At 46.9% G+C, this 236,550-nt stretch overlaps 6 protein-coding genes and 1 long non-coding RNA gene across 15 annotated transcripts; 3 read left to right on the top strand and 4 right to left on the bottom strand.

The window, feature by feature from the left end:
• The first annotated feature begins 406 nt into the window (after nt 1-406).
• Nucleotides 407-14,661, top strand: LOC128853763 (uncharacterized). Of its 3 annotated transcripts, none has more exons than XM_054081042.1 (2): nt 407-1,942; nt 13,129-14,661. In XM_054081042.1, exons 1-2 carry the CDS (start codon nt 721-723, stop codon nt 13,218-13,220), a joined length of 1,314 nt encoding a protein of 437 aa, XP_053937017.1. In that variant the 5' UTR covers nt 407-720; the 3' UTR covers nt 13,221-14,661. The 3 variants fall into 3 exon arrangements, with proteins under 3 accessions (XP_053937017.1, XP_053937015.1, XP_053937016.1); XM_054081040.1 differs by lacking the exon at nt 13,129-14,661 and adding an exon at nt 3,676-5,308; XM_054081041.1 differs by lacking the exon at nt 13,129-14,661 and adding an exon at nt 2,830-5,308.
• Nucleotides 14,662-15,679: 1,018 nt separating this feature from the next.
• On the top strand, nt 15,680-27,539 carry FSCN1 (fascin actin-bundling protein 1). The gene is made up of 5 exons (XM_009564610.2): nt 15,680-16,550; nt 23,987-24,143; nt 24,597-24,718; nt 25,006-25,173; nt 25,273-27,539. Exons 1-5 carry the CDS (start codon nt 15,728-15,730, stop codon nt 25,473-25,475), a joined length of 1,473 nt encoding a protein of 490 aa, XP_009562905.2. The 5' UTR covers nt 15,680-15,727; the 3' UTR covers nt 25,476-27,539.
• Nucleotides 27,540-29,476: 1,937 nt separating this feature from the next.
• On the bottom strand, nt 29,477-109,402 carry RNF216 (ring finger protein 216). Of its 2 annotated transcripts, none has more exons than XM_054080608.1 (17): nt 109,310-109,402; nt 94,484-94,612; nt 93,211-93,344; nt 91,324-92,181; nt 89,459-89,535; nt 85,653-85,755; nt 84,591-84,755; nt 83,500-83,614; nt 83,094-83,233; nt 82,091-82,141; nt 80,950-81,087; nt 79,797-79,945; nt 79,260-79,338; nt 44,636-44,733; nt 41,950-42,172; nt 33,610-33,679; nt 29,477-32,959 (listed from the first exon to the last, which is right to left on the bottom strand). In XM_054080608.1, exons 2-17 carry the CDS (start codon nt 94,548-94,550, stop codon nt 32,640-32,642), a joined length of 2,787 nt encoding a protein of 928 aa, XP_053936583.1. In that variant the 5' UTR covers nt 94,551-94,612; nt 109,310-109,402; the 3' UTR covers nt 29,477-32,639. The 2 variants fall into 2 exon arrangements, with proteins under 2 accessions (XP_053936583.1, XP_053936582.1); XM_054080607.1 differs by lacking the exon at nt 109,310-109,402 and adding an exon at nt 106,802-106,913.
• A 3,886-nt stretch (nt 109,403-113,288) lies between these two features.
• SMURF1 (SMAD specific E3 ubiquitin protein ligase 1) lies at nt 113,289-158,921 on the bottom strand. Of its 4 annotated transcripts, none has more exons than XM_054080724.1 (18): nt 158,706-158,921; nt 132,073-132,111; nt 131,315-131,423; nt 130,557-130,690; nt 130,374-130,439; nt 129,454-129,529; nt 128,874-129,127; nt 127,994-128,078; nt 125,626-125,772; nt 124,196-124,400; nt 123,835-123,938; nt 122,101-122,215; nt 120,964-121,142; nt 120,004-120,141; nt 119,511-119,631; nt 117,861-118,062; nt 116,965-117,049; nt 113,289-116,235 (listed from the first exon to the last, which is right to left on the bottom strand). In XM_054080724.1, the coding sequence occupies exons 1-18, from the start codon at nt 158,758-158,760 to the stop codon at nt 116,136-116,138; spliced, it is 2,214 nt and encodes a 737-aa protein (XP_053936699.1). In that variant the 5' UTR covers nt 158,761-158,921; the 3' UTR covers nt 113,289-116,135. The 4 variants fall into 4 exon arrangements, with proteins under 4 accessions (XP_053936699.1, XP_053936700.1, XP_053936701.1 ...); XM_054080725.1 differs by having other exon boundaries at nt 116,965-117,040; XM_054080726.1 differs by having other exon boundaries at nt 128,874-129,112.
• Nucleotides 158,922-162,309: 3,388 nt separating this feature from the next.
• KPNA7 (karyopherin subunit alpha 7) lies at nt 162,310-172,176 on the bottom strand. 2 transcript variants are annotated; one of them, XM_054081062.1, is made up of 11 exons: nt 172,049-172,176; nt 170,565-170,673; nt 169,758-169,895; nt 169,113-169,198; nt 167,440-167,708; nt 166,866-166,948; nt 165,439-165,702; nt 164,891-165,124; nt 164,384-164,566; nt 163,548-163,697; nt 162,310-162,515 (listed from the first exon to the last, which is right to left on the bottom strand). In XM_054081062.1, exons 1-11 carry the CDS (start codon nt 172,174-172,176, stop codon nt 162,435-162,437), a joined length of 1,725 nt encoding a protein of 574 aa, XP_053937037.1. In that variant the 3' UTR covers nt 162,310-162,434. The 2 variants fall into 2 exon arrangements, with proteins under 2 accessions (XP_053937037.1, XP_053937038.1); XM_054081063.1 differs by lacking the exon at nt 172,049-172,176 and adding an exon at nt 170,803-171,769.
• A 2,650-nt stretch (nt 172,177-174,826) lies between these two features.
• On the bottom strand, nt 174,827-216,477 carry LOC128853727 (uncharacterized). Its single transcript, XR_008452437.1, has 3 exons — nt 216,390-216,477; nt 212,679-212,740; nt 174,827-175,159 (listed from the first exon to the last, which is right to left on the bottom strand). It is a non-coding gene; the product is annotated as an uncharacterized LOC128853727 (long non-coding RNA).
• A 2,826-nt stretch (nt 216,478-219,303) lies between these two features.
• ARPC1A (actin related protein 2/3 complex subunit 1A) lies at nt 219,304-235,311 on the top strand. 2 transcript variants are annotated; one of them, XM_054080835.1, is made up of 10 exons: nt 219,304-219,459; nt 223,015-223,119; nt 223,700-223,804; nt 225,962-226,184; nt 227,887-227,994; nt 231,793-232,005; nt 232,488-232,563; nt 232,734-232,927; nt 233,645-233,735; nt 234,941-235,311. In XM_054080835.1, the coding sequence occupies exons 2-10, from the start codon at nt 223,056-223,058 to the stop codon at nt 234,977-234,979; spliced, it is 1,113 nt and encodes a 370-aa protein (XP_053936810.1). In that variant the 5' UTR covers nt 219,304-219,459; nt 223,015-223,055; the 3' UTR covers nt 234,980-235,311. The 2 variants fall into 2 exon arrangements, with proteins under 2 accessions (XP_053936810.1, XP_053936811.1); XM_054080836.1 differs by having other exon boundaries at nt 219,305-219,459; nt 223,038-223,119.
• The last annotated feature ends 1,239 nt before the right edge of the window (nt 235,312-236,550 follow it).

Raw genomic sequence — 236,550 nt, 5'->3', positions numbered from 1 at the left:
TCCCCTCTGGGACAGGGGATGGGGTTTTGGCAGGGCTTGTTAAAGGACAGCCAAGTCTCATCCATCTTGCCCAACAAGGTCCTTCTCCACTCTGGTGACAGCCCAGCACATCCCATGGCTGGTGGGGGAGCTCCCTCCCCTTTAAAGCTCCCTTGCTGTTCAGCCCTGCCTCGCCTGGCAGAGCAAGAGGGCTGTGCCCAGCAGCACATCGCTCTGGGTATTTGCCTCTGCCCCAGCTCACTGCCTGCAGCAACACCCCAAGGTGTTATTATAGACTGGGGGGAAATCCACCCCAAAAGCCTAACCCCAAGCAGCCGCTCCGTCAGCGCCAAATGGAAGGGTACCACTGCATGAGTCACTTCTTTGGGTTTTTCTTTTTTTTTCTTTTAATATTAATGATTCGAATGAATCAGGACATTTCATCATCCGGAGCCGCTTCGGAGTCATCTCACCCTGCCCCAGTGACTCCTCGCTGGCCTGGGGCTGGGGACACATCCAGCCTCTTCGCCAGGAGGAGGAGTGGTTGCTGCAGCCTCACCCCCAAACTGGCAGCCTTTGATTTCAAAATCAAATGATAAAACAAGAGGAAAAACCCTTCCTGCCCGCAGGGGCTGTTTTCTCCCCAGCCGAGTGCAGCAGCTCAGGGTGCTCCAGTGGGGGAACCGGGGGTGACCCCGCTTGCCACCCTGGGGAGGGGGCGCAGTGGCACAGGGCAGCACGATGGGGTCTCAGGGCAATGCGTGGGTGTCCCCAACTCCCCACCACCACTGTGACCCCTGGGGGGCTGTGGCCCCTGTTCCCCAGGCAGGACCCCTGTCCCTCCCCAGGGACCCAGGCGTCCCTTCACCCTCCCACTTGACCTCACCTCCTGGCCATAAATGGAGAGAATTGAGAGCCCGTCCCCGGGGTGGAGGAGGAGGAGAAAAAAGGAGAATAATGCCAAGAATGCAGGACACAAGGAAGGAGCCCAGTCCCAGCCAGGGCTGTGGGGCTGCCCTGGGTGGCAACTCCCAGCCCCGTCAGCCACTCTATTTTCGTTTCTCTTTCTCTGCATTTCTCACCAGCTGGGGACTTCCCAAGGCTGAGCTGCCCTATTTCCACCTCAGCCATATGGAGCAGCCCCAGGGTGCAGAACAGTGCCTCTTACCACCCCAGAGTGTCCCTTTGCAGGTGTCCCCTGCAAAGCCATCACCTGCAATGTGTCCCTGTGCAGATGATCCCCTCCCTTGCATTGGCATCCCCTCACAGCAATGTGTCCCCCCGCACAGACATGGCCCCCTGTATCCTCTCTCCTCTTCATCCCAGTGCCTGCAGGATCACCATGCTGGGATGGACACGGGACAGAGAGGTGGCCTCGAAGGTGGGTGGCACAGAGGATGCCAGCAGCTGTGCCTCTGGCTGGCATCACAAGCCAGGCCTCCGCTTGGGGCCAGAGTCCAGCTCCTTAAAATAGAAAGTGAAAACATTTGGGTGCCCCATCAGGAAAGGGAAAGGGGGGGCTTCCATCTCCGCCTTCACCAGCCACATGCCATCCTGGCGTCTCGCCACCCACACTGCTCCCCAGCCACCCTGTCCCCAAGCTGGCGGTGCCCAGCCCCAAGGTCAGGGTGGATCCCTTTGGGTTCTCTCGGAGAATTGCTCCAGCGGCTCGCTCAAATCCTCCTTAAAAGGAAAAACAGCCGGCAGGTAGCACTGCCAAACTTAGTCATCCCCAGTCCAGCAGTGCTCGCAGCTCCGTCAGCAGCAATTTCCTCCCTGCGTTCCCCTCAGTGCGGGGGGGACAGGGAGGAGCAGTTCTGCCTCAGCAAACACCCTACCACAAGCACCCTGCGCCGGCCACGACACACTGGGCTTGGCTCAGGGCTGCTGCTGGACTCACTGGCCTTGGGGAGATGCTGCCATGGTCCCACACAAGATCCAGGAGGGAAATGCACATCCTGGGGTAAGCAGAAAGCTCGGCACCTGGTGCAGTGGCACCACAGCTGATGAGGCACCAAAATCTCGTTTCTGCAAAGAATTTGGTCTAGAGGCATGGAAGTGTAAATGCACCCGGGAGCATCCTGAAGCACCTGGAGTTTGGTGGGCAAAGCTTGTTTGCTGCCTGTGGAACAGGCATCACAGAGCCCATCACTAATATTAAAGACCTCCAGCCCATCCAGAGCACAGGGATCAGATCCTGGGTTGGCAACAAGAGTGACCTCTGAGCTGGCCTGGCCTTCCCCTGCCATGCTGAAGGTGAGATGTGCAGCATCTCCGGGCTGCCTCCTCCAGCCCTGTCTATCCATGGAGATAGTGGGGCTGATCACCTGCTTCACCCCAGAGTGGTTTAACACCCTGGAGAAGGGACAAGGGCTCAGCTCATCTCTGCCAGGGATTGCCCACATGATGGATTTGCCCAGGATTACACCACACAGGAACAGATGCCCCAGGATATGAGAGAGGAAGCGGCATTTCCTTCCGTCCTCCTGGAAGGCAGCCTGGGCGTTGGTCTAGGTGGCCACGTCACCCACGCATCCCTTCCCACCTCTCCACAGGGCCACAGCAATGCCCTGGAGTTCAGACCCTTCCCCTGACCGAGGATCTGGGATGGAGCAGGGGTAGTGGCATCTCTGCCTGTGTGACAGAGCAAGCACCCCAAAATACTGATGGGGAAGCTAAAGCAGCAAAGAGGCAACAACCGATCCTGCAATTGCCCCAGCAAGGGGATCTCAACAGGGCTCTCACTTCAGAGCTTTCCCAAATCCTGGCTAAACAGACCCACCCCGGACAGGCAGTTACCTTGGCCGTGCACCCACTGTCCACCCCATCCTCTAAATTCTCCTTTTGCAGCCAGTTCCCCACGCAGCACAGAAGACCCGACCCTGAACCCTCAGCTGGCAGCTTCACTTGGGAAGCGAGATCCCCTGTCCTGGCCACGCACAGCTGGCATCGGCTGCTACGAGGCTTTTGCAGGCAGCGTACTCACCCTGGTAAATGATTCACCCCAGTGATAAAAGACTGGGGAAATGTTCTGGTGACGTCCTGCAGCATCAAAGGCGTGTACAGTGCCACAGGGTGTGTGGCATCCTGGTGGTGAAAGGTGCCCCTGGGCTTCTTTGGTGTAGTTCATGCTTTTCTAGGGCAGTCTTCCTGCACGCTTTGATGAAGGGTGAGCAGGTTGGTGCTGGGGCCAGGTCCCCGTCCTCCCCCAGGTCCCACCAGCCACAGAGAGCAGCGGTGGGGATGATGCTGAGCTCATCGTGTGCGATGGGAGACTGGGGGACCCATAGCCTTTCCTGTCCCTGAGCTGGGTACCACAATCTGGATCAGGCACAAACAGTTAAACCAGCACTGTGTGAAATCACAGCTCAAGACAAACCAGTCCAAGCCATCAGGTTGGAGCCTGCCGTCGGCAGCACCGAGCCTCCAGCTTCACCAGTGGGGAATCAGCTGGTGCTGGGGCACCAGGTTACCCTCGCTGTGCTGCTCACCCCCACCCTGAGCTCAAATCCTGCAGCACCAGCAGCCAGACCGCTGCAGAGCCCCGCTTTGTGTTCACAAGCGATGCACGTAAGCCAAGGACCCGATTCTGGAGAGACGCAACCTCCCCACAGGGCTCAGCGATACCCTGTCCCCGTGGCACTGGAGAAGCTGGAGGGGACCCAGCAACGCCTCTGCGCTCTCTCCCCTCGGCAGCTTTGTCGTCTCTCCACGTTGTCCACCTCGCCAAGCGTTTCCACAGGCTGCAGCCCCCGCCGGAGCCGCTGCAGAGCTCGGCAGGGCTGCTGGGGGGCAGTGTTGGGATGCTCACCGCGCCGAGCTGCGCCGCGGCCCGCACCGCGACCCGCACCGGGGATCACCCACGGCACGCTGCAGAGTGGTTTGAGTTGGAAGGGACCTTAAAGATCATCCAGTTCAACCCCCCTGCCATGGGCAGGGACACCTCCCACTGGATCAGGTTGCTCCAAGCCACATCCAACCTGGCCTTGAACACCTCCAGGGATGGAGCATCCACAGCTTCTCTGTTCCAGTGCCTCCTCACTCTCATTGTTAAGAATTTCCTCCTTATGTCTAGAATAAATCTTTCCCCTTCTCCACTTTATGCAGGTCTCCTGCCCGCCACGCCGCACACATGCCACACTGCGCGTGGAATGTGGGATTGTGCACGCCGTGCTGCACACAGCATCACGCACACCACACATGGGACCGTGCACGCCCCGAGATGCGGGCTGCACACATGCATCTTGGTGCACATGATCCCAACACACTTGAAGTACCGACACGCACGCGGCACAAGGAATTGCACACATCAGCGTGCACGCAGCACAAGGAGCCGCACATGGGATTGTGTGTACCAAGATGCATGCTGCACATGGCATTGCACAAACACAAGTGTTGCACAAGGAAATCATAGAATCACAGAATCACCAGGTTGGAAAAGACCTCTTGGATCATCAAGTCCGACTATTCCTGTCCACCACTAAACCATGTCCCTGAGCACCTCATCTACGCGTCTTTTGAATACCTCCAGGGATGGGGACTCGACTACCTCCCTGGGCAGCCTCTGCCAATGCCCCATAACCCTTTCTGTGAAATTTTTTTTCCTGATATCCAGTCTGAATGTCCCCTGGTGCAGCTTGAGGCCATTCTCCCTTGTCCTATTATGGAGGTGCATGCTGTATGCGGGATCATACACACCGAGGTGCATGTTGCAGGAGGAATTGCATGCATCAAGGTGCATGCTGCACCAAGAACAATGCACTGACCAAAAGCCCATCCAGCTCCAGCCCTCTCCACCACCATACTGTCCCTGCTGCCCAGCAAAGGCCTTTACTTTGTCCTGCCGAGCGACAGCAGCCCCTGTCCCACTCCCACTCCCTCCACTTACCCTCAGGGTGGCTCTGCAGGGGGGACCCAGGGCCTTCCCATGGGTGCAGGGAACCCAGTCCCCAGCCCAGTTTCTTGGGTGCATCCCCATGCCTGGGACAGAGGAACTGCTCTGCGCCCCCTTGACCCCCAGCCCCACATCATCCAGGTTTTTTTCCTCTTCCTCGCCCCCGTGTCCATCAGGGAAGCTCTTGCACAGCTCAACCCTGGCTGACGAGGGCAGCAGAGGGGACTGGGGAAGGGATGACCGACACCTTCCCTAAAAGGGGGGCTGCACAGGTGAGCCAGACCAGCCCCTCATCCCCAGCTTCCCTTCCCAGCCCGAAGCGAGGGGCCTCCCGGCTGCAGCCACCACTGGGCCGGATGCCCAGACCCAGGGCCCCTACGCTGAGGTTTTGGGTTTCAGCAGCTGCCCCCCCCCGCCCCGCATTCCTGCCTTCCCGGGGGCCTCCCTGCAGCCAGCCCAGCCACAGCCCTGCTGAGAAGCCCCCCGCGCTCCCTCCCCACCGCCCTTCGCCTGCGGATAAAGCCAGCGTGACAGGCCCTGTAATGGGGAGCAAAGACAGCGGCAGAGTGGAAGAGGCAAACCCTTTCCAGCTCCCCTTGCCGCTGGATTCACCCCAGAAGCCCCTGGATTTGCTGAGCCAGAGGTTGGACCTTGCATCTCCTTGCAGAGCACATGGGTAGTCACACTCAATTGAAGAAGCAGCTCCAAATTTGGGTGCCCCCCTCCCCCTTATTCCAGCTTTACCGCTCCTCCTTGCAGACCCGGCAGGAAGGATGGCTTCTCTTTTCATCCCAGATGTGGTTTTCCATGTGCCAGATGGCAAGCTCAGCTAGGCTCCCCCGCCTCAGTTTCCCCATGTGCAGAGCTCCCTCCAGCCTCACTGGGCCCCTATAAGAATTCACAAGAACCGTAAATTACAAAAGGAGACGGGCATGGATGTACCCGAGAGAAATAAGAGGCTGCAAGGACTCCTGGGCTGTCCGAGCGCCAAAATCCTGGTTTGGGATAACCCCCTTCCTTTCTGCAGCCCTGAGCACCCCAGGCTTGCAGCTGCCCCTGACCATACAAAAGCACAGCCTGCCCCAAGGAGGACAGGGACATCTCTGCTTGCCCTGAAGCCATTCCCTGCCAGCAGGTCAAGCTGGATCACAGGCTGCAGATCTCCCACCCAAGGGTGCTGTGGTGTGGGTGTAGTGTGTTGCAACCCCAGGAGAAAACACAATTAGGAGCAGGGTATCCAATCACTTCAGGACACAAATTCACCTCTTTCTGCAAGGTCATAAAATCATAGAATAGTTTGAGTTGGAAGGGACCTTAAAGATCTCCCTGTTCCAACCCCCTGCCATGGGCAGGGACACTTCCCACTGGATCAGGCTGCCCAAAGCCCATCCAACCTGGCCTTGAGCATCTCCAGGGATGGGGCAGCCACAGCCTCCCTGGGCAACCTGGGCCAGTGTCTCACCACTCTCATGGTGAAGAATTTCTTCCTAGTGTCTAGTCTAAATCTGCCCCTCTCCAGTTTATACCCGTTCCCCCTCATCCTGTCCCCACAAGCCTTTATGAACAGCCCCTCTCCTGCTTTCCTGTCAGCCCCCTTCAGGTACTGGAAGGTCGCTACAAGGTCTCCTCTGAGCCTTCTCCAGGCTGAACAACCCCAACTCTCTCAGCCTGCCCTCACAGGGAGGTGCTCCAGCCCTCCAATCATCTGTGTAGCCCTTCTCTGGACCCGTTCCAACAGCTCCATATCCTTCTTGCATTGAGGATTCCAGAACTGGACACAGTATTCCACATGAGGTCTCACAAGAGAGGAATAGGGGGTAGAATCCCTTCCCTCGCCCTGCTGGCCACGCTGCTTTGGATGCAGCCCAGGATACAGTTGGCCTTCTGGGCTGTGAGCACACATGGCTGGCTCATGTCGAGCTTCTCATCAACCAGCACCCCAAGTCCTTCTCTGCAGGGTGGCTGTCAATCATGTACATCCCCCATCATGTACTGAAAACAGGGATTGCCCTGACCCAGGTGCAGGATCTTACACTTGGCCTTGTTGAACTTCATGAGGTTCTCACAGCCCTATTTCACCAGTCCATCCAGGTCCCTCTGGATGACATCCTGTCCTTCTAGTGTGGCAACTACACCACTCAGCTTGGTGTCATCTGCAAACTTGCTGAGGGTGCACTCAATCTCACTGTCAATATCATTGATAAATATATTGAACAGCACTGGTCCCAGTATGGATCCCTGAGGGACATTGCTCGTCAGGGATCTCCATCTGGACATTGAGCCATTGACCACTACTCTTTGAATACTACCATCCAATCAGTTTCTTATCCACCCTACCGTCCACACATCAAATCCATATCTCTCCAATTTAGAGAGAAGGATGTTGTGGGGGATCGTGTCAAAGGCTTTACAGAAGTCCAGATAGATCACATCCATCGGTTTACTTGACAAAAAAGTTGTGAAGTACCTCAGACTTCTCCTCATCTGTTGATATGTGAGCCCCACGTCCAACCATCAGTGGAGATACATTCTCTTTGATCTTCCACTTTTGATTGGCATACCTGTAAAAGCCCTTCTTGTTAATCTTTTCTTCCGTTGCCAAGTTCAGCTCCAGCTGCCCCTTGGCCTTCCTGACTTCATCCCTACATAACTGGGCAGCGTCTCTATACACGTCCCAGGTTCCCTGTCCCTGCTTGCACTGCCTGGGCAGTTCCCTCTTCTTTTTTAGTGTAACCAGCAGGTCTCGACTCAGCCATGCCGGTCTCTTTCCTTTCCTGCCTGATTTTCTACATACGGGGACTGAGCGCTCTTGCGCTTTAGGGAAAGCTTCCTTAATTATTTTCCAGCTCTGTTCCGCTCCCCTGTCTCGGAGGACCATATCCCAGGGGTCCTACCGAGTAATTCCTTGAAGAGCTGGAAGTCTGCTTTCCTGAAATTTAGTGTCCTGACTATACTCCTCACCAGTCCCATATCCCTCTGGACCTTGAACTCCACCAGTGCATGATCACTGCACCTGAGGCTGCCTCCAATCCCAATGTCACTGATGAGTTCACTTGCATTGGTGACCATAAGGTCCAGTATTGCAACTCCTTGAGTGAGGGTCTCTATCAGCTGGACTAAGAAATTATCCTCAATGCACTCCAAGAGTCTCCTGGATTGCCTACAGCTCACTGTGCTACTTTTCCAGTATATGCCAGGGTGGATGAAGTCCCCGAGTAGGATGAGAGTTTGCGAGCATGAAGCCTCCTGTAGCTGGAGGAAGAAGGCTTCATCAGTTGTCTCTCCTTGATGGGGTGGCCTGTAGTATACAGCAACCTCAAGGTTCCCATTGGTTCTTCCACCTTTAATTTTGACCCACGAGCTTTTAACCTGCTCGTGGCTACTCTTCAACGACAGCTCTTCATATTCTATGCCTTTCCTGAGATACAGGGCAATGCCTCCACCCCTCCTTCCCAGTCTGTCCCTTCTGAACAGACTGTAGCCATCAACAGCCACATTCCAGACATGGGATTCATCCCACCACCTTTCTGTGATGGCAAGGTCCTCTATTTCTCAGCCCCACTTCTCAATAAGAATCCAACTCCCTCCTGCATCCAAAACCAGAGAGGGTTGATGGTGCCCACAAGAGGCAGGGGAGGGCTGGGTGGGAGGTGTGGGTCCAATCCCCAAGGACCCATTCCTAATCCTGACTAATAGACTCTTTTCACCACCGACAATGGAGTTATCCATCTGGAAGGGGATCTCCAGGCTGGGAAGGCACAGCTGGTTTGAGACCCCTCGACCTCAAAGCACTGCCTCCAGCCCCTTCTCTGCACCCAAATCCCACCCCCCCAGTACTCCTGGGTGAACACACTGCAGCAGCCCTGCATCCCACCCTAAGATGCCCTGATACCTCCACCAAGGAATCAAATAACCTCCTCACCTCCAAGCCACAGGCTGTAAGAGCTCCCTCCTTACCCCTCTGAGCCTTTTATAGGGATCCTCCAGGGCTTCCCAGCTGGCTCCTATTACTGCTTCTATTACTGCTGCTTTGTCCTTAAAGAGATGGGCCTCCTGCTCCGGGGCTGTCTGGGGGGAGACCTTCTGGTACTATTGGGGCTTGGGCTCTCTTCCTCTCCAGGCTGAGCCTCCTCACCCCACCAGAGGGGTTTACACACCAGCTCACGTAGCCCCAGGGTGCAGCCCCTGAGGGGACAGGGATCTCAGTGCCAGTCCCCTGCAACAGCATCTTGCAAAGGGTGCCCCTGCACACACCCCAGAGCTGTGCTTTGAGCCTGCAGTGAGATGCTGGGGTGATGGCAAACACAAGCAGCCTCTTCCTCATCATCTCCCGTCCTTGCTGGCTTCCTCCTGGCCAGCTTGCTTTGTCCCCCATTCCTGACATCCTTCCTTGACACCCTCTGACTCATTTCCAGCCACTCCAAGGCCTCTCCATCCCTCTTACATCTTCTTTGGGATACGCCATGCACCATCCCAAGGTGAGGACTGAGCCAATGTGCTGTGTCTGTTTGCAGCGGTGTCCCGCAGGGATGAGGACCACCATCCTAACCATGCTCAAAACAGCTTTTTGGCACACTGCAGGTTTGGATAGAGCAGCTGTGCCCTGGGGATTTGGGCAGTGCCATTCTTCCGCCCATCAAACCCTTCTGTAGCCCTGGACGAGGCCACGGGTAGAGGTGGCGCTGGGGCCGTGCACCAGGCATGGAGCACCCGCCACAGCAGGAAACGTGGATCTGGGCATGACTGAGCAAGAAAATCAGAGCAGAAAGGAGCTGCTGTCGGCAAGCTGAGTCACCTGCTCTGCCTGGTGCTGCTGAGCGGCTGGGACCGTGTTATTTTGGAGAGCTGTGTGGGCAGATGCTGATAACACACTTTCTTCTTCCCTGCAAATTCTTCCACGCTGACTCCATGGTGCAGTGAGGAATTAAAAGCGGGGATGTGTGGGGGTGATGGGGCTGGCGCTGAAGTCTGCGTCTTTGCTCCCTGCATCGGCTCATGGCTGCATCTTCTGCGATGAGGGGGGCAAGCGGTGGGCGAGAGATGAGCACGTGCGTGCTCGTTGCACCTCTGGGCAGTGGCATCACCACGGCTTCCCCAGCATCACCCTCCTGCTGCCATGGACCAACCCATCCCCAGCTGAAAGTGCCAGAGCAGCCTAGGGAACGACAGCCCGCTGCTGGGAAGGAGGCTCCTCTGAAGTGGTTTGATGGCCAAAATTCACTGCTGGGCTGTGTGTGGGCAGCCAGCAAGAGGCAAATGCACTGTGACGGCAAGCGAGACCCTCCCCCACTCCCTGTCACAGCAGGGCTGCCGCCACGCCAACCGCGGGCTGGAGAGCCACTGTGGGGACCTGCCACCACCACATGGATGTGGCTTATTTTTCCCACTTGAAGGATGACAAAAAGCACCCAGGGCTCTTGCACCCTTTGCTCACAAAATGTGCTGCAGTTTCCTGCAAGATGGGCATAAGAGAATAGAACAGTCCCTATATCGGTTTGTTGCTTGTTTTATTTTTTTTTTCCTGTTTTTTTAGTTCTTTTTTTAAAGGCTGGAAAGCATACCCTGCTATCTCGTTATTTTGGCCCATAAAGTGCCCTGCAGCTCTTGCTTGCCGCTCCTCGGTGCTTCCGTGGGGATACAGGTGCCTTGCACCCCAGCAGAGCCCGTGGGGACCAGACAGGGTGCTCAGTCCAGGACAAAGAGCATCGTCCCTGCCACCAAAGTTAATAACTGCTACACAAAAGGTCTTTTAAGCTTTCCTAGTACAATTCATTCTCCTGCTGGATGAACCGGGCTCCTGTCTTCACCCCACCTCCATGGGGTCCTCAGGGGGAGCTGGAGGAAGGGGCCGGTTTCTGCCTTAGCTGCCAATAACGTAAAAAACATACCAGAAAACAAGGTCGAGCAGGAAGGACAAAGCCCCCAGCTCAGGCCCAGGACTGCCCAGCTGTATATGCTTTCCCGGCCACTTTCTTCCTTCATTTGTTTGAGGCTTCCCTATGCCCAACACCCAACCTTTTTAAACAGTGCACTTCAAGCATCTCCCTCCTTTATTACACTCTGGATGCAATTAAATTTGGATAACAGGATCAACCTGGCTAATAAAGCACCGAGCAAATGCCAAGGCTGGTTGTATGACCGCTCCTGATGGCTGCGAGATACAGGGACACATCTGAACCCTGACAGCTCTCCACTGCCATCCCTTTCTTCCCTGGTTGTGTGGGGCTGAGCAAACCCCCTCGTGACAGCATCCCATGGGAAATCTCCCCCAGCGCACAATCCACTGCTTGGAGCACCTCTCTTAGCGCTGCCCTTTGTTTTCCCTGGTGCTGCTGCTTTTTTTTTTTTTCTTTTTTAAGTACTGCTTAATACAATTTTAATGAGGCCAGGGCGCCTGCCAACTGTCGGGATAGCCGCCGGAGAACCTCTGCTGTGTGGCCTTGCGGCATATGGCAGCAAGGCTGGGGCACCCCGGGGTGTCCCCATGGCCTCTCCCAGCAGCAAGGAACACATTGTGGACCCCAGGGAGATGCAGCCTCCGGCCAGGGTGTTTGATTTGTGCCTGGAGATTGTTCCAGTGGTTCCTTATTGCCAGGCTGTTTTGTCAAAGCCCTTTATCCCACAGGAGGATGACTCACTGGGCTGTACGAGGTCTCCCTGTCCCACACAAGGGCTCCTGTTGTCACCAAGCCCTGTCCCACATGGGGACAGAGGTGGCTGGAGAGATGGTGGCTACCTGGCAATCTCTGCCAAGCCACTCCGGGGGGTGAGGTGGACACGCACGCTGCTGGACCATCAAACAGCCATTGCCACCACCACAAGGGACACTGACAACCCTGAGTTGTCTGTCTGCATCAGCCAGTGACGCTGAGCCAGGATTTGCACGGGGGTCCCTGTGGGAGCGGTTGGCTGTAAGACAGCCCACGTTCCCCGTGCCATCACGGTGCCGCTAGGATGAAAACGTGCAAGTAGCCCCTTTGGACCCCACCCCAGAATCACTCCACAAAGGACAAGGAGGGTTCAGGCCAGGCTGGCAGCTGACATGTGGCTCAAAGCCAGAGGACAGCAGTGCTCCAAGGGCTGACCCGGCGGCACCAGCTTCCGCTGCCCCATGACACAGCAGTGTCCAAAGAGGTTGTGTGTGTTTAAAAGGAGAGGAGAGGGATGGACACACAGCCCAAAGCATCCCCTGGCTGTTGTGCCTTGGGCTGGTGCTTCTGCCTCCACGCTGCCCCCTCGCCCTGGGGACATCTCCTGCTGCCCTGGGACAGCTCCTCTTCCCTCCCAAAGGACACACGGATGAAACAATCCATTGCACTCCATAATGCTTCACCAGACATTGCCATGCACTGCGTTTGCCATCTCTACCTCTGCCCAAGCCCTCGCGCCTGCCGCTGGCACCGTGCAGCGTGCCCTGCAGTGGCCCCAGCCACCAGCTCCACATTCAAGCCCGCTTTCATGAGCTCGACTAAAACCTCCGAGACCACTTGCAAACAAAGCTGAGCTGCAACAAAAAGCACCCAGGCAAGCATGAAAATCCGAGGGCGTTCCTGTGCCTGAGGCAGGCAAGACAAGGGTCACTCCATGACCAGGGCTCCTTTTCTCTTTGCTTTTCTTTTTTGGAAATAGGGTTTATTTGAAGTCCCAGCGGGTGAGTCACGCAGCCCCTCCGAGGGGACACGGCCGCGCTCCGGAAAGCCCTTGTCATGGATGGGGATTGGGTCTCCTGCAGGAGCGGCGCTGGGAGGGCTGTGGGGGTAGGGTGACCTCAGAAGCGTTTAGTCACGGCAGCTTGCAAAGACAACTGGAAATGCAACATATAGAGGGAAATCCAGCGCCTTCCTTACTGCTCCAGTGCACCCAGCACGCACGGATGCGCTCAGGGGATGGATTTTGGCTGCTGCATCCCCAAGCTGGGGGGGAACACGGGTCACCCTTTGCCGCCACAGTGACACGTGGGGGAAATCCAGGCTGGATGGGGCCTTGAGCAGCTTGATCCAGTGGGAGGTGTCTCTGCCCATGGCAGAGGGGGTGGAATTAAATGATCTTTAATGTCTCTTCCAACTCAACCCATGATTCTATGATCTCAGACAGCATTTGGGGCTCTCCTGTCCGCCCCAGGCAGAGCAGGCAGGCGCTGGGGAGCCAGGCAGTGCCAGCCATGCTGTGCTGCTGGGCCACCAGGAGGAAACAGGGGTGCGATTTTTTTTTTTCCCTGCATAATTGCTATTTTCTTTTTTTTTTTTGTCAAGCAGAAAAGCCGTTTCTTTCTCGGCCTCACCACCATCTGCCTGCTGTGGCAGGAGAAGGCAGATCCCAGCAGCTGCAGCCCGGTCCTAATGCCTGAGTGCTTTTAGCAAGAGGAGCAAAACAAGGAGTTCGAGGGACAAACGCGGATCAGCTTCGCTGGAGCTGGGAGGGTTTGGTTTCCAGCCCAGCTGAGAGGCTGTGGGGTTGATTCTGGTTGCAAACGCTCTGTTGGTCTATCTGGATTTTGAGGGCAGTGCAGCAAGCCTGAGCGCAGAGCAGGTCTGCTGAGACATCAAGGAAAGCAAACCATCCAGAGCCCTCAGGTCTGGCCTGGGGTGGTGGTGCCAGGGACCCCCGGGGCTGGGGCGGTGGCTGTGACGCAGCCAGAGGTGGCTCTAACCAGTATGGCCAGTGCAGAGCCAGCGGAGCCTGGAGGGCCTTTGGGAGTCAGGGTTGGATGCAATCCTGCTTGGGTTGGACGAGCCTAGGAGGGGTCTCTGTGCCAGCCAGCCCCGACTGCACTGTCGCACCCTCCCAGCGGCACCCATGCTCCTGCCCTTCCCTTGTCCGGCTTCAGCTGGGGTGGGTGGTTCAGCTCCCTGATCCAGCTGAAAACCATCCCGTGTCCCTTCTACCCCTCTTTCTCCATTTCTGCACATTTACTCAGCAAACGGCTCCTTTCCCCCAGCCAAATCCCCGCAGCAAGCATGCGGGAGCGTGCGTGCAGCTTGGGGGGCTTCCAATCTGCCACCCCAGCCACGCTCCTCTTTATCCAGATTTGTTCCCATGTTCTAGACATGGGAAGAGTCCCTGCCCCAAGGAGCAGTGGGCATCGCCCCTGGGCAGCGCAGGCGGCTCTCCCCACCCTCTGCCCAGGCTGTGGTGCCTCCCCGTCCCGGGGCCAGCTCTACCGTACGTGTGGCCTCGCACCTGCACCCCAATAAATGGCCTCAAAACCTACTCGGTGCACAGGAGGTTCGCTGCTGGCTTCGCTGGGCAATTCGGATTCCTCAGGGCCCAGATATACCAGCCTTGCTGGTGCCTGGCACAGGGCGCTGGGATGGCTCACAGATGGAAGGGGCTGTGGCATCTTTCACCCTTCTCCCCTTCTGCCCTGCAGCGTGGCCACCAGCCTGGGAGGGACAGAGGGGTGCTGGGGGGGGTCTGGCAGTGTAGAAGGAATTTCACAATGGGATGGGGTATTGCAATGCAGGAGAGCGACTTGCAGTTCAAGGGATGTCTTGCAATGCAGGGGGTGGTCTTGTAATGTGGGGGGATCTTGTAATGTGGGGGTGGGTCTCGCCAGGCAGGGGATGTTCTTGCAATAGGGGAGCATCCTGTGACTCAAGGGGGCTCTCCCTACGCAATGCCAAGGACTTTTGCAATGCAGAGAGGAGTCTTGAAATGGGGAGTGGGTGGTCTTCCATTGCAGGAGAGGGGTCTTGGTGGGGGTGGTGTCTTGCAATGCAGATGCGGTCTTGCAGCGTGTGTAGGGTGGCGGTGCAATGCAGGGAGGGGACCTGCCATGTAGTGGGGTCTCACAGTGTGTGTGTGTGGCCTGCAATTCAGTGGGGCTCCTGCAATGCAGAGAGGGGGGCTGCCATGCAGTGGGGCTCTTGGAATGTGGTGGGGTGTCTTGCAATTCAGGGGGCTCTCGCCATGCAGTGGAGGCTCCTAATGGGGGGGGGAGGGCTGTCCCTGCAATTCAAGGAGGGTCCTGCGATGCAGGGAGGGGTCTTGCAGTATGGGGGGTCCTGCAATGCAGTGGATGCTCGCAATGGCAAGGAGGGGGTCCCTGCAATTCGAGGGGGGGGGGGTCTTGCTGCAGCAGGAAGGGTCCTTACCCGGCTGTGGGGGTCCGCAGCGATGAGGGGGTCGAAGATGCAGAGGGTGGCAGGGGTCAGCGGGGAGAGGGGGGGCGGGCAGGGATGGGGGAGGCAGAGGGGCAGGGGGAGGCTGGAGGTCGGGAATTGGGGTGGGCAGAGGATGGGGGGAATCTGGGGGGAGGCGGAGATCGCGGATGAGGGGCGGTGGGGGGCTGGGGGAAGGCGGGGGTCGTGGATTGGGGAGGCAGAGGGGCAGGGGGAGGCCGGGGGGAGGCTGGGGTAGCGGATAGGGGGGCGGTGGGAGGCTGGGGAGCGGCGGGAGTCGGGGATGGGAAGAGGCAGAGGGGCAGGGGGAGGCTGGGGGGAATCGGGGGTTGCAGATGGGGGTGCAGAAGGAGGCGGGGGTCGCGGCTGGGGGGCGGTGGGACGGTGAGGGGAGGCAGGGGTCGCGGATGCGGGGAGGCAGAGGGGTAGGGGGAGGCTGGGGGAAGGCGGGGGGTCGCGGATTAGGGGGGCAGAGGACGGTGGGAGCCTGAAGGGAGGTGGGGATCACAGATGGGGGGGCAGAGGGGCAGGGGGAGGCGGGGGTCGCTGATGGGGGGCGGGCGGAGGGCGGTGGGAGCCTGGGGGGAGGCGGGGGGTCGCGGCTGGGGGGGGGCAGAGGGCGGTGGGAGGCTGCGGGGGTCCCGAGGGGCGGGCGGGGGCGGTGCCGGGCTCTATAAAGGCGGCGGCGGGGCGGGCGCGGCGCTCGGTGTCGGCGGCGGCAGCGGCTGCAGCGATGACGGCGAACGGGACGGCGGAGCCGGTGCAGATCCAGTTCGGGCTGATCAACTGCAGCAACAAGTACCTGACGGCGGAGGCTTTCGGCTTCAAGGTGAACGCCTCGGCCGCCAGCATGAAGAAGAAGCAGATCTGGACGCTGGAGCAGGACGGGGAGGACTCCAGCGCCGTGCTGCTCAAGAGCCACCTGGGCCGGTACCTGGCGGCCGACAAGGACGGCCGGGTGAGCTGCGACAGCGAGGAGCCGGGCCCCGACTGCCGCTTCTTGGTGGTGGCTCACGGCGACGGGCGGTGGTCGCTGCAATCCGAGCCGCACCGCCGCTTCTTCGGCGGCACCGAGGACCGCCTGTCCTGCTTCGCCCCTTCCGTCTCTCCCGCCGAGAAGTGGAGCGTTCACCTGGCCATGCACCCCCAGGCCAACCTCTACAGCCTGGCTCGCAAGCGCTACGCCCACCTGGGGCCCCGCCGCGACGAGCTGGCCGTGGACCGCGACGTGCCCTGGGGGGTGGACGCGCTCATCACCCTCCTGTTCGTGGAGCAGCGCTACAGCCTGCAGAGCTGCGACCACCGCCTGCTGCGCAGCGACGGCCGCCTGGTCCCTGCGGCGGAGCCCGGCACCGCCTTCACCCTCGAGTTCCGATGCGGGAAGGTGGCTTTCCGCGACGGGGATGGGCGCTACCTCGCCCCGTCGGGACCCAGCGGCACCCTCAAAGCCGGCAAAAGCGCCAAGGTGGGCAAGGATGAGCTCTTCGCCCTCGAACAGAGCTGCCCGCAGGTCGTGCTCCGAGCCGGCAACGACAGGAACGTCTCCACTCGGCAAGGTACGAGGGGTTGCGGGGGGTGGGGTGGGGGGAAGACACACGTTTCGGACGGCCCGAAGGCCCTGGGGTGTCGACACCCGTGCGTCCCTCCAGCGTCATCATCTCAGAGGCATTGCCGATCTAGGTCCCCTCCTGCAACCCCCCTCCCAGATCCCCTCCTGCAACCCCCCTCCCAGATCCCCTCCTGCAACCCCCCTCCCAGATCCCCTCCTGCAACCCCCCTCCCAGATCCCCTCCTGCAACCCCCCTCCCAGATCCCCTCCTGCAACCCCCCTCCCAGATCCCCTCCTGCAACCCCCCTCCCAGATCCCTTCCTGCAACCCCCCTCCCAGATCCCTTCCTGCAACCCCCCTCCCAGATCCCTTCCTGCAACCCCCCTCCCAGATCCCTTCCTGCAACCCCCCTCCCAGATCCCTTCCTGCAACCCCCCCTCCCAGATCCCTTCCTGCAACCCCCCCTCCCAGATCCCTTCCTGCAACCCCCCCTCCCAGATCCCTTCCTGCAACCCCCCCTCCCAGATCCCTTCCTGCAACCCCCTCTCCCAGATCCCCCCCCGCAACCCTTCTGGCATCACCCCCTCCTCCAGGTTCCCCCCTGCAACCCCCTTCCAGGTCACCCCCCTGCAACCCTTCTGGCATCACTCCCTCCTCCAGATCCCCCCTTACACCCCTACGGCGTCACCCTCTCCTCCAGATTCCCCCCTGCACCCCTCTGGCATCACTCTCTCCAAGTCCCCTGCAACACGTACCCCCGGCAGCCCCCCGTGTCCTTCCAGCATCTCCTGCTTCCTGCAGCAGCAATCCCACAGGGTGCCCCCCCCTCACCCCTCTGCCTCCCCTCTTTAGGGTCTCTCCCCCCTCACTTGAGCCCCTTCTCACACGCGCATCCTTCAGCCCTGCCCCAAAGGGCACCCCCCGCACCCTCCAGTCCCTCTATCGCCACCCCACCCGCATCCCTCCCACATCTTCTCCCTTCCCCCTCCCGCTTCTCCTGCCTGGGGGCCCCACTCCCCCAGCACCCCATCCCTGCAGCTTCGCCTCCGCAGGGTGCCCTGCGTGGGGGAGGAATGGTGAGGGGCCAGCCTTGGGGTGCTGGGATGGACGGGCGGGGGGGACGGTGGGGGAGTGGATGGGATCTTCCCTTGCCATGAAGGAGGCAGGGCTGCTGCTTGTGCCTTCCTACCTTTGTTCACCCAACAAAGCCTCCACCAAACTCTCCTTCTTGCGGAGCCACACGCCCTGCAGAGCGGGGCTCTGGGGGGCTGCGCGCCCCCCATGGGGCTGTGTTCCATACTGGGTGGTTGAGTGGGTGCCACCCGCCCCGCTGGCCTGGTAGCGTTACAAAAATGACTTTACCAAAACCCCCGCGGTCGAGCCATGACCTACATCCACCCACATAACGGCAGCCACCTCTCCACGCCTGTCCCCATCGCCTCTGCTCGCCCGAGAGGGCACCGCGCCGCCTGCCTCCGGCATTGCGGCCACACGGCGCAGCTCCCCGGGCACATGGCCACCCGCCCGCCTTCGAGGACCCGGTGTGCATCCCACCCCGCCCCAGCTTGCGGGGTGCTTGCTGGAGGACAGGGGGTACCCACTGCGTAGGCAGAGCGATGCCGGAGCCACACGGCTGCCTGCGTGGCCAGGTCAGCATGAAAGCCCCGCGGCACATCGCCGGCGTGCCAAGTCAGGCCGGCACACGCCGGGTGCGGGATGGGTGTGAGCACGTCTCGCTGCAGCAAAGCCTGGAGGATTAAGCACTGGGAAATTCTTTTTGTGTGTATAGATAATATTTCAAGGTTGCAGCTTCATCCTGGTCTGTGCCTGGGCAGCTCCTTGCGGGGAGTTCACTGCCTTTCTACTTTCTTCTTTCCGAGAGCAAATCTTCTGCTGCAAAGCCCTTTAAGAAAATACAATGCCTGCAAAGAAGGGGCAGTGGGGGCTGTTTGCCCGGGCACGGGGATTTGGCGGGATGGTCCCTTCCAACCCAAACCATTCTATGATTCGATGGCGGCGGCGGGGAGGATGGCGATGGCGGGGAGGATGGCGGCAGCGGGGAGGGTGCCGCAGCGCCGTGGGGGAAGGGCTGCTGCAGCCCTTTGTCACCAGAGATGGGAAAAGCAGATGTGTGTGGGGAGATGTGCAGGCTGGGGTCCCCCATGGTGGGGTCGGATGGTGCTGGGGACCCTCTGGAGTGGGTGAGAATGCTGCTGGCGGACCCGCCAGCTTTGTGTGATTGGGCATGGATAGAGGGGATGAAAAAGGGGGAGCACAAATCTCCCCAGCAACAGGGGGCTCTGGGCTGTGCCCGGCCCCTTGCCAAGCAAAATACAGTGGGGAGGGGTGTGTTGGGGCTGCACATCCTCGCTCGAGTCTTGTTTTGTCCAGGGAAGCCATTTCCACCCAGTTTATCCTGCCTGGCAGCACAGAAGGGCTGGGAGCTGCTGCTGTCCAGGGCTTTCCCTCCCTTCTCCTGTTGGGAAAGCGCTTTGTCCCAAGGTTACGGAGAAGGCTGGTGAGATGCAGCCGTTGGAGGAAGCGGTTACAGACAGCCCTTTCCCCCGTGGAGCTGATAAGCTCCGCGCTGTTGGCAGATGCGCTGGAGGCCACCAGGGATGGGGGATGTGGGATGTGGGCAGGGAGAGTCTGCAGCTCAGCGCAGGCTCGTGGGAAAAGGAATCTTGTACCCGCGTGGAGTTTGGGAGGGAGCAGGACTCCGGTGGCTGTCTTCCCCCCCAGTGCCCACGGAGGAGATTGGATGGGACCACGGGACTGCTGTGGCTTCCCTGGCTGGGAGCTGGAGCTGCTCCAGCCGTGGGAGATTGCTGTCCCATGAGTGTCGAGTCAGCTCCTGGCTTGGCACCTCTTCCCTGTCCCTGGCATGGCTGGCATCGCCATCCCTTGCGCACAGGGCTCTGGGGACCATGATGCTGGCCATCCCTGGGGGGGCATGAGGTGGGTGCCAGCCGTCCTTCTGCACCAGCGCTGGGGCTCACGGTGGCCCTGGCACCTCTCCCCTGCCTCCAGCTGCAGAAGGATGGGGGACCCTGAGGAGCCCAAAGCTCTGAGAGCCCCCATCTCCCCATTGCACCTTCAAACAGAACCGAGTCGGGGTGCTCCCAGCAGAAAGCAGCCTCCTCCCCAGCTCAATGGCTCCTTTCTGGCCCTGACTGCGCAACAAAGGGCCCTTTGTGGGCATGAAGGTCCCGGGGGGCAGAGCGCTGGCGTCCTCCCTGCTCTGCTGGGTCCCTGCCAGCCCCCCGCCCGGGCAAGGTGTGCTGCCTGCCGCCCCTACCCTGATGGGGGGAGAGGGTGGGCTGATAGGGGAGCCAAGAGGGGGACGGGGGCGAGCAAGCAGTGCGGGGATGGGAGTGTGTCTGGGCACGTCTGGAGCTGGGGAGCTCTGCTCCGGGGCCGGGAGCCCCTCGGCACAGGGTGGGTCAGTGCCTGCTGCAATTGTGGCAGATCTCCCCCCAGTTCATCTCAGCGCCACAGTGAGATGGGGACACACAGAGCTGTGGGCACGTGGGCTTGGCTGCAGGTTTTCAACCAGAGGTGCCAAGGGGGATGTTGGCACTTGAAGATGCCACAAAGCCACAGGAAATCGATAGGAAACAAGGGATGGGTTTTCCAAGAAATTTGTGTTTCACCCCAACCTGTGACCCCCTTGCATTGCTGCACCCCAGCAGAGGAGCTGCTTTGTCCCTGGATGCTCCAGGCTTTGATTTTAGACAAAACCATGCTTGGATTTATGTGGGTGCAGCGCAAGCCTGGCCAAAGGGCAGGGAGGGGACAAGACAAGTCTTTGGGCACGTGTGCGGCTGCACCGTGGAGTGGAGGGTGCCAGAGCCCAGCGGGGAGACCGGACCTGACCTGTGCGGGCAGAGCTGGGTGCAGGCACCCCAGCTGCTGGGGCACAAGCACTCGAAATCCTGCCGTGCCTCCCACGAGGGCTCTCGGGCTTTGCGGGGTGCTGCTGGTGCTCCCTCACAGGGAGATGGGTTTGAGTTTTTCAGGCATAGCCACGGCTTTTTTTGGAAGGGAGCCTCTTGGCCCCTAGGGAGCTGGAGGATGGGAGAGGTGCAGCCTCCCACCTGCGCTGGGCAGGGCTGGCAGCTGCCCATGGGCTTTGCCGCATGGCCATAGCAAGGCAGTGAGCGAAGCCTGTGCACAGGCAGCCTCTCGCGTGTCTCTCTGCTCCCCCTGGGCTTGGGCACAGCGGCTGCTCCAGCTGGCTTGTCCCACTGCTTCGTGGTGGTCTCACCAGCGTCCTGGGATGGCTTGTAGGACACCTTCTGGGTGAACTTGGTGGAGAAGGAAAGGCTTCTGCGTGCTGTAAGTGTCCTCATGGCATGGATGTTGGCATGGCCACAGTGAACGGCTGCTTTAGATGGAGAAGTTTGTCTCTTTGGGAGGTGTGGGAAGACACGTGTGCGCTCTGTGGTGGCTACCGGCCTTCGTGCGCATCTGCTGTCCTGGCCTGGAGAGCAGTGAGGGCTGGAGCATCGATCCTGCAAACCTGAGGGCTTGGCAGCGGCTGGAAACCTTGGCAGCTGCTTTTCTTTCCTGCTCCAGCCTTGGCTCTCCTCCCCATTGCCCTTCCCCAGGTCTCCTCTCCAGTGATCTCCAGCCCAGGGGCTTTGTTTGAGGGAGCTTAGTGTTAAGAAGCCCAGGGGGAACACGTGCCCCAGCCCTCCAGCTGCTATCTCTGGTCTCTCCATCATCCCTGAGACTCCCCTCAGCAAAGCCATGTTCCAGTAGAACTGGAGGCCATCGCACACAGGGAATTTTGTGGGTCACAGATGTGCCTCCACTCTCACCCCTCCCAAGGCACTGTGCTGCTGCAGCAGGCTCACAAACCCCCCCCCCCCCCCCAGCTGTAATTAGCAGCTTCATCAAGGTCAGGCAGAATCATGCATGCTCCAGACTGTAAATTTACCGAGAGCGGTAATTAAAGTGTGATTGGCTCAACCGGGCGCTGCGGGAGATGCTGTCTCCCACAGCCCTGTGCTGCAAAAAGCCGGTGTGATGGCAGGAGGTGGCTGGAGGGATGGTCTCTGTCCTCCCCCATGAACTGCCATGGTCCTACCACCTCTCAGCCCATATGTCCTCCAGTGTTTCTCCCATCCCACCTGGCTCAGCACCCCCAACCTCCTGCTCCAGCTCTACAACCCTTTGAAGCTGCCTTCTGCCCCAGCTGTAATTGCATTCCTTTCTGCTGAGTCGATGTAACCCAACCCAGTGCTGCTTTCGGGGAGGGGGTGGTGGGAGACCCTCCTGCCGGCATCAGGGAAAAGCCAAACCTCTCGGGCTGTTGGGAGCATGGCCTGGTGTTGGGGTAGGGAGAGGGGATGGTGTCTGGAGGCTGCTCCATCTCCAGCCCACCCAACCCTGCACAAACCATCTCCCCGGGCTCTTCTGCGGTGCCTGCAGCTCATGGAGCTCCTCACCGAAAAGCACAGTGAGGAAGAAGCACTGCCGCCCGCTTCCTCCCCAGTGCAAACTGCAGCGGGTTTGGAGGTGCCAGCAGCTTTGGGTGATGGGCTGTGCCCCCCTGCACCCCCTCCTGCAGCCCAGTCCCTCTCTGTGAGCCCCTGCAGAGCCCCTCTTGCTCGGCTCCCAGGAGCGGGCGATCGTGTGGCTCTTGAGAGGGGCTGGAGCAGCCTGTGGCCACACTGCTTTCCGGGCAGGGGTGCAAAATCAAAGCCAAATGTTTCCACTGGCAGCCGGCTCGGCCCCCAGCAACCCTGGGAGGCAGCGAGAGCGAGACAACCACCCAGGCTGAGGACTTGGGGAGAGGGGATGCGGTGAAGAGGCGACAGAGTGGCAGCCTGTGGACAGCTGGGGTGTGGGAGATAAGAATACAGCCAACAAAGCAAAGCCTTCAAAACCTGATCCCTTTGGGAAGAGTGGGAGACTGATATGCAAAGCAGAGATTGCTCCCCAGGGGCCAATGTGTGTCAGTTTGGAAGTGCTGCCCACTTCCCATCACCATTCACCCAAAGGTGATGGGAAGCTGCCCAGATGGGATCTAGGGGAAGGCATCTCCGTTTCCAAGGCCAATAGCTGGCGTGTGGTGGGAGATGGTCCCTTCCTGGGTGGGTGCAGCTGGTAGGGCTTGCTGGTGGCTTTTGCCGTGCAGAAGAACCACCAAGGCTGCGGTGCCCCAAACCTTCCCAGTGGCTGTGGATCACCGTACATGAAATCCCAGTAGCCAAGAAACTGGGAGGCAATGTGCCATGGTGTTGCGTGGGACTGTACACCTCTCCAGTCCTGCAGGCAGGCTCTGCCCTCCAGGAAAGGCAGATTTGATCAGGAAGGTTGCACGTACTCTTTGCATCCTTTCCAGGACTGGGTGTGCGCTCAGACTCAATCCTGCAGCACCCACACAGCAGGATGGGAACGTGGGCGCTTTCTGCTCTGAAAAGCTCATGGGCTTCCTCTAAACCACAGTCTGTCTCACTGTCCCCTCCTGGGATGCTCTCACTGGTTATGGACCTGTGCCCCACTGGTGGTACTGGGGTGCATCTCAGCTCATCCCAGCTGTGGGTTTGCAGGGAAGAGCAGGGGCCGAGCATGCTTTGGCTCCAGGCTACGGCTTGTGACTCGCAGCACTGAAGTATTTTTAGGCAGAAGTCCACCAAGCTGGAGAGCTCTGGAGGGGTTTTGGCCTCGCCAGCCCTGACTAAGCAGGTTTGCTCGGGCTCGGTGCCTGTGGATGGATGGGCACATGGCCCAGCGGGGGCCCGTGGTGGCCCCAGGACTGGCTGCATCCTCCTCCAAGGCCAGTGTCCAGGGTGGGAATGGCCATCGGCTGCTGGGTTGTGGCCACAGTGGCGCCCATCTGATGCAGCGACGGGGCAGAGCCCCGGGACAGGCTGGTGCCGATGGTATTTTGGGAGCCAGGGAAGGGCTTGGCTGCCCCAGAGTTTCCCAAATCTCCTCTCCCTGCGAGCCTCGCTGCCCCAATGGGCTGTGACAGTTTATGGATGAAAAATGGTGCCACGGTCCTTAAACACGCCGTGAGCTGGGGATTCATAGGTGGTGCGGAGGCCTCTGCTAATGGATTGAATAACCTGGTTGTCAGCTCCGGGCAAAAAACTACAGCTCTCTTCTGTGTGAAATATCTATGTTGTTTTTTGCTTGGCGCTTTATTGTGATGAAGCCAGGGAGTCCTGAGCTGAAGCTCGTGGCTGCCTCAGCTCAGTCCAACGCTTCGTTCTGGCCTTAATACTTGAGTAGCCGAATGAAAACCTGGATTTGTACCCAAAATGCCAGAGCGGAGGCCACGCACAAGACTTGGAGGTCACCAAAGCTCACTCAGGGGAGCAGGAGCACCTCTTAGTTGGGTTTCCGGGGCTCCCCACACGCAGACCCACAGGAGGTGGGTTGAGGTCCCTCCCACCGAGACCCCTCACCTCCATCTGCCTCTGCCCTCAGGGATGGACCTCTCGGCCAACCAAGATGAGGAGGGCGACCAGGAGACCTACCAGCTGGAGATCAACAAGGACACCAAGAAATGCGCCTTCAGGACCTACACTGGGAAGTACTGGACCCTCACCTCCAATGGGGGCATCCAGTCCACCGCCTCCACAAAGTGAGTCCCTTTTCCTGGTGGCTCTGGGAAGGTGCCTGGGCTTCGGGGTCCCCTCTGTGTCTCCCAGGGGAATCCAGAGTGGGGGTTTCCAGCCTAAGCATTTGCCTCAAAACAGTGAAGACGGTGAATTCCGCAGAGAGCCGAGGCTGGGTTGGGGCTTGCCACCCACGATGCTCGGGAAGTCCCTCAAGCCACGTAATCTTTCCTCTCCGCTGGGGCTGTCGAAATGCTTTATCCCGCAATTCAGCCCTACGCTAGCCCAGAGGTGGGTGGAGACCCCAGAAGTGTGTCTGGCTGCCTCCTGCCTGTAGGGCAAGAGCTTCCCATTGGGGCGGGCACCACGATGTGGCTCATCCTGCAAAAATGGATGGAATTGGGGTCCCCGGGCCAGCTGTGGCAGCCACAGGGTCCCTGTCCGGCACATCCCGCTGACCACCCTCTCTGCTCCCACAGGAACGCGAGCTGCTATTTCGACATCGAGTGGTGTGACAAGCGCATCACCCTGAAAGCTGCCAACGGCAAGTATGTGACGGCAAAGAAGAACGGGCAGCTGGCGGCCTCCATGGAGACAGCGGGTAAGGGACCCCTGAGGGACCCCAACCCTGTGCTGGGCAGTGGGGGATGGATAAAGCCTCTGCCAAGCCAGGCTCCTCTTCCAAGCGACGCCCAGGGATGGCAACTCCCTGCCATCCTAATGACATCCTAAAGAAGTTTTCCTAATGACAGTTTCAAGCGCTGTGAGATGGGGGGACAGATGGGGTGGATGAGAAATGGGCAGGGGCACAGCCCACCCTGCGGGCTGTGGGGTCTGTGCTCTGTGCCCCCCCGGCCACTCTCACAGCCCATCTCTTCTCCAACACAGGTGAGACGGAGTATTTTGTGATGAAGCTGATCAACAGGCCCATCATCGTCCTCCGCGGCGAGCACGGCTTCATCGGGTGCCGGAAGGTGACCGGTACCCTGGACTCCAACCGCTCCTCCTATGACGTTTTCCAGCTGGAGTTCAATGATGGAGCCTACAACATCAAGGGTGAGCCCCCAGCGATGGGGACGGGCCAGGGGGTGGTGGCCACTGGGGTCCCCGTGGTGGCTCACAGGGTCACCTTGTCCCTTCTCGCTCTGCCCGCAGATGCCACTGGGAAGTACTGGATGGTGGGGAGCGAGTCGTCTGTCACCAGCAGCAGCGACACCCCCGTGGACTTCTTTTTTGAGTTCTGCGACTACAACAAAGTGGCCATCAAAATCAATGGCAAATATCTGAAGGGTGACCATGCCGGGGTCCTCAAGGCATCGGCCGACACCATTGACGCCTCCACCCTCTGGGAATATTAATGCACTTTAGCGTACCTCCCATTGCCAACTTTTCTTTCCCCTCTTCCGTCCTTATTTTTCCTTTGGGTTTTGTTTCTCCTCTCTGTAAAAGGATTTTCAGACTGGCTTGTCCTTCCCTCCCGCCGTAGATTTGGTGTGTTCTGTGGGAGATGGCTCTCCATAAATCCCTGTAAGAACTGGAAAAGTGGTGGGGCAGCCTGCCTGTAGCTTTGTAGAGGGATCTGTCTCTATCCTCCTCCCCACCTCTGCCTTTCTCCAGGTTTGCTGGGCTTGGAAACTGCCGTACCCCACCCCTGGCCCCGAGCATCACCTTAGGTAGGTTATTCTCCTCTCCTCGATTTACAAAAAGGGAATAAGATCACCTCTGTGCTCGCTTCTGCCATATCAGCGCTGGTGCTGCCTCAGTCTGTGCCGCCGGTGTCCCGTGGAGCACCCGTCCCGTCCCATCCTGCTCCAGCCAGGGGCAGAGCGACGGCGCTGGGCTTGGCTGGTTTCTCATGGCTCTCCCAGCAGCTTCTCTCCGCTCCTGGCTTTCAGGGCAGGAATGAACCCCCAGCTGAGCCATCAGAGGTGACCTTACATATCTCAGCCTCCCTGGGGCTGGGGCTGGCGTGTGCCCACGGCCTCAAGGAAGGGCCAGCAAGCTGACTGCTCCCACCCCACACCCCCCTGCACCTGGAAATGATTTTTTTTGTTTTAGGGTGATCCTGTCTGGAAAGCCTCAGCCTTTCATCTCACGGAGCCCTGTGCTCCTTATGGCCCTGTGCCCCTCCTTGTGCCTCTGGCTCTGGAGGAGCAGCGTAGACCCCGATGGTGGCTCCAGCCTGGCCTGCTGCTGCATCGGGTCGGGGGGCTTCATCCATCGCACCCCCAGCGCTGGGGGCTATGGTCCCACAGGAGCTTGGCTGATGCAACCTCCCCTGGGTGGTAGCTGGAAGCATAAACTGCAGATTTTGGTTTACAGGATAGAAAAAGTTCCTTAGCAAACTTTGCACAGTGAGATTTGCTCAGTACCTTTGTGGGTTTGGTGTGGGTGGTTTGTTTTTTTTTTGTTTGTTTCCTTCTCTCATAAAATACTGGAACAGTGAAGCGATCACTGAGCACCTAATGCTGAATTAGGAAGCGCCCGTTCCCGCGGGCTCCCCCCGAGGAGGGCAGCTCCTGGTCCCACCGGCCCAGGGCACCCGGGCTCGGCCCTCATGGCATCGCAACCCTACTGGAAAAAAAGAAAGGAGAAGAAAAAAAGAAAGACCAAAACAGTATTTTTGTTAGTCTCTATTTATATACGCTCTCCATGGCACTGTGTTACCAGCTGTTGTCTGTACTAGGTCTGCATTAGAGTATAACGCTGTTCGTAACGGGTGACGCTGACGTGTTCGTTAGGGTGTTGAAAGGCACTTTATCCTTTGGGGCCTTCCTAGGGTCGGTATTTGCTCCCTGCAAACACACCGAGGAGCCTTTTCCCCTCGTGGGTCTCCACCGGGGAGGGAGCGCTGGTCCCACCCCCCCCACGCCAAGGGTGCTCGTGGCATCACTGCTGTGCCAAAACAGGGCCGGTCCCTATCGCCAGGGGCTCGTCAGCCTTAAAGCCATGTGGAGGGAAAGGCTCACCCTCCGTAAGAGCTTGGTGCTAAACTCTCATCCGGGAGGGCGAGCGACCCGTTCCGTCCCCTGCCAGGGGGGTGCTCCAGGCTGGGTCCCTCTCCGGCGCAGGGGAGCCCGGCTGGGACTCTACCTCGGCTCTGCGCTCGCACCCAGGGGCCGCCTGCGCCCACACGGGCACCTGCGCCTGCCCGGGGCCCGCGGTGCCCCGCAAAGGACCCAGTGTCTTGATGAAGCCCTGAGTGACCCTGTGACTTGGCACAACACTTCTCGCTGGCCTTCACCCCCCGTGTCGCCTCCTCCCCGTCCCCCGTCGCAGTTCGAACCATGTAATTCCCTCTCCGGCTTCTTCCGTGTGACATTAGGTCAACATCTCTCCTGTCTCCTCTTATCGGGTGTTGTGACTCTGAAAACATCTCACCCTGAAAATTTAAGTTTTGGGTTTGTTCGTTTTTTTTTTTGCTTTGGTTTGTTTTTTTTTTTTAATTATTATTTTTTGTAAGTGCCATTTGTATAACTTAAAAAAAAAATAGCTTCAAATGGAGAAAGATGAATAAAAAATAAAACCTGCATTCGGATGTGAGCCGTGGCGTGCGGTCTGTTGGGGCGGCAGGGGCTCCAACAGCCTTTTACTGAGAGGCACCAGTGTCAGCATGGAGATCTTCCCAAGGATCCTGCTGGCTCTAGAGGTCTTGGATGACTTGGTGGGAAGGGAATGGTGACCATCAGGGTCATCCCAGTACCTGAAAGGGGCTACGAGAGAGCTGGGGGGGCACTGTTCACAAAGGCTTGTAGTGACAGGATGAGGGCAATGGGTATAAACTGGCGAGGGGCAGATTTAGACTGGACATAAGGAGGAATTTCTTCACCATGAGGGTGGGGAGGCCCTGGAACAGGTTTCCCAGGGAAACCGTGGCTGCCCCATCCCTGGAGGTGTTCAAAGCCAGGTTGGATGGGCCTTGGGCAGCCTGAGCCATTGGGGGGTTGGAACTGGGTGATCTTTAAGGCCCCTTCCAACCCAAACTATTCTACGATCCCCAGTGAGCAGGCTTAAAGCCAAAGCTGGCTGGAGGCTGGGTCACCTCTTGACTTGCCCGGAGCAGCCCTGAGCCTGTGGGCATCCTCGGGGCCCGGTGAGCTGCACGCAGGGCAAGGAGATGCGCCAGCACACACCTTCCCTGCAACCATCCCCTCCTGCAAACCAGCTCTCCTGCCAGTGCAGCTGGGAGAGAAGCTGAGCCCACCTTCAGCCTGGAGCTGCTTTTTCTCCACCTGGCTCAGAGATTTCCTCCCCAGTACAACAGCCCAGAGGGGGAAGGCACCTGTCGGGAGGAAAAAGCAATGGGTTGCTAGTTTGGGTCAACATTAAGGCCTCTCCTCCTCTGCTCAGTGAGGAGGGGAAAATAAAGAAGCCAAGGACAGAAGGAGGTGGGAAGCCCATCTGCTGCAACCCAGCAGACGCTGCAGAGGAAAGGGGATGTCGGGGATGTGCCCTCAGCCCTCCTGAGGCAGCCAAACCCAGCCTAAAAGTCAACCAACCCACACAGGTTTGATGCTGGGGCCAACCGTGGCTCCAGCTACGAAGACGGGGTGCAGCACGTGCTGATGGCAGGGAGCAGCCGGCCCCTCGGCCTCCCGCAGCCCAGCTCGGCCCTGCGGTGCACCCATGGGCTCCCGTTAGGCTTCAAATCTAGAGCCGGTCTGCGAGAAGCAAAGTTTGGGAAAGAGAGGCTGTGCAGCTTCCCCCACAAACCCACATCGCGGGTGGGATGGAGGAGGGCACTGCCGGGAGGGACCTTCCGCTGCAGACATGGCTTTAAGCACCGCAGCGAAGGCCGGACGAAGGGAGGATGTTCATCGCTTCCTATAAACAGGTAGAAATCAAAGCTGCGCAGGAAACGCGGAGCAGCTCCGATTGCCACGCGCTCGCCCTCGCTTCTCAGCAACAACCAGCAGGGAGGGGGGGTCACCGGCACCGCCGAGGGGGGCTGTGTGGGGAAGGGGCTGCGCCGCAGCAGGGAGGACTCTCTCCTGCTCTCCCCCACCCCCTTTCACTTTCCAGACCATATTCTGTATTCACCATCGCTCCTGCAAGGAGAAGGTTCCCCAGCCTTTCCTCCCCCGACAATGCACACGTCCTGGTTTCCATTTAAAGGAGTGACTGGAAACCATTTTCTCTCCCGTTTTCCTTGGGAGCATGTGGAACACATTAAGCTTTTCCAGGAGGGTCAAACCGGTTTTGCCTTAAAACTTGCAGTTTTCAACCGCGCAGGCTGAAATGTGGCACCGCTCCTGCCTGTTCGCCCCTGTCGCCCATCGTTATCCCAGTGTCAAGCCACAAGGTCGGGCTGGAAGGATAATGTTTCGGCTGTAAAGAAAGCACAGAGGTAAAAGCCAGAGTGCACAAATTTATTTACAAAAATTCAAATTACAATATGAACAGGAACTTTTTACACACAGAATATTAGAACAGGTTACTACCAGAAAGTAAAGAAAAATATTTTTGTTTTAGTTTGTTGGTTTTTTTTTTTTTTTTAATAAACCACCTATTTCTTTTCAGCTATCGTTATACAAAGTCGCAGAACATGCACATCTTTACAGGGTTTCTTTCTTTTAATACAACGTTTTGCTAAGTGCAAATACTAAGTTTCTCTCTCCACCTTTAAGGCAAGTAGAACGGGACGCTGCAATCAACCATACCGAGTACCTGTTACGGATCAGCCCGGGCACAGCGACCTCCCTGCCGCCTTCGAAAGGGCAAAGGGTTTCAAGGGCAGCAGCGCAGGAGGGAAAAGGGGATGCAGGAATCGGGGCAGACCACAAATGGCTCCATCGGAAACCACAGCTTCTCGAGGTCTCTGGGGTTAGAAGGGAGGAGCAGCACGTGCTGTGGCTGTAGCGTATTCCGTGGTGAAATGCCTGTTTCCTCAGGGAGAGAAGCAGCACTGGGAGCCCCACGTCGCCCCAGGGCCACGTGCAGAGCTGAGCCCATCGCTCAGGGCGCTGGGCATCACGGAGCAAGCATCATTTTCTCAGACACAAAAAACCCCGTGGTTTTGCAGGCGACATGGAGACAGTGGTCTCTCCCCTTCTACATCTTTCAGCCTCCTCCACAACTGTTGCGCCACTCAGGACGCTCACATCCTAACCACGAGGATGAACCGCAGACACCAACCTCCCCTTGCCACCTCTGCCCGACACTTCTCCATCTCTCACTCCATCCTTGCACATCTCTCTGCCAAAGCTATTCTAGATGCCCGTACATCTCCAGACGCCCACCAAAAGATGGGACCGGACCATCTTTTTGCCAGTGCTCCCAGTTATGAGGCTCCACGGGACACTGACAGCAGTTGTGCCATGTTTGTGCTGTCATCTGGGCCACTGGTTTGGCAGCTGAGCTGTGCCCCGGCTGCCCAAGCGGGAGCTGGGGGACAGCCCTACCCACCCTGCCGGGGGAAGGCACCCGCTCCAGAAGCCCTGGAGCCACAAGATCTTGGCTATTAAAACCTCAGGGCACGCCCCTCATGCCTCTCCTGCCCTGGGTCCGCTTTCTCACCACTCACTACGCTGTGAACACAGCCCTCGCTCCTCAGATCTGAGGGGACAGCTTGGCTACCGCGGGAATCACTCGGTGCAATGTAGGATTTAAACCTGGCTAAACCCAGTCGAACAGCAAAGCAATAAAAGTTCCTGCGGCCCCAGACTACTTCTAGAAATAAATTAAAATGAAGGAAACGCAAGCGGTGAGGGAAAACCGTGTGGTTACTGATGCTGGAGAGACCACAGCACCAAGGAGCTGGAGCAGAGCACTCTGCAGGGTATGGTCAGCCCATAGGCAATGCGCAAGAGTGGATAAATTGCTGACTGAGCTCCATGAGGCATGGAAGTCTCCTCTGGGAGACCCTCCTGGGGACAATGGTGCTGTCCCAGATCCTGATGGAAGCTGCCTCGCTCCAGGAGCATCCCACCGACTGCCCTGTGCCCACTGCTCACCGCATGCCCGAGGAGACGCCGTGCCGAGAGTGGCTACGGAGAGCCACAAACCCGAAGCCGTGAGGTGGAGGCAGGGAGTTTTACCTGAAAAGCAAATCAAACCAAGAGACACCTGAATGCTCAAACATGGGGGGAAGAATGGAAAGGAAGGGCACCCAGTGGGTTCCCAGCAGGACAAAGCAGGATGCGGCCCAGACCAAACCACTTGGGGAACAACAGCACAAGTGGGCTGTTAAAACCTAATCAGCCTTTCTGGGAGGAGGCTGCTCCTTCTCCAACCATTTTCTAAAGGGGATCTGTACCAGATGGCGCAGCCAAGAGCTGTGGGGAAAGGGCTTTGTGCCAAGGCTCCTCCTGCAGCCCAGCAACTGCACCCCCAGCTTCTCACAAGGAAGTTTTGCTTTTCCCAAATCCTCACTTCCTAAGCCCAGCAATATTTGTGTTTACCTTTTCACACACTTTTCCTGAGCCAATTCAGCCAAAACACACGTTTTCAGAAGTTAAGCGCCGCGGAAGCAGCCCGCTTCCTGCAGCAGGAGGCTGCAGCCGCCCGTTTGGTGGCAGGGGGGTGGCTAAAGAGGCTCTTGGCTCACCACATGCACAACTGCACCGGTAGCTGCTAATTCTTCTGCTACAGCACATATTGCACACCACTGCCTACGCATCTAAGCAGGTATCTGCCCAGGGAGTTTCTGCAACAAAGGGTGTAGCTTCGGCTCTGTGTGCTCCTACCAGCTGTTTGAGAGCTGCTGCCAGAAGCAGGAGGAGTTTCAGGATGGCGGATGAGAACTGCAAAGTGAAGGCCACGTTCTGGAAACTGAGAGGGACGCACCTCTAGGGGAAAAGAACCTGAGCCCTTCAAAAGGAGTATGTTCAGTTAAAGATCAGGGTGCTACTTGCTAAAGCCCCGAGACAGAATGTGGCTCTGAGCTTCCTACCAACACCTCAATGAGATGGTTGCTGCATCCCCTCACGCCGCTTGCAGAGTGAGAAAAGCTAAAACCATTAGATGGACTTTATTCTGTATGATTTTTTTTCTGCTGGGAGGTGATAGCAGGTTACAAGGATACTGGGGAACATGGGATCCCCAGCCTCGTGCCTCTCTACAAGCAGGCGGTTAGAACAGCTGACTCCTATAATCTTGTTCCTGAAGGTCTTACTCAGATGCCAAGTCTCTCCTCCCTCCCCCAAGACTCATTTAACTGTGCAGCAGCTGCTCTGGCAAGCAGGAAGGCAGGATTTTTGGAAACTCCCCGAGGAATGGTTGCATCCCTGCACTCCGTGAAGTCTCACTATCCCTCCTAACACTTGCCTGAACAGTCTTTGCCAAATCAAAATATATGGAAGGCCAACACAGGGAGAGACCCTTGGAAAGAACACCAAGGCTGAAATGTCTGATAGCAAATGTTCGGAGAAGCTCTAGAGAGGGGTGTAGTGCAGGTAGGCACGAGTCAGAGTGGATCCCCTTGCAGCTGGCTAAACCCAGAGGGGTTGGAGAAGGAAGGAGGTGATGTTACTGGGGTGGCTTTGTCCTGCAGTGACTCTACACCAAGTATTGTTTGAACTGGGTCAGAACCGGTGTCGAGGCTGAGGGCCAAAGTGCATAGGCAAATTGTGCTCCAGCTGAACGTTGATCTGGGGAAAATCATAATTCCCCCTCATGTTGGGCAACGGGGGGACATAGGGGGCAGGGATGGGGCCAATGTTGAGGGGGATGTTATTGTACAGGGGACGGACAGGAGGGAGTGGGAAGGGAGGGTGCACAAAGGGGTAAGGGGGTATCTGGGGTTGATGAAGGTTCTGAGGAACAGGTCTGGGGATGACTTCAATTCTCTGAATTTTCTCCACGGGCTTTTCTATAGGAGGGCCAATCCTCTTGAAGCTGTTTTCTGCAGGGAGAGGAGAGAAAAGAACCAGTCATCCCACAAGCAAAAACTCTCCAAGCTTGGTGCATGGTCTTATATTTGCAATCCTCCATGCCCAGCACCTTCTTTAAGCATGCTCTCTCCATCACTGCTTGCTCCCTCTTTGTGCTCCAGGTCCCGTGGAGCACAGCACTAGCTGTCCTTTCATCAATACCACATCACAAAAGGGGAACATCTTCTTCCACAGGGAAGGGAAGCAGCCCCTTGCATGCCCCTGTGTCCCCCACTACAGAACACAGACATTACGCTGCCCTTCAGCTTCTTTGCCAAGTGGAAAGGAGACCGGTCTGTGCATCCATGACCTCCCAGCACCAAGGGAGAGCTGGACACAAGCCTTGTGTCTCCCCTCAGTCCCAGCTAAACCCTGCAAACAACAGCACCTTAAAGCTAGCCCGGTTCCCAGGAAGAACAGCGTGATGGGCTTGCATTCCTCTCCAGAGCAAGACCTGGGTGATGCCTGGTGCAGCACAACAACGCACAGAGAAGCCTGCAAGCAGTCAGGCTGTGGGAAAAATCCAAGGAAGATCTAGAGCCTTGTTAGTATACCAAGGATCCCTGTGCTCTCCGGTCATCCTCAGGCTGATCACAAAGCAGAAGTAAAGACTGTGCCTTACCTCCATTTTTCTTCCTTTGCTCCTCTTCAGCCTCTTTCTGAATCTCCTGAATTATCTTCTCATCATCTTCCTAGAAATCACAGGAGTATCAAGAGTCAGCGGGCCAAGTCCTGCTGCAGGCTCCTACGCTCTCAATACTTTTCTTTTCAGCACGTGTTCGCACAGGAATGAAAAGGTAAATTTGGCTGAATCATCACCCTCATTTGGGGCTGACCCAGGTTCAGCCCAAAGCGAGGCCACGATGGGGGACTGCAGTACGAGCCACCTGCACGGAGCCAAACCTATTCTACAGAGTATGACGAAGAGGCTTGGATCAGCTTTCCAGGGAGATCAGGGCTAAAATTCATTGACTTGATGGAAACCAGAGAACTGCAACCCAGCTCCTCCCAACTGAAGAGTTGCTGGAGAGCTGTTAATCTTTTAAATGGCAATAGTCTATTAAATATTTACATTATGCTAGCACTTCTAGAGTTTTTGGCACAACAGCTGGAATTAACACAACTTAAAGCCTGGCTCCAGTAGCTAAACGGTGACATGACGAGGCCATTTAGATCTTATCTGTAATGCTGAGGAGGGCATAAATCATAATATATTTCTTTAATGTCTATCTAGAGCTTATAGCAAGAATATTCAGACCCACTGCTCAACAAGAACCTAAGAGCAATCCAGAAACTGAAAGCCTCCTGTCTCTAATCATCTTCAGTTTTCTCAACCCAAAGTAGCAGCAGGGAGACCAAAGGACACAGCGAAGCCTCATGTGGCTGCAGGTGTCTATAGAGGTGGCATTTACACCACCTTTTATTAGGCTAAGGGAGCACAATGGACAAAGTCCTGGAAGACAACTATGAAAGTCCTCAGTTAGGAAAGGCTTGTCTGGAGGGCTTGGCCATGGGCACCAGGAGCCCATGGGGTCCAGGCAGCGGTGAGGCTTCAAGCAAGGCTACGCTAGCATGAAGCTAGCACTGGCATGAAAGCAGAGAATCACCCTGATCCATGCTTCAGCACCAGCTCTCCACTCCCAAGGACGGCTGTGAAAAATGAGTTTCTTCGCTGCACCACAGCATGCAACAGCTCTCAGTAAACAACCGAAGAGACAACTCCCCTTCCGTGCCCGGCAGCAGATGCTTCTGCTGGCCATATGTGCAGCGATGGCTGCAGAGGTCCTCCCGGTCTCTGCAGGGCTGCATCTGCTGCTGCTTCACGTCCATTGGGATGAAACACTACCTGGCACTTTCGGAAAACAAATGAGAATCGCTAAGCCTCCTAGACAGTGTTTGTACTCTTGGTGTTATTTATTAGGGAAGGCGGCCAAGAACAGGAGCTGTTGGATGACACACACCACCTGCGCCAGGCATCAGCCTCTCTGGCTCTACCTGCACGCAGAGCAGCATTCGGTTTGCTTCAGCACTTCATCTGCAAGCGCTGCAGGTGGAGCAGGAGGGAAACCCCAAGCCCAACGTACCCCACAATGTGCAAGACCCTGCTTTGTTTCATTTGCCCTCATTCCAGTACCGCCAAAACCCATCCATTTCTTCCTAAGCACTCTTAATGTGGAAAATATCCTCTATTTTGAAGAGTGCTCTGGGACTACATTCAAAATGTGCTTCATGTGTGCAGCTACGTTGAATTTATTTTAAGTCTAGCCAGCTTCCCAGTTCCAATCTCACCGTCCTGCACGTGTCTAGCAGCAACGCCTGGGAGGCTTGCTAAGATGTCCTCTCCTTCCGCCACCAGATAAGGTTTCCCTGAGAGACTGAAGTTATCTTAATCTGCAGAAAGCCAAACTCAGTCCTTCCCTCCCTTTCATGACTCTGTGAGTCAATGGTTAAAATTAAGACTTTCCAGCACATGCTCACTCTCTTCTTTCCTCCAAGCAGGCTGCTTCCATGGGCTGTTAACTACAGCCTATCCATCTCCATAAAAACTGCTGAAGAATGGCTCTTCTGAGCCTCTACAGAACTTCTAATTACCCTCCAAGTATCAGATTTCGATGTTCTCTGGCTGAAAAACAGCCTGGGCATGCTCTGCAACAGGCAGTCAAACATTCTCCGCTCCTTTTCGGCCTGAGCAGCGCTTTCAAAGGGTGGCCCCAAAGCCACCTCAAGATTTCAATTGTTTCGATCTTCATAGAATATTTTTTGCAATGCTGTTGAAAATGGAGGTACCCACCTCTCCCATCTGATTGCTGCTTTCTGCAAAAGATGCTCCTGAAGGGCTTTTTTAGCTATATGACAAGTAAGAAAAAACATATTTCAAGCTCAACTGAACAAGATTACCCTATCTCCTTTCCTTACACAAAGGCATAAACCCCACCTTAAACCTAGAAACAGTCCCTTCTAACTTAAAAAAAAAGCTTTTACTTTAAGTCTGTGATGAACCCTCCAAAACAGTGCTTCCCAGAACCCCCACCACTCGTGACGCTGCGGCTCCTCCACACCCCACTGTTGACACTCAAGTCCAGGGAATAAGACACATCAAACCCCACAACTTTACACGATCCTCCTGCCGCGAGGGTTACTCGACCCCCAGTTTAAACTGCAGCTGACCTCCATGCTAATGATGGATCGACCAAGCCATCTGCCCCTGGGGCTGGCGAGCCAGCTGCACGCACACCCAAGGTGATGCTGGCTTCAATTACTGCAGCTCCCAGAGCGCCGGGAAACGCTTAAGAGCAAACCCCCATCTGCCAGGTCTCCAAAAGACATCTATCTTGCAGGGACAACTTAAAACACATCCCCTCAAATGCAACAGCCAGAGATCCTGCCTCAACCCCACTGCCTCTTGGTCGTCAAGAAGGGGCAAACCTTGCAGCATGCCCTGGATGCCGAAAAACTGCCAAGAAGAGACCTAGATCGGGATGATGAATTCCTGACTACTTCTGCGAGTGCAAATCACAGCACAGGCACAATAAACCATAGCTCCAAGAAGAGAATTTATCAGCTTTGTTGCTCCTCTGCTGATAAAAATGTATTCCCACATTGAACATTTGAGAGTATTTATACTTAATCCCACATACCAAGCCTTAGCTTCGATTTTTTTGCATCAGTATTTGTGAAAACCTGGTATCTATCGGTACAGAAAGAACAAAAATACACAATACGCACCTTCCTACTTAAGGAACTGACATTAAATTTGGCAAGCGATGAATACAAAGCACACTTCAATACCTGCAGTATTTAGGAAAAATTCATGTCCCAGCTGGAACAAAAACCCCTGATGTGTGCACAGCAAGATAATTTTAGGATACTCCTAAACGAAAGCTGATGCCACAAGTTCTGGCTAATGCATATGGCACTGGTACAAATCGGAATTAAAACCCAGGTCTCAGTGTAAAACAGTGATTTTTGCAAAAATCCACTAATTCTTTGAGAAGTAAAGCCTGTTTTTTTTTTGAATGCACAGTTAATTGGAGAGGTGGCAGATTCATCTCGGGGTAAAGCACCCAACACCAGAAATTAAGTTTTCATTAGGGCACTCATGGCTGGCTGTCGTGGTAAGAAACCAGTCAATGTCACATGGGGTGGAGGCTGCAGCACAATTTCAAAAGCCTCTTGTGTCCGTTTTCCTGAGCGGGGTTCAAGTCCCTTAATAAAGGATTAGATTATAATTTTAATAGCCTGTTCACAGGCTGTGTGGATTGAAGGGATTTATCTTGTCAAGTTAACAGTCATCTTCCTGTCAGCTGCCTTGCCTGCAGGGGAAAAGAAAAAAAGAAAGAAGAAAAAAGGAAAAAAATCAACCCCCCAGACCCTGGCGGGGTCTCAGCACTGGCCAGCTCGCATGTTTTTTGAGCAAGGCTGTAACTTGGCTCCCCTCCTGAGAGAGAAAATGCAGGGCAATGCTACAGCGCGGCCCTTCCCCGCGCTCGCTGCATCACGGGAGAAAGGAGGTGGCCAAGAGGAAAATGTAAAGGATCGATGAGATCTATTCACCCTTCTCATCTGCAAACACTGCAGAAAGCAAATGCAGTTATTAATAACAGCTGCATTTTTAAGTGGCAAAACAGGACTGAGATTCACCCCAAACCCAACAGCAGGATGCTCTTCACAGGAACCATCCCCAGTGCCGGAGCAAAAACACATCCTGGCCAGGCTGAGAGGGTCTCAGCATGGAGGAGGCTTTTCCTTTCAGCCCTCTTCCATTGAACGCAGGGAATGGGGCAAGCATGGAGCCAATCACAGCAGAACGGATGGCTCGGGTCTGTGGATGGATTAACTAAAGAGCTGGGCAGGGTTGTTAAGCAAGGCACCTTTTTCATGGCAGGGAGGCCCATTTCAACAATGCTGGTACAGAGAAGGCACATCCAGCATCTACGCAGGGCCCTGCATGCTCGCAGAAAGAACTGCCGGAGGAACAACCAGGGCATCGGGAACAAGAAAACACAGCAGAAAGGAGATAAAAGCTCCCCAAGTCACACAGAGACAACCTGCCCCCAAATCAAACCTCCTCTGCCCAGAACAAAAGCGCCATCGACAAAGCTTTTGAAAGCTCTGTTTTGATCTACTGTGCTTCTCATTATCTTTAATTATTAAGTGTCACAGGAAAATGGCTGCCCGCCTCCTGAACGAGGGAAAACAAGAGACCTGGTAACTATTTCTAGGCTGCACAACCCCTCCCCTATCTTTACATAGAGCCTTTGCCACCACTGCCTCCCCCTTTCTGGCTTTTTACTGCGTTCTTTTTCCACGTATGTGTGGCCGCAGCCGTTATTAATAAACTTGAAATGATTTTTCACGACGGAGGCTTCCAAAGGACTAAGGCGTTTTGTTTCAAATCATTCCCAGCTCAGCTGCGTGGAGCCTGAGCAAGAACAGGCATCGGCTGTCTCTGGCGTGTTCCTCCATGCAGCAGGAAGCAGGGGATAAAAGCAGGCTGTGTTGTAAGTGGAACAGGGCATCCGCAGTGCTGCAGGAAAAGGGGGGCCAGGATGGGGATGAAGCACTTGCCGGCGTTTGAGAATTGCAGAGTTATTTTAGCAACAGGCATTCCATATGGATTGCTTTCTGTGAACACCCTGCATTAACGGTATGTTTGTGATTACGGTATTTTATAGCATGGTTAAAAAGAAAAACCCACACCCTAAATTTAGGGGTGCTTCCCTTCTCCAAACCCTAAAGACAGTGCTGGGTGCTTCATGCTTTTCCTTAATGCATTTGAAGTTTTACACAGCCTTTGCTCAGCATCTTCTGTTTATAATGCTAGAAGGAAGGATAACTGCAAACACCTTATAATGATCAGTCTCCTGCTTTGAACTTTACTGATGAGCGTTTGGGAGTGTTTTAAGAGTTTACGGAAAACATCTTGAACTTTAAAGCCAAAAAAGCTGCTATGCAATATTACTGATAGTCCAAAGATGAGTATTTAAAAATAAGACATATGAGAACAGAACCTTCTTACCAAAAGAATCGGAGTGCATTGGTCAAATGGCACCATGGGATTTGTACAAACCAGCTAAAACACACACATCAGCCTCAGGTTTGCTACAGATCCTTTGAAAACAGGGCAAACACAGCCCCCGAGTCGCAGAACCTGTTGTTTGCAGATCCAGTTCCCACTGCTCCATCCCAAGCTTTGTCTCTGGTGATATTGCATCAGCCCCTCCTGCAGCCAGCGGCGTCTGGGTGAGCAGAGCCAAAGCCAGCACGGACTGCACACGAGGACTTTTGGCCAAGCAGCTTACTGACAAGAGTTCTTGGCCCGTGTTCATATCCCACAGGAGTGCAAGGCACCAATTAGCTTTAAGAGAAATGCAGTGATTAAGCGATTACTGCCTGCTACCCTGGAAGATGCCGACCACAGCCCGGTTGCAGCTTGTCTCCGAGCCAGCAAATACTGCACCAGTACTTTTAAATTAGACTCCAGGCTGATTACAGCACAGGGACAAGATTTTAACTAACCCTTTATTATGGGAAATTCTGAAGCATCTGCTTTACTCTCTCAAGATCATTTGAGACAAAGACTAACGGATGCTGTAGTTCCTAGAGGACTGTCTTTAATTTGTTTTTAACCCAAGCTAATGACTAGGTTTATTTATACTTTTGTAAGAATCATTTCAGACTCAGAAAAAACCTAAACTTTTGGAAAAAAACAAAGGTTCCATATTTTAAAGAAATCTGAACTTTGCTGTAAATAATAAGGAGTTAGACCCCTCCACGAAGGTATGAAATCATCCAGGTCTGGTGGAAAGATGAAGTCTACATCCATGAAGAGTAAATGGACAAGACCATGGCACTGGTCTGCTGTGAAGATGGTTCTAAGGCCATACATGAGTATATCAGAAATCAGAAACAAAACCATCCCGTCACCCTCTGGTAGCCCAGCTTTGATGCCAAACGTATCCTCACCATATTGCAGCAGAGTCTAATGCACGGAGAGGAGCAGCAGCAACTAAGCAAAGGTTGCAAGTTCCACAAGTGACAAGAAGACCCAGTCTTGTCTTCTCAGCACGTGCATGCACACAGTAGGGCTGCAAACGTGCACAAGCCCAGAACAGATGCTCTCTTCCTATACGTGCAACATTAGCTGTCAACCAACTTCAAAAGAATAGAAGAAATTGAGCCAAAAGAAGAAACAGAGGAGTTGAGAAAGGCAGGAGAAGATGCTAGTGCAGCGGAGCTGGGAAGAGTAATCCCTCGGATGGACTTCGTCCCTAACGAAGCACAAGACACTACTGATACAATCGCCTTTTGCTCTTTCATATCCCCACATCAAGACCAAAATTTGCTCCCCCTCTTCACACCTACCACGTTAACTTCTACTTATGTGTCCTGTATGAGTGCAGATCACCCAGGTGGGACTGCGTTAGTGTCACTAAGCCCCTTACAAAAGCAGACAATGCATACAGGGATCACGTTTTCAGTCTCAGAATCCAGCAGTAGAGTTTCACATTGGTCTTCGCGCTGCAGCGAGGACAGTCACCCAGCTTCAACTCCTCAGCCCACTAGTGTCCCTTCCCCCCCAAAAAAAAAGAGCAAGCGGTGCCAGCTCTTTGCTGACGGTGGGAAATTTTTCTTTGCCACAACATTGGTTAATTAGAGAGCTGGGAAGGGCCTGGTGACAGTGCCCTCTTTGTGCTGCTTATTTATTTATTTATCTTAAAGTACAGTACGAGCTTTTTTGAGAGGCTTCATGTTTTCTCTGGCTCTGAACAAACGCCATCACACAGCACAATTAGCAGCCTGATGGGAACAAAGGATACCAGTGCTACCGAACACTGAATCGCATCCTGGTGGAAAGTGGGGAGGAGTGGGACAGGAATCCAGGGAGTGCATAACCAGGTGTCGGAAACACCACAGGGGTGCCTAGAAGGTGTCTGTGTTTGGTTTAACACCTCGCATTGATAGGATAATGCAGGGAATAAAGGCAGGCAAGCAGAGGACTAGGAAGCTTAGCTGGCTGGGGCCCTGCTGGGAGATCCCCAAGAGCTTTCAGGTGGAAAGGAGAGATTTAGAGTGGTTTTTCCTTGGCTCCACCCAAGTGCAGGATTTTGCACTTCCCCTGCAGAAAGAGGGGCTTATGACTGTCTGGCAAGTTGCAGCAGCTCCAGACAAAGAAGTGTTGGGAAAATCAAAGCTCTGACAAGCCCTGGGAAGGCTGATCCACATCCACAGGGCTCTACTGCTTTGCTGAAGTCAGGAAATTCAACTCCTGCTCCTACCTACACTCCTTCCAGATTTCTGGTACTGAAGAGCTCTGTTTGCAGAGAGGCTGCACTAAGTTTTCCCATGCTTGTCACAGCTACAAGCTGTATTAAGTTACTACCGCTTCCCTTACAGCTCAGTCCGTGCTCAGTTCTCCCTTTGCAGCTGGTGACAACAACCGTGAGAACAGACCCAACTGTAACTCTGGGCCGCTGGATCGCAGGCATTTTTCTCAGTCTCAAGACTTGCAGAGCCAGCAGCTGGCACCAGAGCGACACAACTCCCCTTGCCTCCAGATGCAAACCCGTACCACACAGCACCTCAGCTGCAAAACTAGGAACAAGTCCCAGTCATCCCATCACTGGCTACCGTGCCTGGTGCCAGCACACGCTCCCCACCAGCTCTTTCCTCAAGCCCTGCTCCACAGAACAACGCTCAGAGCGCTTCCAGCCAAAGCCTTCGTCTCACAGGAGCTAATTTTCCCTAAAGCAACACCAGTTCCTTCCAAGCCGCGGTCAGATGCGACTGTGCTGATGTAGGCTTCCAGTGTGTTTTTTAGCTGCCTTGGGAAAGAAAAAAAGCTGTACTGTCTAAAACCAGGCGTTTTCCTTGGGTGGAAGGCATGGATTTCAACACGCTGGCACTGAACGGTAATTAAAATCAGGGTGCGAATCATTCACAAAAGTCTTTCGTTACTTACTGTGGGATCTGTCCAGAGAGAGCACTTTGCGCAGTCCTGGCAGGGCGCCCCGGGCGACCGAGGGTGTTGGCAGAAGTGGTCGTACCCGTTAATGGCAGCCCGGCAGAGGTAGCACATCTGAGCACCGCAACGGCAGGACATGCGGTTGCAACCCTCCGATTTAATTAGGCCAGTCCCACACTTGTGGCATTTTCTAATTCGGGCGGCTGTCATTTTCTCTTCTCTGCAGCGCAAGAGGAGGAAGAATAATTAGAGAAGGAATGTTTGCAGCCACCAGCCTGCTGTAAAATTACCATTACGCTATCCCAGCGATGTTTTAACCCCCTTTCCCAGTGCACCTCTCCCTCTCCTCTTTCCTCCCACTCCACCCCCACGGTCCACTGCTGTTCCAAGGAGGTTTGGGCTCAGCTCCACCTGGAGCCAACCCACAACAACTCAAAAACAAATTAAGTGAAAAAGTCAATCCCTGGCTGCATGCTGCAGAGCCGCTCCTGGTTTCCAGGCGAGCCAAATTGCCGCAGCGACAGGCTCCAGCTTGGGAGGAATTTAAGCTGTGAGTTGAAGGGGCAAAGGGCATGTGGATGCTTGACTTGGCTGCAGAGAAATACAGCCCAGAGATAAAGTTCAGGGAAAGCAAACCCTTGGCTGTCATTTTTTCCCTGTTTTTATGTTCGTCTGTTGCTCCAGCTACAAAGTTGCCACAATTATGTATATCTTTTTCCCAAATCTGGGTGCTACTCTCCAGTTTTATTTGGGTTTTCTTACACTTTAATTAGTAACTGAAAAATAACCACATCTTTCCCCACAGACTGGGCTTTACTCCTCTTATATTCCCTACATACATTTCCCAGAGGTTATGGCTTGAGGTTCAAGAGACTGAACCTCAAGAAAAGAGCACAAATGGAATTCAGGACAAAGCACGGTCCGTGTCCTCAGGAGACATCCTGGCAGTGACACGCGCTCCAGTGCAAAGGCTAAGCTCGCGGCAATACTATTTTGGCACAGAAATGGAGGAAAAGCTCAGTCATTTAATTAAAAGACTTATATTCCTAAGTTGTCATCGTAAGGGCCAATTTTCTGACCGCTGGAGATCACATTGCAATTTAATTCACAACCTAGAAGTGAAATCTGATGACAGAGGAGTAAAGAAGCTGTGTTTTCATTGAGGGAAGCACAGTTCTCTGGCTGTGCCGATCTGACAGTGGGGAACAATTGTCCTTAGCCAGGCACCTCCACCCAACTACTTTAGAGGACCTGCAAAGCCCACGTCCATTTGGGAGATGACAGGGAGGGATTTTTGAGGAGGATCACAGCAGCAAACCGGGCTCCAGCACAGCCCCACAAACCGTTCCATCAGCACAATCAGAGGGCAGGGAATGGGGAGGTGGGAATTTCAGCTGCCTTGCAGCTACCCAAAGCTCTCACACCATTATCTCTGGTATGACCTGCACCCAGACGCTTGGAGATATGCTAAAAATAGAGGGACAAAAACCAACTTGAGATTGACTTTCCTCCTAGCTGCAGCTGCTCTTCCCGACACCACTCCACAGGATGCTGCCGATGCAGAGTTTTTTTTGGAAACTTTGAGCAAGGCAGGAAGCTTGGCCTGAACTCCAGCTGTGCTTCCCTTTCCTTACGCAGGGCTTCAAAAGGAAGCTTTGATTGTATCAGGCAGCAAGACTCACGTATCCTCAGAAATGTTCCTGCTACGGGTTTTGAAACTGATTTTTTTCCTTATTAGGGACACGACAACTCGTTCCTCCTGCCTCTCACCCCTCTTTCCTACAGGAAAAGGAGTGGCAGGGAAAAGTCATATCACATCTGTGAAGATTTTGTTCTCAATTAGGGATTGCGGGATGAGCAAGCAAGAGTCATTCAGCCTCCCAGCGGTGGAGCTTTCCAGTCTCCACTCATGCCAGACAGACTCTAAATCTGATGGGAAGGGATTGTGGGCCATGTGGGCAAGTCCCAGTTGACTGCACAAGGCGTGCAGCTCCATGGATGAGCCTTCCCTCATTTCCTAAAGGCAGAGGATTTCGTCATTTACTGTAGCAACGAGAGAGATGAAACTTCACAAGATTTTAGGGAAAAACTCAGGATTTACACTAGTGTGATTCCAAATAAGACTCCATTCGGTAAGAATTCTTTCAAACTGGTTAGAAACAGAGATGAGCTTCTGTAAGAAAACACATCCCCTTCCATAAAGTCAGAAAGCAGTAGCTGAGCAAACTGCAAATCTAGAGTGGAGATGATGTGCAAAGGGCAATAATGACTTACTGTGACTTAATATGCTTATTTGCCTCTGTGAAACACTTCCCCTCTCCCCGGCAGCAGCACTAATGGGGGTTTCTCACCTCCGAGAAGAACCAGGTGCCAGCCTGCAGACATCAGGCCAGCCAGAGGAACCGGCTGGGCTGGTGACAATTCTCCCACGTTCTCAAATTACCAGGTGGATCTGCTGCCAAGTATCTTTCACAGAAAGAAATCCTACCCTGGGAGCCTTCTGATGCCTCAGCTTTGACATTCCAAGGACCTCCCTGATGGAAGGCAGTGACATCCAGCAGAACTTCAGGGCCTTTGCCAGTCACAAGAACCGAGGGGTTTCTCCCCTCCTCCACACCAGAGTGCATTGCTGTTACGAGTTCATCCACCCCCTCACTTTTGCCTTGTTGTGGGGTTTACTTACATGGACGTCCGGTATTTGATGTCATCCTTCTCAGCCAGCTGCTCACACGTGAGGTTCATGTGCTCCTTCCACAGGCCTTGGCACTGCCGACAAGTTTCCTGAATAGGAGAACAAGCATTAAAGGAAAAGAAGACTCAGCACACCGCTACAGCATTAGAAATCGGAAAAATTCCCTTCTCTTCCCCATCACACTGCAGGTTCTCAGCTGAGGATGGGACTGGCTTAAGGTATAGGAGATCTACAGGTCTGTCCTCCACTGGAGACATTCTTAAGTCCAACAAATAATGGGAAGGAAGAGATTTTTCAAGGCACAAGAACCCAAGCACAAAATGAGTACATTAATCCTAGTTGGCCTAAAACTCATGGAACAGCTACCAGGTTCACCGGTTACTTCATTCTGAAGACTGCAGAGATGAAAACATGGCACTAAGGGACATCAAGGTCATCTGTTCCCTGATGAAAATCCTTCACCTTCATATAAAGGGCTCCTACTTCACTGGGATGGAAACGTTGCAGCTGCATCAAAATCTCTGCCTCACCATACATGCAAGCAGATCTATATCATGCTTTGTAAAACCTCACAAAAATAAAGTTAAAGCAGTTTACGTGAGTGAATAGCTTAAAATGTCAGGATGTGGACAAATGCCCATAAATCAGAAGTGGGATATGAACAAATATTTATAAGTTTAACCAGAAGAGCTGAACTAAACTTAGAGCAAGTGACTGAACTCTCCTGTTGTTGTAAACTCTTCAGCAACAAGGCTCTAATCTGGGACTGGTAGAGCTGCGTGGAGGCACTACTGGCAAGGGAACTTGGACTAACATGAGGAACAGAGTTGATTTTGTTGGTTGGCTGGCCAAAGAAAACATCATTTTGTTTTGGGTCAAACAAGAGATTTTCCTTTAGTTTGATAAAGATTAAAAACCACCCAAATCAAACTTGGAAAAAACCACACATTTTATAATCCAACTGTTCCATCTTCAGGACAGCTGGGGCTCAGACTTTTAGATCCAACTTTCTCCCTCCTTGGCAGGAAAACCCATCCCACAGTGAAGCATTCTCTTCCCCTCCACAAAGGTCCCAAAAGAGCTTTGCCCAGCTCTGGTCGCACTATTAGTAAAAGCCAACGACTGCAGAGACAGATCCTTTCCGATTGCATTACCTTAATTTCATTTTAAAGAGGAAATTGGACATTCACATAGAGGCAATCACTTAAAGACACACGTAGACAGCAACACCCTTTTGACTGCAAATCAAACAAACAGGATGAAGATCGAAGCTTCCAAGGAAGCCACCTCTAGGAGGGGGTGCAAAATGTGGACTTGTTTGTATCTGTGCTTGCTGAGAGATGCATAACAGCTTGTGCTTTCATCTGGAGAATTAAAGGCTCCTCATCCTGGCTGGTAAGCCCGACGTGTTTGCAGACTGCAGGGTAAGGCTGTAGTAAGAGGAGAGCCAAGCCCGTGACTGTGTCCCAAATGCTCAGCAGAGGGTTTTGTGATCGCTCCCTTTGCAAATGCACCCTTTGGCAGGCAGACACTAGTTTTAAGGGGCAGTAAATGCCTTGGTTTTATTCATTCTCCTGAATCATTCATCATATCCACGTTTTCCTGCTAAAGCTGTTAAACCAGGCACCATTTTCTGTGCATTTGTTGGCAGCCACATCCAGCTGTCATCAGCACAGGAAGGTCAGACTTGGAGCCCGTCGTGAACTTTGATGAGGAACCACCTTCCCCTTTTAATCTCCATACCTGGCTACACGCTGTTCCAAGATCAGAAGTGCAAAGTGGGTTTCTTTGACATACACCAAGGGTTAAAAACAGTCCTTGGAGCTCTGCTACACAGCACCACTTTCACACACCAGCAACAAAGATTTAACAGCTTTCTGCCAGAAGGGTTGGCATGCTTTTCAGCCAGGAACCTACTATTCCCAATTACTTAACTCCAGGAGCCTCCTTCGCCACCGAATTAGAAACGATGCCCTTCTGGAGCAGATGGTGCTGCTTATACTTTCGTACCAAGTCATTCCCTTTGCCTTTTGCTACTGCCACCCTCTTCTCTGCTATTTAAAAACAATGGTCTCCCTTAGCCGAGGCTGCTGTCCTTTGCCAAACAGTTGTCTCCTAAACTCAGGAAAAGGGATTTCAGTACAGGCGAGGAGAAAGGGAAGAGGCATGGCAATGTAGGTTCCCAAACACCCTGGGATAGCATGAGATAGGAAGTATCTGGTTCTCCGTATTACTGTGACGGCTGTGCAGTGAGGGCCTTTGCAGCTGTGTGCCTTTCTGGGATGCCTCCCAAAACACGTTGGCCATGAGGGGCTGCAAAGTCACAGGCAGCTCTGCCTGCCTGACCCACCGCACCCTGTGAAGGAGCTGTCCCCATGGTTTTCTACCTCCGAGTGTCACCTGGTGCTGCCTCTGACTGAGCCATGTCCTCTCCAAAACAGAGGCAGAGGAAAATGGACAACACGTGCCATTAGCAGAACTCGATGCAACATCTCCCCTCGTTCTACCCAAGCCAATGGCACATTGTTGACAGCTCCAAGAACCTGTGTTGGACCCCTTCGTACCAAAGCAGGGAGAAACCCCACAGTACAGACAAAGGTGACTGCTCCAGCACCAGAACTGAGGTCACAGCCCTTGACCAAGAAAAGAAAAGTGACCTTTAATTTCCACTCCTAGTCAAAACCCAACCTGCTCGACTGATGAGGGCTTTGCATGTCTCACGTGATGACAATTTTGATCTCTACAGTTTCCACAAGAGGTCCTTTCATTTTAGAAACAGCTTTTTGTTTGATAAGGAAACATCCTCTGTCATTACCATATTAATTAACCTAAACACACAGTAGGATGGCTGGTTTTTCGCAACCAGCTTAGATTATTTGAATTTTAAGAGCAACATTGGCACAAAGACCGGCTACAGCAACACAAGGCAGCATCGAAACCCACACAAAGAGCGAGCGAGTCCTTCCCAGCCCTGAAATCTTCTACTCCAAGTATAGCAACCAAAAAGCAAGTCAATCACCCTGCCCAACTTCTTCAGCACCTTGTCTGTTAGCAAACCCTGGACTACTCACATGTAGGGGTACTTGATGTGGGAAGCACGTTTTGGTTTAGTTTCAACAGCTTCTAGGTTAAATTTGTCCTTCCTGGATGGCATGGATTCCATGTGTTTCTCCCATCTTTCCCCAGCCCACTCCTCACAGACAGGTACAGCTAACAGCTCACGCTTTTGGTGCAAGGGGCAGAGCATTGGCAGAAGCCTTGGAATTAGCAAACGGCTCCAAACCAGGCACGGAGGCAAGAGATTAAGTATCTGCTGCCTGTTACATCTGCTTGAGCTTGGCAGGCAGCCTGGGACAGTCCATTAATGTGCCAGGCTGGGACAGTAGAGAGGAGGATGTGATGGAGAGGGTGTTTAATCGCACACTGTAATCTTCTCACTGTACATCTGTTAGAGGTAGTGGCTCTGTTTCCTCTTGCTGGCCGCCAGGAAGCAGCCAGGATTAACACAAACATGTTTGGGTTCAGGAGGATCCTTTGTTCCCAGGGTCAGTGGTGCGGATGTGCAGCTTTCTGTGCTCAGGGCCAGCCTGGCTATGGGTGGCCAGTTTGCTTTTAGCTTGCTCATCACAATCCTTAAACGTCCTTGTTAATTGTCCCAGCACCTAATGAAGGCAGAAGAGAATTTTATGCAAAACCTACCACCTTCCTCAGCACTTCTAATAGTTCTTGTAATGGATGTTACAGTTTTAAAACACAGCCTAAACTTTAACTCCGCTATCTACTAAAAATAACTCTAAGGTGCAGCTCACATATTGGGGTGGGGAGGGAAAAAGCCCCAAGTACTCAACTTCTCTCTGCCAGTCTCCAGGTCCTTTTGGCTCCGGTCAGGCTGCCAGCAATGTCAATGGACCAGCTTTCCTGCTTTCAACCCAAACAAACGCCACATGGACAAAACCATCAGATGATACACACAGATCACAGACCGACTGCCCACGGCATTCCTGTGCGCCCGCTTCTTCTGTGGGAGTTTACACGAAGTCTTGTACTGATCGAGCAAAACGCAGAGGGAGGAGGGGAAGCTCAACTTAAACAACAACAGGCGATGGACTAGGCTGTCATCACCGCCCTCCAGCTCTCAGTGGTGGCTCTGAGTGGAGTCCAGCACCGGCCCCAGCTCTCCATATGCCGGTTAATTAAATCCTTTTGCCGCTGTGCCATGTAACTCCCTGCATCCCCAGGAAGGGCAAGTTGTACGCTCCAGTGGTCCCTGCCGATTGCATGCATGGTGACGTTTGCTGCCGAGTTCCCTGTTAGGAGTGAGAGGGAGGTAAAACATACTGTGTATCCCTTCAATGCTCACTGGGACAGAGCCCTGGTGATTGATTCTCTGCTTCCTCCTGTTTTCAGACACACAATAGCGCAGGCCAACCTCAAACAGGCCAAGTTTTACCCAAAAGCAGATGTGAATGCAATAGTCTTAGAATAGCACCTCAGGGCCAGTCCATACTGCGCGGGTTTAATTAAATGGTTGCAATTCCCAACCAGACACGTTAATGGGAAAACAAAGAACCACACAGTCTCCCTCCCCACAAAGTCTCCACTGCCCACAAGGCTGCACTGACCTTAACTAAAAATGGATGCAGAAGTCGCTAAATGAATGCAACCTTTAAGCACAGATAAGCTCTCATGAGCAAACTCCTTCGGGGCTGTTTCTGGGATTTCCTATGTGTTAAGCTAGGATAAAGAGGTTCTAATCCAGCCCAAGACAATCCATTTGTATGAGAGACCTTTGTTAGCGATGTACAAACGCCCAGCACAGGGAAGTGGGACCCGAAGTCCATAGGTACCCAACTGCTCCGTACAGAGAAGTGCTCCTTCCAGCACAAACTGCTGCAGCTGCTCTCTCGTCTGGGTGTAGCAGGAGAGATGGGCAACAGGTACCAACTCCAGCAGCACAAAATCCACGCAGCGTGGAGAAATGAACACTGTGCCTCAAATGGATGAGGGGGCAAGGAGCAAGTGGGTGGGAGAATGCGGGGGCCGAGTGGTTTGGGGCTCCCCCGGGTCCCTGAGCAGGGCTGTTCCCCAGGCAGCGCTGCCGCTCAGCGGCTGCCGGCCACACCGCAGCTCGGGCCCTGCGACAGAGAGGAGGAGAGAACGGCAAAGAGAAACCCAGGAAAAACAGAAGGCTCCTCTCCTTAGCTTGGCTATGATTTATAATGGGAGAGGAGAGGCTGCAGGAAGAAATATAGCAAAAGCACAAGGCTTGGACTAGGCTGCAAGAACATGCCAGGGTGTAAACACAGAGACCTACGAGCGACAGGGAGTTAAAAATTGGATAAGGAAAACATGCATTTATAGCCAACATCCATCATGAGAGCTGGTTAAAGCTTTTATGGCCGTATATTAAATTCCATTATCAAAAACAACGGCGCAAAACAGTGCCTCCTGTTTTGCATGTTAAATTGAGCATATTGCAGTCCCTCCCCATCTTTAAGAGACTAGAGACAGGCAGTGCCCTTTTGCTACCAGAAATGCACCAGCAGCCTGGTTCCCAGGGAAGTCTGGGTCACCTGTGTCAGAATCAATAACCAGAAACATGTGGTAACTCCTACCCCACATGTGCCTAAATCAGTAGGACTATTCTGTATCTGTAATTCAGAAGTTACCGAAACATATATACCAAACCACAGCAAGCTTTCCCCCTCCCCCGAGTTTGACTTTAAAAGGTCAGATCGACTGCTGGTTTAGGTGCAGTGGTTAGAGACCTACAGAGCAAAAATATCTGCAGCTTCACATAAAAAGTGCTGCTCAGCATCAAGATCACCCTGTAGGAGCTCAGAGGTGAAAACCGTGCTAGCACAAGAAATTGTTTACTGATCTCATGCTTGCTTACATGGAGCAAGAGAACAGTTCTTTGACTGAAAAGGATCATGCTTTAATTTGACCTTGTACAAAACTTTTAAATAATTTCATTATTTGTGATGTTTTGAAAGGTTTTTTTTTTCAAAGCTGCTTCCTCTCAAGCTCCAGAGGTGTGAGGAAGGTATCAAAAGGCACAGGCAGCAGTGAGCTGCACAAATGAGCCCTGGAGTATTTGCATTACACGCTCATCTCACCAGGATCCCTTCTGCTAAACCGAGAAACAAGTGTTTCTCATAAGGATAAGGTTTCCCCCCTCAAATAACATTTTTCAGAAGTTGTTCCCTGCCCTCAGCAGACTGATATCACACACAGCATCTCCCCAGCTCAGCCCACTGGGAAGGTCGGATATGGACAGTGTGGATCGGCTTTGGGACATACCCAGAGCCAGCCTGCAGTGCAGGTAGAGGAAACCACCGCTTGGTCACCCTATAAAGGCAGGGTAAATACAGCCTGTGACCTCACAACAAGACTGTGTCTAAATCAGCGTACCTGAGGTCATACTGCTCCTTCCTAGAGCTGAAAGTTAGGAGAAATTCAGTACATGCTACTGGAGACACATCTGTAGCTGTTAACCGGTTTCTAGATCTGCTGGACTGATTGTAGATAACAGCCTCGTGCCTTCCTAGCCAAGGTAAACATCGAAATACCAGCAGACGGGTTCAAAGCGCTCAGCAGCTGGCCCTCTTGCATCTCCCCAATGCAGATTGCCTTACCCCATTCAGCAGAGGAGATCGAAGGGATTATCCATTTAATCCTACGCACAACCTCACACAAAAAGAGATGCTGCTTCCACTAGCAGGAACTCTACATGATGAAATCTAGCAGGGTTAAACAACAGGGGTAACAGCTCTGGGACTGGGAGGAACAATAGAGACCATCAGGAAGGATCAGATTTAGATTTTGAGACAAGCAACCTGATTTTTAAAGAATAACTCTGGAAGGTCACTCAAGGGGTTGCACCCCATGACATCAAGGAGGTTGAGGTGTAACAAACTCATGGTATCTTATTTGCAGAGGTACCCGCTAACAATGCATTGTAAGATCAAGAGAAGGAACAATTACTAAAGTTAATTTTGAAATTTCCCTCTTACACCACCGCATGATAAATCCCCTGCCACCCCAGACAAATCCCTACCCAGGGCTTTGGGTGGCAGGAGCTGAAGAAACTCTCCCCGAGTCCTGTCCTGTTTTCTCTCCTGCTACTGTCTTCCAGATTTTACTAAAGTATGAAAGGATGGCACGAGGAACCCATTACAGATCTCCTCTCCTCCATCACCAGTCCCACGGAGACCCAGGTTTACGTAACACACCTATGTCCGCTTTTAATGAGTCTCTGCAATATGGCAATTTTGATGGTAATTTAGCAGCATTAACACACTCAGTTTCTAATTTTGAGCCTTTTTAACCATCCTCTAACCACAGCAGAAGTTAAAACTCCAGGTCTTTACACCAGCAAGGGGTGAGAAAAGGCAAACTGTGTGAGCAGAGCAACCATGCTGGTGAACAACTTTAGGCTGAGCCCAAATGCACCCGCACAAACTGAACAAACACAGTTTGCTTTGTTTGGGCAATGAAACCCGAATGAGGGGACACTCCACTAGTACTGAGCTCCTACCTTTAGGCTGGCCGTATAATAAAATAAATTGAAACATTGGGGAAGTAGCAAAATAAAATGAAAGCAAAGTGATACCTGGCCTTCTTGAAATCTCAGAAGTTGAGATGATTTATGGTTTTAATGCCTATGTGGTACAGTCACCTCTTATCTGCTGCTCCTGACAAGAGCTCTGTGCAGACAGTAAGAAGACAGCTTTGCAATCCCTGAGCTGAGCCGCAGCACACACAAGCCGCACCAGCCATACCTAGTATTTATAGCACAGATTTATGGCAGATAAACTGAAAATGGTCCTCTGAACTGCTAACCTCCACCTTCCAAATTCACTAACGTGACAGTGAGTCATTTGCAGCTCATTTGCTGCCTAAAATAAGCTAGCAGTAAAACCAAAGCCCGTGGCCCGTACCAGCAGCCTGCTGAAACATCCCAGTGAGAAAGAACGTCGTGTGAGATTCTAAAAAGCCAAAACCATCGAGAAGTGCAGCCTGGTGGAAGAGTTTACACCTGAAGCTCCGGTGCAGACATGCCCTGGATTTTCTTCTGCACCACAAAAGCTATTCAGTTGCCTGTTCAAAATAATAATGAAGATATCATGCAAATCAGTATGCACCAAAATAAAAAAAGTACTGAAAACTAATGAGGGAAACAGATGTGCCAGAGGCTCACAGATTCTTTTCAAGTCCCCAAACGATGTTTCCATTCCCTCCTGTACTTAAAGCACCCACCAGACCAGCTAAACACCAGCTGAAGGGGCAAAGAAGCCTCAAAACTGCAACTTAGGGGTGGTTTTCAAGCCCTGCTAAGGCTGATGGCCCTGCCATTTCAGCAGATGCAGTGTCCCACCTCCCCAGGGCAGCAAGGAGGGACAAGGACACTGGGAAGGAGAGCCAGTGAGAAAAGCAATGTCCAAAACTATTGGGCAGAGGCTGCAGCAATCAAAAGCGTCTTTTACCCAAAGCATGCCTTGTAATACGAGGGAAACACCTACTTTAGCCGATACCAGGCATACGCACAGTTACAGAAAAACGTGGGGCTTGGAAACACCTTGGAGTAAGAGGAAGACTGTCACAGATCTGCAGACACCTAAGCAATTAGCAAATCCAAGGGGACCCTCTCCACCCACACCAGCTCTGAACCAAAAGCTGGTAATCCAGCAACACAGGCTCGCTTCCATACAATCACGTGAGACTAGGCAAGCAGCATGGAAAATGAGACTGAAAACGACACCTCAAACCCCAAGACCTTTGTTGAGGCTCCAGTGCTGTGCAGAAGACAGCCCTTCACAACAGAAGTGAGACAGGAAGAACGCACTGCAACCCTCGGCGTTGTGAAATCCCAAGGCAAGCAGTTGCCTTCCTGTTACACTTACAAACACTGATCAGAAAGGCTGTTTCTCCTCCTTCCCTCTTGCTTCAGTAGAGGGCCCAACAAGTTTAATTAAAGTGCACTGCTCAACTATTTGCATAGCATGACTTATCTGTGAACCAGAGATGTTGCAAGCCTGTTTTCTGTAAAAGCCAACAAAAAACCCACAAGCCACTTCATCTCCAGGGATTCATTTGAGACGCAGCGATCGTTCCCAAGTAGCAGCAGTCATTTCTGCCTCAATACAATCACAAAAGCAAACCAAACTGGAATACTTCACATCATATCGCTGCTGTCAATTCAGTTTTGAGGACAGAACCCTGGGCCACCGAGGAATGCTACTGTTGTTGCAAGATGGGGGGGTCCACTGGGTGGACAATGAGGGTGATGAAACACTGGAATGGGTTGCCCAGATTGGTGGTCAATGCTCCACCCCTAGTAACATTCAAGCCCAGGTTGGATGGGGCTCTAAGCAACCTGATCTAGTTAAAGATGTTCCTGCTCCTGCAGAAGGGCTGGACTAGATGACCTGTAAAGGTCCCTTCCAACCCAAAGCATTCTGTGATTCTACGGGGGCTCACCATCACCACACGTGGATCATCTCCCTCCTCCTACACTCGTACAGTCAGAGAAAAATTACAAGAACTGCAAGCAAGCAGTGCTTTGGGACGGCTGAACATGGGTAAGGATAAAGATTGGTGCTTTGAGGGTCACCTTATCAAAACAGTAGATTATTCAGTTATGCTGTAAATGCCATTCCTCCAAAAGGATAAGTATGATACACTCAGTGGGGTACAAACTACAAAACTGCAGCGTGTGCGATACGGAAAGATTAAATCAACAGTTTTGGCAGCATAAATAAAGGACTTAGAAAGAGGGCTGGTTTCAGGCCTTTCCCAAGATCTAGTGCAGCTTACAGACCCACATTCTCATTTTCCTGGGACCTCTACTGTAAATACAAGGAGAGAAAGGAACAAAAAAAAGTGTGATCACAAACATACCATCGTTAAAACAGAGTAGAAGAACATGTGGATGCCACTGAAAACCTTTTCTAAACTGCTTCACCAACACACACAGAAGTGTTTAGCTCCTACTGACCTGTTTGTAAGCTCCAGGAAGAGGCTTTCCCTGTCAGCAAAATCCGCTGCCCTTCCTAGAGTCAACCACCTTTCTCCAGAAGTGAAGCCCCAGCCACACACCTGTGACTGGAAGTGGTGATGTAGCAAGGGGCGGCTGGAATTAAACTTACCAAGATGGTTGCATGATCCATCACTCACCTCGAACGTCCAGTTCTTTTGTTCAAAGGCAGGGAAATAGCAACCAGTTGGAGCAGGGCAAGAAGCAATGGAAGATCACGGACAGTACCGGGAACATCACAACTGACTCCTAACCAGTTACTCCATTTTATTCCCCTCTCCTAATTTCGGAGTTCAAGTGCTCAGTAAGAACGCAAACTCAAGCAGCAGCCAACAGCTTTTGCAAGGAAGAAACATGAGCTGCAGCCCTTAAAACTGGAGCAATTTAACTGATTGCCAAATGAGCCATTTGTATTCACGGCCTGAAACAGGATATGAAGCACTTTGTAGCAAGAAACAGGAGATTTGCTTTATTAGAAAAATACTTTCAAGGTTCAAATTCATCAAACCACTTGCAGCCATGGATGATTTGTAAAAGACATTGCTGGCTGACAAAGCTGGCTTTTGGCTTACCAGCACCGTTGGCAATCACCACCCAGGGGGACATTACCTGTTCTCAGCTAATGAGTAAAGCCAGCGCCAAGTGTCAGGCACAAAGAGCATGTTAACTGCTGTGGAAAATGGCTCTTCCAGCATCCAGGGATAAAGCTACTTCATAAGGGGCCCAGACATTTTGCTTAGTGTAAAGGACTGAAGGTGACTGTCAAAAAGAAGCAGGTATTGTCCTGATACGCTTATCTAGATTCAATCAGAGTTATCCAGGCTCTATCAGACTATCTGAAAACCACGCCGGGTTTGGACCAGATAAACTTCTCCCCATGAAATTAAGGAGAGGCACAATTCCTAATTGCTATCTTAAGCAACGGGACTGGAAATCTCAGACATCCCTCAAGGAAACAAAAGCAGCACCTCGGGGTAGATGTTGTAACTTGGTTTATTTTAGCCTAGAATTTGCTATGTTGCAAATCACATCCCCACCCATGGGGAGCTGGTAAGACCAGCCCCCTCCCTGTGCCTGATTTCTCACTTCCACTTCTGACCCAGGATTCTACTGCAAAGGAAAACAAGCATTATTGGCCATAAAAGGAAAAGACCCATCAGTCACATTTCTGTGGAGGAGAGTTAACAAGGAGGAACTTCAGTGACTTCCTTAAAACTCCGGAAACACCATAGGTCACCAGTGTGTGCACCCTGCATAAGGATTAAAGGGTATTTCTCTCGCTTCCGTCAGGGATGCACGTGGGCGACGACACCAGACAGTGGACAAGCACAGACATTCCCATTTAAAGGAAGACAAAAGGTGAGGGAAACAAAAAAAAACTAGGCAGAATCAGGCAGTGTGGGGGAGCTCTGCCGTGGGCTCCAGTGTAAGGTCTGGGAAGCCTCTGCAATGTGCTTTTGAGGCACGATGCGCTGTTTTACCCAATATAGAATCATAGAATCACCAGGTTGGAAAAAACCTTTTCGATCATCGAGTCCAACCATTCCTATCTGCCGCTAAGCCATGTTCCTGAACACCTCGTCTATCCGTCTTTTAAATACCTCCAGGGATGGTGACTCAGCCACCTCCCTGGGCAGCCTGTGCCTTGCCACGCATCTGCGGAAAAATGCTGTTTAATAAGTTGAGAACTTCACTTAAATCAGGAATGCATTTGGCCTTTCAGTTAGGGCACATTTATGTTTGCTTAACAAATGCCACTGTTTCTTTCACCAGATATTGACAGGCTGAGAGAGTGGGGGCTGTTCAGCCTGGAGAGCAGAAGGCTGCAAGGAATCCTTATAGCGACCTGCCAGTACCTCAAAGGGCTACAAGAGAGCTGGAGAGGGACTTTCTACGAAGGCATGTAGTGATAGGACGAGGGGCAATGGGTATAAACTGGAGAGGGGCAGATTTAGACTAGACATGAGGAAGAATTTCTTCACAATGAGGGTGGTGAGGCACTGGAACAAGTTGCCCACAGAGGTTGTGGCTGCCCCATCCCTGGAGGTGTTCAAGGCCAGGTTGGATGGGGCCTTGGACACCCTGATCCAGTGGGAGGTGTCCCTGCCCATGTCAGGGGGTTGGAACTAGATCTTTAAGGTCCCTTCCAACCCAAACTATATTATTCTGAATTCTTGAGTTTAAATGCAGACACTCAATTGAAAAAGAAGATCAGTCAGAAGCGATTTTATTCAGGAACAATAACTTTGCTTTTATGACTTCTTAAAAATAATAAAAGAGTCTATCACCTTTATACCATAAATAGCTGCATGCAAACCCATGCATGCCAAGACGATGGCCAAATGGCCCAGCACTTAAAGTCGCCTGCCAACTGCCACCAGCACTGCACATCTCACATTTCAAACGCTTCAACAACAAAAGCTGACAGGACAATTTCATTTTTTGTTTGGCTCTAGTTTCACTTTCAGAATCACATAGGACAAGGCAGCAGGATTGGGTGGAAACCGCAAATCTGATTATGACTCCAGAATTAAAATTGAACCTGAGCTTCAGTCTGTCAGGATCTGCTAAGAGTGATGATGTGCGCACAACAGCATGTGGGGAGAAAAGTCACTGTAATGCTTGTAGGACACGTTAAGATCCCAAGATATCATCTATTGTAGCTTTTCGGGAGGAAGGTACTACTGCTTGGAGTTTTATGTTAAAAAGGCATTTTCGAGAAAGTGAAAGCTTCATTGCTTTGCACTCGCAACATCTCCGAGTTTCTCCCCCACTGCAGTTCCCCCATGCATGACTGGTGCATCTCTGCTCCCCAGCACCAGCCTCTCAGATCAGAAGACTTCCAGCAAGAAGGGAGATGGGCAGGATCTGAGTCCTTCCCCTTCATAACGAAGGGGATATTGCCCCACGTCAGACCTTAGGACAAGCAACCTCACTCTATGCAGCTCTGAACGTCACCAATACGTCTCACCAGCACAGCACCGGGAACACTTCCAGCATTTATCCTGAATTTCATTTAGGCTTGTTCAGGTGCAGAAGGTTAACCCTAACCTACAAACTACAACCAAGCATCTCTGTGAAATGGTTTGGTGGGGCGGGTTAGACTCTGCCTGGCAGCCAGAGCAAGCAGCTACTGAGAGCCTCAATCCTCTCCCCCATTTTTAATATATTAACACCACTACGTGACTTTTTCAAGGGTGTAAAGAAGATAAGTTTTAATGGGTTTTCTGTTGCACTTTAACTTCTTAGCTTTGGCTGCCAATCTGGAACCTCTCCCTTGGAAGAGAAGCTTTTCAGAACAAGCCTGATAAAACCCTTGTCTTACAGAAGTGTCTTGTTACAGAAAAACGTTAGCATTTCTAAGAGATAAAATATACACAAATTAACTACAGGTCAGATAGATATCAGACAGCTTCCGGCTGCGAGGTTTCTTTGGGTTCACTGAGAGCACCACATTATTCTTAAATCAGATCCCACTAAGGGTTTGTGTGGTTGTAGGTCCTGCTGCTAAACCTGGTACTGATGCCCCCGTGTAAGCCAGCCAGCGCGCTGTGAGCTACCCCAACAACTGCCAAGGCCAATTCATTCTATCAAGCAAGAACCTCAACACATCATATGCAGAGAAAAGAAGAAAAAAGAGAGCAGGTATAACACCTCATTTTACTGTTTTCTGATGCAAAACCTTTTTGACACAAGGTGGCTAAAAATAATTCACCCTTAAAAAGTCCTGATATTTTTATATAGTCACAAGAATCACTGGATTGCTTCTAATTATCTCATCCTTCCTTGGAATTTCTATTTGCACTTAACAAGATACAACAGGCTGTGACACCAGTGCAATCATTGCACATCTTGAATTACAGGCAACTGGATAAGTTTAGTTTCTTCTTGTGAGCAATTTTGGGAGCACGATAGTTTTTTAAAAAGCCTGTTTCACTGCGGTCTTTGGAGTCTGTGTTAAAAGGGGACAAGCTTACAGGCAGGTGCCAGATCACAGCAAAAAGAGACGTTATACTGGCAAATGCTTCAAAACAAGCTGGTGTCTAACAAGGACTTACAGCAGGATTAGAAATGTTCCACCTAAACAGGATCAACAAGGAGATTCCTAAAAAGCCCCTAGAGCAAGACTAGGTCCATTGACTTCACTATCTTTCCTGTAAATACATCTTTACAGCTTCTGGCATCCAGAGGCTATTTACTTTCCCCCAGACAGTGGTAACGCGAAGGAATCTGCTCTAGGCACAACAGAAATATAAATAGTTGGCCATCTGCACTGTGCCTGACGTACCAGACTGGCAGCTGTATCTTCACTGGTGATCACGCACACTATTGGGGCACAGTTCCTGCTCTCCCAGCATCTCCCATGGTGCGAGTCAGCAGCCAGCTATTACTGGAACTCATTACTGCGCAGCCAAGTATTTGCATGGAAAACTCGCTGGACGCTTACTCAGAGGATGCCTGGCTCCTACATGCTCTTCTTAATGCTTCCTCAACTCCCCAAGGGGAAGAACATTTCCAGAAGAAACACCTACAGCCCCATGTCTTCCTAGCAAGCCACATCTACTCGAAGCTAGAATTCACATCATATTTCAACTGTTATTATTTTACAGCACTTTTTTTTCCCCCTCCTTTGAAAACAGTGATGCTTTTATCTGAAGAGTCATCCGTTGCAATTTGTATTGTCATGGCAACACAGCTCCCTCCCCTGCCCCAAACCCCAAGTCTCATTGTGTTGGTTACCAGACAGGCACGCAGCAGGCTGCATACAGATGAATGGCGCCTCGCAAAGTGCCCTCGGGCCTCCTTCTCCCTGCAGCTGTACTGACACAGCTCCTGCTGCAGGGTATAGTCACAACTGTAGAAGGGAGGGAGTCTTACTAAGTCAAATTTCTCTGTTGAAGACAAAAAAAATAAGCTTTATAGGTACAAGGCATTTTTGTAGTACGTACAGCTATATTGGTCAAAGTAAAGAGACCAGGCTCAGAACCATTCTGAGCAACGAGAGGGGAAAAAAGCTTTAGAGCAGGTGTCAGAGGGTTTTGGCTAAGGCCACTTGCAAACCCTGGTAAAGAAAAAAGGGGAAGACTGCTCCACAAACGAGTGTACTCGAGAACAGGGCTCTGGAGCCCTCTTATGGCAGCTTGCTATCAGCTCCCTTGGAGCGAAAACCCACGTACGCCTGAGCGTAGTGTCCCTGGGTAGACAAGGACGCGATGGCATTGAGATAGCGTGGGAATGAACATTGTCTGACCGAAACCGAGTTTTGATAGCACACACAAAGGTTTAAACCCCACACTTCAGTTGCTCGATGGCTCCTGAGGAACGTGCAAAGACTGGACAAGCCCCTTGTTTAAAGGAGATGACAGAAGACAGCAATACCAACCCCCCCAGAGTTGAAGTGACACTTTAAGCTATAGAAATGCATGAGAGGTGCTAAAGAAATGACTGAGTCTACTGCCCTAGTATTACTAACTGCTCCACAGGGATGCCAGGCCATCCAGTGCCACGCAGGAAGGCCAGACTGGTCTCATACCACCCCCTTTTCTTGGCTTCTCCGGGCCAGTAAGGTCTGATGGAGCTCAGTTATCAATGGGTCAAGATCTCTCCGTTCTGGGGAGCACAGGGTGAGGCGGCGGCTCACTGCTAGCAGGGAAGAACACAGCTACCAGGCTCTGAAGGGGTTACAAAGATCCAACAGCAGGGAAATATTTATGGGGGAAAGATGCTGAGCTGTGCATGTTTCCCAGGCTGGAGATGGTTTTAATTTACCTCTTGCGAAGGCTGTGATTATTTGCTGCTGGTTTTTGTTGAAAGCAGCAATTTCAGGCTCACCTGCTCCCTCTGCTGTCACAGCCCTGAAGCTGATTCCGAATAAAAACACTCCCCAAACCCACACAAAATACAAGGAATCCTGCCTTGTTTTCCCCCTCCTCCCTGGGAAAAAGGAGGCTATATTTACAAGCATTAGCGATAACCATGGCCTTGCCAGGTACAAAGCGTTCTCTGACTATAGCACGCTAATGGCATTACAAGGATCTCCTGGAGTTTAGAGCTACAGCCAGAAGGACTCTCTCCTTCCAGCCTTCCCCTTTGGAGACTGGTATCTGCCCGATTTTAGCTGAACTGCAACATCCACCATGCTTCTCACTAGGTCTTCCCTCTCAGCAGCCCCAAGTGCGTGGGTCTGGTCAGTGTTGATGTACTGCTATTAAAATTTTAGTTTACAAATTTTTATAAGCATGGGGATTTTAAAAATGAGCATATCCTCATCATTTGCTAGACTGGAGTCTGGCACCCAATCACCGTGGGACTGGCTGTACTCTGAGAACAAAGCCGTACCTTCTTAGCCCTCTTGTGTTCCTCCCCAACCTCCAGAAACCTGCACAGCCCCACTGACAAAAAGGACTCAGTCTTCACCACGATTAAGACTACCACCTCTCAACCAACACTGCCTGGCCAGACATTTAAGACTCCACCTTGTATAGCTCTTCTATTTCTTTCTTCCAGCCTTAAGTTGCTCCCCCTCTGCTTTGCCTTTGTGTTTCTTCTCCCTTCTCTCATTACCGCGTAGCTGTATGATGCTGCTATAGCACCAAGGGCAACTGAGACACTGGTCTTTGTCCCCTTTTTTCCCATTCCAAGCTGCAGCTGCCCCTCTCCCCAACAACACATGGAGGCTACCTGGCTTGTGTCCCCCCTGCACCCCCACTAACATCACAGCAGCACAGGCTGCCCCGTGCCTCATCCCTAAATCAGCATCAGCCGCTTACCCAGCCCGGCAGAACCCTTTTCTAAGCCCACGTGAGCAAGGTTTCCAAGCCCTCCTCATAAAGCATCTACCCCACTTCACATTTTCGGATTAAAAAGTACCTTGAAGGGAACCATAAATATTTGCCTGGATTTTCTGTTAATCTTGCCATGACATAGCTATTAGGATTACTGGAGTGTGGGCTGATAAGCAATGGGGCAGAGTGCTGGAGTGTTTCAGGAGATGACAGTAACCTCTCGCTGTATTTTACTGATGTGGATGCCTCGGTGACCTGTTCTAATCCACTTGGAAAACTACTATGAGAGAATAAAGTCTTAAAATATGAAGCAAGAGTTAGTGTGCTGCCAAGAGGAGTTTATTTCCAGACCAGCCTTTTCTAAGTATATGCATAAACATCTGTATTCAACACTAAATGGAGCATCACAAATAGAAACACGCAGAGAAGAACCCAGAGCAGGACCTTCCTGCACGCCCACATCCATGTACATCCGTTCAGCAGGAGAAGAAATCAAGGAACTTAGTTTATAGACAGCATAACCTTTCTCTCAATATAGACGCATGGAAATGAGTACCTTCAGCTCGGAACAACAGCTGTTTGACCAACCACCCTGCCAAAATGAAGGCTGTTATGCAGAGCTCAGGCCAGAAGAGGAGTTTTGGATGCAGTGATTACCTACAGTGCCCTTCACATGGACCTCATACTCCTCAATATCAAGATGATGCTGGTTTTCTCCCTCAACAAAATGTGTCACCCAGTGTGGTGTCACTAGGAATCCATCCAGATCTAGAGGATGGATGGCAGGTAGGGGCAGGCATGCTATGCCACGTGGGTCACAGACTTTCTGCACCACTGGTGGTACTTTGTCTAATGGCTCTCTGCATGTTTTTCTTCTTTGAGCTTGTCCTGTGGCCTTTGAATCGCACATGTTCTAAGGTTGTCTCTTCCCTGGTAGGGCTAATTAACACAGCACACAATCCCCAGGACAGCATTACCTATCGAAACCACACTACCACTTCTTGCAGTTCTTTGGCTCCTTGACTGTCAGCCATCCACATCTGTGCACACCTCATCTGGCTCAGGCTGGACAATCCAGCTGAATCACAGCTTGAAATGGTGGGGCTACAGATTGTAATGATGTTAAAGCAATAGACTTCAACACAGAATGCAGCCAAAAGCGACCGTTAAAGTGGCAAGTCTTATAAAAGCACCTATTCCCTATATCAAAAATTCCATTTACAACTAGAACTAAAATCTCCCCTTCCTCCTTCTCAATCTAGATATCCAATTTGATGCAAAAGCTCCAAGCTGACTCATAGTATGGGTTTTTCAACCAGCTTTGCCTTTTAGACTTTTAATACTATCTTATCATTACATTTAAGATATTACATACATCTCTGAAGGTGCGCATTTGCAGATTCATCAAGTGATCTTATAGCATTTATTTTTAAAGAGTTTACTTTAACATCTTACTGTAAGGCAGGATTTCTAGACTGCAGAGAATACTTTTAAACTGTTTTCTAAGGGTCTTCTAGCTTCCTGTCATTCTCAACTAAGAACAAAACCCTTGGTGTCACTAGGGCCATAATATAAAGATAGTAAGATCTTTCTCTGACTCTACACGCCTTGGCATGGGAGTCAAAGGACTACAGCAGCCTTCCTGGTAATTGCACTGCTTGGTTTCACTCCATGATGATGTGAGGGACTTCAGAGGAACTATCCAAATTTTAAGGATTGCATCTGTCATCAAACCTGCAGAAAGCAGCGAGAAGGGCCACCAACACCCCAGGCATAAAATAGAGAGGCACTCTGAACAGAAAGGAATCTGGGATAAGACATACAAACAGATCACGGGAATTTTGCATCTCCCTGACAAGCAGTTGTAATGAGTCCATGTGGGAGACAAGTCAGAGGGCCTTGGTCTGTTTTGGTACAGCTGTCCTGTTGCACAACTCATTACATACAAGAGCAGTCCATCCAGTGCACTGAGTAAATACCTTTCAGTCTTACACAGCCAAATCAGCCAAGCCAGCCTTTCCCCCACACCCTCCAGCTCTGCAGAGCCTTTGCGCTCCTCAGTCAGGGCTGTTCATCCAGTCTCACAGGCGATGAAAACATTAGAGAAAGGATGTACAGGAACAGCAAGGGAGTGAGTGTATGCAGGCACACAGACCCGACACGCACTACCATCAACACTTGCTTTTGCAGGTACTTTCTGGGCACTGGAGATGATGGATACCCATTTCTATAATAAAAAGCTGAAGAACAACACTCAATTTCAAAATAACATAATTGATGGATGTCTTAGACTTGACAACTTGCTACATATAACAGGATGCAGACGAAGGATAACATGTCTCTTATTCAGTAGCTGCTTCACTCTCATTTAACTTTCAAAGCTCACAGGAGGGAGCAGAAAAGCTAACAGCTACTACTAATGCACAGCAGCTCTTGCCTCATTGGGTCATCTCATTATTCACCCTGGCTCTGTGCACAGCTGGACTTTAAGGCTGCCCCTCACAGCGACTGAGATTTGAGCCAAGCACAGTTTGAGAAAGCACGTACACTTCTACGCACGCGGCCATGCACAGGTCTCGCTTACCAGTCATTTTTCCTCCAGTACTAGTGGCCCACATTGGACTGAAATAACTGATTTTATAACACACATTTTAATTTATCTATTTACGGAGGTAAAGCATAAGGAAGGCAATTCCAAGTGTTACATTGAAAATTCAATTTTCAGACACGGAACCTGATCCACGTGTTTGGCAAATACCCAGGCCTCATACCCTGTCCTTTGGGGATCATCTGCATTTCTCCATATTATCGCTTTGACTCATCTGCAAGCTCTGAGCTCATCACAGTGCTGGGATCAGGGAAAGGAAAGTAAATATAACTATATATAAGCACTGCCTCTCAAAAGGCCACCTTAAGAGCAATGCTTGTTTTTTCAGACCAGGGGTCAGCTTTGACTAGGTAAAGGGTGCTTTGCCTTTAGAGGATCAGCTCAAAACAGCTGTGTTAAGTCTCCTATGCAGAACATGGTTTAGTCTGGCAGATAGAGATGCTAAGTAAAACACATTAATCTGTTATCACTTTCACCCACCCACAAAAATCCCAGTGGTCTGAAGTCATGGTTTTCTGACACAAATCTAGAAATCTATGGCTTGTACAACAGCTGCAACCAGAATCGAGTTCCAGGAGGAAAAAAAATGCTTCCTTTAATTGTATAGGTAGATCAGAATTATTCAGTACAGGGATATTGTACAGTAAAAGAAATTTGCCTCTGAAAGTATCTGCGTGATCATTTGTGGTACAGAACTGGAAAACTTACCTAATGAGTCTCGCAAAGCGCCTGTTCTTTGCTCTGCACACCTGAAATACGGCACAAGGGGTTAAAGTCACAGGAAAATAAAATACTCCAACAGGCAGCTTGTCTCAAAAAACACCCCAGGTTTCAGAAGTGAGCAAAACCAACTCTCATTCACATAACCTTATCTATCCTCTACCCCAAACACGTGAACAGCTAGGATCAAGGCTGAAAACAACTCTAAGGCCAAGAAGCTGGCAAGCTGGTTGGTGTTGTGCCTATCTCCATATCTAGAAAGGTTCAATGCCTTCATTCCAGGAGGCTAAGAGAACCTAAATATAGTAACAGGCTACCAGCAAACTGGCACGCCTTCCAGCTACCTGAAAGATCCATCCCTGTCTTTGCACACTGATAGCTGCAATCCTTTCCCTTGTTTGGGGAGAACGTACCATTAGGAGGCACTTTCAGGTTTTACTTACATGGATAATTGCATACACAAACTTTAGGTCAGAGGTAATGCAATAACACTGCTGATACCTCCCTCTCACCCTACTCAAGGGGATCGTCTGGTTCTTTTGGATTGTTTGTTTCAGTAAGCCTGACATCCGCTTGCAAATAAGAGGTAGCATCCTTGTTTCACATACCAAGAGCCAAGGCAAGGCCTTTTACAGCAACTGCAACTTACAGAGCAGAGCCACCATCCAAGAGCATGTGTTTTGTTTTAACCTCTGCCCTTTAAGGAGGGCTCAGAAAGGGGGAGGAAAAAACTAACCCAAAACCCAACCTTCCAGCTGCAGAGTGGCTTTGTTGGTTTGTATGAGGCTGGATATCATGGCAAGGCTTTAAAATACAGTAAAGCCTTGGGGAGAGATGCTCGCCCCATGGCTTCTGAATGGCATCTCTGCCACGAACAGCCTACGGATATTGTGTTTTAAGCAGTAACCCTGAAGACAGACCTCAATTTCGACTGGGCTTTGAGATTCAGCCTAAAGCCATGCATGCTCCCAACACAAAAAATGAGGTCAAAGCAGCTTCTTTAGAAAAAATAAACAGAGCAATAAAGCTTTCTTTCAGATTTGCTTCACAGGGGATAAATCACTGAACAAATACAACCATCTTATCTTGTTGGCAAACGGTACGTTAGTGTCCAGCTTTACAGGAAATATGTTGGTTGGTCTGGAGACCGAACTGACTTTTCATTGTCTAGAAAAATGCTGCTCTTTACTTTTCACAAGACTTTTGTTTTTAAGAAAACCATATGATCTCTAAGCAGTGCCAAGCCTGCTTTGCCTCCTGCCTCTCGACGCTTTCCTGGATGCCTCGAGATTTCCTAGCAACCTCGCGGCAGAAACACGATCAACGTCCTTTTACCAGAAGGAAGACTTGTTTAAAACAAGATCCCAGCTGCCTTCCTGCCATTCCCCAAAAGGGTGGGATGCAGTAACCGTGGGACCCCACAAGCACCATGAGGAAAGCGGTGAAGCAGGCAGGGCTTTCCCAGCACATGGAGGTAAAGCTTTCCCCAAACACTCGGTTTTCAGCCTCTATTTGTCCCTTCTAAAGTCAAATACTAACACCAAGAGCACCCAACAGGGAAAGCAGCCACCCAATAGCTAATGGGTGGTTACAGAAATGGGATCCAGCAGCAGCTACGCCTGTTCAGTATTCTGGCACTGATTTATGACAAGTGTACTTGTGTTTCCATTAGCCATGGCTTTCTCAGTTGACCTCTGGGCTCAGAGAGACAGACTCGACATTAAACTCCCATCAGCTTTCAGCACTGCTGACCTCATCCCCAAAACTCGCAGCAATGTTTTACATCAGCTGGGGCCAACGCATTCCATTAATGCTCCCCCGACTTGGGGAAACATCTGCTCTGTTTACACTGGTAGCAGCACAGAGACCACTTAAGTCTCACCTCTGCTCTCCGAGCCCGTGGCGGGGGGAGTAGCAGCACACGGGCCAGGCCCTGGACCTCCTGGCCCTCAGCACCACGACCTGGCCATTAGTTATTCAGCAGGGCAGAGGTCGCTTAAACCATCAAGGCGCAGAAGAGGTGTTACGCAGTAACAAAGAAGGTGGTTTCCTTCAGGCCAGAAGTGCAAGCTTGAGAGAGGTATTTGTGCTGACTTCAGCTGAAAGTGAACAGGCTGATTGGAAATAAAGAAGGATTAAATAATGCCAGGAAATAAATTTTTTTAACCCCAATGGTTTTATGGATTCATATGCTCAGGCAGAAATTCAAAGGACACTGCTGACTAATGCAAATTAGAGCTCACACGCAGAGGGCACCTCTGGCACGTCCCCAGACACATCCCACCGGGGTGCTGGGTGCCAAACTGATCCCACTGCATCCACAGCCAGGGGGGAGGCAGCTGCATGGTGGTTCTTCCTGCAGCAACAGGAGAAGACAGGATACCGTCCTGAAAGCAAAGCACAACTTGTCCAAAACAATCCCCTCCAGCCCCTAAACACAGCCCAGGCATCACCTTATCAGCCACAACTTACCAGCAGCCACTAGCTTCTTACTGGGAAAGCCTGACAGCTCTGAAACACCTCTTCACGTAGGGGCTGCTGATTTATCAGTCCCGCGTGCCAGCTGGTTATGGCAAGCCTCCATCAGATCAAGCGGATGCTACTACATATTTTCCCAAGGATTTTTGACAGCCAAGACCTCCAAAAGGAGTCAAATCAGCAGCAAAAGCCTAAAACGCTTTTTGCTCCCATTGTTCTAATGTTAGACGCACATTCAATTAACCCCTGATGTCTTTGGTTGCTGCTGGAAGCTTTCTTTTCTATTAAGCATCTAGTCAAGGCTGTAATTGCTAACAAGCCCATCAGGACACATAAAGACATACGGTAGCCTTGGAATATCTGACAGCATCTGCCACAAACTGAGACAGAGCACACTGCATACGGGGGCATTCAGCAAGGGCCGTAAGTTTTTATTATAACCAAGCTAGGAACATTGTCGGCTGTTTCCACCACCAATCATTTCGCCAGGACATGGATTTGCTGCATTTTAGATTTCTGCCCTTTTACAGAGCTTTGCAGAGCTTGGACTACAAGCTTGCAAGTAGCTCTAAACATGAGAGGACCACAAAAAGACCTTGATTCTTACAGAGGTCTTAGACACTAAACCCACTATTCAAACAGGCCTGTAAACAAGCCAGAAATCCACCCTCAAAACACCTTTTGTTTTTGTTTAAACTGCATGGTAGTGAAGGTGGGTTTGCTTTGGGCTGTGGCAAGCAATTGAGTCAACTCAACCCCACCGGCACTGAATGTGATGGCAGTTACTGAGGTGGGAACAGAATAAAAAACATATTTGCTCTGCTCTTCTGTAATACATTAGGGAGGAGTGACACGACCTGCACAAACAGTCCCTGTTTCTCACCTCATTCCCAGTGCCCAAGGTATCTGTAGCTCACAGCTTTGTCAATTTGACCACAAAGCTAAAACAGTGACTTAAAGCATTTTTATCTAATCCTCTTTCAACCAGAGATGAAAAATCAGTAGAAGAAGCTGTCGCTGAGCAAGAAAATTCAAATCATCCCTTTCCAGTTCCTTAATTCACATGTTAGGGGACAACCACAGCTGGGAATTTCAATCTCTGGAGCAATTAAAGAAAATTAAATTCAGGGAATAAGGCCTTATGCACTCAAAGCTTCATTAACCCTGTCGCCTTTTAATTAAATATGTGCACATGAAATTTTGGACAGAGAAAGCATTTGCATTACTGACAATGCTCAGTTTTAACAGCAAATCAGTGCTTGCCTTTTTTTTTAAAAAAAAAAAAGAAAAAAGGGATACTGGTGTCGTAAACTCCAGACCTTTCCAGTTCCACAATGGCTTTATTAAATATGTGGTAGGAATTACTGCCCATCATCAGCTTCCACTTAACAGCAATGCCTGCTCTTCCTCAAGCACACTAAACTGTGCTAGCAAAGCTCTGATTTGAGCATATTTCAAGATTACTGGCAGCCCTACCAACACCATGGATAAAATATGAGCCAGGATTTAAAAGCCCTACACTTACCATGATCAGTCAGAGAAATAAGGTTGGCTAGCTACAGCACGATAGATTTTTCAGCCCACGGAAAAGGGATTAGAGTAGCCAGCCTCTCTTTTAAATACTGTTCATCCTTACAAAAAGCTCAGGCGGGCGTCGAAGGCGGTGTGCGACTAGGACAGTTTAAAGGATAATCTTTGAAAGAGGATATTGTCAAGTCTGCCCAGCCTCAATTTCCAGCTCGCTTTGTGTGAGTTACCATCCAACTCGCGAGGAGTCATGCTGCTCATGTGCTGGCCTCCCAGCTTTGTCGGGAATATAAATGAAGCACGTTACTGGTTTATCTGGATGCACGGCTGCCTAGCAGAGACTGAGCACAAATTGCTTTGATGCTTCCCCATATTCATCCAAAAGCAGCATCACCCAACTGATGCACGCACAGGCAGTCACACAGATTGGCACCAGCAATGGAGAGGGGAGAAACAGTCCCTTCCCCTGTCTCCGTAAGACCCAGAAGTCTGCACCTCGGGCCAGTCACCTCACCGAGAGATGTCCTCTTGTCCCCTCATCACCAGCAAGCAAATTTATACGAACCTCCCAGCTCGCAAGTGGGGACACTGTGTAGCAACTCTGGCAGAGATGAGGCTTCAGTTTGGCTTTTTTCTTTTAAAGCATCTTTTACAGACGGACTTCAGTCTTTTGCCAGCACAAACTAATCCATTTTGTATTTATTGCTGACCTATGTATTTCAGCTGTATTTCAAAGAGGACAACAATGGCAGCATGCATTTAAAGAGATTACTTTCTCTCACTGTCACTCACCATAAGAGCCAACACGTTCCCTTTTAACACTTGCCCCTCACTCCAGGAAGAAGCTAAGGCAACAGCAAAACTGTTCATGCAAGGCCTCCAAGGGGAGCCATTCCTAAAGGGCTGCTCTGCCCAATTGAGTGAAGAGGCACAGCTCCATTAGCCAGAAGCAGGATAGACAGGCAATTCCTTCTGCTTACAGCAGCCCAGGATTCACAGGTTAATCGCTACATCCCCAACATAATGTCCTCGTTCTGATTTCATCGCAGCTGTATTCTTTTACGTGGAGCGCAGAGAGCTGTTTGCTGCTATAGGATGCCCTTGGTACGACCAAGGACAACCTGAACGCAGCGAGTGTGACAGGCTTTACACTGAATGCAGAAATAAACGCAGCCACTTGTGCTTCTCCAGCCTTTGACATCAAGAAGGGAAGGGGCTTCGTCCTACAGCACCAGCAATAAAGAGCACATGAATTTTCTGATGCTTGAACCACTACCAGGCAGAACACAACATATCACTCCATCTCTCTGCTCCTGGAAATTAGAGGTCCATTAACCTTTTTGTGTGTGTAAGATGGTCTTCCCACTAGCACGCAGCAAATAATCAAGGAGAGCACAGATGGTGAATGCGCTACTGGGTAAAGGAGGCTGCTTCCAATGCAAATCTGCTTGTACAAAGATTTCTGCTTCCTAGTTCTGACACCATCATTTTATGGCGACATTTCTTGATCTAGTTTCTATTTTGCTTCTTGTTCCTCTGCTACAAGTACTAATTAGTACTGCCAATGTTCTGGCTGGACTGCTACAGTCCCATTAATAACGCAAGAGTAGTAACAGAGCAAGAGCAGGAGGAGAGAGGCTTGAAGGTTAAAAGCAATAAGAAAATGCATTTTGTGGGCACTGAAAGGGGAGAAGGAGGAGAATAGATGCTGGCCTACTGAGATTATAAACCACATACTTCAAAACATATCACTCCTTTCAGGTGGAAGTGGTGGGTGGGTGAGTCAGTCCTGGCTAATTAGAAGATAACATGCAAATACAAATGACACACAGAGGTGATTTTTACTAAATTAGAAGAAAACTTCTGTTTCATCTTCCTCTTCCCCCTCTAAACTTGCTGCCTCACCACTTCACACTCCCATTCCTCCGTTACTCATGTTCCAGAGATCAATGGTGCCCTGGCATCCAACACATGACACACACTGATGTCTCCTCTCTTCAGACAAACTTCTGCAGAGACCAGCCCGTACCTGCCCATCTACAGCCAAGCCTTTAACGTCAGCAATCAAGCTGTTCCTGGTGCACCTTAACCTGAGACTCTACTGAAGCTGTTCATGACACGTACTCCGGACCTAAAATAGTGCTGGAGCTGCATCCTCAACTGTATCACCTGCAAACACTGTTTTTGACTCCCTCTCCTTCTTTTCCTGCTAAGTCCAGCAGAAAAATAGAAGAAAAAAAAAAGGAGCCTATGGGTTTGGTGTTGGTTCCTCAGCTATTCCTGCTGCTGAATGAAAACTTATGTTGACCGTGAGAGCAGTTTCTTGTATGCCAGGAAGGCAGCTTGTTTGGGGCTGACTCTGGTCCAACACCAAAAAGTAGGCAGCTTCTAAAGGGGCTGCAAGTCCCTGGCTTTCTTGAGGATTTGCAAGACACAGGAACTAACTTTTAAAGGCCATTTAGCAGAACCGACCACTCACACTATTTCTTCTCCCCGTGTTTAGAATTTATAGCTTCTTACATGGTGCCAGGCCTCTTGTTAGTGGCAACGTATGAAAAAATAAAGCACGGGCTCTTTCCAGTAGCTGAAATCACATGCGTCTCTCCCCTCTGCAATATGTATTAAAATATCTTAGATTATCAATGTTATTAATTGCAGCCTGGCTCTCACTGAGACAACTATTCCAAAGTCCTCCAGCACGAAGGGCACAGCCGACCACCCAGAAGGGATAAAAAGCCAGCAGGCCCATTGAGTTGAGTTCACGAGAGAGTGGCAAAGGGAAAAAAAGTTGGAAAGATCAGCTTCAGAACTGCATTGCTTTTTCAAGGAGACCTTTCAAGTATCACTTCCTCTGCAGAGAGGAAGTGAGAGGAGCTGGAGGTTCTCCGATACAAACAGCTTCCCCTCCACGACAATGCTATAAAATGATGGGTGTTTTTAAAAAGAAAAAAAAGAAGAAAGGAAAGCAGGCCAGCCCTGAGCACACTGTGACCAAATTAGGAAACAAACTCTACTGACAGCCTCCAAAATGGACATCGTCTGCAGCAGCCTTGTATTAGCTCAGGAAGTCTGATGACTGTGTCATCTGCTGAAATCTGTTTATGTGCAAACAGAAAGGAGAAGCAAAACACCTCGTTGCACTACACAGGCCAGGTTAGGCAGCCTGAGCGCTCTGGCCCTAAGGAGAAGACAATCATCAGCTGCCCTGACACAATACTATTTAAAGCCTCCACTGCTGACTCATGCCCCTGCAAAGATAACTCTGCCCTGGAAGCGCTAAGGTACAGCAAGAAGAGGTGCATGCAGAGACTTGGGGGTTTCCAAGAGCGCTTTTAAGTGGTTAGCTGTGGCAGATGAAGCTGAGGTTAGAGATCAGTGATTACTATGACAGGAATGTGAGGGGGAGGAAAGAGAGAGGGAAGATGTAGCTTCTTGACTAAGGTCAGGACAATGTTTTTCATTTGGCCTGGGAACAGCCCTTTTCCATCCTCTCCAACCTCCATTTCCACTGCAGCAGCAGAACGATAACCCTGCTGTGAAGTTCTGCAAATACAAGTAGCACTGGGTAGAGTTCAGCCTCAAACTCACCCCTGCTGCCATGAAGGGTATCTGTACCGAGCTCCCAGAGCTGCCTGTTGTAAGGACAGATGAGTGATGGAAGCAAAGTAACTTCACTATTTAGAAATCAAACAAATCCAGCAGTCCGAGCACTCTAGTCTGTACAGGGGTTTAGAGTTTCTCCCCAACATTAGGACGATCACGTTACATTAGTTCCTTTCTTGTTCCCTTCATGAAATGGAAAAAAACCACTCCTCCCTCTTTTTTCAAAGGGACCTATGAAGAAAAAGCAAGGCTTATAGCTCGTGTCAGCCTGCAGTGGGTCTCAGCCTCCACTCAACCCCCAGCACAACTACAGCCTTCAGAGTCCTTCCATTCACAGCAGTTTGGCTACAGAACCATCCCAGCAGTTTGCCACACATTCAAGGACTTTGCCACGTTCAACTTGCCTGCAGCCAAGGACTTTAGACACCCCGGCACCACCCAGCCCAGGCTGCTCTCATCCAAGCCCTCTTGGAGTCCACCAGCTTATCTCCAAAGGCATTGTCATCACACCTCTGCACTGGACACCACAGGTTTGCAGGCTGTCTCAGTGGCTCCTTCGCTCAAACAGTGGCCCTGGCAGTGCCCGGGGAGACAAGGTGATATAAGGCTGCTGAGGCTGAAGTTTCCATCTCCATGTGAAGTTGTGTTCAGCTTATTTACTTCTGGACCTTTCCTCGGCAAAGGACAAAGCTACGAAGGGAAGATAGCACTTCTGCCTCTTATGGACCTGACAAAGAGGTATTCAGTGGTCAGTAAACACTGGGAGAATTGCCTTTTCACTGAATGGATATTGCTATATAAGGCAAAAAGTAAGCATACGAGTAAGCTTTGTCGGTTGAAATTGCACTGACTCACAAGGTCAATTTTTAAAGAGGCTTGTTTGAGTTCTTGCTTTTCAGCAGCTTTTTCTTCCCCTCTAAGAGACAGATGCCCCATTTAAGCTGACCTCTTTCCTCAGGTCCATTTCCAGGCTGGGCTTCACCCTCTCCTGATCTGTCAGACTAATTTCACAACTGAAGCTCTTCCACATTCCACTGCATAAACAGACTTGATCTTGTAAAAGCGGCAGCACCTGAGGTCCCACTGATGGAGTCTCTCCAACCCACTACAGCAATGCACCCAGCCCGCTCCCACCCTCTTTTCCAGGTGAGGTATTCTTGGAGCTCCCACAGCCCCTTCCTGCAAAAAGGGGCATTTAGGAGCAAGCGACTGCTGATACTGCTCAATTCTTGTAGCTGCTCCTGGCCCAGGCCAAGCACACACTACAGAGAAGCTATGGGAGTTTCATCAGGGGAACAAATCACTGGCTCTCCTAGTTGCACCCTCTCCGCCAGGGAGCAAGCTGTGAGCATACACCGTCCAGCATCCAGGGAAGCAAGGAGTGCCCCTGGCACGTGGCTTTCCCTTGTTCCCTGTGCAGCCCCCTCACAAAGGTGTTTCGCCCAGCATAAAGCTGGGGAGGAGATCTCCTGACTCTCAGCACTGCCCATGCAACTTTGACTCCACGTGCCTCGATCACACGGACCACGTGGCTTAGCACACGCGTACTTCTCCTACATGAGATTGTACTTTTAAGGCTTTGCTGTACGAGGAGCGCTGTCCTGTTATCTTTCTTCCTTTAGGATCTGGCAATAAAATCTACCGGGGTGTTATCTGTCGCCTACAATCACCTCAACCCCACCTTCGGCCTTGGTCCCTCCCTCCTGCCCATCCCTTTGCGGAGTGATACGGCAATCACCAGCGCTCCTGCTGCACTGCTGCCAGCGCTGCCATCGATAGCATCGCCGCTCGCCCTGCCTGCAGCATGAAACACTGCTGCTGCAGATGAGTTTCAATGTCCTTTTATGGAAGAAAAATGAAAATTGCCTGCCCAGTCACGGAGTGCCTCTGAGCTGACAGACGGAAACTTGCCATTTGTTGTGGTTTTGGCAGTAAGAGAGTGGAGCATGTTCCCATGCGCACCACATTTAAAAAGGGTGCAGCAAAGGCACTGGGCTGGAGGAGAAAGCTGAGGGTTCAGGAGTAGGAGGTTTCAAGGGATGCAGCACTGAGGAGGAAGAGGGCAGAGGCATAAAAAGATGGCTTAGACCATTCTGCCGGCCTAGACATGCCTCTGGACAAAAGTGCATGCAGGCATGAGTGCTCCTTCCCCAGACACCCCAATAAGACAAGAAGCAAGGTACCCCGTAGTGCATTTCCCCTTCTTCCTCATCTCAACAACTTCTGCTAAGCCATGTTCACACAGACATAGGAGGACGGGAATTCAAACCCAGGAGCTGGGCCCTGAGGTCATTGCCATCAAAGAAATTACAGGAGTCAACCACAAGTGAGTGCCACCTTTGGCTCTGCTCTCCACTAAAGCAGCGGGGCTAAGCTCTAAGTAACAATCAAATCCAAATACATACACTCAAGGAAAAGCACACAAAGAACAGCAATAAGAACAGCTGAACAGAGAACAAGACGGGGCCATGGGACCTTCAAACTGTTTGCACTACTGTCAGGAAGCTGAATGAGACAGCAGCCTTCAACAGCTGGGAAAACATGTTGCAAAACAAGGAGAATTAAGTAATTCTCCATATGTACATCCTACTCTGAGGCATTTTGGACAAGCTCAGTTTCTCCAACCAGAACTATTTCTTTTTCCATGTTCAGGCGTGCCCTGCCGGTGACAAATCCTGATACAGTTTAAGCCTAAAACCACAGCCCATGGGGACTCAGCCAGGCAGCTCTGGGCAGCCACGGACCAGCCTCTAGGACAGAAGTAGCGGGCCTTGTGGTATGTGTTGGATGTCTTCCTTGGAAGGCTACAGCATCCCAAACACATCTCCTGCTGCTGCGTACTTGATTACACAAACATTTCCCCTTGCACCCTCTAAAACCCTTGTGACTGGCTCCTAGGTGGCTCGTGCTGCCTCCTCATCTACCTCTGAATCACAAGCTGCTGCGTGCCGCCCCATCACCGCACGAGGTGCGGAGATCCCAGGCACTGCAGTCCACTCCTTAGCTGCTTCTGTGACTTTCTGTCTTGTTGATCATACAATACTTGGTTATTTCAGCAAGGAAGGCCACTCGCATCAAAGTTGCTGCAAACCATACAACGCGACTTAAGCTTATTAACATCGGCTGCGGATGCAGTGTTAGCACCCTGCTAAGAGAAGCCGTGTTCACACACGGCTTGCCAGGCAGAGCTCTGTACAAGATTAAACCTGTCTCACTTCCAACAGAAAATGAAGGTTAAAAGCAGCTGGGTGCATCTATTCCTAGCCAGCACCTTGAAATCAATCCTGAGACATCCTAGCAGCTTAAAAAGAAGTCCGCTAAAATACCACGCCTTAGTCCTGGAAATTAAAAGTGCACATAGGGATTGCTGTGGCTGGAGAGCCGAACCCAGAGACTGAAAGACGGGAGTGAAGATTTTATCCATCTGACAGAGGCTCATCAGTGCTAATCTTTCCAGTGTGACAGTTAAGACGCCCAGCAGGCAAACCCACTCCCCAAGCCCAGCCTCATTAACAGGATGCACTACAGAGCACTGAACAAGAGTGGCAGTCCAAGGGTGATGCAACTTAGCACCATGCAGCCATTTGCCACCACCTTGTTGCATCCAGACAACAACTTGGCACAAAATAACAAAAAATTAAAGCTATGCAAAGGAGTTTTTAAGGAAAATTCTTGGAAATGCTAGTCCCTGCAACGGGGCCTAGCTACAAAATGAGCGTTAAGGGTTTCAAGCTTTCCAGCACTGGAAGGACAGCGCTGCTCTGTGCATGCATTATTTCCATGGCAACGGCAGCTTTCACCTCCTCATCTCTTCGCTGGCTGAAAGCCCTGCAGTGCTTTGTGCCGAGACTGCAAAGAGGGGAGTCATCTCCCCCACCCGCAACACGGCGCCGAGGATAGCAAGCAAGCAGCCCAGGAACAAAAGCCTTGTCTTCACCAGCAATATGGGGTCTTGGGAAGAGGGAGGCAGAGCAGAAAGGATGGACTTCCTTTTCTGGTGGGAAACTACTTCCCCCAGTGTGCAAAATTGCACGCTCACTTTCCAGTGCTGCACAAGCCAACAACTAATATGTGCCTTTCCTAGTTTTACCAGCATTGCCACGTTAGGTTTGCTGTGTCAGAGCACTGGGAGGAGAAACCCGCATCATTAGAGATGAGAAATTCCAGCATCGTTCCCACACAGGGATCCCCGAGCAGAACAAGATGGAGGTTGAGTGAGTGGGGCTGGCAAACCCTCTCGTGGCTGGGAACTCCGGCTCCACGTGCAGTCAGTGACCCGTTACAGAGCAAAGCCTCAAAACTCAAATAGGTCTGAGCGAAAGCTGCCTCCCTCCCAGAACGAGCTCAAACTGCACACAGACACAGAATGCATCCATAAATGTGTTTTCCTTGACTAACTAAGCTTTTTCTCCACCCTGCAGTTCGTGATATTAAGATTCAAGCCCAGGCCACCTAACTAGGAGTCAAACTTCACACCACACAGCTGGAGACACAGCGGCCCTGGCAGATGGTGTACGCTCATCTGCATGCTCTCCATGCACCCGTTCAGTCGCAGAAGGCAACCGGCAGCTTTGCCTGTTGCCGAGGTTACAATTAGTTATGATCTGGTCCCTGCAAGGTGCAAATGACTGGAATTACAGGTGAGATGCACAAGCAGTGACCTGCCTAGAGCTGCTCTTATTATTGAGCTCAACATACGTATAGGCAGCCAAAATGGGGGCTTCCAGCTGGTTCCCATCACTTACTTTACAATACATCCATAGCTGGACCAAAAAGGAATCATCCTCTGCCAGATTTAAAAGAAAGCCTGAGAGTATCAACATGAGCTCTCAAAGAAAGACAAAGGATCCAGGTGATGGAGCACAGATAGACAACAAGGCCACCATCTGGTCCTTCTCTCCCCATCCTTGAGGAGTCTTGAGGTTTCAGGAGAGGCACATTTTGACCTTTCCATTTCCACAGTTCCCCTCATTTTAGGTCCAGCTGTGCAAGTGCAGTCTTTCCACCCAGAGAGAGACCACATCCAGGACCAGTCATCACCCACACCGAGTCTGCCAGAGGCGCTACTAGCAAAGCCAACGCATCCTCTCCAACCTCTGCAGAGTTCCCTAGATTAGCCCTTTCCTCCCTACGGGCAACAGTTTCCTGCAAGCAAGAGCATTATCCAAAATTCTTCATTCTGGAGAGAGAAAAGATAGCAGGAATATGAACTATAGCAGCTGATGCTGTGAGGCAACACCACATCCTGCTATCCAAATTCCTCACCCTCGACTTCAAATCCCAAAGTCGTTCAAGACTTCTAAGAAGAGCACAAAGCTACTCAGCAGATTTTCAGCTAATGAATCAACACAAGCTGTCCAGGAAACCAGAAATCCAGCCCGCTGGAATGCTGCAACCCCAGGGAGGGGGGACAGGCAGTACGCTAGGAAGGAAATGAAACAGCAAACCAGAAGGAAAGGAACATTTCAGCACTGACCCCTTTTACCACAGTTACTGTACCGCATCACATGTTTTAGGGAAAAAAAGCAACAGCAATTTGTTTTGCACTTTGAAGCATTCATGTTCTTCAAGCCTGATTTTTTTTTCTGCGGCGCTGACATATGTACGTTTTGAAAACAATTCTGTTCTTGAGAAAAAGAATGAAAAACTTGATTTAAACGTGAATCAACATTGCCACCTAGTGACCAGCAAACCGCCCTGCTCTCGAGATAGGTGATCCATCACAATGGCATTTCTTTCCCAAATGCTCAAGTGGATGTTAGCAAAACATCTCTGGAGATTAAAGATCTAAAATGGAATTGTGCACCTTTCTTAAGTATCTGTATTTCCTAAGTAGCTTTCTCCTACCGCTAAGTTCAGTTTTCCCTACACAATGCAAAGTTCACTGCTGGCAACTTCAATTTCTCCCAACAACAGAATTTGACTTCCTATTACTTTCTCAATACAGGGAAATAGTGGCATCCCATCAACAGGAGAACCCAAAGCTCTGGCGGCTACAAGTGCAAGGTTAATGCCCTCACGAGGAACCTCAGCGATAGCAGAAATCTCTGCTGGGCAACAGGCAGTTCCCTGAATACTGCAAGAGAATTCACTGTTGTGGTTAAAAGTTACACAAGACGCCTTGCAGCTTCAGCACTCAAGACTGACACTGCCGGGCTCAGCCCACTGGCACTAGATGTAAGTAGAGCTCTGCATGCATTCAGGAGACTGGGAAACATTTCTGTGCTGCTATTGTTCCCCAGAACAGATGGTGCAGAAGCAGCAGCAGCAAGTTTTCCCTACTCCATTCCCCCACTGGGCCTGACGATTCTCCTGTTATGGCTATCAGCAAACTTTGAGAGAAGAACAAAGATGTCCTGCCCTTTGAACGGACACTTAAACGAGCTCTTCAAACGATTTTTTTGTCACTTCAAACTGAATCTGTATTCAGGCAACAGCACAGAAGAATGCAGATGCTAATTCTCCTTAGGACAGCAGGTATGGTTGTTCCAGCTCATTCTCCACAAGTTTCATTAGATAAAGGATTACATTTTGGTTTGACGCCTTTTAAACACACAGCTCACAGCTCACTTCAAACATTTCTCTATGTGCAAGGCAGCAACCTAAGAAGCTTCTCTTAGCCAACATATTCCAAGGAAAGAAAGGAATACTGTTGTCTTTATCAATAGCGCTCTGAAATTCATCTGTTCGGCCACACAGTTTTATAGAACATCAGCAGGATCCAGCAAATACTTTGACTGCTGCCCCATGCAGCCACATTAGATATTCACCTGCAACTAGGAAGCATGAGTTGCCTTCCTAGCTCTCCTGCCCAACATGCCAGAAGAGAGCAAATGGCAAGTATCCCCTAATTACCTTTCTGCAGCGGGGATTAGGGCAGCTGAACCGCTTCACATCGCTGTCCAGTAGAGCTGGGAAGTTACAGAATGGACACCTGCAGCCCAAAATAAGATGCCATTACTGCAGTGCCAAACATATCTTTGCTGAAAGCGGATTTAGTCAAGCAGCTCTGTGGTAGTTAATAAGGCTGCCAACCAAATGCCTGCCGCCAGGATGTGCTGACTACTGCCTTTTTGCTCATATTTCTTCGATCACTTCCCCGTTTGCAATCAAAATATTATATGCTCAGCACTACTTTTGACCATATAATTTAGAGGATCAGCACAGAGCTGGCAAGCAAGTCTTGGGGGAGACAAGTCTATTGAATTTTAATCTGCTCCTAGTCAAAGGCAGACCAACCTGAATAAAAACAGACTCGGGAAGGCAGAAGCCTGAATTTATAATACAGCTCTTTGAAAGCGACCTACCTCATAGTCAGCACACATTTAGGGTTCCAGGGAACAATTTTATACACAGTAAAAGTGCAGTCTGCATCCTCTGCTGAACACTTACCTGACAAGCTCATCTGCGCAGGCAGCAGCCACCTCCTCCTCAGCCTTCCTCTCATAGTATTTACAGAGGATGTTCTCTGGAAGCACTTTCTCCAGCTCGCTGGTGGGGAATGAACATGTGCAACTGCCTTCCATGCAGCTGAGCTCTGACTAGAGTTGGAAGGAGAGAGCTCAGGTTCAGTACTATACTAGCAAAAAGCAAGACTTAGCACCCAGAACATTTCCAAATAACCAGTGCAGAGCTTTGCTCTGAGAGACCAGAGCTTAACCAGCAGATGACCTCCAGAGAACGGGTTTGCTATGGAAGGAAAAATAGTTAATCAAACAGATCAGGCCTCAAACAAACACTGGGCATGAAGATGCTGTCGATAGCTGGGATCACAATTCCCTCACTCCAAGTCCACTGGAGTGGCCCCTTATTACAGTATGGTCTCTGCTCACAGACAGCCATTGCATTCTTGTCAATATGGTCACATAAAATACAGCTGCCAGCTTATACATTTACATGAAATATAGATCCCAGAGTACAAAAGCATTCCCACAGTTTGATCACCATATCCCAAGGCAGAGGAATATGCACATCTCCAAGCAAGTTAATGACTTGTTTGTAGCTCAGCTAAGAGCCAAGATAATTGCCAGCTAAACTGGAGACTGAGGTCAGTATTATCATAGAGGAACCAACCCCCAAATTAAGTTGGGATCCCAGTAAAACTGTGAAGGACAAAGACTCTCAGCTAGGAGGAGGCTGGCCAAGTCGGAGAAGTGTGCGTCCTCTGTGCAGATACTATCGTTGTATTAAGTAGAAAACAAAACCAGACAAGCACAAGTTATCAGTTACTAGGAATGCTATAGAAAGTTTTCCTAATTATCCAAGTTGCCAAGCATAAAGCACAAAAGATGGAGGTTAGCAAAACTGAAATCCTGTTCAGCAAAGATCCCCTTGTGAAGCTGTTGGCTTCACTTGATGGTGAGACTGACTTGTTGGATTTGTACTTCAGGACACAAATCCGTTCAGAGTTTCCTGGGAAATGGAGTTACATCTGATTTAAGCAACGACACAGCAAACAGCCATACGATCTCCCAATAGCAGTTAATCTATTTCCCCCTTGGGAAATTCCCCAGTCAGGCAAATTTCCTAGTTGGGAAATTCTTACCTTCCCAGAGCCAAAGACAGCCTCCTGAGCGTATTTAATTAGGCACTCCTTGCAGAACAAGTGACCATCTGCACATTGAGTTAGCTCTTCAAACGCAAACTCCCCATAACAACAGCGGCACTCTATCATCTGACCATCCTGCAGCCACGAACAGAGGTATTAGCATTATCATCAAAACATCAATGGTTATAGCAACAGGCAGACATACAACTGCAAGCCATAAACAATGCCAGTATTAACTTGAAAAAACAAGGCAATAGAGACACACTGTTCCCTTAGATATCGTCTTTGGTGGTCAAAACTCACTAAGCACAACCAGAAAATCAGTTTTAAGTTACTTAATATCTGCATGTCCTGCTTGGCACATTCCAGAAAGCTACAGAACACGTGGTGTTTAGTAATTCTTAGCTCTTTGGCAGAAAAGCATCTCGGGTTCAGGAGGCTGCAACTGCAGGGAAGCAGCAGAGAGTGCCCACCATTCATATGGGGAAACCCAAGTTCCAGATCTGCTGGGCTCTAAAGGGACATTTACCGATTTGCTTGCAGAGCCCTTGCCTTGGCCTCTTCACCGCAGGGGTGGAGACGCTTGTCACTTAAGACTAATTATGTCTACTTCTCCAGAAGTCCAACACCTTCTCCAAGGTTTGAAGAGAAATGAGCACAGAGAATGAATGTAATCCACAGCTGCTGAACTGATCTTTAGCTTTTCTCTCATTGTTTAAAAAGAGAGACACAATTTTCACAGTTTTAGAGTCCTGCATTTGGGGAAGGCCTTTCCACTGGCAGAGCTTCAAGAGCAGCAAATCTGTTTTAAACAGCCATAATGGTGATAGCAAGAGCAAACCTGTTACTATACTACTGCAATGTTTGTTCTGGCCAACAGAGAAACAAGCAGCAGCTGACTGAATTACTACAGATCATTACACACATCAATACTGTCTTGCTGGACTCAGCTCGTCTGCCTTTTCGAAGAGCCAGTCTACACACACTATACAGGTTTTGCCAGCTCAGCAAAAGCAGAACAGTGCAAATGCAGCTTCACAAAAGCTCCATTCTGGAAGTCAAAGAGAGTCTGTGAAATAGTAAGTGCAAAACAGCGTTTATGCATAAGCTGAACTCAGAGCGCATTATAGGTACCAACCTTCTGATACTGCTCCTCATTCATCTGCAGAGCAAGGAGGAAGTCTGCATGCTGTAAGAGAGACATGTGAATCTGTATTTACAGAATAGATAAAGCAATTTTCCAGCCGCTACGTTCTTTTCCATTAACTCAGGAATTACAAGCCACCATAAAATGCTCACTGTCTGCTTACAACATCACTCAGCCCATCCTTCCAATCCATTAGGCTATTTACGATTCAGCTAAAACAGATGGGAGAAGCAAAGGCAGCAAGAACAAAGACTCAAATTCTGTATTATGGAGAGCTGCTGGTTCAGGTTTCCATGGGCAGAGATGATCTCACCCAATGTGCGCCTCCAAAGAAAGCCCCAAGGAACATTAGCTTTGTGTTTAGAAGAAGACACTATCCATCTGCCTAAGAGACAAGTATCTTTACAAAGCTACTTTAGAAAGGACTGTAGGTGCAGAACTGTGAATTCAGTCTTTCCTAAGACTACGAGCGGAAAACAACACGCCAGCGGGTGTTGCAGTGTTCTGCTTCAAAACACATGGTCCTCAGCATGGGACAAGATGTTCTGGAGACACAGGACTGCCAGCTTGCGGAAGGCAGAGTGACTGGACAGACTGCCTTGGGCCTGGTCTTTACTCACCAACAACACTGAGCTGCAATTATAAGCCCTAAGGCAGCAGAGAAGTCTGCTAATAATTAAAGGAAAAAATTAATTAGTAGAGCTTTTATTGTTTTGTAGCAAAATAGGTTCTGAACAGTATTTGCAAAAGAAGTAGCTATATATTTCAGGAGATATGGAACTCTGTGCTTGGCTTTTTTTTCCTTCAAAAATGAGTTACTTGGGGAAAATCATACATGTTATCAGGTAGGAAAGGGGCAAAGGTAGTCATTTATTCAATATTTTGTTCAGTGTTTGAATTTCTCCTGGAGGAAGATTCCCATGTTTAGGGCTAAGACCTCGAGAGCAGCTGAAATGGTTTGCACCACAGGATTAAAGCAGCTCCTACCACTCACCTCTGCCATCTCTTTAACTTTCTGCTCATAGAATTCCTGCTCTAGTAGCACCGTTGGGAGCAGAGAGCGCTTGTCATAGGACCTCCAGTGCCGTCTCTTGTTCTCCAGGAAGAACATGCGCCTCTCAATTTTCACATCCCCTAAAGCAGGGTTAAAGGTGAAATGAAACAGGATGGAGCAGCCAGAATAAAGCTTCAATCTTTCCTCCTTCACACACCACCAGCTGCAGAACTTCGGCATCTCAAACAGCACTGTACCAAGCAGAGGTACTAATGAAGAATATCTCCAAAACAGACACAGCTGCTTTGGGACCACATCTCTTTTCAAGAAGAGTATTTTCTGCTGCAAGCCAGTTCTGCTTACAGGAACCGTGCAGAGAGCACAAAACATACAGCTTGGTATTTACCTTGCTCAAATTTGAAGTCTATATATGAATACTGATTCATTTCTTTCCTCCTCTTTCGTTTCCCACTGGTTTCGTGAGACAGCTCCTGCCATTTTTTGATAGCATCTGAAAATGCCTAGAAAACAACGTACAGACTTAAATCCTGTCTGTTGCCTGGAATTAAACAGAAGCGCATACTTCAAAATGAAGCACAGTGCAAACATGGGCGTAAGACCAATTCAAAACCAGAAAGCCTGACATCTCATACAGAGACAAGTCTACCTCTTTACTTTTCTCACCTAATTTCCTTACGTACTCATAAAGCAACTGTTTCATAAAAACAAAATAGTTGAATGATACTTCACAACACCTCAGCTATTAATTCTGATGCAGCTGGGGGCCACTATGATGCAACAGAGCTTGTTTGGCTTTTTTTATTCCTGGGTTTGGGTTTTCATTTTTAAAAATATGAAGCTCAAACACAGCAACTGAAGAGACAAAAGTTTTTGTTTCAGTTAAGTCCTGGAAGAGTAGAGAAAGAAGCTCAAGCAAGAGGAGCGTATCAGAGGAATAGATTCAAGTCAAAAGCTGGAAGCCACGCTTACATTCAGGTTTGTTGATATTTAAATGTCTTTGCAGCTCCATTACAGTGAATCTCTCTTACAAGGAATATAGGGTTCATTCCATAAGTCATAATAAGACTGAACAGGACAGTGAGACTTGGGCTTCTTTTCAATTACATGCAGACAGTTAACTAATGGCAGCAGTTAAATGTTTTAAGATTTACGTAAGTGTCTAGGCTTTATTGGCAATTACACTGCACTTCAGCAGCGATGTACAGGAACACTTCTCAGTTTAACGCATTGCCTACCATCAGCCAGCTAGTGTTTCCCCAGTTCTTCAATTAGAGAAAAGTAAAAACTTCCTGCAGCATTCTATCTGGCCAATAAATTTTGCAAGTCTCTACTACATGGATTAATATTTCTTAAAAGGAAAGGAAGATTATTAAAAAACCCATAACCGCACACTAGTAGATGGTACAATAAGCTAAAAGAGATCGCACTGCTCTCCATAGATATGGGAGGAAAGAAAACAGACTTGAACTGGAGAACCTTTCGTGTGATTGCATAGTGTCCCTTGAGTTCATGTAGTGCCCACTTAATGTCTTGGCTGCTCAGCATTTTGAAGTCTGCCATCAGGAGGTCAGCCGCCTGAATAAAGCACCGCTGGTCAAGTGGGGCGAGTTTGGAGAAGTCAAAGTAGTCCACTTTAGGCACCTAAGGAGAAAACGCAAGAGATGTAAAAATGTTGCTACAAACACACACAAGAACACCCCAAACTCTTTCAGTGATCAGGACCTTCTGCAAGACCACACAAAATTCGGGATACACAGCAACCAGTTCTGAGTACGTATCTAACCCTCAGCTTAGAGCGCAGCATGGGTGCGAAGCCTACTGGTGTGCGCTTTGTGGGCAGCCTGCCCCGAGCCACACCGTGCTGCAGTTCTGTGCCCGGCAGGACCCACATCACGCAGCTTAACACCGCTTTGGGCAGCGCACAAGGCAGCAAGGACAGGATACATTTAGGTCACTATAAATGGTGAAAAACTATATTGACTGGAGGCTGAGAGACGATTCTGAGAGAAGAAAGAGGTATTTGACATTTCTTTCTCTCAGGCCACACACAGCTACTTCAGCATACTCCAAGCGACTCAGGGAATTTTTTGTCAAATGGAATTGAAAGAAAGTCAAGAAGCTTTAGAGAGCTTTGCCGTCAGAAAGTTGAAGAAAGGCAAAGCGTAAAGGCCACATAAGAGAGACCTGAGGGCCAAGTCTACTTCATGTGACAGAAATTTTTATTTCAGTTTTTAAAATGAACACTTCACATGAGGTGGCTGACAGGGTCTTACTGAAAGCAAGGGCAGAGGGTCTTGCTGAAAGCAAGAAAGCAGACACGGTGCAGCTACACAACAGCAAAATCAGAAAGTATTAAAGACATCTTGCAAGCAATTAACTACTGCTATTTAACAGCATCTAGCCAGAGGCCTTCTGTGAATACATGGTGTAACCAGGCATCTGACAAGTACACACTAATAGAACCAGACATCCCAAGATCTGCTCGGGTAGAACAGAGTGGATGGCAGGCACGCTGTAGATGAGGATAGTCTCACTTGCCTTTGTCTCATCTTGGCTGGCAAGCAGGCTACTGCTGGGGTTTAAAACCACTCTGCCTTCCTTCTTTGGGTAATCTGGATTTTCCAGAAGAAAGTTACAAAGTCTGAAAAGATAAATACAGTTACTTCAGGGTCTGGGAGCTCAGGTTCACCCCTCGCTTGTCCAGTTTTTAGCATCTATTACTATGAAGCTGGGCAAGCAAGTCACAGCCTGCCCCGTAACAACCAAGGGAGATCCTAGACCAGAGCAAACTGCAAGCACATGACTGACAATTAAGTAAAGAATGATTGTCTATAGACTGCAGAAAGAAAAGCAAACAGATTTGTCTTTCAACAATTACAATTACACAAGAGAAGCTTGTATGGGAGAGGTACTAACCAACCAACGCCTCTCCATGCCTGACTTGAACTATCAGACTCACTTCTCCACTCACATGGGTAAATCCTTGGAAAGCAGTACCTTCTTTGAGCACACAGTTCAAATCCCACGTGACTAAGAGTCAAGGTGTACTAAGTTTCTGCTGCTCTTGAATTAACATCATGAAGAGCATACAAGAAAAAACAGTCACAGCATTAGCAGATTAATCGAACCCTTGCTGCCATCCACTGCGGTGAACACAAATGCATCCACAGAAAAAGCATATGAACCTCTACAAAACCCATGAAAGGTTGCTGTCTTCCCTGACAGAAGAACACGGACTCAAATTTGAAGTAAAGCCTCCAGTCTCTACCTGCTTTCACTTTAGAGCAGAGACAGAAACAAGTTTAAACAGTTTACATACAATATGTACTCTGAACACAAGCTTCATTGTAATAAAGCTCGAAATCACACCAGTATTGTCCAACACCCACTAGAAACTGGTCTAGCAAGATCAGAGTTTAGAAAAGAGCTGCTAAAAACTGCTGAAAACATTGCATGCTAGCTTCTAAATGCAGCACGTCTGAGGTTCTATCAGAATCAATCATAACCTTTTCAGCTAAAGTCAGTTTAACCAAGTATCTGGCTCAGAAAGACTCTAGCAAAGAGTTTCAGAATATGCCATTGCTGGAGATCCACAAACACTTCAGAAGCCCTTTTGAAAGGGAAGCTTGCTGTAGGCTGTCTGAATGAGACTTTCTCAGCTCACTCTGAACCATCACTAACCAGCTGTGCTAGCTGGGTCAAGTAACACAAGCTGTTCCCCAGGTTCCTCAGCTGTAGAATAATATCCTTCTGAAAGGAGCTAGGACAAGCAATTACCATTTGTAAAACTTTTTGAATGAGAAGGTGCTAGGTTGCAGCAAAGACATAATTGCAGCTAATTTACATTCCTGATGTCAGAAATCACTCCTTAATTAAGAAATCTGAACTGGCTTGAAGCATTAACCCACTATCAAGGCATGATTACTTTAGCCCTGCTTTCACATTCAAAGCAGAGGCATTTCTTTTTGTTTAATCAGGTATTGACATATTGAGCCAGAAGCTTTTGACTGAGCGTGAATGCTTCTGCACACAAAAGCTGAATAGATGATATCCTGCTAAGACGAGCTCCCACATCTTATCTTTCACATCGGTTGAAAGTTTTAAGGCCATCATTTTGGAAAACAACAAAATATCTCAGCACTGAGCATTTAATAGCTTCCAACTCCCTCCCCCTTATCCCTCCTGTAGAAGATAACTGTTTTAATCCAACAAAACAGAAACTTCAAGGAGCTCAAATCACTGCAGCTCAAACGCAAGGGCTTCAGCTGGGGCGCAGTCAGAATACATTTGAACTATTCTGCATGTTGCCACTTCAATGCTGAGGATTTTCAGCGATGTTAACCTTCAGTGTCTGACAATTAGTTAAGTGGGTCCCAGCACGCAACACATGCATACTTGCTGCACTGTTCATTAATATCTGCACCACAGGACACAGAGCCAGTTAAAAGCCTCATCCTTGCCCAAACCCAGCCATCCTTATTTATTATATTTCAAGCCTGATTCAGCTTGACGTACCATGGAGATCAAAGAGACCCTGCCAGCGAGGCTGACCAGTGCTTTGACCCATTTGTTCTCGTACAAAAGATGCAGTGACAACTCAAAAGATAGTTTGGTTAAAGGAATAAAAATATGGAGGAGAAATCTTTATCATCCAGTAAGTGGGTAACGCACCGCTGAGCAGACACTGTAGATGGCCTACAGGGAAGCCTGTAAGCACCTTTTCATCTCACTGGGTTTGTGGCACACAATAGGAGAGAAGAGATTTCGGGAGCAAAAAGGGAAGGAACACATTAAGACTGATAGAAGCCGATACTGGGATTTAATTCTATCAGGCTTCGCTAAATCCCTGCAGGACACAATAACGAGTTTTTTCACACAATCTGTGAAAGGGTCCTGCAGCCAGATGCCTCACTTTGACAGCCCGATTGCCCCGAGGAATGGTGCTATCGGCCTTCTACATCCCAATGCAACCATCCACACTGAAGTGCACCAAGTACACATGCAGGCACCTGAAAGCTTCTCTGGCACTGACCATGCCACTGCTGGATGGAAAGCACTTCCAAAAGACAAGTTACAGTCTGATGGATTTCTAACCAAGAAGTTCTACTTTGGAGACACGACTTTGGAACACAGGCAGAGGCAGGAGACTAGGAAATCTATGCCAAACAGAGGGGATCATCCTTAGCTACTTGCCAGTTAACTTACTCATAGTATGTTTATACTTAACTTACAATAACTAATGCTAAGCTTCAAGCACTTCAACACTGCCTAATTAGTGCTTCAGTTAACTGGAAAGGGCATGCGATGCATGCAAGAGAGCAAGTACTCTGGCAACCAGCATCTATTGTTCATTCTTGTATAACATAATAACTAGTTTCAACATGTCTGAGATAGCAGTGACAGCTGCAGGGAGAGAAGAGATAGGGGCCACCCAGCATCAGGCACAACTCAAAGTGATTTCCTTCAAACCACTCTCCCTTCCGTGTTTTCTGGTGCCAACACCCACAGCCCTTCACTCTTCAGCTGTGCTTAACTCAGAAGGGCAGGGAGATGATGCAACTTACTGATAAGGTTAATCACTTTTTTTAAGCTTTTGATTCTAATGTTACTCCCAGAGATACTGAGCATGATGAACATCAAAGTGTTTTTGAGCTGCTAACACAATCAGAAAAGCAACAGTCCTCACACTGATACTCCACTCCTTTTATTTTCCTTCTTGCCCCACATTTCTGCTCAGTTTGAGAAAAATCAGTCCCTCAACAGATATGTAGGATCAATCCTACCAGCCCTTAAAAGTGGTTGCTCTATTCTATTTGCAAAAAGTGACGCGGGAGAACTCAAACAGTACCACTATTTCTTTACATAAAGAGGATAAAAGCCAACATCATGACACTAAATAAGGGAGTCCAAAACACTGTCAGCTTTACCTGGAAAAAGCCAAAAGCCAGTGAAATGAAGAGGTAGGAAACTATCTTCTCTAGCTCAAAACTCACCAATCCGCCTTTGTACTATGTTTTACAGAAGTCATCTTAACACCTTAATCCTCCACTCACTCTTTTTAAGAACCGTAGTAATAGTTAAGAGGAAATTATAGGAAAGATCTTTAAATAAGAAAATGATCTTACAAGCAGAGAAGCTAGAGCACAACGTCAGAATTGGAGAGAATTTAAGAAAAGCTCTGCTGGGAGGAAAAAAAAGCCTTTCTGCTCTTTGGCACTGTTGCACAGTGCTGACTCCCAGCCTGAATATGCTCTAGAACAGCATCATTAGCAGGTGGGGAAACGGAAACATGACTGCAGCCAGACTGCTGTCTGACACACCCTGGCTCTTGGCTCTATACTTACACATTTAAGTCATTGCAGTTCTTGATGCTGATTAGGTCTTCGATATATTCCTTCTTCACATCTGGGAATCTTGCTTCCTACAGCAGGAAAAGCTAAGGGTTATGTAGGTATTAGAGGAGTTGTGTAGCACAACCTAGCAACAGCACCAAAGACAGAGATTTATAAGTAATTATCTAGCACGATCCTGAGAGAAGGGCCAACATGGACTTTCAGAGACCATTTATAGCCATTCAGCCCAGATACTGCAAGCTGCTGGCTTTCCTTCCACAGGATGATTGCTAACAGCTCTTTCTCACAAGAGGAATATGGGTAGTGACGTGAATGGCCAAAACCAGCTGGGCTAATGAGCGATTCGGCTGGATGGAAAGAGGAGAGGTATGTAGTTATGATCTATAACACAAGAAAAACTAATATTTACCTTCAGATGGAAGATTAAGGAGTTCGAGGCTGCATGCTGAAATACAGCATTCCAAAGCAAAAGGAAAAAACCCAACAATACGCATACCCACCCAAAGCACCCAGACAGACCAGCAACGAGACTGGAACAGACAACAAGGCTTTACTGGCGTTTCTGCAAAAGCTCTCCCAGCATTAGCAACGTAACAAAGAGCACTCTTGGTTGCTCTCTCACGTTGGGTTTCTGCACAGGCACTGCAAGCGATTGCACCATGATATTTTGCTTTGCAAGACTGAACGGGTCAGGGTTGTCAAACAACCCTTACAATGCCAGGGGATCTACCTGCCCATCTCGAAGCAAGTCACTGATCAAAAAGTCTTACTCAAAGAGACACATTTCGTTGGACTGCTACTTTATTTCGCTTAATCACAGTTTTCCCAAATGGAATCGGATATGGGATGCAGAGGGAAGACTAGAAGAGGACAGGGGTGGTGGTGGAAGACACAGATGCAGTTGAATACGCTGATTTGCAGAAAGGTATTACATAAGGCATTAAGAGAGACCCTCCCTCGCCAGCAATCAAGGGGAGGAGCATGCACTGGAGGAGAAAACATGAGATATGTGAAGCATCACCATGTTTGCTTTGTTTTTAAATATACACCATGTTGCCCAAGCTGCTGAATGTACCAAAGGTTAAGGAGCACCCTTCTTGGTGGTTCAGTTCTTGTAGCTAGTGCCCCTCATGCTAAGCTTCACACACAGAGTCAGCGAGAAGCACGTGGAGTTAACATACAGGAGTCTTCATGCTGCTTATCCAGTAATCCCTCAGTGCTACTGCTTGGAAATCCTCACTGCAAAAGCAACCATTACTTCAGACAACTCTGGTGGCCTTAACACGGCTATGGACAACTAACTTTTGGAGAGCCAGCTGAAAGCAGCCATGGCTCTCAGCCATGTGTCTCTAAGCCTTCTCTACTCCACTCTCTATCCCTTTGCCAGTGTTTAGTGTCTCAGTTTTGCTCACTTAGCTCTGTATCTATGCTTAAACTGGCTCTACAGACTTGGGTTAGGAATCAGACAGACAAAATTAAACTAGCAGAACTGGGCAGTAGCCTTTGAGGGAACAGACCCATGCTACCTCACCTCACTGTGCCCTTGAGCCCCTGCAACCAGTTCTGTTAAATCTCTCCGGCCAAAAGCCCACCTCAAAGTAAACAGTGCCCTCAAGATTCCCATCCTCTCACCAATTCTGCCACAGTGCTGGGGGTAGTCTTTCAAATCCAGGTTCACCCAGATAGTCCAGTATACTCCTCACCTGGTGCAGAGCTGAGCCTCAGCCAAAACAAAGAGGAATTGCAGCAGAAGTCAACAGGGTTGTGCTTTGAGCATGTGAAACACTACATACCTTGAAAAACCTGTCTGGAAATAACATGCACACTGAAGGCAAACAAGCCCTGGGAATACTTACTGTCTCTCTGATGAGCAGTGCAGTGAGGTTTTGCTCCTGCCCAGCAGCACCCTGTTCTGGCGCATTACCAGAGCCAAGTTCGTGACAGCCCTGTGTGGGGAACGCTGGACCTGGCTGTTCATTGTCTATTGCTGCCTGCTGACCTGTTTCTTCTGGTGGATGCGCTGGCTGGGGTGAAGCGGGACCTGGAATCCCATCCTGCTGTGGTTCAGGTCGGGGGAAGGCTGGCCCAGGAGCCTCCTCTCCATATGACCTCAGAGATCCTGTGTCTGCTTCAGGCTGCCCTTGCTGAGGAGCACAACCACTTAATAGAGCATGTGGCTCGCCTTCCAGGGGCTGGAAGTATGGGTGATCCAGCTGGCTCTTCTGATGGATCTCCTGGCCTGTGGTAGCTACAGTAGCTGCTCCTCTGAGGTTTTCCTCTGGCTCCGAGTCCTCTCTTTGCCATCCCTCAACTTTCACCTTTTCTTCTTGTTGCGGTGGAAGGTCTGCATTCTCCAGACTAATGATTTCTCTGTCAATGACAGGCTGTGGACTAGTCGTTGCTGCTGGAAGCAAACTTGGGCCAGGCTCCTGCTTACTTGTAAGTTCAGACCTGAGGCTATCAAGCTCAGATGGTCCAGGCTGCTGCAAGGCAAAGTTCATATTCTCATTGCTGCTCGGTCCAGCACTGCCCTTCCCCATGTGAACATGCTGGTCTCCCTGGCACAGAAGAGCTGACTTCTCATCTTGTAGATATATGCTCCCCATGGGCTCGACAGCACTTTTAGATCCTCCTTCTGCCACATCGTTTGCACTCTGCCATTGAGCAGCAGGTCTGATGACAATGGGACGCACAAGCTGCTGATGCTTTGGGGTCTAAAAGGAGGACAGACAAGAGTAAGTAGGAGTTCTCATCTGCACATCAGAATCCTTGCTCCAGATGATCTTTTACACCTAATCAAATCTCCAATGCAAAACACACTAAAACTCTGTTTAGCAAGATGCTTAATAAGGCATAAAACTTCAACCCACATCTCCTTGTTTCACTGAACTTCATCCTCAGTCTGTCCCCAGGTGCTAAAAGAACATTTGGCAGAACCCACTTCCTTCCCAGCAAAACAGGCTGGGAAGGAGGAACTAACTGATGGCACATTTGCATTCTCACCCATTTATTTAAACAGGCAGGAACCAAAGCTCAAAACATTAATCTCCAGCCTTGTTCTTGCCTCTGGCAGAAAGACTGCTGGATGCCAACACAGACTGAATATTCTCTGCTACTCTTTCCAACTAAGAAACAGAAAAGTCAGCTTCACAGTCACATTCTCAATGCCTGTTAATTTAACATAAAAGTGGAATATATTCTTAATACAGCTTAGACAGGAGATTAGACACTTAAAATAATCAGAGTAAGCTAAAGCCCCTGGCCTCCTCTGGGTGACTGCCTGTGCCAGTGGAAAGATATTTACCAGGTGGGCTGGCTTTGTAAAACTGCGAAAATGGAAGTGCTTGCAGCAGCCCAACAAGAACCCAAATAGCACAGAGGTACAGAAAGTGTACAAGGTCAAACAAGGCATGTTTTGAAAATATGAAGTTCTAAGGAACTTCAAGTCCTCGCACAAAGCACTCTGCCTTTCTGGATTTACATAAATAACTTTAAGAAAACTACAGCCTTAAGTAGAACTTTCAATACAATGTAGTTTAACAGTCTAGTGCTCCTATCCTGTGCCTAAAATACGATTAAACACTTACAGCCAGCAAAATGCCATCATTTCAATGTTCATTTCAGACATCCTAAGTAAATTATTGTAACTGGGCAGGACTCTCAAAAGGAACAGCGGATACTTGCACAAGACTGGCTATAGAGGCCATGAATGCAGCAGGACAAGTACAAGAATGAAAAATCACCTCTGCCAAGATGATTATGTCATCATCGTCTTCCTCAGGCTGCTGCTCTGCCGGTGTTTCCAGCAACAATGGTAACTCTTCATCTGAGGAATCTGATATGGTGATAAGCTTTTCGTCCCTGCGGTTTATCCGGTCTGTAGTAAAGTAAGTAAAGTTAGCTATTTGCTACAGGGGAGTAACTGAAATTTACAAGGCATGAGCACCAAAACATCTGAAAAAAGCAATCTTCACATTTGCATTGCAGCAACAGGGAAGAAGTGCTCAAAGGTCGCTCATTCCTCTACAGGTTACTGTTAGAGCCACTCCTGTCTCACTCACCCTCCAAAGTGAAGCAGCTGCAGGAACCACAGCTCAAGAGACCACAACGGCACATGTGTGACAGTCACTGACACTTTTGCAGGGATTCTTCTACTCCAAACCTCAGCACGAGTCAAGCTGCTGCAAAAACTACTCGGAGCAAGCCACGTACAGAGTACTTCCTAATTCTTGCAGAAGTCCTAAACTTTCAGTACCTCAGAGATGATACATGTTCTTTGATTAACGTGCAGTGCATTATAGAGGAGAGATAAGGTTCCCTGTGCAATTCAGCCTCTTCTGAAAGACTGAGACTCAGCAGGAGTAGCTTGTGTAAGACTGAGATGGGGCCCTGGTTGTGGGTGCAAAAGATATCCTGCTATTAGATGGCAACCTCGTCCTTTAAGGCTTCTGAAGAGTGGAATAAGAGGTACTACTGAACACAGCAGCTGGAATGTAGGAGATACACTCAGGTCAGAAACAGAGGGTTTCTGTACTGTAAAGACAGAACACAACTGTACTTTTGCTGTGATCTGACAATGTTTTCGCCTGTGCTTTAGCATCAGTATTCATGACTATTCATTTATCACCTTCCAGGCATACACAGAGAACATCGTTTTGAATTCCATTCAGGAAGGAACGGGTGCCAATGCCTACAGCCCTGAGAGGATACGAATGCAGAGCCAGCCTCTTGCCTTTGAGGTCCTCGGAAAGGTGGAACACTGTGAGCCCCTCAGATCTGCTGAAATGGTGTTCCCGAGAAGTCAGCAATCTGCCTGGAGGCAGTACAACATAAGACAAGAGCCAAATATTTTGCATGTCAACACCAGTTTTCTGTAGGTGGCTGTGAAGTGAGTGTAACAGAGCGGCATACACAGCAAAACAGACCTCTAGCAGGTTTCCAATAACAGTTGAATCCTGCTCCTTGTAAGCAGTTTTACAAAGAAAGTTTTGGAAATACACACAAATTGGTACTCACCTTTCCCTCTGTGACTACGGAAACTGTTCAAGTTAATTGCTTCTTCATTTCCACCTCTCTCTGCCATCTTAAACAGCCGTACCCCAAACCATCAATGCCCAGGCATGGTAGTCAGGATCACCTGAGGAACTAGAAGACAAAACCAGGAGAGAGTAAGGCAAACTCAGCGCCACCCTAATCAAACTTTCCCAAGCTGAAGCTTCTACATCACTTTGGGGGTTCTCCTGGATCACCCAGCACAGTCTTTCCATTAGGCTACTCTTTTATACCACCTTCTCAGTGCATCAAAGCAGACAGGTTTCTGTTATCTTCTGTTCCCACAGTTAAGACAGCCAACGGAAGACTGACATCAGACCTGAGAAGCCTCCCTGGAGAAGACACCAAGATGCTTACAGTGATGCATTCACAGAAAGCAGGGGGAGATGGAATTCTGTCCAGCCAGGACCCAAACCCTCCCCACGTGTATCTTTTCCTATTTCCAAGAAATCAAGAACATGATGCACCATCTCACACAGTGGTGTTTCTGCCACCACCTACTGGTGAGAGGAGCAAAATCCACTTGCCTGGGCTGCCACGGGGCAACACCACATAAGCCTGCACCTCAAACCTGTGAGCTGATGTCATTACACCATCCCCTCCCATACTTAAAGCCATGAAGTTACACCACGCACAAGTGCTGTGGCAACACTAACACCAAGCTGAACAGCCAATATTATGGGTCAGACCAGACAGGCACACAGCTGAAACAGAGACACCAGCATCACAACCTGAATTCCCTTGCACGTCACTGAGCTGAGGCAAAGTTTCAGAGGGACCAGAGAGGCTTTGAGCTCACTTCCACAGTGTCCATGTCGCTGGCACGTCAGAAGGAAGCTGCACCCCTGGCAGCGCCACGTGCCAATGCATGCTTTGTGCCTGCACTGTGAACCCACATGGAACAAGTCACATCTACAGAGGACACTTTCTTGCCACCACCTGCTATTTCAATGAAGAGACTTCCCTGATTTACAACACATTCCCTTCTCAATGAGGGTTCTGTACAAATCCCAGGATACACCATCTGCTCTCGAACGAAAAGAGAACACGACAGGATCAGGTTCTTCACAGGACAGAGCTTTTGGGACCAAAATTTGCTGCCCCCACCTGTTCTCAGAGAGGCACAATGAGCTGGCTGGAGGCTCCTGAACAGGATTAGGAGGTCAGAGAAATCACTGCAACCTGAACAGTAGGTTTCCATTTTATGCTCTGTCAGCTTATAGCTCTTAATTCCCACTGTGACAGAGCGGCTGAATACATAAGGGAACTCTGAGCGCAGTTTGAGCACTGGAATGAGAAGGAGGTCTTTTTATTGAGAAATATTCACTTCATTGTTAAGAGTATGGAGGAATCTGTATTACTATTTACTGATGCATAAGTTGGAAGAAAATGGTGGGTCTGCTATAAAATCCTGTTTGCCAGCACACGAGCAGTATAAATTCCTCCTCCTTCTACTTAACCTGCTCTGCAGGGAACAGGATTTGCAGCTAAGACAGCAAAATGGAGAGATCAGTTCAGACACACACTATGTACTCATATCTATAGTCCTCCAGGAACTGGTCATTACTACCTTCAAAATATTTTAATACAGGATAAAATAAAGTGCAAAATTTAGCACTTTAAAAAGTCAAACTCCTTGCCACATTTCACAGAAACAGCATGCTGCGTGGCAGCACTGAAAGTCAGCTGGCTTTGGGCAGGAGCACACCTTCCTCCTGCAGAACAGCCTGCACAGCAACGGTCCAAAGCCCTGCGCTGTAGGCAGCAGGATAAATGAGTAAGGTGCAGCATTTGCACATTTGCAGCACAGGAGGCTTGTTTAACATACACAAAGGGTGCCAGCAAGACAGCTCAGTGCCTGAAGCAGCCTTCCTTCTCTGGAAGAAACCTCCACCATTAAGATTCTTTCACGGCTCAGCTCCAAATGGCCACACTCACCTGGTCTCAACACTGGTGCTGGTCCAGCTTTGAGGGGGACACTGGGCTAGGAACCCACACGTGCCTCTTGTAACCAGCATTACTACAAATACTCCTACATCTCAGCGCTGGAACCTCAGCAGCAGACTCTTACTTCCAGGAAATGGCTCCAAGTGCACTGCAGGCATATTCATGCTTTGAAAATGCTTCAAAAGACTTTGGGAGTGTTTCCACTAGGTTCTTTAGGTTCTGTCTTATAAGCAAGAAAAAATAAATCCTGCTTGATTTGCCAGAATGGCACAAAGGTGCTGTTCTCATTGTTGCAGGCAGGTGCCGAGTCACCGTAAGCCAACTTGGTGAAAACTCTGTCCTTTTTGAAAGGTCACATCCCCATTATTACACCTGTACCTTCCTTGGTACTCATGAATAGCGACCACCTAGCCCTGCATAGCATTTTTCCACCCTTAGCCCTCTCAGTACTTTAGAAAACAAGATCAATACACTTCTCGCTATTTAAAAACTGGAGAAAGGGAAGAATGGAAAGGACCAGTGTGTCCTAGGCCACCAAGCAGGCTAGCAGCAAAGCCCGGAGTAGCACCTAGGCCTCTTCAGCTCATCTACCTGTGCCAACCACTTCTGGTGCAGCCTGGTCCTGCGAAGCACTCCCTGCAACAACCAACAGCTCTGCATCACTGGCACCCGCCTCAGCTCAGCTGCCTTCATGCAGGCTCACGCTCAACAAAGGAATCTCTTGGTAGGCACAAACAGCAAAGCATTGCTCCAAGATGGGCTGGGGAAGAGCAAGGACATTCGTGAAAGCCACAGCTCAGTCCTCACAGCATCAAGCACTGCAGACAGAGGCGAGGCAGGTGTCTGCTCCAATCTGCTCCAAGCAAAGCTAAGTGGCTCGGATATTTCTCCCCTACAGGGCGATGTCATCCGTGAGCAGGGTTTGGCATGTGTGTACATAGGGGTGGGTCGACACGGCAAGTGCTTGACACAGTCACCAGAAAAAATCTTCTCCAAATCACTAAAATGCTGCTTTGTCCAACACCAGCTAAACCAGAGCTGTTCATGTCCAAGAAAAACGGCTAAGCCACAAGCTGAACACTAAGACTGTATTCTCTATGGGCAACTCTGGTTCCCAAAGAGAGGAACTTGTACACTTCAACCTTGAGCATCAAGAAAGAGGTACAGGAAATAACCCAAAATGAAATTGGGGATAACAGACCGTCTACTCACCTTGCACACGAGAAAAATGTGCACACATCACCAGAAGTCTCCTGGTGGTTTAGAAGTAGGAATACAACGAATAACGTTAACTGTAATATAGTCAAGACAGCAAAAAAATAAAAGGGCAAGCCTGGAAAGAGCTGGCAACGTGTTTCTATTTCAAAACAGACTGCATAAAACCCCAAGCAGCTTAATAAAGCACTGCTTTGAGGGTAAAAGCCAAGCTTCCACTGAGAGCTAGCAATTCATTTTGTCAATACTCTATACGGAGCTCAAGTTTAAACAAATATCTATAAGCACAGGCCAGTTCCATCTAGTGGCATGAATAAGAAGTTTATTCATGTTTATAGCACTGGGCTGCCAAGAATGTGAAGTATCAAGATCAAAGCCACCCTAGGGTCTTGCCCTACACAAACAAAATAATAAAAAGCAAGCAAGACAGAGGGAAAGAAGCAGTCCCACACTATCTCCATTATTTCAGTACCTATTTATAGGTAAAGAATAAGGCTACCTATAACCAAGCTCTAACATGACCACAGCGTTTTTGCAGTACAGTCAAGGACAGGACGCTGGAACCATTTTAAAAGAAAAAGACCCGGCAGCAGACAAATACACACTTTGAGAGCTTTCCCCACGCTTTTTCTCAACATCTCCCACCTGCAATACAGCACAAACGGGACTTGAATTTCTACATGGTATCAGGGCAACATAAAACTCATCATGACCTTGAGGTCACTGCCAACAGCACAGTGAAGACTGCCACAATGAATATGTGGTTCCACCAAATCTGCCCTGTTTTGTCATTACTCCATGTATTCATGGCTCTACATATCCAAGCTGTTTCTTTGCACAGGCAGTAAAATCCTGTCCATTAAATGTTTTCCTACAGCAACTTGAGATGAAAGAATCCATTAGCAGAACAGCTACTGGGTAAATAAAAATCAGAGACCACCAGGGCCTTGGACCTGTTCTCTGAGCAGTTCTCGGGTCCCAGACTGACTCTTGGAAGTCGCACGTACTTTCTGAGTAAGCTTCTCACACATGCAAAAATATAATCTAAAAAACCACTGGTCCCAGCCACTAAGAGTTGACAGTTCAGCTGCTAAGAGGCGAAGCAGGTCGCAGGCACGCACAGAAAGCTTACACGGGGATTTCCAAATCCCATTCAAAATCCCTGTGAACACCACATCATGTATTTTTAGCTTAATCTAAAAATAGTAAGCATCAGTACTGTGCGTAAATTTAAACTCCCAGTATATGCAGGCTTTTCTGGGCTGCAGTAATTGGAGCAGAACTCATACCCACTCTCTCCACCTTGATTTGTGCTGCAATGAGCATCTTCAGCCAATGCTGGAATTTAAAGCTACAGTCGAGGGGAGATCCCCTCCTAGACACAGTGTAATGTGTTTTCCCCCCACACTTACAGCATTTGAAACCTTGAACTCCCACATACCCGAGCTGGGACTAAACTCAAAGTGCTCTTTTCTGGCTCTAGCTCAAGGCAAAAGGAGTAGACAGAAAGCCCTGCAGGGGAGGCAGGAATTGAAATCCCAACTGAACGGGGTGGGGGAGAAAAGAAAAAGAGCAACTTGAAAGAGATGTCAGCAACATCAAATCACTGTGTGATTTAGTCTCTCCCCCATACTGCAACATCACTGTTGCTCACCTACGTTGACAGAAGAGCATCAACTCCTACTCTCAGCCTGCGGGCAGCAAACGTGTCTGCTGGTAGCCTGCGAGCAAGGTGAATTTCTGGCTCGTTTCAAGCTGCTAAACCAAAGAGAAGCTACTTAAATAATGCATAGCTTGTGACAACCAGCAAAATGAAAAGCTAAAAAGTCAGCCCTTAAAAAAAAAAGCACAACAGAATGGAAACAAGCCTGCCCAACTGACTGTCAGGCATTTAATGGAGATGTTTCAAAGGGTTCACGACTTGTTGGGGGCTGCTCCTTGAAGAAGTCGTTTAGGAAAAGCAAGGAGAGTTTAACAGCAGTTGATGGTGTTAAACGGCATCATCCCAACCGAAAATTAGAAATCCCCTGATCATAAGAACTGCTGTGCACAAATAAGTCCTGTTTGCCAGCACAAGGCAGCTACTGCCACTGCATCACACCTTGCAAAGGAATAAAGCCAGAGGTCAAAACGTGGATCTGCAGGAGGGTTTCTGCTGAGCAGGGTTGTAGAGAGGCCTGCCTACAGCACAAGCAAAAGTGGGAAACCACGCCAAAAAAAAAAACCCACCAGCTCCAGCCTCAAAGCCTTTACCTGACCTCCTGAAGACTGGAGCATGTGGGCAGCGGCTTGCAGGCAGGGCCACCTGGTTTCCAGCAGCAGCATGTTCTGCGGCGAAGAAAACAGCCCAAGCCGCCACCAATATCCCACAAAAGTTCCCCTTAGGAGCACAGAACAAGGGGAAGCTTATAACAACTACAGCCACATAGATCTGCCACCAATTTTAAGACCCGTAGCACGTGTCGAAGAAGAACAACATAGCAGAAGATCATTTAATAACAGAACTGGCTTATAAGTTTTAGAACACTCCCCAAGTGTGTCACAAGACATGAGCAGCTGCTGTGGTTTACCAAAGGATTTTAGACAGACATGTATATCCTCCAAGAAGAGGACAACAGGATTCCCGAGATCTGAGAAAAAAAAACGAGGAACAGAAGCTGAAGTGGACAATGTTGTCTCCAGCAAGAACCAGGTAACACAGCTCTACTGCAGAAAGCCAGAGAATTGATTTTGCCACACCAAAACGTAAGAAAATAAAACGCCAGAAGCATTCTGTGGCAAGTAACTAAAAACTGAACATTCATCTCCCCATATAAACAAGAGAGCCAATACACACGCTCTTCAGAAAATAATTCAGAAGAGCGGTCACTATTTCTGCAGCCACACCAGCATCATCACTGGCTTCAGAAGAGTGCTCGAGGCTAGAATATTGCTAAGAGGGACTAGGGAGTCTTCACGTTTTTCTAGCAGGAATCACAGCTTCTAATTATCTCACGGCAGTTCCCCATTCCTCACCAAAAACAGGCAACTACTAATTCAACTCAACTGAAAGTTCTTGACGCATCCAAGCTATTCCCTGATGACTGGCATCAAGGTCAACTGCTGGACATCGCGGGGCCTTCCCACGACCCCCGTCAGTCCTGCTGCGGAATAACACGTCTCCTTATTGTCACATCTCTCTGACCAGCACCAGATTGCTAACGTTGATGTATGCAAAACCTGCACAAGAGGTGGGGACCTCTGGATCTGTCATTTGTGTCCCCTATCAAATTGAGTCCTATAACAAAGTTAAACTTATAAAGTCTGGTTAGAAAAGAGAGCTAATGCCATTGCCTTGAGCAGCCCATTTTAAGAGCGATGTGAAAATTGAAGGCTTTAACGGAGAACAAGGTGTCTCTACAGGTAGCTCCTGGAAAGGGTAGGACTCTGCCTGCCTCAGATTTCTGGCATACGCAAGGTCATACAGTATAATCCCCCAAATCCAAAACTTCCCTCCCACATCACAAACACAGGTGCTGGTTTGGCATTTCATGTTCAAGCAACAATTCAGACATCAGCAGCTCGGCCCTTGGCTGTGGCAGCACACCCACACGTTGGCCTCTCTGGGCCCACAGCCTCCCTCCAAAGCATCACTTTAAAGAACTGTTTTGTTCCAATTTTGTGGTATAAGGGTGGAGATGAATGGAAGAGCACAGGAAACCATGAGACTTGCAGCTTTGCTGCTTCCAGAGCAAGTTTTACTTCCAGTTCTCTTGCCCCAGACTCACGTGTATCCCAAGGGAAGCGGGCAGAGGTTCCCTTCTCTAAGTAGCACTTCTCTAAGCACCACTTCTCTAAGCACCACACACACCAGCCAGGGCTCTACATCACATTAACTGGAAGTGCCTTCTCTTCCCCACCAACCCAGAAGCCACACAGAAAAGAATAAGAGAAATGCCCTCCGTGCTCCAGGATATACACGCAAGCATTCCTCCGTTACTGGTACTTCACAGAGCTCTCCAGGGGAAAGGACACGGCATTCCCTCTCCAAATCTTTAGTAGCTTTTTCCTTTCTTCTTTCCTTTTTTTTTTAAGGGATCTGAATATCATCTTTAAAAGGCATAACAGAACAAAGGAAACCAAGCACAACCTTTCAAGTAGTTATTTAATAAGTTGGACGGACATCTTCAGGAGCCTTCAGGTTACCATCTTGGCACTGTTTTTCACTGGAGAGAACACAGAGAAATAAAGGAGTTTAAGGTTGCTGGTTAGAGTAATCCTCACGGGCTACGGCTTTGACATTTACAGAGACGAGCAACCAGCAGCCTGCTCTGTTTGCAGCTCTGTTTGCAGAGGGCACCAAGGGGCAGGAAAAGACACAGACAGGCTGCACACAGCCGGCAAACCACTATTAAAGGCAGCAGCGAGGGAGTAACCAGTCTAAAGCCGAGGGCTAGAAAGCACAGAGTCAGGTTTAGCTGCAGTAACAGCCAGAGGACTTTTAAAATCACAGAGGATTGACAGGTTGCAATGGCATCCTGGAAGTTAAGCTGCTTCCCAGCAGACCAGCTCGAGAAACCATCTAAGCTGTACTTGGGAAGATACATTCTTGAAAAAAGCATAAAGCACCACAGAGAGCAAAGGTGGAAAGGAAGGGGGTGTTCTTTTATTTTAAATATGACCTGAACCTATCACAAGAAACTTTGCTTTCAAGGATGGCTGCTGTCTGCAAAGCTCACCTCACCTTGTCTCACAAAGCTGTCGACAATCTAAAAGTTAAAACTTGACCTTGAGGTGGGAAAAAAACCACCCTGATTTACTGCAGCAGCCCACCTTAGCAGAAAGGAAGGTTTCTGTGTCAATCTGCACAGCACTTTTAGAAACATCAACTTAAAAGCTTGCCACCAGCCATTCTAGGCATCAAACATCCCAGAATTAGCAACTTCCATAAAGCATGACTTCACAGGTCATGTATTCAGGTTATTACAGTCATACCTTTTTCTTGAGGCACGTTAAGCATCTGCACTTGCCATAATTTCAAAGGTCAGTGGCCAGGAGCTGTGGGTTCATTTTATCATAATACCTGCTTAAGATTGTCACATTGCCACATCACATCGTGTGACTTCCTCTCACACTGACCTCCACTAGCATTTATTACAGCTTTGAAAACAAAAAATCCTGGAAAACTTTTCTGTAGGATTCAGGTCAGATCCCTTCTCTCCTCACACACCCACCATGGCATAAGTGGGAAAGAAGAATGAAGATGCCTAAAGTAAACTGAAAAAAGGGGGAAGATCCTAAACTGCAACCTAACAGCTGACACTATGCAACCACAGCTGATAGTTAATGAGCACCTAGACTGTACATGCTTCTAGTCCAACATCAGGCACTGCCTTTGAAAGATGCTTTTAACCATCCAATTGAAAGGCTTAAATATGTACAACAGCCAGCTCAGACCCACACTGAACCAATGGGTAAGTCCATTTCGCATTGAATCGAGTCAACTGCCTCATGTAACACGTGTAAAATACCAACAGAAACCTTGTAAGACTCACGCAACTCCATGCTCTGCACCAATTCCTCCTGGAAAGAGTAAAGCCGCCTATTGCACCCAGCAACTGCCGCGCGAGAAGGACTGCCACCAGCCCACGTGAAGAACAGTAACTATGTCCTTACTGATAAAGCACCACAGGTGACCAGTTGTTACAAAATTTTCAAGCCAGCCAGCAATTGCTTTTGTAAAACTGGGTTTAGTTTCGCTTGCAGCCACGTGTTAGCCTTGTGGCAAACAGATTCCAGCCCAGCAAGCAGGCTCCTGGCAGCAAAAACTGAAGGCAGACTTCCAGGCTCATGACAGTTGTCCAGTCTGACTTCATCCGCACCGTGTGGCGGTGGCTAGCACAGGGTTTAAGCAGGATGGGTTAAAATAGCAGAAAATCAAAGAGGTTGTATTTTAGGTAAACATAACACTACATCAGAACAGTGAAATCAGACTGCGGCCAGATTTAGAGGCTCCACATCCAGCATTATTCTCTTCTGAGCCTACTGAAGTTCAGAGATGAATGAGTTACCAGCTAGTAGTTAAAGAGCAAGGAAAGCAGCACTGCACATTAATTCACCCGGTCCACAGCCATGCAGATTTAGGAGGCTGTAGGGTACCTAATGACTCCTCCCCAAGGGAATAAATATTTTGCATATGAAAGACTACTGCAGGCCACAGCTAAGAGGTTACACTGGCTGCAGTCAGACTGTTTGTTAAGGACACCGCTGTTTCGACACCGCTGTTTCCAGGCTGCACATTTGCGTGCCTACCCCTTAGTCATCGCACTCAAGTGTCCAACACTGTTTAAGCCTTCACATAGCAGAATATAAATTCTTTCCCTGGGTGTTGCAACACTACAACACCAAACAGATTATTTAACCATCTGGGACAGAAGGTCAGTAAAAGCAGCTACAAACAGCTAAATAAACATAAAAACATTAAGCTGAGGAGCACCCTTCAGACACTGTGTGCAGGTCAGAGGCGTGCTCCAGCTGTTGCAAGCTGGCCTGTGCGAGTTGTGGCTGAACCAAAGGCACCTTCCAGCTTGCACACAATGAAGCCCACTCCACTACAAAAGGATTCTGGTCTAACAACATATAGAGAGGACATGAACTCTTTATGCTAGCCAAGTTACTGCTTGTGGGTCTTGCCAGTCTTGGTCATCTGTAGCTGGAAATCCCAGCAGCAGGGGAGGCACAAAATGCCCTGCGCTGCTGGTTTCCTGGACAAAAAGCTTCTTCTCCTGCCTCCCTATTCCACTGCTGCCATCATGTTCTTCAAATAACATTACAGTGAGAGCAGGGAGAGGAAAAAAATCTCATAGGCAGCATCGCCACTCAGCTGCAGGCAGCTGTCAACATCACTGCCTGTTCCACTCTGCTATCGCCCCGTAATGTGTTTATCCAACATTGTGTACTCGCCATGGGTATGTGGGTAAGTGCTCCTTCTGTTACCAGCCTTCACGTACCTTCAAGCAAAACCAATCTACAACAGAGGTTTCTGTCTTCTTTCCAATCAAACATAAAAATGCATCATATCTTTGGGATGATATTTGGAAGCAGAAGTGTGAATCTGTTCCAATATCTGGTTTTGCAAAGGCTGCAAAAAGCCAACCACTGTCTTCCTTGCTCCAACTGAGAAACAGCAATAACAGCGCCCACAGCTGGATAAGAGCATATCAGCATTGATAAAGCAGCGCAAGAGCCTTGTGCAAGAAGTGTTTTAGACAAAATTTATTCCTTGAGGCCATTTTCCGTCCTTATGCTCCCCAAATGAAGATTCAGGCCAGTACAAACCCTGATCACCTTATACTACAAAGTAGTACAGATCTGCTTCCTCAGATCCTGTTCAATGTTTATCTAAACCATGCATGCAGTAGCTTGGCCTCCCTACAGAGTGTGAGCAATCCAGCCCTCATCCTCCGCAACCAATTGAAAACACGTTCAGGTCACCCTGACACCTATGTACACGCCCAGATTTATTTCAGCTCATCGACTTTCGTTTCTCATTACAAGTGACGACGACAGCCTCCAAAAGTCACCCTGTGAAAAGAGAGGCACTGTTGGCATCAGCAAAGAAGTCAGGCTCCCCCAAAGCCAGTGAGTAAGCCACGCTTTGAATTTAAACTCCCTTTGACCTGGCTCAGAAAACCTACAAGGCAGTATTGTGACTTGAGGTACCAGCTGCCCCGTGCTGAGATCTTTCCCCTAAAGCCCAATGCTTTTCCCACTTAATCAGACACTAACAGATCCCTTTACAAACACGAGGAAGGGGCCACAGGAGTGCTAATAAATAAGAGAAAGGCGATATTCGGCAAGAACAAGATTTCCAGTCCTCAGGAATTAAGCTCTGAGAGGATCATTATGAATTTAAAAACACAGCAAGCTCTTCAGCATTGACCCAGAGGAAAAATGTCCCTCTTGAGATACTCCAAAAAAAACCTGAAATTCTGTAGAAGCGACACAACGGCTGCAGAGGGTGAGATTACCCCAGCTCAGTAAAACATTCCTTATTATCTCATATCTCCGTGCTTTGGCAAGGATAACTCATTCAAGCCACTAGGACACTGCCAAGTGGCCTTTTAACCTTTTTTTCCTCCTCTCCTTGCCTACTTCTCCCAGATTTCCCTGTCCCAGTAACCTGCTTAAACCAGAACTACTCTACTCTTCAGACCAGTGCTGATCAGGATGCTGCTCAGCTCAAGTTCAAACACAGGAACAACCATGTCAGTACACAGATAACTTTACCTCCTGGGCTGCTTGTGGAAGATAGCTGGTGTCCCGAACAGCTGCCTGTTTCACACATTCCACTGCTCTCTGCATTAAAGAAAGGCACCTACCCCACAGGGGACAGATTCTACTGAGTAACTGAGGTTACATGTAGCAGCTTGAAAAGCCCAGCCACCTACCAACAGCCACACAAAATGCTGTTACTGTAGTGCACACAAACTTCTGAGGCTTTTAGTGCCTCTGTGTCAAGCAGTTAAGAAGTCTGAATTCAATAATTTAAATGGAGACTTAAAATATCTCCAGACCAAATCCATGTGCAAAAAAAAACCCCAACCTTCTGATGAGGGGAATTATTCTGACTGTCCCAAAAAGAATGCAGCCGGCAGCAATCCCTGACGCCCATCGCTGCGCTGAGCTGCTGGCGCTATGACACAGTAAACCACTCACAATGGCTTTAAAAAGAAATAAATAAGACACCCATGCCAAGTTAATGAATGGAAGCTTCTTCCAGGAGACACTAAAAAGCACCCACAGGGCTCCACACCTCTCACACTCGGGTTTGTGCGGCTCCGGCTCGCTCATCGTCTCCTGGCCCCCGAGATATGCTTCCTGCCTCCCTTCAGCTGTGCCAAAGTCACCAGAGTTCTGTGCTCGCTCCACCTATTTTGCCACAGGACTTTTTAGTGATTTGTGTACAATTTCAAAGCACAAGCCACGCTGCCAGCAACTGTAGTTCGCAGCAGCAGTACCACCTACTACATTCTCAGGCTGAAAATGCCCTGGTCTACCCAGGGATTTGGATTTCCGAGGCAGCTTCCGAAATAAGCCCAGGAACAGGCTGCCAGCACCCTGCTGGAAACGAGAATGTACCTTATCATCAGCAATGCCTGCCCCAAATGCTCTTCCAGGAACCAGTATTCATGCCCTGACTTATGCAGTTGCACAAGAAAGATGCCAGCAGCCAGGGCGACAGGAAAACATCCTAGGAAGGAAAAGAAGAAGAGACTGAAGAAAGCCCGTTACCAAAACACAGCACTACCCAGTGGGCTGAGTGTCTCTACAGATCTTCAGGAAGTGGGTCTGAATCTTTTCCCAAGTTCTGCTATTTCAGGCTCAAACTCCTGTCAAGATGATTGCTTTTTAACATCCACTTACACCATGCAGACATCCAGCACATGAAATCTATTAACAAGTTTACAATAGCAAAAGGCCTGATGTAAGGCAGTGGAATTTTTGCACGGCATTCATTCTAGAAACAAAAAAACTCAGATTAAAGCAGCAAATCCCACAGCTGTGTAGTTAACCGTACCCATGATTCTACCAGTCCTAGAGAACACAGATCCCACCATAAGGTTTGTGCGGCAGTCTCCTACGGCATGGCACCTGCACAGGGAAGTACTGGAAACTATTCAGGACTTGGCCTGCAGAACGACGGGTCTCACACCTTCTGAAAAGGTTGCTGGAGGAAAACAGCTCCTATGCCATCCTCTCCGGAAGTGGGAGGAGGCCACTTTACAACTGAGCATGCTAAGTCCAGCCTATCCACCTGTCTTCTCCCCCACTGCTACTGCTGAAAACCTGCAACAGCTCCCAGATACGTTGCTCAAGATAGCAGAAACCATAAGGAAGAGGAGCCAACCACCTCAGAGTGGAAAAGAAGCAGGGATATGCTTGTAGGCCTTGGAACTGACGCTGCCCATGCCTTTTAGCCACTGAGGCAATTGGCTATGGCTTTTAGGACTGCTGCCTGAAACAAAACTCAAAGAGTTTGCTGTTCTGCATAGCAGTCAGTAAGCTCGTAAAGAAACACAAGAAGAGATGCTGTGAAAAGCACACAGCAACATAGCTTTAGTCCCTCAGCATTACACCTAGATAATGGAAAGAGACGTGCACAGCAGCAACATCAGCTGTCCTTTTTAATAAAGCATCAGAGGGCTCAAACCAGTGACCAAATCGTAACACTTCACATAAGCAGCTGAACCTTGCTTGATGAGCAGTAAAGAAGCTGAACAGGAACAGTGACAACTGAACTGAAGGCTACACGTGCTGTATAAGTATTTCCCAACAAGACTCTAACATGAAGCATTGGAATACATTTGAAGCCAATGTGTCAGGTCATAAAGTGAAAGTCAGATGAAAATAAAACCTTCCTAGGCCAGACTCGCAGGCACAAGTGCCCATGCAGGGGCTCCAGCGATCGCAGCTGTGAAGCCAGTGGATCCATGGGATGATGATGACTTTTTAAGCCAATCTACTTTTCACCTGTCCCAAACCACATTACGGGCGTGCTGCTGAGGTGAGTTCACACTCCTCTCCTCACACACACGCTGGAGTCAGCTACTGCTCTTCAGTCTCAGAAGACTTTGGTGAAACCCTGACATTCCTCCAGTTGTTTGGGGAAATGAGAACAGCTCCAGAGGTGGAAACACCCATCAGACACCTCTGTCATATAAACACTGTGTACATCAGCACTTGCAGCACTGGCTCGCTCTCACTAAGCCGAGCCAGCACTTGGATCAATAGAGGGGGGAAAAGGAGGAGCAATATCTCTTACACAGATCCCTCAACTCTGAGGACAGCTGTGTTTTGGGCTTCTTTTCTGCAGCAGCTCCTACAGCACATGCCTGAAATGCCAAGACGTCCCAACGGCACAGAGTGTTTCCACAACAAGACAGGGGTCAGAAGAGAAGAACGAGCTTATATCCGCCTTTCTCCACCAGCTCCAGAGCCAGTGCTATTCTTCTTCCTGAGCATAAGCACACAGCCCAGGGCATCTGAAACAAGGTGGCGAAGACAGTCCACAGAGAGAAGTGCTGGGAAATTGTGCCTGGGTGCCCACTCTTCATCTCCCTATTGGGGGGACACAGGGGACTTCTGCAGGACGCCAAGGCTGGGAGAGAAACAAGGACCTTACCAGGGCCAGCCTCTGACACCAGAGGAGAAGGGAGCAGGGTTAGCACCGGGGAGGGACCTCGGCCCTGAGGGGAAGGGGTTGAAGGGAAGCAGGGACCCTGCCCTGAGAGAAACGGAGAGAGGGGAAGGACCCAGCCCTGAAGGAAAGAGAGAAGGAAGGGAGCAGGGACCTGGCCTTAAGGGGAGTCGGGGTGAGGGGAGGGAAGGATCTGGCCCTAAGGGGAAGGAGATGGAGGAGTAAGAACCCGGCCCCGAGGGGAAGCAGGGGGGAAGAGAGCAGGGACCTGGCCCTGAGGAGAACGGGGGCGCGGGGGAGGGGGGCGGGAAAGGACCCGGCCTTGAGAAGGGGACAGGAAGGAGCAGCCCCGAGGTGAACGCGGAGGCGGGGAAGGAAGGCCCCGAGGAGGCCACATTACCGACCAGGACCGCGACGGCGGCCAGGGGAACCCCCCACCCCGCACTCACCGCGCCCCTGCGCCCCGCGCCGCCCGCCGGCCCCGCTTCATTTAACCGCGGCCGCCCGGCCGCTTCCGGCTGCGCGCCCCACGTGACCGCCCCGCCCGCACCACAGAGCGGCGAGCGGGCAGCGGCGGGCGGCGCGGGACAAACCGGCCGCCCCAATGTCCCGTCTCGGCGCGCCTACCATAGAGACACGGCCTCCGGGGGCCGCGCCCCCCTTACTCCGGGCGATGCGCGTGTTTCCTGGAGTCACGGAGTCACCGAGGTCGGGAGAGAGCTCTCAGCTCATGGAGCCCAACCCTCAGCCCGGCCCCTCCGTGCTCGCTAAACTATGTCAGAAAGTGCCGGCTCTACGCGGTTTATGAACCCCTCCAGGGATGGAGGCTCCCCACTGCCCTGGGCAGTCTCTGCCAGGGATGCACCGCTCTGTCAGGGAAGAGCTTTTCCCTCATATCCAACCTAAACCTGCCCTGACGCAGCTCGAGGCCATTTCCTCTTGTCCCATCTCTCGTTATTTGGGAGAAGAGACCAAACGCCCACCTTGCTGCCTGTTCCTTTCAGGCAGTTGCAGAGAGAGATCAGGTCTCCCCTCAGCCTCCTCCAGGCTGAACAGCCCCAGGTCCCTCAGCGGCTCCTCATAACCCCTGTTTTCCAGCCCGTTTCCCATCTCTGTTCCCCTTCTCCAGCTGTGCTCCAGCCCTTAGATGCCTTTCTCTTAGTGAGGGGCCCAAAACTGACCGCAGGATTCAAGATGCAGCCTCAGCAGTGCTGAGTCCAGGGGGGCGATTGTTTCCCTGTGTGAGAAACATCCATTCCCTGGTAAAATATTGAAAAGGATAAAGTCTTTGAAGCAAAGGCAATAATGTTTTTATTTTACAATTCAGTGCTGAATCGGATGCCCTTCTAAAAAAGGCAGCACATCTTACAAAAGCAGTAGAATCATAGAATCGTAGAATCTCGTTTGGGTTGGAAGGGACCTTAAAGATCATCCAGTTCCAACCCCCTGCCCTGGGCAGGGACACCTCCCACTGGATCAGGCTGCCCAAGGCCCATCCAACCTGGCCTGGAACACCCCCAGGGATGGGGCAGCCACAACTTCCCAGTACCAGTGCCTCACCACTCTAGTTTTAGACAAAGAACTGTGTAAATCCCCAAAGAATGTTCATTTTTTTAGGTTATCCAACTGTGTTTGGAGACTCTCTTCAGGTTCTCTCTTGACCTAAGGCAACTACACCTTACAAGATAATTAAGCATATCAATAAATTCCTGCAACTCTAAGACAGCATTTATTCTTTCAGGTTATTTTCCATATCTGCATATTATCTCTTGATACCAGACAGATTCAAATGACAAGGTAATTGAATATACAAACCAGCTGCAGTAAAACTTATCAATTAATTCTCACACCTGCTCCCAATGCATATTTGATCCAAGTCAGGATGCTTTTGGCCTTCTTGGCGGTGGGGCAGGGGCTCACCCAGGAGCTGATGCTGCAGGGGGTCAGCCCTGGCCCTTCCAAAGCCCAATCATGAGGCTGAGCCAAAGGACAGTACAGGCACTGAGGAACAGTAAACACAGCCCACGTCAGACAGCAGGGACCGGTCCTTCGGTCAGACGTTCACTGGGAACTCTCCTGCGGAGCCACACCGAATACATCTACTCACTGAAGCATCCAGTGCAGATCTGCATTGCGCAGAGCCGTCAACACCTGTACTTCCCAGATCCGTACCCAGATACAAAGCACCAGTCTCGTGTATCCTCAGCACACTCAGGAAAAGCTGCCCAAGGCAGGCATCGCTGCCCAGCCTCCCCTTGTGGTCACCCTCCCAGATCTGACCCTGTGGGACTTCACTGGCAGATCTTGCCTGGCCACGTCCAAACGGGAATTGGGGGAGGCAGCCAGGCTCATTTAATCAGCATCCAATTAAAATTCGATTTCAAAATCTCCCAGAGCAAACGCTTTACACCAGCCTGGGAAGACTCAACATGGGGTAACTCTCTGAGTAGGGTTACCTCTGCAAAAGAGACTGGGTTCGGCCAGCAGGACAAGCAAGCTGCTTGCTTGTCTTTTCTACCTTATCACCATGCCCAGAAGGTTTCTCTCACAGATCTCCTAAAACCGGGCCAAATATCACAAGTGCCAGCGTCTCCCTGGCCCTCGAGGAACCAGCCTCTCCCCGCTCCCGGCACAGGGACCACTGTGGCTCAGCCATATGGTTCCCAGTCACAGCCTGACCTGTTCCGTGTGCCAGCTGCTGCTGGATCCGGGACACAGATGACCAAACTTGGCATGATGCTTGTAAATAGGGCTTTAAAATAGATATGAAGGAGGAGGGGGATAACGTCAACCTAGCCTGTAACAAGAGGTGAAAGGACAGGTGTCAGGAGCCAGGTGTTAGGGAGGATACTTCTCTAAAGCACTTTATAGGTAATAAAAGGTCCACTGGGAAGGTGATGCAACCGGCAGCGCAGCTGAAGTGCTTTTACACTAACACACAAAGCTTGGGTAACAAGCAGGATGAGCTGGAAGCTACCATGCTACTAGAAAGCTATGATCTAGTTGCCATCACAGAAACGTGGTGGGATGAATCCCATGGCTGGAATGTGGCTGTCAACGGCTACAGGCTGTTCAGAAGGGATAGGCTGGGAAGGAGGGGTGGAGGCGTTGCCCTATATCTCAGGAAAGGGATAGAACGTGGAGACCTGTTGTTGAAGAGTAGCCATGAACAGGTTAAAACCTTGTGGGTCAAAATTAAAGACAGAAGAACCAATGGGAACCTTGTGGTTGGTGTATACTACAGACCACCCCATCAAGGAGAAACAACTGGTGAAGCCTTCTTCCTTCCAATGCTAACTATTCTATGATTGTGATTCTATGACTCTCCCACGGCCACCTGGGAAGCCACGCTTCCCCACCCCTGAAACACAAACACCCCCCTTGTTCTACAGGCCATAAAAGCCAGGTTGTGATGCAAGAAAACATCTGTCCTTCCAAACCTGCTTGTGCTCAACCTCCTTCTCATCATCTTACACCCAGCCATGAGCTCTCCAGGCAGATTTTCTCTTACAACACAGCCGCCTGGTCCCGTGTCGTAGGCTCTTGTTCTCTAGAGGGATATAAGCAATGCAACATCGCTGTGGCAAGCCAAGCGCAGCTCTATCACACTCTTTAATTACAAGCACATCGATTTTCTTGTGACTTCTGTAAATATTTAAACAAACAGAATGGTGGATACCGAGAGTTTAAAGTTGTGAGTTTATTGCATATGTAACAAAAATGAACATGACCTCCTGGGTCCAGCCTACTATACAATCACTGTTTATTCCAGCTGGTTCCATAACCACATTAAATAGAACTAGTATTTCTTTAAATACTTTGATTTAGACATAAAATGAAACATTAGTGTACAACTGTCACAAAATAAATCTGCAATAAAAACAGTGGGAAGAATAACAAGGATAGCAGCAATACTTAAACATGACATTACAAAATAATAAATTAAAAAAATACATTATAAAGTGGTTGAGGAACAAAAAAAATTAACAAATTAAAACCAGATCCATGCTGTGTTTCTCGGAACTTGCTGTGCCACACGGCCCTGAACCCGGGCACTGGCTCCAGAGGGCCTGGCGGCTGGATCACGGATTTATGAAACCTGTTGGATTTCATACCCAGCTTGACTTGAGGTACGTATGTACTGCGGAGCAAACGCCGGTTTCACCATCTGGAACTTCGAGCAGCCTTTCTGAAGCAGGGTCTTGTCTAACGTAATGCCCAAGTGAACGCTAACATTCATAAAACAGTCTCGTTTCTTCCCGATTTAAAACACGAGCGAAGTGGTGGTTTCCTACATCCCTGAGCATAGTGTATAGGCTGATGAGCAATATCAGGGCAAGCACTGCAGGTCTGTGCCAGTGGACCAGCTTTTAGGTTTGCCTTTAGGACAGGAACAAAAGACACACTGTACCTTGTATTTCCTTCAGGTCAGATCCAAGAGTATCCATGTACAAGGCGAAACGTGTAATGATAAAATGAACACCAGACTCGATGTTATTCTTTGGGCAAGTTTGAGAAGTAACAACCAGTTCAAATGCTGGCAGACCAAGTGGGAATGAACACACAAATTCAGACAGCTGAGGTTATCCAAGCAGCTCCCGAGACCTCGGATAGGCAATGGTTCAGGCCATGCAAACTCTCATTTGTGTTTCATCCTTCCTTGGCCTTGAAAGCAGCGCACAGGAAGAACAAGCCACTGCTTAAAAACCATTCTGCCTCACTTCTTTACTTCCCTCTGTCCACCCAGCCATCTTTAAGGCCTGCCTCAAATGCGTGTACAGAACAAGACGAAAAATGTCTTCATCATCACCGAAGTGGCACAAAATTGCAAAGACAACACGATGGGAGAGGTGGTGAAGCTGTTTAAAAGAGAACTGAAATAATTAAAAAGACAGTGCCCTATTCTCGTTACTGTCAGCATGGAGGAGGTACCTCGACAAGGGCTATTAAATACAGCAAAAAACAGACGGACTTTTCCAAACAACAATCCTTGCCTATTCTTATTTTGTGCATTCAATAAAACACCGATCTAGCAAAGACATCAGGAACTATCGTATGTCAACTGTGTCATTGACACAGAGCTACTTGACCTACAGATCTCCAAATCAAGGGCCTTTACCTTCACTTCACTTGCTTTTTCTGAGCCAGTTGTGCTGCAGGTAGAGCTTGCGTGACAGGATTTGTTAGTAGTGGGCTTTAATATCTGGGTTTTTTCTTTGAACTCGTTTAGTGAAAAATCCACTTGAGACTGCATGCAAAGCTTTTGGGCAAGAATCCATTTTGCATTTTTCCTAGCTGACTGGTTTATTGCACATTCAAACGTACTGAAAGGATTAAATACACTTGATGAACAGGTACGAACTTCATGGCCGTTTTGAAAAGCCAAGGCTGTGGGGATCCTGCTACTCAGCCTAAGCTCGTACGGATGCTCCTATGCAGACAGCTGCATTTCCTCTCTTTTCTGCACAAGTCACATAGTTTCATCAAAGTCGCAACAACCAGTACTGCAGAAACTCGTCTCCAAGTGCCAAAAGATTCCTACAGAACATGGGTCTAAACACACCTCTCCCGTACAGCCTTGCAGGATGAGCATCTTCGGCCCCCCCTATGCAAATCTCAACATTGTACAACTTTACACCTCCAATGCAATCCTTGCTCCTAATGACAAATCACAAGAATTTTGCTCAATGGGAAAAAAAACCTCACAAACAAACAGAGAAAGATGCCAGGGTTTTGACAAGTGCTTCTTTCTGTCCTATCACAGTTTAAAGCTATTACCAAATTCAGTTAAAAAAAGGCAAAATAGAAGTATTCCAGTAGACATCTTCTAAGAGCGATCTTATACCCACAGCTGAATTTCAATGCACTATGCCATAAACATAACATCTGTTAAATGTTTCAGTAGATTCTCTCTAAAAATCAGGCTTGCCAAAGAAAAAAAATCCTACATGAGCAAGTCTGCCTTACTTACGTTTAGATAAGTTTGATAGATAACCGGGTCTTTCTGAAGCTGTGTTATTTGTTAAAATACCATCTCCTCTTGGTGTGCAAACTGGGAAAACTGTTAGTGATTCAGGTATTTGATTTGCTTTCGTTTCCCCTGGGAAGACGTTTTAGCTGTGTGTTAGAGAACAAACCTTTCAATATTAGTTTCAGATATTGGAGAAAATAACCTTATATGGCTCTCTGGAGAAATCTTCATCCCTACAGAACTGAAGTCATAAATCCTTCCAATAGCTTTCCATAACATTTAAAATGTACTCACTATATCGTTACCCTTTTACCTCAACCTCCAAATAAACCCTTCCCAAGGCCGAAAACTTTGGAACAGAAGTCTGCTCTATTAACTTAGCTTTTCAGTGATTTCCAAGAGAGTCTTAGAATTTGAAGTCACACAAACACATCTCGGGTAAAACAACGGCACACGAATCACAGCTTTGGGACTGAATGGATTTTTATCCTCTGTCTCCTCCTTACAAGGCTTCTCTGCAAGGTACTTACATCTGAACGAACTATGGAAAGTACTTCTGCTGGAGGAAATAATTGTTTTCATGTGCAAAACAATTAGATTTCAGCCAGGACAACCAAAAAGAAATCATACAACACCATTTAAGCTGTCCCAGATTCCTTCACTTTTCTCAAGGTGTGCCACAGCTTCCACTGGGAGCTTCCTGCTAAGGCAGAACTTGGATTTCTTTACCTTTCAGTTCAGTGTTCATATGGAGGTATTTTCTGCTAGAAGTTTACTTTTTCAACAGGCGTTTAAAATGTGCAATGCAAATCCTAGTGCCAATCAGACACACTATGCCCGCCAGACTCTACAGGGGCTCAAGCTCGATTTACGACAAACTAACCAGGTACACCTACCAGTTGCAAGTCCTCAGCAAATTAAGCTCATTCTTAATTACAATTTGATTCTCCTATTAAAAAAACCCACAAGTCACTGACCCTATCACAATATGTGTTACAAATCTAGCAGAATATCCTGTGTAACCAAAGCCAAATGCTGAACTTGGCTGCATTTCAGTTTTTAGGGGGATGGAAGAAGAGGAAAGGGATTATTGAAATAAAGGGGGGGAAAAAAAAAGTTGGAAACCACCAACAAAAGCCCCCACCCCCACCCTCATCCACCAGTGGCAGAAGGAAAACAGCCCCATCTCTAAGTTGTCCAGAGTCCCGGTGCTTCAGACAGCTTAGCAGGAAGTTCACAGCAAGCTTCTTCTAGCTTTTATTTGGTGGTCCATGAGCTAGCATCTGGTTCCTTTGGTTGCTCTCTCACTCCACAGCAAACCCACATGTCTCTTCCACAGCTGTCAACAGCTTCTCATAAAGCTTCTCATATGACTCATAAGGCGGAATGTCAATCCGGTTAAAGCTAGAGGTATAATAACAACACATTGAAGCATATGAATCTAAAATATTAATTGGAAAAAGATTTCTAGATCAGCTACATAAAGAGTCTGTAAAAATCAAAGAAAGCCTCAACCACCTCAGTAGCCAAAGGAGACAAGATAAATAACAACTATATTTCTGCAGCAGGAGTGCATGACTTAGTAGGGCAGCGTTTGGGAGGAGGTGGCAGATGCAGGAGACTTGCGAATAAAGCAAGTCACTGGGCAGGGCTGCTCCCTGCTCCGCCTGCAGACAACCTGTGCCTCCACTGAAATGATTTCCCGCCTCTGGTAGAGTAAGACTTCTGTACAAGAGCTCAGTGCTGTGCCTGCACTGCACTAAGAGCGCTTTTCCTACACTGAACATCTGAAAACTACTCGTCGTAATCCTGCTTGAGGGCTCACTGCCACGAGTCATTTCTCATTGAACTTTTGCTGAACACACAAACTTACAGACATCTCGCTATGCAGATCAATCAACTCTGCGATAAATGAAAACCACAGATAGTAAAGAAGACAAATCAAGCTGCAACAAGAGAAGCTGATTATTTTGCTGGCTGCAGAGTAGAGATATTTCCAAGCTAGCAAAGCACACTTGGGAGTCATCTATGCATATCACATGGCTAATCCATACCCAGGACAAACAGAGATGACTCCTCTAAACCAATACAAAGGGAAAGCAAGCGCTGACATGCAAGATGTTTTCATCTTACCAAGTGTGGGCTTTTGGAAGGTTGTCTGTGTTTGCATCTATTAAATGGATGGTAAACAGTCTGGGTCCTGCAGCGCCTGTAGAACCTTAGACAGACATTCTAGTTAATGCACTTCAACAAAACAGCACTCAGGCACACAGATTTTGCTACTTAGAAAAAGGCAAGAGAAACCCCTACAGTTCCAGCTGCAAACATCAGTATGTCATAGGCTGAAACTATAGATGAGATTTGCAGCTGCTGAAGGGATGGCAGAAGCAACAGTACTATTTGGGACAATGAATCTGCAGACTGGTATTTTGGAAAGCTGCTAAATTTTACATTTGCAAAGTTTCACCTTCAAAAATGAAAAATGAGGTGCAAAAAAGTTTTCCTTGTACAAGAGGACTAAGCATTTTAATTTGGAACATCAGTTTACTGTCAGCCAACAGATGGACCATTACCAGGAGAATCACAACAGCTGAGAACACTGACACCTTTTCTGATGAAAAAAATCATAGCTTTAAGGAACTTCTTTTAAAGTCTAACGGTTTGTTACCAAACCATGAAGGAATACAATTTTCATGTGAAAAAGTTGTTCGATCGCCTCTATAATCATATGCATGCTTGCATGCAATGATTTTAACATCAGTCCACAGAGTCAAAGGAGACTGATAAGCTAATATTGACACAGGTCAACGTGCTGAACAATGACAGATTTACCAGTTTCTATCAGCAATGGCTCCAGCGTTCGCCATCAGCAGAGCTGCTGACAAATAAAAAACTGCTCTTGGGATCTGAAGTTTATAAGTGCTTGAGCTACCCAGTAACAGGCTGATACTCTACAAGGGACTAGTAAATACTGCATGATTTTATCTCCATCTCCCACCACAGATTAACTTGGCCTCCACATCAGTCACCTTGTAAAGCCTTGAAACCTTGAAGTGGGACACGCGTTGAACCCGTCACAAACTGCAGCAGCCTTGCTCTTCTTTCTTCATCAAATGTTTCCACTGCTTGCCAGAACCACTTCACAATATTGCTGTCTGCCATGCAGTGCTTTAGACGTGTGTTTGACTTCCAGTCATTCAGGTCTATCTTATCCAGGCCTCCTATGATTAGCTGTTAAAGGATCAGAGAATGCTTTAACATCCAGAGTCATTTCAGGTTTGCAGCTATGAAAACATATATCCAACCATTTCAAGAAGCCCAGCACACTTTATGCGCGTGAACCACCTTTTTGGTTTAAGGTAACGCTCCAAGACAGTCCGAACAGCCAGTAAATCTCTCCAGTTCAACTGCAATGAAACTGAGGCCAAGAAGCATGCTTACCAGAACCAGGGTTTTCACAAAACTAGACTCAGAAGCCCATTCAAGACCTGATTTTTTAAAATCTGACTGAAAAGTACAGTCTATCTTTACGAGGGTGCAACACAGACTTGGAAGGTGTTCCCTCTGCTGCGCTACACAACGTTATTTGTTCTGATGCATGTTTGTCCTACAGGTGCCAATACCAACTACGACAGAATCCTGCTCCATTTATGGTAACACACAGAATTTTCTCATCTGTTTGCTCATGTCATTTCTTAGAGGCTCTAACACAGACCAGACAAATTACTTCAGTCTTTTCCATGACACCAGGTTGCAAGATCCTGTAAAAAGAAGTCTCTGCTGGGCATGAATCTAGCCACCTCCCCTGGCAACCACAAATAAATGGCATAGAGAAAACTTCATCGCTCAAAACAAACTGCACATCATATTCTGTAATATTCCACACTGTGGCTCCCCTTTTCAAGAGCTACCACTTAGCAGCTGCCTTTCTGTGCCATCAAGGCAGCACCCACTTGCACTCGCTTATATTATTAGGACAGTTGTAACTGTTCTGACGCAGGCAGTATTGAAACATTTAATGGATTTTTAATCTGTCTTTTCAAGCAGCCAGCAAATGGAATGCAATAGATTCATGGGAATAATCAGAATGCAAGAACAACTGGCACGAAGCTTCTGCTTCCAATACCACATATGGTCCATATTCTATAACTTGCCTTATTTTTTTCCACAAAGGCAAACCCAGAGGAAAAACTGCTATAACAGGAATTATTTTAAGGGGTGCATCCTGCAGAAGAAGAAAAATTGTTTTGTTTTCTGTATGCTCTACATTTCTATTTTAGTCTCTGTAAGCCACGCCCTACGTGCATACAAAAACAGCCATGTTTGAAAACAGTTACCGAAGAAAATAAGTTCGAGGGTAGACGGCAAGTTAGGTCTTGCCAACAATTCCTCAGATGTGCAGTACTCCCTCCCTGCTCAGACCACCTGCTTTGAGCGTTAGTCCTTGGTTAGACAGCATAGGGTATTTGTCTTTCTCTGTTTAAGTAGCCCTCTCAATAATGTCAACCCAAAGAATGTCTAGAATAAACCAAAAAGGGTTTGGTGAAACAAATACCCAGCTTTCTGGCACTAAAATTACAATCAGTTTTGTGGGTTTGTTGGCTTTTTTTTTAATATCACTGCTTGGTTGTGGATCAAATAAACTACAAAACAATATTGTATGTGGATAAAACATATACCTCAAGTTCCTTCTGGTCAAAAGGCTTAAGAAGATGTTGAGGAATGAGTTCATTAAAACCCTTCTGCAGTGCCAGGAACTGTGCCTCGATGCCTCTCATAAATCGCCAGTTTACATACAGCCTATGGGGGGAAAAGAAAAAGTCAGGGATGATGAGCTAGATAGGACTGATTTTTTTATATCAGAGCTGGAAAAATGCTTGCTCTACAAAGGCACTTGTTCTAATACACATTCTGTATTATGAAAGAAGTGCTTATCAGTTCCTTTTCCCATCAATTATTAATTACTGCACCATCAACAGAAAAAACAAAGTACAATTCACAGCTTCATCTTCCCAGGTCTTACAACTGGGCATTGTATGAAAATGCTTGTGACATTTATGACTCGGGTATTCCACTCCAAAATACCCACTTCCTTAGTTTCACTACATAAAACAATCTGTTTACTACTTTCTTTCCATTACACTTACGGGATATATTTTTGTTCTACAATACCTGACATATTCTTTCTTGTTCTCTTCTGTCACTGGAATATTCCTGCCATTTGGTTTGAGCTCATGCTGTAAAATCCGCCCAAAAGCGTTGTGTTCCACACAAAAAGTATGGTCCAGAACCGGGGTGATATCATTCTCTCTGGCAATGGAAAGACAAAGAGCAAATGCAGTATTTTTCATATTTTGATAACTCTCAGTGGCGATGCTGACAGTTTGGTATTTGAACGCTTAGTTTTCAGGATAAACTCCGTAACCAGCCATCTGCATTACACACCAGCAGAGGAATATTGCCACTATATCACCCATTTCTGCATAGCTTAATGCATGCTGAAGAGCCTGACTAGATTTGGGTCATCCATCTAATTGTGGCAGAACTCTGGATAATGAATAAAACCCTATATACATAAACACACACATATATACACAGCAAGAATCTGATCCGTTGGCATGCGTGGCTGTGAAACATGAAACAGATCACTTGCGGGGAACTTCAACATCATCAGTAGCCTCAAAACACAAAACAGCATTTAGGTAAAGAAATCAAGGTAAATTGCTTAAGAGTCCCAAAGCCACAATGAATGTTGGATTTTGTTCTAAACACTAAGTGTGCAGAAGCCCAAATTACTTCCATTTATTCCCATTTTAATCGGTTGGTTTTCTTTTGAACGAGACTGTACTTCTCAGAACTCTGTCCGGAGTTGGATTCTGATACTTTAGTCTACCACACCCAGGCAACATTTAATGATTCAGTATCTACTTTGCTGCAATGAGAGCTAACAGAGACTTTGCAGTGAGAATTTCTTCTCTTTTTGACATAGAAATGGTAGTTCAATAATTTTGTACAGAACTCCCCTATTACAAGACTTCTGCAAACATTTACTATAAGGCATTATTCCTCTATTGCAAACATAGTCTAATGCATGCTTTCTATAGCAAGACAATTGATAAATACAGTACTTACAAGATCCAGACTAAACTTTTATGTAATTCTGGGTCAACAGATTCCAGATCAGAGAGTTGAATGGGCTTCCCCAGAAGCTGTTTGTAAAAGGGCACTGTGAAACCCCCATTGATATAGTGTCCATGGAACACAGCCAAACCCATTATCCGACCAACAAAATGGAAATAAGACAAATGGTCCTGCAGGGAGAGGAGAGAAAACTCAGGCAGTGGGAAGACACTGACATCTTGTGGTTATATCTCTGCCCTCTCTTGTATCTTCAGTGCAGGTTATCTGCAAGCCTCTGGGAAAGAGGAGCTGCTTTTCCTCATAACATAACTAAGATCATCAGCATTCAATGATTAAATGCCTCTAACACGTCTCTGTGCATTACCTGACAAGTAAACTGGATGCAAGCCCTCTAGACTTCTCAAGGGGCAAAACTTGGGGGAATTTTTTTTTCCCAGAATACAAGGTATGACAATTCTAAACAAATTACTTTATTCACCATTTAATCATCAAAATTCTTTTGCTTTTGGGGAAGCAAGTCTTCTGCTCATTTCCTTCATGTCTTTCATGTTGCTTATGAACTGACTTTTGAAAACTGAAACGTAAGTCCTATGGTCGACATTCTTCCAATCTGTTTCCCCCAATCTTACAAGGCAAATGTCAGGAAATGTCATGTCAGGAAGATTTCCCCTGTAGCAATACAGAATGGCTGCTCTTTTTAGGGTCTGCAGCAATACAAATAATGCAGTAGGAAAAAAAAAGCGCAGCAGCTTGCTGAGAAAGGCAAAGCAAGGCAGACAAGCCCCTGCAGCCACAGGTGAACACTGCTTAGGATGCAATGTTGCTTACACAACCACCTGCATTCACAGTGAAGATGAATTTCATCCTTGTGTATCTTCTCAGAATGATCGTGCATCCCAGTCAGTGCCCAGGAGACTCAAAATCAAATAATTATCAAAGGATACCTCCTCTCTCATCGTTTCAATCTCTGAACAAAACCACTCTGTTTTGTCCTATGTAAGACTCATTAGCACATACTTATTCTGCTTTACCCCTCAGTTTACACTCTTGTCATGGAAGAGCAGGTGTAAATAAAACTGCAGGGGGCACCTGTTAAAGTAGGTTTGTCACTCTGAGGTCAATACTTACGGGATTGATAGAAGAGTCTGGGTTGATTTGCAGCATGTAAATATTATCTGTGGAGTACTGGAAGAGTCCATAGTAGGGATTCAACATTTCATGGCACAGTAAATACAACCATTCTCTGGGGAACAACAACAACAACAAAAGGTATTTTAGAAGGGTGCAACTTCCACTTCAGTTTCAGACAACGCAATTATTGTTGCGTTATCATCAAACCAGTCATCAGTTATGAAATGCTGATTTCAAAATCAGATCACCTCGTACTGTCCTCCATTTGCAAACCTAAAAGGGATGCTTAAAACCCTATAAAGTGCCTTACTCCTCTCACAGGCAAACTCGTCTCAGTTTAGAAGTGCCGAAGAGATTAACATCAATTAAAGAAGCTATAGCAAGCCATCAGACAATGCCATCAACAAACTGAGTCTGTACAAGATCCACTTCCAAAAAAATCCATGACTTTGTACAGAGTTCAGATATTAGGAGACTACAGGATTGACTTCCTCTGCAACCTGTACAGTACAAAGAAATACTCAAATGTTTAGGATCACCTCAATCACTGGAGGTCTTTAGAAAAGCTGTTTTCTTGCAAATGCTTGATGACTAGAGAATCTCTGCTGTCAGCAGAGAGCCCAGAATAAGCAGAGAGCCCAAACACATTAAAAGAGAATGGCTTAGGAAAATTCTCTCACTTCAGTAACACACAAGGACTGGAATGGAACTACAGCTATTTCTGACCTCCCAACTCACCATGACAAATATCCCTCTTATTAAATTCGGACAGCCATCTCGGGTCCAAAATATTCTGAGAGAATTATCCACCTTAATGCTTAGAAGTGGAACAGCACTGATCTGAAAGAGTCTGGTGCCGTCAGGGCAACACGATGTCAACAGGAGACACTCAAGGTTGCCTCGGGTAAGGCAGGTCTGAATGTTCCACCCTCCTCCCTTCGTCCAGCGGTGGGTTACTGAAAGACACCTAAGCGGGTGTATTTGAGAGATCTTTCAATGAATTTACAGGGTGCATTTGAGCCACCAAAGATGAGCATGGTGATGATGACACTACAGTCAACTCCAGCTCTGATGGAACCCATGGGGGATGGCAAATCTGCTCTAAAATTTCAGCCTTTGTTTAGGATTAGCTCCCCTCCACTCCTGCTCCAACAGATCACAGGACTCTACTGAACGTGGCCAAGGCATAACGAAAAGGAACCCCATTGTCTTGCAATCCTTTTGCTGGAAGTCAGACAGGTGTATTTAACAGAACACCTGCTGTGATGTGGATTTTACTTCAGAGTCTACAAGCTTCTTGAAAGACCTCACAATTTGAGCTGATCACAATTACACTTACAAAACAGAATCCTGTTGCTGAGATCAGCACTTTTTGCAACAAGATCAACAGCCTATCCTAAACAAGCCTTTTATGCTCACATATGGGGAGGAGGGGAAATATCTCAATGTGGCATTAATTCCAGTAACGTTCCTAAATCCAAAGCAAATCAAATAATTTAATGCAAGCCTTTGACACCAGGAGGGCTGTGGGACAACTGTTAAATCACATGCTTCCAGTTTCCAATCTACCATGAAATGAAGACTGAACCTACGACCCCTACCTATAAACTAGATCACAAATAACTTAAATATACCATTAACAGATAATTCAAAAGGGAATTATATCAGCCACAGGTCACTTCAAGGACAATTTTACAGTTAAGGAGTGCCAGACAAACCCCGAGGTCTCACCTAGCTACTCCTCCATAATCCAGGCCTTCCTCTCCTCTAAATTTCACCATAAGCCTCTTTTTCAAGTCCTTTGGCCTCATCTTCATTATCTGACGGTAGGATTCCTATAGGAATTTAAAAAAACAGACGTTTTATTTCCTCCTTATAAGTAAGTCTACTAAGATGCATTACTATAATATAGATTGTTACTCAACTACAGAAAACATTATTCTTTTTAAGTGCTGATCTGAAGCAAATTCCAATGCCAACACTTGGTGGTGTTCACCACCTCTTTCACGAAGCAGACTTGCTACAATTGAAGATCAGTTTTAATTAACTCTCGAGTTACAAAAGCTGTTAATAGTAGTAAAAAGTCAAATACCTCAAATATTTCCTCCCTGGATACTTCAATGCGGCAGTGACCAGCCTGTGGTTGCTGAAGAGAGAGCTCATGTCTAAGAACTTTCAACTTTTGTACCAAGTCTCTTTCATATCTTTGTGCAGGCAACTCCTCACCATCTTCTAGTGACCCCTCATTTGGAGCTGGCAGAGGCTGCTGGCTGGGCTCTTTTAGCTGGCATTGATGGCTTTGAAAGAAAAGTGAAACATTTATTCTAGAAGCCTAATGAAAAGGAATATGCAAAACAACAATGGAAGAACTGATTAAACTTCTCTAAGAGGAACCTGGAGTAAAACGTACATTCAGCTGGGTAATGTCTATAGCAGCATTACCCTACATTCAAGGCTGTATGGAATGCAGATATTTACTTACAATAAAGAGTTCCACCATTTTTCAGCTCAGTTTTTATATGGCAATATGTTGTGGAGGGCTGTGGATGTGATCACTGACTGCTGACTGAGCAGTAATTAAAAAGTTCACATGGTATTTCTCCCATACGGAGACAACTTTCAAGTGCATAACACACAGAGACCTCTAGTGAAACAAACAACAGCTTTATAAGTGGAACCATCTAACAACTGTAATGAATTTTATTCCAGCTCCATGCTAAATAAGGCTGAAGATTCTTGATACTGTAGAAGCACTGCATCTATGGTTATTAAAAGAGAAAGATGTACTTGTCCCAACAGCTGCAGCTTCATACATTCAAGTATCCTTATCCATGAGTGCTTTATCTGGCCTGAAGAACAATCATGTTTTAGATGCAGATTCCCCAGCTGGCTTCAAGCACAAACAAATCTGATCCAAAACAAAGTCTGATCTTGGGCACAACAAGCACTGCCAGGCTGCTTCCAGGGTCAGTTCTCTAACAGTTCAGCTGTCTTTGCATGATGCAGAGCTTGAGCTTATTAAGCTCTGCTAAACCCGAGCTGGATGTGCACAGCACCAGGTGACCAGACTGGCTTTACATTCCTGTTGTCTGAAGCTCCAGGGAACACGAAGCCAGGTCAAGTGTAGCATAGCTAGAACTGCTAAGCCAGACAGGTATGAGCTGGTTGCTGTGGAACTACCTCGCTGACCCTCTGTCCCACCCCAGCACAGATTGGTGCAATTGTGTCAAACCAGCTCAGAGAGATAAGTGCTGAAATAAGCAAACTCTCCCTTAAACCTGAGGACTGAAAAGCATAGTTACAACATTTTTTAAGAGTCTCTTTAAAAAGGTTAAATAAAACCAGCACTAAGAACCAATGCTTGGACCCTGACTGGAGCATTGGCTGCAACTGTTCCCCAATACCATTACCATGCAGTGTTTCAGTCCCTCATGACTCCCAGACTGTAGTTGAAATTGGACAAAAAGAAAAGGTTTAAGAATCCAAACCTGAGATGAATTATTTGTCAGACAAGGTTCTTACTTCATGATGTGATGTAGTCGTGGATCTGTGAATTGTGTGGTTCTGTTGTTATGATCTACAAAATATATTCTTCCTGAAACTGTACTTCTAACTTCCCAGCCTGGAGGCAAAGGTCCTAGTTCATCACAATTCACACTGTTAAGGTCTCTAAGGAGAAAAGCAAACAAAAAGTTAAAGCGTTCCTGAAGTCAAGATGAAACCAATTCATGTCCAGGGGAGAGGGGGAGATTAATTTGGTGCTCAGTGATTCTAGGCTATGGAAGCCTTAGGGAGGTCAGAATAGCTGTTTTAATGCTGTGATTTTAGAGTCTTCAATCTAAGCAGTGCAACTCCCTATGGTACACAGATAGAAAGGTAAATTCAGCAAAACATCTTGAAAGTAACAAATCCATATAAGCCTGAAAGTAATTTCGATGCATGCATCATTATTTAGGTGATGGCAGAGCTTCTGAGGGCTGTCAGAGGAAGAAAAGACATGTTTTCATAGCAAAAAATTCACAAAAAGATTCCCTTTAACACTAACATGATCCATGTGTAGAAAACCTAATAATTAAACAAAGGCCTCTGTACCAACCACTGTCTCCAAAGACCCAGTAAGTCAAGAGCTGCCAAATGCTAAGAATCACGTTAAAAAGAATCACCTTTTTAATTAGGCACAGCTGGAATCCTAACTACATGACTCATAAATCACTGAGAGCAAGGCTTTACCAACACATTCACCCCTTTTATCCTAGACCATTTTTGAGGATGATCCCAAGTGCTGCTAAAGGCAGTCACTCACTCTCAGGTAGAGAGATGTATACCTAGGATCTATTTACGCATAGAAAACTGGAAGCACTTAACGTCCCAGCCACCTAACAGAAGAAAACACTAAGAGTGGAAAGAAAAGGAAGGAGGGAAACCCAAAGAGTATTTTTAAACAGAAAAGCTGTTGTTAGATTAAGTATTCCCTAGGCAGCTGGCATGGATTCATCTGTTATCCAAGGCGGAAGGCGCCACTCTATTTCCTTACCTAAATCCAACCGTGCAGCGTCAGTATAAATGAGAAAACCAAGAGGCCTTAGAAAAGGTAGAAACACTTAGTACACCAAAGGCTTCATTAGTGTCAGAGTGAGTCTAAGCCAGAAAGGAGTACAGGGAGGCAGACAAGCCTTTGTTAGGCTCCTTAAAGAAGATTATGGTTGTAACCATTTGTCTCAATCAGCTGTGCATCTGAAAGTACTTTAGAGATCTGCTTACATTAAGTTTTAACCTACATCTGTGCAAAATGCCAAGGATAGGGTTTGGCACTGCAACTTGGTACTAAGAAAGCTGCCTTTAGCTAAAACAAGAGTGACCCGCAACTTGCAAGACATTGTTGTGTCCACTTACATTGCTGGTCCTGAAAACCTGGCTCTAAGATTTGTTGAGAGAAGCAGGAACACCACCTTTCATTAGCCCCACGAGCATCACTGAAGACGAGACCAGGCTTTGGGCACACAAGCCTGACACGAGTGACGTGAATGAATGAGCGTTGTTGTTTCTTCTTCTGATCATACCAGCTAATCTAAGATCAGCTATTTTTCTCTCTCTCTCAACTTTATTTTTCATATCCTTCCATATGCTGTGGTTTTATCAACACACTTGTCTACACTACTTGATATCATTTTTCTAATATCCTGTATCACATCCATGCATTATCCAGCCAGCGCAGCAGCTGAAGGAGTTACGAACTCTGTGTTCCACTCCTGAATCTGGTGTGCAGGTGGTGCAGCGAAACGGCCCAGATTCAGAGCTCCTCAAAGAAAAGCACCAGACCTTAGTCACAAAGACTTGGATTAACTGCAGGTCAAGGTTTAAAGAGGCTTTACTAAATTAATCATGTGGAGGATTCAAATTTTCTAGCTGCAAATCGTTGGCCTAAAGCATAAAACCCCAACACCACTTCAAGTTTAAACATGATGAGAAATCTCTGCTTCACTTATACATGAGTGAGCTCTATTAGAGCAGAACTTACAAGTTCAGTACTCAAACAATGGCTTTAAGAAAGTATTCACTTTTTTGTTCAATTTGAAATCCAAATTGTAATAATACAAAAAAAGTTCAGGTAAGAAACAAAGTCACATCAACATTTTAGGAACAATTTGTCAAAAGGGAAGCGCTGAAGGACTGCCTATTTTTTTTCCCTTTTGTTTTATGTGACTCGCAAGTAGATGATTCTTTCTTTCAAAAAGAGCAATCTTTAATGTTTGTTGAAAAGGTAACTAGGAACATACAAACTTCATCTAGACAGGCCATTTAATAGATTTTTGCTCTCAAAGGTTCATCTCACTGCCATAGACACCCACCCACCCCCAAATCCCCTGACTATGTAACTTTACGCAGGTACCTTGGTATCCTTGGATCATGCCACGTGCTAACTCCAGTCTGTGTGTGCAAAAAATAAACCTGTCCCTGTACCGTTGTTCTTTGTTCTGTGAAAAGGAAAGAAAGATTATTCTTAATTACAAATCTGAAAAAAACAGAATAAACAGTTTCTTCAAAGCCATCCGCATATTCTCTTTCTGTCAGAGCTAGGAGAAAGCACTCGAGGCATCTCCCGATCTCCTGCAGTATCAACTGTTCTGTCCTAAACACAGTCTTCATAAATTTACCTGACTATACATTCCACTGTTCTTTTCAAAACGCAAATCCATGCACCAGTATGTTTTAGTTTGTATTTTTATTTTTAGATTGTAAGACAACCTGAACCCCTAAACTGGATTTCTTTACCTCTAGATTTGTTGTGCTCTTTTCCAAGATTTAAATTCTCCTTAATCTTATCCTCCCTAATCATCTGTACTATTGGCTTGTTTGTTGTTTTTATATTTTCCTGATCTGTTTTCAAATGCGGGCTCAAACCTACAATACGTGTCAAGGGGGAAGGAAAAAATAGCATGACTGCTCTAGTTTAAAGAGCTCTTTACAGTTATTCTCCCTAGATACACAGCCAAGATTAGCAGTGAATTTTCTGTAACAGCATCATACCACAAACTCAAGTTTAATTTACCATCAACCCCTCAGTGTATCCTGGCGTAGCCAACTGCGAATTAGCCAGTCTCAGGCTTCCAACTGCACCACACAGTTCCTTTTCCAAAACACAGATCATTATATCCACACGGATGCTGCATGTTCTAACAGGTAAACCACATCTTTATACTAAAATGGGAGAATTCTTCTCTGAAGTCTTATGAAAAGACTTCAGTTTTATAGTCCTGGAAAACTCTTACCGTAGCCTTCCGGTAGGTCAGGCGACTGGTGACCATGCGGCCTGTTCTGAGGTGTCTGTGTGTGCCCTCGGACTTCAGGAGTCCGAAGTCGCTGTGCCTGAAGCCTCTGATCTTGACTGGGGGACTCTACAAAGCGACAGTTGCCTCCGCCAGCAGCCCCTGTAGTGTCTGTATACGGTGCTGGTTCTTCCATAAAACAGCTCAGTGGCCTTCCTGGTCCAGAATCTTCATAAACCGTTCTGAAAATAGGGAAACTTCAAGAGTTTCCATCACAGAGAAGTGAATGCAGAAATAACTGTTTCTCTCTATCACTCTATTACTTCTTTAACCCAAGACAGGACACTTCATTAATGCTTTTATATCCCAAATTTCTCATTGAGGTGCCAGAAGCACCAGTAAAAAATATCAAGTCCTACCCAGGTTAGTTTATTTTCTTCTTATAGTTTCCAGCTATAATTTACTACCTGTTAATTATTCCCAGACAATATTAGTTACACTGATATTTAAGATTTCTAGTGTTAATTATATTCTTTCCACACAAATCACTTTTCAAATTAAGTGTAATGAAAACAATCCTTACCCTTCATTCTCCAAAAGCCCTCTACAGTCCACTACAGAGCCTCCTGTGCCTATTCTGTCCCGTGTCTGTAAACTGACTGAAAAACAAACACCAGTTAATAATAAAATAACAACTTTTCCCTTAAAACCAACATAAAGCCAAACAACCCACATTTATGCAGGGTAAAATATTAGGAAAGCTATACCCTACACACAAGGACACACCACTCCTTCTATAACTCTAAAGTACTGTTGATTTTCAAAAATGGAGAAGGGAAACCAGAGGCATCACCACATCAAAACTTCAGCTGAGTCTGTTTCTTTAAGTATCAAATGTCAGGTTCTACATCTGTGTTTCATGAGGACCCAGAAAGTTAAGCTGGACAGAAATTACCACTAGATGTCATCATTACGGTAAGAATTTGGGTTTTGCCAGAGACATTAATGTATCAATGAAAGGCTTGGGTTAGGGGGCTGCAAAACGTGGTGAGATGGGGTAAATTAATCGTAAAACTAGCGCTGCCTTGTTGCAATTTGGAAATCGGTTACATGAGTGAGTCAAAGGTATTGTGACAGCAATTTGCAAAATTAAACTCCTACGGATCCTCTTTTCCACTTAAGATTCTCTTCACTTGTCACCGTGGTCCAAGCACAATCAGTTTTGCGGTGACATCCAGCCCTCCAGAGCTGCATCAGAAACCTTGCCAGATGTAAGGTTTCTCATTTTAACAGTGTTTCACATTATCAGCTGAGAGAAAACAAACTTCTACATAGAAGTACAATGACAATTTTCAGGTTCTGTAATTTAATCTCATTAAAGCCAGAAGAAACAATACAGAAAAGGCACGGAGGCAATAATCACTACAGGTTTTTTTAATACAACACTTGTCCATATGGTGTATTTACCCAAGAAGATGAAAGTCTAGCCAAGAGTTTTCTTACCCACTATTTGGCCTCGCACAGCATCGGTATCTGTGGGATTTAGTTTGCATAGATCCAAACGTTGGTCTGCAAAGGAGAATTGCAAAGATGAACAAAACACTAGCGAGGTGGGAACACCACTCGCTACCCTGATAATAAGGCAGGGAAGGGTCTCAATTGCAGCAGGTAGGGATTTGCTCTTACATCCAGTATCTTTTAGCCTGCTGATGGCATTGGAGAGGAGTCGGACACACCCCAGGAAGCCAGCTCCCTGCTTCTTGTGGATTTTTTTATGGTTCCATACACTGATGGTTATGGAATCTGTCTTCCCAACATATCTAGAAAAAACACATATCGGAAGAGTAATTTTAGAAAAATATGTCTTTTTACTCCACAGGATTTATGCATTATTTGGTACAAACTGACAGTTTTTAGTACATTGGTCATGCTGCTTTATTATCAATACAGAAGTGCTTAAGCCTGAAATAGTATTATTAATGAATTACTGCACTATGATTTCACACAGCGTGTTAAATTGATATCGCTGCAGCTTTAATTTAACTACAGACAACCTCATTAAGAGCTATACAACAAGCTGATTAACATACAAAACTTCACAATTTACGTTTCTAATAATTTGAAGAAAATAAATCACTACAACAAGGACAATCTTTTTGGAAAAGATGGACTGCACTGCTCCAGTAGAGCTTATTCTGTGGAGTTAGGCTGTGTAGCTGACACACAACTGGTTCCAAATTCAAACACCTACAAGAAAAGCACCACTCCTATTATTAACAGGTAATTTCTTGTTGCAAAAAATCAGTCATCACCTTGTTGCAAAAAATCAGCAAGTGTGAATCTTTTTGCAAACACAAAATGAAGCTGCAGTGCCAGCCCTTGCACTCCGTTTATTGTTTAAACCCCTGGAGTAATTTTTACTTATGATTTGATGAACAACTCACAGATCATAATGCTGGTTCCATTTGGGGTCCAACGTGTTCTTCACAGTGTCAGTTGAATGGCACTGACCTGACCCATCAACAACTATTTTCGCAAATGGGTCAGGAAGTCCTGTGGAGGGGGAAAAGCTATTAAATATAATACTTTTTGGTTTGCTTCTTCCAGGATAACGCCATCACAAGCTCCTGCTTGTTCCTCCCACTGAAGCAAGAAAAGTCACTGCTACTTTAAAACTATTTTAGTAAACCCAAAATAGAGAAGCGAGCTCCTAATTAGATAGCGGTATGGATTGGTATCTCTCATAAACGGTGAAAGTTTATAGAAAACAAAAGGTGCTTAATTTACCAGTGCTCAAGTGCCCCATGCATGAGCAGTCATTTTTATTCAGTCTTTAATGTAATACAGAGTCTGCAGCTCTGGGATATTTCACTCACCTCCCTGGCACACTTTACAAACAGAGGTGTCTGAGACGAATACTCTTGGTGCCCCCTTCCCAGAACCATAAGCAGAAGCCAGCTTCTGGCCTCATCAGCCAGACTCTCAACTAGAATTTGTGAGTCCTGTGTCTTTCCAATCCAAGAGTCTCCACTACCTAAATATAATTCAGGGTAACGCATACTCGTGTCAAAATGCAACGTTACTGCAAGAATGGAACCACAGAACAAACAACTTCCCTAGATGACTCATGACAGTAATGCACAATCTACAGAGAAATCTGATTAATCAGGAGCCGAAAGTTATATGATCAGGGCATACTTACTGAAGAAATCTTTCTTTGCAAGGTTCTTGGCACATAACACTGCAAAAGAAAATATCAGATAAAGAAATGTTAAGAGCATCACAAAAAAAGCTTTCTGGCAGTCATACCAGCTACAATGCTACCTGATCGTAATTCACATAAACCCACCCAAATAGTAAACGGGAGCAATTGTTTTCTTTATCTGTGATTGGAATATGTATTTACATAAAGAAAATAATCCCTTTGCTTTTTTTCTGTTGTAACAAAATAGAAAAGATTAAGTGAAAGTCCCTTTGTGTTAAAACCTCATTTTCTGTACTGTGTGCTTATACAAAGGCTAAAGCAGAATTTTGTTGTGTTGTTCCAGAACCCACCCATTTGGAAGGAGGAGTGAACAGTTTCTGAGCCAGTAATGGTTCTGGGACTCTTAGAGGAGACCTCTACACTGAGTCCCATCGAACATCATGCAAACCCTGCTCTTTGCACACAACTGGTACATAAAACAAAACGAGGAGGTATGTTATAACAGGGTAAGCCATTTGCAAATACAAAATGGGTTTGTGGTATCACAGGACCTCACTTGCCAGAAAAAAAACAGGGAAAAAACCCTGCATCCATGTATTTTCCTTTGAAAGGGTCACAAATGAGACATTTCTCTCTCTCCAATTTCATTACACACCACAAAAATTAAATCAGGAACCTCGCACCAGTCTCCATCTCGACGAGGTCCATTACCAAGCACAAGCCTAATTTTACTTTTCAGTAAGGCCTGCTCAGTATGATCCCAGCAATCCAAGTTGTTCAGTATGCATTGAACACTTAGAACAGACCAGGAAAAATAACTACAGAGCCAAAGATGAAAATACTAGAGCTCCAACTTATCTAAAACCAGGAGAGGAAGATCACTGTAAAAGACCTAACTAGGTTTGAGGCAGCCTCTTTCCTTCTGTTTTTATCTTGCAGCAGAATGAATGCTCAGAAGATTCTCAGGCGGCCGTTTCCTGGGGTACGGGCCATTTCCCCTTCCCATCTCTACCTTGCCTTGCTCCTGACCTCCACTCACTCTCAACTAAACTACATCTAAGGAAAGACACAGCAGCAAAAATATGGGAATAAATATTTATCTTTAATTTTTTTTACACTTCCACCAGAATTCCACCTCTCTGCTCCAGAACAGCGTTCCCCATTTAACAGCACCAGCAGATTAAAAACCGCCTCACTTCACATGTCAAGCAAACAGACCAAAGAAATCCACTATTTAACCCAGATGCTCGTGGAAAAAAAATACACAAATCCTCCGTCTTAGCAATAATTACAGCAGCCGCAACAGGAAACTATTTTTAGAATGGATTAAAAGTTACTTATTTCTTACACTGGCAAACTGCATAATCACAGAACGCTCCTCTTGGATTATTTTTTTAACAGCTGACCAAAAATGAGAAGTCTGCAGGACTATGGGAATTCAGTTTGAAACAAAACAGGATTACAGAATCACCGTTCACTGCTCTATGGAAGCACAACAGAGCAACCTTTAATTTCCTCTTCCTGTTGCGAGTGCTTCAGAGGAAAAAATACCAGAAAAACAGAGACTAAGTACAAGTAAAACCAGAACTTGGGTGTTTTAGCACTAGCCAAAAGGAATTTTAAAGTTCTTGTGAATGATGGAGCTTTTCTTTTTTTAAATCAAACAACTCATTTTACTTTCCCATCCCCAATTTCAAGAATACATTATTGAGTTGGAGAAGTGTGCCATCTGCAACTACCGACTATGAAATTATTACCTTTATTCTATATTTCATGTGTACTTTCTGGAGTGAACCAGCAGTGCTGGTTTCTAAAGCTGTTATTGAAGAATGATATTTGTTCATTTAACTCTTTTCGCTCTGCCACAGGCTTTCGCTTTACAGCAGAGGAGCATGGCTGCCAACTTTCCAGTTGCAGCCTGCGAAACCCTCAATTTTAGGTTGCAAAAATAATTACTCTTTCTTGTAAAAAAAACATTGGCACAATAGCTAATAGCTGGAATAAACATTTATGGAGCAATCTCCGGGATCAGGCTGCCCAAGATGGACCGTTGGCTCTGCTCCACTATTTGCATATTAAACCCACTAGAGCAAAAAAATATTTTCAAGTGCTCTATTGCTTAAAAGCCACGGACTTCTAAATTCCAGTAAGGAAACAGGTGACAAAGGTCAGCAACAGGAGACTTGGGCATGAATCCATGCCAGGAGCGGAGCAGACAGCCCCTCCCTGCTCTGTGAAGCTGGGCATACGCCAGATTTGCATCTTAAATGCATTCTCTCCAGCAGGACTTCAGGGAGACTGGAAGCAGGATCTGACTGCTGCTACTGCAAGCCCCAAACCTGTGAACTCCAGCAGATTTAGCTACAAAGGCTTAAAAAGTTATTAATTTTATCCCTGCATCAGAGGCAGCGTAGGAGAACAGGATAGATACTTATCTGCAAACCAGGCACCCAAGATGTGCTTTGCACAAACCTCATCTTTGCCTACTTTCCATCTCTCCAAAAAGCTTTTTCTTTTAATTTCTTTTTTCTTTTAAACAGGGAAGGTTTAGGGTTTGTCAGCAGGAGCAATCTCCCAGCATTTGCTGCAACGTTACAAAAGGTACTATTTCTCCTGACAGGGCATTTACATTCTACCTTCTCAAAGTCAACCAACTTGTTTCAGCTTGACAGTATTTGTTTATACTCCGCTCTGGATTGCTGCACAGCACTGAAGAACGATTTCTTTAATACAACAGATCCCAAACAACACTGAAACAATGTCTTTACATCTAGATTATAATATTTATAAAGGGATGGGAATGTTTTTTTAAGTACCTGACGCTATTGAGATAATTTCAAAGGCCAAATTAGCCAGCTGGGTGAAGTACTAGTGTGAACCCATATTTGGCAGGAGGTGAGGAAAGGATGAGCCTTATACAAAGTCAGTATTCACCCCGAGGATGTCTTCAATGCAGATGCAATTTGAGTGAGTGGAGTGGTTCCACTGCCAGCTCCTGGTTGTCCACTCTGCTTCCAAAGCAGGCATGAATCATATGCTGTGGTTCCGGAGGTGCCACAGGAGCGAGTTACAGACGGGTGTAGTAAGGAAAGCACAAAGTGGCACCCATGTCTGAATAACCCGGCCGAGAATTGCATCAGAAAGGTGCTGCTCCACCACTCAGGCACCCATCTCTGCAGCACGACCAGCACTTCAGATAAGAGGCAGAGAAAGACAGGCTGGGTGAGGAACCATTTCAAACATCCCCAAGTAAACAGACGCAGCCTACAAAATCAAAACCTTCGTGTGCAAGCTCCTCCTGTCAGTGCTCAATGGACGGCTGCTGCCCTGCAAGAGTCCTCACATCGCTGTCTCTGCATCCACACTGGGTTTACTCACGTACAAGACGCCGCATCCAAGAGCATGGTGCTAAGACTGTTTTCGGCAGCTCAGCATAAGAACTAGGGAATTGTGTTTTGGGACAAAGGATAAAAGAAAAAGAGGTAAGCTATGAAAAGATTTCATAGTTCCCACCTTGCACCAATGCAAAACAGCAGGCAAATTTGCACCTGGCACTGCATTGATTCACACTTTGTGTTTTAAAAGCGAGAGCCTCCTTGCTTTCATTAAGGACTTCTACACGTAGGTAGGATCTGAGCTACAGATGCATTTGATTCAGATGGAAGACAAGACAAACCAGTGGTGTGTCCACATCTTCCTCAGGAAAGGAGGGGAAGGTCAGCCTGAATTATGCTAGCAAATACACCTTCCAGACAACTTTGGCTGTTCCTTTGATATCCCAGGTTAATCATTTGTGCTTGTGCAAACAGGCAGTGAGATTCCGGGATACATTTGTTTTCCCTTTTGACAGAAGATAAACACAGGCCAGCAGGCTGATGACGTAGAAAGGACTTAGCTTAATATTTACTTCTGTGTAGGCCATCTTTAATCATGGAGATATGCAGCATAATCATTAAAAGCATCACAGGTTGATTGGTTTGTTTTAAGATATAAGCAAGAAGCAAAGAAGAACAATGAGGCTTTGGAGGAGACAGGAATAAAGACCTTGACATAAAACAAAACTGAAGTTACTGCGTACCACTGACAAATAAAAAGAGGCTGCAAAGCAGGTCAAATTCAATGCATCCAAGCAATGGGGACACTCCTGCTACAGCTTCGGAGCCTGCCCAACTCTGGCCTTGTGAAGCTGGCAGCCTGTGTGGGAGGCAAGGACTGTTCCAGCTCTGCTGTCAGACAGCAGGACAGGCCCCTGGGCGCTACCTACCAGCCTTTTTTTCCCAGCAAAAATCCTGCCAATCAGAAAACCAGAGGCCTGCATGGCAAAAATAATGTGCTTGAAGTGTAAAAAAGCCTCCAAAACCCCAAAAGGAAACATCAGCTATTTACCACAGGCTGCTCTAACACCCCAAAGCACCACGGCCCACAATTAAAATTGTTGCTGAATGTGTTATGTGAAATCACGTCTTGTCCAAACGGTTCTGAACACCACAAGCCACCCCTTCCAAGCCCTATTTATGAAAGACTCCTATTACTGTTCTGTTCTCTGAACATAACTTTAAAGGAGACTTTTCTGCAGTTTAATGTCTGGATTTATTTCTATTACTAGGCAACCTGTGTAGGTTTCAAGTGTTCTGTTTTTTTTAAGGGTGACAATCATTTATGCTTGGTAGGGTACAAGACAAAGAGTTTAAAGGGGAAGATGGCTGAAGGCACCAATATGTAAAACCACCATTTCTTTATAGCCGGCCACATCACTGAACTGAAATGTAGCACTCGATTCACCAACTGGAGTTTAAATTGTCACCACAAAGGCCAAGCTTTCTATTCTAGTCCTTTTTTTGTTTGCTTTAGGAATACTTTTGGTCTTTCTGTCTGCTTTAAACTGAAATGCATAAATCCATGGATTGCTTTAACTTCTCCGTAACTGAATCCGAATCATTGCAGTGCCGAGCATGCTGAAAAAGATAAACAGAACTGAAGTCTTCCATTACATTTGCCAAATAAACCAATCTGCTGTACAGAACTGATTTTATATAGATGTGTCCAGTGAGTAGCCTTCACTAATGGCCTTGGCATTGTGGTGCCAGTGAGATTCGCCATCTGACAAGTAAGCCAACCAAAAAAACCCTGAGACCCTTCAAACTCAGGACCAGAATACATCATGCCCTGACACTGGAAGACTCTGCCTGAACTCATGCTAAAAGCGACCCTGACTACCAGATTAAAGCAATGCTTCATTAAAAACCTCAGTTCTCAAAGAGTTGCTAGATGTGATACACTAAGCCTTTTTGTGGCCCTTTTGTGTAGGCTGTAGTAAAAATCAAAGCCTCTTTTCAAGGCACGTTTTCCTTGTGGGTTGGAACTTGGCTTCGTGCAGCCAGTTGCAAACGCTAGACAACTTTGAAGAGATCTTCAAAAAACCACACACCCAGAAAAAGCCATTTTTATTAGTCCATTAACATGTCATTAAATTATCTGCCTAGCCAGGAATCAAAATTCCACCCTACCTAAGCAGAAACCTGTCAAGAACAAGAGTCGTTTCTCCTAGCGCAAACAATACCAAGTTGGCAAAACAGATGAGTTTCATCTCCACAATTCCTAAGAATTACTCAAAGTTAAAAATCCTCCTGAGCACTGACCAACAGTCTTCATATACACAGATAAAGACCAACAGGGGCTGATTTAGCCCTCAATAACACAAATCGTTAAAAAAAGCCAACACTGCACTACTGGAAGATCAAGACTCATTATACTCCCAGTTAACTGAGACCAGTAAAGCAAGGTTAAGAATGAACTGATTGAGATGTAAGACCTGGAGAAACACTAAGAGTAATGGAATTAGCTGAAGAACCTTGCAGGGATAAAAAGGGGAGATCAATAGGAAGCGGAATGAATGCTGATGTTCAGAATCAGAGAACGACACAAAAATCAGAGAGGTGGAAAGAAGCACATCCAATTATCCGTCATACTAACTTTTCTTTTTCTTCTTCCCCCTCTGCTCACCCATAACAAATGCCTGACATAAAGGCTATCTCCCAGATTAAATCTTTCATTAAATCCTAGCTATTACATCAGTTTTCTTATGACTTTCCTATGCCTTCCTCTAATCCAGGCCAAGAACCTTCTCATACACTCTGCACAGCCTCCTATTTCCTAGAGAGGTGTGAACCCCAAGCATCCCTGACTGCTTGAGTCGTACAGACATGCCTCCAGCCCAGCTTCAGCTCCGAAAGCAGAAGCTGCCCATGGAACTACTTTGCCTCGTGTACTATGGGGCAAATTCCAGCTACTTCAAGTTCCTGTTTCTCACTGAAACTGTACATCCAGGGGCTTTTTGGGTTTTTTTTGTTTATTTTTTTATGGCAAACCTTTCATAAACTGCTGCTTCACCACGTTGCGCTAACCATTCTTCTACAGTGACTGCTCAGCTGTAAGAAATACAGCCAGAGATGCTGGGGCAAGAGCAAGACTGTAACTGGTGAAGCCTCCTCTGTCATTGAGACGATGCCCTTGAGCACCGTCTTCTCTCAAATCCCCATACGCTTTCTTTGCAGACTGTCCTCCGACACATTCGAAGCACAACCACTTTCTTAGAGAACTCTAAGTCTAGAGGTCAGTCAGTTACTCCTATCTCTGTTTTACAGCCATTCTCAAAAACCAGCCTATCAATTAGTATTGCCAGAGAAAATGTTAACAGAACAAAGTCATTTATATCCACTGCATGGTTTTAAAACTCAGTCTCCACCCTCAGCAACACCCCTGCCAGAACCACAACCAAGCTGAATAATAATTTTGTAGAGAGATTTCCCAAATTCAGTGAAGTTTTTTCTTTGTTAAAAAGTCCACGAACAGTGCCTGAAAACAAAGTATGCGCTCAGGCTTCAGCTACACTGTCGGCTTCTGTATAAACTCTTTTCTAGAATAAAAAGAAATACAGACTATAACAGAAGAATTTCAGTTAAAACCACACAGAACAATATCCCGTTCTGAGGGAAAATACAGTCTTTTAACTGACAGCTAAACAAAACAATTCCAGTGACAAAATTCTGCTGGAAATACAAAATGGCATTTCACATCTATTCCACGCTTCATTGTGCAAGTTGTATTCACTGGGATCAATGCGATTCCGGATTTCTTTCCTTACATCTTTTATATCTCCAACCACATACGCTCGCATTGAATAATTCATCTTCTCAAGCAAGTAGTGTCTGTCAGGATGGGCTCATCTGCACAGCTCGCACATACTTGGGCTCACATTTCGAGGCAGATGCCAATGTGCACTGCGCGACATCATCACCATAACAATGTTAAAAACACGCCACAAAACTATTTGGCTCAATTTTCTTAAATTACATTAAAACTAAGGAATAAATCCATGCTGAAGTCTTAATACTTAGCTTTTACAGTTACCCAAGCACTGAGAAAGCATCTGGAAAAAAATTCCTAAAGCATGAAAAACATGTTCCTCCACCCACATGCGCTCATAACTCAGATTCCAAACTGAATTTTATTAAGATTGCCAAAAATATTTTGCACTTTTAACACTTGGAGCTTTCAAAGCACCATTTTCAAATCTCCACAGTCATCAGTACCTCATAGGACCATCTTGTGCTCAATCTTGTACTCAACCTTGTGCTGCCCACAACAGGTACCAGGCAGAGCTGGGGATCAGCTCAAACCCAGTCCTACTCCCAGGAAACAAAAGGTCCTTTTGAGAAACACCATCCGTAGCTTCAGCCACGTGGATTTGTTTTCCTGGAAAATGCTAGACGAACAACAGTGAATTACTAATCAAATAAAGAAAAAACCCCGCACACTCCAGATATTACTTTGGTAGAAATTACATATTAAATAGTCGACACTCCGCGAACAGGGAATGAGAGCCCCTGTGCGGCACAGCCTGCTGCTCAGCCAGCAGTTAACGTAGGTGTGTTTAATTTAACACTCCTCTGATCTCCACTTTTATAAGTTAAACGTATGAAGCATTAAACACCTTATTTTCATTACCAAAAAGCTTATATAGACTCTGCCATGCAGTTGATCATTTGCTTCTTAATTCATAAAAGGCTTTCCCAATAAATATTATGTTCACTAGAAAATGCAGAAATTTAGGTTCCCCTCATCTTCCCAGATATTCCCCGTTGGTTCCTGCTACCAGCACTACAGCTGTATGTTCTAGAACCAGTTTGTGAGACTCAAGGTACATGTACCTTTCAGTATGACAGCAGCTTGCTTTTCCCCACAAAACAACATCCAATTAACAAACGAAGAGCTTTTACAAGACATTAACTTTCTAAGTCCAGGAGGAAAACCTGTGCAATTGCTCTCTGCTGTTGGACAAAGGAGGAACTACTACAAAACAAGAGACCAAACCCAGAAGCAACACATTTGTGGGTGCTCACCATACCCCTAGAATTAGCAGTAAGCCCAAGCAATTAAACCAACTGAACCAGATCCAGCCTTGGGGTCCTGTCCATGGTGCAAAATGGTTTTGAAATGACAGGGACAGAACACAGTTTCTGTACCTTCTAACCTGGTATTCTCTCCAGCTCTCTTCATATACACATTGTCTTGCCTAAAAGTACCTGGCTGTCTTGCAGAAAGCATAAAAAAAAAAAAAATCTGAGCTTTCACTGCACACGCAAAACCCCGGAAAGCAGAAACATTGGTATTGAAAACCTTGGCAAACTTTGACTGGGTAGAGCCAAGCAGTTTCAATAGAAACACTGAATTCCTGTCAAACAGTAAAAAGTCTAAAACTTCCAAGCTAAAATGAAGCATATTTTTTCAGTTTAAAACCTAAACCATATGTTTTGTATCTCCAAAGAGTGGCTGGCATTTACAGCCCTTTACAAACAGGTAGTGTCAATATCTCAACAAAACAATTTGAATGTTAAACACTATTGGAAAGGAGGAAAAAATAATGTGTTTTAACACATCTTCAATTCAAGAACTGAAATTTGTTTTTCCAGACAGAACCGGTATTCAGCTTTGTTGATATCTTACTGCAGTTAAATAAGGTACAAAATCAACTTTATAGGAACCAAGTTTTCCAATAGGGTATTTTAATAAACAGTACAAAATTAAATGTCTGGTTTTCATCAAGCACTAAGTACATTGCTCAAAAGGAAGAACATTGTTATTTAAAAAATGAATGGTGTTGAGTTATGTCTAAGTTCTAAACTATGTAAACTATTAGGTCATCCCACGAGGGCTTAAATGTATCAGGAGAAGAGTTTTAGTTAAACAATTCACATTGAACATTGCCTTAAAACTAAATATACAGTTTTGGCTCTGGTCAAAACAAGACTGCCCAACTCAGCATTCAACTAAAGCTGCCTCGTGAACCAAGAACAAGAAGCTGGCAGGAGAATTGCTTCAGTGACCTAGGACGCTGCCGATATTCAAATTACCTGCCAGCAAAATGGGGAAAAAATATCTTTACACACATTTTGCACTGCTTTAATAATTGGACAAACTTATAACCATAGAATCACAGAACGCATTTGGTTGGAAGGGACCTTCACAGGTCATCCAGTCCAACCCCCAAGCAGTTGCTAGAAATCCAGTGCAAAGAGTAACACTTAAAAATACCTCGTCTGGCATCACTAAACACTTCAGTAATTGCCACCAGAACAAACTCCAAAGGGTACTCGATGACTTTTCAAGGGGCACAGTCAACACCCCAAATTTTTTTGCGAGTAAATGAAAAGCATTCTTTCTTTCAAGCAAGACACCAGTACTGTGTCACTGCCTTAAACCACATACCTTGGGTTGACTAATGACTTACAAACCTTCCCTAATTTCTAGTGGATCTAGTTGTTTTCCAAGCTCATGCTTTAACCGAGGAATGCCGAGTGCTTTTTGGCATGTTTGGATAGAAACATAAAAAGCCTCAAGTCTTGTCCTATAAAGCTTTTCAAAGCTATGGGCCTCACTGCCAGCGAAAACTTTTCACGCTCTTACAGCCTTTGCCTTCCTTTTTTGTAAATCTGTTGTTCATTTTGCAGTGAGAACAGTGACAAACAGCTGAGATGGAGGACAGACCTAGAGCCAGCTCGGATTTAAAAACTGCGGTGGCGGAAGTCAATGTTCAGGGAAGAGTTAACAGTGAACAAAAGCCTAGAGCAATGAGTTCATTCTGTTCTAGGCTACTTAGCGAATGGACAGCCAAAAACTGAACCAGCTGGAGTCCATTCAGATACTTCTTTCTTCCCATAGCTCCCCGGGCTGTCGTTATCAACCTGAGGATAACAAACACATGGATCATCAAGATTGAGCTGGTGCTGGAAAGGAAGCGGCATAGCCTAATAGCCCATAATAAATGAAGTTTTGATCCTAACTTGGCTCTTAGGACTGAGGTATAAATGCTTTTAGTGCCTTTTCCAAGTCCATTCAGCCAGGCTGAACAGAGCTTTGTCATTGGTACCGGCGCAGCCACCCCACATCAGCATGGGGGAATATTGCCCTTGCAGCGGCAGGAATGCAAACCACGAGGCTTTTACAGCAGCTCTGCATACCGACACTGGGCAAAATATAGCAACACATCTGTTTTTGTCTTCGTTACTATTTCATATTCACATTATATCTATCAGACTATTCAAGAATTGCACACAGAAAACTGGAAAAATGACACCTTGACCGTCCAGGTAAAATTTAAAAAATAATTCACACTGATTAAGTACTACAAAAAGGGGAAAATTACTTCAGCAATTTCCAAGCCAAAAGCTAAAATAAAAGTGCAAATTTTAAATTCAGGAAGAGGAAAGGAAAACTGTGTTTCCCCAAATTAAATTCTTGGCATCGCTTCTGCTTTTGAATAAAGCACATCAGCTAGTTTTGCATATTGTTTTCAATTCCTGGAAATTTTCAGCTCTAAAATCTTCAGTAGTTGTTCTTAATTATTCAGTCTGTTACAATCCCTTTCACTACTGGCTCAAGATGCTACAAACCGCTCTCCACTTTAAGCAGGATTTTTGATTTGTTCAGAGCGCTCAGCTCAAACACTCCTTGTTTACAAATTAAAAAGCACAGGAGGCCCCCAACGCAGGACGGTGTTTGTGAAGGGCACCACTGCCGGATGGTAAGCAGTGACACTGGATACCTGCCTGTCCATCAGCCTGTCTGGGCTTAGGAGCCTGGGCCCCACGCCAGCACTGCTGAACTCGCAGGGGCGCATGGGGAGTAGAGGTGACAGTGGTGGCACCATTTCACAGGGAGGAGCAGGATGTGTGTGTACGTGCAGGAATAAGGAAACCATGGCAGACGGGAAAGGAGAAGGGGACAGAAACGAGCCTGGTTCCAAAAAAAGACTGCAATTACAGAGATATTAATAGCTTTCGGAAGCCATATTTTTATCATTCATTCACCTACTTCTGTTCTTCCTTTTAAAGCCAGGCCAGAATCACTAACTTCTACAGGACATTTGTCCATCTGTTGCAAGGAAAACACCTCTACGTAACACTTTCCTAGGAACTACCAGGAAAGCTTTTTACGTAGAGAAAAAACCCCTGATAAAATAACCAGTTGGACAAGGCTTTCAGCAGCTTGATCCAGTGGAAGGTGTCCCTACCCATGACAGGGGTTTGGAACTGGATGGGCTTTAATTTTAATGTCCCTTCCAACTTAACCCATTCTATGATTTAAAAGCTACCATAACAGAATGATGCACAAGAGACTCTTTTGACGCTGCCATTGTTTTACGCTAAGTCTTGTCTACAGGAAGAACATACACAGAACTCTCCACAATCTACCTAATCACGTATTAGTCACACATGTGGTAAATCCCTAAAAGCACTTTGGCTCAGGTCATGTAAATGCTGGATGAACCAAGTTACATCAGTTCTCATCTGATTTCCAAGCAACGAGATGCACGTGACTGCTCTTCTGCCCGAGGAAATGTGGGTCAACATGCGTGCATCCTACTGCTGAATTCACAGGCTCTCTAGGGACTCGCAGTAGTGTGACTCAGGAGCACCAGGCTGTCTACAGGCGCATGCTGCACATCTATTAATGAGATTATCGCTGCTCCTTGCCGGTGAGTTCACACTATCCTGCCAGTCGTCTGTAACGGATCTTTGAGGAGTCCAGAGCATATATAGCAAAATTCAGTGACTCTTACGGCCGTGCTTGTGCTAAAATGATTCACAAGGCTGACAGGCACATCACATGACAGTAGCTATTAAAAGGAAACGCCTTCCTTCAGAAACAATTAATCACCCATTGTGTTTGAATATAAACATCCAGACCTAACAGGCATGTGTTTCTCCTGAGCAGCAGTAAGATGGACAATTGAAACCCGCTGTTGCTTCAGAGCTGGAAGTAATGCTGCTTGTTTGGAGATGAAAAGCCACACATCGTTAGTAGGCACGGTGGTGTTGGGCTGAGGGTTGGACTTTATGATCTTAGAGGTCTTTTCCAACCTTAATGATTCTACACTGCTCAGTGTTCCTCCCCAAGGCACACTCTAGCTGGACACGGTTAACCAGTAACCTCACGTTTGCACCCCCTTCTTCAAAACACCATGTCCATTTAGTATCAAAGTTCAGCAGATCCACATTATATCAGTGTCATCCCTCTTTGACAGAAGCAAAGCCATCGTCTTCACTTTAGGTATTTTAAACCAAACTTCTAATTCTGACCTATGGCATGCACAAACCCGAGAGCTGAATAGCAGCAAACAAGATTTCATGAAAAGGCGGCTTTTATTCAGAATAAAGGCGTATCAGCCTATGTGTTACTCCCTTGTTCTAATTATATAGGGCAGCATCTATTTAAACTGCCAAGTTAATGACTTCAAATTTGATCAATAGTCTCTGTTTATTCAGCCCAGCGTTACTGACAGTCACCAGGGATGAACAACAAAACAAACAGACTGGTTAGAGCCAATCTATGGTTGAGTAAGAAAACCCAATCTGTGACAGCAAATACCCTTCGATTTAGTCGGGAGGGAGGTCTGTCGCCTACGGAGGTTGACACAAGCCCTTTCCTTCGTCCCCATAAAACATTTATCCACGTTGTTCTGCTAACTCTTGAGCTGAGAGAGCTCAAGCAGAATTAACATCAGATACAGAGTGATTCCAACCTCTCCCTTGTACCATCTAGCCATGTTAAATATTTCCTTTTTTATCCAGATTAAGCATGGTAGGACAAGCCAATGGCAAGAGGACATCGCTAAGCCTTTGGACCATAAGCAGTGACTCCCCTCACTGCCACTGTCCCCGCTACGGAAGGAAATTTCCGTTGGAGCAGTTCAGGAAAGGCTGGAACCATCTTCTCAAGAGCAGGATGAAAAACGTCCTTCACTAAATCTCCAGCCAAAAGATGCTAGGAATGTTTTAGTTCCAGGCTGGCTTCAGAAAGCAAAATAAAAACAGAGTTTAAAACGAAAACAGATACAGTGGGCACGTAGCATTCGAGTAAACGTTATTTTTAAGTTAAAGAAATAAACACTTTAATCACAAAATCAGTTTCTCAACAGTGGCTTAACAGCAACACATGTGGACCTCCCCCATTCCTGCAATGTTTTTAAGAACAATTTGCAAGCTCCTCAATAAAGGAAACCCCCTTCCTAATCCCAAGTGAATCTGCAGTCACAGAGGCCAGGATCTTGATGAAAATATTCAGTGTGTTATTCTGCCCAGGATGCTTGGTTACAGTTTTCTCACCATTATACACTCACAGCTTTGCCTGTGATGGTGACCGTGTGCGATTTTCCTTGTATAAAATGTCAGTGTCCATCCCAGTAATAACGGCACTCCTGCTTCAAAATACTTCAAATCAAAGGTATCATATAAATAAACCACAGCTGGAATGAAAAGATGCCATGCCTCTTCCAATACAACCTTAACATATGCGTTTCACATTCAGACATAAGACTTTATACAAGTGACACTGCTCAACTGCACGATCCTGCAACAAAAAATACGAAGAAAGTTCTGAACAAAAAGTTCTCTATCAAACTACTATATTAACACATCCAAGATCAAAAAAGTAATGACTAAAAGAACAATACACGAGGGCAGCTGGTTCAGTCACAGCCTAAGATGTTTGCTTTCCCTTTTAAATTGATTAAACAGATTCAATACATTACATTTCGCACGGATGGTTAACAGTGCTAATATGCTAGATAAAATGAAAATGCTGTAGGAGGAAAATTCGCACCAGGGCGAGCTCTCACTGGAGATATTCTCTGCTCTCACTGGGTATATGCCCCGCTCTCACAGTAATGTAGTACAATGAAGGCCTAACTATCTCACTGAACAGGATTACAGAAAACATCTCTTCACAGTTCATGACACAGAAGCTCCCAGAAATATCTATTTCTTCCCTACCTTCTCAACATAGGGAGTGCACTTGGAAAGAGGCCAATGCAGGCTTTGTGAGAATCATAAAGTAATAGAATGCTTTGTTGCATTTTTTTTAAGGTGATTCCTATTTATCAAATAGTCGAGATATTAAAAGGAAAGCTTTATTTGCATTCCTATCACTCACATACCTCGAGATCTCATAATGTCCAAAGACTGAATGATGAACTACTAGATACAACCAAAATACAGCAAAACTTAATAAACAATTTTTGTAAGAGAAAACCCTTTAAACACCATTCTGCTCCTTACTAAAATTAGCTACGTAGCACTAATTTGAAGTGATAGTGCTGTTCTTTTAATTAAAAAAAGCCAGCAGGAGGTTGATGCATTGGCTGATGCTGTAAGCAATGTGCTCACAGGACGCAGCTCAATCTTTGTGTAAAGAATTGATGCACAATTTCATCTGGGTTAAAAAGCAAAACAAACCCCCTAAGTCAAATAAACATATAGGGAGTGTTATTGCAGGTGTGGGATAAAGTCATCCGGATTTTTCTTCAGAGAATGTTGATAAGTTCTGGGAGAAAGCAAAACTCATCAAAACCCCTAGACACTCTCAGTTTGGTCCTGCAATTAGGAGTTTGATTAATGAAGCTTTATTTACCTGCAGAGGGGTAGGGGACTTTATTTTTCTCCCTTTCCTTCCTCAGAGCCCCTCTCCCTCTCTCTCAGGTTGCTCCTTCAATACCTCTTGTCCACACGCCCAGGACTGGGCACCCCTCCTCATCCCCTCTGGCCGCATGGGTAGGGCAAGGGAAAAGGGATTCAGCCTGCCATGCTACCAATCTCCACAAGTCTTGGAGGCCCTGTATGCATAACTCCTCTGCCCTTATCAAATTTGACTGAAATTGGAATAGCAGCCAAAAATTAGTTAAGAGGAGAATGACAGGTGCGATCCCTTTTTCAGCCTGGTAATTTTTCAGTCTGGAAAGAAGATTAAGCTTGTCCCATAAGTTTATCCATCAGCCTGATGGTGAACTAAGGCAGCACTGTCTCCTCAAATCCTAAAATAGACAGCTTCTGTGTGCTAGAGTTCACTGCTGATTTGTGAAACCACTAGAAGCCTAGAAAACTGATTAGTATCAGCTTTCCAATCTAGAAGAAATCCCTGCAAAAACATTTGCTGGATCATTTCCCCCTTGTCTCTCAACATCTTAATCCCATCTCCCCAGAAGACTCTGGCAGCTCTGACCAGGACCTCCTGCACGTGGCTTTGGTTGCTGCTACCATAAAAAAAAACACTCTTTACACCGGCATCTAGAAGCATGACCAACCTTACAACTGGCAGCTGCTCTGCCTGATACAGCCTCTCCAGTGTAAGAATATCAAGGAAACAAGCAGGACATTTTGCCTTTCCTTGGTATATAGACTATCCAAGAGAAGTCAGTTTATCCAAAGGTTTCTTGTGTATTTACTCACCACTCCTACAATAACTATTTTGATCGTGTTTACACTACCAGCATTATCTCAGACATCACAGCTTAATCTGATTCCTTCTGGTGTTTCAAAGTCTATTTTCTCCCCGTGCACTTGTAGGATTTACATCCTCAGGCAATGATATAAAAAGAAAAACTGGTGCTGCTTTCTAATTGGGCTTTATTTTTCCCCCTTTCTAGCAAAAACGGTTCTCATCCATGCTCTAGTTCAGTTTGGAAGTAGCGCATGCAGACTTGATAAGCATCCTGTGAAGGAAATGCCTTGAATTGCAGACTCCTTACAACACATTTTCCCAAGCAACTTTTTATAAATGCCATTTGATGGCTCGTTTGTTAATATCTATTGAAGTTTATCAAAACACTACTTGTAGACAAGTCAAATTACTTCTGTGATTGAACCAAAAAAAACCAGAAATCACTTGTGACTTCAAGTCCAAGACAAGCAGTTGGATTACACTGAATATTATTTACCCTGGTACCAGACAGACCTTTCTAACTTGGATATGGTATTTAATTTTAAACTGAAGAACACAATACAAAAGTACCCATTTACATCTTTCTTTTGTTTGCTTAAGTCTCCTATGAGTCCAGGTAAAATCACTGCTAATAAGAGCTGGTGACAGTGGAATTACTGGCACTGATCACATTACCCTAAGCAGATCGAGAGGCTACATGCTGGTGTCAGTCTGGCAGACTGGCTCTCATACCTGTGCTAGTTTATTGGGCTATAACATAGACAGCTAATGAATACATCCTGGAAAAAATCTACTAACGTTCAATACCCTAAAAACTTGGGAAGAAGGAATAAGACGGAGGTGCTCCTCTTATGGCATATTAGCTGTGTCTGCAGCATGCTGTATTTTAGGTAATTATTGCACAATATGCAGAAGTCAGTCTTACAAAGAGCCAGACATTTATTCCGACAGTCTGTGCTCTTACTGTGGCAAATTTAATGTTGGATTATTTAATGACTTACAGGGCTCTCTGGGAAAAGATGCAAAGGCAGAAATTGAAACCAGAGTTTAACCTGGTTACATTACACAACTACCAAGCTGAACAAAGCCATTAAGTGTAAGTTCACAATTTGGAGCCCTCCTCTGACTCCAGTACATTCACAGGTTGGTGGACCATGCTGTGTTTCCAACTTGACCCACTTGCTGACACCTTCCAGCACCCTAACATCACTTATGCCTTTTAACCTTACCTCCCCTGTGTTGCAGGATTCATCTGTGAAAGGGGAACCCCAACAGAAGCATTATATTTTCACTCTGATTAAAAACAACTTCAGGAGTGGGTTAAATGCATTAGCAGATCAGAGCACAGAAATGCTTCATGTAAGAAATACGTGGGAGATGGGAAGTTAAATAGGCAGAAGATCTCTGCAAGTTCTGAAAGTTCCAAAACTTCAGGCATTTATCCTTTCCTCCAAGCCATTTCTCTTCTTTCTGCTCTGCTGTTTAACAGTATTTACAGACACATGAAACTTGAACATGCCCCTCGTAGTACTGAGCTTGATACTTAACTGTCTGCAGATGTTTTTAAGAGATACAAGCGATAATGCTGGGAATCACTACCCCTATCCAACACTACAGTACCTGTCATCTCAAGAGCCCAGAATATCTACCCAGCCTTTCTTTGAAAGGCTGATATCGGGCCTTTACCTTACAACAAATTACGAACTCAACTCTAATCTGAAGTTTACCAAATTGAATTAATTCTTTCCCCATGAATGCTAAAGAAGCCTTTTTCAACAACGAGATACCCACTAGACTTATGCTTGTAGAATACAACACCTCTGCATTTTAATTCTGAATTTGAACTAAAGTTCTACACAGGTAAAACACCAAAACACATAGGCTGCCAGGATAAAGAAGGTTGCCCCTGGAAGTATATCAATCACTGTGAGTCTGAATCAAACTGAAATCCCTTGTTTTTCTAAACCCTGCACTTGTGTAGTCAAAAAGAAAGCTGTTAAAGCAGCAGCACAATCTGTACACATCTGTAATTTTCATCTCCAGTCTGGACTTTTGCTTTCCTGCTTTTGCTCTTCAGTACAATGGAACATTCGCATTTCAATAGATGTTTCCCTTTCAGGAAACTTTTTAGGCCACAAACCCTGTGTACTGAAGATGTAAAGCACTGACCACAGGGGCTGGATGTTCTGCTGTGATGTTTGGTTTACTTTGGAGATGCAACACCAACCACGATTGAGGTGTGAGGGAGAATAGCCAGGACCATGAAAAAAGAGATGTTTGCAGATGCCTTGAATGCACAAGCAATAAAAAGGCAACTATCTTAAAATAAAGGTTAAAAACCTATTGAAGGAAAAAAATACAAAAGAGAGCTTTTAATACAGTGTCCTAGAAAGTAAGGAGATCAGTGAGAAGAACAGATTTTAACACATGAAATTTAATTTGTCATTTTGTGAAGTAAACAAGGGATGGAAACTAAATTGCTAAGAACACGTGGTGTTATTTTAGTCTAAGCATTAGAGGAAACAGGTAGATTTTTATGGAAGACAAAACTGCAAACATATGAAAAGGTCAAAGAAAATGCAATTCCTCCCAATTCCCTCACACAAAAAGTGCCATTTTAATCCAAATAATAAAATCCATCGAGAAAGAACTCATCAACCTGAGGAAAAAAGACTCCATCCTATTAAAAAAATATTGCTTTCCCTACTACTGGTTTACCAGTAAAAGCAAAAACTACTGCAAGAGAAAGATAATACTGTGTCATCTATGAAAGCAAGAGAATCAAATTCTGTTTTCTTCAGCAGGGCTTCTTCATCATCAACTGAGAAAGAAACATGTACTGCTCAAAAAAACCAACCATGGCTAAAACTGCGCATTAGCAAGGACATTCAGGGATGCTTAATATTCCTGGAGTATTCGAGTGGTCAATAACACTTGAAGTTAATAGTGTGGTTTAACATTGCCCTTGATTCCTAAATGGGCTGCTGTATATTATGACAAGAGAATCAGAAATCAAAGTGTAAAACACAGCTATTACAAACACCTAATTCCGCAGGATTTGCTATCATTTCTTATGGTCATAACAGCACGATTTTGGATTATGAGCTTAACCCATGTGAACTGCCTCATCACACAAGAGCCAGCGCAAAGAGCCGGTGCTCACTGGGACGCGCTGCTGGAGCCGGTCCTTTGCCAATGACAATCCCCTGCAGCTGTGGTGGAGGTGAGCACAGCTGGAACGGCAGAGCAGCCTGCAGCACCACGCTGTCCCGGGGGAAATTGTGCATTATTTTAGCATTACTCCCAAACAATAACGGATTGTTTTACCCACAAACAGAAGAACAAACCTTCCATTTAAATACTTTCTGTTAAATTGTATTAGTATGCATAATAGTGTCCATATCCTCAAAAAAAACCAAACGGGGAAGAGGATTTTTCCTGGGGGAGGGGAGGAAGAGTAAACCGTGCTCTGCCAGCTTTATCCATCAATGCTGTGAATTGGGTAGCCTTGGGGATTTTTGCCTGCTGTGCTTAGTGTCCTTGACAACAAGCCAGTTCGAATTTTGGCCTTTAACTTGACAAAAATGACTTACTGAAGAGGAAGGCATCACACTATTACAACCCCACAGAGAGATCCTTCCTAAAGCAGCATGTATGCTTATGCTGCCAATTCAACTAGAAGATGGTCACATTTATCACCCAGCTCGTACACCCCCAAATATTCCCAATGCAGCTGTCAGTTCATAAAGGAATATTTGAAAGAAAAACTTTGCTCTGTCGTCTCATTGTTTTTACAGCTCTCACAAAGAAAGGTAAAGATGGAAGAATATCCCCAGCAATCTCCTCTCCAAAATTACTGAATTTTCCTTCAAAGACATGTGAAATAACCTGTTATGGACCTACTGACTCTTCTTTAGCAAACACAGATGCAGGTTTCTTCCTATATTACATTAATACTTTAATATATCTTTTATAAATTGATATATGCTACTAAACAAGCTCTAGTAAAGCTAGACTTTTGTGGAGAAGCTGAATCTGCACTGAAGCAGCTGAAGTATGAGCACTGCTTTATTCTGACAGTTTTCTCGAGGTGGGTGATAAATTTTTGGCAATGAGGGTCCAGCAGAGCAGTGAAGAGATAATGCCTTGAGTTACTGCGGCATTACCTGCAGGAATTCATTTGTAAGCACCTGGAATGTCACAGTCTGTGAGCAGTGCAGCTTCTTCACTACCAGCCGTAACACGAGCACTCACCCTACCTGCATGCTCAACTTCAGGCTTTCCAAAACACATGCTAAAGAAACTGAGACGGTATCAAGATGGAATCGATGGAAGTCAATCAGCTGTAAGTGCTGTCCTCACTGCCAAGAGGGGAGGCAGCCTGGTGTCAGCAAGAGTGTTGAGGACTAAAGGCAAGACCTCAATACCGACCATACCCCAAAATCTAGACAGATCCACGCAGGACAAAATGTGGTGGTTGTCAAAAAACACCTCGAGACTCAATATCTCACCGACTCCTTTCCACCTCAAACTGCTAGTGTGGGGAAAAAACAAACCATATGCAGTAACAGGGTAATACAATTTTGTTTCACTCCAGGAGAAGAAATCAGCATCAGTTTTCATGCAAAACATCGAAGCACTACTACAGGTAAAAGCTTCCAATGATATCCCAGAATACGGGCCTTTTCACAGTCATATTTTGACTACTTACAGAGGAATCATAATGGAAAAACCTAACAAAAAAGATTAAATTCCTCATTTAGGGAAAAAGAGAATCAGTCTCTTCTAGCCATTTCTGGTTTAATATTCTCCTCACTCAAGTTTTACAGGAGTTGCTCTGCTTGTACATACCTAAACTTCATGAGTTTACTACTCAGACCGATTTAACTGAGTCTCTTCCAGACCACTCTGCCCCACCACACCACTTCAGCCAACACGGCCCAAACCAACCAGGCAGCCAAGTGAGTTGTTCACTCTGGAACCATAAATAGCAGCAAGTAATCTAACCAGATTAATCCAATGGTAAGCATGTCAACTGGACTTGCTTCAAGTTGGGCAGCGATCCAGGTAAACCTCCAAAACCCGCACACACACAGGCAGCATTTCCATACTGTACTACATTATGCTGTACCCAGCCACAAAAACCACCGAGGGCTCTCGTTTATCTTTATCTATAGTGGCAGTTTCAGCAGTCTCTGAGTTGCCGCCAGTAAGAGGTCAGCTACGCGGCACACACAATATTGCGGTGTAAAATCAACTTCCTCATTGAGAAACTGGGAGCTCTGCTGGTGTTACTCCAGAATTGATGATTAATTTTGCAACACAAAGAGAAAGCATGATCCTACAACATGTTAGAAATGAGATAAAGCCATTGAAGGAAACGGATGACAAAACTGTTCTTAGACTATCGGTAGCATGGAATAAAAAGAAGAAATTATTACGTAACTTCACAGCCACATCCCAAATTGCATTTCTTTATGTGAAGACATTCAGTTAAAGAAAGTTTCAAGTTAGGAATAAAGTAGTTATTGTTTCTCCTTTCCCTTCCTGAGGGCAATATTCAAACCAAATCCTTTTGGAGAAGTAATTTACTTCTAGCAGGACAATGGTGCTGGCATAGCTTTGACTTACTGAGAGAAACAAAAAAGGGAGACTCACTACCCATGGCTTCTGCTGTTCTTTGGATTCTTTCTCCAGCAGCCCCAAGATGCCAGCTGGCTCCCTGCAAAGGCTGCTCTCTGCACTTCCCCCACGAGAGCAAGATGTTATGGGTTTTGACAAAGTCACATAGTTAGGTGCCCCCAGCCTTTTGCCATCCACATCCACGGGCCACTGAACAGCCACAAATGTACCTTCACAAAAACGCAACTTCAGATCATAAATGGGGAAGCGAGGCAGAGACACGCTGAGCGCCACACTCAGCATCACACAGGAAACCTGCGGCAAAGCTCAGCGTCGCGTTCCAGCCCAGCACTCCGACCACAACCAAGCAATCCGCTCCCAGAAGACACCGAGCAGAGAAAATCCTTATGAGAAGAAAATAACGAGACAGATTTCAACACATTCCCAGATTACCATGCTAAATAAATCTGGAGCTACTAAACTGCTTCTTCCCGACAGTGTTCCCCATTGCACAAAACTGGCTCAATGTTAAATTCCAAGCACCAAGGCAGCCTGGACTGACCCACTGGCCGTTCCTGCCTTCCCACACCAGCATTCTTCGCCTGTAACCTATAGTCCAGTCCTGATAACATACGACCATAAAGCTACAGCCAACTATGGAGTATTTACTATGTCTAATATAAAGATCCCTACATTAACATTCATTGTTTCTGAGCAAGGGACATAAAACTGTCCAGGTCACCAATATCAGTGGTGCCATTGATCCATTGATCACTCCGTTAACTTTGCTGCACTGATCAATATCACAGCAGTCATGAAAGGGAAGCAAAACATACTGACATTTGTGACACACTTTAGCCTGTGCCTTCATAACAATCCCATGCGAACACTGCTCTTAAGGTAACGTAATACTTTGTTTTCTGCCTGAAGTCACTGTATTTTATGCATTCCTTAAATTAGAAAGGCATATCTGCAAAAAGCTACCAGCTCATCAGCTTTTGTAGCTGGGACTTTCCTAAACTGTACTGACCACAGTGAACTGAAAGTGGTGATCACAATACTCATCTGCATCACCTCTTTCCCTGCTCCCTTTCTTTGCCACCTTGCCTAAGGAATCAAATGATTCACCTACAAATTCCCTCTGACTCTTTCTCCCACCTCACAGAAACCATCCACTTCCTCGTCATGTTCCTCACTCATCCCTGATGCTTCCAACACTGAACCTTCCTGTCCCTCACACCTAGGAGGGCTTTCGGCTACATCCTCCCACTAAAACTGCAACTGCCCCAGCAGCCCTGGACCTTCCTGTCCAGGTCTACCAAAGGGGAACACATTTTTACACCCCTGACTATTCTGAACATTGCTAAGTGTGATGCTTGGAGACAATTACTTCTATTTTCTGCTAAACCAACTTCTCTTTTCTGTTAAGGAAACCAGTTTTGCCATCAGCCCTCAACATGGCCACCCGACCTTACACACGAGATCCTCCCCCTCTTTTTGCTCCACCTATGAAGTGATCCATAAAGTTTAAACTAATGCCTTCTCCTTCCCAATCTTTTCTCAGTTCCACCACGTTACCAGGAGCCAGCCAGGTTTTAACATCTCACTGCTGAAAACGCCAGAACACAACTTGCAGCTTTTTTTTGGTAGAAAAGTTATATGTTTAGTCCACTTCTTTACAGTCTTTCCAATTCCATCTGCAACCTTTGACTGCAAGCTACCTGGAATAGGAACATCTCCGAAACCCAGCGAAATGAGACTGCAGTTTTCACAGGTCCTTCTGGGTGATATAACAGTATGAGCAAGACGTATGTAAGCCTTGGAGATGATGAGCCCTTTGGAACCTCCCCAGGGAGCAGTGACTGCAGCAGCAAACAACGGTTTCAGAGAAGCACATCCGTGGAAGACGGATGTGTGCTCTGCGAAGGTCCTCTGGCCCTGGGTTGTGTTCTTCCCTGACCCAGCTGGTCCTGAGCAGACATTTCAAGCACATGTGCCCACTATATCACTCTATTATTTCCATCCCTGCTTTGATAATTCTGTCACTACTGCTCTACCGTGAATACAATACGGATAGAAAGAGACCACAGGCGTAGCAATAAGTTTCACCTTATTTCACCTAAAACTGCTCCAAGAGGCAATAGACAAGGCCATGAATATCTCTGGCTCCTACATCACCAGCAGTGGTGAAAGCTCTGATGGAAATAAGAGGTGCAGGCTTTTGGAGAAACTGAGATACAAGAAGAGATTAGCACGTTTGAGAGGCACAGCTGACAGTCATTTTAACTCGCCATCCAACTTACTTGCTCATGTTGGGGGATGCGTGTTTATATTTCTAAACAGGATGCATTATTTCCCATTTTACTTCATTATGAATTGTACTGGGATAGGAATGACACCATTCTGTATAAGCTGGAAGATAATTTCTGAGAGTCATCAGAGGTTCCAGAACTTTTAGATATATTCATGCAAATAAAGTAATCCCAATTAGAAATACCTTCCAATATACAAGGAAAAAAAATACGTCTTTAAGTATGAAAGATTCTACCCCTGTTCACCTCCCATTTACAAAGCACCACTCACAGGTCCCTTTAGACTAAGTGGTATTTACACAGCTATTTTCAGTAGTACAAAACAAAAACGGTCTCTAATCACAGGAAACACAATGCAGGCAGTAAATCATAACAGAAAAAGTCCTCTGTCTTGATTTGAATCTGCCCAGATCTCCCAACAGCAAAACAGATGAGAAAACAAAAGCCACGCTGGCTGCAGCTCTTTGAAACAGGTAAGTCAGCAGCAAAGCCATGAACAGAGCACTGCCTAACGATCCCAAAGCTCAACCTCTCCCAAAGCAATTTATTTTTTATTAAATACAGCGACTTCTGTCACACCACCCAGGTTGCATGCTTGTAAAAACAGATAATGTGAGGTTTCTTCAATATAAATTAAAACAAAAAAAAAGGAAAAAAAAATCACCAAGTTGTTCAATAAACTGAAACTTCAGTCTCTTCCAGAAAACATTCTTAGCTGGGAGAGAGACAGTGCGTGTTAAATGTAAGAAAGCATTTTGATGCAGCATTCATCCTTTAAAATTAAAACCAACAGCTTCTGTCTGTTATTCAAATTGCATCCTCCAGCTCAGAAGGACTTTGACCACAGAGTAAGTTACTGAGCTCCCAACATTTTTATTGACTAACTTGCATAAGAATATGCCACATTAATGACTGAGCTGACATTTAGGATACACCACCACAAAACTAATTTCAGATCAAACATCAGCCATACACCCTAAAAATATTTTCAGCTCCCTCACGTCCAAGAAAAGAAACGTCAGATATATAGTATCCTCACAAACTCTGGTCTTGTCACAAGCAGTGCAAAATCAAGAAAAGGATTAAAAGACTATGAGGATGTTTTTGGGAGAGCTGCTGCTGATTGATTGCCTTATGTGCCTGAGGCAAGTTAACCTGTACCAGGAGTTTAACTAGCACTGTTTTCTCATTGTTTGACAATGTTTTATGCACTCACAGAACCAGCTCCACACAGATCAATGCCAGGGACTCAGTGTAGCACCGAGATCTCCACGCATTCACCTGTTGCCTTTGAAAGCCTGGACTGGGCCTTATTTATCAATAATTCACACAGTAGTCTCAAGAAGCACAAACTGTGTCTCTTCCCATTAAAGAAGCAGTCTCAGCATCGACTGGCACAGCTTCCACAAGACTTAATCCAGATCTTTCAGGGTGCAACAGAAGTTGGCTTATCCACCCATGTGCCCTCACAGAGGCCTCGTAAGGAGGTACAACCCACCTTGCTTTTGGGTCACCTCTCACTCAGGGAGGGAACTTCAGAGCTAAATGCGTGATTTGAGGGCAAGTTGTGAGGAAGGAGGAAAAAAAAAACCTACTAAAAAAGAAGATAAAAGCAACTAAATGCCCGTTTTCCTATTACCAACCGAGTTCTCCTCCTCAACACACAGGAGGCTGCTGGGGGGATTTATTAGCTAACGTAAATCATGAAAGGCTTTGCTGAAAGCCAGTCTGCAAGACAGGCAGCCCTCAAAAACTTCTCGAGGAAGGTGCAGAGTAGATACCAAGAATGGCAGGGTGCCAGGGGTGTGTGTGTCACAGGGATCCCTCAAAGAGAAAGTGCAGAAGCAACCTTGGAAAGCAGCATGGTGCCAGAGCAGAGTGTCACAGGGACTCCCTCGAAAAAGAATCTGCAGCAAAGACCCCAGGAAGGGGCTGGGTGCACTGGTTTGCTGGCAAATGGGGGACACAAAGACCATCCCCATGGGCGAGGTGCAGAAAAGACTCCAGGAATGAGTGGGTTACACTGTCGTGCTGGAATGGGGGACATACATGGATCATCCCCATGTGGAAGGTGTGGAAAAGACCCCAGGAAGCAGGAGGGTGCCCACGCCTGCTGGAAGTGGGGGACAAAAGGACCCTTCCAAAGGGAAGGCAGAGGGGAGACGTCAGGAAGGGGAAGGGTGCTGTGGGGGTGCCACAGGAAGCCCTCAAACGGGAAGCTGCAGAAGAGGTCCCAGGAAGGAGTAGGGTGTCCTAGTCTGGTGAATAAGGGCGACATAAGGACCACTCCTGCAGGGCAGGAACCCAGGAAGAGACCGCAGAAGGGACAAGGTGCCGGGGGAGGGTTGTCAGAGAGATCCCCCACTAAAAGGGAACGTGCTGAAGAGTCTCCAGAAAGGAGCAGCGTAGCCTGAGCTACTGGAAGGAGGGGACAAAAGGACTCCTCCAAAGGGAGGATGGAGGGGAGACGTCAGAAAGGGGAACCCCCAAAGACAGAGTGCAGAGGAGACTCCAGGAAGAGGCTGGGTGCCACGGGAGGGGGTATCACAGGGATTCCTCAAAGAAAAGGCACAGAAGAGACTCCAAGGAAGCAGCAGGGTGCCCTGCTCTGCCGGAAAGCGAGCGGTAGACAGGGACAACCCCCTCAATTTTTATCTCCAAGCATTCAGCGAGGTCTACATGACAGCGGGAGAGGGAGGGGGAACAAGCCAAAAATATGAATAAATAAAAATCAAAGAGGGGCTCCCCGGAGCCACGGAGGCGGAAACGGGGCTGAAAAACGGCGGATAAAAGTTCACCAGCGACTGGGAGCTCGGCTTCACGGTCTACATCGCCTCGGGCCCGGCCTCCCTTCCCCTTAGCCCCCGGAGGCCTGAGGGGAGGGGAGGCCGAGCCCCACGGCATGTGGGGCCCCGTTACCTGTGAGGCGGATCTTGATGCTGGAGCCGTTCCGGCGGGTCCCAGGATTCGACATCGCGTCGGACAAGGGAGAGGGAGAAAGAAAGAGAGAGATCACCCGGCGTTCCCACGCCGCCCCGCCATACGGGCCCTCCGTGCCCGGTTCGCGGCGGCGCCTCACGCCTCAGCCCCCGCCGAACGCGCCCGCCCGGCCGCGGAGCGCGCGCCTGGCCACACCCCCCCGCACGCACAGCGGAAGGCTGTGACGTCAGCGCGCCGTGCGTATCGGCCGCGCCGCACCGCCATGATGAGAAGGTAGGAGGGCGGGGCGCGAGATGGAGAGGAGAGGTGGGGCACATGATGGGAAGGTCGGGAGGCGGGCGGCGCATGCGCGGGAGCGGCAGCGCCCCCTGGCGGCAGTGGAATTGTGGGTGTAAATGGGAGTATAGGGGTGCAGGGGCTGGAATTGAGGGTGTAAATTGGTGTATAGAGGTGCAGGGGCTGGAATTGAGGGTGTAAATGCGCATATGGAGTGCTGGCGGGTAGAATTGAGGGTGTAAATGGGTACATGGGGTGGAATTGTAGTTGTAAAGGGGTGTATAGGGGTGCAGAGAGTAAAATTGAGGATGTAAATGTGCATATAGATGTGCAGGGGGGAATTGAGGATGTAAAGGGGCACGTAGGGGTGGAATCGAGGATGTAAATGCATGTGTAGGAACGCAGGTGGGTGGAATTGAGGGTGTAAAGGTGTGCAGGGGGAACTGAGGGTGTAAATGGGTGCATGGAGGGTGTAAAGGGGTGTATAGGGGTGGCATGGAGTGTGTAGGGGTGCGTGGAGGTAGCATTGAGGGTGTATAGGGGTGCATAAATTCCCCATGAATTCCAGGGAAAAGGCAAAATAGCAATGGAGAAGAGGAAAAGGCCTCAATGATTTACAGCCAAGCATCAGGTGTAGCAGCAGATCTGGAAGCTTGGTCTTTTGGACATCCAAATTCTTCCTTAAAATCCCCTTCCCAGGCATTCCCCTGCCCTGCAGCACTAACCTGGCTCGATCCCCAGCCTGGATGCTGCCCGCCTGAACTTGCCCGAAGCCATCTCTCCCACCTCCTCACCAACCATCAGTTTTCCGTCCCAAGCTCCTGCAGGCTCCGGGTTTGCTGCCTTGGAGACACCAGCAAACCCCCCTTCACCTGCTCCTGCAAAGCCAGAGTCAACGAGCCTGCATGGTGCTGGGGAGGCTACAGGATGCACCCGTGGCAATAGAAAATGAACAATTTGGCAGAAAAGCACTTTAGGAGAGACCCTGGTACATATGCATGAATTAATTGGGTCCTAATTTGGGACAAACAGGCCACCAAGGGCACTGAAACATCTTTTCCAGCTCTCCAGTGACATGGAGACCGAACAGCCATCTCTATGCTCCTCTGGGGCCAGGATGCAGGAGGCTTTAATTAGAAGAAACTATTTTGTGCATCTCTTGAGAGCCATTGAGCTGCTCTGGGGGAGCAGCACAGCAGCATCTCCCCCTTGCTGGTCCCCAGGGATGCCCCATCCCATTGGGAGAAGTTGGTGCCTCCAACTCCCCAGAGCATCAAAGCCAAAATTGCCCTGGCGGCTGCTGCGTGTGCCCTGGGCAGGAGAGCTGGGGCTGGCAGCGATCAGAGAGCAGCTCCAATTAACTGGGCAAGCAGATGCCTGTAGGTTGCTCACCCGCCCACAGCACTGCAGCAGGCAGGTACAGCCCAGCAGCCTCACCGTTCCAGCAGGCACTGGTCCCAGTTCTCCAGCCACACCACACCAAACACCACCTCCGCTGTGCTTGCCCTGTGGCACAGCACGGTAGGCACACAGCAATACTCTTTAGATAAGGTATGCTTTACTCTCCCTCACAGTGAGGGCTACAGGGCCACTATTTTATTGCAGCTTAAGATCCCAATGGTGGAGACAAGCAGCTTTGGTCCCAGGCTTCCATCCAGAACATGCAGGACAGCAGAAAAAGTGTCCAATAGCTCTACGCTTTCTCTTTTTACCTTGCTTTTAGTCAGCAGAGCATCAGCAAACAGCAACCCTGTTGCCCAAACACCCATAAGGGACCCAAGCAGGGGATGCCCCACCATTCAAAGTCAGGGCAACTGCACAGACACCAGCTCCGGTCTGCATCTCCATTTACACTGAGGAAGCATCTGCCTCAGATTCATTTTACCTGGTGAAATCTGACCATTTCCAGATGCTGTATCAGCCTTGTCAGCAATGAGATGATGCACACAACCAAGCCAGAGCCCTTTATGCGAAGACAGGCACAAACAAAGGATTCTCAGACACTTGGTTCAGCAGCATGTTCAGGCATTGCTAGATCACAGTTTTAAGCACGTAACTTCGGATTCAAGGAACCAAAAAAAAACCCAAAACCAAAACAAAAAAAAAACAACCCCCAAAAAAAACAAACCAAGGAGCACTTTGCAATTCATCAGCTCCAGCATTTTATTAATCAATACTCAGCTCTAGCACACACAATCAGGGCTGCACACCTCCTTGAGGGCACAGAGCACAACCAGATTTTAACCACCAGCTCCCTTTTTTCCCCTTAGATGATCTGCAGGAGAAATTAATAAACCCTCCAAGGAGCAGATCCAGGGTGGAGAGAGAGATTTCTTTTCTGATTGAGTTTGTCACATCACCTCCCACTGCCTGTGCAGAAGCAAAGCCCTGAACTCACCCCAAGGTCACTCTAAAGCATCACGCCCCAGAGTGGATAAGAGGTAGCTGCCATCCCCACCTTGCATGGAGCAAAGCCCTTGTGATGGCTTCAATCTCTTGTGACTAAGAGGTATGAGGTAGAACCTGCCACGCTCCCTCACTAAGAGGTATGAGGTAGAACCTGCCACGCTCCCTCACTGCTACAAGGATGGAGTAGCATCCAGCAGCTTGTTATGAAGCTGGGGTACATCACACCTGCTAGCAGGGCAGTACACAGTTGCTGGGGTGGACAGAACCAGTACCTGCTGCAAGCTGGACTCAGCACCACATCAACCCCATCCTCACCTTCTGCTCAGCCTGCAGCTAGAGACCCAAGGTGGAGGGCTTAGAGAAGGATGACTTCTCCCAGCAAGTGAGAGTGACATGCAACGGAAACCTGAAATACAGGTCCTCACTGCGGAAAGTCAGCTCAAGGCAGAGCTGCAGGGGAGAGGTGAATCAGCTCCCATGGCAACAGCTGCCCCCAACACAGCCCTGCTGCCAAAGGACTCTTGGTACTTCCATGTGGAATAGCACACAGAGCAAGAGTGACCCACCTTCTCTTCTAGAAGCATCTCCTCAAGCATGCAGGTGGTTGTACCTGCAGAAGGGCAAGACCTCTTTCAGAGCTGCTCCAGCCACTCCCAGTAAAGGCCAAGAAGTTTCAGCGCAGGCCTCAAGATCCAGTTGGATTTGGTGGTAACCCACTGCTCTCTAGCAGCTTAGTGCAGTTAGAAGACTTCCAACTGTACTTTCCATCTAGAAAAGTTGTCAAAGAGCTCCAATACCTTTTTTTCAAGGCTTTAGGACACTATGGAAAGTTTACACTGTTTGCAACTACAACTCATGGGGGGAAGGAACAAAAAGGCAAGAAGTACAAAGCCAGAAGTGCAATTTATTGACAAATTCCAGAAGTAAAAAGACTCAGCATCTTTGCTCCTTTTGGTTTGGATGTCTGAGCCCTACACCAAGAGACCTTCACCCACCAGCTCAGAGCTGTGTAGTGCTTCATCTTCAGAAGTTAAAGTCTTCCTTCTCTACTGAGAACTCATACAGCCCATCTTCACTAGTCCCAGGCTGCAGACCCGTTTCTTCCTAGAAAAAAAAAAGTAACAGCCATCAGTTAAGGGTAGTGCATATCTCGGTAAACCTAAGCTGTTTTGCAGCAGAGTCCAACTGAAACTTTTTACAGGTGCTTACTTACTGTTTTCTTCTTGATTTAAACAATCTTGCTGCTGTAACAAGCTATTAACATCAGCTTGAGTCTACCAGGACCCTGGGAGATAGACCAAGTCCTCCTGTTCTTTACAGCACACTGAATCTGCAGTGTCTCTGCACCTTACGCAAACAGCAGCCAAGTCTACAAGCTCAGATACCAGAGGTGGTAGAGAGCAGCTGGAGTGCCCGCTTGGAACAACGACAAACCAGCACTACTTTGAAGAGCTATTCCCACCAGCATCTAAAGCAGGTGCTGGCGAGTAGGAGGGCTTCCTCCACACCCTCTCGCAGGGACATCCTGCGGACACTGTTCTGGGCAGGGGACTAACAGACATTTGGTCCCTGCTGCTGCAGTTCACATCTAGACCAAGCCTCAGCTCCATGAGCTGCCAGATTGCTAAGCCTCTTCCCTGATGTTACCCCCCATCTGCGAGACTAAGGCTAGGACCAAGCATGGCATCTGTGACAGTCATTGGACTCTTGCAACTGCTAGCTGTGTCCTATCCCTTTTTTCCATAAATTCATTAGCATAAACAGGGTCAAGTAATCCAAATGTAATCTGAGCATAGTTATCAGCTCAGTAGAAGGCTTCCATTCATAGTAACAAGCTAGTTCAGGTCCGAAGGAGGAAAGTTCTCCACATTTGGTATTCATATCAGCAACTGCAGTACCTCTAGGTGATGCCAGTTTAAATTCCAACATGCTATCAAGGCATCTATATCTCTTGTGCAACTCATCAGCTGACAACTCAGTTTTTACAGACCTTGAGAAGCAACTGGAACAAGCTGCAAGGGCTACTCTACTCATACAGACGTCTCTTCCAAAAGCCTATTTCAGCGTCCTTAAAGTCTACGCTTTGTTCCAGGGTGTAATGGCTTTATATTTTCTGAAGAGAAAGAGTTCACATACCTCACCAGAAAAGTATTTCTCTATGATATTCAGCGCAGCTTTGTAGACCATGTTGTTGTCGTGGGTTTGCAAGGCTTCAATTTTCTCCAGACCATCAAGCTCTTCCACTAGCAAACACAACCTTTCTGTTTCTCCCAGCTTCTCAGCTGCCTGTGACATCAGATAAGAGATGGGGTAAATGCAAGTAACAGGTCTAAGATGTTCTTCCCCATCAGGGTCAATGTACAAGTCAAACATCCACAGCCCTTCACCTACAGCCCCTGCCTATTTTGTGCTTAGAGATCCCAGGGATTACTACTAAGCATATGAACAGTCTCTGTTGGGATTACTGCAGTGGCTTGCCTGCCAATGAGACAAGTTAGCCACACTCTAGCCAGGTTACATCCACACACTGAGAAGCAGCGAGCATGACCTGCCACCCACTATTTCATTTACAAAAGCCATTTCATGGATTCAAGGGTGCTACAAGAACCAGGCTTTCAAGGGAGAGGTAAGTAGATATGAGGTGGCAGAAAGCTGAGACAAAATGCCCCCAGGACCGCTTGATTTCTGTGGCTGCATTTCTGCAAGACTTTCACCTTTGTCCAGTTTCGGGATTAACCTAACCTTTTCCTTTCCAGAAGGCTAAAGTTACAGGAGGTGAAGAGGAACATTTTGGGAACTTAATCTTGTTAAGCCTTTTGGACAACAACTCAAGAACAAGTTAGACAACATGAAGTCAAACTCTTACTTCTGCAAGACCAGTAGGTGCTGTAGAAGGAGCTGTTCCAGCCACACAGTGGCTCACACCTTGCTGCTTTCAGGAAAGGAATGCGAGACACAGCGGAAGATCTTACCCGGAAGAGATTTGAGATTGTGTCCAGGATGACCAGGATGGTTTTGCTGTCTTTGGCCAAGAGCAGGTTGAGCAGAGGTTTGAGGACCCCAGATCGGACAAGCTCCACCACTTGCTCCACAGTGCCTCCCATTGTGAAGTTGGCCACTGCCCACACAGCTTCTTTCTGAGCTTTGAAGTCCCCCTGGAAAAGCAGCACAGTGAAGGCACTCCCAAGCTTTAGCACGCCTCCAAGATCAGTGTGAGGTCAGGCAGTTATTTCCTTTATATTCAGTTTGGACTGCCCCTCTTCCCCAAACACTTTGAGCGCTGGGTGGACACCAAACCATGTTTTCATGCAACTATACCAACACGTTGGACCACCCAGGCTGTTCCCTGGATCATCAGCTTTGAAGCAGATTGCTCAGGTGGCTTTTGGGCACATGCCAAATGCTTCACAAACGAGGCTTGTGAACCTCAGCACTGCTTCTGCTGCAGCTGTACATGCAACACTGTGCCTATCCCTTACCTTATCAAGCAACTCCACCAGAGGTGGCAATAACCCACACATGATGAGTTGCTGGATCTGCTGGGAAGGTCCTGCTGCAATGTTACTGAGTGCCCACGCTGCTTCCTTCTCTATAGTTGGTTTTCCATGTCGCAGGAGACTGGGCAGGACAGCCAAGACACCAGCATCAATAGCAGCCTGGGTCTGCTCATCAGTCCCTGTGACCACATTCCCAATGGCACGGAGAGCTGGAGTCTAGACAGAGATTAAAGGAGATGAAGAGAATCCTTACCTCAAGGGTTCATGCCAAAAAGTCCACCAAGATCCCTCACTAAAGTGCTTGATTCTTCAAATAAGCAAGACATTGTGGGCAATAACTGTTGTATTTACAGACTCATCAGCCTCCTATTGTGTTCTAAGCAGCTTTTACAGTCCCTATCCAGCCTGCCAGCTTGACCAACAACCAAGTGATGTTGCAGTCCGGGGAGACAACAGAACACTAGCACCCCTCTGCTCAGGTGTTCCTACATTAGAAGAACAGAGGCTGGGGATTGCCAGTTGTTTCCTACCATAACAAGCAATTCTGGGCTGGCCATGAGTTCTACCAGCCTTGGTAGAATCCCTGTGTCCACCACAATTTGGATGCGATCATTGGAGCCATCGGTCAGATAAGAAACAGCCCAGCAGGAGTCAGAAATTATGTCCTTGTCCTCATGTTTTATCAGGCGGATGAGCACTGGCAGCATCTTCTTCACTGCATCCAGGGGAGGGTAAGGGTTCTTGTTCCTACAGAGGTTTGACAGTGTCCATGTGATGTTCCTCAGGAAGCCAACCTGAAACACAAGGGAGGCTTAAGATCATCTTTGCAGTAAGAAGGGAGGAAGAGGTAAGACTCTACTTTGGGTCCCTACAGCTCAGAGATGTTATCCAGTAACCAGAAGCAGCCTTCCTGGGGCTGAGCCTTATTTGAAGAACAGAGATGAAACAGGTAAGTGACTAAAACAGTAGATTCACTCCCTCCTTCCCCAATATTAAGTTTCAATAACTTCAGATCTGATGGTGTGACAAGCTACTATGGCCAACAGAGGTGCCAAACAGCTTATTTGCTAGGTCCTTAGGACAAGTTACAGAGCATTCTTTGGACAAGATCAGGAATTTGGGCTTTTAATATTAGCATTAATAAATATTAGCAGCTCGTTGTTCTAGAGCAGGGCTCCTTGTCCAGTTCATTAAGTTACATCATTCAGACAGTTTGTCCCAGTAAGGATGTTCCCAGGAAAGCAGTAGAACTACATTCAAAGCTTCACAGCTCCCAAAGGTATGTGTATACACATGAACTGGTGTCTTGTCATGTTTCCTCCACAGGGCTCCCTAGGAGGGGAGGAGCTGGGCTGGGGGCAGAGCAGCAAGAAAAGCTGTTGTTTCAAAAAAACCTTGTAATATAAACTCAGAGGATCTAGAGAGTGTTTTTCTTAACCTTAGCTTGAAAGACTATATAGTTATGCCTACAGAAAGCACACAGCTTCCACCACAGCCAGGGATGGGAAATCTGAAGGCATTGGTACTGCTGTTACAACCCCCTTAGACTTCTGAGGTGGTCCCTCTCCCCCGGACACCAGGCAAGCAGGCACCACTGCAGAAGGGCAGATATAAAATACAAGTCCAGCAGCTTAGAGCTACCCAAAAAGAAGCTCAAAGGGCGAGTTCTGCCATTCTACATGCATATGCAAGTCTACCTTGCACCAGTTTCACCTTATTCCTAGCCCGAGATGGTCAAAGATAGATAGGAAAGTGAAGACTAGAAGATACCATGTTGGCTTGAAGACTGCTTGGCATGAGCTTTGTATATAGCCAAGAGGCAGTCACTAAAAGCAGTCTAGGACAGGTCTCATTCAGTTATACAAATAGCTTGTTGTTAAGGCAGATGACAGCACACCACTGACCCAGCACCCAAGTGATTAAGAGCCGGTAAGGCAAGAAAACGAAGATTATTTACTGGAGTTGCAGGTGACACCAGAGCCAGCAAGGGAGGAATCACATTGCATTTGATAAGAGCATCTCTGTATAGAGGACCATCACCTGTACAGATGGAAAAAGGGTTGTTTATTGCCTCTGCCCAAGTCTCAAGACAGTCAATATCAAATAGCAATCAGACCTGCAGGCACCAGTCAGGGCTCACTCACTCAACCACACACCATGAAGTATTCCCAGGTGGGGAGGGATTTGCCAGGTAGACTGGTGTGCCATCACAGCTAGTCTGCAGGTCATGTGTGGTTAACCTGCCTTTCTGGTCTCCCTACTGACCACTCCAGTGGGTTAGAACATCCCAACAAGATGGAATATTGCACTTGGCTTTGGCCAAAATCCTCTTGCAGAATAAATACAGGGTCTGAAAGGCTGCCAGGCCATGTGGAAGGACTGAAAGGTTTCAAACAGGGGCAGTAGCTTGGAGACAAAGCTGCAGAGACACAAGGCTATTGAAGAGCACCAATATTTTTAGCTCTCCAGCACTGGCTTAGGGGCACAGGGACGGTCACTGGCCAAGCCCGGCCCTGGAGACCCCTACTCACCTGCAATGTTGCCTAGTGCCCACACAGACTGCTCACTGATGTGCATGTGTGGGGAGGAGAGCAGAGAGATGAAGGCTGGGATGGCATTTCCCTCCACAACAGCCCTGGTTTGGTCAGAGGTGCCAGAGGCGATGTTAGTCAGTGCCCAGGCTGCCTCAAACTGCAGAGGAGGATTGTCAGCATGGATCAGAAATTCAACCAGCCTGGGAATGATCCCCAGCTCGATGATCTCATTGATAAGGGGGTCCTTCTGCCTGGACAGCATCCTCCTGCAAGAGGACACAGCACAGCCTGCCATGAGAGATCCTGTGTGTTGACATGATAGACCATAACCTGGTGACCAGGTAGAAGCTTGTGGCTTCAAGGGAAGAACCACCTGTAAGAGATGCTACTTCAGCATTCCACATCAGCAAACTCTCTAGCAGAGGGATTGTCATAGAGAGGCTTCTGCAGGAGATATCAGAAAAGGTGCGAAGTAACAGCAGGGTGTCTGTTAGAGTGTGTGTTACTTCACACATCCTTATGGGACTCTAAGGACATTACTCTATGCTCCCCACCTTGCCAGGGTTTGAGACAAGGATAAAAATCAGTCTGCAATTTATTCTCTCTACAGCCTGCAGGCCTGCCTCTACTGCTCCCCAGCCCAGGAGCACTGGCCAGCCCTGCGCAGACCATAGCTCTCGTTTAATATGAGTTCTCAGACAGCATTACCAGCTAAAACCCAGAATCACCAACCCCTTCCTGCTGTTTCCTGCCTCGCAGCAGTGCAGAAGCATGTGGAGCTGCCAGAAGATGGGATCAGGGCATTGATTGAGTCAGAGAAAGCCAGGAAAAGAAACATTTCCAGCCAGATCTGCTTCCCAGCCTGGTTCATGAGCGCTGGCAGAGGGTAGTGCTGCCACTGGTGCCACACAATGGCACTATGGGCTGTCAGGGCACACCAGGTGCAGGCAGGCTTGCTTTGGGCAGCAGAAAGTCAACTCAGAGCAGCACAGAAGAGCAGAGAGCTAGTCATGACTTGCCTCTTTAGGAAGGGTCTCCTCTGGCCAGCCTTCAGTTAACACCTGGGGAGCAAAGCTTTTGATCTGCTCACCATGAGCAGACACCCTCACAGCCATGGGGAGCAGGACTGGTTCTCTGGCACTAAGGCAGATCCCTGAGCTGGTAGCTCAAGCTCACCAAGGAAGAGCCAGCAGCTACAGAAGCTTCTCCCAGACCCTTGGAGACATTCCTGCTGCCAGCTGGGTGATGGCAGCACCTTGTGATCCCTCCTTCTCCCACTCAAATGGAGGACAGCCCTGCTCAGCACTAACCCAGGCTCTCCAGCCCTTGTCCCGCCCAAGCCTTCAGTACCCAATTCCTTGTTGGAACCAAGGTGATCTCTGTCCCAGTACAGGCACAGCAAGGGGGGCACCTCCAGGAGCCACAGCCTTCGGTGGTGTCCAACCACACAGGTCTCCTGCCCAGGACTGTGACAGAGCCACACAATGCGCACAGGGCACAAAAAAGGCACCACCTGAGGTTCCTCAGGGCAGTTCAGGTTAACAGGCTCCTTCCTCATTTGAGGAGCTTTCTGAAGGGATGACAAACAGGAAGAAGTGCCTTCTGCTGACAGGGCCCACCGCAGCTCCACAGCCACCTCCCTCCCAGGGCAGAGCAGCCAAGCAGCATACCTGGTGGCCTGCGTGGCCTGCAGCTGCAGCTCGGCGTTGTTCCCATTCACAGCTTCAACGATTTCCTCCAAGGACAGCTGAATAATCTGTGTCACAGGGGATGATTCAGAGTCAGAGAGCAAGCCAGGACTCCCTCCGGTTTAATCTCTGCAATCAATCAGCTGTCTAGACCCAAGTCAGTCACCACTCCATATCTAAGCAATGTCTGTTCCTTATGCAATGCAGTTTCGAGATGAGGCAGAGGAAGAGAATCCACAAAAGCCTTCAAGGCAACTAATCCTTATAATCAAGCACGAAAAGAGTCACTGACACACCATAATGGGCCCATGAGCTCAGTAATTACCCCTCGCTGTGCAAGGAGCCAGACAGGAGCTTTGCCAGCTCGCAGTGAGCTGGAGCACCAGCCAGTTCTACCTGCCATCGAGGGAAGCCACACAGGTTGTCATCTCCAGGCAAAGTAACACAGAACAGGGCTGGGCAGTCAAACACTTCCCAGCATGGGGCACAGCAGTCAGGAATGACACTGGCTATTTAACCCAAGTCAACAAAACTGGACTTGTAGTGGTCCAAGTAGCAGATGGTTCCTACTGCACAATTCAGGCTGCAGCACTGGTCCTGTCCAGGCGCAAAACACCCAGCACTCACCTCATTTCTTTTCTCTCTTTCCTCATTGAGATTCTCATCCAACAAACGGAATGAAATGCTCCTGCGCTTCAGGATCTGCTCATCCTTCTTGGCCTTTCGCAGCTCGACATTCACCTCCACTCTCCGCCTTCGCAGGGCCTGGATGGGGGGACAAGGGCACCATCATCATCTGCATCACCCTATTCTCCAAGGACCTCATTTCAGCTCTGCAAACCTCTGCCCAAAGTTGCATAAAAAAGGAGTGTTGAGCCAGCATCTGCTCTTGGGCAGCTCCTTGCTATGGCACTGAGAGTTAGGGGAGCGATGAACAGAAAGCTTCTCCCTTAGTGACTTCTAAGGACATGAGCTGCTGGATGAACCAGCAATCAGGGACTGACTGTTTTAAAAAGTTGATTTGCTCAACCTGAAAGGCAAGCCTGCATCTCTTCTCCTGGCTTAAAGCCAGCTGACAGATCCTATGGTCTGACATCCCATACCAACCCCCTCTCTGCAGGGATAACTGCTGCAGAAAGCTCAGCAGGAGAGGCTGGACTGTCTCTCTTCCCCAGCTCCTTCACCAGAGCAGCTCAGTCACCCACCCAAAACTGCTATCCTATCACAGTCCTCACAGCCCAGCCGGCCCCACACCACATCCCAAAAGCTGAGCATCCCTACTGGCAGGGCCATCCTCCTTTCTCACTGCCCACTTGTTACCACACAGGTAGGTTTGGGGCCAATTGCCTTTAGAAGCCTTTACATCAGCTTCTGCCAACAGGCAAACCCCCAGTGGCACCCATTTTCCAAAGGGGATGGCACAGGGGTACTCACAGCTGCATCCTTGCCCTTGTTCTTGAACTTCTTCATCCGCTCATCACTCTTGTTCACAGTTGGCATCTTGGCAGGTTTGAGAGGAGTGTCAGCTGAAAGCCTTAGCGTGCTTTGGGGGTTTGAGACAGAGCAGCATCAGGTCACAACTGCTCCAGCAACATCCACCTCCATCCGCAGAGGGGGTCTGAAATTTCCCCATCTCCCAACAGCCCAATCCACATTTTCTGCACCCACCAACCCCATGAAGCAGGATGCTGGAGGTCTCCTGCCCTAAGGAGAGCTCAGTAGGATCCTCACACTCTGCAGCTGAGCCACTAAACTAAATGCAAGCACAAACTACTACTTAACACCAGGCAAAAAAAATTACAGCCGCTGCTGGAATCCCACGAGGAAGCCAGATGCCACTTCCCATGGTTACAGTAACACCACCTCCCTCTGGTTCTGATCCCAGCACTTCCAGGTTTACTTGGAGACACAGCTCAAGCCTGGCAAGGCCTCTTGCCTCCAGAAAGATCAACTTAAGGTCTGATTTAGGGACAAGTAGCCATATCCAAGCTTACTCTTTCACCCCATCACACCGCCCAGATGGGCTTCCCACACCAGAGACCCTCCCCTGTAGGAGCAACACAGGGTCACATGCAGTGGGATGAAGTGACCAAGCTCAACTAAGCAAAGAGCTCTCCTGGAAGCCCAGATACTACTGAGGATGACCAGATAAAAAACATTAAATACAGACAAAGTAATTTAAGCCTTGCCTTGTAAAGCCACAGGCATAAAAGTGAGACAAAGAGTAGTCCTCCAGACAATTTTTGTAAGACAAGTCTAGCTTCCCACCCAGCAGAAGTGGAGGTGCTTTCAGAGCAGCACCTAAAGCTGGGCTGTGTGTGAAGATGCCCTCAGGGGCTGATCGCACACTGGTGGTGCATCTTCACCTTCCCTCCAGCCTTACAGCCAACAGCTGTGGCTCAGGTCAGACTCAAGAGCCCTCCTTATTTCATCTTTTTAAGTTTTAGGGTTTTAGTGGGGTTTTTTTGGTCCTCTCTCCATTTCCTGCCCCAATATCTAAGTCTGGATACTGGCAGCATCAGCTCTTTTTCCCAATACAGCAGCAAGCCACCAAGCTGCAGAGCTCCTCCAGCTCACAGAGCAGCCGGGATGAGCCACCTCTTGGCTTAAGCCAATTACAGCCCACAGCCTCAAGCCCTACACTCAAACCTCACAAACTGTTTCCCCTCAAACTTCCTCCATTGCCCCTTCAACAGGGCCCACAGTACTATCTCAAAAAGTCTCTTATTTTTGGGCAGCTTCTTCCACCCCATCTCAGCAGAGGTGTCCCACAACCCACACACTGACTCCAGCCAAGCAGGAGACCCCCACACAGCCTGGACAGCCAGCAGAGCCCAACCAGCAGCCCCATATCCACCACATGTAGAGAGAAACAACCAGAACCCCCCACCAGTACAAAGAGAAGGAAAACCACTCACCTCAACTCCCTCAATACCCCCTTGCCCTCAACTGCCTCTTTTATTGCCCCCATGGAGCCAGGTATCCCCTCCATGATTGGCTCTTCCAGGGTCAGCCTCCTCGTTATCTCCAGCAGACCCCTTGCCATGGCCACCTGGATGCACCTGGAGGTGTTTGGATGGTGATACCTTCCTTCTGAGTTGCTCTGCTCCTGGGCCACCCTCCTCTCCGCGCCTCTTCCATACACTTATGCTCTATCCACTCCAGCCTGGTTTGCAGCCAGACCCTTCATGGGAGACGAAGGGTACAGCCTGTGCCTGTACAACATCCCATAATGCAGGGGACAGTCTGGGTCCTGCCTCCCCAGTGCTGTTTGGGTGAGAGGAAGGCCAGGGCGTGGGCATCTGGGGATATATCCAGTGTGGATATAACTACGGGAATCCACTGTGCAATACCCCAGCTGCTTTCAGTCATGGATTCAGCTCCTGAGGCCACACCAATGCTCCTCTTAAGCCAAATGAAATGAGTTGTGCAAACCTTTGTGCGGAAGGTGATGGGGGGAGGTTTGACCTTCAGATAAATCTGTAGTTTGTGGGCATTAAAAAGCCGGTTGTGCTAATCCTAGACGCTATTAAATATTTTTAAGCTTCAAGTACCACCAGTTGCATTATCTTGTTTCTCGGCTGCTTGAGACAGGAAAATTACATTTCAATTGCTTTTTAATTTAACTTACTCTGGTGCAAAAGTTAGCGTGCACCCTGTAATTTTGTTTTCTGAGCGGTTTGTTGCAGCTAATTCGTAATCAGCCAGCACTAAATCAAACCAGGCCTGGCTCAGGCTGAAATAGATGAGTCCTTGCAACCTTGCCAAGCAATTTAATTAAATTGGCTTAAAATCACGCCCCAAGATAAGTGGGGGCAGCCTTCTGCACAGGCCAGTCCTCGGGAGCTGCTCCTCTGCCTGGAGAGCATTCCCGCCTGAGCTGCCGCAGGATAGGGATGTGCAGCGCGAGAAGTTGATCATTATCCTGGGTTGCTCTTTCTCTTTCTTCCCTTTCCATTCTTTTCCCACCCGCCAATTGCAATCAGACCCATCCTGTTCAGCAGTCACTGCCAGCACAGGGAGGGCGAGGGTGAGGAAAGAAAAACACGTGCAAATCGATTAGCAACCCCCCTCCCCGGCCTTCACTTCGGTCACTGATGGCATGAGAGGTGCCACCGCGAGCGGGTGAGGATGAGTGGAGCTGATTTCAACCCTGTGCTGAGGACACGAGCAGATCGATATTTGCCGAATGGGAAAGGGGACGACTGCTGGAGGGGGAAACGTTTCAGTGTTCAGCACGAGAAGAGGGTATCACAACTAATGGAGAGGAAAGGAGATAAACCGCTAAATCTACATGACAGTGTCCCCTGTGCTCAGCCAGGCGCGCTGGAGCTGAAGAATCCACATCGTGACAGGTATGAAAAGCTGCGGCTCCCATTTCTGTGGCTGCTCCTTCGCTCTGCCACCCTTCGCCCTGCTCTCGCTGGGGCACCGCAGGTCGGCTGGACCGCAACTGGTGGCAGATTTGAAAATACCAGTTCTAAGCCCTGAGATAAAAGCATGGATTTTTCCTCCTCATGTATTTTTTTTCATGTTTATTTAGCAGATTTGCCATCACTGCATGTGGAGAAAGGCACTGTCCAGGAACGATGTCAGCACGTGGCATCTCTGCAGCAGGGTTAGACGAGGCAGGAACAGCCCGAGCTCCATTGCGGGAGGTTGCACGGCCACAGCAGCTGGTCTGAGCAATCCTTCTGTGAAAGCAGAACCTCACCTGGCAGAGAGCAAACCAAGGCAGGGATTCCTGCCAACCCTGGGAATGTCTGCTCTCAGCCAGCAGATTTTCTCCGTCAGCTGTAATGTAGTCCATTAAGCTAACATCAACAAATTAATTTTACTTATTAGTTCCTGTAACACCATGCAACTACCCGTGTAGGTTCTTGGACAAGATGCTGAGGTAACTGCAGGTGCATGTGGGGCAGTTCTCAAGCGTGGCAGGACCGGAGCATGAAAATTCCTCCTTTTTCAGTTGGGATGCATTCTCCCAGTGCATGATCCTGGAGGGAGGCAGCGCTAGCTCTGCAGCCTGCACTGGTTCCTTCCGACAAGGCAGATATCAGGCAGCCAACGACCTCCCCACCATCAGCCATGAGATTCATCTCAGTCCTATTGTTCGTGCAGCAGCCGTGGGTGTGAGTCAAGATCAGAGCTGCATTGTGCCAGGCACTAAACAAGCACATAATAAGTGACAGCCCCCGTCCGTTACAGTCTATCTAATCAGGACATGCAGAAGTGGGGAGAAGGGATTTATAGTTATCCCTTTCTCACTGATGAGCCAGAGGCAAAGCCAAGCACTGCAGCTGGATTTTCCAGGGCTCAAGGTGGTGCAGCTTGTTGTTTCCCCTAATTTATTGTAACAGACTCAGAAAAGTAGTCTTATTTTTTTCTCCCATCCTCTGCTTTTCTCCTGCTTCCTTACTTTTCTCCCCCTGCTCCTTTGCAGCCAGGGAGCCACGGGGATGCATCAGTTCAGACAGCTCATTTGAAGGGAAAGCAATACATGAAAATAGAGAACGAAGTATGGTTTTCCCTCAGGTCAGTTGAAATAACTCCTGCTGTGGCCACGCAGTTGATAGAGGTGGTAGACAGGGAGAAGAGGTGTTGCCGAGAGTGGGCACCAGCCCAGCACTGTATCTGGTGTTATCAGCAGTAAGCGCAGGTCAGGGCAAACTGCTCCCCAGTCCAGTGCCTCATCTTTGCAGCTGGGATGGCACCAGGAGGAGGGGAGCCTGTCTTAAAACCAGCCTAGTTTTCTCCCAAATACCTGGGAATTTGGCCGGTTAAAATGGTTTGATAAATACCAACTCTACTGTGATCGCACTGTGGAACATCTCTATTCCCCTGATCCTGGTTGGAGTTTACCAGGAGTTTTTATTTGGTTCAATGAATAGACTGTTCATGCCTAACCTGTCCATGAGGTAATACAGATCTGAATTCCAGTCTCCCTCTGCGGTGCTTTCCAAGGTAAAGTGAGTGTTCTTTGTTGCCTTTGTCCAAGAAATGGAATCACTCACTCAGAAATATAGACACTGAGGAAAAAAAAAAAAAAGAAAACAAACTCATGTTGCTATTATACAGAAAAGATCTATATTTATTGATAGAGAGAGCTGGCATGGCTGGGAATTCCCTGGGAATTAAGGAGAAGGGAATTGCTGTGCAAAGAGGCAACTTGCAAAGTGGATAACACTGTGTAACACTGACTGATTATCCCATCAGTTGGACTGGAGTTGGTGGGAGCTGCTGCTAAGGTGACAGAGTCCCAGCAAGGAGAACAGCTAAGTGTGAGCGGTGGGAGCCTGTCCCAGTGCCCAGATGCAGCTGTTAAAGTCCATTCTGCTGTCGGTGTAAGTGGATGCCCCAGAAAACCAGCAGAGCCCTGGTGAGACTGTAACTCCACACCAGGCTGAACGTGAAGGCACTAATTTTAACTTCTAAACGCATCCTTTCTGCCAGCCACGGATTAGAGGAACAGTTTTTGAAATTATTTAAAAATAACATCAGACTTAATCATAGCTATTTATTAAATCCATTATCCTCTGTCAGTTATGGGACACTGATTTATTCAGCTGCAGAGACTATAGTCACCTATAGCAAATAATCTTTTTTTTTTTTTCCTAACAGGGCCCAGTCATAATTATTCCTTTAGTCCCTGAATCTGTAACCCAAGGAACCAAAGCACAGAAATCTACAGCGAATTTGGGGATGAGATGTGGCAAAGCGATGGAGAAACCTTGGAATTACTGAAAAAATGCACAATTTTGCACAAATCCTGCATGACCTTGCTCCATGGCACTTAGCAGGGGAAAGGGTAAGGCACACTCTAAAGGAGTGGAGTAAATCACTTAGGGAAGAGAAACCCAGAAAATAATAAAATCATAGAATCATAGAATAGTTTGGGTTGGAAGGGACCTTAAAGCCCACCCAGTTCCAAGCCCCCTGCCACGGGCAGGAACACCTCCTGCTAGATCAGGTTGATCTAAGCCTCATCCAACCTGGCCTTGAACACCTTCAGGGACGGGGCAGCCACCGCTTCCCTGGGCAACCTGTCCATATAAACCCATATAAAATCCATGTAAATCATGGTCTCTTGAGCCTCTGGATGCCACTTGGCTGCCAGGAAGTCCATTTGCATTTAACTAGAAGAGGACATGAGCTTTCCCTTTCTCCTGCCTACACTAGGCTTCCAGATGGATGCTCACCTTGCTCTGGCGCCTCCAATTATCACAGCTGGGGGCTACTTTTCCACAGAAATCAGTGTCTTTGTTTAAAATGTGTATTTACGGGCCTTTGTTTGAAGACCATGCTTAGGAAATGCTAAAAAGAGAATCCAACGTGTATATTCCACTTGATCCTAGGAGCTGGAGATAATTTTTTGCTAAGCCCAGGGGTGATATTCATCCCTGTTACAACTGTTTCATATCTCACACACACACAGGCTTGGTATTAAGTTTATGGGGGTCTCCACTAATTACACGTCACTGATCATCTCCTTCCAGCCACCTGACTGCTCTGAGGTCTGTCCTGGACAAGTCATTGGGAGCAGGTCTTTCCACAGCAGCGCAGCCCATGGGCAGCACCTTCCTGCTGGTGTGATCCTCCAAGGAGGTTTGTTTTAGCTGGAGCGGGTTGTATTTGGGGGTTAGATACGTGAAAACATGCTCAAATTCTGCATGTCACACCAAGCAGGCAGGTAAGTGCTGTGGTCCATTTTGCTGAGGCTGAGATACCCAACTCCCTGGGAAAAAAGGGCAGGAAGGAGAGGAGAAATGGCAGAGCTCCCTTCTGCTTACTCTGTGTTGTCTTTTCTGCTCCTGAACGTTTCAGCAATGTAGAGTAAACAGGAGGAACCCGCAGCACAAATGGATCTTTCCAGCACGCGATCTCCCAAACATGTGTAGTGAAACCCCTGCAGACTTGCTAATGGAGCTGCTGATTGCTTATGTTGAGACCCTGGCAATCATCGGCCATGGTGAAGACTAGGGCTGTAGGTTTACTGGTGTCCTTGTCCTGGGCTGTGGATAGTGGGTCACTCAGAGGTGGGGGGAAAGAAGCCTCAAGCCTGCGCTGGAACGCAGGGACAGACCCAGGCTGGGGCTGGAATGGAGCTGGGGCTGTCCCAGTCGCACTGCTATGGGCTGGGTGACATCCTTGTTCAGGATGAGGCCAGGGCTCCTGGTGGTCTCTGGCTAAGCGTAAGGATTTGGACGGTGATCCTTGACCAGAACTAGACACACAGAGCCCCAAGGCTGACAGCTGGGGCTAGAGGAAGACTAACCAAGAGACCTGATTCAGGTTTAGGGTGGGCTCTGAGGTTCTGGCTATCCTTGACCTCCGTGTCAGACACATTTGGAGAACTAAGGTAGGACAGACAGGAAGGGATGGGCAGATGCACTAGCTGCTAGTCCCCACTCCCTTCCAGATCTGGGCAGAGACCTCTCTTCTGACGGCTAATGCTCCTCTGCTGTTGGCAGACGTGGCTAAACCCTGGTGGAACAGTTGGCTTAGCCCTCGGTACAGCCGGTCAGAGACAGGGCAGAGACACTCATCTGCACTCTATGTCTCTTCATGAGCTCAAGTGGCTAAAGTCTGTGCTATCGATTAAAAACTCTGAACCTTGCCAATGGCACGTGTGAGGTCAATTTGAAGCCACGTACCAGAGGTTTCAGGGGATTTTTTTTCCCCTCTTTTTCACTTAAGAAAAGCCTCAGAAGTTTTGGTGCTGCTTGTTTTGCCTGCATCATTCCTTGCATTAAAAGAGTGCTACAGCTGGAAAGCTGAGCACTGAAAAGTCAGGCACTAAAAAGACTTTGCTTCCATGTGCCTACACTTCCTTGTGGAGTTTTTGATGGAGTAACAGCACAGACTGCCTTCTGCAGGACCCGTGACACACCGAGCACCTAGTGGCATCCAAAAGTACTTGGCATCTTCCCCGCAAGCCCCTCTGTGCCTCCCGAGCAGTGATCTGCCCTTGTTTGGTTAGAGCTTGGTTGTGTCTCTGTGCAGCACTCGCAGGAATACACTGATCCTCCCCAAGCAAGGAACAGACAACAGCTGGGAATGAGGATACAGCTTTCAGGAAAGAACCAGAATTATTTTTTAAAGGACTGATAAATGCCAAAACATCTTGCCTGGGCCAGGTCTTTATATAACCTCGTGATCCTTCAGCAGGGCTTTCTGATCTGGGTTCCGCTCCCCCGCTAACCACCAGAGATCAGTTTGCTGCTGCTGCTACTGAAACACAACCCCGAAAGGCAGCATCTGAACAGAGTTCCTCGTTATTCAAAGGCTCATCACTACAGCGCAAAGGCTGAGGCTCTACAGTGACCCATCACAAGTGGTTTTGTAGTCCCTGTTCCTCTCCCTGCTCTCCTCCATTTACAACCTCCTGCTTTGTAATTGGGAATGTCATTATGGACACCAGGACTACCATATATTAGCCTGGGATCTTAGAATCATTAAGGTCGGAAAAGACCTCTAAGATCATCAATTGTCAGCCCAACACCACCGTGTCTCGTAAAACAGGTCATGAAGTGCCACATCTACATGCTTTTTGAACATCTCCAGTGGTGGAGACTCCACCACTTCGCTGTGCAGCCTGCTCCAAACAAATCCCCGGCAGTGCTGAGAGGGGGATCAGAACCTTTCTTCCATATGATCTGTATTATATGAGCTGATTTACTCCTTACCTGAAGACCATTTTCCAACCTGAAACATAGTTATGCTCCCCATTGCTCCTTCAGGCAGGAAAGTTGGACTCTGTCTCACTTTAAGGTGATGAAGAAATCTGTGTCAGAGTGAGAAACTGAGCCCACACCAAAGGCAAACACCCAGCTTAGCAACCTCCCCATGATCTGTTGCCCGCAGAGCTCGCTGGGCAGTGCTCTCAGGACAAGTCACTGCAGAATTCCTCCTTCTTTTTCTAAGGGAACATTCAAAAACCTCCTCTTGGCGTGCTGGGATGTGGCGGGGTGAACCAGCTGCAGCCCAAGCCAGGCTGTCGCAGCGGGATTTATGGAGCGCGGTGATGTGCAGAGGAACAGCGTGGCCAGGAGCAAATCAGGACAGGTCCTGTGCTATGGAAACTGCAATGACATTTCATTAAACCCAGCAAGAGGCATCCTAGTAACTCAGGGAGCAATTTGGCTGAGTTCTAGCTGTTGCTGATCGGTCCATGGGCTGAGTGGGCTTGTAGCTATTTAAAGTTTGCCATTTTGACCTGTGTCACTTCATGGAGAGATCCGATTGCTCCCTTTGTGGCTTATTCCTCCTATGCGGTCAAAACAGACTTTTGCACATGTTACACATGAGTGAACAGGTCAGAACCCATTATCTGTTTGATGCATTTCAGCCTTTCTCTGAGCTGTTTGCCTGAGAATGGTTTACAAACTTCATTCACAGATTTAAGGCTTGAAATAATTACCTAAAAAAACTAGAAAATATGACTTGCTCCGGACACATTCCTGAGAAGTTAATGACGGTTCTCAATATTCAAGACTGAAGGTGGCCACAGTTTCTGTGGTATTATTCCGCTCCTGACAGGACATGCTGAGCTCTTAGAATCAGATTTTCAGGGTGAATAGTCAGTTACAAATTCAAGAGGTGGGTGTAACGTGAACCCTCTAATTTTCACCTCAAAGCAGCTGTTTTTCTGAATCTTCCTACTTGGAAATTCTACCCGAAGCATATTCACCCGAAACACCCACAGTGGCAACACTTGGAGAGTAACCGCATCCCAGACACTCCAGCTGAAGCAAATACAGCAGAGAAATACTCAAAGCTGATACAGAAATTCAGGGCAGTTCAAACCCACCGAACAACTAAAGCAATCAAGGCTGCAAGAGAACAAGAGGTTTTATCCCCTGCTTGTAGCAGACACAGAATTTATTAACTGTAAACATGGGGCCTAGAAATTATTTTAAAATGAAATGAAAAAAACCAAGAGCCAGTGAAGTCACCAGCGTGGCTGCTCCTGCCAAGGATTCAGTGTGAGATTTGGCTGCCAAAGGTCAGCTCCTCTCACCAATGAAATCAGCCAGTCCGCCGCGGCAGGAAGAGCACAGCCAAAGGTACAACTTTGAACGAAGTCTTCATTAGATGGTGTCTCTGTTTCCGTCCCCTGTCCCCAGACTCCAGCAGCTGAGTTCATAAAACACTCTATAAGGAAAGGCAAGACCAGGAGATGGTTTGACATCTGTTGATCTGTTTGAGGGAGCACTCTAGTCCAGGTATTACAGAGCGGTGACAGATGCAGGGGAGTCCTGAGCCTCCTGTGGAAAGAGGCCACAGAACCAAATCCCAAAAATACAGTGCAAATATGGGCATCTAAAACCAGCAAGTCTCCAGATTTAACCATATGGATTGTGGGGAGAAATGATTGCTGGGCTGTTACGGTTCCTTATCTCTGCCTGATCAGAATTGGAAACAGAGGAAAGTTTCTTCCTCCTGCTTTATGGGTGAAATTCATCCCAGAGTAGCAGTAGATTGCAGTTGATAGTGTTACTCCAGGACATTCTTGAGCCCTGAAACCGGTTCCCAAAAGTGCAGCGCTGCTGTCTCGGAGTCCTTACCTGCGTGTGTTTTTAGACTACCAAAGTTTTCAGGAGGATGGTGGGGAAAGTGAGATCACCAGAAGGGCCAGCACCATCGCAAGCTCTAACCAGTGCCAAACCGTTCTGCCTGCAGCCGTGGCCTCTAAATCCAGACCCTGACAGCAGACTCCTCTACCCACCTCAGGGGCTTCTCCCTCTCACCCAGACCGACTGCTCCAACCCCCGTGTGACTCACACGGCTGGCGCAAAGCACTGCTCGGGGCTGTCATCACGGGGCTGCAGAGGTGGAGAGGAGAAGTGCCCTTGGCTTGGGCAGTGCGTCCGCACAGCGAAACAAAGCGGCAGCATAGCCCGTGTTCTCTTTAATCTAAGTAATGCATAGTAGTGATGAAATCAGCTTTGCCTCTGAAGGGAGCAACAAGTCGAGCGGGTATTGTAGGTCCTTGGGAGGTATGTCTTTAGGTATCTGGACACTAACAAAGACTACTCACCATCAGCAGTTTGACTGTTGCCTTGACAACATTAAAGCCAGTTCAGATGTGTGAGTGGGGGAAGAAAACTGCCGGGAGTGTGGGACATAGTCTGCTCCCAACACAGAACAGGTCACAAAGAACGTAAAACCCTGGGATGTGAGTCACGGCCTTGAACTCCCCTGCTCCCTTGTCTGGAATGGCTTTGCCACAGGTATGGTCTCAGGTTGTGACAAGGATGAAAACAATCAAGGGGCATATGGAGTGGATGTGCTATGGACTCTTCTGGATGACCTTGGTGGGTTTTGATGGCTGAGGACAGGAGCTGATGAACCAGGTTCTCCCTTTGAGGTTCCCCTGAACCCTTCTATACAGCCATGCCTGCATCTGTGCTGTTTCCTGCACTGCTGTAGCCTTTCATGCTCAGAGGGTCTATGCCCACGCTGCCCAGGAGGCACTTGCATGGAGGCTGCCTTACCCCAGGGAGGGAGGGGGAAGCTCTGTGGCTGCGCTGACTCACAGATTTCTCTGGGAACCACAGAAAACTGCCGCCCAGGTTTGGGATGTTGACTCGCCTCTTCTTTCTGCTGCAGGTTCCCATTAAACTGGAAGGTATTGTTGATGCGAACAGGACAGCATCAGAGGAAATTGCAGGCATAATGAATTTTTGCTTTCTTGGTAACGTGGGAAGCATTGTTCCCCTTCTCCTTTCCTTCTAGTTTTACTTTCTGCCTGAGAGAAGCCAAGATGTCCGATTATAAGGAAGAGTGTGTGGATGACGCTGATCCACGCAGTTCCTGGCTCCTCCTGAGCAAGTGAAAATAGAGGCGATGAACATCAAGACATCCTGTTGGGTGAAGGATGAGCAATGAGGTTTCCTTGCTAGGGAGATGCAGTCTGAAAAGCACGACAAAGCCACGCATAACCAACCAGCTAAGCTCTACTTCATGGGTTCAACAGGAAAGCAGTAGCTTACTGAGTCCAGACCTATTTTCCCTGTGGGTCTCCCAGTTTGTGGATTTTCTTTCCCCAGGCCATCAGCCAGGAGCAGCGGCAGCTAGAACAAGATCCAAAGCGGAACCACATCCAAGACAGTGTCTCCCCATGTGGTCCATGGAGACCTGTCTGGGATAACATCACCTACTTCCTCTTCCTCAGCCCTGCAGACCATTGTAGTGAAAAATGTCCAGTGGATGGATGGAATGGTGGATGATGAACCCACCAAATTTCAATCAGATCGATGGCATGGCAAACGTGAACAAGGCCAGTGTCCTGGTCAACCTCGGTCAGCACTCAACCCACATAAGGATCCATGATTTGAAAGGGCGGAGAGGAACATCAAAGCATCTTGGGGCAATGGCAGGACAGGAGCCAGTCCTGATTCCGATGGCCAGCCCGTGCCTCTGCAAACAGCATGTGTGACTTAAATCTTCCAGTGTCAGCTCACGTCCAAACCCCTTTTCCCTGCCTGCCTCTCACTTGTTAAAAGCAAATGGCAAAGGACAAGAACATGCGAGTTCTCTGCTTTGCTCTGCCCTCTCTTCAAATGAACCCCCTGCATTTCTTTTTTCCCATTCATAAAACAGAGGGTGATATTGATCTGCAGCTGCAATGAATCCAGCCTCACACAGAGCTCTGGGGGCTTGCAGGTGGCCTGGAAACTGAAATAAATAGCAGTGGGAGGAATAATCATAGTGTTTGCAGACAGCATAGAGATTCCTGAGAGAACAGTGCTGTAAAGCAGCCTCGGAGATCCTCAGCAAGGTGGGATTTCCCTGCACTTTATTTCCTGCCACCTGCAAAACCAAAACATAGGAAAAAGTGTTTTGTCAGGGTAAAATATTGTGAAGAGCAAGTTATTCAAAGAATAAAAGAGACATAAGCATCAATAATCAGAGAGGGGCACCTGGTCTTTTTTCTCATGATAGCAAAGAAGTTTGCTCTTTTGTAGCAAATAGAGAATGCAGAGGCTTCACAGCTTCTACAGCTGAGCAGTGCTCTTCCTCCTCTTCTCTTCTCTTCTCTTCTCTTCTCTTCTCTTCTCTTCTCTTCTCTTCTCTTCTCTTCTCTTCTCTTCTCTTCTCTTCTCTTCTCTTCTCTTCTCTTCTCTTCTCTTCTCTTCTCTTCTCTTCTCTTCTCTTCTCTTCTCTTCTCTTCTCTTCTCTTCTCTTCTCTTTCTTCCTCTCTCCTCTCTCCTCTGACTCTACTATAAGGGTCAGTAAAACAATTCAGAATTTAAAGACACAAATAGCACCTACATTTGGCCTTGCAGCAAAAATCCTGTTATTCCGGCCCTGTAGGATTCCATTCCTTCAGAGGCTTCCTATTTCTCCTTCCAGCTTCCTCACCATCAGAGCTCGGGATTATCATGTCCCAGCTTGTACCTCTGCTCCTGTTTCCTCCTCCACAACTTCTCTCCCCGAGGCTGTCCCTACACATTCCCAGCCTGTCTCATGCTGCCCTCTATCCTTGGCATAGCCTTTGTCTTCCTACAAGCAATAAATCCCACTCCTCTTTCCTAGATTTCTGCCGGCACACCCAAGCATCGCCCTGCTGTTCCCCTGTGGGTCTCCCAATCCTTGCACATAGCCAAACACTTTTCTGGAAGGCCAAAGTATTGTACACTGAAAACTGTATTACTGCCTTGCATTTGGTGTTGCTTCTTGGAACTGGAGAGATTAGCCAGACTCCTGCCTTCCCCAAATCCAGGAGTGGCTGGACCTCCGTGGAGAGCCTTCAGTAAGGCTGAACCTCACCGGGAACTGCTGCTGACAGCAGTAATTCAGATTGCTGTGGGAGCCGGCTGACGGCAAATGTATTTAACTGGCTTTGGATGGTGAGGAGGAGTTGTGCTAACTTAGCAGGTCTGGAAAGATGGTTGGAGTTGATGATCTTAAAGGTCTTTTCCAACCCAAACCATTTTATGATTCTACGATTCAGTGTTGAACATCCCGCTGATGCTGACTTCTATCTTCTTTTTGTAGCCCAGGTGAATCCTGTTCTGGAGACCCATGATAATGCTAAAACTACGAGGAAGAACAATTCCTCCTGTTTTCTTAGAACCAGCCCTTCACTGAGGATAGATTGCTGGTAGGTCATGCAAAGATATCGCTTCAGAAGGAATAAAACTAAAAATTACTTCTAAATGCTTCCCCAAGCACCACAGTTATATTTACTAACGTTTCACATGAAGCATTATTTCCACCCTTTTGAACTAAGACTGTCAGCCGATTTTGTTTTGACTTCAATTTTTTACGTGTCAAAAGAAAATTTTGACCAACCCCCAATCCATGCCCTTTCAACTGCTTACTTCTGTAAAGACTCAAAATGCTTTTTCCTTTTTTTTAGGATTATTTTTCATTTTGAAATTGTCAGTGAAAATGTAAAACATTGGGCTTTTCGACTGATATCTCATTCCTCTATTTCTGTGTGACACATTCTTCTGCCGCATGCTGCAGAGAAAGGAGGATTTCTTTAAGCTCTAATACGGAATCCAAGAAGAAAGAGGTTTTTTATAGATCTGATCTTTGAAAAGATTAAATTTCCTCTCACTGACTTGCAAATTTGCCCCTGCAGGCAATGCTGTCTGTCCCTGATGAACGCTCCAAACCTTTCAGCTACTCTCTGTTTTCTTACAGATATTGCAATCTTGATTAACAGACTCACCTTTTATTTTCTCACCCAGAGCAAATTTATCTGAATTCACTTTGGTAGCACAGGCAAACTGTCTGGGGCTAACGCTAAGAGCTGTAAGTAAGCATGTAATTCTTTATATTAATTTTGCTTTGGATTTTTTCTTGTCTCGAATGGACCCTGTTCTGATTACATCTGACGTGCAAATCTGAAATGAATTCTGTTAACCTGAGGGATCTGCACTGCTGTAAATGAAACCACAATCTGCCCCTGCTTCCTCAGTGAGGTTACATGCTTTAAATGATGACTGTTGAGTTGCCTGTGAGACTGTGCGAGCAGTAATAGACACAATGCCTCCCTCAAAGCTGTACACTTTTCATTCTACAATTATATTGCAACCATTACTCACATTCATCAGTACAACGCTGTAATTGTCTTGCAACCAAGACCCTAAAAATAGTTATCCAGGAGAGGTGCATTGTCCTTTGTTTGCACACCTGCATCCAGGACTAAATTGAGAACCACGGCTCCCAGCTCTCAAGGTGGAGACCCCACCACGTTTCCTGACTAAAGCCCTTCAGCACGCAGCAGTAGGAGAGAGGAAACATACGGACCGGTTATTCTTTAATGTGGGATTGTCTGCATCCCTCCTACTTTCAACTTATCCCAGATCTGCCTCACACCCAGAGACCATATGTTGGATTTGCCTCTCTGGACAGCAGCCCAAGGCGAGTCCAGGTTGTTTACTGGCAGGCTGCAGCTTCTTCCAGCCTGGGCTATGGAGCAAGGGAATAGGCAGACCTTCACGGTGCGAGCAGCAGCACTGGTGCAAGGTCTTTCTCCACGGATGGGATTGCGCGAGTGGTCCCTGAAGTCACTTGGACTAACTAAAAGTGACAATAAAGGTGGTTTGAGTCAACCCAAGTTTGTCTGAAGAACTCACATGACAGCGGTCACCAGCAGAGCTGTATGGGCAGAAAGAAGACTTCAGCTGAGAGCAGCCTGATCTAGTGGGACGTGTCCCTGCCCATGGCAGGGGGTTTGGAACCAGACGATCTTTAAGGTCCCTTCCAACCCTAACTATTCTATGATTCTACAAGAGGCAAGGATGAATTCACCCAGCTAGCACTGCCGGCAAGAGCTGGTGATTTGGTGTAACTGAGCAAATTGATACAGTGAGATCTAGAGGGGAATGTTTTTGTGGAGACCAGAAGCCAAATTAAGCATGTTAGTGCCTGACAGATGGTATGGACAGAGAGATTACTGGGTGCAAAACATCTTTCCAGAGCTCAAAAGAAAGAGCAGTATAAGGACATGTTTCACAGGTCATGCTTAGAAACTGTACACTGGCAATTCAGAGGATGCTTAGAAGTAGGATGAGTTAGTCTGGAGATCTGTTCCTGAACACAGCACTAACAGAACTGGACAAGGCTCCATTTCACTAGCTGCCAAAACAGCTGTTCTAAAGCTTGTGTCAGTGGGAATGTTGGGAAGCTTAAAAGCATAGTCTGAGAACACCACTGAAAGCATTTAAGAGGTTCTTAGATGCTAGGGTTCTTGCTGCACTCACAGAACTTTCAGAGGATACAGTTGAAATGCAGGTTTGATTGTTATCAAAACCAAAATCCTCATTGACATACAGAGGGCCATGATTTTTCAATGTCTGGCTGTTCCCTATACCTAGGTGTGTTTCCTTCTGGGCTAGAGAAGTCATTTGTCATTTCCCATGAAGCAGCTGAGAGAGATTATCATATCTTCCACCAGTTCTCGCCAAAGAAATTTGAAAATTCTACTATGGCACTTGCTATGTTATTCACTCCCTTTAATGCACACATCCCTGCTTGATCATGTGTTTCTAGAATAAGAAACCTACTCACCAGATCTGTTCTTGGCTAGAGATTGAAATAGGTTCTCTGCAGTGGGGGTTTGTTACTAATTACCCAGAAAGAAGAGGATTGCAAGTGACTTTTCCTTAGGCAGGCCAGAGTGAGAAAGGAAAGCTGTCTTCCACTATCTTGATCAATGCCTGGTGAGGTCCTGCTTGATCTGGCAGGGCTGCCGCTAAGAAAAAAATGATCATTTTCAAACTGAAGTGTTGAGCTGCTTCGTGGCAATTGCTTCCATCTCCTCAGGACAGGAAAGGCAGCCAAGAGAATACTTTTGAAAAGGTTTGGGTGTTCAATCCTGCTTAGTTTGATGCAGCTGCTATGTGAAAATCTCCTAGGTAGCCTAAGCAACTCATTCCACAAAAGGTTTTTCTCTTAGGTGATACGCTTAAAATGTGCTCAGGAATGGAAACACAGAAGAACCCTCAGTCTCCAGTCAAAAAGCTCGTGTTATGCCTTGATTGTACTGATGGCAATCAACGTAAGCAACTCTCAGTCTGTCTCTTGCTGCCTCTTGTGCCCACTCCTAATCATTACCACTGGGTGCATCAAGGCGTGATCACAGCAGAAAATACAAATGATGGGAAAAGCCACTTCTCACTGAAGTAAGGAGAAACATCAGTGAAACCGAAAATGTAGCAAACAGGATGCTGCTGTCCAGGCCTAAGATTCCCATAAGAATAAAATTCAGCTTCTTCAACCTAAGGATAAATAAGCTACTGGAAGAGCAGCTAGGGATAGGCGAAAGATTTGTTCAGTTGTCTGAGAGCTGAAGCCTGAATGTAAAAGATCTGTTCCAGAGCAAATAAGCTTGATGCAGGAGTTTCTGCTTAACGTTCAACAGCCTGAGGTTTGCAGGGCTTCAAATGAGCTGGTTATAGGGTTTGTTTGAAGCCTGAAAACTGACAGATCTGAAAGCTGTGGCAGAGACCATGGGTTAAAACCTGCTCATTTCACATACATATGTAATCTCAAGGAGCAGCTTCTGTAGGAGGAAGACTTGACCCTTTGTCTGGTTTTGACACACATTTTCTTTTTTAATATCATTTTGAAGAGTATCTGTTACTGACAAGAGCTTATTGGGAATATCTGCTGGCTCCTGAGACTATTATTATGAGCAAGACTTGAGCTACAGAGAGATCAAAGAGTCTCCAGCTGCTGAACTCACAGTGCCCTTTCTAGCAGCTGTTGGTATTTTACAGCTCCCAGGATTTGTACACTGCAAACAAGCCTTTTGTACAAAGCAGATATGATTTTCATAGCCCATAAGACAGGCAGTCCCAAATCATGGCTCACGAGTAACACACTGTCTGCAAGATTCTCCAGCAGGCTCAGCATCGCGCACTCTCCCTTCTCCAGGCGTGCCATGAGAGCAAAGCACATTCCCAGCAGAGCTCCATTGCCTCCATATCTGTGTTAGCGGAGAGATGGGATAATTCCTATAAGGGGATGTTGCTGCTCATGTCCTGCTGATTTTAAAAAGCATGGTGAAGTGTGGAATGAGTTGATAACCCAGATGATCCATTGCATTTTCCTCATGGTATCACGGACCTTTAGAACAACTGCTGTCGAAGCACATGGTTTGACATAGCTTAAATGAGTATATGAGAGAAAAGCAGAGTGCCGGTTTATAGCAACACTATGCTCCTCTGTCCTGTGCTAGTCTGAAGGGACCTAGCTGGTCAAATTTCAATGGGCTGGAAAATTATTTTAGATGTTTAGCACTATGGGCTGCCTTCCAGCTTATGGTGCAGATTAAGAATTCCCTTGAATAGCTCTGTGTCTCTTCTGCCAGGTGGCCTTTGATGTCCTAGGCTCCAGTCCAGAAGAGAGGATCTGTGTTTACAAGCTGACTGGGGGGGTATCATGCACTTGGGCACCATAAAGTTCAAGCAGAAGCCAAGAGAGGAGCAGGCAGAGGTGGACAACACAGAGGTAGGTTGAGATCTTACAGTTGGTGATAAACCAGGATAAACCAGCATGTTAAGAGCTCAGCCAGTTGGTTAAGATTGAAAAGGCTGCTAAAACCAGACTCTTGTTTCAAGGCAATATAAAATAACCTTAAACTACACGCTGTTGTTTTATTTTTAAATGAACAGATGTGCTATTGAGAGTCAGAGCTGGCATCCAGAGCTGCCACAGGGCAGCAACCTAGCCAGATGGCCGAGCTGTCAGCTAAGGACTTGATCCTCCTTTGTGGAACAGCCCTGCCTTGCAGATGTTTTGAAACCACGGTGGAGCACACAGGCCCATACCTCCCAGAGCATATGGGAGCCCAGACACCTTGTTTGAGGTGCATATTATTGCCTCTGCTGCATCCGGCAAGCTCTGCTGGATGGTTTGTTTGTGAAGGGACAGAGCCAACGCCTGCATCCCTTCTGTCCTTCCCAAGCTCCCGGCAGGCCTGGAGAGCTTGCCTGCCTGTGGAAGCAGAGATGTGACCATTTTTCTGAGTGCGCAGCAAGGGGATGGGGACAAGGAGAGATCTTCTTTCTTTGACTCAGATTAACATGGTAATCTTCCCTCCAATAGTGGCTGACAGAGTTGCTGAGCTCATGGGTCCAACTTCTGGAAAGCTTCAGATGGGCATCGCCAGGTCCAGGGTGAAAGCATGGAACAAGCTGGAGCAGAGAAGCCCTCACCACTACAGCACCAGAACCAGGAATGTGGCAGCACATGCAAACTTCCCAAGACCACTGATGGCCATTGAAGGTTGCCGTCTATCACAACATTGGCACAGCATGTGCAGACCAGTGCTGTTTCTGCCATAGCCCTGTCTCTAACCCTCAGTAAGTTGGAAAATGCACTTAGCAAGGTCAGACTTGAGGCCAAGACATAGAAGCCAAGCCCTCTGCATGAAGAGATCACATCAAACTTCCGTAGGCTTTAAAGTACAGCAGCTCCGGGAAAAAGGACTTTACTGTTGCAAATCAATATGGCTCTGTTCCCTTAAAGAAATACTGCAGCCAATCGGCTCTGCCACACAGAAATGTGTATCTCAGAAATCCTTTCCAGGAACAATTAACTGAAAATATTGATTGTGCAAATGTCTGAGCAGTGATGCAACAGTTGAGCATTTTAACATACAAATAACAGCAAAGCTGTTTCATGACTCCTCAACACGTTGCCACTGGCCTTGATTAACAATATAATCCTTATAGATACTGTGAAAAGAAACAAAACCCCCAAAACTCAAGCCAAGGCTTGTCCTTACTAACACAAAGCTTCAGGAAAGCTACCCAAAAGGCACACCAGCCAAAGGATTAAATTCATTTTTGCTTCTGTTGCTTACGTGTTGCTGGAAGAGTTAGAGTCCTGCAGCTCACTGCAGCTTGTCTCGCCTTTCCTGGTGCATGTGACTTGCCTCTCTGCTGTGTTGTCAAGCAGCCATGCTAATGCTTAGCAGCAGGAACAGTATTTAAGCATATTATCAAACTCCACCAGCCATTCACATACTCCACTGCACAGACATACTGACAGAACATGATCAGAGCATGAATCACAGGCCCTTTGCTCTATCTTTTTTACACTCAGCAACTATTTCCTTTCTTTGCCACCAAGCAGGTTTTTGAAAGCGACATTTGACTGTGCCAAAATACGTTCTGATTGTGCTTGGTTATAAGCTACATCGTTCCCTCTGTCAGCATATCAAAGTATGAGCCTAAAAGGAAAAGTACAATCTCCCACAATATCCTTTCCTTTGGCAGAATAGTTTATTCAGGACAAATGGGCTTTCCATAGAAAAGGCCCCCCGTGAGTCCTGGGACTCTAAGGAGTACATTAATGCTACTCCCCTGCCAGCATTAATTTGCCTCCTTTCCCTGTACCCACAGAAGCTTTCTTCCTTTCTCTGCTCAGGTTAACAATCAGAAATCTGCTTTCTCATGCACTGCTACTGGGCTTTTCCCTCGCTATATCTGAATTGGTCTTGCTTTTTCCCCCCGGCTCCTCTCCATCTGTGACACAGCACCACAGGGTGGCTACAGAAGAAGGAGGACCCTCCGAATGAGGCAGTGGAGGGCTTACTCCAGAAATCCAGCACATCCCTGCTGTGGGTCCTCTTTAAAGGACAGGAGGCTGAACATAGAGTGAACACCATCCAGTACAATCAATACAGTCAGCCCAATGTGTCAGCAATCAATTATCATCGGTTCTGGTGCCCAGTGCTTCCCTCTCATTCTTTTGTGGAAAGAATTCAGCCATCATTGTAAAACACTCTTCATCCAGGTAACAGCCTGTGTCTGCCTCTGATTACTTCTCTGCTGTCCTGAAAGACAATCTAGCTTTGTCCTTGAAAATTCTGCCCCTCCAGCACCGAAAGGCAGACAGCACGCACCATGTTCACTTTGCTCAGTGAAGGCACTACCAAGCACTGCTGCAGAAACATGCTTGCACAGATGGAAGCGTGAGTGCAGCCCTGGCTTAATGACAGGCTACAGAATCCCCTCCTGGCAGTCACTGGCCTTCTGTTGCCCAGACAAATGTCAAGTTTCTATCAAACAGAAAAACTTGCTGCCTATCAGCATTGTCAGCAGCCCAGCCCAAGACTGCAGTGGAAAGGTGAATGGGAAACAGTTTTGGGAACTGCTTTTCAGATTTCAAGCTGTCAGATAGACAGAGTTGGGTCTTATCTCTACCTCCTGCATGCACAACTTCATCTCAGCCCATGCTAAACCGGTAAAGCAGCTGCAGCATAACAGAGAGTGCAAGAGAGTGGAAAAAATGGTGTATGTCAACATATTGTGAATGCAGCTTCTCTTCTCTTCTCTTCTCTTCTCTTCTCTTCTCTTCTCTTCTCTTCTCTTCTCTTCTCTTCTCTTCTCTTCTCTTTTCAGGACTATATTCGCTACTGGTTTGAGCATTACTTTAGAGTAGTAAACAAGGAAAGCACAACCTCTAAACCAAAGCAGGACGCAGCTAAAACACTGCATACTTCTATTTGGTTAGTAGTTTATCTAGACAACGCTGAACTGCTGACTTAAGACAGTTAAGACAGATTTAAGACTGTTGGAGGCTACAGTAAACTACTTCAGTGCAACTCCTTTTCAAGAGGATCTCTCACATATTCTGTGCAATAATATTGCTTTTAGCTGGTGGCAGCAAGAGGCAGGGAAGAGGGTCCCCTTTTGTGGCTGGCTCCAACCTCTACAGGGTAAACACTAATCTATGCCTTTGTATTTAAACTGCCCTCAATGCATTTTGGTCCGAACAGCAGCTCAGTCTCCCTACTTTATCTTCAACCCTGCCCAAGACTGGATAATGCCATTACCCTGATTTTATCCACGCAGAACAGAAGAGAGAAGGGTGATGTTCAGTTACAGAAACTTTGGCATCTAGTGTCATTGGTGTAATTTAAAATGCTCGTGAGCATTCTGGGACACCCAGAGAGGGCAAAAAGACATAACATAGGGCTTAGAAGAGACTGGTGCTCTTCTGGAGCAGTGGCTGGTGATACCAGAATGCATCTAAAATTACACTATGATTAGGCAACTGAATCTCCTCTAAGACAGTTGCAGAGTCATGCAGGAAGGATATGGCAGAGCAGAGAATTAGATCGCAGTCTCTTGAGAAGCAGGCCAGCACATGGAGGATGTGGTATCTTTCTGAGGCTGATGTCTCAGTACTCACATTACCTGTCATGAGTGCTAGAAATGGGACAAGAAAGGTCTAAGGAAGACTGTTAGTGTTTTGGCTTGAAAGTCACAAATGAAGAGAGGAAATACATTATGGAGAAGGTCCTGTTACTACTTCTGTGGTACCCAAAGCCGAATGGCAGCTGATACCATTATAGACCAGTTCAATCCGGTCCTTTCAGACATCCTTGTTTGTTTTTACTCACCATGCTGCCATTTCACCCACTCTTGATTGTTGACAGCCACACAGTTTTCTGGTCAGCCTAAAGGAGGTTACTGTGCCGCCCGTCTTCTGTACTGTGCTTCTATCTCCAGGGGCTGGCCTACCCAGCAAATAAAACCCAACTGCTGTTATCAGTTTGTGGAGCTTTTATTCTAGGTTTGCTGGTGGAGAGCAGCTCTTTTCATTGTTAACTTTTTACGATGGTAATCCCCAAAGGAATAGTTATTTATATAGCATCGTAAGCCAGAATCATGAAACAACTTTACCTGAAATTGTTTCAGGTTCAAATCATGCCCACAGTTGCTTCCGTGCATGTAAATTTGTTCAAGGCCAGGTTGGATGGGGCCTTGGGCAGCCTGATCTGGTGGGAGATGTCCCTGCCTGTTGCAGGGGAGTTGGAATTAAATGATCTTTAAGGTCCCTTTCAACCCAAACCATTCTATGGTTCAATGATTCCTCTTGGACACATAGGACCGGGCTCACTTCCTACCCTGTTCTGTGGGGTTTGTTTATTTTTTTCCCAGCTGTGAAACACAAACCATTTATAATACAGAAGGTTTTCTCTCTCCAGCCGTGATAAGTCCTGTTAGAATTTTCACTCCATTTCTCTTTGTTTCGTTCCAGGAGCAGCTGAACTGCCTGAAGACTGCTTTGCACAGCACATCCCTGCATTTCCTCCACTGGATGGTTCCAGATGAATTCAACAAGTCTGGTAGGTGTTTGCAGCACTGCAGAGCAATCATCAGGCAAAGCCACACAGTGCCTTCAGAACAAGCTGGGGCTGGTTGAACAGCACATCTTTATTCAGGAATGAAAGAACTTGGGTCATCACTTCGCAGATTACATTGTACCTATAGTACAAGTAGTCTGAGGGATGCTTCCAAGCACCAGGGCTAGAGACAAGATTTCTAACGAACCTCTCATTTTGCGACAGAAGCAGAAAGAATTAGGAAACACCCAACCTGGAAGCAGACAAATTTGTACTACTATTTATTAGGCTGCATTGCCTCTGCAACCCCTTTTTTTCCAGGATCAACCATGGAAACAGTGAATTGCAGAGCCGAAGAGCAACACAAGTTTTCACCTATAATATATAATAAAGTGGAAAGGCAAGTAACAGAAAGCAGTAAACAAATCTGTTATGGATAGGTAGTTGCTCATGTTGTTTGAATTCAAGATTGTTCCTGAATGCACATCTTCCAGTTCCAGATGAAGTAGTAAGCATCCTGTCCGTGAGAAATCAGAGGAAGTGAGTATGAATGCCTACTTCCAATGCTTCCGCACTTCCCTCCAAGAACTTCGACTTTCCACAGACAGATAGAAATGCCCACAAGCTTCCTCCCCTTCAGTATTTCAGTGCCATGCCCGTGGGGTTAGGAAGCTAAATCAAGGAAGATCTTAAGCAGTGATGAGTCTTTCTGCACTACCGCTATCTGTAGTTCATCATTATACCTGTCTTTCCCATTTTTGATACCAAAGCCTGAATCCCAGCATAATCCCTCCAGGGTCTGTGGACATTAAGAAGACATCAGAGTCGGTTCTTGGCTCTAGTGACTGGGGGGAGAAAAAGTACAGAATTGGATATAACAACGTACTGTTTACTCCTACCAAATTGAACTAAATAAATTGATGGCAGCTATGATTTAGCATGCCTTTGGTGTAAATGTAGCTGCAGAGTTAGGGTTTCTACAGCAACCCACTTCCTTATGCATATAATGTTCTCTCTTACACATGCTCCCAAACCTGACTTTTAATCAGACAGTTCAGTTAATATAATGCAAATGAAGTGCACCTTAAGCTATGCAATAAATCTCACTTGCTCTTTAGTATTCCTTAGTCAGGTGAAAATCCTACTAACTGATCATTTATCCAGTTTAAGGCTGGAAAGGAAAATGGAGAGACAGTTGTAGCTGTCTAATATTACCAGCATATATCATTAATTGTGCACATATGTTTTTGACACAACATAATGAAAGTATCTAGTGTAACAGCCATGCAAAAGGGAGCAGTCTGTTCTTTGCATGAAAAGTAAAATCTGCATTTCCCAGCTTTTATCATAATTACACAATATTCATCACTCCTCCAGCCTATTCTATCCTTAAATTTCAACTTACAGATGGAGGTTAAAGTGGGCCAGATACTGCCCCTGACCTTAATTTAAAGACAAGATTATGACTATTATTTTTTAATCATCACTGAAACTACTTAATGTGTTTCCTGCCACAGGAAAGCACACCATGTATTTGGGTTTCATCAAAGAAAAGGTTTCCATTCCTGCTTTACTATATGCCACTGAGCTAGATCTGATGATGGTCCTGCTGTTACTTTTTATAGCTAGAAACCTGGGGCACAGAAGAGGCAGGAGAAGTCCAGGCAAATTTATGCTAAAGGTGAATGGAACCCAGTTGGGAAATATCAGTCTTTCATTCCTATAATGTCGTTAAAATTTATCCTTCTTGTAAATGTAAGCAAAGACCCAGACAAGATCACATATAAAGATCAAAAAACTCAACCAAAGAAGAAATATATCCTCATTTCTGAGTGTTAATACACAGCAAGTCCAGAGTTTCATAGTCCCAAAGGCTACTTTGAACTCCAAGTTCTAACAATCTCCTGTTTTCCAGCACAGTTTTCTACATTGGGATCCTACCCACACTGGAAGACACAAGAGATGAACCTCTGGCAGAGATCATAACCATGCTGTAATGTCATGGTCCTGGCTTCCTGATGCGGATTGAGTACAAAAGGATGCTGGAAAGAAGGTATCCTTGGGGAAGAAACTAGAAACTGTTCCAAGGTGGTATTAGAAACCAACCACTAGTGCAATTCTTTTACCAGAAAGAACTGAAATGAAACTGGGACTTCCAAGCTCTACATCCCAGTACACAGCAAAACAATAAAGCTTTCCTGCTTTTCCACATGGCTCCATGCAGTAGAACAATATTGCAGTTAGACAATTACCTCCTGTGCATTCCCTCCAAAGACTAACAGTTGGAGGATCTCTGTAATTTGGCAGTGACTATTATCCCTGCCAAGAAACCCTAAGTCACTTGGTGATGCTGTGAGTCCCTGGAACTCAAACACAATGCATACAATTAAGAGTCACAAGATTTTGGTTTCTATTCTATCTGCTTTTTCTGTCACTCCCTATGGCATCTGCAGCTGCAGGACAGAGGGGAGGAAAGACAGGAGGCAAGAGCCACCATTTTGGTTAGTTTTCATTTTATAAGCAGTATTTGTTTCTTCCAATTCATGAAAACTTTGATTTCTACATTCACAGTAGCATTTTTTAAACAAATTCAATTATATTATTCTTCTTCCTGCCAGCAAACTGTTATGACTCTTCTTGCATGCCAAGAAATTATGGGCATCAAAGCCTATCCCATTTGACTGAGATTATATACTGATTGCAGCATATTGGTGTGTATGATTGTGAATGGACACTTCAGAGTCTCCCTCAATACATTGCACAGAAACAGAATTCTTTTCAAGCCACATGTGTTCTGTTAGTTACATGCTAGGCTTGATGGCAACTCAGAGGAATGCCCAGAAGTCTCTGCAGCTGCTTTTCTGAGGAGGGAGGAAATCATACCGCAGGGTGAAGAAAACATTCTGAGGTTGTCCCGTTCTGCAGAATTAATCTGTGGCAATTACAAACACTGAGAAGCTTGGGATGTCTGGGCAGGGAAGATAAGGGCTGGGAGAGAAAACAACAGCCATGTTCACTTCAGTAAAGACACTGAGAATGCTAGTGACTTTCTTGTTAATTATTAATAGGGCAAAGGGTCTGAATGATTTCTTTCCAAATCAATGCCAGAAAAGTTAGTAAACAGAGAAAGTCTTGCAATTTGAGTTTCAGCGTGCTACCTTCAGGGAGTGGAAATAGAGGGCCTTAGAAATTCAGGACCTGGGCTTCTCATTTCTAAACTAGCACAGAGAGGAGTGGCGTGGTTCTGAGCACTGGGTACAGGATGTCACTATTCATTAACATAAAAAAGCCAAACCAAAGCTGCTTGGTTGACTTTTCTGAAGCAGGACCACATCGTTGGGATGAAGAGGCAGTTCCATCTCAGATTCCCTTCATTTAGTCGCAGAACAGATAATTCAGTTGGTTTTCTGGTAAGAGAGGAAATAAAGTATTGACCAAGATACTCAAACTTGAGTGAAACAAAACTAAGCAATTTTTTATATATAGGTGAAACAAAATCTGTCTTTTTACCTGGGGACACGCCTTCTCAACTCAGTGTAAACCAAACGAACTTCCATAGGCTTGTGAAAGAAGAGCTTTCAAAAGGTTCTGGTCCCATTTGGACTGGTATGAATCCAGATCATTATAAGAATCATTCTGCATTTATATCAGTTCAGAATCTGGAATACAACCCTGTTTTCTATGCTGGCACACAGATCTGCTTCTTTGCACCATAACAACCTTTTTCCAGGAGCTGTATTACTCACACTATAGATATGAAACCCTCTGCTCTAAGCAGGCATTTCAGGAAACACCAGGTCTCCCATTGGTATGAAAAAAATACTAGGATCAGATAATAAAAGGATGACCTCAGGGCACTCAAGGACCATTATAACAGAAAAAGTCTGGTTTGGGAATCCCATTACTTGAACTCCTTGCTTCCAAGTGAAGTCTTTGCTGAACGTGGTCCAACAGGAGAAGGAAATGTATCTGAAGGAACTGCAAAGCATCACGTCAAAGACTCAGGAACTCACAGAACACACAAAAGAGCAGTGGAGCAGACAGCCACTCTCAGCCAGGAGAAGGTTAAACTCCCCATCCAACTGCAGGCCGAGCATTAACAACAGGGGATGGTTAAAGGCTTAGTATTTGTTTAGGTAGGGCATCAACTTTCTCAAATGACTCATGAGGCTTCTTTTCAGAATATGGAATGACTAAAGAGCACATGGGGATTATGCATGAGATTCATAGACAGCTCGACTGTATCTTAAACACAGTTAAGTCTTAGAAAACAGAGGAGACGGAGAGGCCTCACGGCTAAAGAAAAGGAGCTGTCGTCACAAGTCCCGCTTTCTCTTCCTGGTCAACCACTGATGCTCAGCACAATCTACAGTAAATCAGGATGGCATGGTTTTAAAATGTAAACTCTTAAGGATCTATGTCCACATGAATAAACAGCTTCTTTGATACTTAACTTTAAGAAGTTATGGTCTGAATAATGGAGATTCAGTTCAACTACAGCAACAAGTACTTTAAAGAAATCTTAACAAACTCTGCAGGAGAGGCAAAATCTTGCATTTCTAGCTGATGGAAGTTTGGTCCTGTAAGAGGCAGGAGCCATAGCAGCCTTTCATAGGATGAACACTGGATTCCTACTCTTTCACTAGGAACAAGAGAACTTTTAGGATGCTGAGGATTGCCTGGCCCAACTGACAAAACCAAAGATGGACCTACTGGATATGAAGGAGCTGACATAAGTGCCAACAAGTGGACATTAGGTCAGTGTCTTGAAATTTGACTTAGAAGGACTGGAGACTACCTTGGTTAAAACTGAGAAGGAAAAGCAGCTATGAAGCATGACAGCGAAATTTGTTTCTGTCTCATTCTTCAGGGAAATGAACCCCGACAACCATTGCAGCTCGTCCAGTCAGAGCACCCTTTGGGATGCACAGATTCATTCTGATGATCTTTCCCAGGGCTTCAGATGTGGTCTTCCAGTATTTCATGTAACCTGGGATGGATTTAATTCTGTACTTCATCCTTCTACTCCACAGTAATAGTAATTTCACAGCAATTTCTAGTGTTCTCTCTACATAAGAACATCTGCATGTCTTCTACATTCTTTATTAATAATACCCACTTTCACATGGCAATGCTGGTAGGCTTCTACTTATGAAATACCCCCCTCCACAAACATGTAACTCCTTTTCACCTAGTCTTGGCGAATACTTCTCCCTCTTCGGCACCTCAACTGTTTTTTATTTAATATAATTGGAGAAGTTTTAAATCTGCACTGTAGCAGCCATGTGGCTGGCTGCTGCTTCTTCTGAAGGCACTGCTAACATCCACAGGATGTTAAACTCACAGATGCTTCATATGTCTCAGAATTTATTAACTGAATCTCAGATTCCTTCTAAAGAAAAAGAAGCTCCCAGTGACATTTTGTCCTGATGCTGCTAACGGCTTGTGTGATCCACAAAACCTGCGTGATGTTCCCTTTTCTGTCTGTAGGCATTAGACCACAGAGTTCAAGCTCTGACTTTAGATCTCTCTGCTCAGAATGAGTCAGTTGCTAAATTCCAAAAGGAGGAGAGGGCTTTGGAGGAAGTTCATCAGGCAGAAATAGCTGCTACATTTTACTTTGCTTTCTCCTATTCTCATTTTCCCAGTCTGGAGAAAGGAGAGAAAAAAAGCATTGTCTGCTTGCTTAAATAGTGTGAGACCATAGTTCGCTGCACAAACAGGAAGGGGGCCGTGTTTTTCTAGGTAATAACTCATGGCAGCACAGGGAAGTGTTGCCAATTTGTGCTACTGCCCAGAGGAGCTACATGAATTGCTGAGGGTGAACAGGATCCTTCTCTAAGAGTCAATGCTGGACCAAGTTCTTGTGGGCCTACTGAAAATGCAACCACAAAGCACATACTGCTTTCAGGAGGCACCTCAGACAAATCTGTTCTTTGGGTTTGCAGTCTGTTGCCAGGGCAGGGTAGTTAGTTTGCCACCTCTCTTCCCAGAAAATTGTAAGGTGAGGAGAACAAGGCGAAACTCCTCACTAAGAACACAAAATCATAGAATCATAGAATGCTTTGGGTTGGAAGGGACCTTAACAGGTCAGTCAGTCCACCCTCCCTGCAGAAGCAGAGGCATCTCTAATTCAATCAGGTTGCTCAGAGCCCCAATCAACCTGACCTTGAATGTTTCCAGGGATGGGGCCTCCACTACCTCCCTGGCCAACCTGTTCCAGTGTTTCATCACCCTCATTGTAAAAAATTTCCTCCTTATATCCAGCCTAAACTTTCCCTCCCTTAGTTTAAAACCATTACTCCTTATCCTGTCACAACAGACTTTGCTAAAAAGTCAACAACAGCCAACCTACCCCTCAGATGCAGGAGGTGAGGTGCCATTGCTATGGTCTGTATTTTAGATGGACCTCTTTGGTTTGTCTTTGATATCTTGGGCCCTTTTGATAATCACCACCTCTATGTGGATTATAAAGTTCTTTTTCACACCAATTCCATTTTTTTCAACTGGCTGGAGGACAAGTGGGAACAAGAAAAGAAGACCCATGCAAGGTGGGAAAGGCTCAACATAAAGCGGAGAGTGACCTCAAATGACAACTGCTAACGTCAATGAGATGAAACCAGCCAAACTTGGACGAGGTTGTAAAGAAGTACCAATTGTAACAGGATTTCCCAGGGTACAGTATCCTGCTGGGTGCAGCTGTGCTAAATCATAGCTCTGACAGCACTAGCTACACCTGAAAAGTCACTTGACCATAAAGTCACTGGGAAAATCCACAGTCGTACTCTGGTCTCTTCAGTATTGACATAATGGCAAGCAGAAGTACAGTTCAGTAGTTCAGGCAAGGAGAATCAGAAGAAATACAGGATTTTGTTTCCCAAGTCTTTCTCTGACTCACTGTCTGATATTTGTAATTCATCTTCCACACTCACCCACATATAAAATATATACAATCACCAGGAAGATATGAGGCTTAAATGATTCATGTTTATCTAAGGCCTTACGATCTTCACATAAAAACTGTTCTAGAAATGCAAAATATTATCACAAATTAGAACATTATTTTAGTGTTACTATTGACTACTTTAGTGATGGGTCTGCCAGCACTTTTCTCACAAACCTCCCCTTAGAAATTAACTTTCCAGAATGTAAATTTCCAACTCTGTATTATCCAAACCACTAATTTACCTAGCTAAGGGGCTAAGTATCTAAGGCAATGTGTGCAATCATTAATAAACACTGGCAAGCTTTGCTAATTCAAATTTTAACACAGCACTCCACAGGGAGTACAAGATACTTGTGCTTCCGAGTAAGGCCAGTGAGACCCTTAAGTGACAGGAGAAAAATTAAGTTCTGGTGTTAGATCTTCAGAGCTGCAATCAGAAGACTCAGCTACAGGCAGCATCAGTCATCTACTGACACATTTGCCCAGGTCTTTCCTGCTTTGTTGGCTCAGTATTCCCAGCTGTAGTTCTCTCCCAGGAAAGAAAATTCAGTAGAGCTGACAGACCTATAGAGAAAGGACTGAAGAAATTAAGGTTCTTGTTTGTATTTCCACAAACTTCTCTCACATCTCTTGCTCACTGACAGTGCTGTGCTCGTGTGCACCCTCCAGGCCTGGATATTGAAGAACTGGAAGAAGCCTGGAAGCTGAGCACACTGTAAGAACACAGGTAATGGTATCTTGAACTCCAGTTTTAGCCTAGGCACGCTGCACATGCCCCTCCTTTCATAGAAACCTTTGACAAATCCAGTTACTGCTGGAGCAGATCCACACCAAGCAACATGGTAGTAGGTTGGGGGAAATGGGCAATTCTCTGTCCTCTGCTTCAGCTACCAAATCCCCCCATCCACTTTTTACAGTTCTGTAGTGATGGATGGATCTACTCTAATAAATCTTACGTAAATTGCTAGGATGTGGTTGTTAAATATATAATCAGATTCATTAACAATAGAAAAGCCTGAAGATAATTTAGTCCTAAAAAGGTTATATTTTAATAGAATGCTCTGAACACGTTCTAATGACTAATACAAATTGATAGCATCAACAATAAGTAATATTTCCATTTCAATTAACTTTAGAAATGCTAGCTAATTAATTCTCAACCATATCAGGTCAGCGTTGCTAGATACCTTGCACAGGTGGGAAAACAGAGGTAAAGAAACTTGTTCAGAGACACAAAAAGCATCAATGTCAGATAAAGCTGAGCATAGCACTTGGGAATTCCTGTTCCTTCTCTGATTATGCCTCACACTTGCTACTATTGTTTCCAAAATAGTTATGCCTCTAAGTATATACAGTTGCTTTGGCATGAAATAAGAATTTCTTCCCTTCTTTCCCATTAGATGGAGAAACAAAGAAGATTGCTTGGAAGAAGCTGGAACAACTACTGAGGTCAGACACCTTGCCTGCACCTGAGCATCTTGCCTCTTTCCTCAGAGAATGAGAAATGTCACTGGGACCCTTCAAAGGAGAAGCTTCTTCAGCAGCTTCTCTGAGCTCTTAAGCAGGCCAGATCCTGCAGACCTCACCTAGCCTTTCCCTCACACGACAGACCTTGGAAAGGGTAAAGACCCCAGGCTCCAAAAAATTCACTGTGAATTTGTTATTCCAATACAGTTGGAATATATATATGACAGCACGTATTGGCCCCTTCTCAGATCTAACAGAATTGCAAGGAGGATGCTTGGCTGCTGAAGCTTCTCCTTGTGCTGGAGGAGCCAGCCCTGCGGAGTGAGGCTCTGCCCTGTGCAGGAAGCACACGGCTGCTGTGGCTGAGAAGGCAGAGCTTGTGGAGAAAGAGTGAAAGCAAAGCTGGAGACGGACAAACATGGAAGCAGAGATGGATGACATAAGCATGGATTCTCTGCAGAAATCCAAGGTGAGAGGCCAGCAGGGAATTCCTCGACAAACTACCAACACAGCCATAGGTGCAGTCATCAGTACCAGACAGAATTCAGCCCTCTGCAGTGGGAGCTAACTGATACCAGAATGCATTTGTTTGCAGGTACTGCTGGACACTGCCTGCACCGGCTAATGGATTGGGCATCTCCCTCACTAAAGATCAGGACACTCTCCATTCCCACTGCCTATTACAGTCATCCCATTGTAACTACAATCAACCAGAATAAACAGGGTATGCAAGAGAGGGAGGATAGTTTGGCCCTTCAGGCCTTACTCAGCATCATATCACTGACTTCTCTCTTACAGTTGAACTCAGATGCTCATGTTCACAAGCTGGAAGACAACCCGTCTGAAGCCAATGCCCAGCTGGCTGAGGTGGAGATGAGCCAAGCTGAAATTAATGCCATCAGGCTCCGAGGTAAATTCCTTGACAGCTTTGTGCACTGTTACCTCCCCATGATCCTCTTCTTTCCCTACATTTCATCTAACTCTGGCAGCCCTGCCCTGTCTCCTCTAGCAAATCTGCCCAACCCTTCTAGCCTTCACTGCTCTTTCCTTCCAGTCAGATTGAATTAGTTCCTTTCCTGCTTCTTTATGCAGCTTTTTCCACAACTGAAAACAGCCCACAGAACTGGGAGCATGAAGAAGCTCAGAGCAAGCTTAGCCAGATTGTCCACATAAAGATTTCTCTCCACTTGCAAGCAGATGACTTCAAAGGCCAGCTGCAAGAAGAGTCCAAGGTACTGGAGACCACCAACTGCCTACAGAGGTTGCTGCTGTCTCACGACATTAAGTACTTGCTCTTTTGTATGCTGTCCACTTTGGAGTAACGAATCTTCTGTGTTAGCTTTCACAAAGGAAAACTTTCTCCTTCAAATTAACCTCTGAGCTTGTTATCAGCTGATCTTGGCGGTAGTGTGGGGGACGTGAGCCATATATGGACATGAAAATAAGATAGAGAATCTCCCATGAGTGAGCAGCAAAGACCAAAACACACACTTCTTCATTCTCAGTCCACTGTCCATTCTGTAGAGCAGTTTATTTGCACAGATAACACAAGTTTGGCTCAAAATATACACGTATTTCAGGTCTCTGTCTGACACATCTGTCTTGGAAATTTCCGCTTATTTGCAAAGAGTAATTCCAGTGCTGCACCTGCATATCAAAATGCTGTCAGGAATTCTCTCTGTGTTCAGAACAATTGCCAAATAGGTTTACTGTCATAATCCCTTTGTAACACTGTTTGAAAGAAAACAGTGATGATGACAAGCCAAGTTCTGTTTTCAGTTGTATGAGCTCAATTTAATTCACTGCAGTACAGTAAAAAACAAGCACAGAGCACAGGGACTTGGCCCCGACCAGGAAGGTATTTTGCAGCCTGAGATCTAGCTGGTCCAGAACTGAGTTGTTCAAGTGGAACACTCCAGCTCTGGGGAGTGAGGTCGGAGCATTCCTAGTTCCAACAGGACAGATACATAGTAATGGCTGTGCTGTCTCTAGTCGTGCCCTGCTGTTGTAGTGAGCCTGGCCAACACCACGTATGATTTAGACCCTATCAAAGAGTATCTGGAGGATGAGAGCAAAGCTGAACTGCAGTGTCTGGTCTCTAAACTCAATCCTGAAGTCATAAACTGGAGGACTAAATACAAGACTGATGCCATTGAAATAACCAAAGAGCTGGAAGAAACCAAGTGGGCACTCAGCTTTTGGGAAGTCTGGGATGGGACTTACGGAAGACTCATTATTTAGTTTGGCTGCTGAGTCACAGTTTATAGATGCGATCTGTTAGGACTCAATTTGGTGAGACAGACAGAAAGCAAAGGTTTCCAGCCAAGAGAAAGAAAATAATCCTGGCAACAATAAACAGGGGCTATTGAGACTTAACAATTGTATGCTGGCAACAGAAACCAACACTGATCCTTTCTGATAAAGGCTTGAATTTGTATAGATTTTCTTTATTCCAACAAGGACTTTAGTCTTCCAGCAGCCCTACATAAAGCCACTAGCATTTCCTAAGAATAAAGCAAGCATCAAATCAGATTAGGCCCCTTAGAATACGGTCCTTGATACCTGGTATTACAGGCTAGAAGTTGAGCCAATCTTTGTAGCAGTCTCTCTGACAGAGCTAACGTAAAGCTCCTTTCATGTAATAGCCCAAAAGTTAAGGAATCTGGAGGGTTTCACTGTGTGCCCGAACAAGTTGAGACAAATGGAGGAAGCCAGTGCATCTCTGCATGACTTTGTGCTGAGTTCCAGGGATGTTCATAAGGGAAGGAGGCTCCTTTGCTCTTAGACGTTATCCTAGTCCTTGAGATATTGAAGGTAGAAGTGTCTATCACCAGGTTACAAACCAGCAATGAAGAACTGAGCAGTGGCCAAATATGCCATATGCATCAGCCACATCCTACTAATATTTTTACAGTCCCTTTTCTGAGACCGGTGCCAGGATTTCACCTCTTCTTTGGTGAAAACAGTGATGGCGCTAAAAATGAGGGCTCCTAACTCCAACCACTCCTCATTCCATGAATGACTTACTCAACCGGATATTTCTGCCCTGCCTCCCTCAGGATAAAGTTGGCTGTGAGGCTTCAACAGAGGAGACAGCTGAATCAATCCAGGGCTGTGTTGCCATCACAGAGAAAACAGGCAGCAGAAAGAAGAGGAGGACCCCACTGTTGACCTTGAGAAGGCAAAAAAATCCAGCCATTCAAGACAGCAGCCATCACAAGCCTGATCAGCAAGATCTAAAACCTGGAAGTACTGGAAGCCTTGGGAGTCTTTCTGTTAACTCAGGTCAGCTTTGGACCGATCCCTTACTTCCTAATATTTTAAGATCTCTCTATTAAATGTCAAGTAATCTGTATCACCATGAGAAGCAAGGCTAAGATTTACCACATCAAGAGAAAACCCAGATGAGAGCCGCAGCTAATTCCTAGGAGCACACAGCATGCTTCTGGTAAGCTCATTAGCTGACTTCCAGAAACAAGAGTACAGCTAAAGGAAAAAGCCCTCCTTTACTGCAAGGCAAGGTATTCATCTTCTTTTTAAGGATAATGATATCCTGCTTTGAACTTTTCAGTGTTGCAGTACCAGTGGGTTGGCCACTGGTTATTAACCACCACACTCAAAGCAGATCTAAACAACATGTAGCTTAAACACTAGCAACAAACGCTCCTTCATTTAAATTAGTATTTCTACTCTGGCTAGCGTTAGTTTAGGAGCATGAATAGTAGTGCAACTGTGGGACATTTGAATAAAAATGTTACTTAAAATAGGCACAAAGGCTGCTCCAAATCCACTGAAGCCTTTGGGTATCTGCCAATGACTGCAGTCAGCTTTAGAGCAGGGTCTCAAGAGCTGAAAATCCCACATACATCATTACATTACTGGGCTGAAAATCTGTTTCACCATTGCTTTCTTTAATGAAGCAGTTCTTTATTCTATGGTTCCTGTGGTGTGCTTGTCACCATGGTATCTGAACGCATGTGTGGATCATGAGGATATGTAGAGTATTTGTGATTAAAAGCTCCTAGGAAAGAAAAATGTACCTTTATTCCTACCCTTTATGAGAAGCAGTTAAACACAGTCTAAAATAGTCTTGAATAACATCTTGTTTGTAACCGAACCATCTTTGAAATAGAAAGAGTCACACCAATCAACCCAGGCAATTACTAAGAGCACATCTGCACAAGGAATATGTAAAGTGGAAAACATTTGCTCCACAGCAGCATCATTATAACCACAGGAGCAAGGAAGACTATCACACTGATGGGAACTGGGTGATCTTGTTAAATTCCTAATGGTGAGGAAAGAAAGCCCTGTAAACATTTTAATCATCCATTCAGAGTGACTGAGAGAAACTCTGCCAGTCATTAGAGCGGCTGCCAATTTAACTGCTTAGCTGGCAGGACACGCAGAGAAGTGAAGTGTGAAGAAAACTTGTGTCTGGTCAATGCTTGGTTTTATCTTTCCAGGCCAATGCTGCTTGTGCTGCCCTGGACAAGAAGCAGAGAGCCTTTGATAGGATGCTGGCAGAATGGCAACAAAAATGCGGAGCATTACATGTGGAAGAGGACAGTTCCCAGAAGAAATGTATATAACTGAGAATTTTGAGCTTAAGACTCAGAGAAGAATCCTTGGAGCACCTGGAATCTATGATGAGGGAGAACAAAGCCATTCAGATTTGGTGTTAAAAAACTCAGCAAATCATCAGCCCCTTGATTCCTACTGAACGATGTCTTGTTGTGTTTTCCACCAGTTCCACTTTTCTTATTTCTAGCAGCGCTTCCACTCTCTAGAAACACATATTTGAGGCAGTCACAGGTCAGATTCTGCTCTCAGGACAGGGTCTGCACCCATACACACGCCACCCCTGCTGGATCACCCAAGGCTGCAACTAGCACCAGAGTACTGCTTCCAGGAAACCAACTCTGGTGATAACGTTCAGCATCAAGGTCCTTTCTGAACCCTCAAAATGCAATTGAAATGGCAGCATGGGTGTGCTCAATGCCACAGCCTGAGGTCATCCCTTCAGGCTGGGCCAGGTATCATCACTAGATCATTGCATAAGGGAATAATGGATTGGTTACAGTATTGGCCTTGAATAAGACAGGCTGCAGCGTCAGCTCTGGCTGCCAGCATCCTCTCTAACGCTGAGCAGTTCATTTAGTGGACTATTAACAATGGCCAGCTTTACCCTGGGAAGATGATGTTCCCTTTAACCTCCGTGCAGAGGATTAGGGATCTCCAGGAATCAGTTCAGAGCAAGCTGGTTAAACTCCTGCTCAGGAGTCGCATCACTTTTCCCCACTGGCTGCCCTGGTCTCCCTGCCTTGGCCTTCTTTTTTTAAAAAAACACTTCTGTAAACTGCAAAAATTGATCTCTTGCAGAAGGCTGAAAGATGACACTGTAAATATTTAGAAGATGCCACAATCTGCTGTCCTTGCGGCCCACAGAAAGCAGTCATGGACTCCCTGGCCCAGACCCATGGTTTTCTGGGCTCTCTCCCCCAACTCTTTGGTCCGGCTCACATCAGCTGGCACAGAGCCCCATTCTGCTGTACAGAAACGATGCAGCGTCCTGTTTTCATTTCGTAAGAGCAACCATCTGAAACGGGGAGAGGGGAAGGACGGATAAAAACTGGAAAAACAATTCTCTTGATTTAATAGACTTCATTCTTCCACCTCCATGAACACATGCAGGGAGCTGGGCTCATTCAGAAATCCAGGATAATATTTAGCAACAAAAGCAAAGGGCAGCTGATATAAAGTGACTGGAATAATTTCATGCCATTTCCATTCAATGAATCTGTCTGGTGCACTCGGTAAAGTTCATAGTCCTGAAATAAACCTATCGTATGAAATATCTGCTTTCTTCCCTAAAGGAAATTAAGGATCTAATCAATCAGCTGGGGGAGGGAAGGAAGAACATTCATGAGCTGCACAAGACAGACGCTGGAGATTGAGAAGAATGAACTGCAGGTGGCACTGGAGGAAACAGAGTCTTCCCTGGAGGTACCAATGCTACAGATGTGAGAGCCGCATGCCAGCCTGGGAGCTGCTGCCCACATCCCATCAGATGGATTTTGTATGTCTAACCCCACAAAGGGCAGATATTTGTCCATCTGTTGCACTCTTCCTTGCAGGCTGATGAAAGTAAACTGATTTGCATTCAATTCAAACTGGCTCGAGTTAAAGCTGACATTGCCAGGAGAAGATGAGAAGGAAGAATTTGAAACAACCACGTACAGCAATGATATGACATTGAGTCACAGGTGAAGGCTGCAGCATAGAGGTTTTAAGTTAGACACTAGGAAAGTTCTAGAATCTTACAGGGAATTACTCCTTACATCAGATTGTCTGGCGGTTGTACAGTCTCCATTACTGGAAGTTAAGTGCAGTCTGGTCACACATTGTCTGATGGGACTGGTTTAGCAGGAGGTGACCCAGATTTTAGACAGTAGACTTCTAAGATGACCTCTTGAAAGCCTCTCCCAGCCCTATGTTTTAAAAGAAGGCACTCATGAATGGCTCAGTGCAAAATACTGGTATTTCAGTTTTAAACAGCTTAGAAAAGTTACTGCATTTTTATTACTTGGTGGGCAATCATTTGATACAAAGGCTGGATCAGACTCAACATAACAGAATGCTGCACCATATGCTTCACTGGACTCTGCAGAAATAATTACCAGCCTGCAAGTGAATCTCTGCAGGCAAGTCTGGAGGCTGAAGCGGAGCGCTGAAGCTTCCAGGCTCAAGAAGATGGGGACACTGACCTGACCAGAATGTAAACACAACTGGATCACACCAACAGGAACACCAATGAGCTTGTCAGGATGCTGAATAAACTACAACAGCATGTCAAAATAAACTGGAGAGAGTGGAAGCAGATCATGGATGGAAAAGTATACCAGATTTATTGTATAGCTTAAGCAACTATGGCACCCACCAAAGCGCCTCAATCACTCCCCCTCTTCACCTGAACAGGGGAGATATCAAAAGCCTTGGAGAAATCCAGGTAGACAACCTGGAGTCCACTGCTTGCCCCACATCAACCAAGCAGGTTACTTCGTCATAGAAAATAATCAGGTTAGTCAAGCATGATTTGTCCTGGGTGAATCCATGCTTTTCCCAATCACATGCTTCATTTGACTGCTGATAGGCTCCAGGAGGATTCATTCCATAACTTTCCCAGGGACTGAAGTAAGACAAATGGACCTAGAATTTCCTGGATCCTCCTGTAAGCCCCTTTCATAGATTACCGTAACATTAGCCTTCTTCCAGTCTTCTGTGAAGTCCTCTAACCTCCAAAGATTATGGAGACTTCTCAAAGATTATGGAGACCAGCTTCACAACGTCAGCCAGCTCTCTTCACATCCTCAGGTGGACAGTGTCAGGGCCCATCAATTTGCAGGGCTCAAACTCCTGTAGTAGTCTGCATGGCAACTCTTCTTCATGGAAGCTTCTAGGATCTTCTCACAGAAGCCACCCTGGTAGGCCTCCACTACCAAAACCTTGTCAGGCAAACCCAACACATCAACAAAGCACTGGATTATGTACTCTTGCTTAGACAGACATCTTGAACAAACTAAGACGTTACATTCCAAAGCCCTGGTTCCCCCACTCATACTAATTTCAATCTGAAGCAGTTCCGACAAACCTTATACAAGACAAGCATTTCTATCAGCTTTTGTCAAACTATAAACCCAAAGAACTATTCATTTGTAATTAAAACAATAAAGGTCTGCTTTTAAGAGAAGTTGTAATTGTTGTTTCAATAGGATAGCTAAGAAATGGACTAGAAACTAACACAAATGTAAAACTAAGAAGCTTCCTTTGGGTCTTCATTTCTAAAATAAAACTAAGTAAATAAGTAAAAGGCTAATCTCTTTGTTGGAGTAAAGTGATACAACTGCTGCCAAAAACCCAATTTTAGTAACTTAAAGAGTAACAGCAAAGATTCTCTAACATGTGTGTGTATATATATACACACACACATTCAAATGTAACTTGTCCTCAGTTACATCAGCCTCAGTCAGAAGTAATTCTCTTAAAGTCAGTGTTGCTACAATGATGTGAGACAGGGAGATGATACCAGGATCCAGTGATGGTTTTTTTGGGGAGGTTGCTTTCTAAATTATTTTTAAATCTGGCATCCCCTTGAAGAACAGCTTTGCAGAGAGATCTCCTACATCTTTCAGCTTCATTACATCCTACACTTTTCCCTTCATTCCTACATTCATTTTCCCTACATTCCTACATCTTTCCCTTCATTAATCTTTCATCTTTGGATCTAAATGGACGAAGGTGTTTGCCAGCATGAGCAGGAGCTGCAGGAGCAGCTCGGTCTCAGCCTGTTACCTACAGAGTTGGAAGAAGTGCAGCCTGGCCTGGAGGGCATTGAGTAGTCTCACAAACTCCTGGAGCAGCCAGCGGTCATGGAGAAGATATAATGAAACCATACAAAGTAGAACTACTTATGCAACAGTTGTCTTGACAGAGAGTTTATGCACAAGTGGTTTAATGTTATATCTTAACTCTGGGCAAGCAGTGCAGGATTAAGCCAATGATGGACAAATATAACAGTGGTCTATAAGATAGATCTGATAACTCCATGGAACATGAAGAGCTCAGTCTTTAGAGATATTACACTGATAGCAGGATTTTTCCAAAAAGCACCATCTGGGCCCAGCTTTGCTCCTAGCAAGGCTTACGAAAACACTTTTAGCAAATTTAGTGGAAGAGTTAAGACAGCATTGAGTACTTTCGACCCCCCACCACCACCACCTTAAAAAGGACAGCGAAAAACTCTGCCTCCATTGAAGCTATAGTTTTACCAGTTGTTTCCATGGTGCTCAGATTTCTTTCATAGACTGTAACCCACCATGCAATCCATTTTAGTGACATTTTAAGCATCCCTGCGTTACAGATTGCAGTATGAAATAACATACCTGCCACTTCATTTCTTGCACAGATTTAAGAAGCTACTTTAACATTCGCCATTACAGTCTGCAGTTCTTTTCCATAAAGACCACACATGCTTACATCTCCAAGGAGAAGAGTAAAACTTCTGGAAAGGACTGATAATACAAGAAGCATTTCTCAGATGCAATTATGGGACATCAGTTATAAAAACTAAGTTGTAAATGTGGCTTTTATTCAAATAGGTTAAAAAATGTAACCAATACATTCTATTCCAATTGACTGATAATAAAAAGAATAAATTTTTAGCAGGTGAACTGTAATCTCCATACAAATTTGGTATTTTAAACTTATTTGTTATACAAAGCCTATGTTGCACAGAACTTGTGCAGCATTCTGGAATACAATGTATGTTTATATGATGTTGTTTTGCTGAAGAACAGCTTGTGTTGCTAGAACGCAGGTTTTCTATTAAAGCCTTTGTAGTTCTCCTTCCTTAGAGTGTTTTCTTAAATTATTTATTTATTATTTTTACAGCAGTAACAACAACAGCCCTCCAATGATTCATATCAGTAAACAGTAAGTACTAAATGAGCTGTAGGGCTCACATTTTCCAGGAGATAAAGAGACACATACATATTGTAAACTGTGGAGCAGAGACTATGCTTGTTGAGAATGCAATCAAATATAGTTTCAGTTGAGTCCAAAGCCAGCTGCTGCTGCTACTGCAGCATAACTTTGAAATAAATAATACTGGTATATAAACTCACATGCCCACACACAGAAATTCAAGAAAACAGACTCAAACTCAAGGACTTCATAAACAACAGGGTCTATTTCTGCCTCAGAGGTGTATCATCATTTTAAATCTCATTCAGCGTGCAAGTAAATACACAGGTCCTAATGTTCTGTAATGCAGATCCAGTAGGGATGAATCCCACTTGGCTTAACGGTGCACAATTTTATAGAGAAAAAACAAATTCTACAGAGAACCGTGATGCACAAATCATTTCTTTGCGTGCCAAAAGGAAGAGCTGAACAGATAAGAGATTCCAGGTCTCTAAGGCTTCTTTCTACCCTCTAGAATCACTCTGCTTACTATTTAATGAAAGCTGGAGCCTGACCTTCAACACAATACTAATAAACATGAGGAGGAAATCAGTGAGTACTGAGCAGCTGATGAGAGAGCAAAGAAAGCTGTGGCTGACGTAAATCACCTCCTCACCTTTCTGCCCTTTGCATTGGTTGCTGGAATCCTTAAGGCACATATTCTATAATTTCTCTCCGGGGCCGATTCGAAAGCATGGTGTTAATAATACATGTTAGTGCTTGCATTGCTTTTTATGACTCTGAAAAGCAGAATGCATGTTAGCTCACTGATTGCAGCCTGGCAAAATTAATCCACAAAAGAAGAAATCCACTTCCTCTCTGCCTCCCTGGTAATCTACATCACAGATGGCACCCTGAGGAATTCCTCCATTTCCTCTCGATTTGTCCTTTCTTTCGCTTATTACACAACTCCACTCATCACACCTATCAATCCTCCAACAAAGAGTAGGCCGGCTTCCCTTCCTAGCCAGTCAATGGCATTCGTAATTGGCACAGAGGGGAGAAAAGTTGCCAGCACTGAGCAGATTGCTCCTTTGGCACTGTGCTGACAACTGGCGCTTCAAAAATACCATAGCTGGCTCTGGATTTAACCCACAGCATTTCTTCCCAGAGGGAGGCTCAGCTTCTGTCACCTTTGTGCTTTCAGCTACTGCATGTTCAGACAGCATCTTCACCCTCCATCTACAGCACATTCTCAGCCACTCTCTCTCCTTTGAAAGGCAAAAATCAAGGCCTGAAGTGTCATTAGAACTAAAGCTATTGACTTAGTAATACCTTTGATTAGTCCAGTAGTACTAGGTGAGCGTAACACCACCTGGTTTATGGTCTGATCTAGAGTTGTCTAAGTCAGCTGGGATTACTTTCGTTGATTTCAGTGAACTGTGGATCCAGCCTTTAGAAAGGCCGCCTATGATGCACAGAAAGAATAAAGATAAGGCACAGGAAATATACAGATATCAGAGCTCTCAATGATCCATAGAAGTAGCTGTGCTGTCGATCTGCTTCGTACCTTTCTCACAGGCTTCCTGTGTGGTAAAAGATCTGTGTCAGAAGCAGGATCATTACGTGCACCTGGAAAAGATTAAGTAGACCTATTAAATTCTATAAAAGACCTGTCAGTCAAGATAGAATAGGCTGAGCAGTTAACCCTGAAAGGAAAAAAAGAGCACTATCGTGAAACTCCAGGGTAAGAAAACATCTACAAATATATCAGAAAGATCATTCCTGTGGAGCAGCTATGAAACTCCTTCCCGCGCCTGAGCTTCCACATTCAGCACAAATACCTGAAAAGAAACATTTTCATTTAGCAGCCAACACATCCCAAAGGGAATGCACTAATTTAAGGAAAAGCACACTAGGCAGAAAAGATGCATGTTGGACACTCTCAGCCCACTGGAGCACAGGAGAATTTCAGCATTTTGCACCCCGTGGAGAACTCATCGATCATAATCTTTATGGTGCTTGAGTACAGCGGTAACTGGGATCAGCAGCTGATCTCCCATGAAGGAGAATTTGCAAGGTGTCATCAATGGCATGACTCGCTGTTCATTTTTCAACCACTACAAAACTCTACAGCATGAGTAGTTTCAAATTCCTGGGGTAGATACCAACTTCCTATTTCTTTTTCTGATCCTTGTAATTGCACATAATCACTTCAAATGTCTTCCATAATAATTTATTTTTCTCCTACTTTTCAGATTAAGGAACTGGAAACAGAGCTGGGCTCCAAACAAAAACCCTATATGGAGACCAAAAATTCTGCACAAGAACGAAAGGTGGTAAAAAGTGCCAGTCTTCCACAGACGATGGCCACGAAATCAACTAGCAGGTGCAGGAACACTTGGAGAAGATGCTGAACACACTGAAAACTTACAAGAGGCAAACTGAGGAGGCTGTACATATTCCCTGCTTCATCACACAACTGCAGTTTGTGCACCAGGGGCTTTTTGTCTCTCCAGATACCACAGGCAGCACACGTTCAGTTTATACTGACAGCATCCCTAGGCATGTGGCCCACTGTGACTTGCATGCACTTATTCAGTCAGTTACCCCAAAACATGCATCATTCTCTGAAAAGGATTCTCCTCCTCTTCCTTCTTTGCAGCCACTTCCTGCCCTCAAATACAGGCTCTGATAAGAACACAGCATTAAAAACCCACCTATTAACCACCACTCTTTAGGTTCATGACTGTATTCTTCACCTTGATGTCATGATGCTGAAGAAACACAGCAGACATGTTCCAGACCATTTCCTTCCAGTGCAAAGATTTCTCTTCTTCAATCAAACCCTTTCTGGTACAGGAACAGGCTAGCCAACGCCTGGCCAAGCACACAAAGTCCATACATGAACTGCATGATGCAGAGAAGAGGGAGATGGGATGGCTGAATTGGCTCGAAACAAACCGCACACCAGGCATTGTGCCTCAACAAGCAAAGGGCTCACTTTTTGGGGAGATTATCCAAGTGCCTCAATCCTCTTCCTCTGTGTCAGCGGCTCAGGAACAGGCACCAGAGCTGGAGCTCACGTTTGTACCCAGTTGCCAGGAATTTATTAGAGCAGAAAAGGGTGTGGGATGGAGAAGAGGAAAACACAGGTGTGTTCTCAACTCTAGATGACTCATGCAGTTGCCTACAAAAGGGAAGAGATACTCCACAAGTTTCTTTACATGCAGAGGTAAGTTCTGAAGTGGCTAACAGTACCCAACAGGGAAAAGAGCAGCATCCTTCTACTTCCAAAATGGATGCAAATTCTTGTGGGAGAATTGCTCTGGAACCAGGAGGGCTGAACCCTAGGGAATGCCTTGGATGACCTAATGTTAACAATGCCAAGCTGTCATAAACCCAAAAATGGTGATAAACACTGCTGACGTTTCTTTTCTAGCGATTATTTTCTGTAGGAGCTAGAGAAAAACACCATTGTCATCCAAACACCCTCCTGTCGTTGACTAAGCCCTGCTTGGACAACCCAAACAAACACATTTAGGCACACAACCTCTGAAAAGCAAGCTGAGCGCAGATGCTGCCAGATGTCACACACTCTGCTCTTTACTCTGAAGGTGGGCATTTAGAGCCTGAGTCTAGGGCCCTGCCAGCTGTAACACGTGGATTTCTACCTGCTTCACCTCAGATCTGCTCTGGCAGGGGAAAAGCAGTAGGTATCAAGCTCATCATTACCTAGAAAGCCAGTGTGCAAAAAAACCTGCACAGTAAAAGTCTGGTCAAGCTGCATGCAATGCAAGAAGTCTTCCTTCTTTCTCATGTTGTATCATGACCACTGCACACACTGCACTTACAGTTAAAACAGGAGCTGGCAACAGGACACAGTGTTAAATAGCAAAAAGCAGGACATTGGGATACATCGTCTTTCACTACTTAAAAAGCCCCAATTTACAGTTATTTAGATCATCAGTGACTTCATCTAATCTTACGGAAATATTCTTGATCATTCAAGGATATTACTGATGAAAACTAACTTTGACAAACTCCCGTGATCTAGACAGCACTTCTGGGGAAACAGGGAATGCAATTAGGGGCAAAGAATTACATTTGCTGCATCTTGCTTGTAAGCATCAGGCATGATATGACAGGGAACTGCTACATTTTCAAATACTAAGGTGAACACCACAGGTCTTGAATTCGTCTCAAGGCAAGTATTTTCATGTACAACCACCTGTTTGTACATACAACAGCCTGCTTCCGAAAGACCTCTTTCTTACTAGCTACTACCCATCTCAATGCATTTGCTGCTTAAAAAGTAAAACCAACAACCTCAAAGGATGTTCCAGCTCAAATTCTTTACATACACATCTTACGGTTTGACTGCATCTAAACTACTTTCACCAAGATCAGTTCAACTTCGCTTCTGAGGTCTTAATCTTGAAAACATTGGCATCCTTTCTGGATTAGCACAGCATAATTGTATCAGCAATACAGCAGGAACAAAGGTGGAAAATTCTCTGGAAAGCTTCACTGAAGAGAGGGTCTTAGCTTTTAATGCTTAAAAGCTCTGCAGAGTTCTTCATTTAGATACTCTCATCCCATCTGGTGAAAATAATTTTGTAAACATAAACCCATACTTAAACATAATTTCATTCCCATTACATAATTTTACTTGGCCTAGTTGTGTCTCTTTAATCTGTGCAGCTGATCTAGTTTTATCGTTAAGCCAATAAGGGCTGCAATAATTACATATCTCGCAGTTAGAGAACCATAGGAACACCGATTTAGGAGACCATTGACTCCAGTCTCCTTCACAAATGCAAGATCCTACATTGCCCTTTTGCCATTCTGACAAATATTTGTCTGATCCATTCTTAAAACCCTCCAAGAACAGCCCTACATCCTGCCGAGCCAGTCCAGCACAGGGCTCGACTACTTCAAAGGAATCACTGACATTTTTTTTCACCATAACCTAGATCTGCCTTGCTGTTATCTTAGCTTATGACTTCTTGCCCCGCCCCCATAGGACATGAGAGAACAAATTGTTCCTTTATTCATAGCAACAGCCTTTTATCTATTTGAAGGCTTACAACATCTTTCCTCAGTTTTCTGCCCTCTCAACAGGCTCAGCAGAAGTCATGTGTTCAAAGCCTCTGATCATTATTACCCCTTTTTTCTGTCCAAATATCCATATCTCGCTTGTGCAGAGCCCAGGATGGGACACGGTCTTCTAGCACAGCAAAGCAGGATTCTTGCGTATGTGTTATTATTATTGTCTTACCGATAGGGACCTGCATGGTGTTCGCCTCTTCTGCTGCAGCAAGATGTTATGGTCTCCTATTCAGCGTACAAGCCCTGCATCCTTTCCTGCAGCAAAGCCAGCTGCCCAGTAGCTTCTTTGTAGTCCTGTAATTCTGAAGTTGATTACGTTAACATGTATAGCAGTGCACCTGCTACTGAACCACATCCCGTTTTTTCCATAGAGCTCCCATTTTGCATCCTAGTTCTATGACTGTGTTTATTCTGCTTTCAAACTTGATCTCATCTTCAAGTACAGTAATTACACTCTCTATTTCATCATGGATGAGTAATGGAGCCATGGTAATTCCCTGTACGAGCACAGATATCAAGAACACTTCCTCAACCCGTTTTGCAACTCCCTTAGAGCAGTATCATCTCGACTGGTTTCCCAGTTTTTTATTAGAATATCCTGCAAGCATCAGAAGCTCTACTAAAAATCAAGATATATGATTTATACTGCTTCTCCCTTATCTGCAAGCCCTGTTATGCTGCTAGAAAAGGAAATTAAATTGGCTCAATTCATTCACAACAAAGCCATACTGGCTTGCATTCACCTTCTTGTTTCCTTCTAGATGCTTATAAATTGTTTATTTTCTCTCAGACTTGAAATTAAACTCACCACTCTATTGCTCCTCAGTATATCTGGGAGTCACTAATCTCTGCCCACTCTCCCTACTTGCCTTATGTTGTTGTTGTTGTACTGGAGCCCACAGAACCTCACAGGCAATGGAGTTTGAAGTTTAATAGGAGCCAAACTACAAGACCCGCACCTTGAACCCTGTGTTCAGTTTTGGGCTCCTCACTACAAGAAGGACATTGAAGGGCTGGAGTGTGTCCAGAGGAGGGCAACGGAGCTGGGGAAGAGGCTGGAGCACAGGGGCTATGGGTAGCAGTTGAGGGAACTGGGATTGTTTATTCTGGAGGAGAGGAGGCTGAGGGGAGACCTTATCGCTCTCTGCAACTGCCTGAGAGTGTAGTAAGGTGGGTGTTGGTCTTTCCTCCTGAGTAACAAGTGACAGGACAAGATGAAATGGCTTCAAGCTGTGCCAGGGAAGGGTTAGACTCAATATTAGCAAAAATTTCTTTACTGAATGAGTGGGGAAGCATTGGAACTGGCTGTCCAGGGAAGTGGTGGAGTCTCCATCTCTAGAGATGTTAAAAAAGCATGTGGCCATGGCACTTCAGGGCATGGTTTAGTAGACATGGTGGTGTTGGGCTGACGGTTGGACTGGATGTGCTTAGAGGTCTTTTCCAACCTTAATGATTCTATGAAAGACTCTTTGCATGGTAGCTTGCCAACTCTGAGTTGGCCCTATATCCCCTTTCAGCACTGGAAGCCACTCTGAGGTTTCCCCAGAGCCTTCTCTTCTCCAGGCTGAACAACCCCAACTCTCTCAGCCTGTGATCATAGCAGGGATGCTCCAGCCCTCGGATCATCTCTGTGGTCTCCTCTGGACCCGTTCTAACAGTTCCATATCCTTCTTATGTTGGGGATTCCAGAACTGAACACAGTATTCCAGGTGGGACAATTCCACTGATCCCATGGAAGGCATCCCTACCCGTGGCAGCAGGGCTGAAACTGGATGGGCTTTCAGGTCCCTTCCAACCCAAACCATTTTATGATTGGTGGGGCCACACCTTGAATACAGTATATGCAGCTGTTGGAACAGGTCTGGAGGAGGGCTACAAAGATGATCAGAGGGCTGGAGCACCCTCCATACGAGGACAGGCTGAGAGAGCTAGGGATGTTCAGCCTGGAGAAGAGAAAGCTCTGAGGAGACCTTATAGCAACCTTCCAATACCTGAAAGGGGCTACAAGAGAGTTGGGGAGGGTCTGTTTACAAAGGCTTGTAGTGATAGGACAAAGGGCAATGGGTTTAAACTGGAGAGGGGCAGATTTAGACTGGACATAAGGACGAAATCCTTCACCATGAGAGTGGTAAGGCACTGAAAAAGCTTGCCATGGGAAGCTGTGGCTGCCCCTTCCCTGGAGGTGTTCAAAGATGGGTTGAACGGGGCTTGGGCAGCCTGGTCTGGTGGGAGGTGTCCCTGCCCATGGCAGGGGGGTTGGAACTGGATGATCCTTAAAGTCCCTTCCAACCCAAACTATACTATGATTCTATACTGTGTTCAGTTTTGCACCCCTCACTACAAGAAAGACATGGATGGGATGGAGTGCGTACAGAGAAGGGGAATGGAGCTGGGGAAGGGGCTGGAGAACAAGGGTTATGAGGAGCAGCTGAGGGACCAGGGGTTGTTCAGCCTGGAGAAGAGGAGGCTGACGGGAGACCTCATCCCTGTCTACAACTGCCTGAAAGGAGGGTGTAGCGAGGCTGGTCCTGGTGTCTTCTCGCAAGTGACAGGAGACAGGACGAGAGGGAATGGCCACAAGCTGCGCCAGGGCAGGTTCAAATTGGACATCAGGAAAGATTTCTCCATCGAAAGGGCTCTGAGGCGCTGGCACCACTGCCCGGGGAGGCAGTGGAGTCCCCATCCCTGGAGGGGTGTAAAAACCGGGCAGATGAGGTGCTCAGGGATGTAGTTCAGTAGTGGACAGGGACGACTGGGCTCGGTCTGAAAGGTCTTTTCCAGCCAAGGGAGTTTATGAGGCCATGACTCCATCAAACCCTTCACCGCCGCCGTGGCACCCTCAGCCCCGCCGCGAGGGGGCGCGCGCCACTCCCCGCCCCTCCCATCTCCCCCCGCCTTTGTGTGAGGCGCGTGCACGGCGCGCGCGCCCCCTCCCGCGGTCCGCCCCTCCCGCCCCAGCACGGGCACAGCCCTGAGTGCGGCGCGCATGCGCACAGAGCCCTCCCCGCGGCTTCCCGGCCCAGGCGCATGCGCAGCCATGGGGCCGCTACGAATGCGCAGAGCGGTCGTCCCCCCTTCCTCTGCTGCGCATGCGCAGTTCCCGGGACCGGCGCGCGTGCGCAGAGCGCGCTTCCTGCTGCCCTTGTCAGCGCCGGCGCCTCGGCCTCCGCCGCCGCCCGGAGCGGAGTCGCGTTGACTGACCAGAGTCCGCGAGTCCCGCTCCGCCCCCGCCGCCCCAGGTGAGGCTCCGCGCTGAGAGGAACGTGGGGCGAGGCGGGGTGGGGAGGCTGCAGGGGCTGAGGGGATGTGGTGCGGGGAGGGGAGGCTGAAGCCCCAAGAGAGATGGGATGGGGGAGTAGCCTGCAGGGGGGATGGGGGACCCGGGGGGATGTGGGGTGAGGGCGAGACTGCAGAGATCTTGGGGGTATGTGGGAGCCTGCAGGGACATAGGGAGATGTTGAGGGGGGAGCCTGCAGGGGGCTGGGGGGATGTGGGGCAGGGAGATTCCTGCAAGGGGGTGGTGGGATGTGGGGCAGGGAGCAGCCTGCAGGGGGCTGGGGGGATGTGGCGCAGGAAGCAGCCCGCAGGGGGCTGGGGGGATGTGGGGTGTGGGAGCCTGCAGGGAGCTGAGGGAATGTGGGGTGGGGGAGAAGCCTGGAAGGGGCTAGGGGTTGTGAGGCTGGGAGGTGTGGGATGGAGGGGAGCCTGCAGCCCTGAGGTGCTGTGGGAACGTGTGTGTGGGTCACCCCAGCCTTGCCCACACTGGGAGGCAGGGAGGAATCGTGCCTGGTCCCATTGCTGCACAATGGGGCTGGAGGCACCTTTCTGAGGGTGAGGAGGTGGGATGCCTCAGACTCTGTGCCCTAAAGGAATGAGGCAACACTGGGCAATGGATGAGGTGGGAGAGGCAGTCAGGCCGTGGCCTGGCCTCTGCAGCAGCACTCTGCACCCGTGTTAGAGGTGATCCATGATCCATCCCAGACTGGCTCCTTGATCCCACTGATGGTGCCTTGTGAGGAGTCATTCTTCCAGGAGAGCTGTGCTGGGCAACAGGGAAGGGAGTGACAGTGTGGGAGGCAGCCCTTAATTATAGGCACTTCTCTTCCAGCTGTTTGAAAGTGATGTAGGTGCTCTGAAAATAGACAAGGGTTAGAAAGATCCCTTTTTCTTCCACTCCACATTTGCTCTTTTTATTTCTGAGCCCGTATCCCTGCTAGTTGCTTGTCCAGGGATGGCTTTATACCATGTATTTCTCACCCCATTGAGAGATGACAACAGCCAGGTCCTGTACTTCCAACCTTGGTCTTTTCAGTGTATATACTGAAAGAAATCCTGCTATACAAAGGTGCCAGATTTCCTTTTATTTTCTCCTTTTTTTAAAATTTTATTGAGACTCTGGAACGGTTACTTTGCATTTGAGAAGATGATTAAGGATAGCTATGCTAAGTACTTTACTAACAAAGTTATCGTAACAGGATCTGCACTAGGTGAGATTCTGAGGTTGGCTGACAGGAAGGCATTGAGGGGGTTGCTACAGATTAATTATATCAAAAATCACAAAGCCTGTTGCAGTTTCTCTTGTGAAATGCGAGTTTGATTTTGTCTGTGTGTTAGGGAGGAATAAATGTAACTTTAAGACTTCATTAAGATTTATCTTCCTGAAGAAAATAGTTCTGCACCTATCCAAGGACAGAAATGTAATGCTTTTTGAGATTATCATCACTGTTGGATTTCATGAGTTTGTTACCAAACCAGAATGGAAAACAGTTGCTTGCTGCAAGTTACAGGGCTGAAGAAATTCAGTCAGTGGGAAGGAATGGATCATATTGCTTGTCTAGGCTGACTTTGGGAACAGCATGTAGGACAGCAAAGATGTGTGAACTAGATGTCAGGATGGGACCTTATCGTTTCTTCACAGATTGGTAGTACTCAGAAAATGTTTCAAAATAGCTGCATTCCTTGGGGAGGGGAGATGGGATATTTTTACATTTTATTTCGGAAAGAGTAGAAAAGGCTGAGCATTCCTTGTTGATAGAACAGCTCTTCAACTTTTCCTGTATATGGAAATGTCCTGCTACCAAATGTTGGCATGTACTACGGCAAGATCGTGGAAAAAGCAATTTGCCGTTATGTTTTGCTTATATTAACACATGGAATCTCAAATCATGGCTGTCCTAGGTCAAAGGTAACTTGGATTAGGTCAATGTTTTCACGTTAATAAAAAGTAATTAATTATTTTGCTTAGGACTGTATGTATTTAGTAGCTTCATTGGATTGATAGAAAATTATTGCTAGAAGAACCGTGAAAATGATGCTGGTTAAAATTTGTGAACTGGAATTAAACTCAAAAGTTATATTGAAGTACATTTGAAATGTAACTCTAAGTTGTATCTCTTGAAATAAAATAGCAGTGCTTGATTTCTTTTTTTTAAAAAAAAAATGGAAAAAATTTAAATGCTCTCCAGTTATTTGCATTGACAAAACACGATATCATTTCTGCTCCAAGATCCAGCATTTTCAGCGTATTGTTAAACTAGTGGTGTGATAGTGATTGCTCTGCTCCCTAAGAATGTACTCATCTTTCATTCACCCCTGAGTTTCTGTTGGCCTGCCACTCATTTCCTGTTTGCTTCCAAATTCCTACCTTGTCCTGAAGTCTCCACCCTCTGGTAACATGGCCATACTTGGGTATGTTGTAATTTCAGGCTATCATGGGTGTGGATGTCTTGGAATGACATCACAGGGATGTTTCTTTTTATATATATATGTAGCGGTAAAAAGACTTTGATCCATCAGCCATGATTAATTGCTATGAAAATCAGTGGACTATATGGAAGGAATTGACAAGTCCACATCATCTGTATTGAACTAAGCACATTTTAATTAGTATAGGTGGCACTGAGTTTTTACAATACTATCTTCCGTGCATTTATGCTGCTCTTGGTTCATACAGAGCATAGAACACGACACAATATTTTAAACAACTTTGTATTTGCGAGTCTGTGCACCTCCAGGTGCAGATGTTGAGCTCTGTCTCTTGTAGCAGATGTAAGATAAAAAAAAGTGAGATCTCTAACTATTTTTTTTTTTACAAATAAAAATACTTATAAACAGGAAGGATTCAGCTTGTTCTTTCAGTTTGAATCCCATGGGGCAAAAGCCCAACTATAAAACAGTTTAGTGCTAGAATTAATTTGAATAAATTGGTAATTAGTTAATTACTAATCTTAATAATTTTTCCCTAGGATACATATAAGTGGCTTTCTCAAATAATACATCAGCAGATTACAGCTACGTATCAATGTTCTGTGCACACCAATCTAACTGCCTGAAAAAGAGGGAAAGGTTTTACTGTAGTGCTGCCCCTGAGCCTTGAGACAGGTCAGGGTTTTGAATCAGTTCACTGAACTATATCCCTAGACTTTTCCCCCAGTATTCTATTTCCAGAGTAAAATTATTAGGTTTGTTAGATTTCTAAGAACCTGCTCAGCTGTGAGGATATGCTAAGCAGCAGGTGCATAGGGCTTTTAGGGCAATTGCAATTAACTGTAGTAAGCAGGACAGCTAAAATTCTTTGGCCTACTGAAGATACTGGGGCATATGGCAAAAGCAGCTCTTTAGTGGCCTTAATGTGTCTATTGAGTTATGATTTTCTGTAAGTAAAGCACAATGCTGGACAGGAACAACCTTGGTGAATGTTGAAGGCTCATTTTTTTTTTTTTATATGATTTTTAATAATGTTTTAATAATGATCTAATTTTGAAGTGTTTTATTTTCAATTTTACACCTTTCAGCTTTTTCAATTTTTACAACATAGGAATATCTTTAACTCGGAATGTCTCTACATCAGTTTTTACTAGAGCCAATCACCTGCCATGCATGGAACAGAGACCGTACCCGTAAGTAATATGTTTGGTTTAATTTTTAAGTTTTTTCAATTGCTCTTTTCTCTTTGCTGTCAGTTTATGATCTTGTAATGTTCTGGATCATAGTTAGGGAAGGTATGGCTGGATGCATAGCGCTACCTGTTAAATGTTCCTCTTATGATCCACAAAAGCACGCATCTTCTAAATCTAAACTTCTCTAAGCCTGTTACTGGAACTCTGGTGTATGAGCATATCCAGTTTTACTGGTGTTGCAGAAAGCTTTGCCTCTTGGTCTGCACCTCCTGAGAATGACCTGGCCCTCACCCTCTTTGACCCTCTATTTCCATACCCCATACCCACTCTTCCTGTTAATTGGTCTGCTGCAATGGGGACTGTTATGTTCCAAATAGGTTGTCTTTGTGTGGTACAGTCATGATTGTGTTACAATGATAAGTAATTGAGATTCCAGGGATGTTGGCCCTTTGTTTACAAAACCCATGTAATGCTCTGAAATTTTCAGAATACAGGTTTTAGATTGGAAGGCTTTTCCAAGTAAAGCATTTGGTATTAAAAAGCCTTCTCTACTGTTGGATATTTCTATTTCTTCTTCTAGAGATTGCCATTAGCCCTAACAATCATGAAGTCCACATCTACAAGAAGAGTGGGAACCAGTGGGTAAAGGCTCATGAGCTAAAGGAACACAATGGACACATTACAGGTAAGATAAGATTGTGCTGTGCCAGATGACAGGTTTGTCTGCCCCCTGTTTTCCTCAGTTGAGAATCTGAATGGGAAATCTGCAAGTGATGAGTAAATAGATCCTTTAATAGGTTGGCATTCCCATTTAGAGAGCTTTGCAGCATTTTTCTGATCTGCTTGCTGTCAGTGTTAGCAGGAAAAGCCCTATTTTGTTTCTAGACATTTTGTTAGAGTAACTTTTTCTCATCTATTGTTTTTTTCATCCATAATGACAATAAATTTTCAGTCTTCTGAAGCAATCTGGCTATGTGTCAAATTCCTCTGGTGATACATGCTGCTCCCTTTCAACTGCTAATATTAAAACTTCATCAAGTGCGCAGCTGTTGCGTTGGGTTGTGGTTTCGGACAGCAATAAATATCCTTTTCTAGGGGCTGTATAAACACTTGAAGAGGTCACTCCTGGACTTAGGGCAGACCAGCAGTGAGTGTATTTTACTGCAGGCTCAGAGTATCTGTGGCTCCACAGTGAAAATACATGAAGAGCTGCCATGATGAGACACAAGGTGTTATTTTTAAAATGTGATTGTCCTGCAGTAGTTCTTTTTATTACTTTATTTTTGTGGTGATAGTTTTATAAGAGCTTTGTTCTCTAAAGAAAGGAAAGTAATTAATGCAAACATTTCCTGAAAACAGCGATATTCTTTATTCTGTTCTCACTAATGGGCAGAAGTATCTGTCCAACAGCGTTCTGCAGGAACTTTATTCAATTTAGCTGATTCTCCCTGTCAAAAAGCACAGCTGTACGTCCTCCTCTGTGAAGAGTCACTTGGGCTGAATTTACAAATGACATGCCATTCCCCAAAGATGTTTCTCTGCATTTTTCTTGTACCTGTTAGCATTAGAAGCCAAATATTCATGACTTGGGAAAAGAGCTCTCAGTGCTTTCCTGCATAGTGTATACCTTTGGAATACTAAATGCTGTGATTGCGATAAAGAATAGACTTAAACTGTGATTAGAGACAGGAGATGGACTGATCAAAACACGTTGCCTCTGACAGGAGTGATTCAACTGCTCCGGGGATCGCAAGGGACAAGGTCTCTTCTTTTGCTTTCCTGTGTCTTGATTCAGATATTTGTGATGAGCTGCTCTTGTTCATTGACAAGAAGAGCATTATGTATTGGCTATTTTGCTGGCTTAGTTTTCTGCCTTGCTAAAAAGCTGCACTTGCCAAAGGCCAGAACAACACTGATGTAATGCAAAAGAGGTGATGGGGAAGAGAAGCAACAAGAGGCAGCGTGGTCCCCCTTTCAAAGGCAGTTCTGGATTGAGTGGTGTAACTGTAGTTTCAGACTACCAGCCTCCTCAAAATTGGGCTTTTTAAGCATAAGCCTATTTTGAAATAGATCATATATGATGATATGGTAAAATCAGTACAAATTCTTTCCATGACTTGTATCCTTTTTTTTCAGTTTGTGTGCTTAAGAAATGTATTTTAATACAGAATACAGTTATGGAAAGCCATTGAAATGCACTTTTTCTGGCAAGAGAGTTAAGGATTGCACTAAGCGTATCAAAGAGGCTAAAGAAAAGATGAAAAATAATGTTGCTGTGAGACTTCCCAGTTGAGAACATCCCTCATTCCATCCTAAGGGAGAGAAGCAATGGCAGGCTTATCAAAGGCTTTGTTTTATTCTTTAAATTTGTAATTTTGCTTGGTAAACTTTTCTCATGGCACAGCTTAAATGGGCATGGAGGATATAAGGGTTGTATCAGTACACACTCACATTACTGCGTTAGAGGTTGTGCATAGCTTTGGAATGGCTGAGTTTCAGCTGTTGAAACGGGTCTCCTGCAGAAGCCGGTGGTTTGAAGCCTGTGGGCGGCCAGGCCTTGGCCAGTCTGCAGAGCTGCTCTTGTACAGCGGCCGGCAGGCCAGGCACATTCTCTGCGGAACTGGAAACTTGGGATCTGCGGTTTTGTGGAAAGTTGGTGGGAGAAACTGATCTCCCTAACAGTTTAAAATGGTACGTGGAGAATAAGTGAAGAAGGAGAATACTGACATAACAGTAATAACTGTCTCTATTGTAGAAGGCTGTGAGACTCTCTCTGATTTGGCTTACTGTAAAGCAAACGATATAAAGGGAAAAGTTTATTAATGTGAACTCTAAATTGCAGGTATTGACTGGGCTCCCAAAAGCGATCGCATTGTAACTTGCGGCGCAGACCGTAATGCCTATGTCTGGAGTCAGAAAGATGGCGTGTGGAAACCAACCCTTGTGATCTTGAGAATTAATCGTGCGGCCACCTTTGTGAAATGGTCTCCCTTGGAGAATAAATTTGCTGTGGGAAGTGGAGCTCGACTTATATCTGTGTGCTACTTTGAATCTGAAAATGACTGGTAAGCTGTTTGAGTTTAAGTTCCTTTTATACCCCCAAGGTCTGCACAGGAAAGCTAAAGCCTGGAGTTTAATGGTGGCAACTGGGTTACTATTTTCCTGAGTGCTAAAATCTTCAGGAACTCTAGAGGGATAGGCCCCATCAGTTCTTTCAAGGGCTTTTTACATCTTGAAGAAAAGATTCCCTCTTTTTTTTTCCTTTACTCTGATGTAGCACCTAAAGGCCTTGGGCTTTGCCTGTTTTCATGTTACTTGTGTTGGCATGGATGTGTTCTGGCTGACTGCCATAAATATATGTTGCTTTCCTAAAAGTGCAATAATTTCTGCAGAGTAAAAAATGTCTTTCCCACAAGTGTATGATTGGAAAAAGAGAAATATTTCCCCCCCCAGCTCCTTCCAGAATGAAAGAAGAAAGCTAGGCTTGAGTCTTTCTTCTGTACAGGTTATTTTGGGCCATTTCTTGTCTTTAAAGAATTAAGTCTTGCTTATCTCCAGAGTAGTTATACATTAGAAGGTATTAAAGCTTGTCACCTCCCTGTTCTTTATTCCAGCATGTATTTTTGTCATAATTTTAGATTTTGGACAGGGCTATCACAAATATTTCTACCATTAACATTTTTTAATCTTCTGTGTCTAAAGTGAGTGCTTCTGATTTTTAATGGAGCCACATTCACAGCTGTACATGTTTGCGCTACATTTACCATACGATCTGTAGGTGAAATCAGTATGTTGAGTATCTATTACTTTGGATTGCATCAACAGGCATAAAAACATAGGTGTCTGTGCCTGCCGTTCTGCATGCAGTCCCCCTGTGGAGATGGTAAACAATCAGACCATCTGCAAAATACATTTTAAGTGTCAGTTTGGACTTTCATGCTTTCCAACATACTCGGTTATTAATGTTTTCTCTGCCCCACTTGTCTGCAGAAGAATCAAAATTCCGTATGTTGAAGAAAAATAATTTAATGTGATCTTTAAAACTGCTGGTGCCTGATGACAGTAAATTCAGAGAAAAAGCACCATCATCCAGAGGCCATCAAGTGAATAACAGATTGAATTATTGTTTTATAAATAGTTCAGACAAACTAAATCTGCTCAGACATATTTAGGCTGATATTGATGCATTCAACATCAGGACCACTTTTCACTCTGCTTCAAGTGACTGGGATGTATACACTCATCACATTGTTGGCAGTTCAGTCATGTACTTGTTGCATTTTATAGTTCTTGTATTATTAATCAGTAGAGAAGTTGATAGTTGAGAGAGATGATTGTAAAACTCATTGGAAGTAACTGGAGAATAAGCATGCTTAGTGACCTAAGAAAATAGTGCTTCTTAGCTCATATCGTTGTCAAAGCTGCACTCTTGTTCATAGGATGTAGGGGACCAGGTAGCTACTGTACAAAATTCACATTAATGAGGTCAGTCTGATGCATTGTAAAGAAAGGAAATAGGATTCAGGTGAAGAAATACATATTTAACGTGAGGTTTTTTTAATGATCTTTATAATTGTAATCAAGATAACCATCTGAAGTTTGCAGAGTGTACAAGGCAATAGGAAAGATTGGGGCAGAATGCGAGTTGTATTGCAAAACTACTGTGTTTAATCATTGGCATGGAGTGATCTTTTGAGAAGTATTTCATGGGCTTAGGGGAGTCCAGTAAAATATTTACACATACATTTTACCTCTGTTTTAATTTAGGTGGGTGAGCAAACACATTAAAAAGCCCATTCGTTCCACTGTCCTTAGCCTGGACTGGCACCCCAACAATGTCTTGCTGGCTGCTGGATCCTGTGACTTCAAGTGCAGGTGAGACAACACAAAGAGTCTGTAAATCAGTTCGTACTACTGGTTCAAATTTTAGTGGCATGAGCATGTTGATCACAGATTTGCTATCAGAATAGAAGATGGCTCATTGCATTCTGTCCTTGTTACCAAAGTAAAGTATCCAGCTTGAGAGGCTTTGGTGTTACTGACTTTGAACTGGTACCGCTCATCTGCTGAGGGACACGCCTGAATTTAGTGAACTGAGGATTGCTTTACTAGCAGTACACAGAAGCAGTACTGCTGTGTGTGCACTGAGGTCTAGTTTTTAGGCTGGAATGAGACTAGCAGGTGCTATTTCGTAGGACACCAGCACAGCTGGTTTAACAAACAATGTCCTAATGGTGTGGTTCCAAAATTCAGAGTAACTTGGCACTTTCCAGAGGTGATATCTCATCTTTTTCTTCCCCGAGTCACTTGTTCTCTCCCCTTCGCCTTTGCAGCATTGAGGAATTGATCCACCTGAAACTCAGCATAACGTTTTTGAAGAACAATAGGGCTGGTAGAAGGAGTTTGGCATGTGGGATGTATGGGGGAGTCTTTCAAACTGGTCGTGAAATTGCTGGCAGAATAGGTCCTCCAAGTTGCTCTGTGCTGAGTGATTTGGGTCACTGCAATGGAATCTGCATGGGGAACTGTCTGCAGAGTGGTTGACTTTAATTCATATTTTACTTAATCGCTTGTACCTTGAATAACAATGAAAGCTTCGTTTCTTAAATTCTTTATGTAACAGGGTAATTTTTGGCTTCAAAATCTGTACTAAAAATGACTAAGAAGGAGTGGGAGGGGGAGGTGGACCCAACTATTAAAGTCCTTATTTCAGAATGAAACACATGTATCTAAATTAGATCCTTTGAGATGGTTTTTTTTTTTGTAAGGAGTGACATTAAATGGGAGCCTGCTTTTCACATGTGGAAATTCTCGTGTGTTCATAAAGCATCTCAGGACACTGACATGAAGTCAGCTGATAGATACATATATCTGTTACTTTGGACTTCAGCTCTTTTGTCTCCAGGCTTTGTTCACTGCTTGTTGTATACATTACATCCCTGATTATTTCCTCTTTCCTGTTGCTTGTGAAGTTAGATTTGAATCATTTTCTGTTCAGTGAAATTTTTATGTTTTGGGGAAGGAAGTCAAGATGCGGTTCAGTCAGTTTCCTAGTGTTCTCTGGAAGATTTGCTTGGTTTTTTGTTTCCCATCAGAAAACTCATTCTCTCCTACATATTATTTATCTGAAAATAATATATATTTTGAAAAAGAATCGGGTCTTGGTTTAAAGTATGTGGGAAACTTTCTATTTTTGCTTACCATTGTACTTTGAGGTGAATCATTTAATAAGTTTGCTGCCTTTATCATAGAAATTCATAGAATCATTAAGGTTGGAAAAGACCTCTAAGATAATCTAGTCCAACCATCAGCCCAACCCCACTGTGCCTACTAAATCATGTCACAAAGTGCTACATCTACACGTTTTTTGAACCCCTCCATGGAGGCAGACTCCACTGCTACCCTGGGCAGCCTGTTCCAATGCTTCACCACTCTGTCAGTAAAGAAATTTTGCTTAGTAGCCAATCTGAACCTCCCCTGCCGCAACTTGAGGCCGTTTCCTCTCATCCTATCACTTCTTAGTCTGGAGAAGAGACCAGCACCTGTCTCAGTACAGCCTCTTTCCAGGCAGTTATAGAGAGCAATGAGATCTCCCCTCAGCTTCCTTTTCTTCAGACGAAACAGCCTCAGCTCTCTCAGCTGCTCCCTGTAACCCCAGTGCTCCAAACCCTTCCCCAGCTCTGTTCCCATTCTCCGGATGCATTCCAGTCCCTCAGTGTCTTTCTTGTAGTGAGGGGCCCAAAACTGAACACAGGATTCGAGGTGAGGCCTTGGCAGGGGGACAATTCCTTCCCCACTCCTGCTGTCCATACCATGGCTGATCCAAGCCAGGATGCTGTTGGCCTTCTTGGCCATCTGATCATACTGCTGGCTCATGTTCAGCTGTCTGTTAACCAACACTCCCACGCAGAAACATTAAAGGAAGAAAGGAAAGAAAAAGTAGTGAAGATTGGAACTGGGCCTATGTTTCTGTTTCTTCCTCAAAACCATGAGAGAATTTTCTCTTTGCTAAAGGATTAACATAAATCTCTAGAATTCCAGTTCTAGGGAATGTTTAGTTGCATATTAAAGATAATTAAGATATCTAGTCCTGAAGTGTGCATCTGTTCTGATAGGTGGTTCTGAAGAAAATTTTGAGATCGATCTGCCAGAGCCACTGCCAGGTAATAAGCGGCTAATTGGGAGGCCTTTCGGAAAAGGAATGGAGAGTAGAAGAGGCTCCAAGTTGATAGGCATTTGGCAGAGTTTTTTTGGTGGCTGGCCTAGATGAGCTTCTCTTACATTTGTCTTTAGAAACATTTATAGCTAACAGCACGGCATAGGCATGAGTTTTATGTTCTGTCTGGAACAGCATTGCTGTGGGAATGAAAGTAATTTCCCAATATTCTTTGAAGGCTGAAACCTTCAAGCTGAGATGGTTTTGGTTTTAAAAGAGAGGGAGACTTTAGTAAGGGAAAAGACTGGGTTTTTTTAAAATAACAGTTATCTTCAAGGTCTTTCACTGCTTAGGAATAATTTTTCTGCCTTGTGTCAAACTCTGTTCCTTTAACCATCTTGTCCTATTTCCATACATTAAGAACCATCCTTTTAGCTGTCTCTCTAAAATAAAGTTGGTTGAAGGATTACCATTAGATTATATTTAAACTGATAGAGGCAAGTATAAATTCATACTTAATTCTCTGAAAATCTGTACCAAATATAGCTGCAGTTAAGCCCTTCTTGTTCAAATGATCAGCTTTATTTGAATAAGCTGAATGTAGGCACCTCTCGAAGTGCATACTCCACACATGTAAGAGATTTAAAAAATGGAGGGAGAGCAACATTTCCTTAAATTCACTATAAAATAATTCCTTTCTGCGTTTGACTGCAACCATGAATATTTGATGATGGTTTTTCTTTCATACTGAAATGTTTCTCTGGTGATAGTATGGTGTAGCTCACTCACTCCTCCTGTTCAGTGGACTCAAATCCTATGTGACGTCCCGGTAACTTCCATGGTAACAGTCAGGAGTACCATATTGCAGCACATCTGAATCATGCAGAAGGAATTTGATGAAAGGGAGAGGCTTTCTATTTAAACATATCTTGAAAATTATAGTGCTGAGGAAAAAAAAAACTGTAAAAGCATTGTGGTAACTCAGGTTTTCAAGGCATTCTTTCAGTAATGAGGCAGAATGAGGTGGCTCAGAGGTTTGCTGGCATTTGAACATCGGTTTTCTTTCTTTAAAATCCTGCTAAAAAGTGAATGTTCTTCAAAAGTGGGTAATTCTGTAGGTGTTTGTATTAGCTTCTAATTATACAGTGCAGTTTGTGGGTTTTCTCTAACTGAAGAACTGATGCTGGGAGTTATTAGCACTGCAAAAGGATGAAAGGGAAATCTTAGCACAGCGGAAGCTACAATGACAGCGTGTGCTTTTGTGCCATCTTCTGGAGAAAAGGCGAAAGAGACAATACATGACATCTATGAGAAACCTGTGTGCATTACACCCTTTGTACTATTGCTTTCTCTCTGTATTCTTAAGCTTCCCTGCTGCTTGTGCCTTGTTTAATGATACCATAACACTTTATTTCAGTAGAATTATAATGCATCCAGTTCTTTCCAATATGAGATGTATATGCAGCTCCCAGGAGGTTTAGTCTGTCTTTGTTCATGCTGAAATCTTCTATTTGCAGGGTGTTTTCTGCTTACATTAAAGAAGTGGATGAAAAACCAGCCAGTACACCATGGGGCTCCAAAATGCCCTTTGGGCAGCTGATGTCAGAATTTGGGGGCGCTGGAAGTGGCGGATGGGTACACAGTGTCAGTTTTTCTGCCAGTGGTAACCGCCTAGCCTGGGTCAGTCATGACAGCACTGTGTCAGTTGCTGATGCCTCAAAAAATATGATGTAAGTGTGCTCTTCCTGCGAGTTTTTTGCTATGTAAGGACCTGGCTGGGGATATAATTGAGTAGGAAGTGTTCTAGAATTCCTTTCTCCTGTATTATGAGATCACAAAAGCTGACTTAATTTAATATGCAGGCTTATTCCTCCTGAAAAGGTGGTGTCAAGCACTAAAACTTGTGATTAAAGTTAGTGGCTTCATCAATTTGAACTTCTTTGGGGTGTGTTCTTTAAACTTGCTCCTGTATGCATGTCATGCTGAATCATTTCAATGTTTCACCTGGAAAACTTCATGTTTGTTTTCCAGGTCACTTCCATTAGATTAAAAATTTCCGTTATAAATTACGACCTTTTAGTGTCACCTCAGGACAGCTGAGCTACACTGACTTCTTTTCCAAAAAGCTTTGTGTAGGAATGGCCTCTGTTTTTTGTTGGAGCAAAGATGGGAGGTTTCCATGAAGTCTTCTAACAAATGTTCTTGTGTTCAGGGTTTCACAGCTGAAAACAGAGTTCCTCCCACTCCTGAGTGTGTCATTTGTCTCTGAGAACAGTGTGGTGGCAGCTGTAAGTATCTATTATTTTCTCCTTGTAGAGTTTTGTAGTGTTTTGGCGACAGAGAAACACTGTTCATTACGAAGTTAGTAATAAACAAGCTCTTGCATAGTGAGAGTCTTTCATTTCTGCAGTTGGTTGGTTTTTGGTTCTTGACATGCTTTCATGATGTCTGGTTGCAGGGCCATGACTGCTGCCCGATGCTCTTTAACTGTGATGAACGTGGCTTGTTGACCTTCGTTTCCAAACTAGACATTCCAAAACAGAGCATCCAGCGCAATATTTCTGCTATGGAACGCTTCCGAAACATGGATAAAAGAGCCACTACAGAAGATCGTAACACTACCCTGGAGACACTGCACCAAAACAGTATAACGTGAGTGTCTTGGCCACCAGTACTAGGGGAAGGAATGCTCTCCACATCACTCTCATTTCCCAGGATGTACTGCAAACTTACGAGAGTTCAGATTTGCTGTACCAGATGGGTTTAGCTGGTATCCCATTTCCATTTTAGTCTTTCACTAACAGGTGTCCACTTCTGGGACTTATATGGAAGCTGGTAAAGTTAATGATTAACGTGACATGCATACTTCTGCTTGTTTGCTCATGTTCAATGTGTTCTGTAACTTGAACACACTTTATCTTATCAAAGATGTGGATAGGTCACAAGAGGCTGGTAGTACTGTACAAAATCTAATTGGCAAAATTCACCTCAAACAGGAGTTCACATACCAGCTTCCTATTTCAGATGTTATTTTCACATGTATTTATTCATCGATAGGATTGATCCAAGTTAATCGAGCAAAATAACCTTGCACTTAAAGTATGTAATCACAGAGGATGTTAATGTTTCTGAAGAAATTTGCCTTTATTCAAGGAAAATGTTGAGGCTACAGCCACCAAATGAGAAAAGATTTTTCAGAATCCTTGTTCTTTGCTTATTTTTCTGAAACATTTTACCAAATAGAGCATAAGCTCTGCTACTCTCATGTCTCCCTTTGAGAGAGTAGGAGTTGAATTCAACCCAAGTTTCCCAGCTTTTTGGCTCTCTGGAATGGGCGTCTGTGTTACAGCTATCACGCTCTGTTTTCAGCCAAGTGTCTATTTATGAGATAGACAAACGAGATTGTCGTAAATTCTGCACCACTGGCATTGATGGAGCAATGACCATCTGGGATTTCAAGGTATGCTTTTACTATCGTGTTTTTGTGAACTGGGTGCGGTGGTGGGGTTTTTCTTGATCTCTAGCATCCATTCCTGGGACCCAGCCCTGGTGCAGGTTTTATCAGCAGTAGGAAATCCAGACTGGAATATTCAAGACCATTAGTGAACTCCCTGAGGAAGATAGTTCCAAGATTCAGCATAAATGCAGATATAATTTGCTTAGCAGATGGTGCTAATCCAGACTTAATATTTTAATGGAATCACTTAATGTCCCTGTAGGAATCCCGCTAATTCTTTCCTTCTCTGACCTCCACCTTAGCTGCCACAATCAAGCTGGAACAATCATTGGGTAGGACAAGGCCCACTGCCTCTTCTTGCTCCTGTCCTTCTGCAGAACAGGGTCCTGTCCTCTCATTAATTCGATGATTAACTCATCGAAGGTGCAAGAGGTCACCTCGGTTAGAAAACACATTAAGCACTGTATTGACAACCCTAGAAGGGTTTAATGCTGGGCTTGCTTTGTTGAGGACTGGCCAGCAGAGGTCCCTGCTGCCCTCCCCCAGCAGCCGGGGGCTGTGCGCTGCCTTTCAGGAGCAGAATAGTTTGTGCTCTATAATGCCAGAAGGATATAATGGGGACAGGAGCCAAATAAGAAGTTGAGGTGATGTATAGGCTGCTTTAATGTGGTTTCAGAGGATGGGAGTGGAATCATTGTTCTGTATATGCAGGAGTTTGAAAGGAATGTGGTCTCTGGTTCTGGGATAGGAGTCTAATCACAAGTGTTCAGGGTTTTCACTAGTTTTTCTTAGCATTAGAATAGAATCATGGAGTCATAGAATCACCAGGTTGGAAGGGACCCACTGGGTCATCAAGTCCAACCATTCCTAACACTCCCTAACCCATGCCCCTCAGCTCCTCATCCACCCGTCCCTTAAACACCTCCAGGAAAGGGGACTCCGACACCTCCCCGGGCAGCCCCTCTGGTGCCAAATGACCCTTTCCTTGAAAAATTTTTTCCTGATGTCCAGCCTGAACCTCCCCTGGTGGAGCTCAAGGCCATTCCCCCTTGTCCTGTCCCCTGTCACTTGGGAGAAGAGCCCAGCTCCCTCCTCTCTACAACCTCCTTTCAGATAGTTGCAGAGAGCAATAAGGTTAGCATTTACACTGAAGTGTTTATCACGGGATACCACAGCAGATTGTAATTAAGATTTTTTTCTCTTTCAAGACCTTAGAGTCCTCTATTCAAGGTCTACGAATCATGTAGAGATGGGATTTCCGTGATCTAGCAGGACAAACTGCTTGACAGAATGCAGCTCCCACATCTGCACAAACCCGAAAAGGGAGAAGGAAGGTGGAATATTTGGAAACACTGAGAAAATACAGCTTGGCGGTTTTTCTTTTGAATCTAAATTTGGTGAATTGTGTTGGTTTCAAAATCAGCTGTGATTGTTCTTTTTTATTTGTTTTTGGTTGGTTGTTTCATTCCATTCTTTACCAAAGCTGCTCCTTAAGTAGTTTATTGCGGGAAGTTATGAATCACTAACTTAAAAAGGGGAATTTTATGTAAATTGTCTGCTAGAAATAATAATAATAATAAAAAAAAAAGAAAAACTGATTCTTTGCTTTTATGCTTGTTAGCATTGAATGAAAAAAGGATATTAAGGGAATTAACTCAGAGAGAGAGAGAGAGTGGGAAGACCCTTTGCTGGTGTCTTATGGCCTCAAAACAGGAAGAGTTCATCTTAACTGAAAGTTTCTTAAAATTGACAGATGAAGACCTGGAGTTCTGCTGATCTGGGTGTGGGGATTCAGCTGGGCTTCCTCCAGGGGAATTGTTCTCTTGAGGTAACGATTTTGGAGGATGAGGAATTCATCCTGCTGACTCTTAGTTCTGTCTGCCTGGCATTTAACTGGTGATAACAGCAAATTAACCTGAATGTCTTTTTTTATTGTCCCTCTAGTGGGTCACAGTTTCCCAAAGGCAAACGACCAGAATTATTTGTAGTTACCTTTAGGTCTCATACAAAGACATCTTACAGTGCAGCACCTGGGCTACAGGGAAGGCTTCATGTGGAAAGTGACGCAAAAATCTGCTAAGCCAGATAGGTGATGGGAGGACAAATGAAAAGCCGGTCACTTTTTAAGTCCATGGAGCTACACAGGCTTGTATGTCATGTTAGAACCAAGTGCTTGGTCTGTAAAATTCTGTGTTTATAGTGACTGGTAGAGGAATGAAGTGCATTTATCAGAGGTATCGGCATGGTCAGGTTTCTGTGCAGATCCTTTGTCTCTGGGTATCTTTGAGGTTCAGTTCTGAGCCTCGGTAGCTCACTGAGGTGTCTGCACATGACGTACTTCATTCACATGGTCTAGTTCAGATTAACTGTGTTGCTGCCTTGAAGCCTGAGGCAGGCTGTGCTCTGGAGGGGATTATCTGGCTCACAAGGTTGCTTTACAAGGTTTAAGATGTTGTAATTTCAGTTGAAAATGCGGAAGTGTCTTAAAAAGCCCCAATGACTAAATTTACCACTTCCTTTGGAACCAGAGTTGCTTCATACACTGCTCGCTTCTCAGCTTGTAGTGAATGAAAAGGGAGGGTGGAAGATAAGTTCACAAAGCTGACAATTGCTGTTGTTCTGCTGCAAATGAACTGTGTCTGTCACAGATCTGGGTCATTTTCGGGTGCATTGTTGGTGCATGTAGCGAATTAACTTTTTCTAGTTCCTTCTGATTTTCTTATTTCTCCCACCTTCTTCCCTGGTAGTCGAGTGTGGCTCTGCAATTTCCTCCCCTTTCTAAACATAAAATAATGACTATTTAATCTCTCCTCTTGCA

Source organism: Cuculus canorus, chromosome 15, assembly GCF_017976375.1.
Source record: "Cuculus canorus isolate bCucCan1 chromosome 15, bCucCan1.pri, whole genome shotgun sequence".
Lineage (NCBI taxonomy): Eukaryota > Metazoa > Chordata > Aves > Cuculiformes > Cuculidae > Cuculus > Cuculus canorus.
The sequence above is the reverse complement of the archived record's forward strand: the minus strand, read 5'-3'. Positions and strand labels throughout refer to the sequence as shown.

Excerpts from the sequence above, each read along its gene's own strand:
- LOC128853763 (XM_054081040.1), top strand. The coding sequence starts at position 721 with ATGGGGTCTCAGGGCAATGCGTGGGTGTCCCCAACTCCCCACCACCAC. Across the intron at positions 1,943-3,675 it reads AGGGAAATGCACATCCTGGG|CTTTGTCGTCTCTCCACGTT; the intron begins GTAAGCAGAAAG and ends TCCCCTCGGCAG.
- FSCN1 (XM_009564610.2), top strand. The coding sequence starts at position 15,728 with ATGACGGCGAACGGGACGGCGGAGCCGGTGCAGATCCAGTTCGGGCTG. Across the intron at positions 24,144-24,596 it reads CAGTCCACCGCCTCCACAAA|GAACGCGAGCTGCTATTTCG; the intron begins GTGAGTCCCTTT and ends CTGCTCCCACAG. Across the intron at positions 24,719-25,005 it reads GGCCTCCATGGAGACAGCGG|GTGAGACGGAGTATTTTGTG; the intron begins GTAAGGGACCCC and ends TCTCCAACACAG.
- KPNA7 (XM_054081062.1), bottom strand. The coding sequence starts at position 172,176 with ATGGCAAGGGGTCTGCTGGAGATAACGAGGAGGCTGACCCTGGAAGAG. Across the intron at positions 163,698-164,383 it reads CAATCTCAAATCTCTTCCGG|GCAGCTGAGAAGCTGGGAGA; the intron begins GTAAGATCTTCC and ends CTGATGTCACAG. Across the intron at positions 162,516-163,547 it reads AGAAATACTTTTCTGGTGAG|GAAGAAACGGGTCTGCAGCC; the intron begins GTATGTGAACTC and ends TTTTTTTTCTAG.
- ARPC1A (XM_054080835.1), top strand. The coding sequence starts at position 223,056 with ATGTCTCTACATCAGTTTTTACTAGAGCCAATCACCTGCCATGCATGG. Across the intron at positions 227,995-231,792 it reads TCCTGTGACTTCAAGTGCAG|GGTGTTTTCTGCTTACATTA; the intron begins GTGAGACAACAC and ends TTCTATTTGCAG. Across the intron at positions 232,006-232,487 it reads GATGCCTCAAAAAATATGAT|GGTTTCACAGCTGAAAACAG; the intron begins GTAAGTGTGCTC and ends TCTTGTGTTCAG.
- SMURF1 (XM_054080724.1), bottom strand. The coding sequence starts at position 158,760 with ATGTCGAATCCTGGGACCCGCCGGAACGGCTCCAGCATCAAGATCCGC. Across the intron at positions 131,424-132,072 it reads TGCAAAGAAAGATTTCTTCA|GACTTCCTGACCCATTTGCG; the intron begins GTAAGTATGCCC and ends CCCCCTCCACAG. Across the intron at positions 116,236-116,964 it reads CTTCCAAAAGCCCACACTTG|CTTTAACCGGATTGACATTC; the intron begins GTAAGATGAAAA and ends TTATACCTCTAG.
- RNF216 (XM_054080608.1), bottom strand. The coding sequence starts at position 94,550 with ATGGCAGAGAGAGGTGGAAATGAAGAAGCAATTAACTTGAACAGTTTC. Across the intron at positions 83,234-83,499 it reads AGACTTCAAATTTGAGCAAG|GGGATGTGAAAATTGAGAGG; the intron begins GTAAATACCAAG and ends ACCCTGCTTTAG. Across the intron at positions 44,734-79,259 it reads CTAATCCCCGCTGCAGAAAG|GAAACTTGTCGGCAGTGCCA; the intron begins GTAATTAGGGGA and ends TCTCCTATTCAG.